General features: G+C 44.7%; 2 protein-coding genes across 13 annotated transcripts; one reads left to right on the forward strand and one right to left on the reverse strand.

Moving 5' to 3' along the window:
- The first annotated feature begins 5,321 nt into the window (after positions 1 to 5,321).
- Positions 5,322 to 138,738, forward strand: SMOC1 (SPARC related modular calcium binding 1). 6 transcript variants are annotated; one of them, XM_039552483.1, is made up of 13 exons: positions 5,322 to 5,533; positions 45,851 to 46,022; positions 56,464 to 56,576; positions 66,548 to 66,647; positions 69,109 to 69,156; positions 88,343 to 88,432; positions 93,352 to 93,432; positions 110,520 to 110,712; positions 111,773 to 111,855; positions 115,626 to 115,731; positions 126,198 to 126,445; positions 133,443 to 133,493; positions 135,242 to 138,738. In XM_039552483.1, exons 1-13 carry the CDS (start codon positions 5,429 to 5,431, stop codon positions 135,256 to 135,258), a joined length of 1,407 nt encoding a protein of 468 aa, XP_039408417.1. In that variant the 5' UTR covers positions 5,322 to 5,428; the 3' UTR covers positions 135,259 to 138,738. The 6 variants fall into 6 exon arrangements, with proteins under 6 accessions (XP_039408417.1, XP_039408418.1, XP_039408419.1 ...); XM_039552484.1 differs by having other exon boundaries at positions 135,245 to 138,738; XM_039552485.1 differs by having other exon boundaries at positions 88,376 to 88,432.
- A 9,095-nt stretch (positions 138,739 to 147,833) lies between these two features.
- On the reverse strand, positions 147,834 to 261,455 carry SLC8A3 (solute carrier family 8 member A3). Of its 7 annotated transcripts, XM_039552703.1 has the most exons (9): positions 261,310 to 261,455; positions 260,887 to 261,135; positions 238,880 to 240,691; positions 171,176 to 171,282; positions 160,482 to 160,499; positions 151,970 to 152,094; positions 151,333 to 151,432; positions 149,986 to 150,261; positions 149,290 to 149,666 (listed from the first exon to the last, which is right to left on the reverse strand). In XM_039552703.1, exons 3-9 carry the CDS (start codon positions 240,643 to 240,645, stop codon positions 149,290 to 149,292), a joined length of 2,769 nt encoding a protein of 922 aa, XP_039408637.1. In that variant the 5' UTR covers positions 240,646 to 240,691; positions 260,887 to 261,135; positions 261,310 to 261,455. The 7 variants fall into 7 exon arrangements, with proteins under 7 accessions (XP_039408640.1, XP_039408639.1, XP_039408636.1 ...); XM_039552706.1 differs by lacking the exon at positions 171,176 to 171,282 and adding an exon at positions 169,675 to 169,778 and having other exon boundaries at positions 147,834 to 149,666; positions 149,986 to 150,258; positions 260,887 to 261,455; XM_039552705.1 differs by having other exon boundaries at positions 147,834 to 149,666; positions 149,986 to 150,258; positions 260,887 to 261,455.
- Positions 261,456 to 288,358: the final 26,903 nt, after the last annotated feature.

The following is a 288,358-nucleotide window of genomic DNA, read 5'->3' on the forward strand; positions in this document are numbered from 1 at the left end:
TTAGAAATCTATTAGATATTTGGAAGAGTCATTCAATTTTCCAGTGCCACATATATACCCATCATTCACCACCACTGTAGAAGGCCTTATATTGATTTTTAGCATTATTTCCTATAATTTGCAAAACATAAGTAAGAGTAAAAAGGCCAAAAAAGGAGAATAGCCTTGTTTTCAAAGAGCTGGCTGATTACAGACCAACATCAGCTATGTCATTGTAGTGGTTCCACCCTTAAAGACAGGTATGTGCTGCAGTACCATGAAAAAACACACTGAAGAGCAAATGAGCATTACTGCCTCTTTACTACATCTTGCACTTTACTGCATTCCTTTCTTTTTGATTTCATTCTTTTCTGTTTTGTTTTGATAATAATACTGGTGTATGGACAACAGCCTCTTCCCATGATGGAATAACATAGGTTGGTGCATGAAGGTTTGGCTGGGTAATAGGACCAGATGGATGGGCACTTGTGAGAGGTGAGGGTCTGGCAGTGGTGGGAACTAATCAGGACTACTAGCAACTCTGGGAAACCAAAGTAGTGCAGCCAGGACCAACACAATCTAATATACTTTACAGAGAAAAAGTCTGAACAGAATTTCTGTATGAAGTATAATGAATGAAGTGGCAGACTCTAGATGGATTTCATGGGAAAAGGCTTGAAATCCTGTAATGTTTTTGACAAAGCTTTCTGTTCAAGTATAAGTGAATATTCTGCAAAGAGCTTCCAGGATGAAAAGCCCAATAGGATACTTATTTTTTACTAACAGGGTTTCTGTTTCATTCAGGAACACACACACACACATATATATACATATATATACATACATATATATATATATAGCATCCATAAAAAGCTGAGGCTCCTTTTTGTTGACATGATCCAGTAAATACACCCCAAAACATGCTGAACACCCCAAAGCAATGTGTCTCTTTCTTAACAAGTGTGAATACTTTGCACTCAGCAGCAACTGACTGTTACTCTATCATGGGAAGAGGTTGTTGGCCATATACCAGTATTATTATGAAAACAAAAAAGAAAGGAATGCAGTAAAGTGAAAGATGTAGTAAAAAACTGTGTTGACAGTGGGATGACACTGTAAAATTGCTGTATGCTGTGATGTGAATCCTTTCGAACCCAATGATGTTCCACCCTCATAATCAATGAGTCAAACTTACTCCTCCCCACACTCCCAATATTCTACCTCTGTCTGGGAAGCTGGGGAAATTGTATTCTACTTCATTTTAGGGTGACTGGACAGACTTTCTCTTCCTGTGGTTGCTATTCCTAACTGCATAGGGTCACGAGTGTGCTCAGTTGTGGCTTTTCAGTCTTTACTCTGGACTGCCTTGAACTTGCCTCTAGATAGAGATTTGCAGGTGTCAGCATAGTAGAAAAGGTTCTTCTGCTACTGCAGGTTCTCAGCAATTAAGGCCTGGCAGCAATTGATAATTCTCTGATTAAAATGGTCCAACTTATTCAATGGGCAAAAAGTTACAAAGAAAAAAAACCAGCTCTAAATTCTGCATTGTTACAACCTACAAAAATGAATCTTACAGCAAATTTCCCATGTTCTTCTTTATCCCTTTTATTAATTGTGACAACAAGTGAAATCTAAACCTCTTGCAGGAGTGATTGTAGCATCTACTGACTTAAAAAAGAATCTTTAATGGTAAATTAGTCCCTAAAAGCAATTACCTCATATTTGGAGGCAGCAGATTATTCTCTATTGAAAGCTGAGTAATCATTTCTACTAAACATGTGCAAGAGGGGATTCGTGCCCTGATGGAAGCTGTGGCAGATAAATCCCATGATGGTTCTGAGTGCCAATACTGTTCAAAAGAGGACAATGATCTTCTGCAACTTGAGGACAGGACAAGTAGAAGCAGAGGCAAATAATCAAAGCAATCTAATAGTTCTCCCTGAACAGTTGTCAAGACCACCAGTATACATGTCCTGTGCCATGAGTTTGTGGTGGTGCACATGATATGCAAGCACTATGGCAACGAGATATTAATCATCAACAGAGATGGGCACAGGTTGGGGTAAATCTTCAGAGGTGCAAGTTGTAGGCTGTATCTCAAGTACACAACAAGCCCCAACGGTACCAGTTTCAGCGCTACCTCAGCAGCATTGCATAGTTGAATTCATTGTGGCTGAGCTTACATCATCCTCTGAAGGATCCATTTGTTGGGCCTGGTATACAAATGCCTGGACACGAAGAACAACTTCTCTTCCAGTTCTGTATCCTTCTCTCTTTGTGGTTTTCAGTTACAGACTCTGGGCAAGTTCTTTGCTAGTGAGACATCACTGATTGAAGTGGCACTGTGCCAGCAGTATTTGGCACTCTGAGTGATGGCAGGGATTTTCAGAAGCGTTTAAGTGAGAAGATTAGGTGCCCAATCCCTCTTTTGTTTGGTCAATAGCCTTTTCTTTGCTCATCAGCATTTCTGCAAGGCCACTGATGCCGAGTTCAGGCACTTCCTACTTGCCAGCAACCTGAGAGAAATAACAGACAATTTAATGGCACAAAGCTTTCTGTTTCTGTAATTTATTTTATTTACCTAGATTTTTCTTTGATGATGCCACGCCAGTAAAGTGCACCTATACTAACTAGAGTACCAGGCCCAGTGTGCTGAAGAGTCAGGCACACATTTTCAATGGTGAAAGTGACTCACCACTGGAAAAAAACAATGTATTTTCTCTCTTAACGGTGTCTTTAAACAGAGCTTGGATGTCCCTCCAGCCACCTGAATGTTGACTTGCTGAGATTTTTGGGCTCGGAACAGCTCAGTAAAATTTAGTGGTGATACACAGGCCAGGCTATGAAGTCTCTTCTGCACTAAGGCACTTACTATCCACAAATGAAATATTTCTCCCTACGGAGAGGCACCTGGCCATGGCTGGAACTACAATGTAGCAAGGTTATGAACAGCTTTGACCATGAAGGTCAAAGGGTTCTGCTCACCCTCTCTGGAACTCCTACTTGGTGTTAAGATGCTGTTGGTGTCAAGGCCTCATAGGCATTGGTGGGTTGGTTTCTGGTGTAGCTGGTATTGTTTATCAGGGATTAAGAAAACAATTACTTTTTCATGGTGGTAACAAACATTTATCTAGCATAGAGATCCCGATATCCTTGTGTTTGTGGGTGAAAAATACACCAAAGAAAGACATCAATGTTTAAAGTACAAGTGACAAAGAACACATGAAGGCAAAACACAAAATAGGTCAGATGCAAAAATCCCCCTATGAAATTGGAGAGGAGAATATAGGCAAGCGTAATATTGTTATCTGGACCGGAATTTAATCAAGACTTAAGTATGAGGTGATGTGGTACTTCAGTGGTGGGATCACTGCCTCAACAAAACTGTACTAGATTCTGCCTGTCTTTTCATAGATTCAGATGTGCGCCAGTATAACTTGTCCAACCTCAACAGAGCTGATCCTGATATACACAAGGACACTCATATTCAGATTTCCCAGCTCTTCCCCTCATCTTCCCTTCAAGGTCTCTCTGCTCATGTCATGTGGAATGGCACAAGTTCAGGTGTGGATCAGAGAGACTTTGAAATGGAAAATCAGAGGATACCACAGGCCATACTGGAGAAGAGCTGGCAAAGCTTAGAACCAGGCTAGTGGAGTGGCGAGGGTTAGGACTAAGGTAGGCTTGTATGGGGTACTGTGTTTGGAGTCCTAGAGAAATCTGCAAGCCAAGAATAAAGAATACTGGCAGAGCTCCATGTGAGTAACAAACGGCTTATCCTGTCTAGGCTAATGACAAAATGGTACATATTGGCATTTAATTTTTTTTTTTTTAAGGAAAAGAAAGATTAAAGCAACCGCTATACCTAAACACTCTGCTTTGCTCTGATACGATGCCAGAATTACATGACTTCTACTGTGTAACAAGGTTCTTTGTGTGGGCGTAGCAGCCCCTCCCCATACCTAGCGGATACACTCTAGGGAATTTTTGCAAGTGCGAGTATTGCCTGTTGGAAGGTCACTGAGTAAAGAAAGCTAATACATTGTATGAAAAAATGTCATGTTTTGTTGTGTTTCCCTAAGACCACCACAAAAGAGTCCTACATAAAGGTTATTATCACTATTACATGCACAGCAATGACCCCCCCATGCATATTACTCTGCAATATGTTGAGCCTCTGCCCTGCCCTCCATCAAACTCAAGATGGTACTTTGAAAATTAAGGACTTGATGTAAATGCCAGCCAGTCTAGTTCACAAGATATCCCCACCACTCAGTCCCTCTGCCAGGTAGAGGGCTTGGCATTACTCTCTGCCTCCAATGCTCAGGGTCTACATCTTGCTGCCATTACAATGCCATGGTACTGCTCCCTCTTCAGACATGCCTGTAGAGACTGGGCCTTGCTGGTAGATGTAGCTCTGTTTTCTCCTCTTCTCCTGCTTCTGCTCCACAGCTGCACTAACTCACCTGTTGTGTGACGACGCTCATTTTCTACCCAAACTTCCCATTACTTGGTGCCTGGTGCTTGGACGAACTGGGACCCATGTGCAGTCTCTAAGGGCTTGTCATCTCAAGAGGAACTAAACTTGAACTTGGGATGGTTTCCCAGGTGCAAGGTGTGTATTACCAAAGACCCCAAACACATCACCTGCACGAGGTCTGCAGGATTACCTGGGCAATGCAAAGCAGTGAGTTGGGGGCTAGGTCTGCAGCTGGGAACGCAGAGGAAGATCTTCAGGGAGGGGTAGACTCTGTGGCTGTGGGTCAGCCATGTCCCGAGTGTCGGCATGGAGGTGGCACGACGACCTGCACTCCCTGAGACACGAGCTTACTCCTATAGCAGCCTTGGCCCCAGAGCGCAGGACCGAATGAACACGGTTTGTGGACCATGAGATGATTTCCTTTGCCAAATTTACTTGCTCGCTAACCCGACCCGGCTGCACGGCTCAGCTGTCACTGCCCCCGCCCGGGGCTCGGGCCGTGTATGCCCGGCAGAGCTTTGAGGCGGCGCACAGCCCGGCAGCCCCGCGGGGAGTGCGCCGCGCTGGCTGGCCATCTCCCGCGGCCTCGCACACGTCCGGCCGCCGGGAGCCCCAAGCGCCGCCCGGGAGCTCCAGGTGCCGCGAGCCACGGGGACGGCGCCCACCCCGGGCCCTGCGCCGCGCCGCCCGAGGCCAACCTGCGCCGCCCGCCGTCCGCCCGGCGGGGGGGCGGGGCGAGAGGCGGCGCGGCTCCGGCATTGGCCGCGGCCCGCGGCGGCCGCACGGCGATAGGCGCACGGCACGGTCAGTGCCGGCCGGCCCCGCCCCGCCGCGGCTTTATAACGGGCATCCCCATGGCCGAGGCGGGGAACCTGCTGTGGCGGGACCGGCGCTGCCGCTCCGCCCGACACTCTGCCGCCCGGGAGAGCCGCCTCCGGTGGCTGCAGAGCCGCGCCGCCCCGAGGGACGATGGTGCCGCGGGCCTGGCGCGGAGCGGGGGCTCGCCCGTTCCTGCTGGCGCTGCTGCTGGTGCATCTGGCGCCGGGTCGCAGCCACCGAGCCACGGGGCCCCGGGTAAGTGAGCTGCCGCCCCGGCGCGGCAGGTTGCCGTGCCCTGCCGTGCCCCGGCCCGCCGCCCCCGCGCTCTGTCAGCGCCGCAGGTGGAGCCCCGGCCGCCGGGCAGAGACCCTGGCCCCGCTCCCCCCGGGCGCGGACCCTCGCAAGGGCCTCCCCGCTCGCATATTAAAAGCCGGGTATCGGCTGCATGCGAGAAGTTCATACACCGGTATTAACTTGTTGGTATTTATTGCAGAAAAACACGGGAGGGGGGAGGTTGGCAGGCTGTGTTTTTATATTACTCGGCTTGGATTTAATGTAGCCCCTGTTCCCAGCACATAGCTTTAGGACTTTTCTTTTTTTATGTTCCTGAGCAGGGATTAAATGAATCCCTGTAATAAAGCTAGATGCCTTCAGCCCAGGCTTCTCCCTGTAGGAGTCTAGCTCTGTTTTTTTTAATCCGACAGTGTTTGACTCTTACTGGGGCTGTTCATTTCACTTACCAAACTATTACATTGCTCTGGGGGAGAACACAACGTTTTTCTAAATATGGTTGTCCCAGTGAGTGAGTGTTACCACTGCAGCACCACTACGGAGTAGCGTGACAGTTTTCAATTATAAAGCTGCAAAACAGTAGCTGTTCTTCAGCCAATGCTGCAATGAAAGCACAGCTCTGGGTAAGTGGAAAAACTTATCTCTCTGCAGGCATGTTGGGTGCATTGGCCGTGTGCATTCTTGACCCAGCAGTCTAAAATGCTATGAAGTGTAGTACCTAATTAACTTAGCCCATAGTTAGGCAAGACCAGGAGTCTTTGAAATCCCTACTCAGCCCAAGTATAACAACAAGAGACTTTAGTGAAATGTTGGTTTTTTTTTTTTCCTAATGGAAGTGTTTGACCATGATGGCTATTAAATGCTTCTCAGAGCTATGGAAAGTGTACAACTGGCTGCACTGATGTTGTTGTATTCAGCTGTGCTGTGTAGCCTCTTTTACGGCCAGATGTGTAACAGCAACTGTTAGTTCTGATCTCACCAGTTCTTAGTCAGAACTGGTGTGTGCCATAAATTACTGGCGACCTGCTTTAAAAGATCAACCAACACAGGGGTTTTTATGCATATATCTTTATTACCTGATATCAAGCATAAACCTCAAAACTGGAGTGATTCCACATAGAGAGGAGCTTTAAAGGTGATAAGTAAGAGTCTGGCTGGATGACTAGCACTTTCATCAGCACCAGTATCTAACTGCTTTAATGAAGCACAATTGAAACAACAAAATAAAAAAATCCTGATGGTAGTGCATAATTATTCAATGAGCCTGTATACCAAACAGTTTTCCTATATACCATTTTTTGTACTGTACTTTACAAGGCAGTTTAATTGCTCCCTGTGCTGTGTTGTCTTGGAGTGGGAGCTACTTCAGGAGAGTGGAAAACCAAATACAAAGGACTACTGATTTACTTTTTGCTTGAAGTAAGTAAACTGACTTGGCTATTTCTTCCTTCATGGCTGGAGAGAATATCAACTGTGAGCACTAACATCTACAGTTCTGTAGGAGGATGTGCCTTAAAGTTTTAACTTAGTGTTTTAACTTATGAGCTCTTAAATGGAAAGCTGTATATTTCCAGTATGTCCAGCTCATGAAATCTGCCTTTTTGCACCTCAAAGTGTCATAATTAAGTGCATGTGAAGGTGAGGAGTTTGGTTTATTTGGTTGCAACCAGGTTGATTGATATAAGCCCCTGAGCTTCATCTCTTGCAGTGATTAGACATTGCCAGTAAAGTTGTCATTGCCAGTAAAGGTGCCATACTTTCAATTCCAATAAAAATAAAAATACTTTATTATTAATTTCTTAAACAATGACTACCAGGTTACACCAGTATGTATTTCTCATGTGGGCTTGCGATCAAGAGTGTATTCCTGTCAGGAAATCTCCCTGGGCGGGTGTCCAGTGTTGCAGTTCTGGGGGGTCTAATCTTGTAGGTGTTCAATTGCTAGGTGTGGTACCTGCTCTTTCACACTCCTTTCTGTATGGTGAGCACTAGAACTACAGTATTTTCAAGCTGAAATGCTTTTAAAGGTGAACAACAGTTTTTAGTCCTACTCAGTGAATTCAAATGAATTCAAAAGCAATAATGCTTGAATCAAGTCCTAGATCTTCCTCCTTGCATTTCCCTTGCTACTGTAGTGTTCTAAGATAGGCAGCCAGCTCTGTTACTCAATACATAAGCAGAAGAGAATGGCATGCTACTGTTTGCAGAAAATGTTGAAAAACTAGAGGTATTGAAGAGAAATAGGTATATCTACATCTCTTGTGCCAATAAGGGATGAAACTTTCAGATGAAGTGAGTTCAGGATAATTACTTGAATACCAAGGTAAATTATAAGTGCAGCTAGTACCTACAGGTCTGTTGAGGAACTTCTGGCTCTCAAAAGATGTATGAAGCTTGCTGTTTCTTGTTACAGTGAAACTATGAACAGTGATGTGAATTCCTTAGGCTTGGTGTCAGTGACTTGTAGGAAACATCTGGCTCTTGCATATATGCTGTTGCCCAATGACAGTTAATAACAACTGTCCCAAGTGGAGCACCATAGGAAGTCTAATATCTTGTCCTAGAAATAACTTGGAAGCCCAAGGCTGCTGTGTGACTTGTTTCCTCAGCTGACAGACTCTAGTAAAGCTTCTGCTGCGTTAAACAATCACCTGGTCACTTCTACTTCTGTAGCTCAAAAGAGCATTGTGGGACTGTACTTGAAAAATGTCTGTTAGAAGGATGCTACCTTCTGGAAAAAGATAATCAGGCTTTATTTTCTATTCATATTATCTTCTTGTGTGCCTCTTTGCCGGCATGAGATCTGAGGTGTGTGACAAGCCAGGTCACACCCCTCCTTGATCCCAAAGCAATAGATGGGGAGCTTGACCGGGCTGGCTCTTGCATCTCCTACTGTGTGGTGCATTTAAGCAGTATTCTTTCATAGCAGATTGTGCCACTAAGCTCTGTTTTCCTCTATCTGGATAATTAAGTGTGACCTTTGTTTTTTCTAGTTCAGAGAGAGATCTGTGTCAGCCCTCTGCTATCTGAGTATAACTCCTGACCATTATGAATGTTATCCATTTATGGCAGAGAGCTGTTGGTGACAGTAATGACAGATACGAGCACAGAGAAATGGTGAATGCTTGCAGGAGGCCCAGAATGCGCTGCAGCAGTCAAAAGCTGTCCTAGCAACAGGCTTGGATTTCTGGAAGACTGGGCACCTGTGCCCCTCCAGTGACTTCAGAGGACTAAAAGATGGTAGGGGAGGACAAGGTATCACTATAATTTTCTTCATAGTTCCATGCATGGAAACATGTCATATCTTCCCTTGAAAGGCATGCTGGGGGAAGACCTTACAGTTCAGTGCTGTTACAAAGAAAGGTAGTAAATAGTAAAATTGTGAAGCTACCAACAGATTCCAGTGCATAAATTGGAGTGCTGCAGAGCATTGGGAATTTCCTGCTGCAGTTGGCTACTAGTTAGAACACCAAATAAGAATCTTGATTAAAAAAATGCTGAAAAGGCTCCTGCAGCTTTGTTGGTAGGTTTTCAATGACTGAATTTTGTTTCTTGGTTTGAACTTAGTCACCACTGTGCATTGCAAGGGTCTACACCAATAATTAGCAACTGAAGCACTTTAATGCTTTTAGATTTCTTTACCATTGGGGAGATTCATTTAATGAAGAAACAAGTACCCAAAGGCAAGTCTTTAGAAAAGAGATAGGACAGATTTGTTACTCTACGGCAAACAGCTTTTGGTTACAGATACCCTGTTTTGGTTGGCTGAGGGATGTTTTTTACCCAAGTGGAAACTCTGGAGCTATACTGCTTATTTCTATTTCTCCTTGCTCCTGTTTAGACCTTTAATGTTAGCTAAATTCATTTATGTGTACTAAAGAAACTGCTGTGACTTGTGTTTTTTAAACAGTGTGCAACTGTGGTGAAGAACAGGATTAATTCTTGTGCAGAAAAGTATTAAAACATTATGTTCCTATTGGAACAGTGGGCCCTGTTCTAAACAGAAAAATGCTGTAGGATTTGACTTGCTCTGTGTAGTCTTAGAGTTGGTGTTTTAACTGCCTGAACTTCAGAGTTGGCTACAAGAACATTTCCACTCATGTTAATAAACTATGCTGTTAATGAAAGATTTCTGGCCAGCAAAAGATTAGATACAGAAAGAGAAACTGCTCATGTATTTTTTCTGGTGGTGGCAGCAAGCTCTGTAGCTGGTGGAACACCTACAATGATAACCTCTTGGACTAATTTTCCAGTTTCTAGCTCTAGTCATGTGCTAAGGTAATCTTCACAGTGCAGAGCAGATGCTCTCTTGGCTTCTTTCATTTACAGATGGCCTGAAGCAATTGGTAAGATGACTGTAAACTCATTTCAGTAGTATAGTAGCTCTGAAATATTAATACTGCTATTTAAATATCTTAGATGTTCTTATCCTGCCATCTCAAACTAATTGCGACATTACTATGTCAAAAAAACCCCAAACAAACAAAACCCCATTTGTCTCTTACTTGGCCGGTGAATCCCAGTTCTTCTGGTGCTGGCACATCTGACAGTGCAGTTAAATGTTACACAATAAGCTTTATGCTAACATTAAAAGCTAAACGTGGAAGCAATACAGGTGGAACTGAAGCTGATCCGTGAAGGCTGCTGTGCTGACTGCCATACTTAAGCATCCTGTGAGACAGTGTGGTGGCTTCCTGTCAGAGTCCCCTGGCAGCTGCCACGAGGTCTCTGGTGCTGATGCACCATCCAGGGACTTTGTGGCACAGCAGACCTTGAGCCAAGCTTGGTGTGCAGTGGGAGTAGTTTACTGCTTTGGTCCTCAAGTGACGTTCTGGCAGAGTAGCAGCTGTTGTGACTTCAACTGTGAAGCTTACGAGCTTAAGTGCTGTCATTGCATTGGTAGGACTCTAAGCTTCCTGTGCTCATTTGTGAGAGGCTCTTCTGTTTGTGAAGTTCTTGCTCTAACAGTGAAGGCTGCCACTGATGTGGTATATCCATTCCATGCTGGAGCTTTCTGGATGAGGAGGGAGGTCAGTGTGAGATTTGGTTATGCAGAGAAACTACCAGGATGTCATGGAACTGGTAGGTAACTGTCTGCCTCTTCTGACTGGCTCACGTGAGCAGTTACAACTTGTGTTCAGCAGCTTATATGTGAACCATGTGAAGCTTTCTGTGTGTGAAGACTTTACTGCCTGTAGGTATGAGAGTATAAGGAGTATTCTGGCACCAAAACCCTAACTGAGAATGCAGCTCTGTGCTTTTTTTTTTTTTTTTTTTTTTTTTTTTTTGGTGGTGAGGGGAGGAGGGATTGTAGCTTTAAGAGAATAACAACAGGAAAGCATAGCTAATCACACCAGGGTGTAAAGTTTTATTCAGGACAGTGAAAACCACCCACCATACAAAAGAGTTCTTTGTATATGGCCTCAAGTAGGCTATCAGCAGCTCTTCAGCCTGAGAGCAGCTTCCCCAGGATAAGGCCTTCCCTTGAAACCAGCCTCATGCCTCCTATCCTCGATGATTTTTCTCTTTATTAAGGTAGGTTCCTAATGCAATGTAGGCTCCTGTGGGATGCTGCAGTAACAATATAGATGGTGTTAGCAATATTCATGGGCATTATAAAAGGGTCATCTGCTTGTTTGGTGAGGGAAACATTGCCTCATATAGTGGGCCTGTCCTCTGCCCAATGCTATTTATTAAAAACTTGAGGTGACAATTATGGTTGTTATGCTTCCCTACAAGAACTGCTCCAAGGGAAGCCGGTGCTATCTGAGTAGAAGGCCTTCATGCCTTCATGGAAGTGCAGCCCCTACAGTGTTGCAAGTGATGATGGAGCAGACCTGCTTTGGTTTATGAAGGGATTCACTCTAGTCTGTGTGGCACTTTTAGGGTAGTCTGAAGACTGGCCTGAGCCTGACTGGATGATGCCAAGGTGACAGTAGCAGCCTGGAGTAATACCCTTGGTGGAAAGCTGTCCTGTCTCTCTCACTGGAGATATTCAAGAACCATCTGGATGTAGCCCTGTGCCATGTGCTCCAAGATGACCCTGCTTGAGCAGGGAGGTGGGACCAGATGACCCACTGTGGTCCCTTTCAACCTGAGCCACTCTGTAATTGTCAGATGCTTCTGTTGTGTGTCTGTGCTTAGAGCAGTGGCCTAGAAGGCCTTGTAAGCCTCCAGCTGCCTGGACTGTCAAACTCTTTGCTGGTGGTCTCCCAGCTGTAGCTGCTCAGAAGGATATGCCTGCATGTTGGGTTTGTGCATTTTTGCCTCCCACTGGCTTGTGGCTGGGCCAGCTGCTTTTGAGGGCTCACTGACAGAGGTTTTCATTTGGAGTGGCACGTAGCTATGCAGTGGGCAAGTGAGTGGTAGGTGTGAAATGAGAGCAAACTTAAGTACCTCCCCCCAAGGTCTGTGCCTAGAGATAGGAAAATAACACTAGTTACTATAGTAACAGAGGCTGCATCATTAAAGGTTGGCTCAGGGTTTTGGCAAGTAGAGTCTGGCAGCAAAGCCTAGACAAGCAACCCACCAGCGCTGCTGGCAGACTCTGCACGCAGGTGGAGGAAGTCATACAGAAACTGGTGTGTGTAGGCAGATAACTTGTTCTGCCATGGGCACCTAGACTCCCCTCTTGGGCTGGAGCTGGAGTTCTGTTGCCTCTGGATGAAGTAGATGAATGAATGTGAGCAGGACATCATACCTGAGTAACTGCCACAGAGGACCATACTGCTCACTGCTTGAGTATAGACCCAGAACATGTGCCAGAGTTCTGTAAACTGGGTTGCCTTGCCCCATGCACTCTGACTTGAAGTGGCTAAGGGGAAAGCAGCAGACTGTTTGCATGCAACATTCCTTCTCTGCAAGGCATAGACTATTGAGATTCTATTCTGTGAATCTATTGAGATTGGCTCGGTAGGCTGCATGGCAGCCCTTGTCAATCTGAAGTTAAATTTGATTCACTGCTGTAAGAGCATTGGCCTGATATAATTTTTCTCTATTCTGAGTCTCTTGACTAACTGAAAGAATGTAATTTTATCCTATTCAGACTGGAAGAAGTGTGCTCTTTCTGTGCCACTGAGCTGTTGCTTAAAGCTGGGGTTGAGGGGGTGGTAAAAGTGAGGGCTTTCTCATGGGAGAGCCTCTGATAAAAAGAATCATAGTAAATGGAAGGGAAGGTGTGTAGGGATGAGAAAGATGGGGAAGTAGGACAGATGAAATAACTTGTTTTTCTAAGGTTTTTCTTGGCCACTGGTCCAGTTAATGATAGTTGGAATCATATCCAGAGAGAAGTGCTGATCCTCAAGTAGGGAGGAGAGGTTCCAAACACTTAGTGGGCAGATTCTGTTTCAGAGTTTCTCTTGGCCACCAGTCCTCTGTAACCATTACTTGGGTCACAGACTAGAAGGAATGTGGAAAATGTTGTCCATCCCTGTTCTCTCCTCTGTTCCATGACTGAGAATTATCACTTGAATTGCACAGGGAAGCCATATTCTGCCTTCTGATGAACAAAGTCCACTAACTTAGCTGCTGTATGTAGGCTTATGATGCATGGAATGGTGCTTGTTCTGTAATTTCATGGAGTCCAGAGTCGTTGATTGACAACTTTTTCATCGGTTTATAGACAACCCAAAATATAATCCTTAGTTGTAATTCTTATACTTTAGGGTTTGACACTCCAACAAATGAAAACAATCCAATACAGCCTTAATGTAAAGGTAACTGTCTCAGATTCTATGGCTATTGTGGGTTGCACAAGAAGCAGCATGACCATGTATGGTATGGAGGGGGAGTGAACTGGGAATCAAAGAGATAAGGAAGCATCCTTAGGTGAAAACACCTGGTAGAGGTAGTGGTATCCTTTAATGTCCAGATGTACACTATCTCTAGATCTTGCTTCTGTGTGTACCATATACATGCTAGTCAGAAACATGTAGTATGGTAATCTTTTGTTGCAGCATGGACTCCCTTGAGTCGCATGAAGATTAAAGAACCTACTCTAGCTAGTACATCAAACCACTTCCCTTCCCACTTCTTTGAAGCAGATTTATATGCATTCTACACTTGGGCTTAAACAAATACATGGTGGAACTAGGTGCAAGTTAAGAACTAAAAAGGCAGAAGCTCTTGGGTGTAATTTCCAAGTGGAGGATATTAAATGAGTTGGAGTTTGTGGATACTAGCCAGATAAAGGGGTTTCTGCCTGAGCCAAGAAGCTGCTTCTGATTTGGGTCTAGTTACCATACAGAATGGTGGTAGCTCTTGTAGGCTTCTGCCTGGAGTTTTGCATTTGGCTTATTCCTTTGCCCTTAGAAGTGAGCAGACAAGTGTTGCAAAAGAAGATAAGCTGTGTGCAAAATTAGCTTTTAAAAATGTGTACGCATCTGGAACACTACAGGATTATCAGCTCCAAACTTGTAGGGAAATGGGAGTTTTAATGTGTATGCTTCTCAGGCTCAGTGGAAGCAAATTACTTTTAACAGAAATCTGTGAGACTGGTATGTGTAAAATGAACAGGGGTGTTAATGCAATGTTTTTTTTTCTCTACTGTTTTCTTTTGCTCCACAGTTCTAGAGATTAGCTTGACTTATTTCCCTTTCTGTGTCTTAACCTCAAAATATGTAAATCTAGAAGAACTTTATCCACCTTTTAAAATTGAAAACAATACCAGTATCTACAGCCAAGGCTTTGGAGCTCTGTCAGGTAAGGGATTGGGGGTTAAGTCCTGCTGTTGTAGTAAACCTTCCTGCTGTTGTAGTAAACCGTGGCCAGTTGGATTCTCAGTGCTGCTGCTGGTGGTGTTACTTGACCTCAGTTAGCTGCAATGCATCTGAAATATTACTGGAAATTAGGCTAGATGCAGAAATCTGTCTGACTAGAGCTTTACCATAACTTCTGAAAGTGCTTGCTATGGGATAGGATTTCTTAAATGCACTGGACACATGTAGAAGTCCAGGGGTTTAGTTTTTGGCTGTAAGAGAATGGTGCTTCTCACTGCTGTACCTGAAGGCTTCAGGTTATTCTAGAGATACTATCCTGCAGCTTTGTAGGTAAAAATCTGAAGTGATGGCCAAGTGACACTGCTTATCTGGATAGGTGATGCCTTATTCCACCAGTAGGTATTTCAGTGGTGGCTGCTGGCTGTGCTACCTCTCTCATGCTTTCCATAAAGGGGGTGAACACTGAAGAATTTTGCTATGATTTTTTCATCAGGGTTGCTACAGTAGCATTCCTCTGACTTCTTCAGTGTCTATGGGCTGTCTTTCCTTCTTTATTATTGCATAAGTACAGAGAGTATTTTTATGAGCAGGAATCGTACCCCTAGGCCTACGTTTGAAAGTCAAAGCTGTCTTCTATGGGCTTTAGCTTGTTAGGTGCTCTGTAGAGCCAGGGATGTTCTGCTTCATAGTCAGGATGTTCTCTGAGTGGCAGTAACTGCTCTTGCACTCCCTTTACTTTCCCAGTTTAAGCTTGAACTGTAGAAAGAGTAGTAGGTGCAATTTCTACAGACTTTTACAAAATGGACATTATTTGCTGCTGGTGGCATATTAATGATTGTTAAATCCATTGTCTAGAAGGGGAAGTATGTCAGCCCACTTTTTTTTTTGGGGTGCTCATCTTCAGGAGCTCCCAGGGAACTGAGTGTTCTCTTCACAGGGAACTCCGAAAGTGCTTTATGCTCCAATTTGGTGGTGGTTTTCTTTTTTTCTTTTTCCAAATTAAGGACTCTTTCATTGAGGTAGTCTAGTTGGCTCTGAAGTAATCTGGATGTTACTGTTGTAGCTGTTGAAGACTTAAGTTTTCCAAGGCTGTCAGGTTTTGTCCTCTCCTCAGTTCCTCTGATGTAACAAATGGGTTGGTAGAAAAAAACTGTGTTCTGTTGTGCTTGAGCTGTTACCTAAGCTACTACCCTTCTTAAAACTTGAAAAGTTGTTGAAATCTAACTGTTGGAGCTCTCCTGAACTTCCTAGCTCACCTATCAGTTATGCATACCCTGGAAAATCAGGATTACATTTAAGGTGGCTGATAGAGCTGTAAATAACTGGACAAGTTAAACATTTGCCATTTTGTTACTAAAAGAGGGTGTCTCTTAAGGGTGAATAAGACAGGGTCTGGAAAGCAATCAGTGTGAAACCTTGGCTTTTCTTGTCTTCATCTTCAGTTGTCAGTGAGACTATATAAATTTCAGGATTTTTATTGTCAGCAATAGATACCTAAGGGAGTTCCAAACTAGCTGGATTGTGAAGAGAAGTTAAGCTTTTCTTTACCATGAAAGTGCTTCTTCACCTGAAGCACTTTGGCAGCAGTATCGGAGCTGAAACTAGCTGTTGCTCATTAGCATACTGCAGTGTATGTTTTGCAGATTTCTAATCTGGATTTGAAAGCACCCATAGGACAAAGCATCCTAACTCATCTGCACTGTTTTGTAGAATCTGTCAGTGTGTAAACAGGTACGATGTGTCGCTGTTAGCTTTTATCCTAGGAGGATGAAGCTATCCTGGTTTGTGTGTATGTGGTTCTTGCATGAAAGTAATTAAAAAAAAAAAGTCAGTCCAAACTTCCAAATCAGGTTTTGCCTGTATAATTAACTTAAGAAAAATGCAGTGTATCTTCTAGAACACTTTTTTGGTGCTGAAACTGGAACTGAGTTGGAGGAAAAAAAATTACCACACTTGAGTAAATTTAAGCGTTCCTAACACCTGTCCCTCAACATTTCTGGATTTGGCCCAATTGTATGACAAGTACATTTTGAGCCCAAAGATTTGAGAATTGGATCTAGCTTGAATAGCTGGTGTCAGAAGCAAACTAAGTTTTTAAGTTTCCTGTCAGAAATCTAAGAATTTACCTAAAAGTTTTCAAGTTTTGCTTCTAGTTCTGTTGGCAAACAAAGCTAAAAATGGTTCAGCAGTTGCTTTACATAATCGAAAGACTTTTCCCCTGGCCTCTGCTTAAGTCCCAGAATCGGGAAGAGTTCAGTGGTAGAACCTCATGCAATTTGAAGAGAAAGATTTGATAAAAATAATCAAGCAACAGTGTGCTCTCCAGTGAATGACAGTCCCAAATAGAAAGTTTAACTTCAGCTCTCTGAAAGTTTTTCTCTGTAGCAAAGAATACAGAGTTACAAAGGCATATCTAGTTTTTCCCCCTATGTTTAAAAAAGGTAGGTATCTTACCATAGTAACTGTTCTTTCTCTTAAACTTCATATCTTCTCAGGTATCCTATGCAACTCTTTGCTCTTTATTGCTTTTGTTAAGGAAATTCCCACATCTGACCTTAAGTGGTAGGCCTCTACTATAACTACTTCCAAGTTAGCCTGCCCACTAATAGTGTCACCTACAGAATAGCTATAGGTGAAAAGCTTATGACTAGCTTTTCCTTTGTCTAGAATCCTGTCAAAATCTGCTTCATTTCCTCTAAGATACATACTCTCTGGGTGTGCCTCTGTTCAGGCAGGACAGCCAGAGTGGGAGAACAATTCTGAACTTGGTAGTTTTTGCTGAACTCTGCCTGAAGCCTTCCTCCTGGTAAAGGTGTGTCCAATTTCAGGAATTCATGCTTTTCTTTGGAATCACTGGGGCAAGTAAATCAAGTTAAACTGCACATATATATTCCACTTGACATGTTTTCCTTCAGTTTGTTCAGCATTGATAAATCCACTTGTAAAGATATAACCAGCCTTTCAGGGCAACGATTAAGTGCTGCATGTCAGAGCAAAAGCTGAAGATGACTTTCACTTCTTTCCTTGTTTTCACCTTGCATGAAACTGTGGAGAATAGAAGCACTTGTATTCAGGAAGTGCCAGAAGGCTGATTCTAGACGTGATGAGGTCACCTGAGATTAAGAGGACAAAATAGGGTGTTATCTTTGGCTTGTCTCTGGTTAGTATTTATTAGAAAGCAAACTTAGGGATTACCACAAACAGCCTAAGCCAAGCATGTCAGTTCTTCAGTGTATGGTACACTGATGTTCACGCATATCCATGCATTTCCTAAGGCAACCAATTAGGATCAAATGAGAAGAGATAATCTTGTTAAATCTCATGCCAGTGTTCAGATGGGTAGAACTGTACTTATCTAAAATTGCTTTAGTGGGACTTGGTAGTGGCTTTTGTTTCACTAGCAGATGTTGATGTAAAAATACAAGACTCTCTTGGCATCTGTTTTATTGTGAGGTGATTGACACCAGTGCTAGGCATTGTTTACACAAAACATCTGAATGTAGTCACAACTGGATTCAACAAGATACTAACTGAAGACGTTTATAGATGCTGACACTGATGAAGCTTGTTTAGCTGATGACCTCTACTAAATTGCAATCAGGATTTAATGGATTTGAATAAAGGAAACGTCTTAAAATAGGCAAGGGACAGAGTTTGAGGAAGTATTTCTTACCTAAAGAGCAGCGAGTACTTTTTTTACTTTCCCCAGCTCCAGCCTTGCTTTTCTGATAAAGCAGCTGCTGCAGTATCAACTCTAAATGAAACTCATATCAAGCTGCTGCCCTGGTTTCCTATTTATCTTGAGCACTTGGCTTAGAGCTTCACATCCCTGAAATGAAAGAAAAGCACCAGGAAGTTTCCCCTTACTTTAGGGACTGACATGCCTCTATCTTGGGTATTCTTTGGGGAGGAAGTTGATGGTACCTGGTGACATCTTGTTCTCAGTTGGGGATTATTAGAATGTACAGCTGACTCTTGGGAAATCTTTCTAGATATAGGGCAACATCTGTGTTAAATCTAGTGCTGTGTGCAGAGTCTGCTCGGCTTGAACAGTTTTAGTTGGACCTACTGCTTTCAGACAGTAGCTTGATTTTGTAGGAGGCTTCCCTTCAAATGTGATTGCTGTTTGGGGAAAGTTTTTGTGGAAATTGAGTAAGATTAGAAAGTCATCCCACTTTAAAGCTCAAATGGCACTGATTCAACAAACACGACTAGATACTAAAGAGACAATTGTGAAGGGCTGAATGAATATCTGGCAAGTGTCTGTCTCAGTTGAAGCTTGGACTCCACTTCAGTTATTGCAATATAAGCTCTTCGGCTAGAAAAGGTCAACAGTTTTAGAAAGACCGGATAGCTCAGAATCTCCGAGTTGGTGTCAGACAATGACAAAATTAAACACAACTGTAATTAATCACTTGCTTTCACTTAATTCCCCATTCCTTCCCTTGGCTTATTTACTGGTTTATTCACTTATGCCAGGGAAAGCTGCCTTTCTAGATTTCAGACCATCCATGTATTTCTTAAGCCTCACTTACGCTACAGTATCTCTAATGACAAGCAAGCTGGCACCAAGTTATCCACAGGACCAAACAGCATGGCCTGTTCTTGACTGGAGTGTGAGGATTGTGCCTAGAATCTGGAAACTGGAAATGTTTCTGATTTTGTCCTTGCTTGTGTGGTTGGTTGACCTTGCCCAGCTGCCAGACTCCTCCTCACTTCTTCCCATGCTCCAGCATGGGTTTTTCTTAGAGACTGAAATCTGCTCCATCTAAGCCACTGCAGTAATTCACAAACACTTCATTGATCTTACACTTTAATGCACTAATGAAACTCTATTACTTTACTTGCATTGCATGCTTCCTTTTGGCAGGATATTGTGGAAAGTACAAGCTTTGAGTAAAATTCAGTAATTTTATTAAAAAAAAATCTATCCTAGCTATACAAGTACCACTGCATGAGCTAAGATTGTTCGCAATTAAGTGCAACAGGCAACAAGTTTAGTTGGGTACTCTCAAGCTGTAACAGCCTTCTGTTTCCAGGCTGTTTTTCTGCCCATAATCATTTATGCTGCATCCGTTCTGTGGTCTGTGTTTCCAGGCTCATGTCTGGACATGTTTTCTGATCCCTGGCTCTCTGTTGAACATGTTGTTTTGGCCTGCTGTGAGCTACAGCCTGACAACTGCTGTGTCTGGACTGACAGATTTTGTCTGCTGGTTGTATGGCTGGAGCTGGATTTAGTCACTTGTCTTGGTGTCAAGGCTGGACGAAGAACAGCTACTGGAGGTGGTCTAGACAGCTCTAGCCTCTTGGTTGAAGTGCTGACATATTGTGGAAGTGGAGCAGCTTTTAGAGTGTAGAGCTCTCATTATGATACTGCAGCTCCTGATAGCCAGCCTGTGCTGGCTGTAGGGATGGACTATGCTGAAAATGGGCTCTTCATTTCTACTGGCTTAGCACCTCTAGTTATCAGGCAATTTAAAACACTTGGAAGTGCTTCAGGAGTTCCTTTTGTGCTACATACTAGTGAATTAAGTAAAGTTAACTTTTGAAATAGCTTCTAAAAGCACAGTAATTAAAAAATCCTTGGCTGCTTGCAGCTGTTATCTTTTGGAGACTGGACACTCAGCTTAGTGATAGTAGGTACATTTCTCCTGTTTCAGAAACCCAGCTTCTTCATTGTTCTCAAAGAGTAGTTTATTAACTCATCCCACCATCCGCATGCTTGTACATCACTGGATCAGAGATGTTGGTTCAGTGGTAGCACCTGGTATTTGTCTCTAAGGAAGAGGTGATGGTGTGACTTATGAACACTTAAGTGCACCAGCTGCAGTCTGGAAGTGCTACTATGAACTTTAATGCTGTCTGATTATAAAACCCCCATGAAAAAAGGATTTACAGCTCTGAGGTTCTGCTGCAAGTTAAAGATAAAACACTGCTTTCCTTTCCTGTACTCCTAGGCACTATACTGACCTAGCTATGCTTCTTACCCTCTGTTCAGAGGGTTCCCAGGTTTTTTTCTGTTTGTAATACAAAGTTCTTCATTCTGTCTCCTTAGAGAAAGCAGAACTTGTGTGTACTCACCACGAGTTGATAGCTGATAATAGGAACAAATGTTAATGTCTACTAAAATCACAGTGGACCCCTAGTCCACCCAGATTTATGTTAAAAGTTGCAGTATTCTGTTATGATGTTCCAGTCAAGTGTTACATGCATGAGAAGTAACTTTACTTCCAAGGAAGTGTAAGACAAACTATTTCTGCAGCCCTTTGGAGTAGGCTAAGGCTCTGTATAGAACTTGTTGAATAGAGAGGATTTATCCCCCCACACCCCCCCCAAATGGGGTCTATGTCTCAAAGCAATAGTAGATTATTTCTTTGCTGATGTGAGACTAGTTAAGTGTGTCTGGGCTAGCTTTAGTTGAAGACTCTACTTTCATGATAGGCACACTTTGCTGGTGTCCTGTGCTGGTGGAACTTCCTATCTGCCCTGCACCTAGAGTAAGTGTAATTGAGCACAGGGCTATCTACAAGAGTTTATCTGCTAAAAGAAAACTGTCCATCTCCCCAGCAGAGATCCGGGGTGACTCATATGTCCCAACCTTGGAATTATAACTTGGCATTATAATTAGTTTTATCCTGCCCCTGATTTGGAAGCTTTCCCTGCAAAGCTAGTATAGTGGTTGGTGGGTAGATCCAGACCGTTTACGTGTACTTTTGGACTCTGCAAGGATGCCCACCTTTGCCAACAACTGTACACACACACCTGTGATCTGATAAGGGCATTGCTTGGACTTCATGAAGTTGGGTTAATGACCTGGAGGTGCTTTGAACTGGCATACCTGGTCAAATGTTGTACTTCCCCTTAGTGAACTGCACAGTGTGATTGTATCACACTGGTTATGACACTGCTGTGTGCTGCCCTGGGCAAGCTGGTTTCAAACTGAATGTGGAGCAGTACTTGAGGGTATGATGTGGCTCCTCAGAACATGGAAGAGTTATCCACAGTGCACTAGGAACTGAATTTTCAAGAGGTGTTGGTGGATGGCTTTGGCCCCATATATACCCTGAAAAGTCTTTGTCTGAATAGGGAAAGGAAACTTAGCCCTCAGGCGTGATGGACTAGATCTAGCCTAGCTAGGGCATACTGTTAATTGAGGCTCTTAACATCTACATTCTCTCTGCTATTAAGTCCTATGGCCAGCTCGTGCAAGGCTCTTGACAGCTGCTTTTTATTTTTCATTGTCAAATATTTAAGTACTTCCTTGAAATAGAATAGTGAGATGATTCTGGTGAGTGCAGGGCTTCTCTGTTCAGCTGTTGCTTGTTAAATGTGAATACAGGATTGTCAGTTGCCTTCAGTTCTTCTTGTTTAGGTTTGCAGCATGGGAAAGTGGAAATCTGTCATGGGTGTCCATAAACACAGTGTGTTAAAACATTGTCTGCAAGTGTGAACAAGGCCCTTGATGGGAATGAGGGAAGTAGAGCTGGAATTTGTAGTGATGTTGAATTTAGCTCAGAAGGAAAGAAGAGGTTATTTTTGTCTGCATATGAGGCAGAGAGTGCTCAGAAATCTGTTCTGTTGTCTAAATTACCAAAGAACTTGAAAGGAGATGGCAAAAACTTGACCAATATGCACAGTGGTGTGTCAGGGTGGGAATATATGGGTTGATGTGATTTCTGGCTTCATTAGGTGATGAATTGGTTCATGTTAAGCTAAAGGCTGAAATCTTGCATGGAGGCAGTTATGATAACCATGGGGTGTTTTTCATGTGGTTCTAGGCATGAGCATCCAGTGGTGATGGGATCCTTGTGGAGAGAGAACTTCTTGTAGAGGGAGATGATAGGGAAGTCTGAGTTCCCTATAAAGCAGAGGGCCAGGTGTGTCCCTTGCCCGTAATCCTGCCCTCTCGTGGCTCTGGCTGTACAGGGAATGGCTGCCTTGTGACCCGGAGCACCAGCCTCGAGTGTGCTGCTCGGCAGGACGAAGGAGCTGGAGGGGTGTGCTGGGCACACAGCTGTGCTCTAGCGATGTAAGGAGCAACGATGGAAATCATCCAGGAAAGACTTCCCAAGTGGAATTATTAAATATTATGGGATGCTAAGTATTCCAGAAGCGAGATCTGGAGGTACTTACACCTTTTTTAGTCTGAGTATAAACCATTTCTGAGAGGAGCCCACTGCGGAAGAGTGGCAGCCTTCCCTTCTCTAAGCGCCTGGAGGTTCGAGCAAAGAATCAGATACTTTGATGATAAAATGGAAAGCTAGCCAAGGCAGAATTTCAGAATCACACAGTACCGAACTGCATCAGCAGTGTGGTAAAACCTGTTTTACTTCAAACCATGGAGATAAAATGCACACCAGTTTATTTACAGTGCCATGGAAGACTGTACAGGCTTGGGAGCTTGGAGCAGTTGGAGGTCTGTATGTGCAAGTTAGCTGCAGGTGTACTCTCCTAACCTTTAGGTTGATATGCTAAAGGAACTGCTTAGCTTTGAATGCTGTTGCCTGTGTGCCCTCTTACACTGTTCCTTGTTGTTTTGAATAATAAAACTTAGGATGTTCAGTGTTTGTGTGTCTGTAGAAGGTTAAAAGGTGTTTGGTTGCCTAACTGGCTGTCTGCACTTGCTTACTACCAAGAAGGAAAACTGGTATGTGCCATGACTTTCTGAGATCAAAACCACTTGCAAGATTCTGCCTTTACGTCTGATCTTTAAATTTACTGTGGCTTCTAGTAATGTATTAGTTCAACTTTCATTCAGCATGTTGTTGGTGAAAGTCGATTAAATGCTTTCATTCCACTTGACTAGTCTGCCTGACCAATAATATAATTAATTGACCATTTGTGCCATTTAGAGGTGTAGGCATTGGTGTGCAGCATACTGATAAGGTATCTCAGAGATGGCTTTCTTCCATGCTTAGTTATAAAGTGCTTTGAATTGGAAATTGAGCAATTACCTCTGGAAGCAACTAAAAAAGGCAAGTGGAAGTTCTAGCTAGATGATAGTACTGAATGAACAAAGATTGAGTTATGCATGTAGCTTTTGAAGACAGTTTCAAGTCCCATCTGTGTGTGCTTGTGGATTGGAGAATCTCTGTTCTGGTAATTTGCTCAAGTTGTTTTATGTTGGACAACTCCTAAATAGCTTCAACATGCTAAAAAAAAAAAAAAAAGAGCTTAAAATGCAGTAAGACTTGTATTTTCTTTTTAGATTGTGTTCTTTGAAGTGTTGCTCCCCCAGTGTGTTGAGGGTTTGTACCAAGAATTGAAGGATTTAAATTCACTAGGCTTAGGCTCTTTACTGTTCAACAAAGTAAATCACAGGCTTGGTAAGAACTGTGTTTTAAGGGTACCTTGTCCTAATACAGTGGGTGTATAATTGCCAAAATACATGTCTGATGCTTATTTTTGATGTTCAGTGATTTTACTTCGCTACTAAGAGAATAAAGCTCTTGAATAAACTCAAGCCTACTGCAGCTTTGCATTTCTTAGTTATAAAGTATCTAAACTTAACTTGCCACATAGTACTTCTGCGCTGACAGCGCTGGATGACTGAGGAGTTAAGCAGATGCTGACTACTGCGTCAGTCTGTACAACATGGGCTTGTCCAAATAAGAAATAGGTGAAGAGAGAAACTAGTCAGGCTTCTGCTCAAGTCTGGTAACTGAATCATTCTTTACAGGTGAGAAAATCCTTTAAGGCTCTCAATCACTCTTTCAGCAGATCTTTGCTCCAATAATTAAGTGTTGAATTGGAACTGTTCAGCTTCTGGTTTTATTATGGATACTACACTTGATTATGGTTGTGTTGCTGCATTTATCCAGTCAATCCTGTTTGATACTGAACTTGGTGGACATTCCTGTGCTGGATGGGGAAGAGTAATACTGAGATGGCAAAACACTTTCTAAAGCAGCCATGCAACTTCTGTAGCTGCTTTGAGCAGCTGGCTTGGGTGGATCTGCCAAAGCCTATAACTGCTGGTCTCTGATAAAGGTACATGCCTGAGATGCGATATTTTTAACTCTGGGCTTGTCAGCAGCTGAGTGGATTTCTTTGTGAAAGGGAATGAAGTCAACAGTACTCCTACTTGATCTTCTCTTCATACGTGAGTACACTAAGCTGGATTGTCAACAGTGTATATATTCTGCCACAACTTTGTAGAGTGGGAACAATCCAAAGGAATTGCCCTGAAAGTTTTCAGGAAGAACCTATGCAAGTTGTGAGCCATCTTGAGAACTAAATGCCACATCAGTCTGGATACTTTTTCTGTTCTTGTCTGCCCCTTTTAGATTGAGAATTTGAAGGAGGTCCTTGCCTTTTTGCATGTGCTTCCCCATTGCTTGTTTTGGGGTGCCTTTTTCTATTTCTGCTACTAGTTAGGTGGATGACTTTATTTTTTCTTTTGCAGAGGAGCTACCATGTGTTTCTAGACTTAGAGCTGAGAGGAAGTGCCATCACTGGAAGCAAAAACAAATTCATGCTTCACTGCTTCTCACAGTGCTTTCTATCCCACAGGTTAGTTAGGTGATAGGAAGGGACAGTGCTGGGATTTTCTGTGTTGTGCTAACCTCAAAGGGTACTCCTCTGAGATCCTAAATGGTACTTGGCTGTGCTGTAGTTGGGTTGGTGCCCTGTTTACACTTAGTTTGCCCCAAAGGTGGGAAAGAGAAGGGAGGAATGTCAAGTATCTTCAACTTGCCAGAGGATGTGATTAGGTAGCTTAAGAGGATTTTCAAGTCTTTCAAATGATGAGTAAACATGTCAAATGTGATGGAAAGCTCCAGAGTCTTACATGGATGCTCTAAGTCTCTTTGTCAAAATTGGAGCATCAGGATAGTGTTGAATTTCTAGTTTTGAGCAGACTCCTTTGATGGGGAAGGTACCACCTGTTGTTGGAGGGGCAGGCAAGCTGTTGCAGCTCAGTGAAAGAATAACTTGCCTCTCTGCTAAGGAGGATTAGTATGTTGTGGTTTTTGGGTAAGCTACTAATGAAATTATAAGTTAGTTTTATAGGAAAAACTGGCATGTTACTCTTAAGTGGAATTGGAGACTTGGATCCATGCAGGTTAATTATTGGATTTAGATTATTACATATGTAACCTCTTTAAAAGCCCAAACAAGTCAAGTAACTCCACAATAAGCATGCCACAGGCACTCAACTGGACTCACTCTAGCTTTGGTACCGTTGCATATTTCTACCTAACCTTTCTTTGACAGATAAAAAATTGAGGACACTACATAGTGGTAATCTGTCTTGTCTGCAGTGCAACACTCATGCAGCATAAGAGAACAGTGATAGGTTTTTGGATAACCCTCCCTATTGAAGGGATGTTGGCTGTACTGGTTAAGTTAAAGCAATAGCACTGCTTCATTCCCTGCTGTCCAGTGTTATCCACCTATTTCCTATGTTAGACATGCAGGCTGCATCAGCAAGTGCCTCCCTATAGTTCAAGCACTGCATATAAATGAAGTCACAGCTGTAATTGCTCAGAGCTAAGAGTAAAGAGCTCTGAGGTGTAAGGAATTAACTACATGCTACACCTGACCACAGTGCTGCATTATCTACTCTTCTCTTGAGTGTGCTTTTGGTAACTACGAACATGACTGGAGGCTGAGGAAGAATAGCTTTCCATGCGTTAAATGCCCGAAGAATGGTGGTAGATTGTGCTCTCTTTTTATCTTTTCTACTAGCTTGTTTTGTGAATTTGAGTGAGTTACCATCTCTAAAGGTTTTCACCTAGAGTGGGATAATGCCTGCCTTACAGGTATGCGTCAGAGCCCTTTTGCTAGTAAATATGCTGTAGTCCACAGATAAAAGAAGTCTTAGAAGTGCAAAACCTCTGAAGCTGCACAGCATGCGTATAAAAATCCCCATTAAACAGCTGTTTGGCAATGTCTAATGCAATTTCCAGTTAATGAGGGATGTTTTAAACTGTTTTTTATAGTCCTCTTTATTTCATAAGGGGCAGCCAAGTATGTATCCTGTTACATTTGATGGGATCCTAGTTGTTCCTGTTCCTAAGTGGGACCTCAAATTACTCTTGTTCAAGTGATGCACAGCACCTAAGAGAATTCCTGCCTGAAAGCTCAAACAAGAGCCAAGAATGTTTGGGGTGTTTTTGTGTCTGTGTTGGCTTGGGAACTGCAGAGAAGAAACTCTTCCAGTCTCATTCCTGCAGTCTGGTAAAACTTGGAGTAAGATACACTAGGGGGTCTGGTTTATCCTCGCTTCAAATTTGAGAGTGGGAATGTTCTCAATAGGAAAAACTGCTCTTCCATATAATCACAAAAGCATTTCATGCTTTCTAATAAATCTGAACTTGATAAAGATGCTGATGTAAGTAAGCACAGTCCTTCGTAATTCAGAGAGAAAATGAAGATTTTTGTGCAGACAGGCTAGAAACATATGTTGGGGGGTGAAGGCCAGTGTCTGTGAGAGAACTGGAGGATTAGTATCTACTGAAGCCACTGGTGTTGGGAAAGGGAGACGGGCTTGAGGGTGCAAAGAATGAGGAAGGGAGCGTATCTGGTGCATAAGGCTTTGATTGCCTACAGGCAGTCCCACCCTGGCGCCTTGAGACTGGTTTGCAGCCTCTGAAATAGCAGTGCTTTGGAATGGAAGTGTAGATGTGTCTGTCCCTCCCTGTTTCTTCCGGAGGATGTTACTGGGAACACCATTTCCACTGCATGAGTGTACAGCAATGCTTGTTCACTCAGAGGCACTGGTTAGTCAAGGGACAGGCTAACACTGTAGAACTTGCCCTTCCCCTCCACACCACAGAGCCCCAGTGCAAGGAGTAGGCTTGCTGAGTGGCAAGAGATGACTTGGCTGTCTTGTATGGATGATGCAGCTTGGAGGCTACCAGTTGATAAGTCCTGACAAGTTATTATGCCTGAGATGGCAGTAGTCTCTCACTGTTTTCTGTAATCCTCAGTTATTTTGGGCTACCTATTTATAGACATTGTGTCTGAAACAGAATTCATGCTAATTGATGTATTGATTTGCTGCAGAAGGACATGCTTGCTTTGTAAGAATTCCTGCAGAGGGGAAGAAGTTCAGAGCTAGAAGAACGATACTATCTGTGAGCTGCCTTGGCACTAGATGTGCTGTCTTCACTGCTTCTAAAACATCTCAGAAGGAAACAGGCTTATTTTTGGCCTTGTTTCCTCTTCACTGTAAAGCGCAAGAGGCTAAATCTTAAAAGATTGTGGACAAGGGCCTTGGACTGAGGCTCAAGCAGATAGAGATCACTGCTGATAAACCATATTTGGGTTGGCTAGAGATGAGTTGTTAAAAAAACCTTTGCAGTGGGCATTGTTTGGAAAACCTCGTACAGTCCTTGTAAAGATCTTCACAGTTGAATTCTGTGACTCTCTTACTGGGCTTTAATTTGACCCTTTTCTTTTCCATTTTGCCTGCTGTCCTTTAAAGTTCTGTCACTATCTTTCCTGATGTTCAGTTTCTTTTTGCTGCAAGTTTTCTTGGCAGGTATGATACTTCTTCCTTAAATGCAGAGCTGAAGCTCCTTGCTGATGTAGGCTTGGGTACCAGGCTGGTGCCACGTATTACCACCATGTAAAACAGTTCTTAAGACAGTAAAAAGTTACAGGATTTCTCTGGTGTTTCTGCTTTATTAACAGTCTTAATTTCATTAAGAATAATGACTTAACCTTTCTCAGGCAACATTTCTCCACCTTCTTGAGAAGAACAACTTAAGCTTAGCAAGCTGAAGAGGTCAGTGGACTTGAGAATCCCAATTTCCTGTGGTTAGGACACAGATACTCTTCCAGCACTTGAACCTAGTGCAGACAGTTTAGCAGGTGGGAGGAGTTCTAGAGGTTAGCGAATGGTTCTGCTAATGATGACCATAAGAATAAATTCTCTCACAAAGAAGCTGTTGAAAAAACCTCGAGCCGATTCCTTTATTAAAAAGGCACACAGCAACAAGAAACGTAGGGAATTGTCCCATGCAACTACCTACTGTCTTCTGACTACCAGTTTAGCTCTTTGATATCTGACTCTACAAAAATGAAAGTAACTTCTGCATTTGGATAAACACCCTTTGCATATGTGGACATTGCATAAGGGTAATAGAAATATGTAGCTGAGAAGTCAGAACACCTGTGAAGAAAGTTATTGCAGGAGTTTATCAACTGCTTATTAGGTGCCTCAAAACAGACCTTTAGTGATATTTCTGCAGTGGAAGTGTGGTATATATTTGTGAGGGACAGTTTGCTGTGGCTCTAGCATCCTGTGTTCCAGTTAGTGAAACCAGACTGTGAATGCAGAAAGCAGTGTGTTCAGGATTGTGGTGCTGCTGCTTTTGATGGGCTGGTGCTGATCAAAGAGGGGAGGAGTATCTGGTTTTTGGTGCTCATGGGGAGAAGAATGACTGGCGTGAGCCTGAAAGGGGTAAATTTTATCAGAAAATACTGTTATGCTGGGGAAATGATTTTAAGTAGAAAATGGAGTGAGATGCCCAGGGACAAGGTGACAAGTCTTAAGTCAACAAGCTAGCTAGAGTGAACCTGCCAGGCAGGTCCCTAATTATGCATTGCCTGCATTAATCCGTTATGGCACAAGTCCATTCAGGTAGCTGTTGCTATGGATGTTGACTCCCTGTTTTGAGAAATCCTGGCTAAGTACTGAGAAGAAGATGAGCAGTTCCAGTATCTAGTTATGAATCTATCACGTGGCACCACCCTGAGGGGTAGTGCTACTCCAAACCAGTAAAAATCTTTCTGTCTGGACTATGTACTACTAGGGGGAAGAATTTTGTCTGAAAATGTTTGTCATGGTCTGCCTCTGCTGCTAAAGATGACTTATGCTTAAGTAGAAAAAAGATGAGGAAAGAATAGGATTAACTAGTAAGAGTGACTTGATGGGGTTGGTTTTCGTATGTACTTACTATGTACCTAATATATTTGACAAGAATTCAGGTTAATTGCTACCCATTTAACAATATGGTCTAGGCTGTAAAATTTTGCATGGGCTAGGTGATTTGTGCATCTTCCTGTAAGAGCAATCTCCTGGTTTTGAGCTAAAAAGGACTCTTTTGGATCTTCTTCCTTGCAGAATGCTGTTTTGGAGAAAGTACACTATTTCTGCCTCTTTGTGATAACATAAATGCTGGACAAGAGCTCTTTTCTATATACAAATATTAAAATCAGGGCTGCTGCCATTTTACAGAATCATCAGGTCCTTAAACTTTCCTGGGGAAGCAACAGTAATCATCTTTGAACAAAAATCTCATCTCTAAATTCACATTACATTGAGTTTCTGTTAGGATGCTATTTTCATTCCTTGGTTTGTTCTCTTTCCAGTTCAAGCTAAGCCTCTTTTTATTAGTACTTAGTCACCTGAAGCATAACACACCTTCAGAGCATGCCAGTTCAGAGAACTGACTTAAAGAAAAATGTTTGGGCAAGTGTTATTATCACAAGGTGACCTGTGTGTTTTGAAGAGACCAGGCACTCCAGCTTTGCTTTCTGCTCTTTAGCAATTCATTCAGTAACAGGCTTTTAAGGATTCATACTTACATTCTGGCACTTCTGAAAAAGCTTCTTTCTATGCTCAAGGATATATGCACATCCTGCTTCAGGCTTTCTCATGAAAGTTAAATCATAGAAGTAGTCCATTTGTGGACTGCAAGCCTGGGGGTTGTCTAATTTAGAGGACTTTAAGTGATTCCATTTTAAGAAGAATTCTTAGATGAGGATCCCTCTCTGATGCAGTCCTCACACTCTAATGCAATCTACTTCTGGGTATGAGCATGGAGAATGGTGAAATAAGCAAGGTATATAAATCTGTATTGTAGCCAAAAGCTGCTGTCAACCTCTTTGTGTTCAGACTTCAGACTTCTCTCCCTTAAACCTTGCTCACAGGTGTTCAGAATCTGGCTCTGGTTTTACCTCCTAAAGTGTCCCCTCCTTTTTACCTAGGGATTAATGATGACTAAATTTTCTTGCAAGCTCTTTTCTAAGAAGTTTGTGTTGGGCTCCGCTTACTAGCGAAGGGAATTCCAGTGAGGGAGGGAGAGGGAAGAAGGAAGCTCCTTGGCAGAGCCTTCACAGACAGACTTGGGAATTGCAATAAGTCGTAGTCCTGTGTGAACCGTAACGTACTTGTGCTCTTAGCAGACTCTGGTGACACAGGATGAAGCTAGCTGAATCCAGAGAGTGGAATCTCTGCAGGACAGCTTAATATTGTTTTCAGATGGTTTCTATTTTCTTAAGGATAATTCGAGTTTGCATTTTTTTCACGTTCTATTCCATTCTGCTTTTATTTTGGGTAATGCTAATGCTTTCTTGACACTGTGTTGATATCCAGGTGTAACTGTAGCGGAGTGCTTCTAAAAATCTTTGCAAGAAACTAAGCTACTGATTCACTGCCCAGCAACTCTGTGTCATCCAGGGGCTCGTTAGTAATCAATTACTAGGCTACACTTAGCTTTCTCTGTTGCTGAAAACTAATAGGAATAAAATCTCAGATTTCAGGATGTAAAATTTGTCATCTGACTTGATTGATCAAAAACACACCAACATTGAACTGCCTTATTTCTCTAGAGTCACAAGTCCTGGGAAAACAAAAGAATATGGTGGTACTTGAGCTGTAACCAGTAACAGAGGATTGGGGATCGAAATAGTATCCAGTGATAGAGCTGAATTGCTGAGGTAATTAGGGTTTTTGAGGGACTGGTTAATAACTTCCTCCATCTGCCTGAATTTTAAATGAGAGGCTGGCTGGTGAAATTGCTTGGGTTTGTAACTGTAAGTGGGAAGAGAGAAAAGGCCTAGGAAGCTGCAAAGGTTCAGAATGGATGTGGCGGACCTGGAACACTGATGAGGGATAGAAGTGAACTGGCAGCCTGGCATGCGAAGAAGATGATGGTGCCTGGTGCAGGAGCTGGTAACAATGTCTGTATATGTAAGATGTTAATGTAATTGCTGGGGGGAAAACGTCTTTCCAGAGTCAGGTACAGAGTGGTCTTTCTGTGTGTGAGAACTGGCAGACTTCAGCTGGGAGGAACAGAGATGACTCTTCTTGACTTTAATAGTTTCCTCAAACGTTTCCGTGTTTTCCAGTTAGGCACTGAGAGCAGATGAAATCTATAATACCTGTCTGAATCTTAAGAGAATTGGAATTAAAAAGGAGCAAGGACAAAGTGCGAGCATGTATGAGTGAGAAATGGGGAGCGTCTGGTTACAAGGAGACTTGACTGGAGAAATGTGTGGAGCAAACAGTCATGGCAAAATCAGGATTGACAAGGATAAGAACTTGGTTCAGTCTGGAATCTTTACTGGGGCCTACATCTTCAAGGTCCTTGAAACCTTGTAGCAAGGCCAGACACAGGACCATTTCTCGTGCACCTATTAAACCAGTTTTAATGAAACTGTCACTCCAAGTTCTTAAACCGTATTTTTTCTTGGGTCACAGTTGACCTAAACTGACTTAGAATCTGCCTGGAGTCCTATCAAACAACATGAAATAATTTTTTCTTAACTCTTCTCTTCCTATTTGTGCAGCTGGGTTTCCATAAATTTCTTAAACTTGTTTACCTCTCCAATTATCTCTTGCCTCCTGGTATAGACCAAAAAAGCTTGTAAGAAGTGGAATGATACCTGATTCAGCATGTCAAGATTTTTTTGGGGTAAAACTAGGACTTAGCAATGTTTGCTAAGACAGCTAGTGCCTGGGATAACTTTCTAGCTTGAAGAGGTTCCCAAACTCAGGGGACAGGAGAAGAGAGGGGCCCTCTGCACCAAAACAGGCTCCTCCTCAGCCAGAAGCCTGCTGAGAACAGTCTTGCTAATATTTATACAGTTCTGAGCTGCTTTTTGGGGTGTGCATCACCACAATCTAGGCCTTCATTATTGCCATCTATCTACCTATTTTTAAACAAACCTCAACTGAGATGTGCAGCACTTACAGCTTATAGTAGCTAGAGCTCTCCTGAGGCTTACATTTGAGCAGGGTGAGGGAGTGTAATTTGTTGTTGTTGTCTTGTTTGGATGAAGAAAAATATATGGTGTAATTCTTGCATGGGTGGCTGCAGGTGAATGGGGAGAAGTGATTACTAATACTTCATCTCCCTTGTTTTCTGCCAATGCCTGCCTGCTGTCCCCTCAAGCAGTAGTAGTATCACGTGAGCAGTAAGCAGCCTACCCTTCATTCAGTGATAAAGCAAGTCCTGCTTCTTCTGATCCTTTCTGCTGGTGTCACTTCTTCCTGGGATCATGTTTTATTGGCCACAGTCCAGGCTGCTGTAAAGGTGGGCAATATCCTCCAGTGAGAAGAGCAACATCAATTATTTGGGTCAGAAACACAAATTTCTTCAGATGAGATTGGCCCAGTAGCCTCTTAAGGTATAGAATGCATGAAGAAAGAAGGAAAACTGCTTAACCCTTTACAGAAGCTCACTGTAGCTTCAGATGTGGTGATGGTGTGAGTACTACTTACTGTTCATAGTCTGAAGCAGTCACAAAGCTGTATGTGGAAGCTGGTATCATGGCCTGCTTTAAGTCTGTCAGCTAAAAATGTCAGTTTGGTCTTTGTCCACTCTGAGAAGTCTGACCAGTAAGCCTGAATATGTGTTTGTACTGAGGCCAGGTCTTAGACCAGACAGAAAGAGACCCAGAAAATCTGAGGAATCCAGATAAAACCTCAGATGTTTTCCCATAGCTTTTTCAATAACATGCCCTGAAAAGGAAGATGAGAGACTGCAATAATCTTGCCAATTATCTGTGTCAAAGATTTATTGTGCAGAGGTCTCATATTTGCTTATATTAAGACTGCTATCCTGCTCCCTTCAGGGAGGCAGACAGCAAAAATAGACTGATATGTATATTAGAAATTTTTTTAGCTTCCACTAGAGACACACACAAATTGCAGCACAAAGTTGGCTGACCACTACCAGAACCCCAGTGAAGTGCAATTGGAGGAAACTTAACCTGGTGAGTGCTGTGTGAATTTGGACTAGAGATGGCTACTTGTATGGAATGCTATCAGTCCTAGACAGAACAACTCATGTATGGAAATACCAAAAAAGATACCTAAGAGAACCAAATATACCCAAGCCCACTGGCTTGGATAGCTTTTAACTGCAAGGAGCTTGGTGACAATGAAAATTAACTTCATTGTGTTTAAGGTGAAATACTGTAGAACTGGAAATACTCAAAACTTATTTCCCCAGAAAATAAGGAATGCATGTCTGCTTCTAGCAATAAGGAAGCAGCATGAGTATTCTGCAGCTCCTCACTGAAAGTGTGGAAAATAGTTGTGTAGCTAGAATCACCCTTTCTGCAACTTGAAAGTAAACACACTAAAATAAACAGTTCTATAGTACAAAATGTTGTGAAAAAGCTGTCAACCTGAGGGCGAACAGCCTGTATGAAGATCAGTCACTAACACCTTTCTGCATGGGTGTGAGGGTTAAATGTATGTATAATACTGTGAGGAGGAAGGGAAGTGCTTTGGTGGGAAAGGGATTTTGTATCTTACTGGGGAAACTCATATCAACAGTCTAGGGCAGCATCAAAATTCCTGTAAATACTACTTCTTTTCAAGGCACCACCATCCTTGCTTCCCATTCTACCTAATTAGACTGCAGACCTCATAGCAGCAACCTGACAGCTTGGAGATGCTTCCCCTTGCTACAGGAAAGACACTGAAGGGCTGAAGTGTGTCCAGAGAAGGGCAATGAAGCTGGGTCTTGAGCACAAGTCTGAGGGGCAGCTTAGGGAACTGGGGGTGTTTAGTCTGGAGAAAAGGAGGCTTGGGGTGACCTTACTGCTCTCTACAACTGCCTGAAAGGAGGTCATAGCCAGGTGGGGGTCAGTCTCTTTCAGGTAACAAGTGACAGCACAAAAGGAAATGGCCTAAAGTTGCATCAGGGGAGGTTTAGATTGAATATTAGAAAAAAATTTTTCACTGAAATTGTTGCCAAGCATTGGAACAGGCTGCCCAGGAAAGTGGTTGAGTCATCATCCCTGGAGGCATTTAAAAGATGTGTAGATATGGTATTTAGGGACATAGTTTAGTGGTGAACTTGACAGTGCTGGGTTAATGGTTGGACTTGATTATAGAGGTCTTTTCCAAACTAAATGATTCTGTTCTATGATTCCTTGTAGATCTCAGCAGGAGAGGTTCTGCTGGGAACGTCATACAAACCACATCTGTCACTTCAGTATGGAAAATATGCCTGACCCGTGTAAACAGATTTTCATGCTAAAGCAGGTTTTTATGCTAGTATGTAGTAATATTGCTGGGTAGTTCAGCAGTAGTGATAAAATGCAACATCTTACTCCCAGGCTATTGGAAGGTATGTGAACTGTACTTGAACAGTCTGGAAAACTTTGCACACTAACAACTTACTGGTTTGAAGTGGTGTTGCCTAGTTTGGCTCTTCAGTGAATGGCAGTGCTATAGAGATGCTTGACCTGTTTTTCTTTCCTCTCCAAGTTCAGTAGTCAGCACCTAGGTTACTGCTATAATTTTTAAGAAAGGCACAAGTAATTACTGTAAACAAATCTTGTCTGCAGAAATCAGAAAGTATATTTGCTCTTCTGAATGTTGTCTGTCACTCACAGCAGATGATGGCTTTAGAGCTAACCATGGTGCCGCTAACAAGGGTCCTTCCTTCTTGCCTCACACAAGTATTTTATCTTAGAAGTGTTTCTCTGTAGCGCTTCCAGCTCCTGGAGCAACCAGTTCATACATCTTGTCTGTTACGGAAAGGTTTTTATCATATATTTAGACTGTCATATTAATGGACGGTTTTTTTGAGGCAGGAGCGGAGAGCAGAGTTAGTGTCATACCAGCAGAACTGAAGATCCTATCCTGAAGCTTTTGTGCACAGCAGCTTCTTCAATTTGTGATCCAGAAAGATTTTGGTAGTGGGAAAAACCCTGCTACTTCCTGTGCTGTCCCAAAAGGCTGTAACTGCCTGACAGTCCAAGAAAGCGTTCTCCAGCACTTTCTTCATACACAGGATGGTTATCCCTACAAAACTGAAGGAAGCATTTAGTTTAAATGTAACTAGAAAGATGAGAATTACTGTTAAACACTGTAAAATACAATGCAAACAGAACTACAGAATGAAGTAATGAAACAATGAATCTTTCCCTTGGGGAGTTGGGAGGAAAAGTTTATTTCTTCTCTTTTGACAGGAGTTTCATTTCTGTTTTGTACTTCTTTCCTGATTCTTTCCCTCTCAGTCTAAATTCCTGGCTGGCACATTTTTTTTTCTTGGCTAGCAGGATTGGGTTATTTATTTTGAATTTAAAACTTGCCTTGCATTTAATGTGTCTGTTTGGGTCACTGTGGAATACACTAAGGTGGGTTTGGCACTTGAAGCAGTGGGTATTAAACCAAGCCTGGGATCCTTATGATGTCAACAGGATCCTACTGAAGGGCTATTCATAAGAGTCTCTGCTGGCCTGCTGAAGCAAGAGTTAAGATTTCTAAATGGTGTTTTTAAAAGTTATCATCTGACTTGTATAAAGCTGAGACTCTGACACTACTTGTCTGTAGATCAGATGCATGTGATTTAGTGTCAAATAACTGCATGTGTTGGTAGGTGGACATTACTACTGCAGTGATTTTTAGGGGGAGTGAATAGTACCTCATAGCAGTTAACTGAATCGTTTATTTATCTGTTAACTGAACAGTTAATTCTCTTCTGCTAAGGAGAATATGTCTTTATTGTTGCCTCTTAATCTATAGACTAGAACTTCAGGGATAACACATCCTCTATGATGTTAGGAAAACCCTTTAACAACAGTGGAATAATGTTAGTAATAAATGAGAGCTGCTGCTGCTTTTGCAAGCTACTCTGTATTTAATAAGAGTACATTATGTATGAACAAGGTGAAATACCAGTCTTTTCTTCAATTTTGCTGTATCTGAAACTTCAGAGGAGTAATAGAGCAATAGGGGCAACTTCCTTTATTATTCTGTATAGCTTTGAGGCCTTTGGGGGCTGCTAAGGCTATTACTCTGTATACCTGATCAGGCCAGAACCCAATGCTGAACATCTCTGGAAATGGCATGGTAGGCCTCTAGAAGGAAACATGTCAAAGTTCTGTTCCCAGACAGTGCTTCAGAAGCTTTGGCACTGAAGTGCTGATGATAATACATGTAAAGCCACATGAAATGGGGAGAAGCTCCTGATGCAGCCATCTTTGGTTAATCATTGTCTTTGGATCATGTAGGGGTAAGAATATAGTTAAGGAAAGTGAACCCTTGAGTGTTCTCAGTACCTTCTTTTTTAATATCTCTTCTGTGCAGTGGCATTTCAGACTTGGCATTCATTTAGTATGTGTCTCCTGATGGGGAGCCAGCCCTTGATAGGTTTTGAACTAATGAGATCAGCTATTTCTAATATCTACTTCTTGGTTCTGCTGTTGGCAGGAGTTGCACCAAACATAATGAAGGCTGGATGCCAGCTTCAATTTGAATGCCTCTTTCAGCATTTCTGAGGAATTGATTTAGGGACCAAAGCTCGTAGAGCTATTGAGCTACAATTCTCCATCCTGGAAGATCTACAGGGGCAAATAATTTGTGATGGAAGAAGTGCCTTTGTATCGTTTTATTTCCATTGGAACTTAACCCTGAAGATGTGGCTGCCAAACTGTGTTTGTAAACTATGTTCAATCATCATGTCTTCTTACCGAGATTATCTTCTAGCAGAATAGAGCAGTTCCAGAGAATAGTGATGGTCTTCATACACCTGCTTTGTTTACAGTAATGGTGTCTAATGCATATGGCGGTGACTGAAAGGCAGCAATGGTTGTGGTGTAGACTAGAAAATGGGAAAAGGGTATCGGGTTTGAGGTAAAGTCAGCTGTATCTTGCTGGGAGTACTTGCATAATGTGCCTTTTGTGCATGCCAAAGGGAATGGTACTTATGTAGGAGACTGTTCAGGAGGTTACAAAGCCGTCTTTGGTATGGCTTGATATGTGCTTTTTGCAGTGGACAGTCTCTGGCATGGATGGGAAGTTTTGTCTTATTGGGGAGAAGGGGTTACGGGAGGAGAAAATACCATTTTTATCTTGCTAGTTTGGGATGTTTAGAAAGCTTATCAACTAACTTGGAGACTCCATTTAAAGTAGGTGCCCACTCTTCAGCAATAACACTGTGTAAATAAAAGGGCAAAGTACTCCAAGTTGTTGAGAGAAAGACAGCATGAGGTGCTTAAGAGAAAGGGATGAGGATGAATTGATTTCAGGTGATGAAGACAAATTATAGGGGCTTTGGATTTAAAAGGAAGCCCTTTATGCCTTTATCAGGCTATTGATGGAAAATCAGCAGAGAATTTGTACTTCATCAAACAGATTATTCATTTAAGAATGCTTCAGCAAACTTAGTTGTCATCAGACATGCTTGCAGTTTATGTGTAACCCCACAGCAAAGACTCATGAAAAACTTGTATCAAGACAGTTCTAGTACTACAAGCTCTTGCAAATGGGGAAGAAGGTTTCCTAGGCTGACTGCATAGTCAGTCTTGCTAAAAGTAGTACAAGAGGGAAAATAAGCTCAAGAAAGTATTATTTCACAGCCACTTTCTGTAAGTGGCTAGACTTCCCACGCCAGTGCAGAGAACTCTACAAATCCTGGGGCTGACTTTCAGTGGTTTTTATACAGTGGAGGGTAAGAAAGCATGTACTTCAGCCTCCATGGTTCAAGAGAACTGGGGCTGAGAGGAAAACATATGTGCAGTGGTTTGAAGCATTCAGTATGCTAATGTTTGGGTAAGTGTGGGGATCACTCTTCATGGAAATCTTGCTTGAGTTACTGTGCTTTGTTGAAGCATACACCTGGTATTACTTCAACCCTTCTGCTTTTCTGAGAGCTGCTTTTGAGAAAAACACATCTCATTACAATGGAATAGCTGACTTCTCACCTAGTGACAGCACGAAGTTGTAATCCTGCTACATTTGCTAGTGGAGATCAACAGCTTCAACTATCATTATGACAGACTGAAGTAGGGGATATAGTTACTGAGGGATTAACTTGGAGTAGGTTATGCAGAAGGATGTTTTGAGTTTGTTTTTTTTTTGAGTTATGCTGAATATGCACAGGACTCCTTAAACTGGAAAGACTGGATCGTATTATTAAACAATACAATTCACTGAAGACAAGATTCCACCTTATATATAAATGGAAGTTTTGCTGTTATTGTCTTGGGACAAGAAGTTCATTGCCTGTCTGTTCAAACATTTGGATTTTCTATCTGGTTCAACATGTATAGTAGCAAAGGTAAAGAGAAAAAATAGTCCAAGTTAAACATACCTTCTCTTGTCAATGAGTTTGACAAATTAAATTTAATCTTAAATTTGTTCTAGGCTTACATGTTACCTTGCCTGCAGGACTACTCTGAGTAGGAGAGTGAGCTTCAACAGAAACTGAAGTAATTACTTCAAATGAATTAAATCAGTCTCTACCTTAATACTGCCAGACTTACTAGAAAGATTTAGAAGTTGTGTTAGAAACATGAGACTTAAGATGAAATTTCTGGTTTGTGTTTAAGTTTTGGTTTCCTCCTCTGCTCAGATGATTGGTGTACTGAACTTATGAGATGCTTAAACTTGTGACTTACAAAATTGAAGTTTGATTTTTATGAAGGTGATACAGACATGTGGATATAAAAATTGTGCAGGAGAAGGGATTATTTTAAAATATGAAATGAACTTCTTGTCCCTGGTGTCTCTGGCATTTTCTTTCCTGCAAGTCAAATGTAGTTAAGCACTTCCATAAACCTGCATGTCAATAGCAAAAAGATAAAATTTTAGAAGTTCGCTCCCTGACTGCAATGACTTTTTTTTTTTATGAACAACAAAACCACAAGAAAAAAACTGAGAGAGCTACTCTGACATGAAGTGCAATTCTAAGGGTTTCTCCTGAACCCTTGGTGGACTTTTCTCCCAAACCTTTGGTGGGCACTCCGAATACTCCATTAGGCAGCGTCTCTGGATCCAGTACCTCATCTTCTAAAAACAGAACACAGCTGCTGCATCATGTTTGGGGATCAGTTTGCAAAGAAAACAGAAGTATTATTTCCTAGCTAAAGTCATCTAACAGATGAAGCATAATATTTAAGTGCTGCCTTTCATTGTAGTGGCTTACACTATCCTCCTTCAACCTTTGCTTTGTATGAAGGAAGGGAAAATCTCTGTAGAAAAATGAGGTTTCTAGCCTTTAAGAGCAGAAAACTGTCTTGAATTCAACTCATACAAATAAATCTAGAGTTTGCCAGCTTTGCAGTGAGATCCCATAGATTTGCCTGTCTTTACCATCCTCATGCACAGTCTCTGTGCTTTGAACCCATTCTTATTTGCACAGCTGGAGGCTTGGGGTTGAAACATAAGTGGTGCTTTAACTTAGGCTAAACTCTTCACATTGCATGAGGGGTGGCTCAAGGAATAAAAGTATTACAATATCTTTCTTGTAAGTTCCTTCTGCCTGGGGAAAGTGGCCTTCTGAAATTTGTTGGGAAAGCCTTAAGCCTTGGTATAAAACTGTAGGATGCTAGAAAACCCCCCCTAAGGACTGGAACTTCTTAAGATGCAGGACTTTGAGAAACTTTGTCTTAATAACATATTCTTAAACCAAAGTTATCCAGGTGCCAGTGAAGTACAAAATTGTGAACATTTCCAAAAAGGGTATATTAAAATCAATCTCTTCCTTCCCCTGCTCCAAAACACATGACAGACTTCCCAGGAAACTCACTTCAAAAGCCTTGTTTCACTTGCTAGATTCTGAGGCTGGATGGGCACTTTCAGAACAGAGGCTGGACAGCCTGGTCAGCTCTTGGGAGTTTGATGGCTCTGGCTGGTTGATATCTTTTTACACATGTAAGATTGCAAACCCTGAGAGAGTTTTTTAAAAGAGTTTCAGATTTTCCTCTTTGTATTCCTAGAAGCAAGGCATTTTGGGTCTCTGGCTCAGAACAGCATCTCTGACCCCTGTGAGACCTGCTAGGCTTATGATTCCATGGCAGGAAACTTGGCTGAAGTCCAAAACCAGTGGTTGAAATTGAAGTGCTTGTGTCCTGTAGGCAACGTGCCATGGGGCTGAGAGTCTAGCCATGATTAAAACTGGAACTTGGCTCCAGCTCTGCCTCCTGAATGGCTAGTTGCACCAGTTTGGAGCCTGAAACCAAGGCATAAAAATGTGACATGATTCTTTCCAACAGCAACAAAAATGAAGAAGTTTATAGTCTCCCTTAATGTGTAAAATGGTATGGTTTTCCTGGGGAATTCTCTCTGGGAAGGACTCGCTCATTTGTACTTAAGTCAGGCCAGTCTGAGTACTTTGACTAATGAGTGGGTGACCTGTGCCATATGACTATACCTAGATGAATCACACTTTCCCCAAGACATGTTCTAAGGGTCTTCAAACTTGAAATCTGCCAGAACAGGAGAAAAGTATTGCATGTGCTGTTTTGTCTGTCTCAGGTTTGTTAGGCGGTAGCACTCTGCAGTGCTAATCTGAAGTGAAGCTGCTAAATAGCAGAGGCACCTCTGTTTTGATCTGTAGTGAACTCTAGATTTGTTTCTCAATAGATTTTCACTTTCTCACGTTCATGTCATTTGTGTCCCTTGCTCCCTCTTTTCCCTGAAGCCTTGCTAAGGCATGTTACTGTGGTACTACAATGCCGTGGCCATTTCTCGTTACCTCCATCACAAAAGGCTGTGCTGTTCTGTTTGTGCTTATAATGTACCCAGATGGTGAATAGAATGAGTGACCACCAAGCTCATTTTCACTTGTGGGGTCAGACCTTTCTCTGCTAAATAACACAAGTGTTCCCAGCTGCTGTGCAGCTGCAGGGAGTCTGCTTTCCTTCACAGGCATTAAAAACCCTTTAATCAGTGTTTGTTGTTTGTCAGCAGTGGTGTTGAGGTGTGGAGAAAAAGAACAGATATGCTTTGTTGGCAAAGTTAACTTCATTCTGACCTCTTATCTTTCCTTTTTCTTTTCAAGTCTGAAGAAGCAGAAAGCAGTTTGGGAAGCGGTTTCTGCTAGCACCTGTGTAAATGTATTTGCTAAAGGAGGTTTGTGTCCTTATACAGATAGAACGTTTGACATAGAAGGATGCTCTGAGAGTTGCATTGAACTGGAAACTCATTAGGGCAGGGACTCAAACTGGCTGGAATAGGAGCTGTGCAGATTCCCTTAGTGTAAATAAATGTTACATATATACAGATACTGTTGCTTAATACTAGTGTTACTTATTTTAGTATTGAGTCTATATTCAATGGATTCCATTTGCAATCTGGTCAATTTTAACTTTTTCCTGTAAAATAGATTATTCCTTCTAGTTTTGGGAGGGGGTTTGTTTGTTTTGTTGTTTGTTTTTGGGGTTTTTTTTAGCCGGGGTTTTGTGTTTGTGGCGGGTGGTTTGTTTTCCTTTTAGTTCTACTTTTAATAGCTTTCTTCTCATGAAGGAAAAGGGAGGAGATAAAGAACTGATAAGCCATCTCCAATCCCATTTGCTTTGGATGTAGTCTGTTCTGAAACAAATGGGAACACAGAAATCAAGAAGAAACTTTGAGAAAATTCAGAGCTAAGATAGTTATTTTCCTCTTCTTTCTAGATGAAGCTTGGAAACCTGCTGGTGCTGCACATGTTTGCAGGGTTGCTTTTTCCCTGAGTCCAGGTTTGCTCGTGCTGTGTGTCTGTGTGTAGAGCACCGAGCACTGCTCTGTGAGTAGTGATTCTGTTGTTTGCAAAGCCTGTTTGTGTGTGCATCCCGAAGCTGTTGGGACATCAGGCTTTTATTTGAGATTCAAGGGTCATTGTAGGACATTTGGCATTAAAAGCAGAATACTTACCTTGCTGCTCTTCCCCTGGAGGGACCAGAGAATCACATTCCTGTCTTGGCTGTGTCTGGGGAGGGTGGGTACCAGGCATTAGGGCACCTTGTGCACGTTGCTCACAGCCCTCAGCCCGGCTCAGCAGTACCTCCAGCAGTGACCAAGGGGCTCCTCTGGAGCAGGGCTCTACCCCTGGGAAAGCAGTGCCTGCTTGCTCAAAGTAGGAATTATAAAATAAAAATAAATCCAACTACATAGGGATTGTGGTCCTAGCTGTTAAAATTACAGAACCAAGTGGTCTCCCCATGGCAGACACGTTTCAGCATTCATCCATTCTTTTTCTTCATGCAGCTGAGGTTGCTTACAGAGGAGGACATGCTCTCAGACTGGCAAAATGCTAAAGGAAGATTTTAGAACTTGTGCTGGGCAAGAGGGAATGTATGCTCAAAACATCTAGTATATTAAATCTTTCTGGGTGGTCTGTATTGACCATCACTTCTGTAGCATGAATGCTTACCTGCTAGAATTGGGACAAAGAACTACCATTTTATACCTGAATGCTGCCAGGGCTGCTAAGCAAAGATATGGGCTGTGAGCTATGGTGGAGCAGGTGCCCAACTGTAAGGGGGAGTTTTTGAAGCCCTTCAGATCTCCTGGAGATATTGCTGGCCTTTATGGCAGTACTGTTCGCTTGCGTGAGAAGAACTCTGATCAGACAGGTGGGGTCCTGGATCCTTCTTGAATTTAATGCAGACTTACACAGTTACAATCTACCTGAGCAAAACAAGCACCATCTTGTGCAACTACGTAAACCATAAACTTTTTTGGCAAGGCAGGTGTGGCATCTTCAGTGTCTGGAAAGCACCGAACATGCTGTGTGGGCTCCCTACTGTAATCCAAATTACAAATGCTAAAAAGGCTTTGATTTTTTTTTTTCTAATTTTTTTTTTTTTTTTTCTAATAACGTGGTTCTTGGCTTAATTTGGGTAGGCAAGAACTTCACAGACTGCATCGGGGTGCTCTGCATGTTTCCTCAGGCCCTCATATTTAATCAATGTCGAGTTGTTTCTCTGTCTGCAAGGAGGCACTTGAGAAAAGCTCTTCCACAGCCTTAGGTTTAACTTGTTTGTCAGCCCTAAGAACAACTTTCTATTCTTTAGAGATGCCTTTTCTGGAAGAGGGGGTGTTCTTGATGTACAAGCCCTCTCTATACTAAGTATTTTGGTACAGGCTGCAGAAAGTTTAAGTGAGTTTTTATGATACAAGCTGACTTTAAATAAGTTAGTAGTATGGTTTGATGCTGGGAACCAGGATTCTAGGATTTTTTTTATTTAACCTCTGGATAACTCATATCTGCGGAACTCGGCTTCTGACAAGGAATTTGCAAAAAGTTTCATGCTATTAGCTCAAGCCTTCAGTTGTGATAAATGGGAGATCTGTATGTTCCTTCTAAACCAGAATGGCTCCTGTGTTGGACTGAATATTTAATTGCTGCATGTGCACCATACTTTCCTATCAGGTAGCTCTGCTTTGGAAGTCTGTTTATATATACAGAAACCTGAAAGCCTTGTGAGTCTTTCAGTGTCTCTGACATCACATGCTGGGAGGAGGCTTCAGCATCTTCAGTCTGTTGCTTTTTTGCTGTGTGTTTAGTCACTACTGATCTTTGCATTTTGGGGGCGACAGAAAGACATTACTGTAGCCAGAGCAATTCCAAGTTAAGTTGTGATAGTCCAACCCCTGAAAAGAAAAAATCTGGTCCAGCTTTACAGTGTTTTTATAGTCTAGTCCAGGTCTCTATAAACCATTTAAAATTGCCCATTTGGAGCAGGTGTTGCCAGGTTATAGAATGTGTTGCAGAAAAGGAGCAAAAACATTTCAAAAACACTGTGCTGTAGCAAATATGTCAAGTCTGTGACAGATGAGATTTTTAAAAAAGTTTGTCCCACCAAAAGTAAAATGTGTGCAAACCTTGCTTACTTTTCCCAGCTGTCATGTTTAAATAGGAGGTTTAGTAATGCATTAGTCTTCAAAAGATCCAGCAGTACAGTATGAAAATATGAAACTTCTCAATTGTTTTTCATTTAACTGGGGAGAGAAGATTTTTTTGTAATGAAAAAAACCCACCGACAACCAAATTTCAGAGATGTATGTTCTCAGAGTGGTTAAAAACCAACCCAAACTAGGCTTCGGGCAATGTTTTTTCAACAGCTTTAACCTCAAAGCATAGAGTAGACAGCTTTGTAGGAAACTGTAACACCAAGGTGATTATGGCAGTGACTCACACTTCCCTGTGAGGCATCCAGCTATCAACACACTTGGAGAGCTGTGGCTTTGTGCATTGCAGGCAGGGTGTCAGTCAGTGCCCATTTGCCAGCCAGCTCTGAACTGCTGAGCTCAGAACTGCTTTGGCAGCGAGCTGGGATATCAGTGTGTTAGAGCTGCTCTGGTGTCCCCAGGCTTGCAAGAGGCTGTAGAAAATGGGAGGTAGGGAAGGGGAAGTGCAAGGCAGGTTTGACTTCCCTTTTCTTTGCTTAATCCTCATGGAACTTGTTTGAAGAGTCCCCTGAAATCTTCCTGTGAGCAGGTGATTCGGTTTGGGTAATAATTAAAGGTCTGACAAACCACTAAGTGGGGTAGTATGGGAAGAGAAAAGGGCTGCTGCTATCATGCCTTACCAAAAATTTCTACAAGTGGTTTTGGAAAGATGTCTGTCAGTTTGGATCCTCAGGAAAACAATATGAACTTGGGAAAGGGACCTGGGTGACCCTACAGGCAGTTCAGAGTAGAGTCCAGGGTACAGCAGTAAACTACTTCCAGATGTTGGGATTTGCAGGGAATAAGCAGACAGACGATGGGCACTAGTGCTTTGTGGGTTTCCCCATCCCCAAAAATAAGGCAGAACACCAAGGAAAACAGTAGTGATCATGATATGGAAGGAAATGGTCTGGGTGAGAAATTGGAAGTTTGGGATTGTTCAAATTACAGAAGACTGATAAGGAATGCCACGTTTGTACAAAATGGGTTGCATCATAATGGAATACTCAGGAAGAAGAGGTATGCAGAAAGATGATAGAAATTCAAACTTCTGAAAGGAAATAGGTTTTCACATAGTGTGCAATTAGATTGTGGGATGTGTGGAATGCAATTGCCAGCTGTGCTGGATGTCATCAGGAAAGAACATAAGGTGACTTTGGGAGTGTGCAGGTATGCTCTTGCAGGTGGTATTTACAGATGATATAAACAATGCTTTCAAAATCATCACTGGTCACATAAAACTGGTCACAGGTTTGGTTCAACTACCAAGGCCAATCTTGATAGGTTATTTGGATTCCTCTATTTTTGGTGATAAGTTTATTATGTCTCTGACTAAAATTGTCTAGTATCTCTAGTACCAGATACTGTTTGTGGCACAGCACTGGGCAAGCTGGGCTGTTGTGACTCAGTATTGCCCTTCCCGTATGGGTTGTGTTTGGCTTTGCACATCTTACTTTTTTAGAGGTGAGGCAGAGTGAGTAATGTTTCCGTTTTATTAAAGAAAATGGAATGGCAAAGACCGTTAATTTTTTTTAAAGATGTATGTGTTTCATTTAAAGTTCCCTTCAGGCAAAGTCAGCTTTGGTAGGCAGCTGAAAATGCATTATAGTCATATTGTTATTGTCATAAAGAAAAAAAATACACCATGTTCTGTTTTGGGAAACCAAACAAAAGCACTATTTTTTTTCTCCCTCCCTTTTTCACTTCCTTCAGTTTTTAATAAGCGACCGTGACAGAGACCCTCAGTGCAACCTGCATTGCTCCAGGTCCCAGTCCAAACCCCTGTGTGCCTCTGATGGCAGAACGTACGAGTCGATGTGTGACTACCAGAGAGCCAAATGCCGTGAGCAGAGTCTCAGCGTGACACATCGTGGCCGCTGCAAAGGTAGGTGGATTTCAAATGCCTCTGAGAGGCGAAATGGGAGCCCTACTGAATTCTTAGACCCTTGAGTTTAATACCATGTTCTGAGAGTAATATGATTTGGAATTGTGCATTCCTGCAAGCATGGGTATCTGAGTCTCAGTTTAGGCAGCAGAGTACGAGCTGACTGAATTATCAATGAAAGAAGGCAAAGGAGCCACAGACATCAGTGAAAAAGGGCTGAAATATGTGTCTGCAGACAGAAACAACTGACCCCATGTAAGCACAAAACCAAATCCTGAAAGCAGACTTCTTCCTTGCTACCTGTGCTGATGAGGAATCAAGATATCTTTGACCCTTGGACTGACAGGAATGTGGAGTGGGGAAGAATATGATGCACACTAGATGTCTAGTCACTTTTCAGACATTTCAGCCTTTCTGTGCTGAGCTAATTAAGAAGACAGTGCATGCAAGGCGCTTTACGTGGCTTTTTTGATTTTTTTTCCTGTTTGCTGTTACATATCTACTTAAAAGTGTGAATAGTGTCCCTCAGTTCAGCTCTTCAGCATAGTCTAAAGATGAAGGTGAAACTTTTTAAAGAATTATCGGTGTCTTGTCACACAAATGGTTTGCATTTGCCGTGAAGTGAAAAATAAAGTGGAGTCCATTTTCTGAGATCACAATTGACTCAGAGGGCAGGTGGCACAGGTGTTTTTAGCAGTGGATTAAAGTGACAGGAGAAAGTCATTAAAATCCATGTGACAGAATAAATACACATTCATTTAAGCCTGGCATTTGTTTATGAAGGCTTTTTTACTATTGTAAAAATGTATTTTGGTGCATATTGTGATTCCAGAGTCCCAAAGAAGTAACTGAGACTTTTTTGTCTTGGGCACAGGTAAAGTACACTTTCTTTCTGCTCTCTGATGCAACTGAAATGTTTAGCTGAAACTAACTTGCATTCTCCTTTCCTTTTTCCTCTTAACCTGTGGTACTATACAGTACCTAACAATCTGAGAGTGTTTGTAAACTGCAAGTCTTGCTTTTAACCCACTAACACTCCTACCAATCCCTGTGAAGTAGGAATATTCTTTCAGCCATGACATGCAAATTTAACCTAGCTGGTAATTTCCATATGTGCTGCTCTTGAAAGGTATTTTGTTTTTTTGGCTGCATTAGGAACATGACCTGTAGTGCATAAAGATCACAATTGTTGGCAAATCCGGGCAGCTGTGGGACAACTGTGCTGAACTACAGGCTGTTGGCTGGGTCTGTGTTGTGTACTTGCAAAAAGGAAGGTACTGCCAACAGTGTTCATGCACCTTGAACTGCAGCTGGACACCGGGTATACCCTGAACAGCCTTCCCTCCTCCTCCATGACAGATGCTCTACAGGAGAGCTCCCATGGAACTGTGAGGGATCCCATGGGCCATCGAGCTCAGTCACATACAGTTGTGATAGACACTTTATCCAAGAACTTATCCTTATGAAATGAGAAATTTTAACTTGCCCTTCACTCTCTGAAGGGGTGTTGCAGTGGGGATACTGCAACACGCATATATCAAACCAGGAGTCCCGTGGAAAGGAAATATATATGGACAGACAGATTCTTGCTAGCTGTTTCAGGGATGTTTATTTCTCCAGCCGCATGGCCGGGGCTCTGCTCAGGAACTGTTCCAGTCACAGGGCCCAAGGGTCCTTCTGCCCGCGCAGGGAACACAAACCAACCAATGGGAACGAGGCTGAGCAGGGGCAGGGAAACCCCGTGTCTGTGCCCTCAGGGCCCCTCTGCCAGGGCTACACGGCGGGGGAGGGACCCCAACACCTCACCCGTTTTATTTTAATAAAAAGGAGAATGAAAACAACTGGATAAACATAACAAGAACAGTTTCAAAACAAAACAAGCCACCCTCCTGAGTCTTTAAATGTCCAATCAGATTCTGTGGAACATCTTAGGGCTGACAGAAGGGAGACAGGACTCTCTGAGCATGCTTTGTGGGGAAACTGAGGCAGGAGAGGGTTTAACTTCTTCCCTCCCCCTTTTCATCCCCCACTCGGCATTGGAAAGGGATTTTTGGGGAAACAATTGGCAAAAGCATGGTTTTGTGAGGGAAACCATGGGTGAAAAAACGGATTGGGAATACACTGGGGGTAATAGGACATAGGGTAAAAGGGAAAGGTGGGATTAGGAAAGGGAAACTGTAGGGGGGGCTTACAATGGAGATATTGTCTAACATGACTACGATTTTTTGCATATATACTGCCTTTTACAGAAACACCACCAGGCCCAGTGACCTGCGATGCTTGTAACCCTTTTCTCCCTAGTACAATATTAAATTCCACCACCTCTCCATCTCCCAAGCTTGGGATGCATTTTTCAGGGTTATTCTTTTTAATAGCAGTTCTATGCACGAATATGTCTTGCTGGTTGTCACACCTTGTTATAAAACCATAATTTTGCTTAACATTATACCATTTTACTATCCCTAAGGTCTTAGTTACTATGATTTTTTCCTTTTTCCGAGTGGCTGCTGTTTTCTGTCTCGCTGCGTCTTTGCTCTCTCTTTCCGGTCGCTCCCATGTTGGAATTGTCGGGGCTGCTCGTGCCTGCGCGCTCTTCCCGGGGTCGCGTTCGGGCCGCGCGGGCCGGGCCGGGCCGCGCCGCTCAGTTCTCCGTGCGTCGCCTCCTCTGGTCGCAGTTTCGCTGCCGATGCCGGGCGCTGCACCCACGTCTCGGCCGGGCCCCCGAGCGACGACTCCCCCGCGCCCTGCTCCAGCGCGTGTTTCGGCTGGGCGCGGCTCCGCTCCACCGCCATCGCCGCCCGCCGCCGCCCGCGCGCCGCCCCTCTCGGTCGGGCGTTCATGGGGCTCGCTCCACCACGCGCTGCGCGGGACCGGGCAGGCACCGCCGGGTCCCGCCGCTCCCGCCGCGCCTCGCTCCGCCACCGACACTGCGGCTCGCGTGGCTCCGCCTGCACGCGGGAACTGCCTCGCTGCTGCTCGGAGAGCGCTCGGTGCACGTGGCCTGGGCCGCACGGTCCCTGCGCCAGGCTTCCCTTCGCCAAGACACAGCTGACATTGTTCAACAGTCTCGGTAACTAAATAATATTCACGAAAATATTCTTCCATCGGCATATATTTTGACTCCAGTATTAACTGTGTCCAAACGGTTTTCCAAAAGCCCTTGGTAAGAATTAAATCCCAAGAAACATAGAAAAAGTTCTTAAACAACCATGCCAGGAAGTGTTTCAGTTCTTTTTGAGCTTGAATCAAGCTAAAATTTACAAATCGTTGTTCAAGAATCATTTTAAGTTTAAGATAAATGTCCATATGCGGCTCTGAGAGCCAAGAGTCTTCCCACCGTTCCTCCATAGTTTAGATACGGAATAGCAAAGCAAAACCAAGAAGAGGAATCCAAAGTTTTCAGGGTTTACTCACACAAATCAGTCGCTTAGGGATCGGGGATCGTTCTACTCACAATTCTCCACCATTTGTTGCAGTGGGGATACTGCAACACGCATATATCAAACCAGGAGTCCCGTGGAAAGGAAATATATATGGACAGACAGATTCTTGCTAGCTGTTTCAGGGATGTTTATTTCTCCAGCCGCATGGCCGGGGCTCTGCTCAGGAACTGTTCCAGTCACGGGACCAAGGGTCCTTCTGCCCGCGCAGGGAACACAAACCAACCAATGGGAACGAGGCTGAGCAGGGGCAGGGAAGCCCCGTGTCTGTGCCCTCAGGGCCCCTCTCCCAGGGCTACACGGCGGGGGAGGGACCCCAACAAAGGGGGAAAAACAACAGGCAACTAAAAAAAGTAAAAGAGAGAGTGTATTGTGGACAGCAAGGCATAGTTCTGCCCCCCAGATTACCATAGGCTGCCAGTGTATATGCTGATGATTTGAACTGTGCTTGTGCCAAGGAAAACAGAATGGTTTCCATAGTGAGAACAGAACCTTTTTGATTCAACTTAATGCTCTGTTCTCTCTCAAGAAACTAAGGACCTTTAAAGATGAAATCTTGCCAGCCTTCTGGGAGCTATAACCCTTATTCAACTCTCGTTCGTTGCTAGCTTCCTCATGTGCTTTTCAATGAAATTCCTTCAGTGCTAAATTATCTGAACTCCAAACCCTCACTCACACATCACAAAGGGTTAAAAGTCAGGAGTAGCTTAAAATGATCAAATTATGGCATCCCTGACAAATGGAGCCTCACTGATGAGATTCTAGAGAATAGTTCCAGATGGTATAGCTGTGTCTAAAATACACAGCCAAGCAATCCTACCTGGATCTTTTCTTAGCTGGCATCATAATATTTGATGTTAAATGAGAGTTATACCTCAAAACTTTGCAGGGGTGAAGGACAAATGCTTGTTAATCTTGACAGCTTGCCAAGAGTCATTTATGCAGTGATTGTTATATTGGTATATATCTGTGGCTTAGAAAACATTTATGGTCTGTGTTAACTGGTTGCTTTCTAGGAACTTGTTTGGCTTATTTAATTACAATGTGGGAGTGTTCTAAAAGTTCCCTTTGGATTTATTAATTAGATGAATAAGTCTGCTGGTACAGAGTTTGTTCTTGGATCACAAGCCACTGTGTGGAGTGAACCTATCTGTAAGTTTCTGGTGGAAATTGTACCAGGACCTGCAGCCTTTTTCCTGGGACACAGGAAATGAACACAGCTTTTGGCTAATGTTCTAGAAAGGCAGGTTTTCTGACTGATGGGTTATTTGAAGATAATCTTCTCTACCTACTATTTCTGTTGGACAGAAGATGATGTTTTGAAATCACTTTGTCTGCTCGCTAGATCCATGTGTTTTGTCTTCAAACTTGCTTTATTTTCCCTTGACTGTGAATAAGAATGTCCTTCCTTGGCAGCAGTTAGTAAAATATAAAATGTCACTTTCAATGACTTCGCAAATTTAGACATGTTTCTAGGCATGTTCTGAATAAATTAGGGAACTCTGGAGTAGAAATGGTACGTGGATATCAAAAAAGGAACAAAGTGCTTTGGCATGAAAGGAAGACAAGAAGGTGATCAGGGGCAGTCAGCATGGATGGGGAAGTCATGCTTAACCAACCAGGTTGCCTTATACGGTGGGACAACTGGCTGGATAGATAAGGGAAGAGTAGTGGGTATTGTCCACCTGGATGTTAGCAAGGCTTTTGACACTCTCTCATGATATCCGCCCAGGAAAGCTCAGGGAGTGCAGACTGGACATGTGGACAGGGAGGTGGTTTGAGAGCTGTGTGAATGGCAGGTCTCAGGGGATTGTGATCAGTGGCACAGGGTGTGGTTGGAGGCCTGTTGCTAGTGGAGTCCCCCGAGGTTCAATATTGCATCCTTTATCATTTAACTTGTTCATCAGTGACTTGGATGAAGGGACAGATGCCTCTTCAGCAAGTTTGCTGATGACACAAAGCTGGGAGGGCTGTGGAGCTCTTCAGAAAGATCTGTGGGTTGGAGGGATGGGGAGAGTGGAACCTTTTTGAAATTCAATGAAGTATGGGGTCCTGCACCTGGGAAGGAGTAACCTCCTGCACCAATACAGGCTGGGGGCAGACCTGCTGGAAAGCAGCTCTGTGGAGAAGGATCTGGGGGTCCTGGTGGACAACAAACTGTCCCTGAACCAGCAGCCCTTGTGGCTAAGAAGGCCAATGGGATCCTGGGGTGCATTAGGAAGATCAAGGGTCAAGGCAGGATCAAGGATCAGCAAGTCAAGGGCGGTGATCCTGCCCCTCTACTCAGCCCTGATGAGGCCTGACCTGGAGTGCTGTGTCCAGTTCTGGGCTTATCAGTACCAGAGAGACATAGACATTCTGGAGAGGGTCCAGCAGAGGGTGACAAAGATGATGAGGGGACTGAAGCACCTCACTTGTGAGGAAAGACTGACGGAGCTGGGCCTGTTTATTCTGGAGAAGATATGACTCAGAGGGGACCTCATCAGTGTGTGTAAGTATCTTGAAAGGAGGATGTCAAGAGGATGGATCCAGGCGTTTTGGTAGTGCCAAGCAATAGGACAAGAGTCAATGGGCAGAAACTGGAACACAGGTAGTTCCATCTGAATGTGAGGAAGAACATTTTTACTGTGAAGGTAACTGAACACTGGAACAGCTGCCCAAAGAGGTTGTAGAGTTTCCTCCCCAGAGATATCTGTAGCTGTCTGTACTCAATCCTGAGTAGTGTGCTCTGAGGGACCCTGCATTAGCAGGCAGTTTGGACAAGATGGCCTCCAGTGGTCCCTACCAACCTGAACCATTCTCTGTGGATGAAAGAAGTTTGGAATTCCAGGACTTGACCTAAATGAAGTGGAAAACAGTGGGGAGAGTGAATACTGGTTGATATCCTGCACAATAGATAGGGAAGTTTTTGTAGTTTGCTCAGGTTCCATTTTTGCCTGTTTTGTTCAAATACACAGATAATTGAGTAAATGGGTATGAACCTGTTGACTTCACTGTAGCTGAACTGCTTCATGTCTGGTGGAGACCTGGCCTGTAGGTGAGACAGTTACCTAATGGAACTGAAAATAGTTAAAAAGCTGCTTGGATCAATTTTTGCTCTTTTAACTTTGGATACAAACATAGGAGAATTAAAATTAAATAGCTTAAATAGATTTTGGTGGTTGCGTTGTATTGATTTGCTGCTAGTGTTATGTGAATCCTGGAGGTGTTTTACTTTGTGTTTTTAGGAGAGCTTGGGTCTTTATACCATGATGTTGTGTCAATACTGCCTCTGCCTGTTGAAGAGAGGATGCTGGAATTCTTGGAGCCTATTCAGGAGTGCAGTGTGTATACTATGAGGGACATGGTGGTCTTGTTTGAATAAACTATTCATGGATAAGATCAGCCATGGTAACTAGCCAACTTCATTACAAAATCCAAAATTATGTGCACCTGCATTGTGCCGATTAGGCCAGGGATGTCAAAAACATCACTTGTAGTTAACAATCTCCTGGTTGCCAGCTGCCAGCTTGAGAATTAATTTTCTTTAAAAGGCAGCTTTCTGAGCTACAGTAAATCTGTCCCAAGTTTGAAGATATTTAAAATAAAATTAAGCAGGTCTGCTTTCAAAAGAAGTTATGCTGTTTTGGTTTTTCACCTAATGTAATGGAGGTAAAAGTGTCCAGTTTAGTCTGCTTGAACCATGAAACTGGAATGCATTAATGCCATTCTGGTTTATAAGCATGGTGTTTGATATTCCAGAGAACATTTCTAAAAACAGGGAAGAAAGTGCTGAAACACTTGGGTAAGCAGGTGAAATGCAGAATAGCCTATATGAACCTACAATCATAAGATCAGGCTTTAGTAAAATTTGTAATGTATCTTGTTTGGGGTGAGCTATTTGGCAGCTACTTTTTAAACACTTGGCACTTATGTAATACTTTACATTTTCTAATTAACAAAGCAAAAATAGCAAGGTGAAGTCATCCCACTGAAATCACATGTTGATACAAACATTATAAAAATACCAGCCTGTGGAGTGAGGAAGAGAAGGATTGACAGTCCTTTTTAAAACAAACCAGTAAATGTTGATCTTAAAGGCACTGTTTTTACTGGAACTGATCTGTGGAAGACTGACAAAAAAGATAGCAATATGCATGCACCTCTCCACCCAGCGTGGTATATAGGTGTTTGTTCCAAATCAAGGTTGTAAAAGGACTGGCGTGACCTTTGGAAATCAGTGAGGGAGGATGGGAGAAGTAATCAGTCCTGAGTGTCCATGATCAGGAGGAAAACTCTGTCTTCTCTGTACTTCAGCAGTAATTTGTGAGGAGTCACCACTTGAGCCAAGGATTCAAGTGCAAAAGATGCTGCAACAACAATGAGCTCTTAAACACCATGGTGTAGTGGTGGTGTGCTATGAAGTGTGCTCTTCTTGGTGGGAGTAGAGAGTTCAATCTATAAAGGCCAGTTAAAATTGCCAGGAGGGATACGGTAGCCTTCGCAGTAATGTGTTTATATTATCTGCCTAAAGTAAGGACTTAATCTTGTGCCTGTTTCTCTGTTCATTAGACAAATTGGACAAAGATCTGGGTTAGTTTCCCTTCTGCCTGGGCTTCTAATGTATTTGTACTGCAGGGGATATCACAAGATGTTTGTTTTTACCAGCTCTGTGCTGAAGCATCCAGTTTGTCGTGTAGTTGTGAGCGTGCCAGCACTAAAGCAGATGCTGTGTGTAAGTGCTTTATGCTTCTGTTTTATGTTCAGGAGGGGAACCAAAAATGCTTGTCTGCAGTCTTGTATCCTCAGATGCAGAGACTAGAAAACTCTTTCATTTGGGAACTTGTGGTTTGATTGTCACATAAGAAATTCACACCTGGTTTTTTTTCCTTGCAAGTGCACATCTACATTATCTATGTTGATTTTTTTTTTTTTTGCTACTTGTCTCCTGTGAAGCAGAAGTTGAAAGTGTTTTCAGTCAAGCAGCTAGCTATGAAACAGGGCAGGCACACCATCTGGTTTTGTAGTAATGTCCTCTGTCATGCCAAGCAAGATTAGACTCTTAAGTTTGTGCAGGAGATCTGCAGGTGATAGGTGTTCCAGTTAACACCATTGCCAGTGCTTCCTTTTCAGCTGAAAGAGTGAGCATATGTTTGGAAGGGTCAGTTGGCAGGACTATCCTCCACTGGAGATGTGCAAATGAGGTCTGATCATCTGCTCAGGTTGGCAGGCAGGCAGAAAGGAAACTCCATGTCAGAGTTTATGGATAACTAGAAAAAAAATACAGTGTAAATTTTATTCAAGTCTTTTACTCTGTAACAATTTCACTCTTTATACAGGTGCATAATAGGCCCACCTGAGATCAAAGCTCCGTGTGCTTTGGTATTGTGCAAACACCCAACAAACAGATTAGTCTAAAGATAAGAGACATAGAATCAGAAAATGGCATGAGGTCACGGGGGGTGAGGTGACCATCGTTGGGCAGTGGCAGAATTGATATAGGTACTGTTGCTTTCTAACCCAGTGCCTAAGCAGCTGGCATCTGTACTGTATACTATTGCTATGAATCATTCTTTTTCCAGAGAAAAAGGTTCGATTTTCATAATTTCAGAAGCCTTGTGAAATCCTTCTTGGGAAGCAATGTGATATGTTTAAAATGAACTGTGTTGGCAAACTGGAAACCTAATCTCTCTGGTCATCAGTTGTGTAAATAAAGTACTTGGTGTGAAAGCTTTGGTCTATGTCTTTATCAAAACTATTTACAGCCTTGCCATTGATAATATATCTAGAGATACCTAGATGGAAGTTCTATTGCCACACAATGTGAATTCAATTGATCTAAGACCCCAGACTGACTTTCTAATTTAATGCTGGTATTAGTGATTCTGTTGTCAAAGCTCATGTGATCTATGGAACAGAATGTGATCTTCAGGGATCCAGTGGAATTTTTTGTTAACCAATATGATTTCCATGCCTAGTAAAATGGGGATTGAAACTTGTTCAGTCTTTATGGTGCTGCTAAAAGATTCTGGTGATAAGATTTTGAAGTTTCTGCACTGAAAATCTTTAGTCAGTGGATTCATGGGAGAAGAAAGAAGGTGCTAGTTCCTGTGTTAAGAGTGCCATGGAAACAAGATATTCACTGTTTTCCTTCTCTTTCTAGACTGAACAGCAGTATTGTTAGACCTCATGTTTTTAAATGTAAACACTGAATGAATCTGTATCTCTGCAGGGCAGAACTTTCCTCTTTTGACCCATCAGTCATCAGAGTTAGACTTATCTGGGTATACTCTGTAATAGTGAGCTGGACCTGGAAGGGGTTAAGGTCATGCTACACTTCGCCATCATCTGAAGTAAAAGCTGAAGTCTTAACCCCTTCAAACACTGTTGGCAGAGCAAATTTTTTTCTTGGCTCCAAAGTGAGTAACTGGTGTGAGAGTTATAATGCACACTCAGTTGTAAGCACTGGGACTAGAGGTAAAAGCTGCGTTTCAGGAAAGCACAGGAAATGGCATATCTGCTTCATCTGAACCACACAAAGGTGGAAGTTCATATGGGTGACCGGCTATTTCAGTATCTTCCTGCGAAAGTTGCTCAGAGAAGAACTTTTGAGGGGGTCATCACTTCTTTTCCATATTGCTCACTGCTCGGCTTGAATTACTTGGTTTATATCCAACCATCCAGTTTCAGGCTAATGGCCTTTCACTGCATGAACATTGTGCTCCAGTGCTTGTTAAAGAAGCTTCCAGGATCCTAAGATGATCATAAAAACTATTGACTAGGAAATTAGGCAGCTCTTAATTAACTGGCTTGTAGTTTGTTTGTCTAGGTTCATATTAGTCTTTAGGATGATGAGTGCTAGCTCCATGTCTACCTGGTGAATGTGTGTGTAATGGTCCTTTATGCTTTATATTTATTTGTTTCGGGGGTTTTTCCCTTGCAGCTGTGTGGTGCATCTGGTAGCTTTTGGAGAGGCCAAATGGTGTTTGTGATGTAAGTGGATTTTGCTTTTCTCTTTGTAGATGCTGGCCAAAGCAAGTGTCGATTAGAGAGAGCTCAAGCGCTGGAACAGGCAAAGAAGCCCCAGGAAGCAGTCTTCATCCCAGAATGCAATGAGGATGGATCATTCATGCAGGTAAAATTTCTATCTGCTTCATTCAGCCAGGCTTCAAGTGTCTGTGGGAGATTCCGTGTTAAGACATGAGCCAAGCGATGATAGCAGAGTGGGTGCACACTCTGACTCAGTTACTCGGGTAAAGATTTGAAAGCTGGGGACTTCTTTAACCAAATGGAAATTTTGATTCAGTCACAATACCTTAAAAGACATATACATATGCAATAGCATCCAGCTCCAATATAGAACAGAAACAAATGGCATTAATCTTCAGCATTGCATAGAAAGTAAAACAGTTGCAGGGGAGGTCAATTTTTCTGTGAAGAGGAGCTGTAAAGAGAGCTGTGGCTCACACAGAGCAAGGTGGACCCAGCTGAATCTGCTCTCTGCTTCATCTATCTGAGGAAAAAAACGGTCTGTTCATCCTATTCCTTCTGCAGGGTACTTCTTGTACTGTATGTCTTGTAGTGATTTTGGCAGAGAGGAGATGAGACTGCTTTGTTTGGGTTTTTGATTCTTCCCTGTTCACTTGCTGAAGTTTGCCAAAACAGGGTAGAAATGAAGAGTGATACTTGGTTCTGTTACCATTAGCATACTGAGTAGTGTCCTAGTGCTGACTGAACTTGCTGTTAAAAATGGCTCATGCACAGTTTCCTGACACAGTTTCTGCTGTCTGCTCAGTTTTGCATGCATCTAAAAAGCCAAAAATCTGTAACCCTGTGACCTCTACTTTGTGAATTTAGGTAAACCGCAGAATGATTTTTGCCTTACCTTCTATACATTGAGTACTGCTCTAGACACCTTCTTTCTCAGAGAAATTTTAGGATACATTGGTTGCTTGCACAGTCTTCTGAAGGTAAAAGAAATTCCAAAATAGAATCAATATTGGCTTTAAAAAGATAATAAAGGCAGAGAGCTTTGGGTTTGGTTCAAACATTTTGTGATGCCTGAGGGAAAAGGAGAGAAGATTTTTTTTTGTGATAACCCACCAAAAATTTTATTCCCCTCCTCAGCCTTACCCTCTCATTATCTGGTGTGTGGGAGTGTTTTTGTTTTGTTTTTGTTTTTTGATGATGAAGTGGAAAAAGCTGTATTCGTCCTGCAAACTTTGCTTCTTTGGAGCAGCATTATATTTCTGTACAGTGTGGACACTCATGGGAAGGCTGGGATAAGAGAGGATGGCTGCAGTTTCTTGCAGTTTAAATGCACTTCCAGTTGCTGAAAATTGATTTTTTTGTAGAGCTGCTCAGATTATGTTGGCACTGGAGGCTAATGTTTGTAAAAGCTAGCACAGTGGGCCAACATGGAACAAAGTGTTCCATGCTAAGCTTCTAGTTCAAGAAAAAAGGGGTAAGGAAAGCTAACTTTGAAATGTCTATCACCTGTCCATCAACTTCTTGGAGAGTAAAATAGGTAAAATTTTTATCCTTATAAGCTGGACTGATAGTGTAGTTGATAAAGCTTTGTTTCAGACAGGTTTATTTTGAAGGTTGGTACCAGTGTCTGGATTGTGGCAAAGTTGCTGGACTTTACCTTGGCATATTCCTTAGCCAGTGTTGGTTGCCAGCCGAGGGGCTGCATGAAACTGCTTACAAAAACTGTGTGTTGTCAGTAGACAGCCAAGTGATATTTCGCATTCTTCCTCCATTCAGTTCTATCTGTGAACACTAAAGTGCTTTTGTTTTACCTGGCATGCTGAAGGAAGCCTCTGATCTTTGTATCTGGAATTAACTGAAATTCATATCATTCCTTGGTTCATAAAAATACCCTACGTTCCACATACCTCATGAACCAGCTTCATCAGTTATATTGCAGCATTTAAGGTAATTGTCCCTGCATAAGATTTAAGTGAAAAATAATGTCCGAGAAAGCTAACTAGTTTCAAACTGCATTAGAGATAAATCTTTCCTTTAGCTTCTGGTCAAAATGAATTAAATTTTTATTTTAAAAGGATGTATAAAAACTAGAATTTTGGTGAACAATCCAAATAGTTTTGCTTCCAGCAACTCATGAGTAGATCTCATCTGGTTGGAGGTATTTTGGATACTGCATCTCTTGTGCAGAGAATTGATGCTCCTGGGTTCTGCTCTATAGGGAGGCTGTGTTCTTGAAGTCCCTGAGGCCTTGATGAAGTCAGCTCTGGACTGTTGTTAGTTTATTCTGGTTCAACACCCAGAGTGTTGCTCCATCTTAGACTCCAAAATCTCAGTTGGGAAGTCTACAACAAAACAGCATCTCTCAATGAAGTTTCTAGGAGAAATACCCACTGTGCTTTTCAACATGGAATCCTCATCCCAACAAGAGTCTAAGCAGATGCACATGTTTCGGAGTATATACTCTGTGTGTAGAGTTGGCTAGGGAGACTTTTTCAGCAACTTCCCCCTTTCTGCATAACTGTTATTGAAAAGGTGTTTTATGTAGAAGAAAAATTCTGATCAGAGAGGAAATGAAGATGCATGCTTGTATTTAGAATATCAAATGTCTGAATTGTCACAGCACTCATTCGAGATGCAGATGACTTGCTTTCAGATCATCTTGTTGAGCCTACTGAACACAGTAGATGTTCAGGCCCACATCATTGTCCTTGCCATCAGACTTCAAAAGAGTCTGATTTTTTTTTTTTTTTTTCTCTAATTAATTCATTGTTGGAAATTCTTGAAATTTTTGTAGGACTGAAAAACAAGAGCAGTACAGATGTGGGAGAATTTGGTAGTAGTAACTATGTTAAGAGAACCTGCTTGGCCTTAACTAGATTGAACTATTGCTTTTGTAGTTCATCATAATTATCTTGATTAGAAACCAAATTGCAATCACTCTGGGTAAACACTGAAAGTGGGGCTGTTCTTCTGAAAGCAGCTCAAGTTTGCCCTTTCCAGCTCCTAGAATTGTACCCAGTTCAATGCTGAATTTGGGGCTGGATCCACTGCAGATTGGATGGGGCTGTAGCGCGGCGAGCAGAGCAAAGCTCCTCTGCTGCTCTGTGAGTGGCAGCATGCACCACATGGGCAGCAGCTGCAGGAGGAAGACTGTGTTCACCTTCCTCCTGCTTCCCTGCAGGGTTGGATCTCCCAGTTAGATGTGGCAACAAGAGTGAAAGGGAGGAGGGCCTAAAGGCAAAGACCTTAGTTTGGCTTGCATTTAAACTGCTTTGTAGAGAGACATCATGCATGTCTTAAACACTTGTATGATCTGTCTGGTTTTCATTGCCTGTGAAATTTAGACTGAAAGCAGTGTTGCCACTGTTGATTCTGTTGCTCAGCTGATCAGTTTTCCAGTTTTCCTATGTATGACTAGGTATAATGGGGTTTGTGTACTGCATCAAGTGGAGCAGGCACTTGTCAATTCACTGATTGTCATAACTGTTTCTATGCAATGTGTGCTGCTTCCCATATTGTTCAGTATGTGTATTGCAAAGATCTTATCGAATCTCCTCTTAGTGCTACTTACACATCTAAAAATGTGACATGGATTTGCAGCATGAAGAGGTGGTAGCACTGCAGGCATGATTGGATGACTGTAAATGGGGAGCAGACCTGATTAATTCCTCTGGAATTGCCATGTCCTTATATTTCAGTCTGTGTGGGGAATATTACTTCCTATAACAAAATCTCTCTACACTTAGCCCACAGTAATATAAGCAGGCAGATAAAATTTGAGTTATTCACAACATAAGAATGTTTGTTAGATATGAGTAATTTGATTAATTGTAGAAAACTGAGGTCATGTACTGTTGTGCAGAATTGAACATGACTAAAACCAGTGTCTGTTCCCAAGACTTTTGCCTTTTTGCTATTATGCTGTATTTTGCATAAATGCCATTCCTTTTCCATGCTGCACTTAACCTGCTGTGATCTGTTCTTCATAAACAACAGGCACTAGTGGTTAATCGGCACACTTTCTTTTGCCGCCTAGTGCGACTGGGCTTGTTGCCATGGGCTGAGGGAGACTTGCATTCTTCATAGTTTTCCCCCAAGCAGTTTTTCAGAAAAGGTTGTTGAGATTTTAAATGGGATCTCTTTCAGACAGATTAATATAAACATGAATAATGTTAATCCTGCCTTGGGGGTGTAGTTTTGTGGGACTTAGTGGTATGTCTTGCTATTTGCTGCCACCTTCCACTGTCTAGTTGTGGTTTCTTTTCCTCACAAGTCTGCATACAAGTGTCTGAGGGCAAGTCTCCTTGGAGAGTTTCTTTGAGTTTAGGGTTCTTAAAATCTGGCTCCTGGTGCAGTTATGACACAGCACTAAGATTTCTCTTAAAGCGAGTACATCAGTCAAACCTGTTGTCTTATGACAGGATCAGCAGGATCAGTGAGTGGGCTGACTATCAGAGCAGTTCTGCATTAGCAGATAGCTTCCAGAGCATTCCCACATCTTGTAATATAAGTCTGCTTGGAAAGAGTGATCTATATTATGGTCCATACCAACAGTTTCACTCCACACTATGCTAATACCCATATAAAGTTCTGTTTTCTCCCAGCTTCCACAAACAGCTCTTTCTAAAGATGTGGGGGAACCTTTTCAGCTTTCAGTGTGACTTCATGATCCAAGTCTGCTCCTCGGTATTGGCTAGTGTAGCATGATGCTGGGCAGAATTATGAACTTGTGTCTTAATGCAGCAAGGTACTGTGTGGACATGTCCTTCATTCCCTGGATGCTGTCTATTATCCCATTATTCAGTGCTCAGATTCCAGCAATACTAAGCTCTCAAGGAGTTCGCCTCTCCTTTCAGAAGAACACAGTCTATCTTGCTAGATTAAAGAAACTCTTTATAAAAAGTATCTGGGTTTTAACTGGTAGGTGGTTCTGGCTTTTTTTATTAAAAGACATCCCTTCTAAAGATGGTAGCTGTAGCTTTCTGTGAGTACTGCTCTGCAGGTTTGCTACTTAAACACTTGCTTTCTTTCTGGGGCTTTCATTGTGTTTCTCATTTGCATGTTGTGCTAAAGATAAACCATGAATGGGTAAGGAAGTAAGAACTTTGGTTATTTATGGTGTTTCTTCAAAGAAGTCAAGATAGCAAAGGAACAGGTTCTTAAAGCGGGAGTGGACATACTTAAGGAAAGTGACAATGTAGGGTCATTCTTAGCTTCAAAGTGTCACATTCTGTGTAGAAGCATAAAGCCTCTCTTGGGGACCCTTTTCCTGAACTAAAAATAATATACGTGCCAGCATGTGTGATGGGAATGCCCTTGATCATGACTAAGATCCTTCTGCTTCAGATCATTTCTTTCCCTGGTTATTTGAATAGTGAAATTCCTATGGAGCAAGAATTTCTTGAGTGGTTCATGGACTTGAGGGAGGTGGGTGCTGTAAAAAGCCCTGGTGGGAATATTTGCACAACACCATTTGTGAAGAATTAAATATGAGTGAAAAAGTGACAAAAATTATTTAAGGGGCTATAGTCCCAAAGAGGCTTGAGCACAAGATGCAGACTGACGCATAGCTCCCTAAAATTGCCTATAAAGGTAAGCAGGCTTCTGACAATAATCAGCTGACTCCTAATGCAGCAAAAAGTATGACAAGATCCAGGGTCTCAGCATTACAGCAAGACATGTGAACCAGAACAGAGGCATCACCATGTAGAGTTAAGATAAATAACCATCAGGCCAGTGTGCTGGTTGTGTACCCCACTGACTTGGGTTCAGAAGACTTTCTAGCTGAGCCTCAATGGCTTGAACAAAGGAAAGACTTGATTAAAGAACTGCTGTGTGACACTGGCTTCTGCTCCCTGGGTCAGACTAAATGACCTGCTGACTTGGAGCTATTTATTTAGCTGTTTTTGCAGTGTTTACAAGGAGCACCTGGATGCAACCAGGATTTGGAGCCTTGCCTAGTGCTGTGAGTGCAGTCAGTAGCTCTGCTGCCTGCCCTTAGCCTCAGCAGTACCATTCAAAAACTGGATGTGTTTCTTCTTTTCTCATAGAAATATAGCTTTGAATACAGAATGAATGTTCTTCCCTTCTCATGTCTGCCCTCTATTGTGGAAGGAGCCAGGAAATGTTTGTTTGATCTGTGATGGGATAGGAATGGGTTGCTAAACTTTTCATAAGAACAGCACTGAGGCTAGTCTGAGTGTTGCTATTCCTGTGGTCACCCCAGTGCTTGTGCAAGGTGCTTTGAAGCCTCTTACAGCAAACTACCTCTTTCTGTGACTCCATGGAAACTGGTTTCAGCCATCACAGAATTGCTGCTTTGCCTCTGTTCTCTCTGTCATATATGTGTGTGCAATTTCTCTCTCACTTCCGGTTTACATTTGAGTAATAACCCCTTGATCCTCCTTTGTCAAATATCTATAAAGGGATGCTGCTTGCTTGTTTAGAAGGAATCCGATTCTGGCATTGCCAGTGAGATACTGAAGAAACCCAAAGAATGGCTTCTTTTTCCCCTGAGGAGCTTAAGAGGCACAGTCATCTGCCAGTGACTACTCTTTTAATGTTTCCGTATTGTAAGGAATTTTATGAGAGCAGGTATTTGATCATGTGGCCAGTATATTGGCTGCTGTTTGATTTCACACATTGTAATGGCAGGGTGGAATAGAGAAGCTGCTGTTGCACTTTTAATTTGGGGACTGGTGATGGAGCAATTTTTCTTGAGTTTGTCCCTCATGCATTTCATCCTTCAGTTGAGACACAGGTAAGATGTCCTATCTCTCCATGAAAAATAGGAACAATGTCCTGATGAATGATCAGGATTGTGGCTGCTTGTAGTGCTTTAAAATGCAATTGGATTTTTTTTAAAATGTAGATGTTAATGGGGAATCTGTTGAAGACCTCAAATAATTTACAGGTTTTATTTGTCTGATTTCCTATTATGTAACTTAAAATGCTCAGCTGTTGGACAGGTCTATGTTAATTTGAGATATCAGATTGTGTCATGTGCCTTTCCAGCAGTAACAGGCATTCTGTAGCTGCAGCTTGATTAACAATCAAGTCTATTAAGTATATAAGATTGTATTTTAGTATATGAGATTGCGTTTCCTCTGCCTCAATGCTTAGCTTTAGAAGACTGAGAGCCAAAAAAGTCAAACACACATTTTCTAATGTGTATTTTGGTAGAGTCAAAATTAACTCAGTAACTGAAGATTAGATCTGTGCAGTAAACATCTGTCATGCTTGCATAGTTACTCTTCTGATTATAAGTGTTTAAAAATCTCACTACTTTGAGAGTAGGATTAGAATGAGATTGAATTTCATGTTGACAGATGAAATGTTACTTAGAAATAAAAGCTCAAATGTAAGATAAATGGAAAATTTTAAAGTAAACCCCCACATTTTGGGTATTCCTTACTGTACATGCTCTGAAATAGTTGACATTTTATGTTTACATACAGTGCTTAGAAATGGTACTGGATCAGCTATTGCCTTTACGCTTTTTCAGTGTCATACCAGTCCTGTGTAGCTGATGAAGAGTATACCTTTCCCCCCAGCCTTTAAGCTGCAAACTCTAGGCTGTAGGCCACTGTTGTTATGACACCTAAATATGCTGAGACCTGGTCAGGTATCACGGTGGAAGGTAGTGTGTCTCAATGTGAAGACATTCAGGAAAAACAACTGCACTGATTCTTGAGGTTTCTGAAGTATCTATTCTTCATGAGTAGCTGTTTGGCCTTTAGGATAATGGCTGAGATTTAATTGCAGTTGTTATCTGTAGAAGGGAAGTCCTTTGGTGCTGCAGTAAAACATGTGGTTGTGGTTGTTGTGAAAGTGCTGTCAGTCTCAGATTTTTTTCTTCCTATTTTAAATGGCAACATGGGGGAAGAAAGGGTCATGGGATACCAGTCCAAGGAAGAGTAGCATTCCTTAGCCTAGTTATTTACAAAATTACTTCACTTTTTTATGGATGTAATGTGCTTGGTTTGCATAAATGAGTGTATGTAATTGGTAGCTCTCCATTGAGGTGAGTTACATAACATAGTCTTAGTTAATGCATCTATCCTGAATTTGTGTCAATGTATTTTTTTTGAGTCCTCTGCCATGTACTTCGTTATTTTTCTGAAGGCTTGGCTTAAGGACTATCAAGTGACTAATACTTGACTTTTTAAAATACTGAGTACACTGGATTTTTTTTATATTATGTAACATGGAGTGGTCTTGCCGTATGAATTCAAGACCCTATCCTGGAATTTAGCTTTATCCCTTGGTAGGATTTTTACAATTCATGCTCGGATGTAAAGACAGCTTCTTGTGCTGTTGGGAATGTAGTTTTGTGTGTGATTATGATCAGCAAAGATAAACTCCAAACACAAATCCAAGCAGTTCCATCACATTTGTTTTGAGTGTTCAATTGATTCGATTGAGCAATAACAAATATTTTCTAACTCGTTTTTTTCTAATTATAGTCACAGTGCTTTTGAGTAATTTGCAATCCATTTTGTGATCTATTGGGAGAAGAAAAATGAAACTGCAAATAACAGTGACAGTGACTGCAGTAACATGGGTACATGAGATTACTGTTGATTTTGGCTACTAAAAGTAAATGCTTGAGGCAAAATGATTGATTTGCACTTTAGTAAAACCCAAGATAAACAAGTAAAACCCAAGATAAACACGACGTACCGTGTTATAATTGCTCTTAGATCATGTTTTATGTGATATTCAAAGCCTTTTAAAAAAACTGTCATTAAGTCTCTGAACAAACTTTGCTACCTTAGGGCATTGAAGCCAGCTGTCAGCGAGGGGCAATGACTGGTTTTGCTCTGAAGGATCCCTAATGAGGGGAACAGCACAAACACCCCATCACTCTTCTCTTCTGTGTGAAGAGGACTGGAATGGGAAATTGGTTTCAATGAACTTTTTTGGAAAAAGAGAGAATGGACAGAATTCATTTTACAAGTAAAATATAAAGGCAGTTTCTGAAGTGGTCTCATTTCATGGCCTTTTTTCAGAAATGTATTGAAGGAGTCATCTCTAGTTTATAGTAACATAGGCACTTCCATACCATTTCAAGATACTGATGTGCCCATTTAGCCACAGCTGAAAGTGTGTTTGCTAGAAAGGATTTTGGGACCTGTTCGTATTTGCACTGGTGCCTATACAATGATAATTTACTTTTATCTCAAAGATGTCAAAGGCATCCTGAATTTCATCCAAATGCTTGCCTCTCTAAAAGCTGAGGCAAAGGCTGTAATTAGATTTGTTAGGCTGAATGAAACTTCAGTGCTGCTGAGTTAATATCTGCATAGATGTTACTAAGATCAGTCTGCTAGATCAGGACTTACCTATTCTTACTTGAGAGGTTCTATGTCTGAATTGGTAATTCTGGTGTGTTTCTGTCGCGAAGGAAGGAACTGGCAACTCTAGATGTTCAGTTCAGAAGCAGAGCTTTAAAGTCAATCAGGATGAATTTTACACTGTGTACCTTTTGACTCACTAGAACCTTCATCAAATGTTCTTAAGTCCGCATCAATATATGAGGAGCAAATATGTTGGATCTTGCTCCTGCTGTGTAGTTTGACATAGTAACAGAATAGGGCTTAAATCTATCTGGAGAAGGTTTGTGAACATAACAAGTCTGTATTGCATTTTTCCAGCCATGTTTACTGAACAAAGTGCTTTTGAAATGCCTACAGATGCTGCTCTTAAGCAGTGGCTATGGAATTTGGGATAGGGTGGCCTTTCCATAACCCAGCTGGGATGCAGCAGGACAAGTTTTTAATAGTAAACAGTAAGTGGGATATAGCAGAGGGTGGAATGAGCTGAGACACAACTCCTAGCTAAAGTGTTTTCAGATGATTACTTTTAACTTCTTTTGCCACCTGAATTTCAGCTACAGGAGTTGGAGTAAGAGAAATAACCTTTCTTTGGGTGGGGGGGAGGTGAGGGAAGAAAAGATAATGATATCAAAGGTAGTCTTCTGTAAGACCTCCTTGCTCTGAAGCGTGTCTTTGTGATACATCTGGGTTGGGACTTCCATTAAGATGCTGAATTATAATGAAAGTGGTTGGTGATAGAGTGAGAAATGAAATGCCTGCTCTTTGTTTTATTAAACAGGTGCAGTGCCATACCTACACTGGATACTGCTGGTGTGTGACACCTGATGGCAAGCCTATTAGCGGCTCTTCTGTACAGAACAAAACTCCTGTATGTTCAGGTACTGTGGGAGTGGCTTCAACAAATACTTTTTAACCAAAGAGGGTTGGGGTGAATGCATCCTTTTGAGAGAGCCTAATCTTTTCAGGTGGTCAGTTTACCCCACTTAACGCTGCAGTTTGGGCTCTGGCATGTCCACCCTGCAATTAGGATACAGGCACTTCTGCAAGGCTCAGTAAGAAAAACCACTAAGGTAACAACCTGTGGCAGCCAGGGCAAGAGTCAGTGTTGCTGTGTATAGCAAAACCGAAGATCTGCTGAACAGATGGGATAACTTTTTTCCATGAGCTATATTTTAAAGAAGTGGGTTTTGGGCTGTATTTTGCAGGACACGGAGTAATTTTTTGTACGGGGTGATTTCAGTTAATTTATGAAGGTGGTTCTGTGCAAAACTGTCAGTTTCTGGGGTCCTGCTGTTATAATGAATTTGGGTCTTTTGACCATGTTACTTAGTTTAGGATCCATGTGTTTGTGTCATGGGGTGGGCAGCACTGGGCTTGCACCACAGCTCTCAAGAGGGAGGTCCAGAACCAGGCTGTTACTCATGTTTATTAAGTGATGTGTTCCTGGGCACTCAGCCTGGCATTACTTTGTTGCCCAGCAGTCTATTGAGACCAAATCCACAATTTTCTTTAAAACGGAGTAATGCTGTTTTTCTTTCTCCTCGCCATTCAATATGGTAGCCCATGGCTGAAGTGGAATGAGATTGGGCTCTAGATTGTCATGTGGATCAGTAGTAGTCTAGCTTTGTGAGCTGTGGCGAACAGTGCTGCTGTGACAACACCACAGTAAACACAGGCAGTGCTGGGAAGTGGTTCTGTACTTTGGGGAGAGTTGCAGGACAGCACTAGAACTGTGCTGCCCTTCTCACTTTTGTCTCTCCCCCCAAAAAAAAAATTAAAGAAGAAAGAAAAGGCAGTAGGCATAGGAGTGTGCTTCTAAAATGTTCAGTGGTGCCACGTAAACACTGCTGTTACATCTGGCTTCATGCTCTACAATCTGCACCTCAGAGGTTTTTAATACGGTTTTCCTCTCACACCTTGCAGTGTTTGCCCTTTATGTGGAAGCATGATAGCAGTCAAACCTTTGGGGTTTTGAATTTTTCTCACCTTATCCAGTGTCTTCTTGGCTGTAGGGTGTTCTGTGGTAATAAGCAAACGTAAGTGACTTGTATAAGGGTTTGAGTTGAGTGGGAGAGCTGTCTGAGAACCAGTGAGCCAGCGTACTTTGAGGAGATGCTCGGTTTTTCACAGGCATGTGTAAAGGAAAGAGTATTAATATCCTATTTTAGTGTAAGGTGCAATGCTGCAGTAATCTGTCTTAAACCTTTAGAATATGACTTTGACACCATTTCGAGTATATGATTTTGGTAGGGTGTGTTTTAGAGTTTTACTGATCTATTCAGTTGGTCTTGTGCTGTTTATAAAATTGTGTTGCAGAAAAGTGAAGTCGTGTTGTAGGACACAGATGTTAGGCATATGAAGACTGATACTGAGTTTGTGCTCACTACTTGTAATTCAGCAGTAATCTGTGATGAGCTGATCTGCAAGTGAAAGTGCCCAGGCAACAGAGTTTACCTTCAGAGTTTGTCTTGATCAGATTCTTGGGCCTGTCAGAGCTGCCTTCTTTAAAGCTGACTTTTGATCCATGTTTCCTGAATGTTCAATAATCATTGGAGCTGTTTAGTAATGGTGCATGAAAGAATCAGTTTCCTGTGAATAAAGCTATTAAAAAAAAAAAGAGAAAAAGCTTGTCATAGTTTCTTATGCACTTTGGTAATGGATTTATTTGAAAAGCTTTTATTACCTGTTCAAGTCTTAGTAGAAAACGGGGATGAAGCACTAAAGCAGAGTGCAGAAACAGGCATAGAATCATACATACTATGTGACGATCTAACTTACAGTAAACAACCCAAGATGTGTTCTATTCAAGTACATGCTGGATCTTATTCAGTGTCCCATTTCAAACAGCTGGGGATGTTCAGGGGTTGGTTGAAATCAATTTTCTGCAAATTGTCCCACTTAATCCCTTTCCTTTAGAATACTGTGCTTGCATTCCCTGCACACTCGCCCCATCTGTTTTTGATTTGTTCTTCCTGACATTTGCAAACGAAAGAAGTGACTCTTATTGATCTTTCCTTCTTGCCCTTGGATTTTTTCCAGGTTTCTTACTAGCATGCTGCTCTGTTGAGATCTTTCAAATCACAACATCCAGCTACTAAAGATTTCTTGTTTATCCTTATCCCGATTTAACATCTTAATGCATAAAACTTCCTGTTGCTTTTCACATTGGTTGAAGCCACTGGCTTTCTGAGTCCTAAATGGAGCTGTTGACAAGTAAAATAGATGCTTTATGGGTTGAGATATTGAGTGTATTAATGTGATATCATCTGTTCTGTGTGATTGTGCAGCATCTAAATTGATGTCTTTTTCTTTTTCTCTTCTTTTTATTCTCCCCTTTAGGTTCTGTAACTGATAAACCATCAAGCCAGGGTAATTCGGGAAGGAAAGGTGAGTGGAGTCCTGTGCTTCACCAACTTGTTTTGTAATAGCAGCTGCCCAGCCAAGTCCCTTAAGATAGCTCAGAACACGGCTTCCTAACCAGCTCAGGGTGCAGGGGTGGGTGTGCTATCGGAGCTCCCCTTCAGGAGGAAGAATAAGATGACCATTCTGCTCCCTGTGGAGTAGAAAAGGGTGTGCTCTGCTCTGTGCTCCTCAGCTGAGTTGAAGTACAAGAAAGCTGAGCTTCCCAAAGGAGTGGCTGGCCCAGAATACCCTCTGCTTGTTCACCTTGAAATAACATACTGAGCATTTCTCAGTAGAATCCCTAGAGATTATGGAGGCTGTCAGTATGACTGGTACTCCAGGAAACAGGAGTGCCAATGTCATGGTTGTGGCTTTGTATGCACTGAAAGGTGGGGGTTTTTGACAGCGCATAAAACCCTCTGGCCAGCTGGAGCAGTGCTGGATTAAACCTTAGCGATGCTTGGAAACCTCACAGGCATTGATTCTTTATGCTCTTGTCTTCAGTCCTTGCCTGTCCTGAACAAGGCATTAGACGGGTCACTGTTCTTCTCCTGTGAGTATTTGTAGCTCTTCCCTGTGTCCTCTGGTTTGCATTCACCGAAATGGTTTCGGGAGGGTTGACCACTGAAGCATACATTGAGGAGCAGCCAAACATGTCTTTAGGCCTTTTCTACACCCTAATTTTCAGCCTTTCTCCCCTCTAGCCCCAGTTCAGAGTCAACTTTTGAGTTTGTCTCCATACTCCAGGAAAACTGTGCTGAATGCATCCTCACCTCTGATGGTGAGGATGAATGCTCTTTCCTGGGAGAAGTTCCTGTTTTGATAACTGAAGCAGGATTTTTAGTGCTAACTCTCTAAACCAGTTATTCCTGACACTTCAAAACCCAGGAAAACACTGACTTTGATCCCAATACTTTAATTTGAGGGACATCTTCCATGCTGGGAATGTCAATGAGGTCCTGAAAGCACTTAATAGGGATTAGGTTGCTCTGTTCAGAGCAGAGATGTATTTTGAGCATATCCGCTCTCCAGTCTATTGCTTGTATATAATAGCTTAAGAAAAGGTAAGGAGAAGAAAGATGCAGGGAAAACTACTTAGTTGAGACTGAATGCTGAAGCCTGTTTCTTATTTTAGGTAAGGATATGTCTCTTTAAACCTGTAATTATGCATTAATGTGTAATTGGCACCTGAACACATGGTTATAATTCTGTTAATGCAGTCATTGCTAGTCTAGCCTGAAATACAAGCAAATCAAATAGCTCTTGAAATCTGCATTATTTTTGAGTTATTTGTAAGCTTTTTACCTGGGTAGTCCTGGTCTGTTGTTCTAGAATTGAAAGCAGCTGACATTGGATTTCATGAGAAATAGGAGCAAAAGGGGAAAACATCTAAACTTGTTTCTTCTTCTTCACTCCCTTTATTAACTCAGAGGTTGGAACATGCAAAAAGAAAACTGTAAATGGTATGAATTAATTTAAAATTTGTAATATAAATTGTTTCTCCTTGGTGCTGCCTGTGGCATCCTGTTTCAAGGATGGTATGCTTGGTGATGTGGCTGCAGAAATGTCCTGTGCAGTAACTGTCAAAGGGGAAACATTTCCCTTTGGGGCCAGCATGCTTCAAGCAGTCATGTAAACTTTCTGTCCCCTGCAGTTCTGAATCTCTTTGTATCTGCTGGAAACCCACACACAAGCAAGTCTGGCCCTATTCCATCATGTTAGGAAAGTACTTACGAGCAGCTATTTAACGGGTCTTTTAAAATCAAGAGGGCTTTTAGAAGCTGTAATAATTTGGTTTAAAATTTGATGGACACAGGATTACTTTTTCATCTAGTGATGAAAATGGCTAATCTAAAAACGAATTCATCCTTCTTATCAGTGTTTTTTCTTGACTTAAGTTACCTTCATTCAAATTTCCAGTATCAGGTCCTGTTGTAAGGAAGCTGGAATCAAGAACAGCCTGGCTTTCTTGAAGTAAGGAGATTGCTGCATGTCTGGCTTCTCTGAAGACTGATGGCAAGCTAGCATGCGCATAACCATCTGTTCTAGCTGAGTGTTCAGACACTTGTTGCAAAGATTCCTCTTTGCCAGGTGATCAAAAGGGCAGGATGAGGAGGGTCCAGCAGGAACTGGGTCAGTGATGACCTTTCTATTGTAGAGGCACAACCTGTAAGCTTCTGATATCTCTTTGGGCTACTGCTGTCTGATTTGGGAGCTTTTGGAATTTTCCAATTGCACAGCAGACTCCTCCCTCTCTCCATCCCTGAGTGAGGGTCTTATAGTCAAAGAGCGTATCTGGCACAGATACGCTCTTTGGAAGACAAAGCTCTGGGGAAGACAAAGTATAGCTAAGACTCTCAAAAGTGGTTTCTTTTGTCTAATTCATACAGGAATGTAAAATATGAACTAATAGACTTTGTGCCTTTCAAGTCTTCAGGGCAAAAGGGTGGAGGCTGCTCTGCCTTAGAAACAGTGTGGACGGGGTAGGCTTACGTTGCTGGGTAATAAATGAAGACTTTACTAGCATATTAGCTCTCCTTTTGAAGAGGCAAATTAATGTTGGAAGGAAAAAAAGGCTGGTTATTGGTAATAACTCTTTCTCCAAATCTTTTGCCCTCTTTTCCTTCCTGTTTAGCTCTAATTTCTGGGGCTCAGTAGGTATGTTGGAGTACCAGAAGATGTGAGGTAACATACGATTCCACTCACAGGCTCTCTCACTACTGATGAGAAGAAAACAAAATGGCTTTGTGTTCATGTGGCTTGGCATGTAGTTCCAGAAGTGGAGCTTTCTGCAGAGAACAAGCAAGCATGTTGGCAAGAGATACTTCTTATTTTTAAATTCCGTGCTCTGATTATCCATATTTACATTGCTGCTGTTTCTGTATGATGCAATGCCAGTTACTCATACAATTTACCCCATAAGATAATTAAAATCAAATTAAATTGGCACCAAACTTAAAACTTTAAAATAGGCCATATTGATTTGTTCTGTGTCGGAGAAGCATTCAGCTGCTGGAAGGCAGTGCAGACGTGGGCCTGGGGAGATGGAGGCATGTTTGCACAAGGTGGAATGGAAACCCAGGCCCTCCAGAACATGCTTGCTTTGTGACTTTGCAGTTCAGACACTTACACTGACCTTTCTATGCTGAATTTGTCCTGCAAATGAAGAACAAGTTCCCGAGACCTTTGCCAAGGAATGCAATTACTCTTCTGTAGGATTAGGATATCCAGAACCTGCAGATTTCTGTTGCTGTCTCTTTTTTTTTATTCTGACTTGTTCTTTGTATAGTCCTTTCTTATGAGGAGCTTCTTGCATTACTTTGCTCCAGTTGCTGCTTAGTTTGAAGGTCCTGAGACACTTGGAAAACGCATGCTGTCCTCTAGAGGTCTGGATCTCCCCAGTTTCTCACCCTAGGATGTTGTTAATGTTTTAAGAAGCAGTGAAAGGCATCCTTAGAGCCAGTGTTACTGGATTTCTTCCCTGCCTAAAGAATGCGGGACATTTCTTTCCAGCCAAAGGGAAATTGTGCCATACTTTGAGACAAAAGTAGTAAACATGAAACAAAACAAAGTTTTATTTTCTTTATCTGTGAAATGTTGGGGCTTTAGCTCAGATTTAGCATATTGCAATCAGGAGGAGTGTCTTTTACAGCCACCAAGGTGGTCTTAAAAGTAGGCTTGTTAGGAATCAGAGGGATATAAAAAACAGCCATGTAACTGCTTATCTCTGTAAAGTCATTTGCTCTTCCTTCTTAAAACTGGAATCAGAGTGAATTAAAAGTGAGCAAAGAGGAAATATGTTGAAGTGGGGATACACTGTTCTGGACACTGTATGGTAGCATTTTTAAATCAACTGAGTGAAGGAAATGGAAAGGGATGGTTGGTTCAGTGATCTGGGCTTTAAAGATGATGCAGCTACAGGGTAAATTTGGGCTGGAGTAACTTTCAGTGTGTCATGAAAAGTCTTGAGTGGTATGAACTCCCTTTTTCTTTTAGAGAGTCTTTTGCAGTGCGAAAAGTTCCAGGCCTGTTTTGACTTGTCTCGTTTCCCTATTGTAAAAGCTGACAATAGCATCTGCCATTCCCTGAGTAATTGTTGGTGAAATGTAAGCAGTGATGGCCCTGCAGAAGGCAAAGCCCAGGCTGAGCTTGTTGTACACTTACTATCTTACACGTAGACATGACTCTTGTATGGAGCTGCAAAAAGCTTTCTTCAATGAGTTTTGCAGCCTGCAAGAAAATGCTGAAGCACTTTGAGAAACCTAAGATGAGCAACTTTAAATTCCTGCCAATTAAATATGTAGAATTGGGCTCGTTTTTGTGGGTTTAACTGTAAGAAATTAGTTTAAAGGCAGGCTTTGTTGGCAGGAAAATTCTGGGCTGCAATTGTGGGCAAGTTGGCCCATTCTGTGGCTTTTTCCCTGCTGTTTTCCAAGAGTCTTACCTCTAGAAAATGCTAAAGGCCCAGTTGTGCAGCCAACAGACTGAGCAGTTTGAATCAGTAATGAGCCATTACTGTGAGTCAGTAATTAGGCTGAGCGGTAAAGGGTGAACACTCTCCTCAGGCAAACCCAAGTGAAGGACCGCTTGTGCTGATGTAAATAAATGGAGCTGCTTGTACCTGGGCACCTGGAAGCTTTGTCTGCTGGTGGTAAGAAGTCAGGTGCAGCTGGCACTAATTCACCTGCCCTCAGCTCGCAGGGAGAGGAGCACATGGCCTCCACAGGGGCTCGAATGTCTCACAGAAGAGATACTATCTTGACAAAAACATTAAGTTGAAATGTGACTAAAGCACCAGACTGGGACTTGGTCTTTACCTTCTCCAGTTCTTTCTGGATTCAACTAGGTACTGATAAAATCTGAAACACAACTGTGCTGTTACACAAATCGAGCTTCAGCTGTGTCTCCAGCTGCATAAATACTGAGAATGCTTTGATGTCATTAGCAGTTTTTGGAGAATACAGGAAAGATAGAGAAATACTGTGTGGCCTTCATCAGTAAGATGAAGTAAATACAAGTTTGCTGAGGCTGTATGAAGTCAAGTGATGGTTCTAGCTGGTGAACACCATCTTATGATTAATTTTTTGCAGAACATTAGCAGGTAGCAAGTCTGCAGTGCTACCCAAACAATTCACCTGGATCCCATATGTTAAGTATATAGATTTAAATAAACAATATATACTAACTTAGAAATCTGGATGGAGGAGAATGTTTGTGCAAATATCATTTTCTGAACTGTTTAACTTCATCATGTATTAGCCTAGACCAGGGCTGATGTGTTTGTCAGGTCTCTTACAGGTAAAATACAGGTTGAGCACAGGTGTGCTCAAAACGTGCAAACAATTTGATGCTTGCGGATAGAGCTGGGTGTGTAGTGTAGCTATGTGGAAAGTTAGACTGCTGTGCATATGTAATAAGTCTGCTTCATGAAAGCAACAGATTTGCTATGTGTGTGTGCTACAAGAGTGCTCCAAGTCTTTCAGATGTGCAAAAGCTTGATTTGTTCTACTGCACACTGATGGTCACAGTTTCTCAGTCTTCCCTGTTAAAATCTGATAGAGTTAGGAAACAATCTATGGGAGAAACATGAATATGTGCTGCTTTTCATGAAACTGACTGAGAAGTTATGGGGAGAGGTGAGTGTAACAAAAACTGTCCTGCAACAGCTCAAGTGGGCTGTGAGCAAAAATTTCTGTAGATGGAATTTGTAGCACATAAGATTTTGGTTAGCCCATATTTATATTTCCAAGCAAACTTAGCAGTGGAATTGAAGTTCTCTTCCCTGTTATAATATAAAATAGTTCTGTAAAAAATACTATTTACTTAATCAGTAGGTTTGCCAGTTTGTAAATAGTCAGAATTCTCTCTGGTTCCTATTGCTATCTCCAGACTGTATATAATCTACAAAATTATTTATTAAATTCCAGTTAAATGTAACTGTAGAAAGCAAGTTGATTTCACAGGTATGGTAGACTGCAGTTTGCCAATATGAGAGATTTAATTAGATAGCAAGAACACAACTTTTAACTGGGAATTGTGATCAATTTTTGTGAGAACAGAGCAATGTAATTTTACAATACTGTGTATATTGGATCATTTTTCCAGAGCAGAGCAATGTTCTAAAAAGCTCTTAGATATATCACAGGAAGCAAACAGATTTTTTGAAATATTAGAGTCTAGAAGTAAAACCTCAAATTTGTTACCTAGACAGTAGAACTAAAACCAATCCTTTTGGTTCCCCAAATCACTGCCTTGTCTGAAATGGTTTCGTTTTCATCAAGACTTTTTTGTGGGCCTCAGAACATATGTATCAAATTTGAGGCTGAAGAAAGTTTCATTGGCAAGTATAAAAAGAAGGCAAATTCTGTTTTAAAGTGTATTTTGTTTGATACAATGCAAGAATTCTGCTTTCATCTATAAAGTAGCAGTTCCAATCGGTAGCTTAGTCTATATAATATGACTTAATAAAATTGTAGTTTACGAGTGTTGTTATAGCAATCTACAGACAACTCATGTCTGTAATGCCTTAAGAACAGCTGTAAAGGTTTTTAAATTATTAAGTCATAGTATTGAGCAACCTGGTGAGTAGATCTAATAAGTAGACTAACAATTGATTAAACAACATCTGTTAAGGTATTATTAACTGTTTATGTGCTATACGTGGATTTCTGGTGTCTGATCATTACAACTTGCAGAGAAATGGAATAAATTTGGGGTCTGTGAGCGGGTTTTGTTGTTTAAATACTTCATGTAGGCTCAAAACCTTTTTTTAAAGAGTTGTTGAAATTATTCTTCTCATGCTCTATAGAATTTAGCCATCTGAATGTTAGCATTGTTTTCTTTCAAATCAGAGTAATGCACCAGGAAATGTGTTTTGTCGTGGTGCAGGTGTTTGGTCAAGGGGCTGGAAGTACTTTCCTTTCAACTCCTTTGCCCCATGAGCTCTGTCAAAGTTTCTCTATAAGAGAGATAAACTATGAAATTGTGAAGGGAAAGCTTGAATGTATGCAGACCATGTGTGCCTGTAAATAAGGTAGGGAGAAGCTAGAGAGGCAACCCCAATGTTTGTTCAAGTTCCTGAGATGGCACCTGGGGGAATTAAGGCTTCTTCACAACAGATCTAGCTGGAATAACAGCTTTCCTCTGTGTGCTCATCTGGACTTTTGTTCCCTGTTGACAGCAAGGGAGCTGTACTGCAAAATGCTTTGATAAAAGCTAAGGATGGGAGAAGTCTTCCCCACAGACTGAACTTTTCTGGGCAGTATCTGTGTCTTTTATTACATGTTCCAATGCTCAGCTTGGTGCTCAGTTTCTGATGGGACCTTTAGGTGCTGCAGCAAAGCAATTTGTGTAAGGATTTGGCAGGTTTCATCTTGACTGCTCAGCTGCTCACAAATTGCCATTAAATGAGGTGGTTCTTAAAATCAGTTGTCTCTGGTTAATTTTGAACAATCCATCTGTAGATGTCTGGCAGTCTGTAACTTGAGGATTGACCTTCATCTTAAAATAAAAATATTTTAATGTTGTGAATGTGTTGTCACTTATACCCTGTGTACACTGAGATGCTTTGTTCTGTGCATACACATTTCCTTCTGAAACACATTAGATCCCTTGGAGGTCCTTCTAGCACTACTGTTACCGTATCTGATTCCCTCTGTTCTCCATTCTTTCTCGTACAGAAACTGTTCCTTTGGTTTCATCATCAAGTAGAAAACCTCCTTTAGACAAAGTTCAGATCCTGGGGTGAAAAAGCTGGAGCTATGTAGTTAGAGAGCAAAGTTGTGCTTACTCACTAAAGCTCTGACACTCCTCTTTAATGATCCAGGGAGGAAAAAAACTTGTGGAAACAAGCGGTGGAAAAACATCTGTTTCCCCCCCCCCCCCCCCCCATCCCTTTTTCTTCATTTTCACACATGCAATCATGCAATACAGATATATCAGTGAGGTATCCATTCTCTTTGCCTGCAAGGAAATGAAAAGGCATATTGTAAGCCCAAGGCTAGTCTGGTTGTCAGCCAGGAATTAGTCCTCTAAAGGAGAAAGGGAGAGAGGCTGGCGAGAGAAGAAGCTGGAAATGAGGAGCTAGAAGGGGAAAAGTACACTCTGAGATAGGCTGACTGCACATGGCTAGAGGTGGAAGGGGTCTTGTGCTTCCTCAGTACGCAGGTGTTGGGAGAAAGGAAGGCAGCTTATACACAGGCATGTGTCTGGGGGAGCAGGGTCAAAAATTTAGACTATTTACTTAATCCCTTGGAAAGGCTTTTTTCTCTTCTGTTTTCTTTTTGTGTTTAACAGACTGCTTTACAGGGGACACGTGTGGTAATTAACACATGCAGCTGTAGGGCTTCAACCATATGTCTGAATTTCAAATGGCCATTGATCTGGCAAATTTGCTGCTGTCTCCAACCCCCCACTTATAGGCCTTGAAGATGTGGGAGAATTTATAGAGTCTTTACCTTGAAGAGACCAGAGCTGGAAGGAGAGGAGTGAAAGGGAATGTGAGTGATATTGGGTAGAGAGGAAAGGAAGACTGGTATTCTAATCACACCCTTCATGCCCCTTGCCCCAGCTCACCATGTATTTTCAGGTAGCTTCTAAAATGTTTCCAAAGCTAGGGATCTTGTTATTACTATATAAAGCTTGCATAACACTTGTTAATTTTTTTTGTTGTTCAGCAAAGCAGTCTAAGATGAGAATCAGAGCAATGTCCTTGCAGGCATTTCAGATGTGCTCCCTTTTCTACAGCTGCAGATATCTGGGCTCTTACACAGCCTACAAGTGACAAGGTGGTAGTTGATCATGGACTCTGAGCAGCCTTTCAGGAGAGGTAGTTGAGGAGGGGGTGTCTGTTGGGCTGTGTGGAAACAGAGAATACTTCACATCAAAGTAGAGGCTCCTGAAAACAAGTGATATATTGTAGGTAGAATAAAACCAGAGAGGCTAAACTAAACAATCCTAAGGTGGTTGTTGCTTTTGCCAGCAGTGATCAGGCAGCTGTTGACAGTGCTGTAGAGCTTTTTGCAAACTTTGCTCAAAGTTTGGGGCAATGTCAAGTGCTAAAAACCTTGCTATGAGATATGGTGCCTTAAGCAAAATATTTCTACGTGTGGAAACTTTTTTGCTCCCTGTTTTATTTCAAATGTCACTCAAGGCAGTGAGCCAAACAGAGGATGGTGCAAAATTAAGATACTGTAGCTTAAAATCCTGTGGTATCTGTAATACTTGTAGTGTTTACAGGGTGAGATAAAAATGTGTTCTTCTACCAAGTACAAAGCTATTAAAACGTTAAGCATCTCCTATTCTGCTTCCCCTCCTTCAATCTATTTTTAAATGTTCTCAGTGCTAGCTATTGCTGGTTTCTTGATCTCATCACTCACTCTACAGTGTAAGTAATGCTGACGCTTTGGAGGTGTTTCTGCTTTGGATAAAAAGAAAGCCACCAACAAACATTCCTAATTGTCTATACGCCAACTTTTGCTAACTGTGATTTACCCAGCCTGTGTAATATTGCTGCTCTGTTTTTCTGTGTTGTGCTGCTTCTCTCCAGTTTCCCTGTGAAGCTTAGTGCCAGGACTGTCTAGAGCAGCCATGTATTACTTTGCCTCTTCTAACTCACCTCCCTTTTCTCTGTTTATTACTACAGAGTACTCCTCCTTGGAACAAGATGGCCTAACATCCCTTGTATGGATTGTCAATAGCTTTTCCAAATAATTTGGTTGTAGCCTATATTGATATGTACTTGGATACAGTTTTTACTACACAGATACAGAGCCTAATTCTTCTTTATTCAGTGTTTAACAATTGAAAGGAAATAAGCTTTAATAATCTCCCTGAAGAAAAAGGTTGTTTCAGTTCTTCCTCTCATCTTCATTACCTTGATCCTTTTCTGTAGAAAAAAAGGGGAAGTGCTGGATTTGCAGCTGTATGATTGCTGGGATGTATTTACCACAGCAAAGCTTTTCTATGCCATGTGACCCATGAAGGTGTCTGCTGGTCAAAATGAGCCTTGGAGACTCAGTTTTGAAACTGAGTGCCATCCCTACAGCTGGCTGCCATTGGTACTTGGTAAATAGGTCATCATTCTTCAGCAAGTGTTAAGTAGTCATGATTTTTGGTAACAGGTAGTTTTTGGTGCTGTGTGTTATGGCCAGTCCAAAAAAACATTTAGTCCTCCCTGATTCTTTTAGCTGTGTCTCCATTTTCCTTCAGGTGTGTGTTTCAGTAGGGGGATGACATTAGACTCTTGAAGGACAGCTTCAAGTATACAGCTGAATGAATAATATTCTTTGCTCCCATTGGGAGCCTCTTTCTGCAGCCTGTATGTGTTCTTTAGCTTTGAAGGCATTCCAATAGCCTTCCCAGGTGTTGTCGTAGCTGATTTTTTACACAGTGAAATTGTTGCTGGTACATAAGGAGAAGAGCCACGCTCCATGGTGGTCGAGATTCATTTCTTTAGCCATGCAGAACATTGCTAGCAGCTGTGAAACATCAGTCTGCAATGACAGGCAGGCTGAGATCCTGTCTGAAAACTTACCCAGATGACTGAAGCAGAGCCTGGAAGCTGAGCTGGGACTCTGAGCTTTGTTCCCCTTCTCCTTTCTCAACAAGTAGTTGAACTTGAGTGTTTTAAACATTCTTACGTTGCTAGTGAGGATGGGCTCGTAGCTTGCCTGCTGCTAGAAACTATGTTCTGAAATTATCTTAATTATTCATTATTCATTATTGTGAAATCAACGTATAAGTCAACATATGGCACTTACATGTAGCATTTCTAGGCAAGCTGTTCAGTGGGGCTAATGGACTCTAGTCCAAAGAGAGATTTTAGTGTTGTCCCTGCTGCTGCCAAGCTTATTTCAGAAGATATATGAACAAAGTAAAAGCGAATGAATTTCGACACCATGGGATTGAGGATATGGTCATGTTTCAAGGTAAAAGTATTGTATAGCTTATACAGTCATTAAAAAAAATGGAAGTTTTGATTATTAGCTCAGCAAAGTAGCTAGAACAGCAGCCGGATAGAAAAGATGCAGCAATACCAGGGAAATAGTCCCTTCTGCCAAAGAATTGTAGTATTTTGCCTATGATGGAAAGGAGGAACTAAGCTCAAAGGGAGAAAGGCTTGAATCTGATAGAGTGGAAATGATAGATTAAGAAAAATTACTTGTATCTTAGCAGCTCCCTCAAGAGCCTTTGAATGGATATGCAGGTTCTTTTACTTTTTTTTTTACCCCTCCCCCCCCCCCTTTTTTTTTTTTTTCCCCTCCTGGCAATTTGAGCCACTCTGGGAGTGAACTTAAGGTTTTTGACTTAAATCAATACAATTAAAACCATTAGCAACCTAGTTGTCATTCTGTTTGGGGCAGTGACATTAACTGGAGGCTTGGTTCTGTAGGTAAGAGCTGATGACAAGAGCATGTATTCTAAGTCACTGGATGATTTCTGTCTAGTTTAAGGAATAAAACTGCTGCTGGGATTGTTGCAGGAGGGTGAGAATAACAAGTCTCTGAAAGTGGGGGAGGGCACAGTGGGGACAATGTATCCACAGCTTGACAGTGATTCTATGTTGATCAAAAATAAAGCTTTTTGTGCAAATCTTACTGAAGATGGTCTCGAAAGTAACATGACCTTTATTACCTGCTTCGCCTTTTTAACAGGTAAGGTTCAAATCTGGCTTTGGGCATTTATTTTTCCTATTACTTCCACATTTTTGAAGAGACCTGTTTTGCCTTTTGGGAAGGAATTTGGCTGTGAAGTCTGAAAACTGTAAAATTGCAATAAGGTAAATCTATGTGCAGTGGCAGGTCTTCTCCATTCAAGCTTCCTTGCATTTGACCTCAGAAATGCTCTGATAACCAAATGAAAATCTGATCATCCGCTTCTTTAACCCATATCTTATGTACAAATTGCTTTTATAGAGAAGATCATCTGTGTGTTGGAGTTTGGCCCAAAAATGAACTGAGAGTTCTAGTTCTAAACAACAGGACTGTGTGCAGTTTCCTTATTTTGAGTTACATCTGTACTCACGCTACCTGAGGGATACTGCTGCTTCTTGTCCAAAACTCCAAGCCCACAAAATTGGTTGAGACTGTGGTTTACTGTTTACAATTTGGAGAGAAACTGGCTGCAAACCAAGAAATCTTATTTCACAGGTTTTGAGGTTTTGAATCCTTCACTTATTTCTCACTAGAACAAAAGAGAGATCACACAAACTTGTGGCTCCCTGCTGTCCTCTCAAATTAGTTGATTGCACTATATTGGGGATTTTAGCTTGAGAAAGGGGAGAGCAAAGGGTGAGTCTCAAGTTTGAATTAGATTAGTGCTCTTAAATAATGGCTTTAATAATCTTAAGGTAGTTTGTCTTCTGCTTGGAAGCATGCCCATATACTTGAGGAAAATGTTCTTTGGAATGCTACATTTCTGTAAGTGTGTTAAAACAACAACTTTTCACAAGTAGTGAAGCAAATTTACATCACAAGAAAGCTCAGCTTAATTCTCTGATCTTTATAGCTGCTGCTTGTTCCAGTAACATGTAGTGTCTCTGAATTGACACCAAAATCCCTAAGAGTGTTGCCATCGAAGTGGTAAATTATAATGGCTCAGTTTTCAACTGCCTTGTCTTCCATGCAGCAGTACTAAGATGTTTTTTCTCCCCAGAAAGGTTTGCATACCTTACAGAAGGGAGTCAGGTATTTTAAGGGGTAATTACCATAGGGCTTGGTTCAACCTGTAAAGTTCAAATCTGAATCTGGATCTGAACTTTCCCAGAGGCACGGGATGGTTTTGGACATTGTATTGGTTTGACCTGTTATAGTGCAAGCTCTGAAGTGCAGGTCCAGATGTGGGCTGGGATTTTGTATCTTCCCAAGTATGAGACATTAAGGGTCAGTTTTACATGACACACAATTGAAATAATATAAAACTGGATCTCATGTTGAGGAAGGTGTCTACAGCATTATGTGTGAAGGGTAATACCTTGCTATGTCTTTATTTTTCAAAAGAAGCTGTTTAAAGGCTGAAAAGAATGAGAGGTTAGAGGGCAGGTTTCTTTTGGCTAGTCAATGTAGAACTACCTTTAGAACTTATGCAGTAAATAAGCACTTTGGATTTTAGAGAGATTCTGTCTGAATCTCGAGGTTGAATAGTTTCAAAGCCACTGAATCCCAGAGACTAGAGCATTGCTATTAATGAGTGCTGCTCCAGACCCCTTTTGACACGTTTGCTTTTGAAGGATCAGGCCTAGGAAGAGTGGGCTCTTTGTTTGTGGTCAGAATAAACTCATTGTACACCCAGACAATTAACTCTTCAATCGACTTGCCAGCCTCTGTAAAGCACTCCACTCCCCTCTCTGTCTGCCTCCAGTTCTATTCAGACACTTAAACACACCAGTGTTTTTTGTTTATTATTCTGAAAAAGTCCTTCACAAGAATAGTCAGAGCAGATCAACATTGTCCTCCCAGCAGCATTTATCTCCGCCTGGCAGAGAGTGTGTCAATCAGGAATCAAAAAGCCAAACAGAGGAGGCTTTGAATTGTGTCACAGGGGTCAGAGTTACTTCCAGCTGTCTGTGCATGGGATAGGTTTTCTTGCAGGGCGAAGAATTGTGCTGCCAAACAAACACTGCGTACATTGGATCACAAAGTCCTTGGGGCTTGAGTGGCTTTTTTCATGTTGATGCACCTGCAAGGGAGATGTGAGAAGGAAGTGGGGGGAACTAATGCCTTCCAGAAGGCACGGGGAAAGGCTCCTTATCCTATCTGGTTGATGCCTGGAATGCAGTGCTGAAATAAAGGCTGCCTGCATCCATATGGCATACAGAATAGTTGACGTAGGAAGAGAAAAATTACTGCAGTGACAGAGCAAGTCAACCTTGGCAGTTAAGAGCTCATTAAGCCATACAGAGCCCTTCCATGTTTAGCACTTAGGCATATTTTCACCTTTTAAAGTCCATATCCAAGTGTTTGGGGGTTGTTATATCCAAAGGGAGTACATTGCTGCTGTTTCTTAAAATTAAAGCAATAAAGAGTGAGAACTTGGCTTTTGCTGATTTGGTTTAAAAAGTTGGGGTTTTTTTCTTAACAGTTGTGGGATCTCCCTGCATAGAAGTGGTTGGACTTGACGATCTTAGAGGTCTTTTTCAACCTAAATGATTCTATGGACAGGAGTGTGAAAACTTGGCAGGGAAGTCTATCTGCACTGGTGTGTTTTCATTTCAGCTGCTTGCAAAAACTTATCTTGATTGGCCAGATTGTAAGAATTTTTTTGCGTGAATGCTGACTTTCTGCGCTTATATTGGCAATATATGTCTGTACATAAAAGTTCGCATAGACTATTAAATTAATTATGACTTGCTGAAATTATTTCATTTAATGTAGGGAAGGATTGTGGTTAAGGCAACAATTTTCTCCGCCCCTACAATACTAGAAGGGACATGTATTTTTGTTTAAGACCCCATGTAGTGCAAACACAAAACACAAGTTTTGTTGTATTTTTTCTTTTTTTTTTTTTAATACTTAAAATACCCTGCACCTGGGGATAATACATAGAAATGTCAAAGACAAAAGTGCGTCTTCAAGATTCAGGAACTGCGTGGATACAAGGAGTCTAATTGACCTGGCAGGTCTTTGTTCATCTGACCAGAGTTACTAAAGCCACAGGAATGAGTATGTATGACTTAAGTCCCTCAGGAGTACCAAAGCCTAGGAAAGCTCTTCTCCCTTGCTGTTGACTTGACAGGTTTGCTAAAGGTGGACTTTGCTGCATCAAACAGGACATGCTAAGAGTTCACTCATTGTCCTGGCTCTCTGTGCTCTAAGTTGCTTGTTTAGCTTTAGCTATGCTCTCTAATGACTGAGCCAACACCAGGTGATGGTAAGTGAAGAAACCACTTGACACTGGAAGAAGGCTACCTCTTCCCAGAGCAGAGCTGTGCATTTAAAATTGTCATCTGCTTATTCTCTCAGTCTGACTCAAGTCTGGGAAGCATTGATGTTCAAGCTATAGACTTACAAAAAAGACTAGATTTTGTTTAAAGCCTGGATGATTGACTCCGTCAACACCTGTGCTCTTCAAAATGGAAGAAGTGTTTACAGATTGCCTCATGGATTCCAGTGAGAACACAACATTAGCCTCCCATACCACATGTCCTACCCAGGAAAAATATACTCACTGCACAGATCATCTGTATACTTGCATCATCGCATTAGCAGGCCAAGACCTATGTGCTTCCTCAGCAACATCGACCTTCAGTACATCACTTTTATCTTCTAACTTTTCCTCTTTCTACAGCTTCCATTAGGTGGCTTGAGTCAAGAACGGTAATTCACAGCAGCAGGCAGTTACTTGACATTTTTCCACAGTAATTAATGCTTTTTCATGTCAAGGAGTTTACTTTTCTCCTGATGTAACTTGAGTTGCTCATGGCCTCAGTGCTTGTCATTCAGAGTAAAATGATCACTTTAACAGTTGTCCTTTGCATGAACTGGATCTCGTTCTCCCTCAACCCCAGTGTACACTACAGTCATTCCAGATGTGGATGCCTGCTAGATGTTTTGCAAGGATAAAACTTGGGGAGGGGAATTCTAGTGGTTGCATAAAAAATTCTTGCCCAGCACTAGTAGTAGATCTGGGCATGCAACTAGTTGTTCCTGTTTTGAGTCATTGTCAGTCAAATACAATAAAAACTGTTCTTGCTTATGAGCTTCTGACAGTAGCAGAGCAAGAGGGATTCTGGTTTATATCTAAGGTATCTTAATGTGAAAATGGCTTAGGGAGTTTCGTTTAGACCTGCCTGTTTCACTCTTATCCTGTGGCAAGATAAAAATACCACTTTAAAGTTGACAGCAGTTGAGCCAGAAAAATCTGCTTAACTTTTGCAAGTGTACCTAGAAAAAGGACACCTACTGGAGGAGTTTTATAGCTTTAAAATGTCCCATGAGGAGGTATTCTATTGCGTAATACTGCCTGTAGTCAGTGGTCTTGGGAAAAAAAAGTGGTATTCATGCTGTGTTATGAAACTTGGAAGAGAAGTATCCCAGTGAACTCTTCCTCAAGGCTCTGAAAATATTCTTCAACCAAGGGATGTGGTTCTGAATTACATGAGTTCCTGGTCTGGAAGCATTGCTATTTAGAGGGATTAGGAAGTAACACTTGATCTCTTTAATCTCTCTGTGACATTCTGCGTATATGGATCTATTGCAGTGACATGCCGCTTTTGAAAGTGTGGAATTTAACAGCTCTTTGAAGAAAGGAGGAGACTGTACTCAGTGAACATACTTCATTACCTTTGTACCTGAAGTAACAGTATTCTGTACTTCTCATGTAATATCACTGGAGACTTTAGGCCTCTGGAATAGTTTGGGGTTTTGTTCTAAGTTGAAATATTTATTTAAGGAATACAAAATGTTTGTTAGACTTTCAGGTATGTAATATAGAACTTAGTCCTTGTTTGCGAGGAGCAGTGGAACAAATGTTCAGTGTGACAAACGGAGTATTGAGTGAGAGGAAAAATCAAATAAGAGTAGGCAAGTATTAGGGTGGCTTTTCTGCCGAAAGGGAACAGCAGTGAAACTTTTTGCCATAAGCTAATTTGAAACACTGAGACTTACTGAGAATTCTCCAGTTTAAGAAAAAAATTTAGTAGTTTCAGAGTAAGAAGCTGGCAGCTGGGAAGTGAGCATGGTGTTTTTAATGAAGTGCAATTTTTGTCTTTTATGTGACTATTTCATGACCTTTAAAAAACAATCAGAAATATCCCTGGCTTTTGATTTTTGAAATATGGTGAACATAATTACAGGGCTCTTGTCTATTGCATTTTTTCTTGTATGTGTGATGAAAGAACGGTAGTTGCTTGAACAGGGGAATAATTATACTTTTCTCTATTTGCAAAACCCTTAATACTGTACTGGGTGCTGCTACAATGTGGACTGAGTGACAATTTAACCTTAGTAATCCAGTAAAGAAATGATTGTAATTTATTGAGCCATTTTACTGAGATTATCTTAAACAGTAGCTTTGAACTGAGGGGTTTATTTAATACTCTCCAGTAGCTTAATGGCTAACTTCATACAAAAGCTGCTGCAAAATTCTCTTTCTTCAAGAAGAATGTATTTGACAAATTGTAACTGCTGCTGTGTTCCTTGCACATACATGAATGTGAAAGAACCCCCATGAACCTGAAACATCCTGTGTTCTGCCAAATTTCAAATAATGATTTGGATCAAGTGCTGTGGCTCAGATCCACTTCTAATTTTCCTCCATTGTTGGCTTCCGGGTTGCTGCTTTAAATCTGAAAAGCAGTTCTGTAATTACTTGGTGCAGAAGCATTCATGAGAACAATAAGAAGAAACTTATTATTGTACTGGTCCTTTTTTTAACACCAGGTCTCTTCCTGTTTTGTATAACTTGAGAATTATTCACCTTTCTAGTTGTTCTATGAGTGTCTTCAGCAGCTTTGCGTTGGTTTCTCAATCTGTATAGCCAATCATGCTAATTACATACTGTTCACTGCTTCATTATAGTGTAAAGTGCCATCCTAAATAAATAACAAGCCATAGCTGTGGCTCCTGGAATCTTGCAGAAGCAGAGCAACATGCTCTAGCATAAAAAGTGAAGATCAGCTATTTACTTCCGTCCAAAGAGTCTTTAAAGGGCAAAACCTTCCTCCTTGTAATTGAAGCAATATTCAGGAATTTTTTCCAAGTCAGTTGCTCAAACTTTGAAAAAAATAAATACTGCTTATCCAGGTTACTGGTAATGCCCAATAACAGGAAAGCTCAGAACAAGAGCTGACTGAGAAATGATAAGTATTTTTTCTTCCAAGTATTTTTGTTATGCTTGCAGTTAAGCATAAAACTGAATACAATGATGAAGAGGGAAAATGACAATAGGGTGTCTCTCATTTCTGTCAATGTCCTTTATTTCAGTGGATCTCTGAGGTTGAAATGGAATTATCAGCATGTTTTTCTTTCTGTGAATTAGACTACTTTGTGTAGAAATGCACAAAATTAATGAATTGTGGAAGAGGTGTTCAAGCTTTTCCTCACTTTCAAAAGTGCAAATACAGGTATGGGTGGAAAAAGTCTACGAGCTTCTGTTTTCTATCTCTGCCCTTCCCTTCACCTTCCAATGGTCTCTTACTTCTGTAAATGGAGCTGATACAAGAGAAGGCTAAGGGCAATTATTGCTGCCTCTAGGAAGGACTGTCTCTTGTGCCTTTCCTCCAAACAGTGTTTGCCCCGTGCATCTAGTGATCATGGAGATAGAGGCAAGCCTGGCTTATCTGGCATGGCCTCCTCCCTCCAACAGGTTTTCACTGTGTAACTTTACATTTTTGGTTACTGCCCACTTTGCTGCCTAGTGTCATTCCTGCCCATAACACGTGCAAAGAATAGTTACTAGAAATTGGAAGCTCTAAGTCACTATATTTCAAACAGGGAAAAAACCCCAATTCTAGGCGTAGTAGGTTGACCCTGGCTAGATGCTAGGCACCCACCAAAGCTACTCTTATCACTGTGCTCTGGAACTGGATAGAGGAGAAAATGTATCAAAGGTTTGTGAGTTAAGGTGCAGGAGAGATCACTCATGAAATACTGTCATGGGCAGAACAGACCCAACTAAACCTGAACTTAATGTAAGAGAAATTATTTTTCCACAATTTTGCTGTTAGAAGACATTACTACCACATTGCAATTAGAGAACACCTTGATGCAGTCATTGTAAGAAAAAAGATTTGCTTTTGACCATCCCTTTCTAACAGCTCTGCAGTACATGCTGGTGCCAGGTTCTGCACAGGTAAGTTTGAGAAGAAGAATTTTTCTTTTGAACAAAAGGAATGAGGAGGAAGACACAATAGGACAGCAATCTCCAGAACTGTTGCTGTCTTCAGGAAATGGCCTGTGTAAAATTAAACTGACTGAAACTAAATAGGCAATTAATTGCCTTTTGGGGAGACTACCAGATGATAAACACCAGTGGTTTGTGGAGGGAGTGGGGAGGCTTTTTAAGTGTACTGAAAGGGCTTGATGCATGTTTTATGTAAAATGTTACTGTTTTTAGCATAAAATGATTTTGTTCTGTCTGTCTTCTCTCTCTTCTGGACTTGGCCGGGCCATGTACAAATCCCAATCATTCAACAGTACTGGAGAGTAGATAGTATTTACCTCAATAATGGTAGTTTCTTTTCGATTCTTTTTAACCCTCAATTCAGATGATGGTTCGAAGCCAACGCCTACCATGGAAACCCAACCTATTTTCGATGGAGAAGGTAAGAACATTCCTTAAAATAACAACAAAAAAAGCTATTTCCTTCTCTCTTTTCTCTAGGATTTATGGTTCAAATGCTTTCTTTATCCTGCAAAGCAGACAAGCCAGTGAGTCTCATAAGTTATCTAAATTTTAGAGTGCCCTTGGGACCTCAGGCACTTTCCCTAATCTTTTACATCCTCCCCACTTTTCTAGAATCCAACAATAACACCAGTTGATCAGACTCCTGGTGTAATCTTGGAGGGAAAAGTGTGTCATAGCAAGTAAAAAAAAAAGGTGCATCAAATTGGAAGTAGCCACTTCCTTTAGACTGTCCTTACCCCCTTACTATCTCCACTTTGACGACACTAATGCTGGGAGTTTCATAACCTTTGCAATGTGTTACAGCTTCACAAAAGGAAGGGTAATGCTAAACCACAGCTTGTGAATGTTGACTTGGAAGAAAATTGCTGGGAGGTTTCTTTATTTAGCGAATGCTTTCATTGACGCACATACTATTTAAGCAAATGAAGTCATTGTCCTGGGCCCACTTAATTCATGGCCCACCCAGGCAGTTTCCTTCTCAAATAGGCAATCTTGCAATTGTATTATTTTGGAGAGGGAGTATCGGACCTTAGTCTATTGGAGGCCTTTACACAAGGATAAAATGGCTGTCATCACAGAGGGTTCAAGCCTTTTAACATACAAACATAAATATCAGTGGTAATAGTGGTCCTTTGGTAGTGAATGGGACTAATAGCAGCTGCTTGTATCTTGCATATTGCTTGGAAGTAGTGCCTGTTTCCTACAGGTTTAAACCCTCAACCATTATAGTGAAGCTATGGGCTGAACTATGAACCACTCTGTGACCCATCTGAAATTGTGGGGCATAGGGCAGTGAGGGAAAGCCTATGCATTTTCATAGGGGACTGCTGTCCTTCGTGCATTTTTTAAACTGGATCAAAGGCAGAAATGAAGACTACTGAGCAAGAGTATATTTCCTGCCTTCTTGTAAAAACATGTGCTGTGGTGGGGTTTTATTGTTGCTAAAATAAACTTATTTAATGGCAAGATGCTGTAGTCCTATCACTTCATATTTAGTGATTGTAGATTTGTAACAATCTTATTGTGAGTTTTAAGAAACAGCAAGAAAAGCTCTCAGAGAAAAAACAATCTCAAATAAACAAAGGAGACTGAAGCTATGCTGGCTCTCTCTTCTTTACATCATAAGAAAGTTCCTCTTGGCAGTAAGCTGATACTGTATTAAATTACTGTTGGCAGTCACAAATTTCTGACCTTTAAGTTTTCTTCTGAGAGGGTGCCCATAGGTATTTAAAGGGAAGAATGTACTAGTAGAATGCGGGAGTGAGATGATGTGGTTAATACAGCCTGTTCAGAAGCTCTTTCTAGGAGAGTTGCAATGTTTTGGTCTTTCAAATAGAACTGGACAAGGCTCTTGAAGTGTAGTGAACACACCTTTTCTGGTTCTTCTGGTGACAGGCAGAATCTGAAAAGAAGTGTTATCCTATCTTCTATGAAAAACCTTTTTAATCAAAAACCTTCACACTGATTTGTAGGTGAACTCAAGTCTGATAAATGAGCTTGGACTGTATGATGAAAGATTGCTCTCACAAACGTTGCATTGTATTATTCAAGAGCTTATCTCCTCGGCTTTGAGAGAGAATGAGTCATGCAATGGCTTCCTGTTGTATTAGCAGTGTCCCTTATGACTCTGGAGAAGAGACTGACAGGCAGGTTAATCAGGCTATGCATCGATGGATAATAATTTCTAAGTTTGTCACTCTATATTTTGTCATCTCTATTAGTAAAGTTGGACTAAGGAGACTTCAGTGGTGGCTGTAACATAAACAATTAATGGTGTAGTTCTTCGGGTGTCCTATGCAGCACCAGGAGTTGGACTTCAATGATTCTTGTGGGTCCCTTCTGGTGCAGGATATCCTGTGATTCTAAAGTTCTGAGCAACCTGGTCTGTTCTTGTAGCTGACCCTGTCTGGAGCAGAGGTTGGACTAGACACCTCAGGATGTCACCCTGAACAATCCCTTAATTCTATTTGAGCAAACATGTTGTGATACTTCACTAGAAGACTCCCAGTGTCTTGAGTAGGTCTTCCTGAGGAATGGCTTGTACTTGGTATCTTACACAAATGACAGAAAAGGGCAAAACAGTTATCCATTCACCTGTGAGGTCTGAAATTTTCATAGATGTTCAAAGGGGTTAAAGTTCAGATCCCATTCCACTTCACTGAATTTGAGAACTGATGGGTTCCTGTAAACCTATATATTCAAAGTCAGGTGGCCAGGGTGGAGCTGATATCAACACAAATGGACAATAACAATGTAGATTTTTTTTTCATTTTTTGCCTTTGGTTGCCTACCTTCCATACACTAGGGACTGACTTTTTTTCAAAGGGCATTACATACTCTCAGCTGCCCCTGAAATTTGTGATACCTTTTGGACTTCAGCATCTCTGAGGTGAAGGTTCACCTTTCTCATGTTTTCATCTGCATTGGAGGATAATGAAAATTCACATTTCATGCATAAGTTCCCCTCCCACTCCCTACCATCCTCCCTGAGGGCATAACAGAGCAGTGCCAGAGATAATGTAAATCAGATAACTTAAATTCTCCCATCCAAGGTTTGAATCATAACACAGCCATCTCTCTAAAAATTATTTCATATTATTATAATGCAGATCTTAGAGATGCTTATAGTGAATCTTTTCTTAAGACAAGATTCTCCTCTGCTGAAGAGTGTTTTATTAATGTCCTTGGTATAGTTTTAAAAAATTCTATTCCCTCCTGCACTTCCAGGCTCTGTTTTTTTGTTTTCTCCATCTATTTAGTTTCCATGTGCAAGGTGTAATGATTTCCTAAAGATATCTTCTTTAAACATCTCTTCTTTTTGGTAAACTTCACCTCTTAATTCAGTGGGAATCTATTCTTTCCACAGATCTGTTGTTCCGACGGGTCTGTAATCCAAAAAAATGTCCAGGTTACCTGGACTGAAAATAGATTTTTATGGTAGATTCCAAGGAAATAATTTCCTCTTCTTTTTCTTTCTCTTTTTTCACAGAATTCCTCTTTGTGCACCTTTCAACCTCACTGAAAGATGTACACCATTGTATTTCTAAAGGTCTTCATCCATTCTTCAGCATCTATTGACTTTGGTTGTCCTTCCTTTTTCAGCTGTAGACATACATGGTCCATATGGTGCAGATTCAGAGCTAAATTTCATCCCAGATTTAAGCATTTAAGCCCCTTTTGGGGAGAACTACCTCAAATTAAACATTGGGTAAGAGCTAGGAAAGGGAGAAGCACCAAAGGAGAAATACTCCATAAACCAAAGCATGTAGGTATATGTATTTATAGAAGTACATGATGGCTGACTGTTGATAAAATAGTGTAGTGAAACTGGCAGATAAGGCAGTTTTTGATATTCCAGCAGTAGTAAAAGTTTGTTTAACAATGTTCAGCCTATACTTCTTTGTGAAAAAATGCCCTAAACACAATTATTATAATGCCTCCAATCAACGTGGCTGAAAACATTTAGGAAGGAGAGATTAATTTTCTTTTTTTTTCATGTTCTTGTAATTTATAATCAGTTTCTCTTTAGTCAGCCAGCTTCTCCCTTTGCTGAGCAGATCCATGTAAATGTCAGCAAGGTAGCAGGAAAACTTATGTGAAAAGTTCTTAGAGGAACTTAAGAAAAACCTCAGGATGTACTATTTAAGTTGTGTTCTTGTGGAGACTGAAAACTTTTTCAGAAAATATCAGTCCTGAAAATATCACTTGAGGTGCTCTAGCCCATGGTAGCAAGTACTGCTTTGCTCAGTTCTAATCAAATGCTGAGGTTATGTCATTTCAGTGGCTTAGGGCAGGTTCAGATGTGTTTTGAAGTTGATTATAACACCTCAGAGGAGATGCTCTAAGCACTTTTTTTTCCACAAATTTATGTTTGGATGTCTTGGTTAGTGCATCAGACATGCTTTTCTAACTAGAACCTATTTCTTTAACAGACTTCCTTTCAAGTCTTTCCAGAAATATCTTCATGTCTCTGCCTATTTATTTTGGATTTTGTTGTTGCTTGTTTTAGGGAACTGACTGTGGCCAGGCCTTCTTGGGCTGTTAAAGCAATATTTAAGGTCTGGATTGACTTTGTAAAATCTGGATTTCATATGTACTTCTGGGGGAAACAGCATGTACTACAGCACCCAATACAATGTTTGTGATCTATGAGTCTTGAGGAAAAAGGCTTTAGACTTGAGAATGTAGGAAGTGAGGGGTAGAGGGAGGAAAAAAATGTTTTGCCAGCAGAGGTATACTTTCTGGAACAGGAAGATAATGAGAGAACCTTGTGGAAGATTTACAAATGGTGGTTCGTAAGAGTTGGAAGACCTCACCAGGGGATGAACCTGTCTGTACAAAGGTGGTAGATCAGTTAAGGCATGACTGTAGCCAACATCTTGTTTTCAATGAAGAGAGACTGAGAGAGTTGAGGTTGTTCCGAAGATACCTTCTAGCACCTTCCAGTCCCTGAAGCCAGCCTACAAGAGAGCTGGAGAAGGACTTTCTACAAGAGATGTAGTGACCGGACAAGGGGGGATGGCTTCAAACTGAGAGATGGTAGGTTTGGATCAGGTATGAGGAAAAAATTCTATACTGGAGGTTGGTGAGGCACTGGAACAGGTTGCCCAGAGAAGCTGTGGATGCCCCATCCCTGGAAGTGTTCAAGGCCAGGTTGGACGGGGCTTGGAGCAACCTGGTCCAGTGGAAGGTATCCCTGCCCATGGTAAGGGAGTGGGAACAAAAGATGATTTTTAAGGTCCCTTCCAACCCAGACCATTCTATGATTCTGAGTAACAATCGTGTAATTTACTAGTTGCTGCAGTTCATTTAAAGCTGTTATTTTTATTCTTTCAGAAATCACAGCACCCACCCTTTGGATTAAGCACTTGGTCATCAAAGATTCCAAAATGAACAGCTCCAGTATAAGAAATTCAGGTAATGTTCCATCTAAAAAGAAATAATTCTTTTCACTAGTCTGTAGTTTGTCACCATCTATTCTTGTTTCATTCTTTCTTCACTGAGCTATCAAACTGCTAGGGGCACTTGCAGCCCAGACGATAAAGTAATTTCAGATAAGATCTTTTTTTGTATCCAAAGGGCCATAATCAATGTGTGATGAAGGATGTTTGTTTCCACAAACCGTAACTGGAGAATCTCTTAATTTCTTCATCTGTTAATTCATCTTAGCCATCTTTCATCTTTATTCTGTTTGCTGTTCAGTGTGGATATATGAACTGATGCATTTGGTTCAAAGATCCAGGCTGTGGTTTTGGTCTAAGCAATTGCAAAAAATACAAAAAGGGGCTTCTTTTCTAGTGAATTCAAGATTCTTCTCTTCAGGGGATATTTTTTGGTGGAGAAATTATTGGATTATTTCACAATCAAAAGTAGTTTAATTATGTCTGGGCCTAAGAAAATGTCAAGATTGTTTTGTGGGTAATGGAGTGGGTGAGGGAAGACCCAAGCCTAAAAAACAGCAAAGAAGAGATCATGAACATGAGTGGGAAAAGGGCAGGCAGGAAGATGTGAAGTCATGGTGTAAAACTTGAGATTGGAGATGAGCATGAAATTGTGGTGTGGAGTCATTGAAATGAGAAGAAACTGGAGAATCTGAAGAGGAAGGTTAGGGATTCTTAATAGAAATGGTTTCTGTCTGATATTTTAACTGAGGTGGGAGAAATGAAGAAATTAAAGGGAATATAAAAGAACAAAAGTGATTTAAGAAGCCATGGATTTACTTTAAGATTCGAATAGGAGATGCTGCTATTACATATATTTTATGAAACATATATGCCTAGAATGGCTGTTGGAATAATTCCAGTCACCTGAACAGATAAATTGTGATACAACTGAAGTGCCTCATCATCTGGTATTTCTGGATTAGCTAGGGAGCATTCATGACAGTTCCTTTAACCTCCCTCTGCCACTTCCAAGCTGCAGGGTGAAATTAGTGCTAGGCTGGGTGAAACTCTCTTGCTGCAGAGTGAAAGGCTCTTGGCAGGAGGACAGCCAGCATTGCCCAGACCACAGTTTTAACAAGTCTCCTGTGCTTCACCTCCCAACTGTTTTTGTAGCAGGGTGGTCTGTGTAGGATCTGCCCGTGGGAATCATTCGGAAGCTTCAGATGATGTATAAGTACCAGCATCCTTCTTTAAGGATGTCTTTCGGGGGAGAGCAAACACAGCTTCTGTTTTTTGTTAGCTTCTGGGACAATCAGCAGCTGACAGTGCAATTGAAGGTGATAGTTTAATATTAAAATCCATTGTCACGGGTCCTACCTATCTTGGAGACCAGCTTTCCTTCTAATACAGCAAGCCTCATAGCTGTGATGGAAAGAAGAGTGAGTGCTAAGAGGTTGCAAAGGGACTTGGGAGCAGGAGGGTCTGTCTTCTACCATTTCTTGGCCTGACAGAGACAAAGTAGGCTGGCTTTCATGTTGTAAAGGCAATCACTTAGATTGTTTAGTCAGGAAGCTGCCTGATGTAAACTGGCATTTTGTCCACAGAAGTGTTCCTTGTGTGAGCTGACTTCTGTCCGCTTGTTTCAATTGTTTCTGAGTCAATTCTGTTACTCAAACAAAATTATTGTGAGTGAGTGCATGCTACAAGTGAAAAATACATGATCTTCTGGAAAATTCAAGAGCTGTATAAGAGGTGGTTTATACAGCAAGCTAAAAGGAGACGTGGTTCATCTGACTCAGCCTTACTGATTGCTCTGAGGCTCACTTGCTATAGGGTCTCACTAAGAGACTGGGTTGCCAACTTTTATCCCCAGATTTCCCCACTGGGCCATACAAATACACAGCCATCTCAGTTTCTTACAAATTAACTGATATTAAGAAATGCTGTCTAGAGCTATATTTTAGGTGATACAAAGTCTGTTTCTTTCAAATAGTGAAGCCTAGTCACCTTGTTTGGTATCTTTCATTCTTTTCATCCCTTGTAATATATGTTAAAGGCAATGTACAGTAGATGGGCTCAAACTGCAGAGAAATTGGGGGGGTAGTTATCATTTAGAATCATGTTTCTTCAAGTGTCTTCGAGTCTGTCTTGGCTGCAGATGATGAAACAGCTGTCATGAGATGGGCATGCAAAATTGGGGGATGTTTTTAATTGCCTTTGGCCCAACTTGAAATGCTAATGCTTAGCACATTTCCAATTTTTAAATTTTTTTTTAAAGGGTTAAGATAAGGTTTGCTAGCACAAGATTTGGATTCTTGGGTTTGCTATTGCCTCGGCTGTATTGTCTATCTGAGCTTATACTAACAGTCTTGGAGCAGGCAAAAAGCCTTGTATGCTTTTGCAGTGGTTTAATGGGATCACTGAAATTGGAAGTGAGAAAAGAGAAAAGATCTAATCTACTACCTTAGGGCTAGTGAATGTTTATTCTGTAAGGAGAGCAGCATTTTCTACTGTACCATAAATGCCTTACATAATAAAGATTTTATTTCTTCCCACAGGAAGCTGCTCTGCTCTCTGAATTCAATCTCAGGTTTTTTCTTTTTGTAATATCCAGACTAACTCTTCTTTTACTTCCTATTCCTTGGAGTTTGAAGAGTGAAACACTTAGCCGTGATGTCTCTTCTCCCTGTGGTGATTGTATGGCTCTGTCCTTTGCAGAGAAGAATGGTACAGATACTGCTGTCAGAGCACATGTGCTGTTCTCTAATCAGCCCTGATGCTGGGTATCTTGGAAAGCAAGCGCCATCACTGTGTCAACCATGAGGAGAATTTTGGGTTGCTATGTGGAATCAAACAGACTCTTTAATTTGCTGTCATTGTCTCTGATCAATGTAAGCTGAGCCATGTACCAGGCAGCTGAGCATTGCAGAGCTGGTGGCACCCCATGTAATATATGCTGCCTGTATCCTGTAAGAGCTGCATTTGAAATCTGAGTATTCCATCTTCTGTTTAGTGTTGACAAACAGAAGAGGTTCTTCTGAAACTGATCTCTTTTTTTTTTTTTTTTTGAGCACTTACATTTTGTTTGGCACGTGTAAATCCTAATTAAGCTAGGGATCAGGAAAAGCAGAATGACTCCAGCCTGGTGATTAGAGCACTTGACTGAGAATCTATATGTCTCCAGGCATTTTGCCAGTGAGTTTTTCTATGCTCAGTAAAAGAGCATTGCTAGGAGGGATTGCTAGTGCTGTTACCCCAGCCCACCTTAAAGAATTAAATGGCACCCTTTTCTCAGTAGGATGAGATGCAGGTTTAAACCTTCTCAGCCAGAGGCAGGAACCAAAATATGAACATCTGGACTGTTGCACAGCAGAAAAGTTGTTCTTCTATGCTTAAAAACTACATCTTCTGTCTGTCTGAATCCTACAAGTCCCAAATTCAGTTTTTGTTTTTGGGGCAAGGGGAGGGTCTAGATTAACATGATATTGTTGTGCCAAGATGACAAAAATATTTTTTGATGCTTCTTCCTTTTCCCAAACATGCACATCTGCACGTGCATGCACATGGATACCTTAAGCTAACTAAGTTACATAACACTGCCCTCTGTGATGAGTCGTTCCTAACACTGCCAGAGCAGGAGTTGATTCAAATGGGATTCTTGCAATGACTGTTCTCTAATTAGCATGGCTGGGAACTGTCTTTTCATTCTGCTTTTACTGTTTCAGCTTCCTCCCCTCACCCCCAACCTATTCCAGCCTGCAACAGTCAAAGTGATTATTTTTTTTAAAGTTCTTAATCTAGGGAAGGATTTGATAATGTTTTCCACTTCCAAGAAATCTAATGGCTGCTTGTATAGGAGCACCCCATCTCCACTGAGGAATCCAGGGATTTTCCTCACTGCCAGAGCTGGGTTATCTCCAAATTCATTTGTGCTACTTAGTGATTTGGTTTTAGTTAGCAAGAGTTTCCAGCCTGTATCCAGCTTACCGTGACAACCTTTAAGAAAACCACAGAATGATGTAATGAGCCCCTGCATGGAAAAATAAACAGCTCTGGAGAAACCAGCAGTAGCAGCCTCAAGTAAATATTCTTCAGCCACTGGGGTTTTGAAAATGACGTTATTTGAAAGGAAGAATGAGTAATATATTAAGGTCACCAGCTGAAGACAGGTTTGTGTGTGTTGTGCCTAGTTAAAAAAAAAACCAAAAAAAAGAAAAGAAAAAACCCATAGTTGTTTGCTTCAAAATCTTGCTTGGTGAATGGGGACCAATTCCATGTGGCCTGTTCTGTTCAGCTCTGGCACCCAGGCATCGTGCTAGCATCTCATGATGGCATTCCAGTGATAGAGCTTTCTCCTGTCAGGAGCTCTTATTGGACAGAGTATAACTGAATGAGCTTTGAAAACAAGAACGGTGGTGTTCACATTTCTTTTTCTTGAGTCAACCCAAAGCCCAAACTTTAGGGCTTTTCAAAGGGGGAAGCCACTTGAAAACTTCACATCTGTATGTATTCCATTGTCCACCTGAAAGGGAGTCTCTTAACTCTTGGGTGCAGTTTGTTTCCAGAGATCTGCACAGTGAAGTGGGATGTGATTATATCAAGTGTTACTACCAGGACCTGGGTTCTCTGGTTTGTCTGTGTTCCTTAAGGGGTCTTTTTTCCCCACTTGGCAGGAAAAAAAGATAAGAAAACACCCATGGCACCCCCAAAAATGTTCTCTCTAGTACTCAACTAGGAAGTTACACCGTTTTGCTGCATGCCTCTCTTAATGATCAGGGTAGTAATTGCCCCAAGGGTTAATGTACTCATAGGTATGTTGCCATATCCATATGGAGGCTTTCTGCAATCCCATACATTAAAAAGGAGTCTGCTTGAGACTACACTGAGAATTAGTGTAGTTCCTCTTGAGTCAGGTGAGATGAACATATAATGGGACAGAGCTTGAGAAGGAAGCTCTTTTCAAGTTTTAGTGGGGTACCCCAAAAATAGCCAAGATTAGACAAGAGTTTAATTTGTTTTTAGGACTTTCCTTTTCAGAAGTGAAGCTAAACACAAAGAGCTTGAATGCCTATATTAATTTCCAGAGTGGGGAGACCTTGCACCTGTGTTTTGAATGGATAGTTATTTGGAGTTGGAGGAAATTTTTTCATGCCTTGGAAATGTGGAACACTGCAGAGAACAGGGATCCACAGGTAGATTTAGATGAGGTTCTTGAAAAGCAAAACAGTGCTATTAATGGGGGTAATTTCACACCTGTCTTTATCCTGTCTTCTCAGCCTTATTGCTTAGGTGTCTTGTCCTACTCTTGGTGCACAGCACTCCCCACCTTGTTATTTAAAAACATGAGACCATGGACTTCTGCTTCTTCTGCTGCTTTTTTCCTATTTTCCGCTATTACTAAACTAGCTGTGTTAGTTCCAAACTGGCTGGCTCTCTCTCCATGCCACTTCTGGTAATGTTACTGTCCAAATGTCTAATATAGAACTGTAGCCTCTTCCCCAAAATCTGTGGCTGATTAATGTTAGGATACCGAGGGGAGGAGATAGCTATCACTTTGGCAGGAAAGCAGGTTGGTTGACAAGGGGCTGTAGTCAGGAATAATTGTGCTTTAGGAATGTCTAAAGAAGATGTTATGGTGGCATTTGAATTGGAAAATTTTGGTGCCTATGGATGACATTCTAATGCTGACTTAGTCCTCCTTGGTAAACATTTTCATGCTTCTGTCTCCTCTGGGCATAACACCTGGAATTAGTTAAAGGCTTTTGAATTTCTCCCTAGCTGAAGAGGAAAAAGTGTCATTGATGGTGTCAAGAACAAGAGTTCATGGGAGGGAACCAGTGTGTCAGAAAGCTTTTGTCTTTTCTACTGTCTTCTATTAATGTATCCTCCTTGGTTCTTTTCCTGCATCTGGACCCAGTACCTCCCAACACAATGCTCCTCTAACCTGTCAAAACTATTGGGCTAAAAGTCTGGGACTGTTGTCCCATCTGCCACAACTATTTATTTTCAGACCTTTGTATTAGACCTCCCAGTCCTTTTTTTTAATGAGGGTTTGTTTTGGTTTTGTTTTGAATTAATTTCAATTTAGATTCTGGCTTGATATCAAATAAAGCAATTTTAAGAGAAGCTCCTGTTGAGTATGAAATGAAAACTTACTAATTCCATTACATTTTCACAACAAATATATGCTCTTATTTGCTGAGTTCCTGCTTTCTTGCAAGCCAAAATGTGATGTTTCTTCCTTATTTATTATCCCTCCCTTCCCTCTGGCTCCATCTGTGGTTCAGGCATCCTTTCCTGTCTTGGCTGCTGCTTGGGAGGCCTCTGTCTCTTCTTCCGTTTTGGAAGTTCTGAGAAGGGTGATATGTGTGATGCCCAAGGGTGATTCTCCCACGGTCTCAGTGTGACAGGTGTGTTTGGTGAGGAAGGGAGTATGTAGGAGAGAGCAGAGGCAGGGGGAATGGAAGAATCTAGGACCAGGACCCTTCCCAGACAGCCAGCAAACAAAGTCATAAATAACATGCCACTGGGGACCAGTTAATCTGCTCTATGAAAAGGTGCAAAGTATACAAGTGGGAAAAATAACATTGTATAATAATCAGCATGCAACCATAGGTGTTAAACCATATGCAGCTAGCCAAATAAATGAAGCTCCCCTTGAGTGCTGTGCAATAAATCATTCCCAAAGAATTCAGTCACTCTCCCCCTCCTTATCCCCCAAAGAAAGAAAACAAATTACTTTAGATGTGGAGTCATAACTACTACTCTGCAGCTGCCAGTTCAGGCAAGTGGACAAGGAGCAGTAGGAGAAGGGGCAAAGATATAAGAAGCTGGGGTAAAAGGGGAAATAAGAAACAACCCCACATTTAAAACCTCTGGGGATTTGGTGGGGAAGGGAAAGGAAATAAGCTCCAGCACCAGGCGTTACCTGGCCATACAGGGACAAACTGAGAGTGGTCAACTTTGTGGAGTTGGTTTTGCTTTTTAGCAGAAGCTGATTCAGATTGAAGGGGCTGCACTGATTTGGTGAAGTAATTCCTTAGCAGCACAGTGCTTCTTGCTGTATTTAATAGCACCATCCGGCACAGTCTCGTTTGTGAATCTGCGCTTCAGACATCCATTTGAATGTATGCTGATGCCTGCAGAAAGGCTGCACATCTTGACTCACCTTCCTGCCTCTCTTGGAATGTTCGTGTCAAACTCACCACATTTCTGAGGTACCACAGTTAGGGAGGAGCTGTTTCAAGGTAAGTGTCATTACTAGCTCCTAGATAACCTCTGGAAAAGGTTTAGACCTAGGTAGGCTTCTGAAACCAATAGCCCTGGTGTGGCTTGCAAGTGATTTGCAAAGAGACAAGTGAAGAAAAAAAAGGGTTCAAAACACAGGTCAGTGTATCCCTATGAATATCTGCTGCCCCTAGTGTTGTCCAAGAAGGCTGGGAATATTACCTAGTACAGTATAAGGCTGTGAAGGAGAAGAGCTGCATTCCAGAACTTTGGAAAACCCTACCCCTCCCATGGAGGTGTCTGTTGATGCCAGGTTTAGAGTGAAGAAGTTCTCTACTTTGGTGGGTCCTGGAGGTGGAGTGAGTAGATAAGGGAAATGTGTGAGGCTCCTGAGTAGGGCTCGTGGAGCAGCAGCATGGGAAAGTATCATAGAATCATTTAAGTTGGAAAAGACCCTTAAGATCAAGTCCAACCCTTAACCCAGTGCTGCCAAGTTCACCACTAAACCATGTCCCTAATTGTCACATCTACATATTTCTTAAATGCCTCCAAGGATGGTGACTCAACCACTTTCCTGGGCAGCCTGTTGCAATGGTTGACAAACCTTTTGGTGAGGAAATCTTTTCTAATGTCCAGTCTAAACCTCCTGTGGTGCAACTGGAGGCTGTTTCCTTTCCTCCTCTCACTTGTTACATGGGAAAAGAGATCAACACCCACCTTGCTACAACCTCTTTGTTGACCATTTCTTTGCTTTCAAACTGACGTTATCAGAGCTATGAGCTGTGTTTTAAGAGTCCTGTGTATAGTTTGGGGAGGGTATGGGGCTGCCATCCGTGTGTTCCCTTTGCCTTGGTGGTCATCTTATTTTTGTATTTTGCCAGACCACTAAAATAAGCAAGTAGTCAGTGGGAGCATGTGAGTACATTTTGTGGCGCAGTTCAGGGATGGCTTAAGTACATGTTTTGAAATGGTGTGTAAGTAGCTGGAAAGACCTTGGCTGGAAGATCCCAGGGGTTGCATATGAATTGGAAAGAAGCTGGGCAGAGAACCCACCTTCAGAGAAAAAGATGGGAGTATGTTTAAAAAGCAAGGTAGCATTCGATCTCGTGGGACACTTGAGGGAGGAATGTGTTAAACTGGCTGGCCTTACTCTGGGTGAATGGAGTGACATTTCTCTGGTTTCCCCAGCTGTTATAATGCAGGGAAGTCTGTGGTCCTGCTGGTGTCAGCAGTCTCCCACTCACCTTAAGCTGACTGAACAGGCTCCGGTAGCACAAGGCTGCAGCTTCTCTCTGGAGCTCAGCCTGCCAGAATGCATGGGCTCCCACAGATGGAGGGACTGTTGCCTGTGTAAGGCTGCAATTCAGAGAAATCCCATGGGGAACACTGACTTCAGCCATAGTGTCAGTCTGTAGTACTTCCCTTGCCTTTTAAGCTAGAGCAGGGACATCCATCTCATGACATGGATGAAGTGGGAGCAGTTTCTCTGTCCCATGGCTGATGTCTGAATCCCATGTTATCTCATTGAACTTCCAAAGCCTGGATATTCTACCCAGAGACAGTTGACTGGGTAAATATCCAAAAGTGAGTGCTAGCTTCCTGTCAGAGTCAATTCCCTCTGCCTCCTTATAAAGTGCAAAATATTACAGGGAAAAACTGATCTGTCACTGCATGAAAAGGCTCATCACACTATAAACCTGTCTCTCTTGCCTTCTGTGCCTCACCAGTAGTAGCATTAAATATAATGTTGCTGTAGGTAGGAAGACCAGTCTGAACCACTTTTTAGCTGCCTGTGACAGTTTTCAAAGACTTTGTTTGGTGTCCTATAATTGCACAGTTACAATACTGTAAAAACAGTTGTATACTCCATCTAGAAGAGGTAGGCAAATTCTCCAATAATTGCTTTACTAGCTGTTCCAAGGACTATTAAAAAACAGGTGTGGAAGTGAAAAAAGTTTCCCAATAATGCTAAGGCTCCAGTGGAAACACCTATTGTTTTTTGTTTTATTGAACAGCATTCCTCAATGTGGAAAGAGTGCAGTGAAAAAGGAGTACAGGGAAAATGAATGTATTCAGAGACAGGTGGCTTATGTCAAAGCTAGGTATGCCACAAGCTCACAGTGCTTAGAAACTATGTGAAATGGAAAAGAGGCATTAGGGAAGAAAAAACACAGACTGTGTAGCTTTGTCTCAAAATGACAAGGGTAGTGTCTAAGGTTGAAAGATTTTTCTTCTGCTGAGGAACCATCCTGATGTCAAGAAGTGAAGAGGCTGCATTTTGATGCCAAATTTCTCTGCTCAGACTATAGAAACTGTTGTCATTGTGAAGATACTGCACAGGTACAGCTGTCACACACAGGATATGGAAGCCAGGTGCATTAGAGGGGATCAGACCCCATAATCTGGAAACTTAAACCAGATTAAATATCGTCAAGATTTTAGTCTGTGTTAGAAAAGAGGTTGCCTAGTCATTGAGGATCTGCTGGAGTTTCTCAGCCTGCGTGAGGAGAGCAAGAAAGACCTGAAGAGATTCAAGTCGTTTTTTCCCCTTATTTTAACCTAGGGGCATATCCAATTAATTAATAACAGCTCTGACACACATAACCTGTTCCTAATGTGACAACAGAGATCCCACTGCCTCTTCCAATTAGTGAACAGTTAATCACCAGGGCTTTTTTATATCAAAACTAAATCTCCTTTCTCCAAGTAAGCTGTCTGATACTTGAACTACCCATGGGGAAGGAAAAAAAATTATCTATGTCTTTCTTTTTTTTTTTTCTTTTGTAGAACAGCTTTTATGACTCAGAAGACTGAATGTCATCTCTAGACTAAACAAATGGAATTCTTTTAGCCTTTTCTCATAGATCAAGTATCCTAGACCTTTGCCTGTTCCCCTTGCTCTCTCACACCCTCCTGCCAAAGAATCTTCCTGTCCCTCAAAGTGCAGTGCCCAGTGCTTGTACACAGGGCTGATTTAAAGGCTCACCAGTACTTAGTGCCTGTTCCTTATGTGAAGCCCCTGTCATTACATTCCACAGCTGGATTTACCTGTTTGGATTTTTTTGTTGTTGTTGTTTGCAATGTCCTGAAGTTGCAGACTTTATTGTGGTCTACCTAAGCTGCTGACCACTTTTTCCAAGTCTTGCTGCCTCGCCAGTAATTTTCTCCCCATGTGCTGGATTTTTCCTTGCTGGTTGTTATGGTTTGTGCTTGTAAGTTGTGATTACACTGATTTAAAACCATTTATTAAGTGTGGCTTTGAATTTTTTCCTGAAGTTCAGTCTGTAAATTGGATGCTCTGTTCCATTGGCCAGAGTTGTCACTTAATTTGATACAAGTCTCATGGTAGCTTTCAAAACTGAACAACTGTCTCACACAACTTTGGAGACCTCTTGTCTTGGAGAGCATCTTTTTCTTATCCTGTTGTGTTAGGTAACTATCTCATAGTAATTGTATGTAGGTTGCATTTTTCTCATTTGGTTATGAGAATGACACAACTTACAATATGCTCTAATGAACCAGAATTTTTTCAGAGCTCTATCTAATGCATTGTTTATGAACATGAAGATATTTGCAGGTTTTTTTCAGGATGATGTACTACAGCCGTAAAAAAGGCATTGTTCTTCTTCTGCCGTCCTTCAGTTAGTCTGGCTATAGCTCTAGGAGGGCTAGGACTGTGTGACTGACTGCTTGTGAGATGGGATGGTTTAAAGATTCCAAGGCCTGCCTGAAAGGCAGTTAGAGTTGCAAGGACAGGTAGCTTTCAACTGGCAGATTTCAAGATGTGCAGGTGTTGATCTTTATTGCTGTGTGGGGTGGAAACCCTGTGGAGCACACTCTTTTCTTAGCTGGGCAGGACGCAATGCCCACAGGTTCTGCAAAATGAGCACAAGTTGTGCCTCAGAAAGTCCCTTACTAAGTTTGCTCTAATCTGTGCTTTCTTGAGCCAGTCCTCCTTATTTCAAGCTATAGGATAGATATTGAATAGGCTTCTCATCATGTAACACTGGTGGGAATGCAGTGCAGCCTTATCTCTTAGAGCAGAAGGAAAATAGCAGGGGAAGCATGTGTTCCTGGATAGCTGAAGTTTAATGAGCCACTTGGAATAATGCATTTTTGAAAATTATAACCCACCTGTTAAGCCTTTGCATTGTACTTGTTCAGCACTGGAACATGTAGTAACATCTGCTTCCTCTGTAGCCTATGCCTTGAGAAATGGAATTGAGTGCGTACCAAGGTAAAGCAAAGATTGCTCAACTGGTACAGTGTGGGAACACCTGCAAGGTTTGTTTTTCTTTTACCTTCACGTTAGCCAGAAAACTCTGGAGGGACCACGATCGCAGACAGAACAGGGTGGAGTGGGTATCAGTACTGATGACTAACAGAGGTGTGGAGAGATTTATGCTATGCCCATGAGCCATATTTGCTCAGCTGTTATTGTGCTTCTAAACACAGAAGGGGTTGTTTCTCTCCCTCCACCCACAGCCCTGCTCAGGGGACAGGCAGTAAGGGCCTATTCACTGCATTGCTTTGCTAGTCCTGCCAACACTTGTGCATGTGCATACTTAAGGCTTTTCGAATGGTCTTTCTGAGGAGGAAAGGATGCAGGTTTGGGCTGCTGATGTAACCTGTGCTGAACTTGCTTTCTGCCCACAGCTTTTGTAAGCTCCATTCTGGGATGAGGTACCTGTTCTCCTGGAGTGGACATGGGTCCTGTTCACTTCAGAGCTTCCGTATACAATCTAAAAGCAGCTTTAAGCTGATGTACATGCTGTGATAAAATAACCAGTTCAAAGCTCTTGTTCTGTGCCACAGCAGTGTAAAGGCACATGAGAAACTGACCCTGTCTGAATTAAGGTCCCCTGGGAGACAGGCAAACACTTTTTCTCACTGAAAGGAAAACTGAGGCACAAAGACACTTAGTCCTCATGTTTGGGTTGGCAGAGAAGGTCAGTAGGAACTTGGCACTAGATATCCACGCTGCTCCCCTTTGTTCTGTGCTGCACTAATGCCTCACTGAGAGGAAAGTTGGGAGTTGAACAAAAAAAAAAATTTGGGGTAGATGTGTTTGTGTTTTTTTAAATGTTATTTTGAAGTGAGGTCCCTGTTGCAGCACTAACAATGGGGATTGGTCAAGAATTCTTCAGTAAAAGACCTTTTCCTCCCCTTGTGATGAATGCTTGTTCATTAAAACTTTTTGAAGCTTTTTGTAGGAATTCCATGGGAAAAGCTTTTCTGATCCAGACAGAATTTCTGGTCAAAAGAAATGAGAGAGAGGAAGAGAAGGAAATCTGCCCTGCCTGGTACAGCCTGTCGCTCTGGGTTTAGGCTATTCACAGGGGTTCATTGGGGCTGAGCAGAAGCATAGAGGGAGGTTAGACCCTCTCTTTTGCTTAATTTGGAAGAAAGAATCCTGTCTCTTAAGGGTGTAGGAATCTCTCCAAGGTGGTTGGTTTTGGTGCTGCAGTCTCCCTCTTTTAAGAAGAAAAGATTTGGGTGCAGAAGAGCAATGTTCAAAAAATAATCTTCTGTGGTTGGATGGCAGATGTTCCTTATGTCCCACCCTAATCATCCACAGCCACGGTGAATGATGCTTGGTGCTTTGGGTCTGGTAGCAATGAGAGTTCTGTGTCAGGAGAGCAGCTGGGGGAGGCTGCCTCATCCCCAGTGGCTGCACATAGCCCTGCAAGATGAGCATGAGAACTGTGAAGCACAAGCCTTTGGCTAGATGCTACTAGACATCCTCTCTTCTCAGCTTTGTAGGGTAAACAAGCACCCCATCTCTTTAATAACCATATAGTTTATTAAACAGTCAGACGAGTCCCTTACCTCGTCCATCATTTTTATTTTTATTGTGCAGGCAGTAGATGTATGTTTGAATGTGTGTACTTAAGGGACCAGGAATGAGAGACCTTTTTATGAATCTGACCATGTATTCCTCAGAAGGCCATTACTAGGGGGAAATCGTTGCATGAATAATGTGCAACTACAGATGTCCAAGCCCTGTTTTCCTGCCATAGCTCATGGCTTCAGAGACACTACTTTAAAAATATGTTTTTATGAGTGTTAGAAGCAGTCAAGGGTAAGAAGGAATAAACAGTTAGCATTTTAGAGCTGAGCAGTTGAGGTAAAATGGATATTTCTGCCAATGACTCTTCTCTTTGGGTGTGCATACAGTCCCTATTGTTTTTTTCTGTAATTTGTTTTTTTGTAATCTAGATTTGTTGCATGAAGGTTTCACTCCCCAACAACAGCAAGTTGGCAAGTGTTACTTGGTTTCTTTGCTGATGGTTAAGTCAAAGCAGAGATGGCAGACAACAGTAGAATGTGACAATGCCTTTAAAATAGATAAATAAATGGGTATAATATTATTATTTTTTCTAGGAAGACTGTTTGTGCCCCACTGACTTGCTGTCTTAAATGTTCAGTTTAGGGAAAGAAGGAAAACCTTTCTTTCTGTGCCTGCAACTCCCATTAACAAGGAATAGGCTTTTAAGTACCCTACATTTATAATAAATATATGCTAGTTTCTAAGATGACAGCTTAATTTCGTACCTGGCATTAAACTTTCTAGCTTGGCCATAGGCTTTCACTATTCTCCATTAACCTGGCCTTGGCAACAACAGCAAAGTTTCCAGTAAGCAGTTTGACTGGAACAGGAGGACTTCAGTGTCCTGGAGCTGGGATAGCATTTGATGGTCCCTTTGTTACCCGTGAGACCATCTTTCAGGGTGACACTGCATGCAGTTCATTCCAAGTCCCATACTAGCGAAGCTGATGGTATGGATTTCCCAGCTGATTTTGCTGGCTTTTGAATACCTAACTGTTAATATTAGTGTTTATTTTTTAAGGGAATTAAGTGCTGTTAGAGTGGTAGCTTGGAGAAAAGAGTCTCTTTGGGGACTAGTGCTAGTTAATACATTCTGCTTACTAGACAGATGTCACTGAAGGAAATTTCCACAAGGCTGTTGTCAGAGTCAATGTGTTTGCTATTCTGATCTCTAGCTCAGGGAAGGCATGGTGAATCTGGAAGGAGTTCAGAGAAGAATCGTACCATGTAGGACTCTTCAGCATGTAAAAGAGACAAAGCAGGAATCTGTAAAGCAGGGAGGAACTTCCACAGCAGCTACTTCTAGATGTGTACTAGGAATGAGTAAAGTATCATCTCCCTGATGTTTCAGTTGTACCGCTGTCATTGCTAATGATGGGCTACTGAATGCTGGTGACAATGGCAGAGCTTGCATCATTACATCTATGTGATATCAGCTGAACAAAGCCTGTAAGATTTGTTTCACTCAGCCTTTAAACACCCCTCAAACAGAAACAACTACCAATTAGTTATGTATTCTGGTAGTAAATGTGACTATTCAGTTCCCACAAATTTCTGTTAATATGTGCAGAGAATTTTCTCCATTTTTTCATGGCATAGGACAAATGTGTAACTATGTAGATTTTTTTCTGTGTAATTTGCATACCTAACTGCAAATGTTTGTAAAATAAGATACTAATTCATTAAAGACATTTATTATTTTTTTCTCTTGATTTCAATAAAAGTGGCATATTTCTTTGTTCTGACACACAAAGAAAACACAATTTATTTTTTTCAGGGTAATTTTTACTGAGAGTTTTGCAAGACTCAAAGGACTTGAGAAATCTTGGTTTGACTTTGTGCACTCAGGAAAGCTTTTGGGATTTAGATAGAAAAATTCCTGGAATGTAGTCCTCTTTAGCAGAAGTTTTTCTTCCTTTTGCTTATAATATAATGATGATAGAGAATTTTGCCCCTGCTTTTTTGCTTCCCCCAAGCTGCCTGAGTGATTTACCTCACCTGATGGCCAAGGTGTGAATTGCTGTCGGCAGACTGTGGGTAAGTGGGGCCCGTTTGATGTAAGTGGTTTGTTAGGGAGCCTGCAGGCCTCTGGCTCAGTGACTTCTCTGTCCACGTACGTCTTGGGAACAGTCTTTCTTTTTTTTGGTCAGATGTGAAATCTGTCAGCAAAGTGAAGTCAGCTTAAATATCAGCTGAAGCTTGAGTTCCCTTTCAGTTTTTGTTGACTTAATCCCCTCCTGCTCCTTCCCAGTAAAGTTTCTCTCTGCTTGAGTCAGATTTACCGACACTTAAAAGTTTTTATTCTGTGTTTCTATTGTGTGGGCTTGTGTGTGGCAAAATTCAGGTGCCTTTCACATTCCCAGTCTTGACAGTGATCTGAAATGCTGAGGAGAGTGAGGCTTTTTGGGGTCTCTGAGACTCAGCTGCTACAGTTCAGTTAGAAACCAGTAAAAATGCTTCTGGTACCCAGGCATGCTGTACTCAGGTGGTGCTGTGCAGACCTGCTGGAGTCTCTTGTATCTGCTGTTACCAAGCTGTGAATCGGCACCCTTTCTGTTCCCCAGATATGGAACAAAACTTACTCTCTACAGCATAATGTATCCCGGAAATACAAGATACAGCTGATGGCATACCAACAGGCAGGCAAAATACAAGGAACCTGAGCACGTGTTAGTTGTGTGCTGAGCCAGTCCTGGGAGCAGGATACTGAGGTTGTGCCGTGTCTGCTGGCTGATGATGCAAACATCTACAGATTTGGAATGAACCTATGGTGTCATTGCTGGTCAGTGGAAGCATTTTATGTATTGAAAGCTTGAGGTGGCTCTTGGCTGTGGCAAGGAATTACAGGTCTTGTGGCCTGGTTATAAGAATAAAATTAAAAACACAGTAAACTGCAGGGGAGAGGAAGGCTAGGGGAGAAGAGGACAGCTGTTCTGCTTCTGTTTTTCATCACTCTCCTAAGGATAAAAATTAGGAATGAGATTGTTGTCTTTTCTTACCCTAGACTTAGATGTGTTTTCAGCTGTCTTGACTGCTTGCTTTTCCTCACTGTGATACCTTCAGTAGTTTGCAAAGTTGAAATAATTTTTCTACTCGTCAAAGGGCCAGAATACTTGGAGACTTATAATTGAGAATTTCTGGCTGTTGAGCCAAATAAGTCTTATCATCCTGCAGGTTCTCTGTGCTTCTCTTCCCCCTTAGATGGCTGGTCCATGCACCCGTCACTCCTTTGCGGGCAGTGCTAGAACTCTGTGTGCCAGGTTGGCTGCAGAAGCCACTTCTGCGCTTCCTCCTGTTTTGTGGTGCATGCCACTTTTGTTCTCTTTGTTCTCTATTTTGGGAATAGCCTTTTCTGTGTAATAGGTTATTAAGGGACAGGGCCTTACCCTCAGTAGAAAGGAGTGTTGGATGTCCTTTGTTTTCCAGGTGAGGACAACAGTGGAAAGTGCTGGAGAAGTGATGGCAGTGTGGGTGGAATGGGATATCCCATTCTGTTCCCTGCTGAGGTGTGTGCTGTCTGCACTGGATTAGGCCATGTTAAAACATAACCTGCTCTTCTTGGGATCATGTTGGAGAGGTGCTGTTGAGAGGGAGGAGTGTTTTGCAGTCTGGAGAAAGAGACAGAGGGGCAGGGCAAGGTGTTTGCCTTCTTTATTTAACTGGAAAATACAAGTCCCAGTTTAGGATCTCTCAGTTTGCAAAAACCTAATCTGGGAAATGCTTACCTCATGGCTGCATTAACAGTGAATTATTGTTACTTGACAGTTCATTTCCAAAGCCCAGGTGATCAAGAAGAATTTTCCCTGCTGTTACTGGCATCCTGAGCACCTGGCAGTCAGTGTCTGTAGTCCATAATCTTGTTGTGTCACAGCTAAATGTAGGAGAAAGCTCTCAGCCCAGAAGTCCCAGAGTCCCTGAGGATGTAGACATACTGATGGTGGGTGAGAAGGAAACAAACACAAAGGGCTTGTGATGTGAAGGGTACCCATATCCTGCTGACCTGAGGAAAGTGATCTTGATTTGATTCTTTTTCCATGCCCTCCAATCTCCCTTCTGTCTTCCAGAAAAAGTTCATTCCTGTGACCAGGAGAGGCAGAGTGCCTTGGAGGAGGCCAGGCAGAACCCCCGGGAGGGTATCGTCATCCCCGAGTGTGCTCCAGGAGGACTCTACAAACCAGTGCAATGCCACCAGTCAACTGGGTACTGCTGGTGTGTCCTGGTGGACACAGGACGGCCCCTGCCTGGTACTTCCACTCGGTGAGAGCTATAGGCAGGCCTGGGGAGGTGCCTGGCTGGAGAAGATGAGACGTAAAAAAATACAGCTGCAATATGAGATCAATTCCTCTCTCTAGAGCAGTCAGCTCTACACTGCCTTCCCTAGAGCAAGCAATGCTGTATGTGATGTTCCCCGTTGAGGGTTACTATGCAGCTCCCTCTCTATAGTGGTTGGTGGACATTAACTACTGTCCTTGCTTTCCTCTGTGTTAAGTATTCATGCAAAGCAGCCTTTTTTTCTTCTGGCTTGCAGCTTTTGTGAGGTAGGAGGAATGGGGGCTTTGCTTAACAATAAAGATTATGGGCAAGAGCAGTGAAAAGACAAGTGTCTTTGTTGCATTATCATCTGCTTTATACTTCCATGCTGCAGCCACTTGAATCCTGACCAGCAGGGATTTAGAAGACCGCTTGTTGTGCATGGGTAGATTTTTAAACCAGTGATAGATTTTTTTTTTTTTTTTCCCAGTTACTTTCTATCTTGAAACTACTGAGGAATCTTTTCTCACTTGGAGTTTGGAAACAAATTGTGAGTCTGGCAAGTTGTAGAAACAGGCCAGTAAGAGCTGGGACTTAAATCTGGCTAGATACATTGATTCTGCAGAGCATTGACAACTTTGAAAAAAAATCTCTGCCTATGCCCACAAGAATTGGAAGAGGGCCTTGTGCTGTTTGTGAGTTTCAGTTGATAGCTGGTACTGGACTTCGAAGTATGTTCTTCCTTCTCTTTCCACTTCTGCTGCTGTTCCTGACTGTTCATAAACAGTCAGATGCTTGAGAATGGTATTTCTTCTGGAGGTTTATTGGTTTCCTCTACAGTAAGCAGACAAGGCACAACCCTTTGACCCTGAGATTAGCTCACTTGGTCAAAGCGTGGTGCTAATAATGCCCTGGATGTGGGTTTGATCCCTATATGGGCCACTTACTTAAGAGTTGGAGTCAATGATCATTGTTGGTCCCTTTCAGAACAGTCTGTGATTAGTGATCATGTGAAGAAACTAAACCTGTATTACATAGTTTAGCTTCTGCTGTTCTCCTTTTTCAGGTATGAGACCCCAGTGTGTGAAAGCGATGCCAGATCGAAGAGCACAGAGATTGATGATCCCTTCAAAGACAGAGAACTTCCAGGTTAGAGGAACAAGATCCTGTCTTTGCCTTCTTACCTTGTCTCACCTTGGGACTCTCAAAGGGCCAAGAATATTGTTGAAGAGGTGGGGGATTTTCCTCACAGTGCATGCTTTACCCTGGGGTTTATTCTGGGTTTTTTTTTTTAAGATCACCTCCAGTTTCAGCAGTGAACTGGAAAAGGCTGGGAGTGTCCTGGGGTAGCTGTTTATTGCTTATCTGCCCTTTGAAAACATTTCTGGGATTAGAATTTTCAGGAGAGAAACCAGGATGCCTGGAGATACCCTGGGGGAAGAATGGGCTCAACACTGAATGTTCCTTAAAGCCTGACCAGGACAAGATCCTTTCCATTTAGCAGGGTTTTTCAGCAGCTTGATGCTCCCTGAGTCACAGAAGAGGACAATTGTCAGTGGACTGACTTGCTCCCTTACACTGACTGCATGGACCAGGCAGGACAGCACTCACGGTGTACTAAGGTCCCTTACCTAATGGTGGCTTCTCACTTAGCTGGACTTTATTCCTCATTTTCTGGCTGGGGCACGTTTTATTTCCCACTGCTCCTTGCTTTATATTCTGCTTTTCCCTCTTAACAGAGTGACAAGCGTAACTTGCTGTTTGCCTACCTTTTTTCTGCTAGGAACACATGCTAGGCATTGGTGTTGGTGCAGCTCTTAAAAATGCTATCCCACCTGCCTGTGCTCTGTTTTTTCCTTCTGTCTCCCTTCTGAGAAGCAGAGTGAGGGGCCTTCACTGACAGGTCAACCATTACTCTCCTGGGTGGGGACTGCTTGAAAACAGAAGCTACAGTGGGTCCCTTTGCACCATGAGGGAGTGGTGGATGCCAGTAATTCTGCAGAAATAGCTGGTAACTCTGGATCAGCTTACCGTTCTATGGCTAGCATAAAGTGAGTTGTTCCTGAGCAGGTTAGCAAAGGAAATGAGATTTGTTCTGGATCTGCCTTGTGTGTCTCCTTATTCTCTTCCTGCTGGCTCCTGACTTCAGACCCCAGACCTTTCTGCTTAGCAACTCTGCCCTCAGCAGGGCTCTCTTCTATGCAGCTCCTCATTTTCACAAGCCATGTAAAAATTTCCTATTGCCTCCCTTTCACATTCAAAGGAAATCGACCAATTGCTTCAAATATTATGTTGTGGGGTAGGGGGAAGGAAGCCAGCTAAATGGATTACATTAAGGCTCATTTCCATAGAAAATCACACTAAAATAGAATAACCTTACTTCCTTGATTCCCCATCCTCCTCTTCCATTGCTTTACTGCCTATCCATGCACGTCTCCCCTGCCTCTCCAGAAATCCTCTGAGAAATTCCTTTGCTCTTTGGCTTTTTCTTTGAGACTCTATTTCTGATCTCAAGAAGACAGACTGATTTTGTTTCCCTCCTCCCTTCCCTTCTCCACTGAAGCCAGACAAGGGGACAGGAACTGCTTGATGCAGAAGAGGAGACAGGATACTCTCTCTAGCTTAGTGGTCTGGTCCCAATATCGGATTCCAGGGGATCTGCTCTCTCTGCTCAAGCCAGTTTTCTGTGCCTGTGTAAACTTCAAGCTCCATGTTTGGCTGCATTGGTTGGTATGATTGTTGCCCAGAGAAGTTTTGAATGCCCCATCCCTGGGGAGTGCTCAAGGCCAGGCTGGATGGGATCCTGAGCAGCCTGATCTAGTGAATGGCATCCCTGCCCATTGCAGGAGGGTTGGAACTATTAGATGATCTTTAAGGTCCCTTTTAAGCCTAGCCACGTTCTATGATTCTGTGATTCCTAGCACTGAAAATACCTATCTATGGAGAGATGGGGAGATGGAGGATCTGATCTTGGTTTGCCTGCCTGAGAAATGCTGTGCTGCATGAACTTTTTATGCAGTCTTGAGGTTTGTTTAATTAGCTGCTCTTCTATGCAAAATTTACTGATGAGCCAGAACTGCAGGGGGTGAGAGAGAATGTTTCTTTTATTTTTTTTTCTGTTCTTATTTCTTAGCAGAACCGAATGTCAAGAAAAATTCCTGCTTTAATTTGAGACTGATTGTATCATTTGCACTTAGCTCTGTCAGGGGCACCCTTTACTTTTATTCCTCTTGTAGAGGTTTGCCCATTCCTTAGACCCTCAGTGCTGCAGGCAGTGCACTTCTTGGCCTGTGTGAAGAGACCCTGCAGAGGCCCAGGTGGGAAAGACATAAGTTCAGATTCTTGCACACCTACACATAATCTCTTCACAACCTGTCATGACTGTGGCCAAAAGTAAAAAAGAAAGAAGGAAGGAAAATGTTGCTTGTACATAGCAAATGGCAAACTGCTAATTCCTGCAGATGGTGAGATGCTGAGAGCCCAGGGAGATGACTTCTAGCAAATAGTTTTTCATCCTTTTCATTACCTCAACAAAAAGCTCCTTTAACTGAGTGGTCTACTCTGGCTGCAATAGCAGCTTACCCATTACAATGCTGACATTTTCTGGACCATATGCCAAACAAGTGCTGAGGGGTGTGCATGTGTATAGTGTACATAATACAGAGACAGGCTAGGGACTGTTGGTTAGCTATTGCAGAGGACAGAGCCTGTAATACTGCAAACGAGGGACTTTTGTCAGATCAATTTGCAAGCTGCTTTCAGCTGTCAAGGGATTACAGTAAGTTTCTGGTGCTCTGTTTGTGGTACGTGTTCTTATTTTCTTGTTCAAGAAAAGCAGAAAGTGTTGACATTGCTCTATGTTGCTGTGGGAGGCTGTTTGCTGATGTCTGCTGCCTAATCAGCTGAATAATTGGTAGTGCATGGTGGCTTGGGGAAAGAGGTGAAGGATGGTGGTGATGGCTTCTCTGTCACATCAACAGAAGGCAATCGGATGGGAGGTGACGGGTTTTGGACAACAGTTTTGAAGGTGGTCTGTTGAAGTTAAGCATGCCTGCTTCTTGGTTCCTTGTTCCTTAGCTTGTTCCAGGCTAGAACAGTTGTTACCATGTTTACGGGGTAGTAAATGAAGCTTACTTTAAGCAGCCAGGAAACAGCATAGATTGCCTTTTAAAGGTGAGGAGATGGAGAGCTTCACTGTAACAGTCTGGCTCTGTTTAGGGTAGGAGGCTCTGTCAGTCTGTGGTTATGATGGTGGGGAGCTAGACGGCCTCAGCACTAAGTAATGGAAATGGTTTCCAAGTTCATCTTCAACCCACTTTGTCCTGCTTAAGCCAGCAGTGACTGGGGGTGACTACCACATGCCGACTTCAGTTTGACGTATTTCCTATGTAGTGTGATCATGCGAACAATGAATTATTGTGGTAGGTGCTGGCAGGCAATGCTTTCTGTGCCTGAAGAGGAGAATGCAAGCAGCAGACCTTGCCTTGTGCTCTGGGGTACTTTAATCTGTCAATTAGGGCCTTGGAACAGCCACATTTGCCTCAGAAGATGATCCAGGAGTTAATGAATTGTTTTGTAAACTTCTCTGCAAGTGTCACCATGGGAACTCCCGTCTGCCAGGCACTTCCAGCACATCCCTGTGGTTTTGCTGGTAGAGAACTGGGTGAGACCTTAAAGCCAACCACACAGTCTTCCTGCCAGATATTGTTGATGACCCTGCATGTGCCTGGACAAAAGCTGCAGGACAAATTGCCACACAGAGAAACCCACTGAGGGATTCTTCTGCCTTTCCTTAGGGACTATGTTGATGGTTGTTGCTGTCTTAAAAACAAAGGAGGTTCGGACCGATTCTTGCTGAATTTGGGTAGGAGATCAAGCCTGTGTGTTCTTGCATTAAACCTCCTCTTTTCTTTCTGCAGGCTGCCCAGAAGGGAAGAAAGTTGAATTTATTACCAGCTTACTTGATGCTCTGACTACGGACATGGTACAGGCTATTAACTCAGCAGCACCTACTGGGGGTGGGAGGTGAGTCCAGAAAGCACTCCAGCTGAATGCCACCCAGGTGGCTGCAGAGCTCTGGGTGCCCCTGAGGTGGGGGCAAGAGGGAAAAGTGTTGCTCTGACTGATTTGGGTTCTTCTGGGTTGCTGGGAGAGCATCTGAGGCTGCTTTGTCCGGTCATCCTAGTGCTGCCTGCTTCCTCCCCCCCCTCCTCCCTGGCAGCTGCTCCACCATAAAGGTTAGTATAGCCCATTTGAAGTGTGAAATGAGAGCTCAGTGGGAGGAAGTGACTTGTTCTTTTGTCCCTTGGTGCATGAAAAGACCTAATAAAATGCAAATGGATTGAAGGAGACCATGTGGCCTAGTGGCTACCACAGGGAGTGAAGAATGTGAACCAAATTCTTGGCAGGACCACTGCTGTGGTTTTTGCTGTGAGGCTGCAGCCAGCCTGCCGATGAGGAGAGGAGCTGTTTTTCATGGCCCTCCCCTCTGACCAGCTGCCTGTCCACCCCTTTTGGAAGGAGCAACAGGTCAGGCCTGTTGCAAGAGGTGGGCAGAAGTCTGTGTTTCTGGGGAACTGGCGGAAAGCTGAGGCTGTGTCTCCCCTTCTCGCTTGATAACAGCAGATCCCTGCAGTGCTGCATTGGGACAGGCCATTGCAAATGAACCGTGATGGATTTAAAAGTGCTACACTGCCTCAGCTAGGCAAGGCTTCTGTGGTTCTGGATTTGCCTGACTATAAAAGGAGTCAGTGCTGGGGCAGATGCAGGGATGGCACAGTGACTGGTGTGCTCATGCTCGTAGGGGTCTGGAGATGGAAGTGCCTCTGCACACATGTTACTTCCGTGGGTATTGCTCCAATGTGTTGACAGTGGTGTTGGTCCCCTGCTTTCCTCTTTCATAACGGAGAAGGAATCAGTGCCATCTTTTAACTATTCAAGACTATTCAAGGTCCTGGGTGGCATGGCCGTGTCCTTTGGCTTCAGTGTGGACTACTTGTGAACTCATATGGTTTCAGCTTCACATTTGGACCTTACAAATCAGGCCAGTGACTTGTATGTGTGCCTGCATGCTGAATATTCTGTAACTCGTTGAATTAGCGCTATATGCCTAGCATGTCTGTATTCATATAAACAGGATGAAAAATGCCCCAAGGATGGGAAATACATCGTTCTCTCCCAGACTTAAGCATTCCAATGTCAATTCTGTCTAATTTGCATGGTTCAAATGCAACAGGCAGGGGTGGTGGGAAGCCCTGGAGAGTATTTGATATTTATTTGGCATCTTTGGCACTAGGACTGAAACACAGCCAATGTAATCATCACTCTTAAAATAAAGCTTAATATAAACCAATGTTGTAGAGACCAGAGATGTATGCCCCCACTGCATTTCTATAAACCAGCAGGCTTGCTTCCTAATGTTCCCCAAGCTTTGTGTATTTCTCAGCTTTCAATGCAGGTCTTTCTGGTGGAATTTTTCACTGCCCAGCTCTTCGCACAGTCGTCACATTGATTTATTTTCCACTCCAATGTCGGCAGCCCAGTTGTGAGGGGAAAATTAAATCTTTTAGCAGGCTGTCCTTGGTAAGGCGAAAGACTGCTACCACCCAAATACTCTGCCTGCCCACAGCCATGATTAAATTCTGATAACTGCTCTGGTGTAATTTTCCATGTGCCTCAGCTAGACTAAGTGTGTACCCCAAAGAACATGTGTCAAGCTTTTCCAACCCAACAGGCCATGACGGGACCATTTTTATTTTTTTAAAGTAATTTCAGGGAATTTTTGATATTCATGTAAAAATTTCATCAGTACATCTTTCATTTCATATGGGTTTGTGGAGTTGGGAAGCTGTCTCTGTGCAGTGCGTCCTGCTTTTCAGGAGTCCCAAGGGGAGTTATCTCTTCAGGAATTGGCTTCTGATGGTGTAAACAGGTGGATTCTTCGCTGGGTAAAAAATGGCTGGACCCAGGAGAGTGGCTGGTGGCTAGTCACAAGTGGTGTTGCCCAGGGATCAGTATTGGAGACAGCCCTGTTTAATATCACCTTCAATAACCTGGACAAGGGGATCAAATGCTCCTTAATCAAGTTTGCAAATGACGCCATGCTGGGTGGAACGTTGATCTGTGGGAGGGCAAGAGGGATCTGGACAGGCTGGGTTGATGGGTCAAGGCCAATGGTATGGGGTTCAATAAGGTGAAGTGCCAGATCCTGCACTTGAGTCACAACAGCCCCATGCAGTGCTACAGGCTGGGGGAGGAGTGACTGGAAAGCTGCTCAGCAGAAAAGGACCTGGGGGTGCTGGTCAACAGCAGCTGAACATGAGCCAGTATTTGCCCAGGCAGCCAAGAAGGGCAGTGGCATCCTGGTCTGTATCAGGAACAGTGTGGCCAGCAGGACCAGGGCAGTGATTGTCCCCCTGTACTCAGGACTTGTGAGGCCACACCTCAGATCCTGTGTTCTGTTCTGGGCCCCTCAGTACAAGAAAGACACTGAGGTGCTGGAGTGTGTCCAGAGAAGGGCAATGGAGCTGGTGAAGGATCTGGAGAGTTAAGTCCTATGAGAAGCAGCTGAGGGAGCTGGGGTTGTTTAGTCTGGAGAAAAGGAAGCTATGGGGGGACCTTATTTCTCCCTACAACCACCTGACAGGAGGTGGTAGTGAGGTGATGGTTGGTCTCTTCTCCCAAATAACAAGGGACAGGATGAAAGGAAATGGCTTCAAATTGTGTCAGGGGAGATTTAGGTTAGATATTAGGAAAAACTTTTTCACAGAAATGGTTGTAAATTATTGGAATAGACTGCCCAGGAAGTGGTAGAATCACCATCCCTGGAAGAGTTCAAAAAATGTGTGGATGTGGAACTCAAAGACATGGTTTAGTGGTGAACATGGTGGTGATGCTGGGTTGACAGGTGGATGTGATGATCTTGGAGGTCTTTTCCAATTCTGTTGGACGTCTCCTCCAATTAACAATTTTATGATTCTGTATATATCTGAAATTGTCTAGGTGACCTAACTTGACTTTGACACTGGAAATGAAAGCTCTTTTCCAAGATGAAGGGATATTTTACCTATTGGGTTAGTTTAATTAATTTTTAGCCTTAACAACTAACAAAATAACTATTTATGACAGTGATTATCCTGTATCTCCATGGCCAATCTTTACTGAGAAGTTCATGTTGAAAAGAAAAGTTAGAGATCTGGCTGTCTGGTATTTCTTAATATCAGTCATGTCAGTTTTAATGTCTTAATATCAGTTTTCTTATTTGTGAGGCAAGCTTCACTTTTGCAGGCTCTTCATCTTGGTGCCATCACGATGGCAGAACAGGTTCTGCATTCAAACACACACTGTAGCCTTCTTTTTTTGCTCCTTTACAGCATTTCATGCTCCCGGGCCTTTTTTATATTTTGAGCAAATGCATCCCATTATCCAAGGTAAATTTTTAACAAATCACCAGCAAAGCTTATGCCTGATGCAGGGGGCAGGCCAGGCAAACATCCAGCTGTACCCCCCCCCCCCCCCCACCATGTCAACTGTATATTGTCCTATTTATTTTAACCAAACAGAGAAGCCACATGTAGGAGTTTGAGGGCAAGGGGGTGGAGTATTCCCGTTTCTCTGTGGCAGCAGAGAGATGATACAGGCATACAATATGTGTCTACAGTATCAGTATTAAAATAAAGGACTAAACGCAGAGAAGAGCTTTTCCAAAGTGTTGAGGACTAAGAAAGCTTAACAGTGAGAGTCTTAAGGAGCTCAGACTTCCTTAAGGTATTAAAAGAAACAAACAAAAAAAAAAAGGTTGGAAGTTGATTTTGTAAAATCTGAGTCTCTCTATAGGGACAAAGGCTCTGCAGGCTCTTTAGTCTAGCAGGGAAGAACATGATTAACTGAATATAAACAAACTTGTGATCAAGATTTCTTTAAAGCGAGGGCAATTCTAAGCCAGAATGAAGTCATGAGGGAGGTGACTGATTCCCTAAGGCTTTCATCTTAGGCCTGATGTGTTTCAGAAAGACTTGCTTTAGTCAAACCTGAGTTATGGTCCCAAGAATAATTTGATTCACATTCTGTGGGTATGATATACAAGAAATCAGATTAGATTACCCTGCTGCCTTCAGTCTGAATCTGGATATGTGAGTAAAAACTTCTGTGTTTGCTGAGTGTCTTTGCAATTAATGTCCATATTAACTTCTTTTTTTTTTTTTTTGGGTGGGGGGAAGAAGGAGTGAGTGGGGTGATGAGGGAGAAGCATGGGGAGACATCAGAGACTGGCATTTGAAATACTACATAGAGCTGTGCTAAATTGCACCCAAAAACAATCTAGTAGCAGCAAAGTGAGGCAGTAGCTTGGATTCTTGCATGCCCCATAAGCAAAACCTGATAAAACTTTTGGGTTTTTTTTTAAACTGGGCATGCTTAAAACAGCCTTGTAATCCCTTATAGGTCTTGTCTTGTTTAAGAAAGTTCAAAGCTATTGACTTAAATTGAGTTACTCTTGCTTTACAATAATGTAAATGAGATGAGAACTTCCCTTCCTCATGGCCCTAGCTTATATTACAGCATAATACCCAAATAGACTTCATTTAGAGTTTTGAAACAGAAAATCTCTGGTAAAATTCATTCTTAATTTTAAGTTTATATTATAACTCAAAGGCACATCTTGTTACTGTATGTCTTCAAAGTAATTAAGGGAGCAGTTGTAGGGAATTGGTTTATTAGCCAGTGTTTGGTATCCCTGTTGGAAAAAAAAAGCATTATTGAAATTATTCACAAGTACGTACTATATAATAGGAACAGCACTTAAAAATTTAGACTTAGCTTTAGTACCTTTTAGTCTGTTTTCTAATCCTGATATAGTCATATTACACAGGGCCTAAACTAAACTAGATCAAAGCGAATCCCAGCCTGTGTTTCCCTTATCTGAGAAATTCTCTTTGGTCCCTGCCAATTCAGAAATGAGTTTTAGTTGCCAAAATGTGTGCATTATGGCTTGCTGCATTATCAGCAAAAATATTACTGCCCTGTGGAATTTAAGGTGAATGGGCAGCTTACAACAGCCACCCTTATCATGTAACACAGCAGCTATCAGTCCCTTAATTTAAAGTTGCCAATTATTCCCCATGTAATAGCCTCAAAAAGTACTCCAGAAAATGACCCCGAGGTTCCTTTTCATGCTCTAGTTGAACCGTTTGAAGCAGGCAAGCACAGCTCAGCACATCTCCAGGGTGTTCTAAAGCCGATCCATGTTTTAATAAAGATTGACACTTTTAAACAGCGCGGGGAAGTTGATGCTCAACTCCTGTTGCATTTTAATTGAAGTTGGATACCAACTTCTCTTTGTCCTCTTATGGAAATTCTAGCCTGATTAAAGATACAGGAGAGTTCATGTAAGAGGAGGGTCTTTGAGCAGTCAATGAGGAGTGAAGGGAGGTGATTTTTTAATGTTCTATATTATTTATCCTACAATCTTTAGAAAAGTTGTGTTCAGAACAATGTTTCATATACAACTTAGCCTAAGGAGAGGAAGAAACTGGCCTGTAATAGGAAGATAAGTTTTAACTGTAGAGGAATTATGCATTTCCCATAATGAATTTGGACTGTGTAGTACCCTTTTGTTTAGTCTGAACACAGCTTAGTTTTTTTGTTGGCTTCTTGATTCCTTGGCTACAGGAAAGGGGGAATAATAAATACAGGATCCTTTTGCAATTCCATTAGAGTAATCCTCTCTGATTCAAACCATGTTTCACTGTTACAGACTTTAACTTTAGGCAACTGCAAAGAACAACAAAATGGGTGTAAGAAGTTGAAGCAGAGAAGTAACAATTTTGAATTTTACCTCAGTTTGTTAAACTCATTGCTTTCCACTGCTTAGTGCTGGCACTTCGGTGGGCATCATCAATGCAGGCATGGTCGTTGACTGGAGGGGTCAGTCCCTCTCCATCAGTTCTTCATTCAGCAGCAGCACCAAGCAGGGTATATATATCCTTGCAAAATATTTACAAGTCATAGAAACGTACAGCTTTAACTCCTTTAGACATCCTGACCACAAACATGCCTTGTGTGTTGGGAATGAAAGCTGGACTAATTTTTTCTTTTTACTCGTTGCATTTGCTAGCAGCTTCTTGTCCATCAAGTATTCTTTCATCCTGGAATAGCTCCCTCTGGTTTATAGGCTCTGCAGTCCAGCTAGATGATGGGCTGATCTTACGGCCCTTCCCTCCTTTTGCCTCAGCTGCTAGTGTTGCTACATAAAGTTTGTATTACAAAAGAATAGATTTTCTAAGTCTTCAAACAGGTGATCACCTGATGGGTACTTAGAGATTGCAACCTTGCTTTCTGTCCAAGCAGTAGTTTGTATTAGGATTTTTTTGTCACTGCAACAGTGCTGTGGATCCATGCAGCCTTTGCAGTGGGGCTGCAAGTGTTCAGGGGCCAAAGGACCAGCTTTGGTAGGAATGGACTTCAATTTATTTAGTAAAATTTACTGGGACATATTACACTTTGACATCATGGTTCTATGGAGCATATTGTGATTGCGCATGTACATGTTTCTGTAGGGGAGTAATGTCTCAGATTTACTGCTCTTGTATACTTTACCCTATATACCTCCCCTTCCTCCCTGCTCCTTCACAGGGAGCTAACTGCTCCTTTCTCATAAGGGGCCTCAAGGGCTGAAAAGCATTACAGATTGCATGCAAAGTGCATATTCAGGCTGCCTGTTTGATATTTTGGCAGTCATTCTCTGATCCAGATTTCAGTGCAGCTTACAAAAGTGTATGCCTGTGTTTTTGCAAAGCCTCTTTGCATTCTTCCAGTTACACCAGATGATGTGAAGGTATTCTGTGGGAGTGTGCCTCATCTGGAAGATAGTATTGTTAAAAGTTCCAGTACCTTAACACACGTATCTCCAAGCGCAAACCACCTAAGAAATAAATGTTCTGCTATGAGGGAGCTCTTAGCACATTATACAGAAGGAGGAGCAAGAGCCTACTTGATGCCAACAAATTTGTAAGAAAGCTGAGAGCTGGTTTGCTGTCTTACGCTGTTAATGACACACCATGCTTTTCTTCATTGGTGGAATACTGGTGGGCTTATGCTGCATAATTGAGCTGAACTTTCTGGCTTATGTACAAAAGCAGTCCAACAAAAGCAGGTTACATTTGGAAAATCAGCTTACACAGAACTCCTTTCTTCCCTAGCACTCATTCTTTAGGACTGATTGTTTTGCCACAGAGTGCTAAAGAGAAACAATTAGGAAGAAAAACAAGTACAGCTGTAATGCAGTCAACATGAGAAGGCTGTCTTCATTTTGGTAGTGTCTGTTCTTACTATGTCTTACAAAGCTGCTACAGCACTGAAGCAAGGTACTAGAATTCAGTGGATTTTAGTGTGATTAGTGTTAGAGCAAGGGATGTTGGAAATTGAGAATGTACAGGACAGCTTTGTTCTGTCTTTGTGGTCTGAATGAATAAATGAAGTTTGTATCTGAGGGCTGACTTTTCTTGAAACAGTAATGGGGAGGAAATAGAGGGACAGTCCCCTGGAATACTGCCAAGTCTGTGCTCACTGGGCAGTTAGAGCCCCAGACTTACCTGAGCTGACCCAGCAGGCATGGTTGGTGTCATGGCACATCAGCATAGCTAGGTGGCCTAGCAGCGCTGTGTAGTTGCATTAATTCATGTTTCATGGGCGGTGCCTAAGTGCGTTGCAGGGGCAGCGGCCGAAGTCAAGGAAGTTACGGCATTGTAACTTCATGCTTCTGTAGTGTATCATGGAATTTCATGAGCCAGGGAGATACGGCTGCCCTGAGATGATGGGGATGCTTCCTGTGCTAGGATTCTGGATGATAATCAGAGAGGACAGGCAACTAACCATCTCAGGAACTGTAGTCCTGCTAAGCCAGCCAACAGAAAGTGGTAAAAATTCAGAAATGGCTGTATCTTCCTTTTTCCTAAAGTCATAGCCATAAAACTAATTCCTTTTAGCTCTATTAGCATGCTGCAGTTTTCAGCATGAGCTCTCAGCATGTTTGTAATGGCAAAGATTGGTTTATTGTCACTTCATGAGTCAATGTATTTGTATTAGCCTGTGAATTTTCCTGGTTCTCTCTGTGGAAGTGCTGAAGAGAGCCATGTTGCCTTTCTTGATAACTCATAAGAGCTCCTCCTTGGTGTGCCCCTGGAAAAGAGGTACTTTTAAATCCTGCTTCTGAGTGCCTCTTCAGTAAGTAGTGAGAAGCTCTTGTCTGTTGTCTTTCTGCTGTTGGTTCTAAGATACTCTGCTATTTTCTCCATTTCTGCCTCTCTAGTTGTGGGCCTTCAGTAAATGAGGGCAAGCCAAGGCATGGACAAGGGGAACCTCACATGCAAAAGCTCAGGTTTTATTCTTCTACCTCAGCAAAGTATTGCCCATGGTAATACAGAACTTCTCTGAGGCTGTTGGAAACATGCTAGTCTTCAAATGATAGCCAGCTTCTTTCCAAAAGGGAGAGAGGCCAATAGCTGTGTTAATAAATGTCGTAAAAACAAGACACAGGATGTGTTTCTATTCTCTCCTGTCATCCTGGTCATTGCATACAGTTTAGAAAATCCGGACACTCTCTTAACCTCCTGGGGACAGTTTTGCAATTTTTGCTTGTCCATAGGTGATTCCAGGTGCTTAGCTGGTATTTTGGCTCCCCAGACTAAGCCAGACTTATTCCAAACCCCTTCTTCCTCCTGCACAGTGTTTATCCCATTGTACATTGACAAGATGGTGTGACTGAATGCCAGCCTGCCTCTCAGTTAGGAATTAAATGAAGGAAATAGTTTCAAGTAAAACCCTGGGAAAAATGTAATGCAATTTTTTTGCCTCTCTGTACTGTGTGTGTTTACTTGTTGCAAGGATTCATGTATCTCTGGATAGGGGCTACCTTTCTGATTTCTATCCTCATTTGTAAAAGCCATCAGAGAAGGTTAATGAGGATCTCAGTTCTCCACCTAAACTCCAGTTCTTGATTTCTGCATGCTGCAGATTCCCCCTCAGAAATGATTTAATTTACCATGGGGATAGAGTATATGAGGTAGTATTTTTCAGGCTCTGTAGCTGAATTTTAAAAGCAAACTGGCCACACCAGAAAGTCAAAAGAATTTTGTCTCTCCTAGTTCCCAACAAAAAAAAATTCAGTGACCATATAAGTGTAGATCCTACTAGTTTCTGAAACAAGGTCAGTGGCAGTCTTGGAGAGCATTTTATAAGGTACTTGGGTTCGTATTTCTCCATCAGTTAAAATACCCCAAACTCACACCAGAATCTGGCTGCCTGCAGCAGGCAACTGTTCCTCTCTCCTTCCTGAGGAAGGAATTTATGCAGCAGCTGGATATGTCTCCTGGAATAAGTCAGAGCAATTAGTGCCAGCGTAGCATGTCTGACTACCTATCCACTAATTTCCATGCATTGAAATGCTTTATTCTTGGAAGAAAAAAAGGCTCAGGTCTCAGCCTCATTTCAGCTTCTTTTCAGCTTTCTCTGTTGGCACGCTCATCATATGGAGAAAGGACAGACTAGCTTAGAAAGAGTTTCTTCCCTGGTTCTCAGTATCACTGAGGAATAAGCACCTTTCCCACTGCTGCTGCAGAGCACCAGACACTGCTTAAATGGTGTGACATAACAGTGCCTCTTCAGTGATGGCACGATGTTGAAAGGCAACATCCTCTATATGTGTGTCTATAGCTGTTGCTGTTCCTCCTTTTTTTTTCTTCTCTTCCTCTCTGATATTGTTATTGTCTACAGAAAGAAAAAGTGAGTCAAATAGCATCAAACTTGTAATACCACAATGAGTAAGAAATGAAACAAACTGAAGTTGCCAGCTCTGTAGTACTGCTTTTAATGGATTTGTGGTGTTTGTCTGCTGTGGAACTCTTATGTGTAAATCAGCTATGTGAAAAGCATGAAAAATGCTGAAAATACAGCACAGGAGTTCAGATTATATAAACAGATACAGGGAGAATATTGTGTCTTGCCAAGGATGCTTTCAAATAATAAATGTGTCTTGCATTAAATTAATTTGTTCCCTTTCTGAAGTCTAGAAGTAATGGTCACAGAAACTAGCATGACAGCTGACACTCATGGCTCTCCTGCTGGCAATTTTTATGGGAGCCCAAGGGTCAAAAGGACCAAGGAGATTGTCTCTTGCCCTCTAATGAGGATCGTTCTGGGATTAGGCAGAATTTCAGCAACTGGTGTGAGGAGAACCAGAGCTACTGAGGATATCAGACTCCAAGATTCTCTCAGCAATTCACTTGTTAATGCTAAAGGAGATTTTTAGAAAAAGTTTGTCTGTCTCAAAAGAGCCCAGCTAAAAGGAGGAGATTGGAAGACTTGTGTTTTTTGCTTTCTTTAAATACGGCATAGCACTTGCCTGATTTGATGAGCAGCTCTTGCTCCTCAGCTTGTGCTTGACAGTGTTGGTGAGAGCACCCACTTGTTGGGGGCCTGTGCCTCCTCTGTTCCAGGTTCTCTGAGCCAGACCCCAGCCACACACTAGAGGAGCGAGTGGTACACTGGTATTTCAGCCAGCTGGACAACAACAGCAGCAATGACATCAACAAGCGGGAGCTAAAGCCTTTCAAACGCTATGTGAAGAAGAAAGCCAAGCCCAAGAAATGTGCCCGGCGTTTCACTGACTACTGTGACCTCAACAAGGACAAGTCAATCTCACTTCAGGAGCTGAAAGGGTGTTTGGGAGTCAGCAAGGAAGGAGGTGAGTGTCTTTTCTTCTTTTACTGCATGAAAATAAAAACTGAATTACAGCAAACTCAGAAATCTGTTTTCTCCCAGCTGTTTCAAAAGTGTCACAGTTTGTGTGAGCACATGAGTGGGATTAATATACTGCCATGCAAATGTAGTTTGTTACTTGTATTTTGGCTCCATCTTCTATGCCTTATCACAGACCTTTGTGCTAAGCACTATACAGAAACAGGGCAACAGATGAGCCTTGACCAGAAGTCTGCTTGTACTGTAAAGTCCTTGGAAACTGTAGTTCAGATCAGGTCCCTTCTGAATAATACCCTGCTAACAAGATTCTGTTGTCTCAGCCATGCAGGTTGGATGATGTATGAGCCAGCACAGACCCAGTCCTTCTCTGGAGACCCTGTTGACTAACAGAAACAATATTTATTTTCATTGCTAAATTCAGCATGCAGGAAAGTGGATGATGCAAAGAGAACAACTCAGAAAGAAAGCACAGGGCTGTATTGTTGCCCTTTTTCAGACTTAAATTGTACTTCAAGACTGGGGGAGAAGTAAGGCATGAGAATAACCTATTTTCCTTTCTGTTTAGTGTCTGAGCAATCAACCTCCTGCCTTTTCTTCCTTTTTTCATCTTCACCTCATCATTTGTTGGGACCCGAACCAAACAGATATTTTTGGAAGTTTTAGGAATTGAAACTGTTCAACCCAAATTCAATAATTATCAGTCATTCTTGACTGTGGGCAGACTTGCTTGGCAGGAGAAGGCAAACAGCAAGATTCCAGGGGACTAATTTCCTGTGCAGGTGTTTTGGCTGTGCAGACAGCTGTTGTTTTAAGTGTTATGGTAGTTGGGAAGGGTGGATAGCTTTTTTTTCTCCCATCTTAATCTTTCCTTAGTTCTTTTCTCAGATTTAGCACGAGTGGGAAGGGAAGTCAGTACATTTGAGTGTTGGGAAGTTGCATTTTCTAGGTGCTTTGCAAACATTTTAGTTACCATAGTAAGCATATAGCTTTACTTGTCAATTGTGAGAAGCATTCAGCTTCCCTAGCCCAGTGGAGGTGTTTTTTTAGTCATCAGTACCTCACTGAGGAATGACATACCAAAATAGCAATCCTTAATTTTATTACCTTCCCAATAAGATGAATATGCCAAATGAGTTTTATTGCTATTTGGCCTGGAATAAGACACTCTGGAATCTGCTGCCCTGGCCAGCTGACTGTTCAAAATTTAGTTTATGGAAGGGGAAAAAAATCAAAGGGAGGGAAGAAAGAAAATGTGAAACTTTGAGCACATGTGAAGGGGAAAGAAGGCAGCAAGACATTGTTGTGAGTGCCTGTTTGTCCAACTATTTGCTGAGAATACAGCCTTGACCTTTCATGGTTTGTTCTGTTGTATGAGGACAGGACTGGGGTCAAAAAGGGGCTCTGATCTTGTTCTATCGTACAGCTCCATATACCTACTACAGACCTGATGAGCCTTGAGGATCAAAGATAAATGGGTAAGTTAAAGGATGGTGAGGACTAAAAAGCAGTGCAGGGGGCAGTGCAGAGAGCAGGTACGTGTAAGAAAGAACTGAGGGAGAGCGCTCTAGAGGTGCAGTAAACAAGTTTGTGATGGATCTTTTTTAAGAAGTCATGAAGTTGTGAGGAGGTAGATGCATCTTTTCATGCTTCCTATTCATAAGAACTGCTAAATTTAGGAACAATCAGTATCTTTGCCTTTGATACAGTCCCCCACAAATCCTTTCTAGATTGGAGGGAGATGGTTGGACTACTAAGTGGATAAGGAATTGGCTGGGTGGTCACATCCAGAGGGTAGTAGTCAATGACTCAAAGTCCCTATGGACATCAGTGACAAGTGGTGTCCCTTGGGGTCCATACTGGGACCAGTGTTATTTAATTTCTTTATTTATTAATGACATAGTGGGATCAAGTACACCCTCAGCAAGTTAGCAGGTGACACAAAGCTGAGTGGTGCAGTTGCCATGCCTGAATGATGGGATGTCATCCAAAGGGACCTGGACAAACTCAAGAAGTGGCCCTATGGGAATCTTGTGAAGTTTAAGATGACCAAGTGCAAGGTCCTGCAACTGGTTCAAGGCAATCCCTGATATCAACACAGGCTGGGGATGAACACATCGAGAGCAGCCCTGCCCAGAAGGACTTGTGGGTGCCAGTGGGTGAGAGGCTGGACATGACCCAGCCGTGTGCACTCCCAGCCCAGAGAGCCAATGGTGTCCTGGGCTGCATCCAGAGCAGCGTGGGCAGCAGGGAGAGGGAGGGGATTCTGCCCCTCTGCTCTGCTCTGGTGAGACCCCACCTGCAGTGCTGCATCCAGCTCTGGGGTCCCAGCACAGGAAGGACATGGACCTGCTGGAGTGAGTCCAGGGGAGGGGGCACCAAGGTAATTAGAGGGATGGAGCACCTCTGCTGTGAGGAAAGGCTGAAAGAATTGGGATTGCTCAGCCTGGAAAAGAGAAGGCTTGGGGTGACCTAACTGTGGCCTTCCAGTACCTGAAGGGAGCCTATGGGAAAGATGAGAGGGACTTTTTACAAGAGCACAGAGTGACAGGACAAGGAAGAATAATTTCAAACTGAAAGAGAGTAGGTTTAGATTAGATACGAGAAAAAAATTCTTTGCCGTGAAGGTGGTGAGGCACTGGGACAGGTTGCCCAGAGAAGCTGTGGGTGCCCCATCCCTGGAAGTGTTCAAGGCCAGGTTGGATGGGGTTCTGAGCAGCCTGGTCTAGCGAAATGTGTCCCTGCCCATGGCAGGGGGGGTTGGAACGAGATGATCTTTAAGGTGTCTTCCAACCCAACCCATTCTATGATTCTGCGATCTTACCCCTACTCTAACTTCCCTTTATCCTGATCACAGATTCATGTAGTCAGTCCCTGTATTTTGCTGTTTCTTCTCTGTACCATGGCCTCCAAAGATCTGCTGGGGTCACTGTGGGTCCAAGCCAAGAGCTAGCTAGTACTTTCAGTTGTAAACTGCTAGTCAGATGAAAACAAAACTTTCCATGGAAATGTTTGTGTTTCAGCAAAAGCTTTGTTTGAAAGGTCCTTCTGGTCTGGCTTGGATGAGGAGGGGTTGGAGGGAGGCAAGGAAAATTTTAATTTCCCGTTGATCTACTTCATTACAAATGAACTTAGCTCAGATATTCCAAGTCCCATTTGGGTATCCAGTAGCATAAGGACTAAAATGAATTGGGTCATCATTCCAGGTGATTATGCCTCTTGCTAGGCAAATTGAACACTTGTAATGGTTTTGAAAATCAAACATAATACAAATTTTCTAGTATTTAGAAGGCTGAGGAAAACAGATATTAAGTGTTCCGCATTTTTATCAGTGTTTTGCTTTTTTTTTTTGGTGGCCAGCTCCACCCAAACATGGAAATAGAGTTGGTTAAAGGAAGCATAGGGCATAGATAACACATTACTGTTACTTGTCTCTCAGGGCCTAGAGAGTCCAAATAAGATTTATATGTGGGGATTCTGCTGGGATATTTGGAAGGGCAAACCTGAATCTGAGCTCTTTCCAGCTTAGAATCAAATCTATCCGAGATGCCTAGTTCTGTCTGTGTCCCCTTCTTTAGCAGGCTCTTCATGTCTGTAGTAACCTAATATGTGGGTACTGCCAACCAATGGTTCTCCAGTGAGGAAAACAGCTGCCCAGTCTATCAGAAACCTTTCCTCTTTTCCATCCTTATGGTGACCCAGAAAGCTGCTGGCAAATCTGCTAGGTCTGGTGTCCACTTTGCACAGCTCTTGTCCCTCTTTTTAAACCAGACTTGTTTCTATCAGGTGCCATTTGCATGGAAAAAATGCCATTCTTGGATCTCAGAATGGAGTAGCCACGTAAGAGTCAGCCTTTGAGTGTTTGCAGAAGCCTGCAAATAGTTTCTTAAACTGGGGCAGAACAGGCAGGCAGGGCTTTTAGCTTGGAGTATGCCAGAAACAGTCTTTGCCATCACTTGATCTAGGATTGTCTGTTTGAGGAATTGTGGAAGGAAAACAGACTGATTTACAGCCTGTTAAAAGTTAGCATTCCTCAGTGTAGTCTGCACAGCCTGAGTTAAGGGGGGAACCATCTGTGATCAAAGAACAAATTTAGCTCTCTGCATTAGTCAAAAGGCAGGATCCTTCAGAGGACATAGACACACATTGTAAAGCTTTTCTGGAAAGTTACTGGACCCAAGATTAATTGGAGTCCAGTGATGTTGGAGAGAAGGGCTGTAGTTCTGAGTGAGGCTTATGCTACTTGTGCTGGCTGCAAAATGCTGGAGTTGAGTTTTACCTCTATATTCTTCCAAATTCAGAAGACAAAGTCAGCATTTTGTGCCTGCCCAAAGAGGAGCTAAGGGAATAAGCAGCAAAGAAATGTCCCTCTGCCAGCTGACGGGAAGTTCCCTTCTGCCAGTTCAGATCCCGTGATTACTTTGCTATCCAAGAGCTTGTCAGATGGTAGGTGTTGGGCGTGCTTCACAGGCCATGAGGACATCTGAGGTGGAACCCAGCCACCAAGAGTGCAGTCCAGAAACAGGATTGAAATACCTTAATTAAAAAGTGTATGTGTGTGTAGTTAAACAGTATGTCACTTTCTACTGCATCTGAGGAAATATTACAGAAGGAAGGAAAAGTGATGGACAATCTGAACAGCAGATTTCATTCCGTGATGTTTTGGACCTTTCTTATTGCTATCTTCAGAAGTAACTGCATGCTTGGGAGGCTGGGAATGAAGTTGCTCTCTATTATTACTGTGCAAGCAGCTGTGTGGGAGAAGGTAGCAAAGAGCAGTCACCTGGGAAAGGCCTCTGGACCAATGATGATAGAAAACAATCTGAGTGGCCATGAGAAAACTGTAACCAGGTAATGACTGAATTAAAAAGGAATTTTAAAGTACATTTAATTGCTATTAGATTAGAATTGAAGGAGCTGCCCTGGTTCAGCGCTTGGTTTTGTTTGTCATGTTCAGATAGTCCCCTTTGAAGAAGTGCTATAATTTGCCTTTAATCTTGACAAAAGTAAGTGATAGTATGAATCAGGACATCAGTATTGTGTTGAGAACACAAGATAAGGCTGTTTCTCTCCCCAAAAGGTGAAAGGTTTGCTCAGTATGCCCGAGAAATAATTTCTTCCTATAAAAAGCTGCTGGGGTTTCCTTGGGACTTTTTCTTTTGAAAGACACTTGGCCTAATCCAGTGTGACTAGAATTGTTTTCCAAAACAGTGTGCTTGTGAGGATGAGCAAATACTCTGCTTTATGAAACTTTCTGGATGATGGGATGTTACCCAATAATGCCCAAGCGTTTCCCAGTTATATGTTAGTAACCCACGATCACCACTTGCCATATTCATTCCTCTCTTTTGTGTCAGCAGTGCAGTGTTGTTGTGGCAGGGTTTTGCCTTCGACAGGTATACGTGGCTGGCCTGGTTTGTATGGCAAGCAGACAGCTGAAGGCTGCTCTCTGCCCTGCGGAAGGCAGCACTGTCTCTCCCCGGAGTAGCAGGGGATGAGCTGCAGCACGGCTTCCTGCACGGCTGCATGGGGCTGTGCCCTCGAGCACACCGGCCGTGGCAGGGAGGGATGCTCCTGCCTTCTGCACACACCGGCCTGGAGCTCCCTGCCTTTTCCCAAAGACAGATGGAGCTCTCTCAGCTCTTTCTGGAGATAGGTTGTGCTCCTGCACAGCACTGTGCTGCAGGCTTACCTGCACTGGGTGTTAAAGGCGAGAGGGTTCTTTTGGTTGCTCTCTGGATGCATGGCCTGGCAGTGCCCTCTGGGGCTCTGGGAGCTGCTCATGAAGGGTCCAGGCTGTGAGTGCTAGTCAGTCCAGGCAGATCCTCTGCCCCTGGCAGTGGATCCTCTGCCCATGGCAGCAGAGCCATGTTTGACACATGGGCATCAGCGAGCCACAGTGCTGCTGATCCCAGCAGGGCAGGTGGCTGGTACTGGGCTGGTGTCTGGGGGCCTTGGAATAACTTACTGTGCTTACACAGTTTCTCTTAGTAATGTTCTCTAAAGCCAACAAGTGGTGCTTTGCAACCCATTTTAGTCTTGACCACTGTCACCTTTCCCTCCCCCTGCCTTTTTCTTCCCAGTAGCTCCGCTCCCGTCTTGCAGCCCAGCTTCCTACACCTCTCCCCTGCCCTCTGAGCTTCTGCCCATCTCATTCCTGCACAGAGTGGCATGTGCTGTAGAGTACTTGATGTGCAGAGCGAGCGGTGCAGTCAGGTCATGTGCATGAACAAATCAGTCATAGGCTGGAGTGGAGGGTGGCAACAGGCTTACTGCTGCTGGCTGGGAGCAGGAGTTCCCATTTTCAGCTAATCCCTCCTCTGAAATCAGACGAAGCAGCTCACAGGAAATGTGACATGCTTTCGAGAGCTCCTGTAATCCTTGAGCTGTCTGTATCCAGTGCACCGTAGGAACAGGCTTATTTCTGAGGTGAGAGGCCCTTGCCATGAGCTCCATCTGGTGTAGGGTGTGTGTGCCTGTTATCTCATAATGCAGTCACAGCTCTGCCATTCTGCCAGGTATAATAAGTTCAGGTCTTTGATTTTAGGCACCTGTTTGTTTGGTCCAAGTGAAAGATTTAATGAACCTTGGCTATCTGTATTGCCGGCACCTTCACTCTTCTGCCTGCCCCCTTTCTATATGGCATTATTTTGATTGCTTGGGGAAACTTTGTGATACTACTTGCATCCTTCCTTTCTTCTTTCTCCTTCCGCAGTTCAGTTTAACCTTGTAATTGTTTCTTGCCCATGCACAACCTCTGGATTTCATGATACTCAGCTACTACAACACCAAGGATTTAACATCTCTCATCTCAGGCACATTGGTTAGACTCTTGCATGTGGCTCTGAAAGGAGTGTTGGCAGGACTTGCTGTGAGCATGCTCAGAGGGGCTCCTTTGAACCTGCCCTCTGGCAACAGACAAGGGGAAGGTTCCTTTGTCATGCCATGGCATTTACTGCCTTTAATGTGGTTCTTGGATTTTACAGGTAGCCTGAGCAGTTTGCCCAATGGAAAAAGACAAGGCCTTAACCCTTTCAGTGAGTATCTTGTCAAAATGTTGTTTTTTTTTTTTTTCTGTGAAAAGCATATATTGCAGAATTCATTCTCCCCTGCTCTGCCATGTTCATGAACAGCAATATAGAAACAGCTGGAAACCAAAGTTGTTCTTAAGAGGTATAAATAGACCAACATGCAGCTCCACTGCATCATTTCTAAGTCCAGCTCTATGTCTTTTGCTGGAATAGATAATACATTTCTAAGGAATTAGAATAGGATAAAGTAGCTATGGGATGAATACTCTCCTATCCTATTCTCTCTTCTTCTGTCAAGCAATAATGTAGGAGATTTTTTGTGTTTACATTATATTGCTCCATGGACAGGTTCCCATGAAGACTCTTCTCTATCATGGTGAAGGTCTGCTCTCTCCTGTATTTTGTGGCATTGAATCACATGGACCCTTTCATCAGGCATGAACAACAACACAATTTGCTTTGATTTTAGACTTGATGCCTCATGATTCTGTTGAGTACTTCTCATTTTGGATTGTAAGAAGCAGTGAGAAGTTCTCCCCTGCCTCTATCTTCAGCCACTTGTTCTATAGCTGTCCTGCATATGTCTGGTTAGACTCCTTTTTGTATTGAGAAGACCTAGGCTGTGTATTTGTTTAATGCCAGAAGTCTTCCTACACCTCTTGCTGTCCTCCTTATCTTCCTGGGGTATGTATCTGGTGCTGGTGAGATGGGCTGAACAGAGAACTGAAGATAAAGATCAACTATACCTTGTACATTGATGATGTGATGTTTCCTGGTGTGTCCTCCATTCTGAGTACGTACTTGACTTTTGCCTGCTGCTAAAAGCTGAGCAGAGGCATTTGAACAATTGCGTGTTGTGGCTTCAGCCTCTTCCTCATCACTTGAAGTGCTCAGTGCAGGACAGGTCATCCCCACTCCCATGCTGCACTGCACTTACAGACATGGAAAACAATCAGTTGTTTTTATGAGCTGGTCATTGAGCACTGAAGGCACCTTGTGCAGAGCTGTGCAATCAATTGCAAATATGGCTACCTGAAATAATTTTGCATTTGACAATATTTGCCCCCTGTGACAGGGCATGTTGATCAGCACTGATCCCACTGAGGCGTTTCCTCCCAGTGAAGTAACCTTTCTCCTCTTTGAAAATCAAATCCCTACTTGTGCTCTGTCTTTAGCATGTTTTCACCTGTAATTAATCCACAGAGCTCTAGCTCTGATCCCATAAGAGCTTTGGGTTTTTTTAAGAACCTTTGATGAAGGGCTTAACAAAAGCTTTCTGAAGAAAGGCCTCCTCCAAGACCTGCTTGTCTGCTAGGGAAGGAGGCAGCTGGCTGTGGCTGATGGGGGAGATGGTGGCAGGGCAGCCTGGCAGCAGTGGGTTTCTGCATCAGCTGTGCCAGGCAGAAGAGCAGAGGAAGGGATGTTGGATCAGTTGTTTCCCTAGACTGCGTGCCCATTTCCAAGGAGGGGGAGTAAAGTGGTATTTTGTGTTTAAAAATATGTCAGTCCCTAAGGCTCCATGTGACTCATTCAATGCTTTTTTCAGCAAGGCTGTCTCATTAGCCCCTGGTTGTTTTCAGCCTCACAACTTACTCTGGGATCTCAGCTCTCTGGGGCCATGGCTTCAGCAGAGGCTATATTGGATCTTTATCAGTCAGGTTTCTTTTTGTTTTAATTTGCCTTTTTCCCTTACTTGTTCTGTTTCTGTTCTGTTTGTCTTTCTCCTCCTTGCCCACCCCACCCTACCCTTTCAGTAGGTCGCTTGGTGTAGCAGCAGAAGACAAGAAGGGAAGGCAGGAGCTGACCCAAAGGAAGAAAAGATCCAGTGACAGACCGACACCTTGCTGCTTGTGAGCAAGCACGCAGCATCAGCAACATCCAGCATAGCAGAAGTGGCACCCAGAATGTTTGCACTTTTAAAATAATGGTTTGGGTTTGTTTTTAATTGCTTTTCAATGCCATTATCTAATACTTCAGAAAGTGGAGGGAAGCAGGATCATGACTTTTTAAAATTGGAACAGCTACTGATGATGTAAAATTGAGTTCACCGGGACTCAAAAGAATTTTATATACTGTATATAAATATATATGTAAATTGTACAGTTGTCTTGTACAGGGGTTGGAGTCACTGTTCTGTTCCTCCTTTTGCTTTTGAAGGCTGTTAGGGTTAGAGGGACACTTTGCATTTAATGGATTATAGTGATGCATTCATTTCTGCCACCAAACCATCATTCAGTGGCAAGCCTTAACACCCCCATGCAAAAAGGAGCCAGTGTGTCAGCATGACTTGTTCTTGCAAATATACACGCAGTGCTCCAGATACCAAATGCTTCTTGAGAGCAGCTGAACCCCTTTTCTTACCATAAATCCCTCTGCAACTCAAGGCAATTGGGCTTTTGAGAGCACAGATTTCACATAAGTATTGGTACACTGCAAAGCTGCTTAAAGTAGGGATAGAAAAGGGTTGTATTAGGGATGTGCAAACGTAGTTTGTGCACCCGTTGCAAGTTGGGCAGAAATGAAATACAAATGCATTGCTATTCAGGCTCAGATAATATGCTTAGCAAAGATGTGCCATGCCTCTGGAATCTAAAGCTGTAGGAAGGATGTGGGAGCCATAGGCCCAGTAGAGTCAGTGGAGTGAAGACTTGCATCTTCCTCTCTGACAAAATGTTCATCTATATGTTGTACAACAATAAACATTTTGAGAAGCCTGCTAAAAGCAGCATTAGCCTGCCTTGTGCTTTGCTGAAGGGCAAAGAATGTACTTGTCAGTGCAGACAAACACAGTCATGCTGCTGGTCCCCAAGAGTCTGCTTTACTTATGTTTCAACAGTACAGCTTGGGCTGTGCTCACTGGTGAAGGTCTGTCAGCGGCGACTTTTCTTGTCCTTGGTGGTTGTGTATCCAAGCTCCCCTTCTGCACAGTGGTGTGCCTGCCCACTTTGCCTGATTTGCTGTTGCCAGTACCTCCTGGGTACTGTGACACTGAGGTGTGATTAGCAGTAACAAAGAAGGCTTGGAGTGAGGAGTCTGGCCTTCTTGGAGGCCACAGGGGCTGTTTCAACCACTAGCAGTTTTACCAAAGTTGTTTCTTTGGCAAGGGCGTCCATATCAGCAGTCCTAGGTTTGGGCAGAGTGTGGTGGGACACGCAGTGTTTTGCTTTGTGTATTTCCAACCACTGGCAGCACTTGCCTGTTCTGAGCAGCCTCCCACTTCAGACCTGGTCATCCTTCTGCCACTTGTCTCTGGACCAAGCACTTGTTAGAAGAAACTCTAGTGAAGGTGATGAAATGACAAGCTAATATGAGAACACGCGAAAAATTGCTTGTAACAGCAGTGGGTTACTGTAGAGACTGGACTCATCCCTCAAGGCTCTTGTTGCTTTGGTAAAAGATGATAGAACACAGCATCTTCACTCAGTCATGTCATCGTGACAATAGCATGATAATACATCACCAAAAAAAGTGTCCTGATGCAGTAAGTTAGTGCTTGTTGACAAAATGGAAAGGTAAAAAAAAGAAAAATTAACAAGCTTTTCTATAAATAACCATTTAAGAGTAGTAATAACTCTTCCTCTGGGAAGTATATTGGAGCTAATGAAAACATATGACATGGTTGAAAACACCTCTGGTAATATCTGAAGTATACATCACACCACCATAATATAAAGAAGTCATCTCTTCAACAAGAGCAGATCCTGCTGCTGGATCTTCATGGTTTCTCACATACAGTGTATGTGCTTTTTTGGCCTGCAAGCTCCCACCTTCTTGATTGCTTCTTCTCTTTTTGTTTGTTGTTATTTTGGATTTTTTTTTTAATGCCCAGGGCACATCTTTTATGTGTTGAAATAATTTGGTTTAGTGTATAGTTAGAAATGTCCCTGTCACACTCACTAATCCTATTGTAGAGAGTAAAGAATGAAAGAAACTGTATAAAAAAACCCCCTCTCCATTTTAATATTCTAGTTTTAGGGATTAAAAGTTCTGGCTGCTGGGTTGGTTGGTGTTTGGTGCTTTGGGGTTTTTTTGGGGGTGGGTTTTTTTTGTTTGTTTGGTGGTGTTTTGTTTTGTTTTTTGTTTGATTGGGGTTTTTTTAATGTATAGTTACATCCAGCAGAAGCAGACAATTGGATGCCTCTAGGAATTCTATCAGCCAGGCACTGGGGCTGGGCAGTGCCCCACAAGATTGTGGGGGGACTGCAGAGCTGCTAAAACTCACTGCATCTCCTTCTGGAAGTAAACCAGCCAGCCACCACTCCTGCTTGTCACATAAATCCTTTTGCTGACCTCCTTTTTCTCATCCTTGCGTCCTTCCCCTCCAAAAGGCCTGTATTCACATGCGGTTTGCAACTAAAACTGGGTCAGTTCTTCAAGGAAGGCAAACAAGGGGTGGCTGTTGGTTAAATTTGGTATTCGTGGGTATTCCTGTTGCTAGGCCAGGCTGACTTTACGGATGGATTGGGGAGCAAGCATTACACTGCTTTCCCCTTTCACAAGACAAGTCCAAGTCTCTGCATCCTGACTTGCTGAATTTGCGTGGGTCTCCGAGCAGCTTCTGGCAGCACTTGTACATTGCCATGGAAGGCCCAACCAGCATGATTGTGGTAGAGGTCAGGTTACTTGTTCTGGGTTTGTGTTGGAGGATTGTGCAGACCGTACTGGTCCTGATTCACATAGCTGTGAGCTGTCCAACAACCTGTACTCATCAGATGAGAGCAGTGCCTCAGCTGCCCACTTCCCCTCTTGGTTTTATTTCCAGTCCACCTGGCTGCCAGGCCAAATTGTCCTTATCTGGTGGTTGTAAGCAGTCTTCTGCTCTGCCTTGCATCAGTAGCATCTTCCTGAAGCTGGAACACAGGGAGTGTCAGTGTTGTGCCTGAAAGCAGACCATGGGCTTGTGTCTCCTCATCCTTCAAGTTGTCCTGGGCCTCTTCAGCTCTACTTTGAATGATGGCTGAAAACAGCTGGGACAGAGAAGATTCCCAGGACTCAACAGTGCAAGTCATCTGTTCTTGCTGCCAGAAGTAAAAAAATCTTATCTTTTCTTGCTGATCTTCCAAGGGCATAGTGTGTTGTAGGAAATTGAGTTACAGTGGGATTCATACACATGAAGGCACTGCTTTCCATGGCCTGAGTTTATATTGAACTTACCCTGCCCCAGCACATTTCTGCCTATGGCATAATTTGTTGAACTGAAAGGCATCTGTTTGGTTTTGGTTTTGTAATAAAATAGGTAACTTTTGCTCCAGTGTCTTGTGGTCGTTTCTTGTTGAATCTTGATTTCCAGTTATCCCTACAGGGCTGTAGGAGAGGGAAGGGGACTCTCCTATTTGGAGAGTCAAGTGTCAGTCTGTGGTTGGGTTTGGAGGTCTGTGGTGTTTCTCCCCTGTGTGTAAGCAGGCTGAATTAAAACAAGCTCCAGAGTGCATCTCTGTGGTTTGATGACAGCTGATCTGCCCAGCCTGCTTAGAAAGGCTGTGAAGCTTCAGCAGGATTGTAGAGATGATTACAGAAGATGGGGCATGGGATCTCATAGCACAATCTCCCCCACCATGGGTAGGAGACGGGCGCTGCAGCTTGTATGTCCTCGCCCCTCCCTTTCACATGGGAGCCTTCATACTTTGCTTTCCAGGTCATGCCTTGCTACATGGGAGCCTGAAATAGTATCTTCTAGCTGTTGTCTAAAACCTTTTAATCCTCAAAGATGGTAAGTAACAAGTCATGCTGGAAAGCTGCTGCTACTGTAAAACATAGATTTTTGTAGGCTACAAGGAAGTGGCATTCATCAGAGGCTGCAGCACGAGATCTGTGGCAGAGGAGGCCACACACTGTCCCCTTCAAGTGCATTTGACCAGCTTTGTCATCATTGTCATTTCACTTGATTGCATGTAAATCTCTTGCAATGAATAAGGACACAACTTGTTTATGGCACATGGAAGGCAAGGCAGTTGCAGTCCCAGGGGAGGGTTTCTGTTTGTATGGTAGTCACAGGCTGGATTATTAGCAGATGGCCAGAGAGGGCTCTGCTAAGTCTTCAGGTGCAAATTCAACAGTAAAAGAAGGAAATGCAGAGGTGTGACAGCCAATGTGCATCTGTCAAGAACGAACTGGCAAACCAAGCTAATTTCCTTGTATTACCAAGGGTAACAAGTTCTTGGGCTAAGGGAAGAGCAGCAGCTGTCTGGAGTTCTGCAAGACTTAACTGAAAACAGAAAAAGGATCTTTTTCAAAAGAAAAGCCCAATTCCTTGGCCATGCTTCCTGGTTCTGGAGTTGACATGAGGTACCCCAAGAGGCCTTCACCCTTTTCCTGGCATTGCTGCCATTCTTTAAGCAAGTCAAAAGAACTGCAAAGGGCTTGCTTCTGCCTCTGCTTCCGACAGTGACGCCGCCAGAAGACTTTTCATTCTCTTCTTCCTCCCCCTGCCTTCTTTCCTCTTTTATGTAACATAACTAACAAAATCGACATGCAAAATGTTGACCTTCTGAATTCTCAGCAGCCAGCCCTTACGAGCCATTTCAGGCAAAATAACCTGGAAACTGTTCAAAAGCTGATATTAAGTTGGACAGAAGGATCTGCAGAAGTGATGCTCCTTAGTTTGGAAAACACCTTGAATAGAAAGAGGGTTAAAAAATGCCACCTTAGAAACCAGGAGTCTTAACAGGAAGTGTTTGTTACAGAGTGTTTGCCAGAAAACCCAAGACCGGTTACTTTGGGAAGCAATAATGCTTTCTGTAATTCTGCTGAGGGCCTCCTTACTGATTTTAATGGTGGGTTTTGTTTTGCAAAGGGGCCTTGCCTGTTCACTCCAGGAGTTGTCTAGCTGTCTAGTTGTTCAGAAAACACCACAAGCTCTATGCTGTGTATTGTAGCACAAACCTACATCCCCATCTCCTGCAAAAGCATAAATGAACATTTATTACACATTATGTTTTCTTTCAGCACCTTGGCACTTGGCTGGGGGTCTGCAGCTGAGGCAGAGGAACCATGGCCCCATGGTGTGCTCAGCCAGCCCACACCCACAGGCCAGGCAGTGGTGGTGGGTGGCTCTCTGCCCCCAGCTGAGCTAGACCTGCACTGTGCTGCAGGCAGAGGGGCACCCAGGGTGTACACTGGGTGATGAGGGAGGCAGCTGCTTGTGGCTCCAGTGGAGATTGAGGTTTCCACACCTTGCCTCCTCTCTGGTGCCAGCAGGAATAGCTCAAGTGTCCTGCATATATGACTCACGACTAGGTGGCCCTAGTTTGGACCTCAGAGGGGTTTCTTGGTGCAAGGTGTGGGAGTCTGAAGTACAGATTAATACAGCTCACCTTATTAAAATAAAGAAATTCAGTGCCAGTACAAAACAGGTCCTTAACTCATTGCTTCATGGTGTGTGAACAAAGAACTCTGGTGCAACTGTTCTTCTGTAGCATCTCAGTGCTGTGCTTCAAGCACTTAAAACTGCAAAAAACTTAAAAACTGCAGTTTGAGTGCCCAGTGTCTCATTTCACAGCACAGCTTTGGCCTTGCATAGCACAAAGTGCCACTGCTATCTCCTTCAGTCATGGTTTTGGCTGGGACCACTGAATCGATTCCTGCTGGCTTCACCATGTCAGAAAAGAGCTGACACAGCATCTGACTGGAGAGAGAGCTATTTCTGAAGTAACTTGGATGTTCCCACTCTGAGCTGGCAGGTTGTCTCAGAGAAAGTTGTGTGAAGGTGGCTGAGGCTGGACTTGTTCAGCTGCAGCTTGCCCCATGAATGTTGGAGCCATCAGCATTCCAGTATCTCTTCCAGTATCATTGGTGAATACATTCTTCTCCCCAGACTTGGGATGACTGGACAAGTATCCCCTTTATCTCAAGTTCCTGTCACAGTCCAAATTCCAGTTACCAGGCGTATTTGGGGAAGGGTGGGTTTCCATGGTTGCAGATGGACAACAAGGTTTCTTTGCAGTCTGCTACAGTGGGTAAAAGTCCTCTGATAATTTTAGCAATGTTTAAGCCATTAACTTGAAACAATTTTAACAGCTCCAGAGATGCAAAAATTTGCTTTTATGTTGGGCTGCAGGTGAACAAATCCAGCCTCAGCCACCTTCACACAGCTTTCTCTGAGACAACCTGCCAGCTCAGAGTGAGAACATCCAAGTCACTTCAGAAATAGCTCTCTCTCCTCAGCCAGATGCTGTCTCAGCTTTTATCTGTGATAGGGAAAGAGGCAAACCCTGTGAGGTGGGTACTGTCTCTTTGTCCTTACTCAAGTGAACTCAGCTGTGGTAACTCCCCTGCTGGGGAACTACCATTCATACATAGCCTGAAGGTTTTCATCTCTGCTGATGGGCCATAATGGACTCAAGTGCAATAATGTTTGTGCAGCTATATCATCTTAGAAGGTGTCAAAGACTCCCAAAGTGATCCACAGCACCACATCATCCAGTTTAAACTCCCTGCCCCAGGGAAGGTACCTGGGTGTTCCTACCTGAACCATATAAACCCAACAGATGTGTTTTGGGGATTGCTCCCCACCACTTCTTCGGGAGTTCCCCCACCACCCGATGGATCCAGTCTGTAGCCATCACTTTGACCAAGAGACATCAAAATTGCAACAACCAAGTCTCATTGTGAGGCCTACAGGTGAGACCTTTTTACTCTTATCCTTTCCTTCTCTTTCTTACGCATTTTCTTAAGCGGTATTTTTATGCTTTTATATTGCCATATCACTATATGTAGTAACCAAAATGGCTATGTAGCTGTTTTACAGTGCAACCAAATGGTTCTACAATAAACCCTACGTGTGTATATTTACAAACAGCACTCATTCAGTGTCATTTCACTCTAATTCACCCCACAAGACCTATTAGTAGGAACCTGGGCTACCCTTGCCTTCTGCAGTGGGTTCTAACACAAGCGTTCAGATGTCTGCTGCAAGCTTTTTCTCCTCAAAATGCACTTGGGTACCAGACCTTTGTAAAGTGAGTTAATCTAAAGTACTTAGACTCCAAAAACCCAAAAAATCAAATGTAAATGAATTCAGAGTAGGCAAGATCTGTGAAAAGATGTCCTAAATGATAAAAGAGACCTGGGGGCTGATAAAAGGAGTCAAAGCCCAAATAAGAAACTATCCTGCTGCAATAGAAATGAAGGGAGTGTAAGCAGAGATCAGTAAAGTGGATCAAGAGCTCTTCAACAGCCTGAAGCATAAGAGGAAAAAATACGAAATGTGGGATGGGTGTTGGAGCATTGCAGACTGCACATGAAGTGCCAAGGGACTTAAAGAGAACATGGCAACATCACCTAACTAGTGATGAAGAAAAACCTAGAGAATTACAGACCTCATATCTCTCTCTGAAAACTTAAAGGAGCAAATTACTGACTAGTTATTCTCTAATCCTACAAAGATGTATAAGTTTGTAAATAAATGGCAGGAATGGGTTTGTTGAGGTTTCACTGAGGACAAATCTTTTCAAACTAATTTGATTCCATTCTTTGACAGGATAACTCGCCTCGTGGCTAGGGGGGAACAGCACTAGATGTGATATGTCTTGACTTTGGAGAGGCTTCTGGCACTGTCCCAGAAGACATTCTCCTAAGCAAGCCGAGGAACTGCAGCCTATTAAGATTCACAATACGTTGAGTTCAGTGTCAGAGTCAGAGAGCTTTCTGGGGAAATCTTCCCAGTGATGGTCCAGAGTCCCAATCTAGTCAGTATTTTCAGCAGTAACTTTTGGAAATTGCTTTGCTATAAATTTTCCTGGTGATATCCAAAGTGGGGTGGAGTATTGGGAGGCCTGGGGGAGGTGTCTGTCAGCACCTGTGGAGGGTAGGATGTAAATGGTTGGTAAGTTGAATCCCTGTCAACAAGATGAGTTTCAGCAGAGGCATGGGATGACCTGCCATGAGGCAGCTGTGAGAATGTGGAAACACAAAGTGAGACCCTCTGGGCAGCAGTCCTGTAGAAATGGCTTCTCAGAGGCTGGAAAAAGAGAAAGTGGAGAACCTGGAGGACTGTGCCCCATACAAAATCCTCTTACTATAAGGATAACAATGACCTGTTTTCTTTGCCCTTGTCAATAAAACAAGAAGAAAAAATTAGCGATGCCAACAGAAACCCCACAATTGGCTTTGCTTTCGTTTCTGCCCAAGATGCTCCAGAAGAAGAGGAGGCAATCAAATCTCTTCTGGTAGCTTTAAGAGCTTATTTGGACACCCCTTGTGTTAATAGAGACACAAAAGTGCTCTGTACAATATGTCTTAGTGCCAAGGATGTGCCATGGGGACTTTCTGAGGACACCTTTGAAGCTTTTGTGTTGAGATGTTATTCCCTCTACAGCTTTTTCATACACCCAGCTTGTACTCATAATTCCTATGGAATGGAACCAGTGTTTCTGTAATGGAAGCTTATTTTCTTCTACAGCAGAGGCATCTTCCTGGGAAGGTAACTTCACAACTTACACCCTAAAATAAAGTCTTTGAAGGGGTTTTTTTCTTTAATTACCCAAATTTCATACATGTTTCAAAGTACTTCCTAGGCCTGTGGAGTTTTTTATTGCATTCTTGAAACTGGGCCAATTTCTGAGTGCATGCCAGCAATGACTAGTAGGTGGGTCACAATAATTCTTTGAGCCACAGCTCCCACTCAGCTTGCCATGTACATGGCAATAGCAATGGTACAGCCTGGGACATGGGCGATTGCTTACATTTAAGTGCAGTGGGAGCATCTGCTGAGCTCATCCACCTCACATCATGCCTTTAGACTCCATGTCTAAGCTCAAACTACACCCTATGGCACATGTGGCTAAGTGCAATGTGGAAAAGGCACCAGGGGTATCTGCTGTTGGCAGTGGGGCAAAAGTATAAGCAAACCCCACCAGCCACCTGTAGGAATGCCCTGGGCCTGGTCTGCCCTTACCACCTATCTCTGGGCAAAGCACAGACCTCCTGGGTGAAGGGAAGGCAGAGAGGAGGGGTAAATCTACTCATGGTGTTAATAATCTATGAATTTAAATGCCTCATTTAAATAGCAGGAAGCACTTAATCCCCTCCTGCTGCAGAGGCAGGTTGGGAGCACTGTGTGTGTGCTCTGCTGGGCGCTAAGCGGCACTGGCACACACAGCTCTGTCATTAGCAAGCTGGCTGCTGCTGGCACATGCACACGGATGACAACGTCTTTTAAAACATTTTTTTTCTTCTAATACTCCAAAGGTTATTCTTGGTGACAAGTGCTTTCCAGCTTGTGGCCGGGGCTGAGCAACTGCTGCTCCCATTTGTGCAGGCTGGCTCCTCCTCCACTGAGGCCATATTCAAGCACAACCAGATCTCTCAGATGCCTTTCTGTTACCATCTAGATCTATACCTATGTCCTGCTGTGCTGTCAAGAGGTGGATGAGGTGAACTGTAGGTGAACAAAGGTCTTGTTGCCTCTTGTTTATCTCACCAGTGTCCAGGTACAATACCAGGTGTCCTCCAAAATGTTTTCCCAAATCAAAGGGCTATGCTGGTGGAGATGTGCAGGTAGGCATCATCCCACTACAGCAGCTGAATCCTGAAGAGTCACATGCAGCTGATGGGGGCTTCTCCTCACACATGGTGCTGTGAAGAGGCATCCCGTTGGTACTTAGGGATGGAGAGTAGTGGAGGGGTGCTTCTATGCCAGGGACAAATGACTTACAAACCAGTCCAGCAGCCCCAGACACGGAATCAGAGGAAATAGGCATCACAGAGTATTTTTGTGGTTTGTCTGAGCTTGTTCAGAAGAGCCCTGATCACACCAACACCACAGTAACTGCCAGAAAGGTGATAAAATCCAATCCACGTGCTGCAACTGCCTCCTTCCTAACTTAAAACCTTTGCTCAAACACTTCCATTTCTCACTGCACTGTACCACAACAGATTGCTGATGCTTGCACACTTCTCTGACTCATCCCAGTCTTCTCTGGCTTGGCCCCCTTTGGTCCTAGATCTAAGCCTCAGAACCTGTGGGAACCAGAATACCTCTGTGCAGCAGTGGCAGCAAACCAGCCCCAAAGGGTCCCAACACCCCCCCCCCCCCCCCCCCACCCTCCCTCGCCCCTGGTCCCATCACTGGAGTCAAAGGCAATGAGCCAGAGCCAGAGCTGGAACTTCTGTGTTTCCCCTCAGGTCAGAAGTAGGTGTGGGCAGGAGCCATCCAGCAGGGCAGGAGGTGGGAAGTGACCCCACAGGCCTGTGGAAGGAGGTGGGAGTGTGCAGGACTCAGTAGGGCAGTGATCTCTTTGTGGCTTTGCCAAGCTCTGGCTGCCCAAGGAAGCAATGTCCGGGGCTGCCTTTCCTACTGCACGAGTGCCCAACCGGGAATCCTTCCACCCGCAGCTGGGCATTTGGCATTGCACTGTGAGGTGCCCAACCCCCTGTCTCCCCTGGAACCCTGTAAGTGGGTCCCATGCCGTCAGGCAAAGATGGGAGTCTGCAGTTATGGGCTGCACCAGCTGCCCCTATGCTGCAGAGGGCAGGTAAGAACAGTTCTAGCTAAAGGGCCACTGTAAAGGGCACTTCTATGGTCAGGTGTCCAAATACAAGTGGAAAAAATCAAGTCAGTGATGATGCTGGGTGAAGAGGCAGCATGGTACTGACCAAAACTGGGACACAGTTCCTGGAGAGATTTTGGGGGACAGGTGAGTGTCTCCTCTTTGCAAAACTTCTCTTTACCCAAAGGCTGATTTTTGACCAGCACCCATGCAGTGCAGCATCACCAGGCCAGCAAAACCTGTGGGGTGCTGTGGGTGCCCTCTGTGGCAACAGTGATGGGAAGGCAGCCAGAGGTACCACTAGCCCCACACCATGCACGGCCCTTAGAGGATGTCCCTGTACTGTGGTAGGCCTCTGGAACAAAGCAGCTCCTTTGATTGCCTTGGCTTTTCCCTCCTGATGTCAGGATGTGTTATTTACTCTCAACCACAGCAGGGAGGCAGAAAGGGAAGATGTGCAAAGCCCAAAGCACGAGGGCTGCTGGAAGGGGCCAGCTGCTGTTATTGCAGGCTGCTGTGGGAAGCTGATGGGAGAAACAAAGGGGAAAGATCAGCAGCAACAAAAACAGCAGTGAAACATCCTCTCTGCCAACTAGGCAGGATCAAGTGCTCCAGGGTCCTCCCAGTAGTACCCAACTGGAGGGCTGGGGTCGAGAGGTGGGGGGGCAAACCAGCCAGAGCCATTGCAACCAAGTCCAGGCAGCTGCCCCAGAGAAAACAGAAGCAAGCAGATAGCTAGACCCAAAATGAAACATAACAGCTTCAGAAAAAAAAAAAAAATCCCCAAAGGCACCAAACCTGTTGGGTTTTCTTTTAGCTTGCGTGTTTTTTAATGGAGTAAAAAAGGAAAATAGAAGGAACATGCTGTAGATGTCAGCCTGGTGCAGATCACCCTTCTGCATGGAGGGCACCAGGGGCCCCATACAGTTCCCTCATGGCAGCCAGTCCTACCACCCCTCCTCTTCCCTGCAGTCAGCTGGAGAAGGAAGTGGATGAAAAGCACACGGTGGATACAGCACAAGCACAGAAGAAGAGCACAGCAGCGCCGCAGGCCGGCCTTTAGCCAGGGATGGCTATGCTGGCACGGGTAAAATAGAAGTACAGCAGATTCTCTATGTCCCAATTAAAAGGTGCAACAGTAACAATCTCCCCTTGAGAGCTGCACTTTAAACCCACACGAAAAACATTTGGGGACTCTTGTAATTTTTCTTTTACTGTCCCATGTGAACTCTGGGGCTGATGGGCAGCGTGGCAGTGGCAGCAGCTGCTCTTGGTGGCTGCTGGCACTACTGCAGTCAGAAGGATCAGCAAGCTCAACGAGAGCCTGGCCTCAGGGTCTCTTGCCCATCTTTTTCAGACCCTTCCCAAAAGGCATGGCAAAGGGAGGTAAGGAGGCAGATGTCAGGTGCTTGTTAGCTTCAAACCCAGTGGCTTTCACTCATTGTGGGCTCCCACCAACAAAGCTCTGGCTGCTCATCTGAGGAGGATCCCTCTTCTCTGCCTCATGCATACACATTTATATAGAGATAGAGATATCTGGTAAACATTCTGTATGAAAATAAATAGTTCATCTGTGTGGTAAGAACCATCGTTGCCTCCATCTAGTCACCTGCTATGTTACATCTCTTTTTGTCCATGACAATCTTGTTCCCACTGCTGTTTCCCTAACCCATGGGCACCTCCTCCCTGCCTCCTGGGGCAGCCAAAAGCACGACAGCAGGCAGAACTGTATCTTTTGGCAGCCCTTCTCTTTACTTGCTGCCTCCCAAATTTCGGCTTATTTTAGGGAACCTGATGAAAATGGTTCCCTTTTACAGCACCTGTTTCTTGACAGAAGAAATGATCTTCATCTCAAAAACACTTTACAAAGAGTAGGATTTTAATGTTCTCTTCCAGGGCCCTCAATTAAGAAATATGTGTCTAGATAGCACTGTTTATATAGATATAGGTATAGTTTTTATTTATTTTATTACCAACCCAACATTTCAATTTGCAGCTGTTGATGTAACTCATGACATACTCTCATGGTGGTGGTGGCTTTTCTTCTTTATCCTTAAAAAGAAATGCATTTCAAATTAAAATTATGCTTTTTTTGTTTGTCTGGTGTTCCTAAAAGGTACTTGAGATGACGCAGGAGTCCTGATGTGGGTGGCAGTTTTTAAGCCTGTACCTGTCAATGGCCTGGAGACCACCTGCAAGGTGCGGGTGCTGGGAAAACTGGGGTAGCAACTGAATGGAAGGGCAGCCACACCACAGCTCTGGGTGGGATGGTGCTGGGAACATATGGGAACGCTATCCAGGTTTTCCTGAATTCATTTCCACCTCTTAGCAGGAGGACCATGCAGCAAACCTGCCACCACCACCATCCCAAGGAACCAGCGCTGCTCCCCCCAGAGCAGGCTGTTTTATTTCTTTAACAGTTGTAAATTAACATCATTTTCTGTCCCTGCAGTACCACAAGCTCAAAGTTAATTATACAAAGAGAAATGCCATAGTCAAAATATACATGACACGTATTGTATTAAGAGGGTTGGGGGTTTTTTTTCCTTCTTTTTTTTCTTAGCCCAGGCAGGTGATTGAGATGCTACATGCTCCAGCCTTTGTCACTAAATGTGTGTGACTGTGTGTCTGTGTTTGTATTAAAAATATATCAGTCTTGTGATGTTCTTAAAAAAGAAAGAAATGGAAGGCGGCAGGGGAGGGAATGGGTCATAGTGAAAAAGTTTTTCGACTGTGTGTCTTCAGAAATACACGTTCAATTCCAGCACTGACGGCAGCTTGAAGCTTTGAGTTTAAATTTGTAACATTTTTCGGATTAAGTAGTTAAAAAAAATCAATCAGCGTGCTCCCCCAGAACCAAAAAGCAACAAGCAAACAGAAAAAAAAAACACAAAAAAACCACAAATTCCTGAACCAGACTTCTGTAATTCTCAACCAGTAAAAATAAGGAAACATCTCCTTACAGTGGAGGGGTGCTCAGCAGGAAAGGAGACGACCCCTGTGGGAGAGGTGGCCTTTGGAGATGGTTGAAACTTCATAATTTCATTGAATAGGGTCAGTGTCTGGGTTTATTGTGTTTTATTTCAACACTTGCCATTGTTGCTTTCTTTTGTACCATTTTTGGATGGATTTTGTCTCTTTTTTTCCCTCTCTGATGGTTTTGCTCTTCTTGGCACGCAGCTGTCCGACCGTCTGGGCAGTGGCAGCCCCCACAGCCAGCCATACCCTCCAGTGAAACCACGCTTCCAGGACTGGTGTCCGGTGAGGTAACGGAGGAGGGGGTCCCTCCCCCGGCAGCACCGTCCCTCCACCGCCTAAAACCCCTTGATGTAGCAATAGGCCTCCAGGGTGGCGAAGAGGATGTAGAGCAGCCAGAGGCTGACGAAGAGCAATGTTGTGGCCACTTTGCACCCCCGGGGGCCGCCCAGCTCCCCCCCAAGGTGGGGTCGCCGGCGGTAGAGGAGGACGCTGATGCAGATGAAGGCGAAGATGGTGAAGAGGGTGACAGAGAACGCCAGGGTGCCTGCTGACACCTGGAACTCCTGCCCCTGCGACGCCCAGTAGATCGCTGCCACTGACCACGCCAGCCCGATGCCCAGGAAGACGTTGACAGCATTGCTGCCTGTGACATTGGTGATGGAGGCGTCAGCGTACATGTCCTGGATGGCTGCGGCTTTGCTGGCGAAGGTGTCTGGGGTTGAGGGAGAAGGGAAGGAAAAATCACTGGGGGTCCAACAGGAGAAACAGACAACACTTCATGTCTGGGGAACAAGGGAGGCTCAGGTGTGGCACCGACCAGGTTAGGACGCAGACCAAGAGGTGCACAATCCCTTCCTAGGTTCAGAGATCCCATGTTGCAACAAAGCGTGGTGCAGACCTTGCCTGGGGACAGGGCTTTGAGGATACCCTTCCCAGCTTGAACCCCATCCCATGACAGCTTCTCCCCCGAAACCAGGAGTATCTCCAGAGGACTCATCTCCCACCCCATCCCCTCCCTGTGGCCGACCTACCTGGTACAGAAGTGCCGAAGGCGACGAAGATGACGGCAGTCACCGAGTCCTTGAGGCCAATGGTGCAGCCGAAGTGGGAGGCGAGGTCACCGATGACGGCTGTGAGCATGCCGATGATGAGGATGGAGACGACGAAGCAGGCCCAGCCATTGCAGTACTCAGTGGGGGGCACGCAGGCAAACAGCACCTTCCAGAAGACGGTCAGGAAGTGCATCACATAGTCAAAGCAGGACGGCAGGCGCTCCTCGCCGGACTCATCCTCATCCTCATCACCTGCTGCAAACAACATGGAAGGAGAGATCCAGCATTCATTCCATTGGGACAGCTCGTGCTTGTCTCCTCCACCCCAGGGCTCCAGGGATTCTGCTCTCCTGGGACAAGGTGGTATGGCACTGGCCATAACAGTAAATTCAAGCCACAGCAGGTCCTTCAATGATGGGTGAGGCTTGGCAAAAAGAATGCCTTCCAGCCACCCCAGACCCCGCAGGGATGGGGAGTGATGGAGTGGGGTGTTGTACCCACAGAGGGCCAGCCCTGTGCCCATCCACAGGCAGTCACATAGGAGGTAGTCATCCTGTGGAGATCACTGTTGAGTGGCATGAAGAAATTACACAGGCAAGTGATGTTCTGGGCCAAAACTAGCAGAAAGTAATAGAACTGGGAAACTGGAGAGATCTCTTGATCTTCCTGCTCCAGAGCATGGGCTGGACCATCCACTGCCTCCTCTATAGCTGGGTGGAAAACACCCCTTTGGGGCAGATGCCAAACCATCGAGGAAAGGTTCAGAAAGATGTCCAAGTGCAATTAATGGCACAGATGTGCCTAAAATACCTTCCCCACAGCTGTCTGGCTCTGAAAGCAGTGAGCTCTCCCAGGCAACAGCTGGCAGGTCTCTGGGCCTTTTCCTTTACCAGCTACTGCCTCATGAGGCAACATCTCCAGTCTGCATGTGATAACCCTCCCTACTCCCAGGAACTCTACTGGCTATGACAGGACAGAACAGGACATCTTCCAGTAGGAGCTGCCTGCACTGGCCAGGATCCCAGCCAGGATGGGATTTTGCTGCCTGTACACTATTCATCACATCACCAAAGCAGCAGGAGCACTGCCAGCTGATGCAGTCTTTGAACACTGGCCTTCAGGAGGGCTCTGCACCAGAAGATGGATCTCCCAGGCTCCTCACTAATGCACCTGAAAAAGCCCACTATATTTGGAGCAGAGGAGCTCTTCGGACTGGCTTTGATAATGGGTGACCACAGCCAAGCATCACTGACCAGGGAGATGCTGTCATTCCAGGCTGCATGAACCCTGTGGATGTTCATGTGGATTTTCTGATGTTCCCCTCACCTGCGCTCACAGTAATGGCCTCCATGAACTGGTCCCTCCAGGAATGTGTCCCTACAACCAAAGCCAGGTTTGTCTTCTTAATCAGCTTGTCCACGGTGCTCTGTGGTGGGAATAAAGATGCACAGCAATTAAACCAGCTGCTAGTGGGCAAGGATGATCTTGCAGTGCACTGTGGTCTCACAGACCCTTTTGAAACTGTGGAAGTGTCACAAGCACTCTCCTACCAGCTAGATATGTCCATGACTGGAGTTGAGCCCACCTCCTCCCTGGACTGGCTGACCCAAACCTCACCAGAGCCAGCTTGTTTGCCACACCTCAATCCTGATAAGGTTTCTTCTTCCCTCAACCCTGCCTCACCAGAGCCAGCTTTGCTCCTGCCTTCTCTTGCCCACAGGCTTCTTCTGCTTCCAGCAGGACCTTCTTGCCTTTCTCCCTCCACCCCCGCCAACCAACTAGCAGCTGCTACTTTTGACATTTCCTGTAGACTTCACCGACCCTTTACTCCATTACATACTTCTTTTCCTCTTTCAACAGCCCTTTCCCTGCACATCCTGCCCCATCAGTCCTGCTCTCTGAGGCTGCTTGACAGTGCCACAGGGCTTTCCCCTCCTGGAAGACCCCTAGGACACCTACTGACCTTGAACTCATAGGACTCCTCAATGATGACTTCCAGTTTGGGGTGTTCGCCGAGTATTGGTTTGCCCATCTCTGCAATTCTCTTGGCTTCCTCCTCTTCAACTGTCATCTTCCTCTCAGCCACCTCTGTGAAAGCAAGGCCAACACCAAGCTGTGGGCAGCAGCCTGCACCTCCAGGGCACCATGGGGGCTTGTCTGCAGGGCCTGAACAGGGGCTTCTGCAGTGCCCTCACAGCTTGCTGAGCTCATGCAGCACTTTGGGGGACAGTGGTGGGGGGCAGGGGTGGGGTGACCACAGAAACAAAGGACCAAGATTTCTGAATACCAGTCACCAAGAACATAGGCAATGTGTTTTTAATTTATTAAAAAAAACCAAAACCCTTGAATGTTTCTTCAGTCTGCGTTGGTGCTCTCGGTTGACACACACCCTCCCATCACCCCTGCAGCAGCCACAGCTTTGGTGAGACCAAGGTACCAAATCATTCTGTCATTTGGCAGAAGTGCCCTTTAAGATGCTTCTAAAACCCTGACATGCTCCCTGATTTGAATAACAAGAGACAGAACCCTTTTTTCCCCCTTTGAGTAGAAAATCATGGTTGGCACCTTGCACACTGAGTGCAGTGCTTGATCTGACACTCAAGACACAGATAGTCACAACCACATGTAAACCACATGTGAACTGGAAAAATTAACAAGAAGAAGTAATGAAACAAGTAGTTTTATCCTTTCATAATGCTGTGAGGGTGCTGAGGCACTGGAACAGGTTTTCCAGAGAAGATATGAATGCCCCAACCCTGGAAGCTCAAGGCCAGGTTGGATGTGGTGTTGAGCAACCTCAGGAAAGGTGTCCCATGGGAGGGGGGTTGAAACCAGATGATCTTTAAGGTTCCTTCCAACACATTCCATTCTGTAATTCTATATTTAGTTTCTGCTGAAGGAAACCAAACCAGGACCCCGGGTCAGCAGCATGCTGAGATGACCCTGTGTCAGGCTCAATCTTGCTGGTGACCCAGCTAACCCGGCAAAGTGCCTCAAGAGGGTCCTGGTTGCCCACATGGGAAGGAGCATCCCAACCAGCTGGAAGGGTGCCCTGGCAGTGTCCCTAGGCCTGACCCAGATCTCCTCTTCCACCCACATGCCCAAGTGTAGGCACACGCTGATGTGCTCTCTGTAATAAAACTTGGACATCTCAAGAAAGGGGCTGGGTTTCCCCTGGCTTTCCTGTGCATGACCAGTCAGGGTGTACAGCTGCAGTATGGGGTCCAGCTGAGCCTGGGAGTGGGAGCTGGAGCTCTTAAGAATCTGGAAGGTTCTTAACAACCTGGGAGGGCATATCACAAAGGCAGAGCATCTTGTTCTGGCTAAGCAGTGGGTCAGATGCTACCTGAGATTTCCTGCAGAGGTTACAAATGCCCAGGTAATGCCTCAGATGTGATTAATTCCATGTGGACTCCAGCAGATCTCATACTTCACACCAAAAATCACATGGAAATGATGCAGTCCCAGCGAAATCTATTTATAAACTTTGACTTCTCTCTTCAACTGCCTGGCTAGATTGACTGCAAAGACTGTAAACCTTGCAAGACCTGCAGATTTTATAAAACATACAATAACTCATGTGGCAGGTGACATTATTATAACCCATCACAGAAACAGGAAAGTTCCATCCATCACTTGAAATCAATGATGTACATCAAAACCATCACTGCCTAGCTCCAAGACACCATAGTCTGGATTTAGGAATCCCCGTAGATTTAGAAAAAATTTACAGAGACAGAGCAGCACAGCACCTGGAGAAGAAGGGCAATGCAGGATGCTGGGGGGGCAGGGGGCACATTTTTTCACTAGAAGGGTAGTTAAGCATTGGAATGGGCTGCCAGAAAGGTGGTGGAGTCACCATCCCTGGAAGAGATCAAGAAACAACTGGACGTGGCACTTAGTGCTATGGTTTTGACATGGTGGTGTTTGGTCAAAGGTTGGACTCAATGATCTTGGAAGTCTTTTCCAACCTTTATGATTCTATGAGTGGTTGATTCTATGAAAATGTTCTGCTTTACACTACACTTGGACTCATGAACTGATGATTATCAAGATTATCAAGATCCAAGGTACTTATATTCACTGGACAAGGAGTCAGATATAATGTACATCCTTTTCTAAGACAGAACGAGAAAGTCCAGTCTCTTCCTCTACCTGGGAGTGTGTGAAGATGACAAGCTGTGCCCATTGAAAATGCTGGTGCTCACACATCAGTTGACATGGCACATATGTATGTGACTTTGCTTCTGTCTGAGCTCTCCATAACCTGAAGGTCAGGGGCGAAGGCACCCTCAGCTTCACAAAGCCCAGCTTGGCAGATGAGCTGAGCGCATGCTGGCATGTGCTGACAATACAGAGCTGAGCAAAAGCACTATGGCCATCCCAGCAGGGTTGCAAAGCCCAGGCTTGGTGACAGTCTGACTCGCTACAGCCTTCCCTGGAATAACTGCATCTGAAAAGCTGCAGTCACAGTTGCGAGCGCAGTCCCTTAGGCTCCCACTCCCTGGCTGCAGTTGCAGAGTGGAGAAAGCAAATGTCTGGAATCTGAGGAGATGCTCTGGAAAAAGGGAGGATCAGGCAGAATTTCCTCAGCTTAACAACTCCAGCAGAAATGATACAATGAAACCTCAGTCCCCAATCTAACTGATTTGACAAAAGCCTTTGGCATGGTAAGAGAACACAGAGCCTCACGCAAATGTTATGCCTCTAGGCGAGGCTGAACTGCAGGCAGGTCTGTAGGCACATGCAGTGCAGCAAGCTTTCTTATCTCCAGAGGAAGTGGTATCCAACAGAGCTTTATCCCAGAACCTGGCATCTTTCTTACGCTAGTTTATGTACTTGCACCAGGCAGGACAGTGCAAGATCTGAAGCCCTCCCTGTGGAGGAAGATCTCCTGCGTCTCTTCTCTGGTGTGCCAGGTCCAGGGCTGTTGGGCAGGCTGCATGCCTGTGTCTTCAGGACCTTGCACCTTCTAGCAGATGGCTTTGTTGTCTCCACAAGCTACCTTTGGATCACCTGCTGATTCAACGAGCAAGGCAATCACTTGCCAGGCAGCTCTTAGAGTAAATCAAGCAACACAACCATGTCCAAGAGTTGTTTGTCAGCCTAGGGGCTGGATGCTAGCATGAGCATGGGACCAGACACCCCACAAAGTGAAGGTGGTGGGAGTCCTGCTATTCCAGAAGGCACCTTGCCAGCCGACTAAGTGCCACCAGAGGCACCTTCAAGCCCTAGGTAGGCCACTTGGAGTGAAGAGACAAGCTGACTGGCAATGGAGACCTTCAGCCTACTGACAGCACATCCACAGAGACATGAATAATGGAGGCCCTGATGTCACCATGCAGCTCCTCTGCCATGTGTATGAGGAACTGGGGTGCAGAGGCAAGAATATAGGCACCCAAGAAGTCATGTCAAGAGCATCCCATGGGGACAGATGATTGAACATGACTGCCAAGCTAAGTCTTTCCATGTCAGCTGCAAGCAAACCACAGGAGAACAGGCACAGGGAGCACGTCCTAATGGGTACCTCATAGAAATATTAATAGTGGAAGCTTTTGGATAAGGAAGAAAGGAGGTAATTCCTTAATGTCTCATTAAAATGCAGTCACATTTGTGAATGTGCAACAGGAAAGCAAAGCACAAAAACATAACAAATTTCAAAGGTGCACCTGAAAATATTTAAGCTGCCATTGTATTTACACTGAGGCTCCATGCTAATGTAGGAGACAAACACAGATCAGGACTCCCATGTCAGGTATGTGCTGGATCTTGCTCAATGCACTTGTGCAAGTGACCCATAGGTGCCAAATACCAGGCTGCTGACTGTCCTCTGAAATTAAGGCAGTGGCAGGACGGACAAATTTAGGAGCACAGCTGACATTTTTTTGCCCCAAACTATACTTGCCATACAGTTAAGGGGGGAGCTAAGCACCTTCAAAGAGTGATATGAAGCACCTACATGATTTCACCAATTCTGCCCACCTACTGTTTCGGACACATGAGCATCTTGTGGCAGGAATCAGTGCCAACCTCTGCAAAACACCACATCCCATCCTCAACCTGTTCCAGGCCTGTTGGGTCTGCCTGTTTCAAAGGGATGCTGAGGGCTGAGTTGACCCTGTGTGTACTGACCCAACAGCTGAAAAGGAATAAACTCTTACACCAACCCAGTGGCCGAGAACAATCCCAATGTTCCTGCTTTTCAGGGAAGTGCTTCAGCCAGCACAGGGTACATCATCCTGCCTGTGGAGCCACAGGAGGTTGCCCCTGCAGCAAGTGTGGAACATGCGCCCATGCAGTCTGGTATAGGGCTGGGGTCTTGGAGGGCTCCTCCAGGAAGCAGAGACAGGACATCTGTGAGGTGTGTCACACATCACCCCAGTGTGGTAGCCTGCAAAGAAGACTACCAAGGGCTAAGACAAATAAACCAGTGAGGATGGGGGGGGTGTGTGTTGGGAGACAGATATTTAATTTGCAAGGTCAAGTCTGTCAAGGTGAATGCTGCCAAGCTGCAGCTTAATTATTAGCTAGCCTGATTTCTGTTTGTATCTGCATCAGTACCTACTTTTCAATGCGGATTGCACCCTGGACTCCCTGCTGTCAACTCCAAATAAGCCTGATAAGGTCTGGCTGGAATGAGGATGAAGTCCGCTTTTGCTTGGGCTGTACCAACGGCCACAGCTGATACCCACTAGGAAAGGAACAAGGAGAGGTTTTTAGATAAACCACTCCATGCTCTCATTCTGCTTTGTTCAAAGCTATGACAGACAAGGAGGCTCAGCAGCTCCTGGTTATGGTCCTGCCACTGCTGTGCTCTGCAGCCCTGGGCATGTCCCTGCCATGCTCACTGCTCAGCTTTCACCCCATGTCTGTCTCTGTCTCTCTCAACTTATGCCTGCAGGGCCATCCCAGGACTTGAGCTGCAGTGATCTGCAAAGCGCTTTCAGACCAGCACATGAGAGACCATTTCTTGGGCTCGAAATACTGTAAGCATATCCCCTCCTCCTTATATTTCTTACAGGGAAAGGGGAGCACTGAACTGGGCTCCCACATCATGCATTGCTTGCCCGCTCAACCACCTTCAGACTGGGGGGAATCAAATGGGAACTAGACATTGCCTGTGGCTTCCTGGACACATTATAAATCAAAGTTAGATAAAGACCATTTCTATGGTGTAATCTGGCCCCTGCATCTTTTGAGCTGAAACAGGGCAATGGGAAGGCCCTGTAACACCATCAAAGAGGTAGATACTCATCACCTAGGCAATGCTGCAAGACTACCAAACAACCACAGACCAGTTTGTATTCCCTGACACTTGCTGAATAAATTGGATTAAAACCAGCAATGTATTCAGGAAAGATTGCTGTGAGGGCTATTTCACACTCCTCGAGTTAATCTTGTCTCCATCCATTTCTGGAGTGGTCATATATCTGCATGAAGGTCACCCCTTTTGGGGACTGTGCTGCTAGGAAGAAATTAAAACAACAATTAAAATGGGATCTTGTTTTTTTTGTTGGGGCTTAATATGATATAATCCTGGTTAAACAAAGTAAATAGTGAGCATGAATGAGTTCCTCTCTCCAGAGCACTGTCAAGCTGTCAGTCACAAGTGGGGAAGACTTCTGGCTGAAAGACACTCTGGCTTTGGAGATTAGCATATGGATATGCCCTTTATGGAAGCACATGCACACATACAAGCACTGGCAGCCTGGGCTGCTTTCTAAAATGTAAGGAATCTGCTTACTTAGCCCTGAAAGCTATTTTTGAGACATGATACATCCTGTATACATGCCCCAGTGTTCCTTAATGCTAACTGGGAAATGCTGCACATTCATGAGAGGGAGGCTAAGGCACAGAGCTGGGAACTGAGCATTATTCCCCTCCTGGCTCTGCCTTGAGATTGCTGCTGACATAACCACCCCCGACTGGCCAGACAATTGGCATCTCTGTTCCCCAGTCTTTGCCAGTGCAAAGTGGACATGGGAGTTTTAATGCATAAATAAAGAAACATATTTAGAAATATTTTCTTTGAACTGGATGAATATATAGAAATTATGATACAGAAGTATCTACCATTTAGATAATTCCACATCCCTTCAAAGATTTAGATCACTTGAGCCCAAGAACTTTCAAGCAAAGGCTGTGCTCAGGCTTTCAGTGACTTTTGCAAAGGCTGGAAAGACCTGCAGAACAGATCTTCCACTGCTGGCAAAGGCAGGGACAACTGGAACACCTATGCACTTTGGTATCAAGTATTTTCCTGTATAAAGAGTATACAGAGAGATCTGTATACTCTTTGACACTGCCAGTGTCAAAACAGAAGGTTAAAAAAACCCCAGACTCTCAGCTACCCTATTCTATTCTGAAGCCTGAACAGTTGGTGCTGGACACATGGCCAAGCTTTGCATGGCCTTGCAAATCTGGCTCAAAGAGCCCATTTGGAAGAAATAAATGCTGAGAAGAACCTGTGCCCTGCCTAATTACTTCACCTTGTGTAAAATTCACAGCACTGTTTTCCTTGGGAGGGCCCTGCAGGGCTGAGGGGCCGAAGTCAGGATCCCTCATTTCACCCCAGGTAAGGACTCCTGGGACAAGAGAGGCATTGCCACTTGGCCTCATCCATCAGGGCACCCACACCTTTTGTGAAGAGAAGGGATCACTCCTGTGAGCGGGGGCTGTGCAGGTGCTGGCCCTGCAGGGGCTGCCAAAGCGTTGCCATGGCTGGCGACAGGGCTGCAGAGGAGAGCCAGGGCAGTCCCAGGGACACATCCCTAGGAATGGGATGCTGCCCAGGAAGAGCTGTGCAAGCTGCTCCAGGAGGCAAGGGACGAAGCGCAGGAGTGACGGATTCCACTGAAACGTTCAATAATGCAGTTTTTAAACAAAGATTCCTGCGCGCCTGTGTAACCTAAATCTAACATGACACGGACTAAACGAGGATGCTGCTTGTCTCCCTGCTGATTAGCTGTGATTGCTGCTGAGTGACACTCCAGCACATGCCTGCTTGCCGGCCTGCTGCTGGATTGAGGCACATGTGGGAGCCAAGCACCGCGAGCCCAACACACGTCACATGCACAGAGGGCACCCTGAGGCAGCTCAGCAAGGGGGGAACCCCAGGGACCCCTCACCAGACAGAAGGCTCTCCCTTATGAACTGAAAAGTAACTTTTCATTGCTGGTGACCAAGTTCTCCAATAACGGCTGCCAAAAGCAATCAGGCTGGATCACAACAGAGGGAGGAAAGTTATGTTATTTTAATAGGAATTATTTGGTTCCCGGGGTTCTGATCAAATTAGGCAGCTACTGAATTAAAGCAATGAAATTACTGGGAAGCAGGCTGTGCTCAACTTATTTTTAGTCCTCCTGGATCTGAAGAGGTAACAAAGGAAACCATCCAAACCATTCTGAGGAGTTTTCCATAAACACCCTAAGCTGGTATTTGGGGAACTGGGGATTTCTGCCTGCCACTAGCAATTTTCTAATTAGTCCAATAGCCAACGGGCTCAGGACATCCCCTGTGCAGCAGATTTGGCATCCTCCAAAAAGGGGCAGGACTGAAGCCTGCATGGCAGATGCGGCTCCTTTGATTTGCAGCACAGCTCAGGCATCATGAATGCTTTGGTTTTCAGCTCTGCTCACAAACCTGTGGGATTTTGAGCTCCTCTCTGCACCCTGCATGCCCACCCTTATCTTCCAAGAAATGCTTCTTAGTGCAAATTCAACAGTAATCACATCTGGAATTGAAGGAATAATGACAATACAGGAGGCGTACATTGCACCACAGTGGGATAAAGACAGACCAGTGTAATGGGGATTTCAGGCAAGGAAGAGGGGCTCAGTATTAATACACATGAAATCCTGACACAGGGAGAGGAGATGAAGAGTGCAGAGCCAGAGCTGAGGGTGAGGAGGGAAATGGTGCTGGTGCTGATCATATTCTGGTAGTACTGCTCTGGCGCTGGGCACACCCTGGGGACCCCCCAGGATGGGAGGTGGAGAGCACATGGGTGAAGGCACTGAGGGGTGACATGTGACCCTCCATGGGAAGGGGACACCTGCACAACCTTGTACCCTTGCCCACCCCAGGCAACACTGTCCCACACTGCAGGGATGCCACCTCCCTCCAGAAATCCCTGTCTTCCCCAGTGCATCAGCACAACCCAAGCACCAGAGTTGCCTAAAGAGAGGCTCGAGTCACAGCTTCAGACCAGGCACAGCTGTATGTGTTGCTTTGCAACTCTGTCTGGATCATTTCCCCCAAAGTGCAAGGAAAAATCTGGAATATGGGAAACGCTCTTAGATGTCAATCAATTGCTGTTATTTTCTTAATTGTACTGCTCTTAACTAGTTCATGCTAGACACAAACACCATGAGCTAGGGTTGTCTACAACACAGCAAACACAAACATGGGGGGTCTGACCAAAGGGGACAAAAAGAGAGCCTGAGCAGCCAGAGGAAAGGAGAAAAAGCACTTACCTTGCGTGAGCAGTAGGGCTGCGGTGAGAGAAGAACATGAGAAAGACAGAGAGAAAAAAGAAAAAAAGGGGAAAAGTTAGTATCTGATGGGGAAAAGCTGTTTTGCAGATGAAGGCTGTCAGTGAGCAATGGACACGGTGCAAGGCAGTGTGCGAGCTCACAAGGGCTGCATGTAGGGAACAGGCTGGGGAGCAGACACCACAGCAGCACGATGGAGAAGAGACTGGGGTGCTCCAGTGAGCACCAGAGCACTGGCTCCCCAAAGTCACCCCCTCCCCCCAAGCAAAGGCAGAAGGATGGGATGCAACTGGGGGGAAGTGGCAAGGAGGGAAAGGGAAAGGGGGCAAGGAGGGCAGTTACTCTTGCCATTGGGGCCTGATACAACCCTAACTGACCCAAAGGCATGGGAGGTGCCACTGCTTAACGGGTAGGTGTCGTTGTGGCGGGGCTTGGCACAACTGAGGACCCCCAATAAACTTGTAGGTACTGAGAAGAGAAGGTTGATGGGCAGCTCAACGAGGTCAGCAGCATCAGGAGGCATTGATAAAACAGGCAGCCTCCAGTGTCAATAGGGGCAGGGGGTAACATGGCCATGCATCATCCCTCAGGATGATGCCCTGGCTCACCTACACCTATCCCACATCCCACAGGTACCACTTTCAGCGGGTCAGGGTGCCTAGAGGAGCATAGGCACATGTAAAGCATCACTGCTTGAGTCCTCCTGGTTCTCTTTGTTCCAAACTGCTGGTTTGCCTGACAGTGCTGCATGGACACAGGCCATGTGACTGCATGGTCCTGTGAGATTTGAGGTGGGAGGAAAGGAGGAGAAAGGGGCGAAGGTTCTTGCAAGGGATGACCTGACCCTGGTTTTCCATACAGACACAGCTCAGTCCCTTGGGCAGTGACCCCTTGACCCTCTCCTCTCATGATTTCCCCACTCCCCAGAGCTGTCACAAAGAAACATCTGACTGGATCCCTCTTAAGTGTTATCCACAGACAGCCACAGCTTACATCCAGGTATCAAACTAGCTACAGCAGAGTCCGTATAGCAAAAAACCTCAAACGGCCTTTGAGAGGGGCCAAGCACCAAGTCTGTACCTTAGCTTTAACTTCTACTTGTCTTTCAAACAGCAAACCAATCCTTGAAGACTCGGTTGCATGTGATGACAGTATTGTAATTACTACTAACACTTATTATCATGCGCTTTTAGTCTCAGAAGCTTAAAACTCTGTACAAAGACTGAGTCAGTATTAACAGCCCTATTTGACAGATGGCGAAGCAAGCCAAAAAAAAAAAAAAGAAGCTAAAGGGAACATTTTGCAAACTCAGAAGTGGGCTGGAGTCCAAAAGTGCTAATTTTCCCCGACTTGCTGGTTCGAGCCTCTGAAAAGCAGGACTTTTATACAGATGCACCCAATTGTATCTGTGCCATTTGAAAGTGATTTCCTAAGCAATTTATCAAAGGTCGCACAGCGCATCCATGGCAGAGCCAGGGAAACTAATCCTGAGTCCTGACACCCAGTCACTTCCTTGCTCTGTTGAGCAGCAACCATGGGCACAGCTTTCCCAGCAGTTTGCAGAGAGACACTGATCCAGTCATGATCTTCATCCACCAAGCCATCTCCCAAGCTGGAAGTACTGTGGGCAATCCAAGAGATCTCCCTTGTCCATGAGGGCAGGTAGAGGCACAGTGAAAGAGGAAGGTAAAATGGAGAGGCTCCTTGCTGAGCATCCCTTCTGTTTCAGGGTCAATTCCTTTTGAGAGTCAAAAACTTTAGGGAAACCATTCATGAGTATGTTCTGCATTAAGTACAGTGCCACTGAGCCACAAGATGCAATGGGATGTTTGCTCTGCCTGCACCACCTCTTGTCATCCACGCACCTCTCCTGGAGTCTCCAACAGGCTCATCACTGCCCCTGGTAGCATCTGGAGTTTCCTTGTAGCTCTGTCCTGCTGCAGTTCCTGCTGTCATGTGACCTCCTTACTATTCCATGGTCTTCTGGTTCTCCAGACAATGTGCAGAAATTTAATTTGCCTTTTGCAATTACAAGCATCAGTACAATGGGTCGATTTGGTGTTCAAATGTAATATAATGAAATATTACTGGGACCCTAAGCTACTGTGGCTATTAAAAAAATCATTGGCTCCTCATGTTTCTTAAAACTGTTACTATACTACTCTGGGATTTGAGTTTATTTTTTTCCCCATTTGCTTGTGAGCCTGAAAAAGAACAATTTTTCTCCCTTTCACTTATGATATAATACATGAATATTTGAAGAAGCCTATAAAGCTATGAATGAAACATCAAGAATACAGCATGCAGAAAGCCAAAGGATTATTTTATCTTTATATTTCTGAGTGAATGCTGTGCATGCAAGCAAGAAAATGATTTCACGGACTACAGCTTTCTTCCTGCACACACATCTGCTAATGTGCCCTTAGCCCTGACCTGTAATGTTTTCTGACAGCCCATCTGGGGATGCTGTACCTGTACCAGCTTCACTGATGGCCTCCGTGCTGTTCCCATCCCACAAGCCTCCTTCCACTCTCCCCAGCCTGGGCTGCATCCCTCCAGTCCTCTCCAGGGCACCTCTCCCTCTCCTGCACTGCTGCTCTGCACATCACGCTCCTTATGGGGCCAAGCCAGGCCACCTCACTGCTCTTGGCATCTCAGGTAGTCTCAGAGGCTTGATGTGTACTCTTACAGGGAACTGCTAAAATTAGCTCCGCAGCCAAATCCAAAATAGCAATCCCCAGTATCCCTTACCTAACCCTTGCATGGTGTGATTGTGGACAAACACATGTGCCTGCAGATAAGGGGGCTGTGATGCTGACTCACCCAGGAGAGCCTTTAGCTCTGGATCCCAGTTCCTCCTTCACTGGGGTTTCTCTGCCTTGAAGGCTTGGTTTTGACTAGGTAAAGTCAAAATTGCATGCATGAACTCTGCTTCCCCTGCCACCCCTGAAAGTGGACAATCTAAACCTGAATTTAAAAAAGCTGCTAAAAAATCTGTTTACTAATAAGCCATTTCATCTGCATGCTTTTGATACAGTTTGAGGTCAGACTCTGCTGTGACATGCATGTTGGTGTGGGTTAGAGATCAGGAATTTCATTCCCTCCTGCTTTAACTCCAAAAAGCTTAAACCAAGAGGAACCAGGGTTGGGACTGAAGCAGATGAGCAATCCAGCAATCCTGTGTTTACAGCAACCTGATGTACTGAATGCATGTCCTAACCTTTTTCTAAACAGTGAAATACTTTTCTTTGCTCTTTACCTCACAGACTATGATGCATGCTTTATTCTGGACTCATTCTTCAGTACCATAAATCTTTTCTAATCAGTGTCCCTAAAGACTCAGAGAAGCCACTGTGTAGATAAGAGGATCCTTGTTAAAGGCCTGGGATTTAGACAGTGAGCTGAAATGAAGGAGGGGAGGATGAATTTTGAGGAGACTCCCAGTGGCACAGCAGGGCAGTCACAGGAAGCCAAGGCAAAGCGAACACACGGCCTCCATCCCCTGCCCACTCAAAGGTGACCAAGAAGTGACCATATAAAACACAGGCTCAGTTCCCCGAAGAGATAAGGATCCTCCATCTTCCAGATGAAACTGTCCACAGGCTCTGCCTCCAGATTTGCTCACTGAGGTGAGCAAACTGTTTCCCTAATAGATTGTGAAGAGCTGTAAACATGGGGGTTTTTATAGGCTAAACAAGGCAGAGATTTTGCAGCATTAACTTGAATGCTATTATTATTGAAGTCAATAGCAAAGCTTTTGCAGACTCTAAGAGACTCCTCTCCATCAGGAGAATCAGCAGCGTTCAGCTTAATCACAGAGCTGAGAGGAAATTATTAAATCTTGAGGGAATGAGGTAACAGCAATCTAACATTTTTTTGCTATTCTCATCAGCAGCTGATGGGAGTTGATGAAGAAGGAGTTTCTTAGTATCTGTCCACACTTCAGAAAACTGCAGCACATGTGCTCATGTAGCAATACAGCTTATCTTTAACAGGTACGGATCTTTGTACCAAGTCAAATAATTCCATCGATATTTTGATATAGGTAACTTGATGGATCAATCCAAGCTGGGAATTCTTCCTTCTTTGCAGTGTAATCCTTCCTCTGTGACTCCCAGCCACATCCTCCCCCCGGGCACAAAGCTTTCCCATCAGAGGTGCTGACACTCCATTAGAAGGAGATGCGCTATGAGATTTGTCTGCACCAGTTGACTCTGTGCTGGCAGGGCTGAGAAAACTTCAGACAAAATCTTCCCAAGCCAGGGCATGCCAACCAGCTGTTAACAGTGTTTGCCAGCCATCTGTACTCCCACATCCAGCAAAGTCGTATCTTGTGGGAGACATGCTTTCTGAAGCAAAACTTTGCATGAAGGTTGTCAGTCCCTTTTACAAAACATAACCCTCAAGACTCAGCCTTCAAGCATCAGCCCTGAGGTTGAATCTTCCACCACTGTCCCATGAGCTGAATTCTCACAAGCTGATTCCCAGTCACCCTCATGTAACGTATTTTTCCAAATGCTATTTTCACCATTATCTGCAATCAAGTGAAATCTCCCGGAGTAGCCTCCCTTGCCATTCAGGCTGTATCAGCACTTAAGATTAGCCACAACTTAAGCAGAAGAGCAACTTCATCCAGGGAACACAAAGCAAGTTTTTCTCTTGTAATCCAGGACTATGGAAAAAGTGTGAAAGCTGATGTGTGAAGAAAGTATTACTCCAAAATCCTGCTGGAACAGCAGCAAAATCCTCATTCTGAGTTGTGAGCTGACACAATAGCAGAGTTGCCATGAGAGCAAGAGTCAAACCAACAGACAGCATCTTGTCATAAAGGAAGAGACTCGTTTCACTGCAGGAACCCTTTAAACAGGTGCTGAAAAAAGGATGTCCAGAAATGTGGTTCAAGGTGCTGGGAGGTTTCAAAACCCTGCAGCGCTCAGTAAACAGGGATTCAGTTTACATGACTGTGCATATAGAGGAAAGGTGAGACAAGAAGGATTTGAAGATTAATTTTTTAGAAACAGAGAGGATAAAAAAGTCAGGAAACCTGGGAAATTGCCAGCAGGATAAAGAAAAGCAACATTTACCTTCTTGGCTAAGCAAAGAATGTGAGTCTCTCTCTTTGATTTCTTTTTACTCATTCATTTCAATATAACAAGCTTGCAGCAAGTGCCATCTTTGCCAGTGCTCTGTGCATCTGATATGCCACTACTGAGTCAGTAGTGGTCGTCATCACAGGCCAGGCTGGCAAGATACCAATCTCAGATCTGTTCTCATCTCTTTGAATTATTGGAGCATGTCAACAAAAAGAGCTGCTATAGTAAAACTACTTGATGTGATTTGTTTGGATGATCAGAAAGACTTCGAAAAACTCCAGCTGCAGAAAGTGATTGGTGAAAAAGAACAGATGACCTGCAAGACAAAGTAGATGTAGCATTTATGTAACAGGAGTAAGTGGCCAGCTCTCCTTACGGCAAGGATTAACAACTGAGTGTCCCAAGGCTCAAAGCAGCATGACACTGATGTAACTGGAGGTGAACAGTGAGAAGCAGCATCTGCAGATGATGCAAAATGTTTCTGTTAAAAGGCTGTATCAGTGGCTGTCCTGCATTCTGCAAGCCCTGGTCAACCTGAAGACAGGCATTTGCATTTGGATCACCACAGAAACACTTCTGAGTAGAGATGATTTTTCCTCCAGTAAGGTACTAGCAAGTGCAGAGAGCAAGAGCAACAGGATGAATTTCATGCTGAGCTCTGACCCTCACAGAGACCCTCCTGGAGACCCCTGTGCCCCACAGCTCTGGTTAGGGCTAAGGAGAAATTCCCTTGACTGGAGGTGACTGCTTTATATTGGTAGGTGTACAGGACAGCACAGACAGCAATGCAAATCAACCATGTGGTAGCAAGCCCTGCTCACACCTGCCATCCTCCTCCACTGCATGTCTGTCAGGAACCACTGCCACCGCAGCCTGCAGCAGTGTGGGTACCCTCAGGGACAGCACACTGGGTCTGAATAGCACCAGGCTCCAGACCAAGTCCTGCATCTCAAAATAAACCACTCAAACTCTGCCCCAAGCTGGTTTGAAAAGCACATACTACTCCCTGTCATCAGCTCTGCCATCACTTCAGGGAACATTTCACCCCTGATTTCATCACTGCCACACAGTTTGTATCCCTAAGGTCAGCTAGGAGCTGCCCTCTGCATGGAGAGGTCCTGGGCCTGGTACAGGCCCTCAGCACAAAGCTATGGCAGGGCAGGCACAACTGGCTGTCTCTGAGTAACCTGGATTGCAGATTACATCCAACACGACCGCCACTCATCTGAGGCACCCAACGCTACCCTGCTTCCAGAGGAGCCAGAAGAGGTTTTGAAGACACTGTGAATAGCTGAGAACATCAACAGTTCCACAGCTCCTTAGACACAGGCTCAGTGTGACACAGCTAAATGGGGAGTAACAGCAAAACAAGGACACACTGTCAAGAAACCCACATCTTTTGCAGCACAGGGAACAAATGCATGGGTAGCCAAAACCCACAGAGACTCTACCTCTAGAGCAACCAAGCCTGAACTCCCAAGGAGAGGCAGAAGCTGTGCTTTGCCCTTGCCACGTGAGTCGCGTGGGGGCACATCCATCACCACAGCAAATCCCCAGCAAAGGCCAAGCTAGGGGACTGTGGTGTGGGATTTTCCCTGTCTGTGGGCGCGGGGCAATGGCAGCACCTGCACAATGCTGGCAGGAACACGTGTGCTGCAGTCAGCATGAGCATCCCTTCCCCAAGCCACATGGCACGTCGCACGATGCCCGAGCATGTGCCGGCCTGTGCACAGCCTGGGCTGCCTCCTCTCCGCCGGGAGCCAGCTGCTCATGCATGCACTCCGTGAAGCTGCTGGCCACAGCGTCTGCTCTTGATCACTGTCAATGCTCTCTATGGGAAAGCCTCACGTAGCTCCTCATTCTTCATACCAGGCACAAGGTAGGCTCATCAGAGATGCCGCAATGTGCAGCGCTATGGAGCTGGGGATCTTTCCAGATGCCCTGGATTAGTGTAGCGACTGTGCCACCTTGTGCCAGCAACATTTACAAATGCAGTTTAATCTTCTGCCTCTTAGATTTTAAAACCATGGTGCTCTCACTCTGACTTTTCTCTAATGAGGTCAACCAGGGCCCTGCATCTCCTCCCTAGCATGATCCTTTACTTCCTCCAGGCAAAAGAGGGTCCAAGGGCGTGCCCTCACCTCCTGGCCCGCAGGCTCTGTGCTGCAGATCACTTTAGTCCAGCTCTGATCTCCTCTCTGCCTGTTGCCACTCAGTCACACTGACTCCAGCTGATATTGATGTAAATAAGAGATACATGATACAGCAAACTGGCTTCGTAGTCCTAATAATAATGAGGACGTTTTACAACTGGTCCACTTCAGGGGCCATTTGGATTTTTTTCAAACACTTTTTCTTATTCAGCCAGGTGCAACACAATCTGTATAGGAAAAAGAAATGTGGGACTTCATAGAAACAGCCCAATTCTGTCTCTGTATCCTTATTCTGCTCATTGTTTAGAAAAGGATTCAGGATTCACAGAGAACAGACAGCTGAGAAAAAATTCACGGTGTTGCTCCAAGCTGCCAAGTGGGTAAGCAGAAGGCCAGAGGCCTGTGATTTTCCTCCTGGACCTCCTGGACTCATGGATGGGAAGGGACTGCATGGGTGTAGTGAGCAGATACCTACATGGAAGCTGTGGCACTATATAGTTCTTTTATATGATGGGAAAAAAGCAGTAAAATAACTAGTGGCTACAAGCTGAGGCCAGACAACTTCTACCTAGCAGCCATGCTCACATCTTTACCTTGGAGGGCAACTGATTGGTGGGACATACTCCTATGGGATATGGCAAGGTTGGTCACTGCTTCTGCTCAAGAGCAGTTGGACTTTGGTGAAATCCAAGGGCCTGTGCTTGACGAAGTGAAACCTGATATCCCTCATTGCCTACGGGCTGCATGCAGGAAGCAGTCTGACAGCATTAAAACATGGGTTTACATTTTACAAGTCCACGGATGCTATATGATACTGACAAGCTAACGTAACCTGTGTCTATCCTGAACATCCTATGGAGCTGTGTATGGGTGCTTGGACTGGCCAGAGGGCAGCTGCTGTGCTGGTGAGGTAAGAGACAGAAGACGTTTCAGCAAGGGAAAGCTGTGCTGTGCAGTGCATGGGCAGCTGCCAGGTGTCCCATCACCGACAGCAGCACCTGAGAGCAGAAATAAGCCTGTGGCCACACACATCTGGCTCTACTCTGTAACAGGCACCCAGAAGATGGATTTGAATTCCCTTTTGTAAAGTGCCTCTGTTTAAGTCTTGGCCCTCCCAGGCCACCCCAAAGCTAGTGAAGCCAGTGGCAAGACTCAGTGAGAAAGAGGTCAAACCATATAGGACAAGGCCAAAGATGCATGGAGGCAAGGCACAACCATAAGTCTGGGTTTATTCCAACTATGAATCCTGGTCTGCTGGGAGATCCTGGCTCTCACTGCTGATGAAGTAGGACCTCAGCAGAGCTTCACACCCTCTACATGACAGACTGTGATTGTCTGTGACACATTAAAGGGGTTTTCAAACGGAAGACATGAAGAACCACTTCCCAAAAAAAGCAAGCCAAGTTACTTCACACCTTCCCTCTTCTCCTGTGGGCTTTTCACCACGCTTCATAGGGACCCAAGAGCACCAAAGTAATGCCACTAGAGGCAACAACAGAGGGAAGGACAGGAGGGAGTACAGGAGGAGCTGAAAGGGGCAGCCATGCATTACACCCTTCTCTTGCCTTTTGCATTCCCCAAGGTCCTGGCAAAGAAGCAGGAGCAGGGAGAACAGCAGAGGTGTGCTCAGAACAAAAAACAGATCAAGACAAGGAAACTCAATCAAAATAACACAGCCTCCGAGGCTCAAGCATTGCACAAAAGGAGGATCAGAAGTAAGCTAGGCTCTTAAGGCAGAGATCACACAGAAACAGGTAAGAGCAAGAATACAGGAGGGCAAAGAGTAAAAGTCGATCCCTCTACAGGAGGAGGAGAAAAGGAGGAAGGGTAAGGAGGAGAAAGAAGGTTATATTTTCTGGATTTGGGGTTTGGATACTTGATTCTGGATTTTTTTCTTTTTTTCATTTTTTTTCATAAAGGATCTCACACCTGATATTCCTCGTTCCATCCATTGCGGTTCACCAAGGGCAATGAAGAAATTCTCCTGCCTTTCGTATTCCTCCTCATCTACTATCTTAACCCTTATGGTCTTCCTGTAGGGACAACAAGAGAGACAACTGTGTACAGCGGGTCGGCTGGCTGGAGGTGAGGCGGCAGCAGCAGCGGCGGCGGCGCGGGCTCCTGGCACGCAGCCCCTTCCCGCTGGGGCGGTGTGCGTTGGCCTGCCTGTCGGACACGGCATCCTCGCAGCGGCTCCTCGGGAGCGGGGGTGTTAGGGCAGAGGGGGCTGGCAAGGGAGTGAGGAGGGAGGGAAAAGTGGGAGGAGGACCTTGCTGATGGTTAGTGGAAGGTGACTTCTGCAGCGCATTTTTTTCAGTGTCAGATGGTAATGGAAAGGGTACTGGCTGCCTGAAAAGTGCCAGGGACCACCACCCTGAGCTACCCACTGTGTTTTAGCTGGAAGACCAATTTCTTCTTACCATTAATAATAAATACAGTAATAATACCCTCATGATTAATAATAAATTTGCAAGGACTCTGGGCTAGGAACCAGAGGAGAAGAGAGAGACACATTTCCCAGTGGGGTGAGGTAGGTCTCTGCCAGTGGCTACAACTCCACCAGCTGCAAGGGAGGCTGATGGTTCTAACTCCCATTTTTAAAATGGCACATCTTACTGCTTTCTCTCCTTGATAGTATCTACCTCATCCTCCTCTCCTGTTCCCCAAATGAGGACAAAGCCTTCCCAGGGGATGGACACCTTTGCTGGGACCTCACAGGGGACACAATGGGACAATGCCTCCAAGGCTCAAAGGGAAATGCCCTGGGCACTGGAGCAGGGCTAGCCTCTTCTCCCTGAGGCCAGCTCATGTGGCTCCCTCCAGTACCCCTGCAATGCACACAGATGCTGTGAGCCCCCAGGCAAACCAAAGCGGACATCAGCTCCTCCTTGTGTCAGCTCCTGCTCCCAGAGTTGCTCTGTGGCAACCAGACCAGGGGTTGCACAGCCTTTGCCCAGACCTTCTTAGAAGTCACAGAGCTGCTTCTCTGCCAGGCCTTGATTCCCATCTCTTTCTAACACAGGTCTGACTGGAACAACCCATAGGACCAGGGTTGGGCAATGGTCTCCTGAGATGCTGGATGTGTTTCTAGCCAGCATCTTCCCACTGACACTACAAAATTTGTTTGGACCCTCCAGTGGGGATGGCAGAAGGTTCCTCTCATGTCACCACAGAAATATGGACAAGCAGGACTGCTCTCCATCCTGCTCTCTCTCCTCCCCTCACCACTTTGCCTCTCAGCAGCCCCAGCATCACTCCCCATGCCACCCCATGGGTACCATGTGACACAGTGTGCGCGCACAGCAGTATTTAGGGCAGAGCAGTTGGAGACAGAGAGACATCAGAGGAAGAGGAGGAGAGGAGGAGGAAGGAGATGGAAGAGAGGAGGAAAGAAGAACGTTAATGTTAGTCTGCAGGGCCAGTACTACACCTTTCTGTAAACTCATATCCACCATGCGGGGGCTCATCAGCTCAATGAAGAAATTCTTGGTTTTTTCATACTCCTCATCATCAATTACCTTGATGTGAACTGTTTTGCTGTGGACGGAAAAATAATAAGGGTCATAAAGGTGAGAGGGGAACAGAGAAGCAAAAGTCAAGGAAGGAAGGAGTTAAATGGGTACATTAGAGAGTCAAAGTTTTCTCACCCACTGAACAAACTCAACATGACCCTTTGAGAAAGGCTAAAGCCCCCCTTCTGCAAGTGACACTGGCCAATTTTCTGTTTAACCCAAGGGCAGAATGGCAGGCCAAACTACAAAGTGAAGTTAGACAAAAACAATCCCCCAGCAAACTGGCTCAGGGCTCATCCTGTGAGCAGTGAGGTCTGATGCCAGCAGAGAGGCAGGCTCCCCTCACCCTGTTACCCCTGTGCACACACACACACGTACAACAGCAGCCACACAAGCACACACACCCCACTGGCACCATGCTGCTGCCTCAGCTTCATTGGCCTGCTCTGAGAAGTGCTGGCTGCTGGAGCAGCTGGGCAGCAGATCCTGTGTCTCTCCTTTAGCAAATTTCTTACAAGTTCTTGGACCATTTTGTAGGAAAAGAAGTGCTCACTGTGCCATGGTTTCCTTCACAACAAATGCATGCCCTATGCAGAGGTTACTGTCCCACAACTTTCACATGCAAGGGGAACAAGAGAAACAAGTCAAAGACTCTGCCAACCCACTGCCTCCTTACAGCCAGGCTGCACTGACTGTTGCAAGCTCAAAATGACCCCTGCACTCCCCTCATTTTCCCAGTGGCTGCGAAGTTTCCTGCAGTCCCATCCCTTGCTTGTGACTGAAGAGATTTGGTGCTTTGATTCTGAGCTGGTGTAACACCCTCTTAAATACAACACTGTCTACACATGTAACTCCTCTGAACAGGCATACGCTGGCCATCTTGGGGCTCCTGGACTTCCAGTTAACCCCAACCCCAAGCTGGAACTGCATTTTTTAAACCAGAAGTCAGTTCCACATAAAAAGCATTTCCCTTACCTCAAAACAATTGCCCCAAGAGCAACCAGGCAAGTTGCCCCTTCTCCCAGTGAAAGATCCCCTGCTTCCCACAGCTCTGTACCCACACATGGCCCTGCAGCTACAACCTCCTCTTTCTTCCTGCCCATTGTGAGCAGTCAGATCAGCCCCAGGTGCATGCTGTGCACAATCAGTCTTGACTGGCAATGGGAAGGAAGAGAAAAGCAGGACTGGCAATCACATAATCTGGAAAAACAGACCCAAATTCAAATCTCCATGTGGCTCAGCCTGTAGCCTTTGGCATTAAATATACCCAGTATCTTTGATCCCACAGTGTTTCAGAGAATAAGCAGTCCAGCCCTGCACCCTGGGGACGCTGTGATCCCCACCCTGGGGATGCTGCCATGGCCAGCAGCCTCTGGAAAATCACTATTTCAGCACAGTATGGGAGCATCATCACTGCAGCTTGCATTCCTACTGATACCGTTAATGACCACAAAATTATTCGGTCATCCTACAATTTGACCCTCAAGTTATAATTGCTCCTGCACTCTGGCCGTGGAAATCCTGTTCCCTGTGCTGACTCTGGTCTTGATCTTTGTCCCAACCCTTGTCTTTCAAATGATGGCATAGGGGTAGGAGTAGAGTTTGGACAACCTCTGCCTACCCTATCCAGTGCAGGAGTATGCAAGAAAAATCACCTCCAGTTCTTCTCTCTGAGCTAAATTAGCTTTATTTTTGCCAGTGCTTGCTCTACCCATACTCTGCACCAATGCCAGCAAGCCTCCTTTCCCCTCTCTAGACTCCTTCAATCTCAGCTAATCCAGCCATAAGGATGAAGGATTTTAAATGGTATATCTCCTGTGTAAATGTTGCTGCTCTGTTAAGACTTCATCACGATGATTTTTTTGTTGCATTTTTGTTGGAGATGTTGAATTTGGCTTTTGAACCAGATGTTATCTGGGCCCCTGATACTTTGCAAAGCTTGTTCAATTTGCTGAGGTAAACCTACAGCTGATTCATAGCTCTGATCTTTTCCTTGCTCATTACTACAAAACAGAATGTGGGATTGTCAAAAGCAGCCAGTGCTTCCCAGACGTGGGTTGCTTTTAAAAATCTTATTCATAACTACCATTGCTTATGGTTTTACCATTCTAGGAGCTTCAAAATACTCGGTATTGCTTGTCTGCAAAAATTTGGAAAAAACACCACAGACCCTGTTTCCTGGGGGCCAGCTTATTGTGACAAAGCTATTCTAAGGCTTTATACAGTTAATATTATGCATGCAAACCATTTGAGTTTTCTTTCATACAACCTTCCCTTCCCTTCCCTCCCCTTCCCTTCCCTTCCCCTTCCCCTTCCCTTCCCTTCTCCTCACTGCATGCACATTTTGTTAAGCACAAGGAGCTCTATGTGCCCTACTAAGCACTTCCACAGTGCTGAGATTTCCTTAAAGTAGTCTTCTTTTTATTGTAAAAAAAAAGATAAAAACAGTTCAAGAAAGAGAAAGACTTGCTGGGGATCCCTAGAGGCTAGCATGGCAAAATGCTGGCTTTGCAAAAGCAGGTCCCCTTGAGTCAGGAACACAAACATTCTGGGCTCCTAGACTAACTCAGCTCTGCTGCAAACTGGACCATGACCACATACTCAAGCATCAAGTGGCTTTTCCAAAAAGAGAGTCTGAATTTGGTGACCAATGAGTAAATTCCTGGTTTCCTCGTTTGCTACAAGCTTTTAAGGAGAAAAGGACCTTTTACTCAGCTCTTAAACAAGAGGTGAAGGACAGATCAAAGTGACAGATCAAAGCTACAGGTGCCCTCCATGGACACAGGCTGGGCCTTGCACCCCCTCTCCCCATCTGACTGAATCCCAAAGAAGGTGGCGCCCAACCTTCCCAGCTTTGCTGAGAAGTGGTGAGTGCCCAGCAGGTTCTCCACCCCATTAAAGCCTTGGGAACACAGCAGGAGCCTGGAGGTGATGCTTGGGGACCCAGGTGGGGTGGGATGGGGGGTAATGGGAGCCAAACTGCAGCCACTGCCAGCTCTCGCTCCAGAGTCAGTGCATTGCCAGACCTCCCTGTGCAAAGAGGAAAGGAGCAGGGCAGAAGCTGGCAAATACTGTGCAGTGATGGGGGAGGCAGGCGAGGGCTCACATACCCAGTGCCACATAACAGGGAGCGGTTAACCTTTCACTGGGATTTTGTGGCAGAGGGAAGAGTGGCATCCCTGCTCCTGGGCCACTCTGCAGCCTGCACAGATAGGGGCACAGGGCTGGGTTTGCACCCTTGAGGGGAAGTGCCCTTCTCTTGGCTGGCTGCTCCCATGCCTGTCACCACAGAAAAGTCAGTGCTGACAGAGGGGGGGTTGTGGTGGCCCATCAGGGCACCCCTCCCAGTCCGCTACGGCTGGTGAGGGCTGCCCTTTCCCCCGCTCTGCAGCTTCCCTACCACTGCGAGCATTTCGCTCCTCTCCAGGCCTATGAAAGCAACAATAAATACAGCTGCGTCCTGAGCTGTCAGAAATTGTCTGGAGGCCAAAACACCGATTGCTCCCACACAATCTCATCTCTCACCTGCAGCCACACCGAGAGCTGCCTCCTCGGAAGGCACGAAGAGTAGAGGAGATGGATGGAGAGAAGAGCTGGAGTTTAACACTGCCCCGGGAAGACATCACGTTAATGTGAGAGATGTGACAGAAGGACACCGAGAGGCAGAGAGCGTGTGGGAGCGGGAGGCTTGGGAACATTTTGCTGCAAGAACATCATGACAGCTTCTCGAAATTAATGGAGGCAGAGGCAGGCACGAGAGGGGCTGGCAGTGCAGTAGCCCTGATGGGCATGCTCACCACAATGGGAAGCAAGGAATCTGAAGCCTACCTTGCTCAGCTGAGCAGCTTTCATTCCCCAGCCTCTGGCCACTTCACACGGTGAAGTGTGACACTTTGCAGCCTTCCCCACTGTCTCTGACAGTTTGACTGGGGCCAAGACATACTCAGACAGCTCAAAAGCAGAGAACAACAGAGACCACCCAAAAACCTCTCCTGGCAGCAAGGAGCCACTCTGCAAAACACGAAGCCCCACTGCCAGCACCAAGCCACAGCACAGTCCGATCTCAACACCTGCATGAGTACAGTGATGGGAAGGGCTCTTTAATTCAGGCCTCGGTGGAGCTTTCAGCAGACTGAGCAATGCTTTCAGTTTGGCCTGTGACACAGCAGGACAAGACAAAAGCCAGCACTCCCAGGGAACACCTGGCCATACAGAGGTCAGGATAGCTGCTCACTTGCTTCTTTTTCTCTGAGGTCATTGCAAGCTGCCACCCAATAGTCCTCAGATGAATGCAGTCCAGGCTCTGCTTACAATATGCACTTAGAAACAACCACTGATTTTAGAAGTTAGGGATGGAAAAGCTCCTCTGGGGAGCAACATTAAGAATGAGATTTCCCTGAGTAAGCAACAGAAGATAAAATGAATAGACATCGATCTTCTCCTAAAGGACCTTGTGCACATGATGTTCCTAAATTCCTCATCTGGGAAGTACAGAAGATAATCTATAAAATCATTTTATTTGACAACACGTCCACTTCCAACACATAAGGCAACAACTGGATGGTTATTTGATTAATGTGCTAGAAAATACTGAGTATCTCTTTGTGCGGACACTCTCATTTGCAGGAATTATTGCTGAGAAGGTTAAGAGGATGTGTCTGTGTGTGTCTGTGTGACTCTGGAATGTGAAACAGCTCTAAAAACAGTGCAAGTCAGGAGATGTCACATAGTATATACCACTGAAACAGGCAGGGCTGTGCAAGGGCACAGTTTAGAGTCCCTGGTGGGATGCTGTTAGCCAGGATGAAAAGCACAGCAAGGTAAACATCCCTGGGGCAGTGAAATGTACCAGGAGATGTTCAGTCACTTATTAATGTGAATCATTAGTGCATACACCTTGGATCAAGCCACTGTGTTCTTGACACATCTTGATATACCCACATCTTCATCTGATTTGCTGTGGGCGCAGGTTCCTGCAGCATGAAGCTCAAAGCATGTGGTACCAGTCTGACTCTTCCCCAGAGCTCTGCACAGGGTTGGGGTTTCAATGTGAAGCAACAGATAGGGCCTACCTGCTCTGCTAGAAGACTTCATAGAGAAGTCATAGAATCATAGAATATGCTGAGTTGGAAAGGACCCACCAGGCTCATTGAGGCCAACTCCTGGCCCTGGGCAGGATAACCCAACAATCACACCATGTACCTGAGAGCATTGTCCAAATGCTCCTTGAATTCTGTCAGGCTGGTGCTGTGACCAGGAGAGGTCAGGTGCTGCTACCCTGGAGAGCCTGTCCCAGTGCCCAGCCACCCTCTGGGTGAAAAACTTTTTCCTGATATCTAACCTGAACCTCCCCCGACACAGCATCATGTTTTTTCCTCAAGTCCTGTCATTGGTCACCAGAGAGGAGAGATCAGCACCTGCTCTGACGTTTCCCCTCATGAGGATGCTGAAGACCACAATGAGGTCCCCCCTCAGTCTCCTCCAGGCTGAACAGACCAAGTGACCTCAGCTGCTCCTCATGTGGCTTCTCCTCCAGACCCTTCACCATCCTCATGGCCCTCCTTTGGACACTCTAATAGCTTAATGCCTTTTTTACTTTGTGGTGCCCCAAACTCCACACAGGACTCAAGATTATGCCACCTAGTGCAGGGGAGAGCAGGAAAACTGCCTGCTTTGACTGGCTGGCAATGCTGTGTGCTTGAGGCAAACCAGAAGGGATTAAATAAGGTTATGAATAGTGGGGATCTGTCTTTGCCCAGTTCACTGGGAGGTGGATATTTAACACAGCAATGTGACAGTGCTCACAGGAAAGGTGAAGAAGCCAGCAAAAGAAGCCTGATTTGATGCCCATGGTTATATGAGGTTGTGCATCAATAACCCAGAGTAACAAACTGAGCAATTTTAAAGCCAAGAATTATGCAGTCATATAGGACAGACAAAGACAGGAAGTGTTTGAAGGGCAGAATCATTAGATCCAAAAGCAGATTCACTAAACTCACCAAGGAGATGCTGAGTGATCTTAATTTCAAGAAAAAATCATGGTAATTTAAGAACCTATCCAGATTATGACCAATACAGGCAGGTTGCACATTGGTCTTAAGATCCTGTTTATGAAAGAATATTTTTTGATTCCCATGGGGATTATGGAGAGGGGGAACAGCTTTTCAAGCCTCCAGCTGCAGCCACTGGGAATAGTCACAGTTTGTTCTAGCAGAAAGGTCAGAACTGAAGGTGCCTTTAAGGTCAGATTAGATGTTGGTACCAATTAACTAAGCAGATGTCAACAGGATAGATGAACTGTCAGAACACAGTTTCAAGCAGATCATTGATGTGCATGTTGCTGATGTTTGAGTTACAGAAGAACTCGTACTGGTGCAGAAGCTGGAGACAAGCCACGGCAGGCCAGTTTCCAAGAACTGGCTGTGTTGTTGGTGAGGACCTTGGAAGAGCAGCTGTGCAAGAGTTATCCTACTTTGTGTAGCAAGCACATGGGGGACAGCCCGAACAGTTTCACGACCAGCCAGTCAGCTATAAAGTAACACAGCCAAAAGCTATCCCCAGAAATTGAGTTTTTTCTCTTCCGTGTTTTCTCTTTTGTTGTCAAGTTGGCTTATGGGGTAACCAGATGGTAACTAGTTATCTTTTAATTAAAATCAGCTGATAAATTATCAGATAACTATCATCTTCTCATTAAAACAAGCCTCTTTGCAGAGCTGATCACTATATGACCTATGTATTTCTCCTGTCAAGCCTGAAGCCATACAAGCAAGTCAGTTGATACTTGCATACTTTAGTTTATATATCTATGCAGTGCCTGTGATCCTTATTTCTCACAGGGACTTGATAGGGGACAGTCCCTACTTGCTTTGAACTCCTAAGGTGGCAGATGATACAGTGATGCAGCCAGAAAGAAGATGAGGGAAAAGAGCAGAGAGAGCTTGAAATGGTGGTGGAAGCATCACTTATTCATATGAGTATCAACTTATTCTGCTTCATCTGACGTGGTTCCCACTTGAAGGAGCTGTGCACTTCGGCAGGGCACCTCCTCTTCCTTGCTGAAGTCTATTTAGGTCATAAGGGAACTAAAAGACCTCAGAAAATAGGTCTGCAAACAACTACCACCCTGCCTCTGGGCAGAGCCATTCTCACCAAGCCATTCCTGACAAGTAGGTGTTGCCCAACTGCTTCCTAAAAGCCACATTATAAAGATGGTTTACTGGACAATCTTTCCCCATATTTCAACTCTTTACCCCTAGAAAGCCCTTTGTAATGTCCACCCAGACTGACAAGGCAGGAGGGGGAAGAAGCCTTTGGCACTGCCCCCTGGAGCGGCTTCCTGTGTTGTCCCTGCTGTTCTTCCTGCACAGTCAGGGTCTGAGACCGGCCCAGGAGACCCAGAGCCCTTCTGCAAACCTCTATCCCTGCCACACATGCAGCACACAAGGGATTTCTGCTCCACTCCTGCAACAGCCAGGGCCAGAAACATCCAGCTCTGCTCCAGCAGCTCACAGGCACAGGGGAAAAGGTTCACTGGAGAAGACACTGTGCAAGAAGTGGCTGTACCCTGAGGTGGAGACTACAACCCCAGGCCAAAACCTTGTGTGACCCTTCATGCCTGCTCCCCAGGACTGTGTGGGACAATGTGCAGGACCACCAGGAGCTCAGGGGCTCTGCCTGGTTGGCTGTTAGTAGTGTAGTTTGTTCCCATCACACCAGATCTCCTAAGGCATAAAGGAGGAAATACTGACACGGAAAGGCATCTTCCCTTTGTGTATTCCCCACGTAATCTTGGATAATTAGTAAATTGGCTCATGCTTCAATTAGAACTATTGAAAATGCTTTAGTAGCTGACACATGATAATTAAAGGGACATAGCCAAGACTAAGAGCTGTATTTTCTAGTCTTTACTTGTATAAGAAAACTTTAAAGTGTTACCAGTGAAAGATTTATAGTGATAGCTGTTAAAAAGATAAATCCAAATAAAAAAAAAAAAAAAAAATTGCCTGTTGTGGCTCCTCCATCCCAGATGACAACACTAAAGGAGTTTCTTTGTCTTTCTGGTCATCTTCATCTTTCAGTTTGTGCCTGTTTCTTGCACAGCAGCCCAGCCCTCGCTTCCCACTGCCACCCAACAGCGCCAAGAGACATGAAACGCTGCCAACATCACATGACGGTGTTTCACACCTACGTTGTACCAGTGTAAATAACTGCACCAGCAATGAGAAATCAGAGCTGCTAAGTTGCAAGTGAGCCCATTAAGCACTTCCGTGCCATGCAAAAAAAATCCTTAAGTGCCTAATATGTTATTCAGGGCAGCTCAAGAGATGTGGTATATCCATGTGTCAGCCATGGGAATCACCACTGGAGCTAGTGAACGGCAAATGTCTCACACTCAACTTGGAAGCCCTGAAGAGCTGGAAAGAGCATGGTAGGGAGGCACCAAAGAATGCTCCGTGAGCTTCCATAATGCAGTCAGCCCTGCCAGACAAGATATCCAAAGCACTCTATATTTCACTTAGTTGAAACATGATAAAATACTCTAATATACAGGGTTCTTCAAGGAAAGATGCCACAGTTTGTTTTTAAGAACTTCTGAAAAAAAAGGAAAGATCAGAGCTTGTCAAACCTCCCCCCCCCTCTCAGCTGAGTCCCTGTTGCTGATCAGCTGAGCTATTTAAGTTGGGTTGTACAAGCATAACAGCCCAGCTCCACAGGTTTTCTTTTCCTTATTCAGTTTAATAAAGCTGCTTGGGTTCAAATATTGAAGCTGTGTGTACAGACACATGTGGGCCCTCGTCTGGCCTGCTCCAAGTCAGCTTCTTCTTGCTGACCCTATGAGATTTGATGCTTCAGGGCCAGGGGAGAGCAGACAAAATTTCAACAGCCTCTGGAGCTGTTTGTTGAGGTCTGTACAATAAGTACATGTCTGGTACAAGCAATAATTCAACTTGGCAGCCCATGAAACCAGACAGTTGAGGTGGGTATCAGGCTGGTGTAGGTGCAAAGCATCGCCAGGGCCCTGGACGTAGAGATTTCTCTCTTCCCTACCTTGGGCAGGTTCCCAGGGAAACAGCTTCAGTGAGGAGATTCTGTGCCCTTTTCCTCTTAGAAAGAAATTTTAGAGGGAGCAAAACTTCAGCCACAACCACACTGTGGCGAGGGAGGGAGGAAGGGAGGAATGGAGGGATGGACGGAGGGAAGGACGGAGGGAGAAAGGGAGGAAGAGAAGAAAGCAGGAAGGAAGGAAGGACATTTATTCCTTACTAAAGGTCTTTGAATTTTACTGCTTCCATCTGAGTCTAATGCACCACAATAAATGACTATGATATCAAAGTCCATCATGAGTATCAATGGCCAAGAAAAAGTACTAGAGATCTTTTGTTTGCTCTAGAGAATGGCTCCAAAGATTGAGAGGGTGCAGGACCGGGAGTGCTCTGGACAGGACAGGGTAGGCTGGACTACCTCAAAGTCTCTTGAGATATCCTGAGCAAACACAAAACTAGGATTCAGCTGGAAGGGACCCCCTGTCCCACCACAGTGCTCCTGAATTCCACCTGCAAGACAGACACTTGTCATTGGCTGTCACCCCTGGTTTTAGACATTTCACTCAAGGCATGTAGATTTGGAAGCTATATTTAGATGTCTTCTCTATTCTTCAGCAACAGGGTTGCCATGGAGATGCTGGTGAGGATGAGAAGGTGGGGACAGAGGGGGAGAGGAAGTTGAGGAATGAGAAATACTAGATTCAAAACAACCCTCGCCAGCCTGGGAAGGCTTTAAATTCCTCCTAGGGCAAGAACTGCTGGAGCTTGTTAGCCGAAATGAGCCTCTGGCATTGCCTCACAGCATGACCCTGCCACACATTGCTCAGTGCTTTGTCATGGCAGGTTTGAAGACACACAAGGGGCTGGCCTTCAAGCACTGCTCCTTTGGGAGAGTGTGGCCCCATTGACCTGATCTTGCCAAAACAGAACTCTGGGAACTCCATGAATGTCCTGCTGCTGCCATGCTGCTTTTAAGTTCATGGTGACTCCATACTTGGTCAGCTCCTGCCATAGCTGGGGTGGCTTTGTCTCCGCTGCCAACAGCAGAGGCAGACAAGGAGCTGTCCTACAATTACTACACTGCTGATGTCCAGGTGTTAGAAAGATAAATTACTTGTTGACAGAACTTGCTTGTTAAAAGTTTGGGGCTTGACACGCTTCAGTGATCTCAAACCCAGAGGGAGGTTAACAAAGCTTGGGGAGAAGCATGTACTATTGATAGTGGACACAAAGAATGCAGGATTTAGAGGCCACAAGGACATCTGGCAGAAATCCCAAGATAAGGAAGAAACTAATAAAACCAACTCAGCAACTGTGCTAAAATCGGCTCTGACTGAGCAAAAGGTAATTTTGACATGGGGAGGTTGCAACCAGCAACTCATGAAGCACTGACTCAGGAAACCAATGGACTCAAGAGAAAGACTGAACATGTGGACTAATTAGCATGAGAAGTAATGAAAAGCTGGTAGAGCAGAGGACTGAAATAATTTAACCAATAGACAACAGAATACTAATTAATAAGAGCACTATGTAACTTGTAGCCAATGAACATTAATGCCTTTGTTTGCTAAAATGTATAAATAGTGAAAAGTTTTTATAGTCCTTGTGCTAGCTTTGTGGATTTGTCACCCAGCACCCCCTTCTGCACAGAACTGTAAATCAGTCAAATACCTCGTCTCAGTGTATGGATTGACCTTTTGCATTCCAGGTGAAAGAACCTATTTTGGGACAACACCGGCAATGAAATTCAGCTTTTCAAGAAGGGTCAGGATACTCCCCCCAGTCCCCAGCACGGAAGCTGGGATATCTCAACACCCTCTCTTTTCTAGCTCCTGCATGTGACAGCATCCACAGATTTCAGTGCTCAAAGCACATCAAAAAGGGTGAAGAGCAAAGCCAACTTTCCCATCACAGACGCCTCCAGATACCAGCCTCGCAAGTCCCTCTGTCCCCTCCCTCACCCTGCTCTTCCCACACACCCACGCAGACAGTGCTTTCAGCTCTGCAGGACAGCACTCAGCACTCAGCCACTGGAGTTGCACTACATCCAAAGCAGCAAGGCAGAAATCTGTAGGAAATTAATGAGCTGCAAACAACACTGTGCAGCTGCCAGCCTGAAACGAGCCCGCTCTGCACACCGCAGATACAATTATTATATATGAACAAAAGAAGCTGGAGCTGGAGTCGGGGTGCTTTGGCTCCGGTCACAGGCTTCTTGTGACCAAGATAAGGGGCAGCACAATGAATTGCCACAGCAAAATCGAAGTTGGATACCCAACCATTTACATAGAGCCAAGATACTGCATCTTTATCCAAGGCCCTGTGCATTTGATCAGGCTCACAGTTCTGTTCTGTAGCACTGAAAATAGGGCAAAGGATACTCAGTTACAACATTTTCATTTCACTCTTTGGGGCTGTTTTATTTGTTTCTTACAGAAAAAAAACCACACTGGGAAAACCAAACAGGACCATTTTCTGAATTTCCAGGAGCTCATGCCTTGGGAGAAGCTGCAGATTCCCAGAAGGAGGCCAGCCCTGCTGGGCTTTTACTTTCAGAATCCAGAGCTTTGCACCATTAAAAAACCACCTCCTTGTCCATAAATGGAACAAAAATCACGTCATTAGCCAGCTTTGCAGTGAACCAGAGTGCTTCAGAAGGGTTAAATCTAGGAGCAGTGCAACCCTCAAGCCTCGATTAATGACCCAGCTTCGAAGGGAGACGGGCTGCCGCACTTCCTCCCTGCCTTGCCACAGCCTGGGCCCTGGCAGGACAGCCTGGCTCAGCCACACAGGGGGAGTGCTGCACACTGGCATGACCCCATCCAACAGACCAAGCACACCGTGGCCTGCACAGCATTCACTCACCCAGCTGGTCTCCTGCAGAATCACAGAATGGCCTGGCTTGGAAGGGATGTTAAGGATCACCTAGTTCCAACATTCCTGCTGTGGACAGGGATACCTTTCACTAGATCACGTTGCTCAGAGCCATCCAATCTGACCTTGAACACTTCCCGGGATAGGGCATCCACAAGTTCTCTGGGCAACCTGTTCCAGTGCCTCACCACCCTCACAACAAAGAACTTCCTCCTAATATCTAATCTAAATCTACTCTCTTTCAGTTTGAATCCAGTCGCCCTTGTCTTGTCTCTACATGGTCTTGTAAAAAGTCCCTCTCATCTTTCTTGGAAGCTCTCTTCAGGTACTGGAAAGCCACAATTAGGTCACCCCAAGCCTTCTCTTTTCCAGGCTGAGCAATCCCAGTTCCCTCAGCCTTTCCTCACAGCAGAGGTGCTCTATCCCTCTAATCATCTTGGTGCCCCTCCCCTGGACTCATTCCACCAGGTCCATGTCCTTCCTGTGCTGGGACCCCAGAGCTGGATGCAGCACTGCTGGTGGGGTCTCACCAGAGCAGAGCAGAGGTGCAGAATCCCCTCCCTCTCCCTGCTGCCCACGCTGCTCTGGATGCAGCCCAGGACACAACTGGCTCTCTGGGTTGGGAGTGCACACTGCCTCTCATGCACCAGCACCATCAAGTCCTTGGCAGAGCTGCCCTCGATCTGCTTTTAGCTAAGCTGCTAAATGACCCACATGAGAGACAGCTAAACTCGTCCTGGGATCCCTGGCTGACAAGCAAGAATCTCCTCCTGTCTTCTCTGTGTGGCAAGAGTTAGTACCAAGGCCCTTCACCCATCCTAAAAATTTAGCCTACCCTTACTCCAACATGCCCCTCAACTCTTGTTCCTGTTCTTGCTGTCTAAGCCCTCTCACTAGAACACCCTCAACACCTCAGACCTTAATAAATGATGCTCTGTCTTCTGCCTTCCAAGTTTTGGTAACGCCACTGAACAACTGCATGAGTTGGCTGGTCCTGTCAAAGCCCAGCCACAACTCTGATGCCCTCTGCCATATATCAAACACTCACTGAATGTTGGGTTTGTGGGCTGGTCTCACATACTTGTCTCCATCTGCAGTTGGAACTGCAACTAATAAGAAAAAAATCATTCTCATCCCTAGTATGATATCCAGCTTGGTGGCAGGAGCAGCACCCTTCACCCCAGCATCAGTAAACATGTCCTCAGGGTTTGAGACACAACTGCTCTGAAGGCTAAAACCTCACAAAGGTGAATCCTGTGTGATGTCAGAGGAAGGGCTGTTGTTTAATGGGCTCCCTCTTTGCCCTCCTAGCCCATTCACTTTAAAAAAAGCAATGTCATGACTCAATCAAGAGTTTTGCCCATTATGGGACCTAGAAAACTTTTTAGGACTTGAAATCCCAAGATAAAGATCTTCTGAAGAGAAAGGAAAAGGTGTGAGGGAGTTTTTTTGAGCTGATTTTGATTTTCTTCTGAGAAGAGGTCCCATCCCAGCTCTCTGCCCAGCCAGAGCATAATTGGGTTGCAATGCCATTGGTGCCTGAGCACCGCTTCCTCCCTGCTCCAGCCTCTGCTTTCTTCCAGCTCGTTTCACACGTGCCCTGCAATGAGTGTCAGTGCTCTTACGAGGAGACTGCTATACACCAGGGAGACTGGCAGGAGCAGGAGCCTTCTGCTCTGTCTGTTTACTAGGGTGTCTGTCTGTGTTTATCAGTGGCTTATTCTATTTTTCAGAGGCTGTCCCTTGCTCCTTGCCATCGCATTGCCCCATGCTTTCTTTGCCACCCTAGAAAGGCAGTGGAAAAAAATATATGCTGAGAAAGAAACCCTAAATGTTAAAAGCCCTTCAAACTGATGCCAATCAGCCATAAACTAGACCTGAATGTGCACCTCATTCATCTGAGGTTCTCCCCTGGCTTCTCACCTGTGGGTAGACTGCACTTATCTTTGCTCTCCAGAAGCAGAGCTGAAGCAGAGAGGATATCAGACTTGCTTGGCTTCACAGGCAGCAATCAGCTGGAGCAGATGGGAATGAAACACACAACTGAGATTCCCCCCATCGCTGGCTCTCCAGGCACTTGCCTGGCCTTCCTGCCACCAGGGAACACCCCTGGCACCCGGGGCTGCTGCTGGAGTGGCGCTGGCCCCGGGCTGCAGTACAGCAGCTATTTGTGTCCATCTGCACAATCATTGCTGCAAGGGCCCAACGAGGAGTGCCCTGGGCCCTCCAGGTACTGATGTGCGCCCTTCTCGTTTGGTGGGTGCTACCAAGCAGGAGCTTACCACGCTGCGTCTTTGAAACCAGAGTCAGGCTCTGAGCAAGGGTCAGAGGAAATAATTTAGAAGTAGTCTGAAAAGCCTACTTTCACTTGAGCTGTGCAAGACTCACAATCATGATATTGAATCAGGAGAAATGAGGCTGCCTGGGCAAAACATTGCTTGGGCTAATCTCATAGCAACACTGAAGGTGAGTTGCATGTCCTACAATGGTAAAGGAGTCCCTGTGAACTCCTGCAAACCTTTTTCAGGTCCTAGTGTTGAGAAAGGTCTGTGAAGCCAGCCTTGAGGCTGGAAATAACTCCCCATGAAAGACTTAGAGATGTTCTACAGCCAGAGGAAGCCTGCAACAGCAAAAGCTGGCTCTGTCAGGCACACTTACCTACAGACAACCAGGTGGCATCCCACTTACAGCAAAATAGAAATCATGATGGGTTTGGTGGTTTGGGTTTTCTGAGGTTATTGTTTTCTTTTTTGGTTTTGTGATTAAACATTTATTTACCAGTTGGTGTCTCCTGCAGGGACAGGCATTTGGAGATCTGCGACTGGAAGAAGGACAAAACAGGCTACTAATAATATTGCCATCTCTTTAAAAAGCAATGATAGTAACAGTCCCTACTAGCCCTTGGAGCTTCACATATGACTCTGCTCTGACAGAGTGTGACTGTACAGGATAGCAGCATTGGGCTCTGTTTAATTTTAGCCCAGCTGCTCCAGATCAAATTTTCACAGCCTCCAACAAAAGACATAGCTTTTATTAGAGGCAAGAGTTATTCGTTTACAGTCAAGCTGGACTCCTTCCTTCTCATGCCTCAGCACAAATAATAATAGTTTTGCAGGCTAAACAAGGCTCTCCTGGCTATCTGTGAGACCCACTAAAGACTGAAAGATTGCCCAGGTGTAATTCAGGATAAAAATCTGATTTTTGGAACATTTAGCACTGCTGGGATTCAGTGCTGAGAGAGAGAGCGTCTAGCTCCATGTTTTGAGCCAAGAAATCCTGATAGTGCAGAGATGCTAAAACCTCTTTTTTTGTCTTCTACTTCCAGCAACTCTGATTTGAAATGACAAGGAACAAACATGTGGGGCAGTTTGGGGGTTTTCTTTAACTTTTTTTTTAGTATTTTTTTGTTTGGTTTGGTTTTTTGGGGTGTGTTTGTATTTTGCTTTTACAGTAAGAGCAGATTTCAGATCATTCAGTGTCATGTATTTGTCAAACAGGGAGATGGGCTTAAATCCAGTCCTTCCAGAAATGGATTTAGGCAACATTGCACCCAAGACTGGATTCACCCTGAGCATCTGTGACACCATCTAGCTACATTTTCTTCTTCTGGGGTGTATGCACTTAGATGTGGCGTTGTTTTCCCCAAAATGTACATGGCTAGGAGTGCAGTGCTGCTCTTCAGCTGCGCTCTGATGAGTTTCTTCCTACCCCTCCAGGTGTTAAGGTTTTGCTCAAGTCAAGAGAGATTTCTTATCTTTAGTCTAATCTAAAGAGACCCTCATTCTCTGGAGCCCCCGGCAGAACTATGCCACCACCCTAAAGCTTGCTTGGCCATTAAGCCAAACTCTGCCTTGCTGCATCTTCCCCGTGCTCACCTCTAGCAACACTGGGGGCTGCCAAGGGCTGCCTGGCCTGAGAGAGCTCCCCTGAGCAGGACATGTCTTTTGGCTGGTGCTGGTTCCTGGCAGACTTCCATCAAGGCAAGATACAAGGCACATCCCGGTCCCCCTTATGCAACCACCGCCGGCTAAAAATACAGCCGCAGCCCCTGCAGCCCCGGCCAGGCGAGATGCAGATTTAATGAGGCTTCCATGGCAACGGGCTTCACTTCGGCAGGGACCGGGATGCAGGGGACAGGGATGCTTGGGGGGAGAAGTGCTCCTTGGCTGGGGGAAAGCTGCACAGTTAAAAGCTTGTGGCGGTGGGGTTTGAGAGTTTTTCCTTGCTGATATTAATAAAATTGTGGAGTGTTTGGTTCAGTTAACTGCAGTCAAAGAGGCAAGCTGTGTAGTATTTTTAACAGACAAACCTGGACCTACTTCCGCCAAGAGAATAAATATTTCCTAGTCAGCCTTAATTAAACTCTGTCACCCACAGGCAGAAATGTTAAAACAGGGATAAATCAAGGAGGCTGTTTCAGTCTACCAATACTATAAACAACTTTTTCATCAAAAAGTGGGTTTCTCATGGAGTTGACAAAATGTAGCGGTAGAACTGGCCGGTACAGTCAGGAGACCTGGGGACAGCTAAGGTCACAGAGGAAGTGGTATTGGTTTATGTTTCATGGGTGACGTCTTCTGTGCCACTGCAGGGGGCGGGGAAACACAGTAAAAAATCAACACTGTTGATGAAAAATCTGGGATAAAAAAACCGTTGCAAGCATGGCTTTTCAAAGAAGAATAAAACTGAGATTATTACCTCCTTTCCTCCATACTGATCTTCATACGCTGTGTGCAAGAGTAAGGACGTATGCCAGCCAAAACCCCACTTTGGTGTGCAGAGCTCTAAGTACTAGATCAGCAGCTGCTGTCCTGTGGCTCACAGGTGTTTATGGATCCATGGATTATTTCTGTGAAATGTGGAAAATACCTTGGACAAGCTAGCCTATTGCTAGTCAGATTAAATTTGCTATTCAGAAGGTGACATTGCTGAGTGTCACAGACCAAAATCTCAGTTTCCATTATAAAGACACAGTATTTTTCCAAAATGCAGATTTTTTTTTTCACAGGAATTTCCTCTTATTTCTTCACACAGTGATGTTCCCCCTTGTCCTGAGACACTACTTCCTATCTAAGTACTAGCAAGAATAAAAGCAACTTAAAAAATAAAGGTATATAGTAACATCTTCACTTCAGTCTTGAGAAACTGAGGCATGATAAAATATCATGGGAAAAAGAAATGCCCAATCTCTGCTCAAATCTACGTATTTGGCACTGGGAACTTATAAATCAGGGCCCTCAGAACTGCTGCTTTTTATTGAAAATTCTGGCAATATCAGGTGCCTCTGAACAAAGGCACCCCTAAATCAAATGACCCAGCCAGGCACCCAAACATGGTTTGAAGCCAGTATATCTGAATGTTAAAATTAAAAATCACTGTTTTCTTCTTCTTTCTGCTCAGGTCCTTGTATTCAGACATCCTTCAACTCAAAGCAGTCTCCCAAGTACCCCTCTCTCTAGAACGAGCCATTCCTGTTGATGTGAAACGTCATCACTTGGAGGCACTGAACCCTGATATAGAAGCTGATTTTTTACACATTAGCTCCCATCTGTTACCTCTCTCCTGCTAAACCAGGTTCATGTTTATAAGCCTACCGAAACACAACAAGAGGCATTTCACAAACCATAATAGAAAATCATCTTTGCCCCATGGAAAGGGCCTGCTGCTAGGATGAAACATGGCTTGTGTTAAACTACACACAGCATTAAATCTGTTGCCACAAAATGAGATGTCAACAGCACCAGGAAAGTTTAAGGGACCCGCGCAGAAAACTGTCCATAGCCACTTGCTAAGGCAGAGACATTTCCAGCACAGCAGCAGCCCCAGTCCTGACCACCTGTGGTCATCAAGCTGGAACAAAAATACTGTCTGTTCAGGTATCCTCCTTTCTTCCTCCCTGCTCCTCACAACACAAGGCTGCGAGGCTGTCACCTCACCATCAGTCTCCCCCAAGGTGCACACAGAGGGCTCTGCAAGATCTCCCCTCCCCTGTGGCACCACAGCTCATGCCAATTCAGTACAGCTGGTCACTGGAGCTCATTCTGGTCTCTGTGCCATCTCCTCTTTACAAAGGTGATGGATGCACAGGTTAGACCATACAAACCTGCTCTCTCAGGATATTGTAGTCTGAACCTCAGTGGTCACATGTCATGATTTTTCTCCTTTCCCGTGAGAACTCTACTAAAAATAACTTTTGACACGAAATAGGCCTGGAGAGTCATTTTGTCTTGTACAGCAATGCAGTTCAAAACCCAATCTCATCACCCCACTGAGTTCTGAAATAAATGAGCAGCCATCAAAGTTGTATACTCCCTTCTCTGCACTGACAGAGGACAATGCAAAGGAGGAGCTAGTTCAGCATCTTCTTGATCAAAGGAGGTCCCTGTGATGCAGGAGCGCAGCACCAGCGGGGCATGGGGAAGTCAGCCAAGTCCACGCCTTTACCTACACGAAGGCAAATTTTCATTTAAAATTACAGCATGATCCACTATCATTCCCCATAATGTGGAGCTAAATTATGAATGGCACATAGAGAGCAGAGGCCTCGTCTATCTCAAGCTCCTTAGCTTAACCTAGATTTCCCTAATCAAAGGAAATGCATCCCCCAGTACTGGGGATGCCACCATGCAGTCCTTGCTCTGCCTCTGGGAGTGTCCTCAGTTGTGACTCTAAGAAAGTCACTTCTTTCCCCACGTGTAAAATGGGAACAAGCGCTCCTTTGCCTCTGAAGCATGTCATAAGCATGAGTGTATTTAATATTTCAAAACACTTCAATATTATGGGGGAGAGAACACTTGAAATGCATAAATAAATAGAAGGAAAGTTTTTAAAAAGAAGTAATATGCTTTACTAGCTCAACTACTACTGTTCTATGAACTTCTTAACACGTGGGATTTGTGCCCAAAACATACTCAGTTTCAAAACTGGGATTTCTGTTTGAGCCTGTATAAAAAGGTTTCTATTGCCTTAAATTGTCTTTTCCATGGAACTCATACCAATCAGCTGGGCTCAAGTTTCCTCTCTCTAGAGACTTACATCCTTAGGCCATCACAGTTTGCAACAACATAAACAGCTAATTAACTTCTTACTTAAAAGTAAGAGCAATAAGAAGGCATTCTCAATTTCTTCTGGAAACACTTGGGCTCTCCACCACAGCTCTGGCTTCAGACAACCTAAGATGAAACTGACAAGATTTGCTGCAACAATATATTCCACTATTATCTCACTATATTTGCTGCTCCAGTCATAGGGAAGGCAGCACACAGAGAGATGATTTGTCCTATAACCATCCACCTTGCTAAACAAGTTCATACAACCTGGTGAAACAAACGCTAACCCGCAGGAAATGGCAAGACACGGAACTTAATGGGCCAAGCCCTTCAGAAGGCTCTTAAACATCTGTTCAGTCCTCACCAGGACTGTGGAGAGCCTGAGACAAGCTCCTATAAGACTGACCTCAGTCTCACAGCAAGGGCAGTTGCTAGCTTTTAAGAAATACAAAGTTGGTCCTGGTCTCTTCTAAAGAGCAAGACCCCAGGTAAGTCTACCAAGGACATCTGAAAAGCACAGTATGTTTGGAGATGAGCAGTCACACTGCAGGAACTGGAACCATGTAACCTGTCCCACAGACTCCCCTTCAGAGCCCAGAGCCCTGCCCTGGAGGATGGGAGCAGAGAGGATGCCCCAGATGGGACATCCCAAAGCACCACCTCTCCTGCCTGCCTTCCTCCAGTCATGCTGTCATTCCCAGACAGACTGGAAATCTTGCTTTACTACATATACAAAACGAGATAACACCTTTTTTGGCCCCAAAGCAACTCCCACAGGCTTTGCACATGGGTTGTTTTCACACCTCACTGTGAGGCAGAGAACTCTGGCAGGTTTCCACCTCACCAGGCAGCTCAGCCACCTGGCCTCAGATATTCTCCATGCTTTTTCGTGTTCTCTCCCTTTCCAGGATTTTTCCTTAGGGATGCTCTTGGCAGGGCAGCCTTCCTGGACACCGGCCCCATTTTTCTACTCTTCCCACCCTTCCTGGCTCCACTCCCAGGAGTTCCTGTGCAAGATTCTCTGGATCCCCAAGAGGACCAACATGGGACTAGTCAATGGTGCAGAGACAGGCAGAGAGCTGCCTGTAAAGGAGATGAAGCTGTCAAGACAGGACAAGCTTGGCTTCCATGGACCTTCTCTCTGCTGGCAGGAGGGTGTCCAGCAGCACGACACTGAGACAGGGACATGTGGCACATAACCCGAATGAAGGCTGTGGTCGGCTCAGCTCCTTAGTCCATTACAGGAGCCCTGCTGTGTCCTCGGCTCTCACAAACCAAGAAGTCAGCAGATCTGTCAAGAGTGATAAAACCTAGCCACGGAACCTTAGACCTCTGCTTGTTATCAATTATGAGGCTTGCTGGCAGCACTTACAGGCTTGCTGTGAATAGGAAGGCCACAGTCATTTCTGGCAATATGGTCTCTTACAGGACCCTTCATGTCCTAATGTCTCACATGCTTTCATGCATTTACCCTTGCAGCATGCCAATGAGATGAGAACTAAAGGAAGAATTAAGGTAGGAGCTGTGGCTCCCAACCACGGTGTCCAGCTGGCACCACAGAGCTTCTGGCTACTGGCTCCTGTCTGGGGAGAACCCTTAGAAAAGGGTTGCTAAAGATGGCACCTAGGGATGGAAAAGGATGCCTGAACACTGGTAGGGTCTTCAACCAGATGCCTTCAATCAGATTGTCCAGAGAGATTTTGGTGGCTGAAGCTACCACCCCATAAATCAGAAGCATGCGTGGCTCCCCTGGCTGCTCCAGGAATGAACCCCTCTCAGCCAGGTGAGGCTGGCTCCTGGGCAGAAACCTGGTATAGCCAGGACCACCTGAGTTAGAGCTGAACTTACTGAACAGGCATGTTTTTACACTTACCAGCTGAGAACTGGGCAGCTTGCTTCTCTGAGTGGAGCACTCAGAGCTGGGCCCAAGGCTTGGAGAATGTTCTACAGGGTTTTGAACCCCTTGCAAAAGCATCTCTTCTACTTCACTGCTTTTCAAACATTAGTAACATGTGGGCAAGGAGGAGTCAAACTTTGCCTTGTATTTCGCTTGATTTGCAAGAGCTCATAAGACAAGGCTACACACAAAGATAGAAAGGGGGTTTTTTTGTTGTTATTTTGTCTTAAGAATAGGTACACAATCTGGTGTGCTGGCTGTAAAGGGAAGTCTGTAGTAGATTACACCCTCCTTGAAGGCTGTTCTTGCATTTGGGTCAGACAACAGGAGAGGAAAGACAGAAAATAAAATCATCACACTTCTTTTTTTCCTGATTCCCATACTCCGGATTTTAGAGAACAAGCTAGAGATGAAGCTCCTGTTAAAGCACGTTTAACAAACAGCTCTGGTCTGCAGCTCATGCATAAGTGATTCTCTCAATCTGAATCCTGATCACCTCTGGGGAACAGCCTGCCAGAAGCACCAAAGGTGACAGATGTGTAGTGTGTGTTTTGGATAAAAGCCTATCTTCTGCATAAGGTAGCTAAGAGATGGTGCCTAAACTGAGCCTTGCCTTATTACCCAAAATGAAGACATCTACAGGCAGCTATTGTTTTGTGAAAGGGAAGGAAAAATAACCTCTGTGATGGAAGAGGAGGGAATATAAGACAAAGACTAAAGCAGCAACAGCAGAAAAACTACAGTCTGAGTAAGAAACAGGATTCAGTCTATGCAAATATCTGGCTTTCGACATGTCCTCTTATCTCAGCCTGCTCAGTCCTGGGGCTAGGGACCAGAGGAGGGTTTGCTTTTGTCCTTTTGGGTTTTGCTATTCAGTATAACTGCTCAAATTAAAAGGGGCACCATAAATCTATACTGTCAAAAGGAAAATCATTAGCTCAAAGCCCTAAAGAAGACACGTCTGAGGGCTTGTACCAGCTCTCACATGACTGCTAGCATCCCACACTCACTTCCTACCCCATATCAGAAACCCATCCCCTGCCTTAAGCCCATTTTCTGAAAAAGCTGAGCATGAATTCATGAAAGAGACCCTGTCTGTTAAGCTCAATGGGAGGGAAGAAAACCTCACATAAATGTAGTCAAGTTGTGTCAACTCCTCCATAGACAAAGGGAACCTGCCGTATTCCCTAAGAGTAACTTGTTTGACAAAAGGCGGATCTGCAGTCCCTGTTCTTCTAAGACCCAACAAAACAGGCTGCAAGGCTGAGCAAGGCTGAGTTTATTGCTCTATCTGGTATCTTCTCATTTGGCTCTAATCCCCTCCAATACACAAGCAATATTTCAAATGCTCTTGCAGAGATGGGGCTCTTCTGAAGACCTGACATTTTTATAGCCCTGGCAAACCATCCATTTCTATTTAATTTAGTTCTTGACAGAAATAAATATATGCACTGAGATTTACATATGGGTAGACAGGCCAATATTTTCAGGCTTGCATGCTGAGGGCTGCATCTGTACTGCAATCACTCCTGTAGCTATAGGTGGTGTCAAACTCCTTGTGTTGGCTATCACCAGCGGCTAGCAACATATCCACAGCAGTGTAGGGCTCCTCACAAGCTAAAGCTATCTGTAAGTCTGGGGAAAAATTAATTTACACTATTGCTCTCCAAGTTACCACAACTGTTTAAAACTGTTTAAAAATTCCCAGGTCTCCTTCTAAAAGCTGCAGTCACAAGCACAAATGTCTCCAGAATCAGAGGCCTAAAATAGAGGTTTTATCCTTTCTGCACCATAACCACCCCCCAGGATGCTACATGAACACAGGTCCTGCTTCCTCTTCACATTTATAGTAGTCTCGTTACTTCTGCTTGAGAGCTTTGGCTTTAGCTTCTCCAGACTGCTTACTAGAGTATACAAAGCTCCTGCCAACTCTGGATGGAGGACCTCCTTGATGTCAGGACATAGCTGCTGCCTACACCACCATGACTGCCTCGGGGAAGCAAGGGCTGAAGCAGGCAGCACTTGATCTCACCCCCGCTGAGGGACTGGAGCATCTCTTCTATGTGAAAAAGCTAAGTGAGCCAGGACCATTCAGCCTGGAGAAGAAAAGGCTCTAATCAATGTATATAAATACCTAGAGTGAAGTTGCAAAGAGGATGAAGCCAGGCTCTTGTCAGTGACTCCTAGTAAGTGTATCTGAGGTGATCAGCACAAACCAAAACAGAGAAGACTCCTTGTGATCAACAGAAAACACTTCTTTACAAGGGTGACCAGGAAGGTTGTGTAGTTTACATCCTTGGAGACAGTCAAAATACACCTGGACAAGCTCCTGCATAACTGGCTCTAGATGGCCCTGCTTGAGCAGGGGGAACAAACCAGATGACCTCTGGGGGTCCCTTCCAGCCTCAGCCACTCTGTGATTCTGTGAAAACTGAATAACCAGGATGACAAAATGTGAAATGATCAGTGTGAGATTCCTCCCTTCAATGGAGTAAACATTCTTCAAAGAGCACAACAAACCAGAAGTGGCCCAAATATGTTGCCATGTACCGGGAGTACCGTGAGAAAACTATCACAGGCAGAATATGCTTAAGCTGATGTTCTGTCTGGGACTTGTGCAAGGTCTGCTAAGACTCAAGCTGATTGTAGCAATAATGTCTCTGCTGTGAGCTCCATTGCACTGGCCTGCATGTTTTAATTAATACACTGGTACCTACCTCCTTCCATCCTGAAAATGCTTGCTATGCCACTGGATTAACACAGGGAACAATTTCCTCTCCACTCCCCTGATTCAGTGACATGTCCATAGAGGAAAGAGGATTGGTGACCCTTGTTCTGAGACGGATTAAACCACTGGCTGGACTTCCACAAGCAGATTAAGGAAATGACTGCCTATCCCTCTGTTCTGAAAGGAAAATTCACCCCGATCATTATGAAGGCTGAAAATTGTTGAGAGAAAAGTCAAACCTTGCCCTCCTGGGATCTTGAACTAGAACAGCCAATGCAAAGTGGTAAAAGGATGTTAAATGTTTCAGTGACTGAAAGAACACGGAAGCCAACTTATTAAAAATCAATATGGTAGTCAGTGGCTCTTAGACCATGGTCTGTGGGGAACCAGTGGCCTGCAGAGTGTCCCTACATGCTGCTGTTGCAATAATAAAGTATCTGTCACTTTTTAAACAGGGACCCCCCCCGCCCTTTCTACTCCTGTCCAAGATTCACAGATTTTCCCAAGACTATTTTTGACCAGCTGGCCTGAAAGAGAATCTTAGCTTGTCTCTCTGCACCAGGCTGTCCTGAGGCTCCTTTTGATGGCAGACTTGAAAGGTGCAGAGGGAGCCACAAAAATGCCCCGCAGAGGACTACAAACCATCTCAGGAGCACTGCAACTTGTTCATCAAAGGGCCTGTAAAGAAAGCAAGCAAACAATGTGTCATGTTCAGCAGGGTGCTCTAACCAGCCAGCTGGGCCCACTGCTCTGAGATTTTCAGCTTATACTCTACCTATGATTTTCACTAATTTTCCCTTTTGGATAATTAGCCTTGGCATTGTTGTTTACCTCAGGGAAGAAATGGGGTCAAGAACTGAGAGTCTGGAAAACGAGAGGAAGATGATGGGGAAGCTAAAAATGTCAAGAGGACCACCTAAAGGAAATCCCCAGGTGCCACCATAGTAGATGATTTTCAAAAGCAAAAGAACAGGAATTCCCAAACCCCCTTCATTTTCAGCTCACTCTGAAGAGCTCCCTTACAGGGTTATCTTGAATAGATGCATCTCTGATAGAAAAAGCTGACCTGAAATCTTATAAAAACAAGGTCTCTTACGTTTCTTTAACTTCAGGGCCAGAAAATCCACATAGCAGCCTTCATCTATTCAGGGTCTGCGAGTGCCTTCTAGCCCTTCGTTAAGCAACGTGACTAACGCTTGTCACGTGTGCTTTATTAACACTCCCTTCCTCCCCTCAGGCTCTGGGTGCAGAAGGCTCTGGATACAGCACAGAGTTTTGCCTTTATGGGGTTTAGTGGTTTTCTTTTTTCAGGGTACTTGCTGCTGTGTGGTCCTGTTGACCACAGGAGGGTGCCCCACATTTATAGAGGGAGGGGGGCAATGTCTGGGGAGGTCTCTTGCTCCAGTGGGAAGTGACTCCACTGCCTGGCATGGGCTGCGCCTGGCAGAGCAAACCACACAGCACCTTGGCAGGTACAGCTCGAGCCTGCGCTGAATTTAACCACAAACATCACTCTAACAGATTACTGATCCTGGGCATGGGACTAGGGTGGGATATACCTCTTGCTGGAGGAGAGGACACCTACGCCTAACAAACCTGACAAAGTTGCAAATGCTGTGTGAAACACACGCCTAAGCACAACCAGCCGTGGGCTAATCTCACCTGGCACACCAAAACAGGCCGGCTCAACACTAATCAATTCTTGAATCTCCGTCATGGTACAAGTAGTTTTAAATCAGGCATCTGAATGAAGTTAGGGCTGTTACAAAGGGAATCTATCCGTGGGTAACACAAAGAATTTTGTTTCTTTCTTCTCAGTGTGGGCAAACAACATCGTGAAAATCCCAGCTACTTTGCTTTGGTGACCTGAGGCAGTAGGTGACCTTATCTCTCAACCAATCTTTGCACTGCCTCTGTCTCCCTCCCCCTCCATGCTGGGGATGGCAGAGCAGTGCCGCTGGCACGCACAGTGAGTCAGCAGCCGCGCAACTCCCCGATCATGGAAATGTTCCCGTTCCCACGGCTTGCTCACAGCTTTGCAACTAAGATGGGACACCCCAGTTTGTGACCAAAAAGATGTCTTAAAAGAACGCAGGTCCTCTAATGCAGTCAACACATCCATCAAAAAATGCTGTCTGGGCCAGGGTATATGCAGAGGGTTGGTCCCCACCACAAGCAGCCTGCAGGAGCCTTGCTGCGGGCTCCACTTTCCAGAAGAGAGGAGCCACCTTCCTCCTGTTCGCAGGGCCTGCAGGACATTCCAGCTGATGGGATGGGATGGGATGGGATGGAATGGGATGGGATGGGATGGCCATGCAGTATTTCTGAGAAGTCAAAACAGTCAGTGAATGAATGGTGTGTTTTAAGTTTCTCAGCCAATGCTCCTGTGACTAAAATAGCTGAATCTCTGAACTTTTGTTGCTAGCATCTGAACTGAAGTCCACTCCTGAGATTTCAAAGGAGTTTCTTTAGCTTTTTAACTTTTCACTGCTCTTTGCATTTCCATGCCTGGGCAGTGAAAAGGCTAAGCAGACTAATGCTTTTTAAGCAGTGTGAGGATCATGTTCAGCATCATCCTGGCAATGCCAGACCTCTTGAAGTTCTAGCCTCAGCTTCTGTGAAGAGACCTGAACTCATTTAAACACTCCAATTCTGCCTATACTTTTAATCAAATCCTTTGAGATCACCTTTGGGGCTCACTGTCTTTGTTCTGCAGCCAAGAGCATGTCCCACACCTTTATGTTGCCCTGACTTCAGCCAGAGTCAGTGGCTCTTTTCAGACCAAGCAGCACAAACCACTAAGGACCAAACCCAGGCTTCTGTGTTTGCTTTGTGTGGTACCAGCTTGTCCTGCAATAATGAGGTCCCCACTGCATTTCCATCACACTTCAGTCACTGTACATCACTGGTTCTCTAATGAGGGTGCTTCTGAGATAAGGGGGATTGAACTCTGAACCATCAATGACAAAGGTGGTGTGGCTTTCTGCCTACCTCTCAGGATGTCCCCTCTGAGGTCTGGATGTCTCTAAAAAGAGTTAACTCCTCCCACTGAACTTCTATGCTTTCACCCCCTCTCTGTGCTGGCACCCAGAGAGTGTTCTTTACTAGCCACTCACCTTCTCACCAACAGAGATATCACCAGGAAAGCACACTCCTTTGTATCTTGCATAGGAAGTGTTGACAGCCTTGTAATATTCATTTAAGGAAATATTCACCACAGAATTCCACTTACTGCTTCCAAGTAGTTTGTACTCATTCCTACTGACTTTGACCACATAAGAAACTGTTATGGTTTAATTAAAATGGGGTTAAAATCTGGTGCAAACCACAGTAGAGACATCAAGTAGGTCCCTAGCTTACATATACTTTTAAAGAAGCAACATTATTTGTTCCTTGGTGTTCAAGCTACAAGGTTAATCAAGTATTAGCATTCATATTTGCGAAAAGAAATAACCTGTTTAAGAGCTATCTGTGCTAGATCTGACTGTTGATCACCCTTTTAAATTTAAACAACAGTGTATTATGACAGGCTGAGAAAGCTGGGTTTGTTCAGTCTGGAGAAGGCTCTGGGGAGACCTTATTGCTGCCTTGCAGTATTTAGATGAGGCTTTGAAAAAAGAGGGAGAGTGACTTTTTACACAGGCAGATAGCAATAGCACAATGGGGAATGGTTTTAAACTAAAAGAGGAGAGATTTAGATTAGATGTTAGGAAGAAATTCTATTGTGATGGTGGCAAGACAGTGAAACTGGTTGCCCAGAGAAGTGGTGGATGTGCCATCCCTGGAAGCATTCAAGACCATCTTGGGTGGGGATTTCAACCTCAGGAGTGATACTTAAGGACCCTTCCGACTAACATCATTCTAAAATTCTATGATCACTATTACTGGAAATGGCTATGTAAAACATAAAAATATTAAAATATTCCCATCAATCTTTAAAGATCACAACTATATTTTTGAAATTCATTTTTGTCTCAGAATTTGACTCTACATATCCATCCCCAGCGGTAAATTCACTCCTGAAATCAAATCTGTCAGTGGCATGGAGTTTAATTTGATCTTGTGACACTCTCCAGCACTTGCTACTGAGAGCTAACCCATTACATTCCAGACAACATATTAAGCTGTGACATAACAGCAGGGTCACACAGACATGAGTAAGAAGCAATATGAGAGCCCATAAGCACCCTGATCCTTCACTGCTGCCTGTGCTCTGAGTTACTCATATTCTGCAAGGGCAGAAAGATGATACGGGTTTCTGCGTAGAAGCCTGAACCACGGTGCAATGATCAGAAGCCAAAGGTTAGTTTTAGTCCATCACAGAGGTGACTGTTAAGAAATCATGCAGAAAACTCTGACCCAGAGGGTCAGGGTGGGAAAGTTTGAGAGAGCTGCACTTGGTTTTCAACTACAAGTACCTCAGCAGGTTGCATGTACAAACCTCTGGCAGCTCATAAAAAGCAGTCATCTACACATACGCCTACTCATCCCTGTGGTGCAGACTTGTAGATAAGAGGTAGCGCTTCTCCACAGTACAAATGATAGGTGTGGTGATACACACAGCAATGCATCCTAACAGAGTGTACCAACACTGATACCTACGTGCTTAAACATCATCCTCACTGGGAGACACGGGATCTCCTGCCTGCCCACACTGTTTCCTCCAGGAGAGGATGTGCTGCTGTGCCAGAATGCAGTGCCTTTGGTGGCAGCATCACCTACTGAGGGGTGAAGGATGGCAACCATCCTGGGGTGGGGAAGTGAACATTAGGCAGAGCATCTTCCTTCCTCCTTCTTGCTGCCCAGGAGGTGAGGGTGAAGAGGAACAAGGGAGGAGGAGGCAGAAGGACCATGGATCCATCAAACAAAGTGGTCTCCACAGACCTGGCCTTGGACAGGGTAGCAGAAAACCTGCATATTCAGAAAGCCATCCATTTGGCCTAATATCTTAGGAACAGAATCAACAGCAGGAGAGAAAACTTAAAGAGTCTGAGGTCTTTGTGGTATAGATCCATCCATGCTGCAGTTACACTCAGATGGAAGGGGTGAAAGACAACAGTGTGGTACCACCATACAGATGGGGCTTCACTGCTGCTCCACCCTTCTTACTGTGGAGGATAGAGACAGATCTGAGTGACAGAAAAGGAACTGGACTTCTTTGCTGGTTTGGGGATAGAGTTCACTTTCTTCACAGTAGCTAGGATGGGGCTGTTTTGGATTTGTGCTGAAAAGAGGCCTGTTCTGCATCTTGTATCACTCCATCTACCAGTGGGCTGGGGAGGGGCACAAGAGGTTGTGAGGGCACACAGCTGGGAGAGCTGAGCCCAACTGACCACAGGCATATCCCACAGGATGTGGAACCATGCGCAGCATGTAAAGCTGGGGGAAGAAGGAAGGAAGGAAGGGGGTACATTCAGAGTGACGGTGTCTGTCCTCCCAAGTAACCACTGCGTGTGATGGAGCCCTGCTCTCCTGGGGATGGGCAAACACCTGCCTGCCCATGGGAAGTGGTGAATTAATTCTTTGTTCTGTTTTGTTTGCACTCACGGCTTTTGCTTTCCCTATTAAACTGTCTTTATCTCAACCCATCAGTTTTCTCACTTTTACCCTTCCGATTCTCTCCCTAATCTCACTGAGGGGAGAGAAAGAGAACAGCTGGGTGATGCTTAGTTGCTGGCTAGGGTTTAACCATGACAGCCTCACAAGGGGAACACCATTCAATTTCCACAAACAAACAAGAAAGAGAAGAGGAAGCCTTGTCCTCAGAATCTACACCAGACAAGAGTTTGGGCAAAATCAGGCTATTAACTCCAATGAAAGTCTCTCAGAGGGCTCTTTCCACCAACTTTAATCTGGGATGCCTGCCCAGGAACAGAGAGCACTCCTGAAGGTAGTTCTTCTCTCCTACAGTCATGTATTTCAGAATCCTCTTTGAACAACCTGCCCTTTGTTACCCAGAGAGTAGAGATCTCATAGAGATCACCACAATGCATCTTCCAGGTGCAGAGTTAAACCTACTAGAGTCTCAAAGAGACTACAGATCTCACGTTTTGATTTCTGATTTCAGAGCAAGGATGCTCAGATCTGGATCTATAGTAGCCAGAAATGTAGGGCTGTTGGTCTCTGGGTTGCTCTTACTGGAGCACCACGGGACAATACCGGGTCACTGCAGAATGAAGCAACCAGGGCTTCTGTGGCACTGGACAAAGCAACTGCTGGAGATCTGGGCCAGGTACTGAGGGACAGACCTGAGATCACTCTTTGGAGCATTTGGCACCTGGAAGTCTGAGAAAAAGACCTCTTAACAAGCTCCTTGTTAGCTTCTTCTTCATGGACATTTTTGGCTCTCATGAATGTAAAATAAGCCTTTTCTATAAAGATGCTGATGACACAGCTGGCAAAATCCTTCCTTGAACATGGTCAGGGAAAAACTAAGGAAAGTAAAGAAAAGACATTTCTGTGGGCTGCCTTGGTTCTCTTTGCATCTCCCACATCACAGGACCTGGAGTGAGCTGCCCCACTTCCCACTTCCCCGAACTCCAGCTGATGAGACGTGCTGTGAAGGAGCAAACCAGAAGCAGCCTCAGCAGACTCCCCAAAAAAGCTCTCCTCCAGAGCTTCACCCAGGACCTTCAAGCTCTTCTTCAGAGGGGAGCTGCTTTTCAGCTCTTGCCCCCAGTCCCTGCCGGAGCTACGCTGCAGGTGTGTGTCTATCACGGCTGTGCCTGGCTGCACATACGCTGCCAATGCAGTTCAGACCGTGACTGTCCCTGTCTCACCACAACAGACCTCTCCTCCTGCACATCCCAGCTCTTCCATCACCAGGCTGTGCTCAACCAGTGCAGCTGCTGTTTACCACTGACACTACATACCACCGAGCCCTCTGGCTCCAGGCGCATGCGGGCAGCTTGTTCTGCCTTCTGGGCAGCAGAAAGCAGGACACCGGAGCACATATAGACACACGTGCTTCCTGCTGCATTCTCCCACACGCCCTGCCAGATGACCACCTGCAGCGGCGAGGGAGTCCTTGCAACTTAGGCTTGATGTTACTCATCCCTTATTTCCAAACGTGATGTCCAGTATGAGAGTGGGGGAGTCTAACAGGTCAGTAAGGCATCCCAAGGTGCCTCCAAGAAAACAGGACATTTATAAAACAGAACTGTGTGGAATATCAGCTGTATTGCACATCATTGCACTAACTGCTACTTGCTCATACCTAGGTAAACAAAGAAGCCAAGAGTGCGCAGCCATTTCATTTTATTAATTAAAGTGACTGGCATTTATACAGCACCAAAGCACTTTGCAAATCTTAATTATGCTTCAGAGCAGCTCTGCGAGGTGAAACGTGTTCTCATTTACATACAGCAAAAATGAGACATACTGAACTAAGCGACTTGCCAGTGCACTCAGGAGCTCAGTGGAAAAATTATGATAGAATCCTAGATCCTGCTACCTTCTGACCCCATTCCCTAGCTGCTGCTCCCCACCTTGTGTGCTACCCCACAGCTCTAACCTTGGTCAGATACCACCACAGGGACCTCTAAGCTCAAGCAGCCACACGTGGGTGGGATTAAAACCAGCACAGAAAGCTGAAATGTCCTGTTCTGCCTAAGAGATGCCTCAGGAATCTATAAAAATTTTATTATTTTTCATCTACTGAAACAGGTGGAGAATCTACAGCCAAGGCTTCAGAATGCCTCCAAAGTTCATTTCGCACCACCCAAGGCCACTGATTTTTATTGCTCTCACATTGGAGAAGACGAATACTGGGAGTCTTGAAACAGAGTCATTCCTACTGAGAAGCATCCCCAGCAGCCAAAAGAGAAGAAGGGAGACCCTGGTCTCCCCAGGCTGCCTGCCCTGTCCCTGGGAGAGCTCCACACGTGCTCCCCATGGTCACAGCAGTGAGAGGGCAGCACCAGACCTGGGGGCTGCTGGCAGTGACCCTGCCCAGCCATCAGCATTGAGGAACAGACAGCAAAGGGGTGGCTGAAGGGCAGAGGGGGAAGGCCACCGCTTGACACAGCATCAGGAGCAGAGTCTCTTTGGTTTGTGGGGAAGAGGAGGAGAGGGGAACGAGCAGCTTGACACTCCACAGCTGCGGCAGGTATCTGCTCCCATATCTCTTCGGGTGGGACCTTGCTCTGCAAGAGCACTGCTCTGGAAGCGAGTGCCTGCCTGAGGGAAACAAGCCTGACAGATATTTTGCACAAATAATTGAATTATTTTTAGATGCTCAACACATCCTCTTGCAAGACAGCTAGCCACACAGAGAACAGATCTCGCAGCCCCTTGCTAATCCACTGAAACAGCTAATCTCCTTAACCCCTGTAGCTCACAGATAGTGGCAGGCACATGACTTCCCTTGAAAAGGCACTGCACCTTGTGACTTCTACCCCAGACGTTGTGCCCAAACAAAGGAGACCTGCACCAGGGCTTTTTTTTTTAGCTTTACTTTATAAAGAGAAACGTGCATCCAGATAGGATGCCAGCAGAAAGGGACCAGGACAATCCAAGTGGGGAAGTGCCCTACAGCAGAGAGACCTTTCCTCTCCTCCTTCATTCCCTCCTTTGCTGTTTCTTACAGCTTGATATATGCCCAGGCATGATTCATCCCTGCCAAAGCGAAACAGGGTCATCAGCAGCCATCCCAAAAGCATGATAGCTGGGTTGAGGGAGAAGAGGTTATATAGCCCCAAGATTAAAAGCCAAAGGCCTGGTTTGGTTGAGCATGGAAAAGAAGCCCCTGGAGTCACCTTCTGTTTTTCTTTGACTTTTCATTACTTTCATTAGAACAATCTGAAGCATCTTACTTTGAAAGGCAGCTCAGCCTCAGTGTTCTGTGGATAACGTTGTGCTCAGCTCTGCCCTCACACTTCACAAGACCAAGGGTAGAGTCTGATCCCCATAGGCTGTATCATCACCTTTTTGTCTACAGTGCATGCTGTAAACAGCAGGTCTGTAAAATCTTATCAGTTGAAGTAAACCTGTGAGATAAACAGCACACAGAGCAAAGATCCCTAAATACATGCATATACACATTCACACAAGGCTCAGGGGAGTCAAGGGCTGTATCTCAAAATTTCTTTTCTCCACATAGCCAGGACATAAAGATAATACCCTGATATTTCAGTGCTGCTCAGGAAATATTCCAACAAATATGAGTTTGGTTGTATTTCAACTATCTCTATCAGCAAATCTGCAAAATTCATGGAATTGGGACAAAAAGGATCACACAATATATTCACAGTGGCAAACATATTACTGCATCCAGGAGAGATGCAGGAATTGCCCAGTCATGGATGCTGGTATGGCTGTATCAGTTCTGCTTGCTGCTAAATGCTTTGAAGAAACTCTCAACTGCTACAAGACAGACAGAGGTGCTGTTCTAAAGACAAGGCTGCATAATAGTTTGACATAATACATACCTGGATGAATTTCTAGCACAGTTAGGATGTAGAGGCAATGGGTTGGATAGAGTGGTATCATCTCATGAAATGAAGCCACAAAGGGTAATGATTCCTTTTAACAGCATGCCCCAACCTGAGCAGATCCCTGCTCTGCTGCTGGGAGAACCTGTGATGAGTTCTGAGCTCTGCAGTGTGCCTGCAAAACTAGTGATGAGTCCTGCACTGTGCGCTAGTGCAGAGGAAAAGGCCTGGCCCTTCCCAAGATCTAGCCACATTACTGCAATCCTGCTTTATCAACAAACATCCACCAAAAAGTCTCAAAGTTATCAGAGTCCAAGCTCAGCCCAAGGTGCACTGAAAGGAATGCTAAAGTTAGCCCTAACTTCTGCAGACACAGCACAAGTCCCATCACTGGCAGTGGGTCTGCAGCAACAAATCTAATTTACAGATTACTTTTCCAAATTCAGCAATATTTTCAACATAATTACAGCAGTATAAGACTCAGTGTTCAGGTCTTAGATCTTTAGGCATCCTAGTATCCATTTATATCTCCTGTTATCTGTGCTACTGTGCAAACTGCTATTTATGAAGAGCCTGTCTGCCAACAAGTGATTTTACCTACTCTGGAAACATAAACCTGCAGAAAACCCTCTGAGATGCTGTATCAACAAATTAAAGTATTACCTCTGGAATAATTACACCTTTTTTTCCTAAACTGGAAAAAAATTAAAAAGCCGCCACTAGAAGAAAGTGGTGGGTGGGGTTTTTTTAAAAGCTTTTCTGTGCTATTCAAAGAATCACCAAAGTGGATGAATAGTCAACTGAACAGCAGATTTTCCATGAGTTTGCACAAGAGCACAGCAAAGCTGTGTTCTGTCCCTCCCATCTCAGTTTTGTAACATTAAGAAGATTTTGGTTTTTTAGGAGTGTCACAGTAGTACCTCCCACCACTAACAAAGTCAAAATTAATGTTAAATTAGCATTAATATTTAAAGTAAGTTATTCTATTCCATGCTTCAGTGTTTGTGAGGAGATCAGGATAATCTCTCTGAGAATTTCCAGTCGGCTTCCCTGCCAGGGCATCTGCCAGATGACAACTGACACTTGCGAGTATTTGATCTTGTTCAATACTACCCCCTCAGAAACACGATTGAGATGCATGGTTTCTTCAAACAAGTCCTTGCCTGGGACTTCTGAGTGGGGAACATAGTTGGATTACAAGTAAAAATTACAGATTTTGGAGCAAGGAAAGGCCCTTTTTCCTGCCTGCCCTTTCCAGCAGCCTGCTGGGGGTGTTCCACTGTGAATCTTGCTTTCCCATCTGACTGCACACCCTGGCTTCCCTCTCCTCTCTCTCCTGTTCTGCCCAAGCTATGTGAGAAAAAAAGCAAAGTCTCCCCCTGCAATGCCCTGCTCCCTGTAGAGGGCTGCTTCTTCTCACAGCTCCCACTGACCAGGGCACCACTCACACTTTCTGACCTTGCCCACAGCCAAAAGAAATTGAAATTTAGAAGCTGCAACTCAAAGGGAGAGCAACTTGTGATGCTGTCTGCAGCTCGCTGCTTCTCTGGCCTTGATGCACAGCTAGGATCACTGGGGACCAATGAGCTGGATGGATGTTTCTAGCCAGAAACCTTGCCTCTTTTATAACCACGTCTCCCCTGTGAGACCCCAATGTCTCCCCACTGGAAACATTGTCCCCTGCAATTTAGTGCCAGTGCAGCAAGAGGAAATAGTGCCAATGAACACCAGCCATTCTAAAAAAATACTCCGGGGATTGTCTGGCAAAGGGACAAATAGTCCCAGGCAAAACTGATGACTGGCTCAAGCCATGCAAACACCTGTTTAGTATAACTGCTCAGCAGGATTTCTAAAATCAAACCTCCCCTGCATATTAGGTCCCCTCAGAGGGTGTCCCAAAGACAACCTCACATCCTCTGCAACCCAGTCCTGTTAGTATCCTATAGACACAGTGCATGCTTGCCCTCTTCCCAAGAAGGACCTCTGCCAGTGTTGACTGAAGAACCCCTGCCTGGGACAGACGGATCCTGCATCTCCATGCACCGGCCTTGGGCATCACATGTCCCCTGTGAAAAACTCCAACATGTCAAGTCATCAGAGTTAAACAGTACCAGGCTACCAAAGGGTTAAAGCCAGAGAGACTATTGCAAAGGCAATACGAGATGAAATAGAGCTCAGCCTTAATACATGAGAGGGCAAAGGCCTCAGGGGGGCTTTTGCTGAAAATATTAATAGGATCAGCGTACAGGATTCACTCCCATCCAAAGGTCAGTGCCTATATATCAGCTAGCAAAGGGGCTGGATGCCCTCCCTGCACCACGCTGTCCCCTCCATCCCTGAGGAGCTCCCTGACCTGCTCCTTCTCAGCAGGTCCCAGGTAGCTGCTCCCAGGCTCCTGGCTTTCCCTGCTCCACAGCTTGGCTGGAGCCCCAGATCTTGCCTTCACACTGCTCAGCCTACCAGCTGGCCCTAGGATGGGGCACAAGTGAAATTTCCTTCTTTGCAATGGCTGTTAAGCAAGATCCAACAAAGAAGCTGCACACACGCTTCTTTCTTTCTCATATTCAGCCTTATTTTACTTCATGGAAATAAGCCTGCAGGGATCATTTCATTTATGCTTCTCACTACTACCAACTCCAATAATGTGTTTCCTCATTTGCATCAGCAAGGGATGTAAATTTCCCCCAAAGAGCCCATGATCCACCCACAAAACCCTCCCCTGAGCCACACAGAAGAGGAGCAGAGGGAAGAAAATAATGGCCGGGACAATCTAGAGTAAAAGGGAAAAATCCAGGAGGAGAAGAATCGTGAAGAAAGGGAGCAGGAATAATCTTCAATGCTACCTTATGGATTCTTCAAGTAAAACTGAAAAATAATGTATTTCAAAAATGCCCCCTGAACTGGGCACACCTCTAGCCACTGCATTTTGCCCTCAGACGCTTGCTGCATTCACAGTGAAACATCAACAAAAGCATAGAGAAGTGGCCTGTGGAGCTGGGATGCTGGAGTGTCACAGCTCATCACAGGGTGGAGAAAAAAACACCCTCGAGCTCTGACAGCTCAGCTCTGCATGTCACATCAGTGTCCATTGAGGAAAGCAGGCACAGGAGATGTCTCAGAACAAAAAACACTATACACAACAAAAGCCATGTCCGTGGGAAGAGGAAGGAGCTCAAGGGGCCAGTGGAAATATGGCAGAATGATGAGGAATGAAAAGGTTTGATTTCAAGCTACCTAGAAAATTAAAGTTAAAAAGACCATGTCTAGATGTATAACTCCCTACTAAGGACCAAAATTCCTTTTCCATCACATTTTCCATCATGTTGATAGCCAGAGTATCATGCATGATATTTGTGTTGTGGTTAACAGACTTCCAGGAAGTGAGGAAGCACTTAGGTGTGGAACAGCAGGCTCAGGTCAATGTGTACATCTGAATGGTGACATGACATTTTTGTGACCCAATCCTGACTTCCTGAGGGCAAAAAGGGAACCTTTTGGGCTCAAGCTCACACAGAGCTTGCTCCTGGCTAGGAGGCACTAAGGTGAGTGGCATCAGCATTCCTCTTTTGCACAAAACAGCTGAAAGTGGATCAACCCAAAACCCAGAAATACATGGTCCATGCAGGACCTGTTGAGGGAATGGATGGGAGAAAAGCTGGGATCATTCCCCACCAGTTGCTATTTGGGGACCAAACAGTTACAGATCCATTACAGTATCTCCTCTCCTACCTGTAGTTCCTGGTCTGACGGGGGCCATCATGACCTTATGACATGAACCATACAACATTGTCTCCTTTGAACTTCAGGCACTGACCACGTAAGAGCCCACCATGAGAATTGAGACAGGAGTGTTTTCAGGACACTTTCCAGGGCCTTGGTAATTCAGGAAGTTGCCAGCAGATCTGGGGGACTTTAATCTTGAAGTGGCTGGTTCCTACACAGCCTCCCTAGGAAGGCAGATTAATAGCTGATGGCCAACCTGGGGTTCATCTCACATACAACAAACAGCTGTGACATCCCAGAAAAAAGAGCAAGCTTCAGACACGCTGAGCATATCAAAGATATGCAGTTAAAAATAACTAATGCTAGAAATGCTGTGTAAAGCAAACATTTCACCAAAATACAAGAGTTACCTTTTAGAGGATAATCATGGAAGCAATCTTGTATATACAGCCACAGTGAAGTTTTGTGCAGTTCCTTATGTCTCAGAAGGGTGGGAACAACTCTTGAGTTCCCTGCCTGATGTTTGCTGCTGAGGTAGTCTCCTAGAAGCGCCTCCTGAGATCTTCAAGAGGCAGAAAGTGAAGGCATCCCAGGCAATCCCTCTACCAACTTCGTCTTCACCAACAGCTGTGCCTGCTTTTCCAAGAGCAAAAGCCAGCTGGGTTTCTTACTTCCCAGAGAGTGCTAGACAGAGCCTGTCCTTACCCTACCTCCCACAACAGAATAGCAGACGTCTGCCACATCAAGCAGGTGACCTGTTTGATCCACCTCAACATCCTGGCAGTGCCCAACTCCAGCTGGTTTGGGCATGGTGCCTGCGGCACACCAACCTGTATCAGAGGTCTCTAAACAGTCTTTGCTTTCTCCTGGCCCTGGCAGGCATTCAGTTCCTGTCTGAAAGCTTGAGGACTCCTTTCATCCTAATTTGTACAACTGGTGATGCTATTCTTATTCAGAGAAATGTGTAATTCATAGAAACATTGTTCACAAATGGGAGCAAAAAGGATTGTGCACGGGAGGAAAAGCTCTTACCAAATACAAGGTTGCAGCAGAGCTCACGCTGTCTCTTCCTGCTGCAGCCCCATCTGTCACAGCTTTGCTACCCTGACAGCATTGTCTGACAGACCATATCCACCTATTCCCTCCTTTCCATCCTTTTTCACTAGTCTTTTTCCTTGGGCTACCTCCAGACCTCAAGCAGATCCACAGGCCAATCTAAGACATTTGGTTTCAGAAAGAAGTATCTTCTCCCTAACTTCTCTCCCCAAGGCCCCAGTGCTCTCTTCAGTCTCTTTCCAATTACCTCAGTGGATCTTCAACTGACTGCTTACTGGTGTACAATACTGAATTCAGATTTGGCAACAAAAGGCTCCTCCAAGAAACACCCAGTGCCACCACCTCATTCAGGTGACCACAGCAGAAAACAAGAGACTCTTGCTTCTTTCCTTGTAAGATTTTGGCAGCTTCTTGGCAGCTGAGAGGATTTTTAGAACAGATCAGTCATATCTGCTGCTCCAGGTACTCTGCCAGCTTTTTGGGGATGGAGGATGTGGCTAAGGGATGGCATCCCTGAGTTCTCAGAAGACCTACACAGCTAAGTTCAAGCTGTGTCAGTAGCTCAGCTAAGTCAGGGGTGGGAATTCATCAGCTGCCATCTCTAAGCTTTGTCTTCTCCAAAACCTTGAAGGACATGGACACAGACAACCAAGGGTGAGACAGAGTGAAAGGAAAAGTAGGAGGAGGCAGCAATAATGAGGGATGAGATCCAGGAGAATTTTGGGATTTGCCTCGTGCTGTTCACTGAAGGGAGCATCACACTTGTCCAGGCCTATGTTACACTGGGAGGCACGACACAGAGAAAGAAGATAGGTGATGCTGGCCTGGCCTCACAGACAACTCACCTCTATGGAGTACTGCTGGCATGGGAACAAACTCCTTTGATTCCATGAGCTGTGGGCTCAGGCATGAGCCTGTCTTATATGAATGGACAAGACCCCCCGGAAAGGGGAAGCACTAGGAAGGGATGGACTCTGCCAACCCTTGTGAGCGAGGTTGAATGATGTACCAGCACTACCCCCGCATGGGAAGACACCAACAGCTCTGCAAGCACACAGGGCACCACAGTGTTTCCCATCCCCCTGCCATGTGCAGCTTGGGAAAAGCGCCTTGTGAATGTGCAAATCCCACCCCGAGGTCTCCTGGGTCTGTAGGGGGACCAGTGCCAAGACAGCACATGTGACAGCAATGGAGGGCATATCCTGTCTGATAATCTCCCACTTGTCCTCTGTCCAGGGAGGAACGTACCTCTCCTCTTGCTTCATCTTCAAACTGAGGCTTGGTAGAAATACTGTGTCCCACCAGGAGGCTTCTTAATTAGCCAAATGACCTTCCAAAAATAGGATCAAGATGTCTGCCCCAGACCAGTAGTATAGTTCAAATATTATCTAGGTATGAAAAAGGATATTTTTAGAATGTTAGAGACTTCACAGTTCTTCAATAAATTTAGAGAGTTAGACAGGCACTAGGGAAGTCCTTTCTCCCACACCCAGAGGGGTCACAGAGATACCTAAGATGCAATAGGAAGTTGCTGATTTTTGCAGAGACAGAGTTAATTTTCTTCACAGTAGCTAGTATGGGGCTTTGTTTTGGATTTGTGCTGAAAACAGTGTTGATAACACAGGAAAATTTTCATTATTTTCCAAGCAGAGCTCCCACAGTGTCAAGGCCTTTTCTTCTTCTCACCCCACCCCACCAGTTAAGGCTGGATTGAGGTTCGTAAGGACAGATACAACTCCGGCAGCTTCATAATAGACTGTGGATTATAAAGTATGATAAACAGCCGCCTTCTCGTAGGCCAGGCACGAAGTGAATAGCCCCTAGGCACAACAGCTTGTGCTCGGCAGCCAGTGCAACCCAGAAGAGGCAGGACAGCAGATATCCTGGAGGGCATTGAAAGAGGAAGAGGAGGAATTAACCGTGGCACAAAGCTGAGAAGCAGTGATGAGAGAAGGAAGACCAGCCACAGCAGGTATGCCTTCAGCCTCATCAAACAGGGGAAGTTTTGCTGACCACGGTGCTAATTACAGAGACAGATGAGACCCACTTTTAATTGCCTAGGAAAGGAGGCAAAAATAAGGGTTGGAAAGAATGATCTACCAGTGTGAGCTGGCAGGACCTACAGAAGGTGGCAGAGATAGACCTGGAGCAGCTATCCTGGGACTAAATCCATCTCTCCATGCTACCTAGAACTTAAAACGCCTCAGCTGGAGTACAGGTTCAGTCCAGGGTGCTGGACCTCCAGAGAGATGTGGACCCAGTCCATGGAAAAACAAAGAGAACAACTGGATGGTAAGTAGAGTTGGTTTACTTGAAAAAAGGTTAAGGGAACTGGGATTACCATACAGAGGAGGAAAACATGAGAGAGGAAGTGCCACTTTCAGGCACAGCGTTCAAAGATGTAAAAGACCTATTCAGGAAGAAATAAAGAAAGAAAGGATCTGGGGAAAATGTATTTTCCATGTCCCTGATGGATACAATAAACAGTATGAGGCTGGATTTGGAGCAAGGCCAACTTAGCTCAAAAATCAGAAACCTCTTTCTAATGTGTTAGGATAGTGAGTTTCTAGAGGGTATTGTACATGCCTCTGCACCAAAGATTTTCAAGAACAGACTGGGAAAATATCTGTCAGAAAGTAAAAAGGTGCAAGTGGCTCCGCCCTAAGTTGAGATGATGTTGCACCTTTTTTTAGATGGCTTTTTATGCCCATGCTTCTCAGCTGAGCAACCAACAGTCATTGTGCTTAACCGGGACAGCAAAAGAGGGATACTCCTCTCTTCAGAGGGATCATCCCTTGAATTTTGTAAACTGTTGGCCATCCTTGTAACACTCCACAAACTGAGCTGCTTCTCCAGAGGGATTTCACCAAGAGCTGCCTCCTTGCCTGTCCACTCCCTCCACAAGACAGGCACTGCACTGACTGCCACTTCTGGGAAGCAGGCTGGCAGCAGGGAAGCAAGAAATCTCTTCCAAGTTAAAGCAGGCATTAATGGTGACTGTTGATGGCAAACTACAAGAGCAGACTAGTGGCATTTTCTATAAATACCAGAGCCAACAAAGGATGAGCAACAAGGCTAATTTGAGAGCTGGCTAGCTGGGAGATGAAAAAGCCCTTTGCTTACCCAGTTTGACCTCAGACTGCCAGAGCACTACACTGCATGCACTGTGGTAGAGATGCTATCAATTACCTGCCCTGCCTAGACATTTGGCCCCACTGTTTGGGTGAGACAGACTATGAATTAAGGATGTGAGAATTGGTTTTAGAGAGTTAAGACCCATGTCCATTTTTGTAGCATCACCAGTTTTAGAAACGTCATTAAGAATCTGACTTTTTTAAACTTCCCCCCCTATTTCTTTCCATGTTCTCTTGCCAACAAACTGCCAGATCCCGCCTAGAAATTCAGTGTGCTGAAATCTAATTTGAAAAGATAGTCTTGCTTCTAGCTGAATTGCTATAAGAAGTATCCAAATTTCACAAGAAAGACAGGAACATCCCTTCTAGGTGTGGAGCCTGCGTACAGACTTCCTAGTCCAGCATTTATCTGTAGGGGAGAAGAAATGAGAGCAGCATAGGGAGAGGATACAGACCTCTGTGTGTGTCTTTCCTGTCCAAGGATGAAGATGCCAGACTACAAGGATGCTTCCTAATGGATGCAGAGCCACATTCTGAAGAGTTCCTTAGGGTGGCAATTAAAGGACATTAAAGCCAGAAGGATGAGCTACAAGCCACATCAATACCTTTCATGCCATGACTTATAAAAGCTGGGCTTTCTAGCTTAACAGTCCCTTTGCTAGAGTTACATTTTACTCTAATGCTCATTTGAATGACATCAGAGGAAGAAGTGACTGTCATTGCTAGAGGGGCCACAACCACTTCTGTCATCACACTGAGCTGTGATTCTTCTGCCTTTAAAAGAGAGCAGCAAAGAGATCACAGAAGCAGAGAGATGAAGATTCTCATCTAACCTGCTGAACTTAATGGGGGTGGGATGGGTGGGAAATGACATGCATTGAGAAATCCAAGCAAAGGATCTCTTAGGCAGGCCTATTACTTGTCTGACCTGGACTGCAGACTAGAGGTTTTGTCATTTACCAGCAACCAAGGACAGCACTCTAGCCCTACCCAAACAGCAGAATGTTGCTAGCTGTAGGGATCCCTGGGCTTCACCTGGTCGACACAGTTCTAATGGGCCATGGCAAAAATGAGAGATGACACACTGTCATTCTTCCCAGCCTAAAGGAATCTGGATGACACATCTGCTATCCTGTCCTTATCAAGTCTGAGAAAGCATCTCTGAAATAAAATCAGAGGAGTATGTAATTATGCATGCATGTGCTAAGCTAAGAAGTGCCAGTGTTACGCTGCAGCCCCACGTATAAACCTGACAAAGTGGGAAGATCTGCACAGAGAACCCCGCTAGATTTAGCAAAATAGCTTTTTCTGAAAAAAGCTATACATAAGTATTTAAAATACTAGTTACAATGTTTTGGTGGGTATTAAATACTTATTTACTACAGAATACAGTTTTCTCTCTGCAGCCTGCTGGGAAGGACTGTTGACACCTATCCTCAGAGCTCACATCCATGTGATGACCCTGAGGTCTGACTGCATTAATGCTGTCTGAAAACATATCCAGGGCCTTTCCTCCAGGCATGGTGCAGGAGGAGAGGCCGGGTGCAGACCTACACATAACATTCCCTCTCTCCCATCCCTCCAGCTGCCCAGCCTGGATCCTGCCATGCTCTCAGAGTGACAGCCTGCACCCTTCCAGGACACACAACCACTGATGCTGCTGACTTTGCTCCAGCCAAAACAGTTCCCTCTCCATGTTGCAGGAAGGGCTGGTGCCTAAGGGTAGGAATCTCACCGGGGAAATCTGGAAGACCCCCTCAGCAGTGCTGGCAGCCACCTCCTCCAGGCAACACATATTTTACCAGTACCAGTCCTTGATGCTGCTTTTGAAAAACACACGGAAAAATTTTTAACAGGAAAAAAGTCAGTCAGCCTAAAACCAAAGATATTTGGTCTTTGGGGCTGTAGGTTTTAGGAAAAAAAAAAAAGTGGGCTAAAATGACACAGCTAGCTGCTAACCTCCTGGAAGCCAGGTGGCCAAGCATTCCATCAGTGCCAGTCAGGACACTTCAGGGTAGGGGTTTTTTTGTCAGATTTGTATCGCTCCCAGATTGCTGAAGATCTGCAAAGACACACTGACCCGAGCCCTGGAGAAGTGCACGATCTGTCTCACTCGGCTGCACCATGGCTGTAAGCCCAGCTCCATCTTGAAGCTGAGCTCTGTCTGCTGGTGGGGACTGTGGAGCAGCAGTGATCCCATGGGGACTGGGCTGGATCCCATCGGGGACTCAATGCTCAGCTCATTGATGCTAGCCCACCTCCCACTTAAGATTTACTGCTGCTTCTGGCAGTCAATAAAAGCTTGCAATGCACTAGGCAGGAAACCTCCCCTCTTCAACCCTCCCACCCTTCCAGCTAGAGAAATCTGGGAAGATTTATTACAGCAATAAAAACAAAAGAGACGGAAAGCTCTGAGGGAGTCTCCAAGGCAGGCAGTGCTTCATTAAAGCCCAAGCAGGCTCTTGGGGGGATGCTGATCTCTGGGAGAGACCACACCAAACAGCAGTAAGCAATTCATCCACTGGAAAGGGAAATGTCAGCCCACGCTCATATGATACCCCAGCAGAAGGCTAGAAAAGATAATTCAAACAGAAGGGAATACTGGGCTCTGGGCTTTTCATGCCCCTGAATGGAAGAGAAACCAGATGGGAAGGGAGATGCTCAAGCAGGGGAGCCAAGAAGCAGCCACACGAGAGCATTCCCATCCTCCTACTCCCATCACTGCATCTCAGGCTCAGGCCATGGTGATAACCATTACTCTGATCCCAAAACTTCACACACTCCTACCAAGGCACTTCACCCATGGCACGGCACTGCTTGCTCTCCTGGTGCAGGGTGGCTCTGAGGGTCTGAATCACATGCACACCTTGAACTGCTGCAGGCAGATCTCTGGGTGAAGACTCCTCTGCAGGAGCCTTTTTCTCACCTCTGCTCCTACAAACTCCAGTCACTCCTTCCCAGCTCCCAGGGGGGTTCCTTTCTAACACCCCCAGATACATGGAGCATGAGATCAGGTCTCCCTGGCTTGTTGCAGGCAACATGCAGTGCTTACAATGCCTTCCTTCACATAGCCCCTTCAGGTGCACATGCTCCCAACACAGGGACCTACACACTGGCAGTCTGAAACTCTCTGGGAAACACTCCCCACACACCTCCATCACCCTCAGCACCCAGACTGGCTCCTCATAGCCAGGCTGGCATCCACCAACCTTCTCCCTGGACAGATGTCGTGCATGGTGTAATGTCACATTAATGGCTGTGCTTTTGCATTTAAAAAGAAGGGAGAGAAATCCTTTAAGCCTGAGAAGAAGGAAAAAGAAAATGTACTCCTTCAGGAGGAAGAAGGGAAAGTAATGTAGCAGAGAAGAGCCCTAGTGGCCCTAGAGACTTTAGTCCCTTTCTTCCCCTCCGCAGAACTTCATGGTTTAACTTCACAAAACTGCTGTTCTGCCTTAGGTTCATCTGCAAAACAGGCTGCAAGATCTGTAAGGAATGCTAGAAGGTGCTTGCTCTTATGGAGGCTGTAAGGCAGACTCCTTCCCTGTCTGCAAGGCAGACTCCTTCCCTGTCTGCAGCAGGGTCCCTGCCCTGCTGCCTCCTGACCCAGGGCAGGTGGCTCCACAGTGGGGCATCACACTGGGACTGGGATAATTTAAGAATCCTTTTACTGTTGGAGATTTTCACATTCACAGAGACAGATGTTCCCTGAGGTTAACCACTTTTAACTCAAGCCTGGATTTCCACACAGTAAGGCGGCACACGAGCCGTGGTTAAAATCTATTCTGCACCCCAAATCCTGTCTCAGATGCAGATATGCATTCAAACCTGCATTTTCTGACAACACAGAAACATGTAACCAACATGTAAGCCCTGAAGGATTCTAGATGAAATGTATCTAAGGCTACACACTGGGGTTGTGACAATCAGCCCCTCATCCCATCTCAAAGATCTCAAGCTACAACAGCAACTTCACTCCAGGACGACTGCATTTCAAGAGAACAGGAGGGAACAAGCAGTACCTTGGAAAGTCCATCACAGTAATACTCTAACCCCTTCCAACGCTGACTTATTTGGTACTGTTGATAAGACAAAAGCAACAACCAAAAAGAAAAGAGTAAATAAAGGAGGAGGTGATTTTCAGTCCTCATTTTCAAAAACTAAGTGCTCAAAGCTTTCTATGCTCTTAAATAGTTGGCTAGTTCTTTCCTCCATGCAAAGCTCTTCAGCTCACCTTTAAAAGAAAGAAATGGATGATTTAAGAGTCCAACATTTCAAAAGCAAATCTCCACTCCCCACACAATAGGCAATAATTCAGCACAGCGATGCTGCCACTAGTCACGCTTCTCATCTTCCCAGTGCACCTTTCCTGTCACTCTCTGGTAGGGGGAAATGGATGGTAGATGCTTCCTGTTAGGTCAGGTTTCGGGGTAGGAAAGACAGGAAATGGGTGACCTTGCAAACACTGCCAGCAAGTCACAGGTGTCAGGCTCAGAGGTGACTGGTGGTCTCCTTTGTAACTGCATGGCTTTGCTAATTAGATGCTTTGAACGCTAGAGTATTAGAGGGAGACACATTAAGCTCCCCAGAGCATGGTCAGTGTTAGAGGGACTCTATTATTTTTGTTGTTGCTGCTGTTGCTGGTATTTGCACGTTTGGGTTTCGCCCTAAAATGGTTCCCACATGAAGCAAGATTGAATGAATCAAGTCAAAAGATTACCATTTTTATTTATTTACTTTTAACTGTCACTTCTGCAAACCCAGCCTAGGATCTGAGACTCAGACATGACCTTGTCTGCTTTCCCTGGTAATAAACACCTTGTAATTATAGAGGAAAGCCTGGTGCTGACAGACAAGCCAGAAGACATCCCAGTCTGTTTTTCCATACTCTCCTGTTTGTGGAGGACTGAGAATAGTTTACCCATGCTGCCTGCACAAACAGAAGCAATTCACACAGAGAAGACCAGGCCTTGGAAAACTTTAAAGCTGAAAAGTTGGTAAAAGAAGGGAGCAGATACTATTTTTTTTAAGTCTGGTATCCATCATGTCCCCTGTGTCCCTGTGTGCAGCACAGCTCAGGAAGCACACCATAGCATGCAGTCAACATCATGCCAACTGTTCTGCCACAGGCATGGAGAGCATCTCCAGTGGGAAAAGCCCACCACCACAGCAAGAGTGCCGGCCACCAAGCCTGGAGGAGCCAGCATACCATTCCCCATCGCTTTCCCAGCACCTCATGGGGAAGGGGCAGATCTCAGGGACCATCCCTTCTCCAGCAGGCTAGAGCAGGACACCTCTCTACCACAAGGGAATTCATACCAAACCTTTCAGGGTTTTTCCCAAGGCTCCAAGTTGCCACCCTGCCACCATTCAGCCCAATGCAAAGTGATAGTTTTCTCCATTACCACTGAAAGATGCTAAGCTGTGAGCTAATGTGCAGTTCAATTAATGTACTTGAAAAATATATTAGGTCCTCAGAAGGAAGTGATACTTAGTCCAGTAACATGACACTGAAGATGCCCTGTCTGATGTGAATTTAGTCCTGCATTCCCCTGAGTGCAGTCCATGCCACTGGATATATGTAAGGACTTGACCCTACACAGAGCTCTGCTGAAGCCAGTGTCCTGCCACACTGACACCCAGTGCAGGACAGATGCCTTTTGCTTCATCCCTACCCACAGCTCTTCTGAATCAGTTCCAGTCTTCCTCAAAATCACTCTGATCCTTCTTACATGTCCTCTCTTCAGGCAGAGATGCTCAGTCCTGCACTTCCCAGGAACAGAGCAGTGCAGGAAGCAGTGACCAGGGACAAGACCCAGGGCAAGAGACTTTCCATGATATTGCAGCGTTAGAAAAGGTAATGGCTGCTACATTACCCCCATTTGCCATGTGGGGAAACTGAGGCACAGAGCAGTAATGCAGCTTCCCCACAGCTGCACAGCAAATCAGAGGCAGATCCAGGAGAACACAGCTTCCCCCATCTTAGGTTACAAAACAATGGTTGAAAAAGGGAATCAGCCAGACAGACCTAAAGTAGCCACAGGCATGTTACCAATCAATTGAAACAGACTTTCCTGCTTGCAGCTGTCTTAGCTGCCCTGCAAGTGCTCCCAGCTCACCAAGTCTGGCCAGTCAAACCACCACTGCAGTCTTTAAATTAAACTGCAAAGCTTGGTCTTGGGCTGGCCTAGATGTCTATCATTCACCCTTTTATCATTTTGCTGCAAGGACTACTAGAGTAAGTGAGCAGGGATGCTTCCTCAACTACTCCCCTTAGAGCTGCATCATATAATGCTATTAAACATGGCCAAAATGGGAAAGATGCTCAGCTGCATCACCACTGGGAAGAAATCCCAACAGAAAATATGTCTAATCTAATCCTAGTCTACTCAGTTATGGCAAATGAAGCCATAATAAAGGTGTGATTGCTCTTTTTGGCAGCAAGGGATGGTTGTTGGGTGGGTGTTGAAAGTGCAGTACATCAGACCCAGGTCAGGCTGAAATCCAAAATCCAAGCTGTGCCTGTACCGCGTGCTCCACAGCCAGCACTGCCATGGAGCTGCACTGTTGCCAGATCTTGGGGGGGCCACTGGGTGCCCCAGCATGATGGCACAGTCCTAGACAGCAGTTCCAAGTGGTCTTTGCCGGTTTCTTTGAGAACTCAAGACCTACAACAGCCTGTCTTCTATCCCCATCATCTGTTTTTAGCATGCTTCCAACATCATGTAAGAAAAATACAATCTAGCAACACTGGGAAGGCCTCATCTGCCTGGGGATGCTCTGGAAAATTAAGCTGAATTAATTAGGAATGGGAAGTTAAAGCATGAGAAAGCCCTATGTTGATGCTCATGCTCTGAAGTAACATGACCTCAGCTCAGTTTAGCTTAATCTTCCTGTAAAGGCAATTAAGGTAGAGTAAGGTCCTGGGAATGAGCTCACCCACACAAGGAGTTAACAGGCTTTAACTAATGGCTGCAGACAAAGGCTCAGTCAATAAAACTATAACTGCTTCAGCCTGGTTTTGAGAGACTTGAGTCTGACTGTGCTCATGGCATAGCCACCAACCTAGACACCAGCACCATCACACTGTGGTTTCATTCCTTTTCAAATTTTTCCACAGTTGCTGGTCATATCACCATCTCTACAGAGCCACCACATGCTTCCTGAAGAGCAGTATCACCATAACCTGTGCTCAACCACTCCAAATATACAGCTGGTACCAATACAGCTAGAGGGTGTTTAAAGAGCTATTAACCACTGCAGTCATGCTCTACCCCACCAGCTCTGGTCAGCACAAAACATTTCTAAATGCCAGCCTATCGCTATCATTTGAATGTTATTTTATTATTTTGTAGCGTGAGGATAAGCACTTGTTTCTTGATTGCAACAGTAAATCAAGAGAAAGATGTCTGTACTCAACCATTTAAAATAAAAGATCCCCACTTAAAGCATGATTTGGTTTTGCCACAAAAAGTGAAGCTTGAGCCTGCAGCCTTAGCTCAGCAGCGCTCTGGCACACATACTACATCAACCAAATTAAGGGGCAATATCAAGGAGAACACAGTGATGGCAGAATTATTTTTTTGTCCCATGGCATGACAAAGATGCTTTCCCAAAAGTAATTCTTACTCTTCACACACAGTGCAGACATCAACAACGCAGCCATGTCTCATTATTTAAATCCCATGAAGCAATAATCTATCAGTCAGTGCAATACTGCTCAGTACAGCACATCTCTGTGTACTACAGAACAAACTTCCCAGAGTCCCTATTGAGAAAAGAGCTTAGTACACTACTCTTACACAACATACTAGAAATTAAATATAACAGCACATAATGAGAGAACCGCTGCAAGCTTATTTAGGCCACCAAAGTTTTGCAGCTAAAATAGCTCCGCAGTTAACTCTTTCACCCTCCACAGCAAAGTGCTAATGGATAGTGAATGGCATAATACACAGCCATTGACTTGGAAGGGAACGTTTGCCTAAAAAGCTTCGAGCAGTGGCTTTCAGCCTGCCATTTTGATGGCAGACTGCAACTGCTCCTGAGGGATTCACAAAAGGTTACTGGAAAAAACAAGACGTCTGTACTCTATAAGACAAAGTCAGATGTTTCTAAAGGCGCTCATATATCCCCCTAGAATATTTTGAAGGCAGCAAAAACTGAGAAGGGCTGAAAACTCCTATAAGAGGGACAAACTCCTTATTTTATTTCACCTGGTTTATATCGGTGTAACTCTCTTAATGTGATGGGAGCATCTTCAGATGTACACAAGTGACTCAGTAAAAATTAAGAGAGAATTAGGCACAGGTCAATTCAGCTGCACATGGCAGGATCAGGATAATTAATCTGGTGGGAGTACAGTGGATTGCAAAAATCCAACAAGATGTTTCACATATGAAGCTCTGCATGTAGAAGGCAGAGAGTACATTTCATAATCAGATAAACAGTTTGTGTCATTAAATATCATTTTATAATGACACACACTGGGGCAGTATTAATGTTCTGTTTGGCATTATTGACTTCTAGGACTTAATAATGCAAATGGAACACTCTCTTAACTAGATTTTTTTTAAACTGACTCCCTTGAGTTTAAATGAAGAATGTGCAAGATAAAGGGTATTCCTCTCCACCCCAGGGAAGGCTTTCACACAAAAACACCTTTCATTAGACATGCCACATCCTCGCCCTGGACAACAGCACTCAGGAGGCCACTGGATAGAGGTGTACCCTTGCAGATTTCCTTAGCAAGCCTCCTGCCCCAGCTCCCACTTCAGGCAGCCTGCCCAGTGTGGGTCACTGGGGCACAGAATAGCCATGCTCAGCTCCATGCAGTTTACTACAGAACAAAAGTCATGCTAACAGTGGAGAGGCAGGCTAAGGAGAAGCAAAGCAGGAGTGGCTGCAACAACACACAGTGTTCATGAACCTCTATATCAGAAATAAGCTGTGTCCAGAGTCTGCGTTGCGCACAGAACAATGTTCCCTGCCTGATGCCAAAAGTGTCATCAAATGTCCATCCTGCTTACATGTACAGAACATTAAAAACCATTTATCTGGGCCTGGCAATGCCCCTGTTTGCAATGGTCCCGCATCAGGGTGCAAGCACTTCATGGTCTGTATGGATAACTAGCAATGGCACAAGGTACCTTGGTCCTGTCCAGCATCAAGTCTAACTCCGGAATGAGCAGAAGGGAATGAGATGGTCTCCCCTCTGTATTCTGGCTCCCAGTCACCATGAGCTAGAGACCACCTGTGGCCCAGTCTGTATCCACCACATTGTGCTGAACACATGGGGCTGTGCGAGAGACTGCCCTATCTAAAACCTTAGAGCTCGCTTACTGGAGGTGACACCACCATTATGCAGGATGTTCCTCACCTTTTCTTATATTTGCATTACTTGCCAATCCTGACTCCTTTCTCCAAGGATGTTTAAAGCGTATGAAGCAGAGGTGCACTTGGAGGTAAAACACACGTGGATTGAGAAATAGAGGGTTAGAGAAGGAGAGGAGATAGAAGACGCATATAGAAGCATACACAGAGAAAAAGAGAGAGGAAAAAGATTATGAAACTCCATCTGGCTTCTATCAAGAAAAATGGAGGCTTGGTCCTATTCCCAACTGCACAAGCCCCTATTGTTTAATGAAGAATCAGTATTCAAGCAATAATCACAGTCAGCCCCACTGTACAATATCCAGTTGTTCTGCATCCTCTCAGGGCATGTTTGATGAATTCAGTAAATACTCCTAACCTTAGGCTGGAGCGTTGGTGGCTCTGTCACTGGATGGCACAGCTCACACAGGGACAGTGCCAAAAAGTACTAATTTCAAGACTGATCCCTTAAAGCATTGGTCTGATAGTACAACAGGCTGCTATGCCATGCCGGAGCATCCCCTCTGGGATTTGCAGGCTGCAGTTAGCAGGTGAATGTGCCACCTTCCCTGGGGCTGATGAAAGCACCTCAATCCCTATTGATTGCCAATCAATAGCCACTTCCCATTTCTCCCTCTCCGTTTCTGCAGTAGCAAGTGTTAGTAATCAAATACGAGCGGCAGGCTGATAAGATCCTGTTATCAGTGCACCAGCAAAACTGGATTCTAGATCTAATCTCTTATGTCACATTTTCAACCCAAATCACTGAGATTTAACCCTCTCAATAACTGAAGTATGTAGCCACAGCTGCTTGAGAGAAAATTTCCCAATTTCCATCCAGGTCAAGAAAGCCAATGGAAAAGCCAAATTCCTGCTCTGACTGAAATCCAGGGAGAGCAGGATCAATTGCAGAAAAGGCCCCTAATAATAGGAATTACTCCATCTTCTCATGGCTTCCTATTGTGCTTCCAAGTCACCACAAGGAACAAAAATGCTATGCAGCCAAAAGAGTATGAACTGCCCTTTTATTCCATTTTTCACAAAGAAATACCACTAAAAACTGAGGTTCTCAAAGAATACTTCACAGACTGCTCTTCTGGGCCTGTGAAATTTCCATACCCTTTCAGCTAGGAAAATAAAGTCTTTCCACTCCATAGGGGACTTAAATATTTCAGTTCCTACTTGCACTCCAGTCCTGGCAGACCTTGGTTAAAATCTCATGTAAATAGCCCAATTTCATGGCTATTTACTGACATGTCGTCATGGCACACAGCCATCTAGGGACACCTGGGCTGCCTGAGAAAGGAAGCTTTAAATAAGCTGTCATGACTGCATGGTTTGTGCTCTTCCAACCGATCAAGTCCAAATGACATGGAAGTAACTTGCCAAAAAACCAGCAAATACTAGCAAAGAGATGGTTAATGCAACTCCCTCCACCCACTCTAACTGCAGGAGTCTTTCTACTACATTTGAGATGCTTGAGTTCAGGCTCTCAGAGGACTACTCTATTTAAAATTGAATGTTAACAGGAAAAAATAAAATCAACCAGACTTCAGGGTTCAAAGACAGCCAGGCTGGCTATTGTGTACTTCACATGAAATACATATTATCTGAGATACCAAGAAGATGGTGCTTCTTCCCTCCTTGTCTTTAGCCCTTTTTTGGACTATTATTTCTGCAAAGCTTCTCCTGCTTTTTAGCCCTTTCTGTCAAATCTGCTACAACACCAGTGTCTGGAAGAGAAACCTTGCTCTGTGGTCACCACTACTGGTCTCCAGCCAGTTTCACACACAGTGTAGACCAGGGGAACTTATTTCTGCCCCACAATTTCAATGTGTGATGGACACTTGAAATTTAGACCTGAAGGTCAAAGCAACAGATCACCAGGAGAGGATGTTGCTACATGTCCTCAGCTATTTCCAGCAGCCAACAATTTCTGTGTATACCTGGGCAGGTGGACAATGAATAACACATGGTGAGTACATCATACATGTATCATGAAAAGGGATGTTCTCCAACACTGCCCAGGGGTTCAGCAAGAACAACACTTGCCAGACTGGGATGTAAGCTCTGCTGCAGAGCTGTACTCTCCCCAGGAGCTCTGCTGCATGTCTAGTCTAGTAATAGCTCCTCAGCTGGTCAGCATCTAAGAGCACTTACCTACTTCAGATGGGAGAAAGTAACAAAATGGGCATTGGGTGGGAAATTCCAAGTTCACCAGCTTTGAATTCCCCAGACCAGGGAAGAAGGTGGGCATGCCAGGGAGACCTTCCCTTGACACCCCAATGAGGGCCAGAGCCACTTCCATCCTTTAGAGGAAACAAACCTCTGCCACTACCTGCAAAACCCCAAGTCAGTAGCAGTGACAACTCTGGCTAATATTTAAGACATGCTGTGCTGCTGGCTGATGTCCACAGGGACCACCAGGGTCTCACAGAGCTCACCCTAGGCACCAATTGCCATTGAGACAGAACACCATGGAGGCACATAACTGTGTGTGAGCCTAAATTCTGGGAGTCAGTTACAGAAGGACTCTTGGGAATTTGAACACCAGCATTGCATGGGTGTCCGGAACTGTGGTTTCTTCCCTGTGTTGCTGATATTGATCCTTCTTATAGAGTTCACTGATTGCTGGTTAATTATATGTTGCTGATAAATCAATGCACTGCTTCAATCTTGATTTGCTTTAAACTGCATGAACCAAGCAGTTTCTCCCTGCAGCACAGCTCCTTCCCTGCAGAGCCATTCCCAGCCAGCCAGCCCCCAACCTGCACTAGGGCAGTGGCTTACCCCATCCCAGGCACAAGAACTGCATTTCTCTCTCCCAACTTCCCAAGGCCCATTGGTCCCTTTCTGCTGTACACCAATGTCCCTTTGGCCAGCAACCCACACTCCAGCATACCGACCTTTCTATCGAACCACAGTGCACATGGGCTCACCAGGACAGGGCTGCATGTTAGCCCATCATCCCTGGCATGGATTAGGATGCTGAACTGTTCAGGTCTTATGCTGGCTTCTCAAGGCTGTGGTTAAGAACTGGCTACCCATTAAACCTCACAGCACTGACCACTACCTTTTCAGTCTGACAGACCAGACAGCCTGTTAATCCATCTTGTATCGCCTATTAAGGCTGTATCTTCCCACTCTGGCTATAATGACGCTATAGAAGAACACATCAAAAACCAAAAGCCAAGATAAATATCACCTGCTGCTCCCTCCATGGCCACCATCTCAGGCATCTCATCACAGAAAGCCATCAGGTTAGTCAGGCATGATCTGCTACAGTAAACTCATGCTGACTGTTCCCAGTCACCTTCTGCAGCCAGAAGGAGCACAATCTAGCATATATCTACTCCCAGCTGGTTGTACTTCACTGAAAAAGCTTTTCCTTGTAGGTTCTCAGTTTAGTCAAGGCTAAAAGCAATTTAAAGTTGCTAAAGTACCCGAACAGTCTCTGGTGAAAGTACTGAGTGAATAAGGGCTTATAGTGGTGGGCATGTACCCACATCACACAGCCTGGCATGAGCTAACTAACAGGCTGTGAGTGACACCTTGCCACCTTTTATGGATGGGACTTCAGTTCCACAGTTCTCAGAGGTGCTCACCAGAGTCTGGCAACAAGTCCTTATTGGGTCGGTACAGGCAGCAAGAACAGAAGAAACAGTGGCGTCACCTTCTGTGCACAAAAACTGTGATGTGCATGCAAGAGGAGGGAGTGGTGTGCCCAGTTGCTGCAAAAAGGCAGAAAGAGATCAACAGTTCCACAGCTGCTAAGGGGTTAGCAAGAGGTTGATGCTTTAAATGGCAGGGCTCTGGTGAGACATTCCATCCCTGCAGGAGCCTTGCAGCAATAGCTGACATTCAGATCCAAGCGGGCTCCTTGGAGAGGGCTGTGGGAGCCAGGGTCAGCAGTGCCACAGCATGCCATAAAGCCCGCCAACCTATCACTGTTCCCAAAGAGTGATCAATGTGCCCCATCTGGGCGCGGCAGCAGAAGCATCTCAGAGGCGACCCTGGAGAGGCCACCTCAAGGGAGGCTTTGCCCCCAGCACCTGGTGCCCATGTAGGAAGGAAGCCTGTGATTTTGCTGATCTGCAGATTGCGTTCCTGATGAAGAAACTGTCTGGTTTCTAGTCCCTGCATCCCAGCCGTGTCAACCACTGTGCTCTCCAGAGCCTGTGTTTTCAAGTGAGCACCACACAAACTCTCCCATCACCCATCCAGCACTGAAGGATACTCCCCACCCAGACGCTCACACCTAGCTCATTGCATGCTCCCCATGGAGCAGCACACCCCTCCTTCATGTGACAGCCACGCTACTGCTGACCATGCCAGCCCCCAAACCTGCCCAACACAGCATCTCCTAGTCCTGGTAACCCCCTGCCCTGTGGTACCTCACAGGACCACAGGCTGCCAAACACAGCATGCCTATGGGCACTCACTTTTTCTCAGTAAATAAAATGATCTTGCTGCCCAATTTGTTGAGTAATTTGGGATTCCCTCCATACAAAAGGAGAAATAAAAACACAAAATATCTTTAATTGCTATGAGAAACCGCCCAGGGCAACCAAATAATATTACCTCAATATTCTTCAGGGCCTCTCAAAACTCTGCCTACAGGAGGTCAGATAACCTTGACCATGCTACTGTCCCACCTCCTTGTTACAGAAAAAGCATGCAACTGCTCCTAAGGCCTAGTGAAGCATCAGCCAGCTGGTAAAAGGGGTTTCCCCAGGAACAGAAAGCCAAGGTGTTACACCACAACAAACATATGTGAGCAGTGAGAGTTATCCCATAAGTGAAAACCTAAGTCAAATGCAGCCAGTGAGAGCCTGCCCCAAGTGTTTGTCTATGTCTCCTGTTCTGGACAAGGATATGGTGCTCAAGAGCCACCAGGATTTATACAATGATTCAATGTTTTCTGTCGTGCCAAAACTCTTGCGCAATGTTTGGAGTTGGGGATCATCATTACAGATACCTAGATGCCAAGAAAAAAGAAGATAAATATGGGGAAGAATGCTAGTTTTCTCTTCACTCCAAGCCATGCTCAACAGCACTACTGCCTGAAAAAGAACAGATGTCCTCTCAGTGTGCTGAACCATTCACTGGCAATAAGTAGTGGAAGCAGGTAGGCTCCAAAGTGCTAGATTTCTTGTTCTGGGGTGGGGGAGTAAAAACAGCAGAAAGAGCAGAGATCCATTCCTCCTTCCCTTGTCTTGCCTCAGCAAGACTGAGATTTCCTTTCCTATCAGTTAGTGGAGAAGAAAATAGGAGATGATTCATCTCCAAGACATTCCCATTGACCAAGAAGCCCTGGTTGAAGTATTGGCCTTGCAGAAGGAAACCCAGCCCCACATTAGAAGAGAAGATCAAGGCCCCATGGTTCTTAGCAAGGAACTCTCATCCATTTCTTTTTTTCATTCCAACCATGATGCTATCTGCCTTTCTCCAGATTACCTAGCAATTCACAGCAGAGCTCCTCTGAGCACTGGACACACCCCTACCAGGGCCCTGATAGCCAGTGATTCCCTATGGAACTGTCCCCAAGGAGAAAATCACACAGAGATCACAGAATCAATTAGGAAAAGACCTCTGAGACTGAGTCCAACCTGAGACCAAACACCACCTTGTCACCCAGACCAGAGCACTGAGCTCCACTGGCCTTTCCTCAAACACCTCCAGGGACGGTGACTACACCAGCACCTCCCTTGCCCTTTCCACTATCCAATCACCATTTCTGTGAAGAATTCCGTCCTAAAAAAGACACTGCACCCTAGTGCCACCTAAACAAAACTCGGCTCCACCTTTGGTGATTCGCTCCCAAAATGCCAGTCAAGGACACACATTGGGACTCAGATCCATCATCTTCAAGGTCAGCATGACGTTCTCCTGCTTCCTAATGGGAGCAGACTTTGCTCATCCACTGTCTCCATCTCTCAAAGGTCCTTGTCTCATATTCCAGAAGTGTCCAGCTTGCTCAGAGCTCTGGGATCTGAGGGCAAAAAGACACTTTGAGGCTGACAGACAGCAACTCAACAGAATCCACAGCAACTACAATCCTGTGACAGGTGAGTTTATTCACGTCGGTGGATGAACTGTCTTTGAGAGCCATCCGAAGCTGCTGAACTACAGCGGGATTGAGGGCAGCCCCATCTTGGCAGAACATCATCAGTCCTCTATGGACTGGGGGTATTCTTCAATCACAAAGCGGACAACACTGTTTCCCAGCTGACTTCTACTGTGGGTCAGGAAATTCCTCCACATTATTTCTTTAGGTACTCGAAAGTCACACCAACACCCCTCCCCCCACCCTTCCTCTCCAGTTTTCTGCAGATTGATTGAAGCTGATGCCTCTTGTGAGAGTTAATTGGAATTACAGTATCCCATGGAAGTCCTCTACACAGTGGTCAGTGTTCCTCACTTCCAGTCTAAAACCATTTCAGATACTGCAGTGCTGTGGTTCACACCAGGGGGTCTGCATCTCAACTGGTAGTACAATTACTTATCTACCCAGAACATCCCAACTTGTATTAAAATCTTACAAAATATCAGCAGAAAGGTAGGACACTGCCTATTATGGAGCTTAATCCCTTCAAGCACACTCTGTATCGCTGGCTATTACTACACAATAAGGGGCAAAAAAGACAAGTTTAAAGGTGTACAGAAAATTTCCCCATCTTTAAAATTCCCAAGAAGCTTTAGAGAAGATGGCAAAGGCAGAGGTGAGCAGCCCTGGCTGGAGTGGTCTGAAGCTTGGGAAGAGGAATGTGGGTGCAGTGATGCTCACATGCTGCTAACAGGTTTATTCTGCTGGCAGGGATTCCCTTCAGAAGCATTTGGGTAAGTACTGTACACCACCGAGTTCAATCTGTGCTAAGCAGATTAGTTCCTTACCGGTGAAAGGTTCTGGGCAGCAGCGACAGTTGCTCACCATGTGATATGAGGGGGCTGTCATTATGTTTCATAGATATGATATAATTATATGCTCCCTGGAGGGTACTTCTAATTGAATTATAGGGTGTCTCACAAGTATTCTGGGCAGCGGTTCGAGGAAGCTCTCACCACCCAAAACAAGATAGAGATACCCTTTCATTCCATTAGATGTTCTCTCCAGGGAGCAGGCCATTACCTTATACAGCAATTCACTTTAAAAAATAATCTCCCCCCATCAAATTGGAAGAAAGGTACCCTTAGCAGAAGTTTGTTGATGCAGCATACTTGTTCCTCAGGCCTCTCCTCCACAACCTCACAGCCCTGAGAAACTTGTTTGCCTGCTGCTGGGACAGCCCTACACCACAAGGGAGAAATCCCTTTTCAAGGGCAGTCACCATTCCCTGCCCAGGTAACTGCTGGCCTCCATTCCCAGCGTGGGGACAGGAAATACGGTGCCACACGTGGTATGACACATCAGGCTACATGTACGAGGGAGTCTCAGCCTCCCTTCAAAAAGATCCCAAGAAGCTGTCTCCAAAGGCATTTGGCCTTGTCCCAGGCCAGGCCAATCAGGGGCTCCAGTCAATACAGCACATGCTGGGAAGGGTCCTCCCTCAGCCTGCTCATCCATTTGTCCTGCCTTCGAATGCCCCAGAGCTGTGAATGGCCACTTTGGTCCCTCAGAGACAGACGGTGTGACCCCAGCACAAAGCAGCTTTTTCCCCTGAGGCTGGCCATGTTTCCATTGCCTGGGCACCCAAAGCCAGTGGCCTATTTCAACCCTTGGATTTTGCTCTCCATTTTAGTCTGGACTCATTCCACTCATTCCTCATGAACCAGATCTTTCCAGAGGAGCTGCAGCACCAGGCTTGCAAGCCCAGCTGAGCTGCTGTCTGCACCACGGCACCTCACCTCCTCCAGCTCCTGGATGGCCAGAAGCACTGCACAGGAACACACAGGGGATCTACTGCTCCCCATAGAGCTTAGAGAAGAAAAAACCCACCTGCCACTTAATGATGTTCTCTCAGCACCAAAGGAAGCAGATCCTTTGCTCTCTACCCTCTCCTCTGGGCACTGTGCTCCAAGGAAACCACTCTACACTCCTCTCCTGTTCCGCCACTGCTGTCTACAACTTACTGTCAGGCCAGGGGAGATGTAACATCTGTTATGCCTTTTTTTGCTGCCCCATACCATATAAAGGATGGGTTAATCATGCCTCTGAGCTTTTTTTTTTTTTACATTACCTCAAGGGAAAGCCAGCACCAGCTGCCCACCACAAAGTCTAATGATCTACTGAAGCTGCCATCAGCTCTGACTCCCACAGACCATGTCTAGCACTGCTCCACTTCTCAGGCCACAAAAAGAGCAAGAAAGACAATCATGTCAAGAATTTGCTAATTATAGGAAATTAAGACTTTGCAATAGGACAGGCACATGGTTGCCACTGAGATAGTGTGCTCAGCTCCTCACGCTTTCCCAGTGCTACAGCCTCTCATACCAGCAGTAGCCAGGCTCCTCCACCCTGCCACGGCCTTCAGGTACTGGTCTGCAGGATCCAGCTGATGAAACCCTGGGAGCCCAGCTACTAGGCAAGCAGTTATTGCTCATACATAGTCTGCTCACTGTGCTTCTGCATTATTCAAAGTTCTGCCCAACACTGGTGGTGTCAGCTAACAGGACACATCTGGTAAAAGCTGTCAAATCACATGTTCCCTCTCCCCAGCTCCACCACAGAATGAGAAAACTCATGTGAGCTACCAAAGCCAACCACAACCCACCCCAAAAGTAAGCATTTCCAATGCCTTAGAAAACAGAGCATTTGATGTCTTGCAAAGCCAATACACTGGTCCTGGCACATCCTTCCTAAATAGCATTGTGATGTAGTTGTCTTTACTGAGGGAAACAGAATAGCAGTATTAAACCAAAACTCTCAAGCAGATGAGATAAAGGAGAGACCGACCCAGGAGGGAAGACAGGTAAAGCAGAGATAAGTGGAGCAAAATTTCTATGTTAAATATTGATAGTTTTATCCCCCTTCTTTCTATAAAGGATAGAAGTGAAGCAGCACAGTGCTCAGGCGGGTGTTCTTCTGAGGGTAGGACACATTTGGCTTGCTTATCTCATGGAAAGAAAACAGAAACACAAATAGTAATTCCTAATCCATTTCACTTTAACAACATACTTTTACGTAGAGCACTAAAGAGGCGCAGCAGCAGACAAACCATCAGTGACACACTCAGCCAAACAGCCACAGCACAGGCAGGAGCTGGAAACTCTTTGGAGAGGTGAATAGGGAAGAGAGAAGTCTCCTTCCTCCCCAGCACCTGAAAACAACAAAGGAGATTTTCCACCATTTAACAGAAGGAGCAGGAGATCAGAGCCATGGCTTTTGCTCACATGGAGTAGAGCATCAAGCCCTGGCCTGCTTTTAACACCCAGAAGGTCTCCACAGGAGGATGTGGAAGCAGAGAGGCAGGACGAGCAGAGTCTGTCAGGAATGTGCTGTCCAGAGGAGGGTTTCCAGTCACTGCAGTCCAACCTGGGGCTGCACCATGCTCCCCACGGAGCTGCTCAGGCTTTGCAGCACCTCAGCAGACATCTCCACTGGCCTCCTAAGGACAGTTCCTGCAAACCCTGGCAGGAAGAACTGGTCCTATCTGATATTCAGAATTCCACCTCGCTGCCCTTCCAGCACAATCCACCCAAAGGGTCTGACCCACCAAGCAGCCAGTGCCTGCTCAACACCAGGACTGACTTCAGCTGAAATGCTCACAGCAGTACATGCTGGCACCCAGCACCCAGGCAGAGACTTGAGGGGCCTCATCTGTCAACAGCCCATCTGCTAAGACAGCTGTAAATATGTACCAGTCCACATTCCTCCCAGCTTTAAATCTGCTGTTTTCACTGAAGCTAAATGGAGGATGAACTTGGTCCCCCTGGTGTTTCAATCAGCTAGCATAGCAAATTCTTTTATCACCTTTTTTCCTGACATGAGGTAAATAAAAATCAAATCCCACTGCTAGCAACAGGTCAATCAGCTCTTATTTGAAACAGCTGCCATCTTGCACCAGCATGAGCTGCGTCTCTTTAATCACATCAAAAACGTGCTGAAGGACCTCTGGTTGGGGAAACTTTAGACTCTGCTCTTCTCCTCATCTCATTTACAGAAGATAAGCCCATACTTAACTCAAACTTTACTGGCACTCTGATTTGTTAGAAGTCACAGATACTTTATAATGCTGCTGTAGGTAGCAATCCCACCGTTGACTTAAAACAAAAATATCCCAGCATGTACTTGGAATGATATATGGTCCGTCAAACTTGCCACCAGCATCACTTCTTATCCCCTGAAGCTGCATCATTCAAACGGTACTTTCTCCTTCTTCTTTACATGTGGGAAGCAAATACAACCTGTGCGTCTGTAACCCTGTGTGCAAAGGGCATGACCTCTAAGTCACTCATTTTGCAAAGGTGCTCCACTCAGGAAGGCATGAGTCAGTATGAGTAAAGCAGGCAAATCCACAATAAACTTGTTTTATCTTGGATCAGTTCTGGCCTTTTGTTTGTTTTTAAACCCCAAACTTGGTTGTGTCATTTGTCAGGGTGAATTTCTCTGTGTTTACCCTAAACCAGGAATATCACTGCCTCTCCTATACCTCCCAGAATGTCCCTTTGAAGAGCCTTCTACTTGAAGAATCCATAAGCTTCCCAGGAGCTGCTGAAAAGCTGATCTCTGCCACGTGCCTCATTTTTGAGCTAGGGTCCCAGGCCTCCCCTGTTTAACACTGTCACATAATGCCTCCTTTGATGGGCAAGAAGTCACAGTCCCCGAGACAGGATGTTGTTTGTCCTTCATGGACAGAGGGCAAGTATATCCCCCTGACACCTGCCAACAGGACTATCTGGGAAGGTAAAGGTCAGCTCAGGGCTTCTCTTCTTCCCAGTGTGGTGTCAAGGTCTCACATTTCTGCAGGCTGGTTTTACAGACATTCCAGAAACAGTCCCCTGACACCTTACACTAATCCCCTGCAGGTCACATCACCTAGACCTCACAGTGGGGCGGACTGTAGCAGAAGTCAAAGCATCTGTGCATGTACGTAAAGGAATTAAGTTAAATTCTAAGAAAACTGACAGGAGAATTTCACAGCAAAAAGCAAATACAACAGCCTTTAACCACTGATGAAATAGAGGGGGAAAGTTTGCTTAACTGGAGGGCAGCTGCTACTGTTTTCCCTTAATGTGAATTAAAATAGGGATCAAGAACTTCTAATTTAAGTGTAGGAGCAGGAAAAGAGAGCCAGAAGGTGCTTACCCACTAACACAGATGAACTAGAGAAAAGTTTGGAGGATTTAATCTCAACAGGCTCTAAAGGGAAGGAAGCATGTCCTGAGAGAAGGAAAGCATCAGCCTCACACAACAAATTCTCATTGCCTGAAGTCCCACTAATAAGTCTTAATTTTTTGAAGGCTGTCTTCTCAGAGCCCGGAGCCTTAGGATCAGTGTATGGTGTATGAGAGCTGTTGAACAAGATTTCAGACTAGAGTACCAAAATAATTTTGTTATTACCTTGGTCACTAATTGCAGTCATCACAGCTGATATAAACAAAGCAAAGTCTGCTGATGCAGCACACCTCCATGTCATGTAGCCAGAACTTAATTTAGGAAAATGAGCATCCAAAACTGCAGCTCCTGTTGTCAGCTGGGGGGAATAGTGAGATATTCCAGTTACTGCCTACACCTGTACCATCCCAACTCTCAACGGCTGGAGAGAGGCCAATGAATCTGCAAAAATTCAATGTGGTCCTGAGTAATGGGAAACTATAAGCTTGATGTACACAGACCTTCTCTGGATAGAGCACAGGTCAGCAGTTCAGGGAGATCAGTTTTTATTCCTGTCTTTACCTTTGATCTGCTGGGTAATCCAGAAGGAAGAGAAATCACTTTCTCGGTATTTTTTCCCCATCTGCAAAATGGGAATACTGTCTCTCAATCTCCTTTGCAAAGTGCTATGAGACCTACTGATGACACACCAAGCAAAAGAGCTAAGTATCAATCATAGCATTCCCCTCAAAATGACACAACCATGACTGTGTAGGTGATCAAATTAAAAAATTAAGTTGACAGTTTCCTCAAGCACAGCACGGAAAAAGGAAGGCCAGTTAATGATTCTAAGCCTCAGCGTGACATCCTTCAACCAGAAAACCGCCACTCCCTTTTCTCCACTATCACCTTCACCAGATCTGCTGGGAGAAGCCAACAGCCATCACAGTAGGAGAATGAGCAAGGGGTTAGGGCCCAGGGTCCCTGTGTCCAAGCATGGGTGGACAGGAGGGGAAAAGGAGAAGGAAGGGATACTGATGTTCCTACCAAACAAGGGTGGCACGACACACAGGAGAAAGAGCAGCAGCACCAGCATGTGCTGTCTGCGCTGGGGCAACTGTTAACCAGCAGCCTTGGGGCACAGCACCAACGTGACCTTGATCCAGACAGGACCACCTCTAGCCAACCACGAGCACATAAAGACGCGCATTTCATGGGCTCCCTGCCAGAAAGTGTCTGAAGCCCCCAACAGAAGGATGATTTTTCACTGTGCAGTGCCATGGCAGCCCTTTGGAAGACCAGCCTTACCAAACTAAGCACATACTGGGAGACAGCCCAATACTCACAGTGAGTCCACGCTGCAGACCCAGCCATGCACACAGCAGCCTGGGGATTCTCTGGGGAGAAGCAGGCAATGAGAAGCAACATGCACAACATCCTGCCTGAATCCTGAAGGGAAGGAACAGTATCTCAATGTCTATCAAGGCAGGCTTAATATGTTTGTCTCCAGCAGTCTCTGTATGAAAGGAGCAAATAGCCCTTCTGATATTAAGTGCTCTGCCTCACACACGCAGATAAGGGACTCCAGGTTTCCATGTGTTACTGAAGTATAGCCATGCTGACTCTGTGAAGAGGCTTTGCAGGCCATTGAATACCAGTTCAACACCACAGCATCTCTCAATAGCCAGTTCCTTCCACAGGCAACACTCTGTGAAGGCTCAAGGCAAATGGCTGCAATTCTAGTAGCCTGAACATCCTGCAAGTAACTTACCAACAAAGGCATGTACCAAAGTAGATCTCTTGGCCTAAGCCTTAACTCAGTACAGCTGCTGCAAGTGACAGGGCCACAGCAGAACTTCACTGTCTAGCTAGCATATCAACTAGCTACTGGTAACTTGTGTATCTTCCCAAACTTTCTAAAACAAGACACAGACAAATTTCCATATGAATTTGAACAGTTTTAAACAGAAGAAACAATTTAAACAGAGAAAATTTAAATTAAATTTAATGTCTTGATAGGAGTTCTCTTTATAATGTAAAAAGAAAATCCTTTAAAACTCAATTCATTTTTTGCTTCTGGCTCTTAATGATTTCTTTATTGCTTAGACATGATAAAGCAGCAGGGTCAATCATTCTTCTACCTTTCCATACCTTCAAGAACCTAGCATTTATTTCCATACAAAATCTTTTAAAAGAAAAGTATGCAGTCATCATGTCAAAAAAAAAAAAAAAAAGAAGCTTTTGATTTGATTGATCCTTTTACTCAACAAGAGAGCTACTTCAGCTGCTTAGGTTATATCTGTCCCTCACTGGGGCAAGAGTTCAGAAATAACAAATGTATTGAAAAGGAGGCAGCATAATCAAATATTTGAGACTTGATCAATTCCCTTTTCAAAGATGACATGGCTTGATTTATAGCTATCCAACACTCAAACACACCCATACACACACACACACACACTGCATAGGATCATATTTCAGTAATAATGGCATTGCTTCAAGCCCCCTCACCTCAGCCTGCTTTCTCTTGTGCTCCCATCCAAAAGTGAGTAAGGAAACTTTGACTGTGTTAGTCTAGAAAGAATCACAGAGGCAATAAGCAAGACCCGCTGGCAGGATCCATTTCCCTCTTGTTCTGTAATGCTCACATCAACTCTGCTTTTTTTAGTCCCATATATTTTAGGGAAAGCCTCTCAAAACCAACCCTGAGACAGTTTATTTTGTCTTGTTATATCTAAGTGAAGGCCTGTTCTCCATTTAGTTTCCAGGGAAAGTTCTTATCCTTGGCCCTCGGGATCTGGTAGGTGGCAGCGCCTCTCCTATAGTTTGATCTCAGGGATGCTGTGTAAACCAGTGCCCCTCAGACTAATTTACCCATTGCTATACTTCAGGAGGCCAGCCTACAAACTGCTTACAAATCACCTGCTGCTGCACAATGCAAGGCCAAGTTTTTTAGTTTGTGATGGAGAACGAGCTGAGAGCATGAACTGAAGCTTTTGCTCTAGTTCAGTTTACACAGATCAGTGCTCCTCCATGGCTGCAGTTCTGCAGATCCTTAGCATACATGCATAGCCACGGCAAAGCTTAGCACTGGCTTACATGTTTGCAGGATGCTGGTAAATAATTTCCCTCCTCCATGAGTCAAAAAATCTTATCAAAATGACTCCATGAGAAGACTGAGAAGGTTAAGGCAGTGAGGTGGGCATGCTGGTGTAGGAGTTTTATACCGGTGTGGAAACTAGAGCCCAAGTTCCACTTTTCCCAGGCAAGAATCTAATCAGTAGGCTGAAGTGGGGAGCATGTTAATTTCTCACTGCTTTCTTTCAATACCCTTAGTATTGCCTACTGACCATCTTAGTCTCCCTGCTTTCCACTCTATTCTGTACTGGGCTTGGTGGACTCTTGCTTCCCCCTTCAGAGTGCAGGGGATGTCAGTACCTTGTGGTGGATCCCCCCTCAGTGGCAAGGCATCTAAGAGGCAGAGCCTCAAATATTCAGCCAGACAATGCTCTGGCTTTTTGGTGACCCAGTGTCTTCAGACAGCCTTGTACCAAGCAATACTGTGACTCATACACTGCCCTCTGGGTCAGCAAAACTGTACCAAACACCCTATTCACCCATCTTCCCAAAAGGGGCTGAACAAACTGTTCGTTGGAATAGTAGCATTATGGGTCTGAACTCCAGATCTAAGTCACTTCAAATTTGTTTGCAGCCTAAATATTGACTAAAAATTATTTTTCTGCATTCAGATTTAGAAAGCAGAAAAGGAGGAAAATATTAAACCCATCTACTACTGCTTCCAGGTTTCTACAGCTGCTACAACTTGCACCTCAGAGAAGAGTTAGCAAAATGCAGCATCTGACCTATGTTCACTGAATTTAAAGGCCAAGGACTGATTACTGAAAATTACCTCCACATTTCCAGACCAAAATTCCTGTAATTCCTGGAGGTATGAATAAAGGAGTAAATAGGGAGTGAATAAAGACATGTGCTGGCTGATACGATCTCCCTCCTTGTTAGGCTTATTAGTTTAGGTGCTGTGTTGAGCCACTATACTAATTCTAGCTTCAAAAGAAATTAATCTCTGCTAGCCACATGGTCTCCATGGCCACTGTGGCTAGTGGGCTTTGTTCCCACCAGGCTTCTGATGCAGAAGTGAAAGTCTCATTAATGACTCAGGTGTGGGCACCATTTTAAGTACACTACAAATGTCTTGCCTATGTTCTAGGCCATTGCTGGGTCAAAAACTACAGCATTAAGCAACCTACACAGACTTGTTTCCTGGACTGCCTTCTTTTCATTAGAGTCTGTGCCACAAGGATGCACCTGGTCCTGCTGAAAGTGATTTGTTTTAAACCAAGTGAAGCAACTATATAGGTATGCTCTGACCTTCTGTCACACTTTTCAAAGACAAAATGAAGTCTTCCAGTAGCCAGCACACGAGAGAAAGGGAGTATAGTTTGGAGTAAGATGGCTCATGGGCTTTCTCTCTGGTACCCCAAATCTGCTGGCCTTTCACTGATGGGTCTTCTTCAAGCAAGGAAAGTCTCTCTGCTTCAACACCTGGTTGAAGCAAAGTAGTACCCATTATATTTTAGGTAGCCTGCTCACAGGAGACTGTAACCACAAACCTGACATTCTGCTTCAGTTTCTCCACAGAAATCAGCTTGTGGCTCAGTTAAGGAGACTAACCTGCATGGCCCATCTTCCCAAAAAGCCCAGATTGGGACAGCTGATCCCCTTCCAGCCCCGACAGTGGCTGAAGCCAGCCAACAGGAGCTTCTCTTCCTTTAACAGGAAGAGCACATACTTATAATCAAACATCAGGACTGTGGATATTAGCTGAATTAAATGGTTTAGTGGGCTAAGACAGAAGGTCCTATCAAATTAGGACATCCCTATTTAATAAAATTTAATATAGCAATATCCTTCCGGGTACAGTATTGGGAGGCTTGGTACAAATATTTCCTTTCTCTGATGTCAGATCAAGTCAGCACAATTCTTCCTGTGATAGGTCAAGTGATTAGGTTTCAGCAAAAAGGAGCCTATGCACTTAACACTCGGGAGTTTTAGCATCAGGCTCGAACATCTGTCCTTCTCCCTACTCAGCTAAGGGATTTTTCTCATTCCTCACTAATGTTAGCAACAGGTACTTAGAGCAATCAGACATTATCGCCTCTCTGGTCTTTATTACTTCCTAGCTTAGTATCAGCTACTTAGTAAGCAATAAAAAAAGCTGAACTAATAGCATGGGTGCTGCTTCCTTTCTTTGTTCTGTATGAAAACACTGGGTCATGGAGCCACATGGGCAGGCTGTGATCTGCAATGCTTTAGACCATTATTGCCATTTTGCCATGGTATTCTATAAGGGGAAAAACCACAGGTAGTAAATGAACAGACATACAGAGATCATAGGGAAGGTGATGTAGGGAATATGGGTAGACCATAAAGTCATAAAGGCTGCAAGAATTTCAGGTCCAGCAGAATAGCTTTGCAGCTGTGCCTGTGCTGTGAATTAGCTGCCACACAGACCTGCCAGTTGCACAGACAAGCCTAGGGACACAGGTATGAAGTATTGCTCCTGTGAAAATAAAACCCCGTGACTACTGAGCAGCTCTTGCATGCCTGGGAATAATCATTGTGAAACCTTTCATCTAAGGATTGCAAAGAAGTCCTGTGTTCTCTGTATTTGGTGTTCAAAAAGAGGCTTTCCCATATTTGCCCAGACAAGTAAAACCTCGTCCTTTTCCTTCTCTCTCTTACCTTAACTCTCCATTAACCCTTAGCTTTAGTACAGGACCTCAGAGAATGATATATTTTCCTCCTATCCCCTGGTTCCCAGTATTTCTAAGCCTCAATTTGTCATTCCCAAGAGGGAAGGGACAAGAGTTTTGAGCTCTTAAATCCTGCTGTCGGCTCTTGCCTGAAAGAGGTAAGTAGGGAAACTGATGGAAAGCTGAAGAAAGGAGCCTGTCCCTTGTCAGCATTCACCTGTAATGGACTCAAAATGTGGGGTTAAATACCATAACTAGATCCGAGAACAGAAATGAATGGGGTACTTACACAGTTTCATCATTCTTGAACTCCAATTCCCCGTAAGTGTCTTCAAAGTCTTCTCCACCTCCTTTGGCTGTCCCTTCTACTGTCCTAAATGGCACTATGACTGTACCCCGCGCACCTGATGTCCTTAGGACTTTGACTTCCATCACACCAATGCTCTCACTGACATGTATAATGTCACACTCAAATGTGAAGATGCCAGCATGGTCATCATCCAGGATAGTCACTGTGGCCACACAAGGAGAAGCCAATATGGCCTTTGGGTATGGGGAGTTACTGAGCTCTGGAGGTTCCTCGCTCTCCACCACACGGAGGTTACTGAGCCGCACAAAGAAATGCTCATCTTCCTCAAATATGTCATCATCAATAATTCCCACTGAGAACTCCTTCTGGGTCTCCCCAGACTTCAAGACAACGGTCCCCTCTGTGAACTCATAGTCAGCACCAGCATTGGCAGAGCCATCCTCTGTTTTATAGTCCACATAGATGGTCTTGGACATGTCCCCTCCTTTCCGCACCACTGTCAGGAGAACAGCACCACAGTTCTCAAGACACTGGTAGGAGCATGGGTCAAAATAAATTTTGGAGATGAACTCCTCGGGTTCCTCTGGCCGCACCTCATGCAAGCTAGTGGTTCTCTTGGCTTGCTCAGCTGCGTGCTTCTTCAGAATATTGCCAGCTCCCGTCATCATTCTGGTTGCTTGAATGCGATAAAAGGCTCTGCTCTTCTGCTGATGAGACAAGGCATAGTAGTTGGCCATCTCCACCAGCTGGTCCAAGTCCTTTTCTGGGTGCTTTTGCTTCAGGTCCTTTAGGATCCGGATCATCTCTTTGCGAGATTCATCCACCTCCTTCCCCTCCATAGTCACTAAGTTCCCATCTAGAAAGTGAGAGTTCATCATCTTGCCATCCATCTCAATTCCCTTAGGGTGATCACCTTCTGATTCTATGATAATGCCCCTGTGCTTGTCAGTACGGTACTTTTTGTGCATATACTTATAGAAAAGCAGACGTCTGTCTGCAATCCAGGCCAGAACGACACAAAGTGGAAAGAAGAAAAGCGTGAGCAGGCCTTCCCAAACCTGAACCACACCTGGAGAGAAGACAGCAAGGATCATGTACAACCAGATGTAAGCAAAGATGCTCCATGCAGCTGTGACAAAGAAAACCCTCAGGTGTTTTATCTTCCTGGTTTCCCCATCAGGGATCACATAGACACAGATGGCAATGATGATAAACATATTGAAAGCAGCGCTGCCAACAATTGTAGATGGCCCCAGGTCTCCAGCTATGAATCCATGCCCACACACTTCTATCAGGGACAAGAGGATCTCGGGAGCAGAGGAGCCCAGAGCCATGAGGGTCAAGTTGGAAACCGTTTCATTCCAAATCCGAATGGTGGTTGTTGTGGTCTCTCCATTGGGTTTCTTAATTGTTATTTCTTTCTCCTGTGATGTAATGACCTCTATAGATGCCATGAAACGATCTGCAATGATGGAGACTCCAAGGAACATGTAGATCAGTGCTACAAAGTATACAATAACACGGGCAATTTTGTCCCCAAGGGATGGGTTTTCTGGGTACCATATTGGCAGGATAACACCCTCCTTGCAGTCAAAAGATCCTGAACACGAGCTGTTTTGTACTGTACTGGTTGAGTCTCCCGTCAGGCCAGCATCCACCTGCAAACCATGCAAAAACAGCACAAAAGTAACCAGCCCAAAATGGAGGAAGGCCGAGGTGACAGGCTGCAAGCTTAACCACGCCATACACAAGATGCAACTTCCACTGTGTAGATCCAAAAAGGCCGAGAACCTGAAACAAACAAAACAGAGAGGGGGGAGGAAAGCATGAGAGAGAAGGAAAATGCAACATTTACCCAAACGCACTTCAGTATCTCACCACTGAAGAGTACTGGTACAGATGCATGGGTTGTCTCTCTGTCACTCTGAAGAAGGTACTTAAGCAAGGACTCTAACAAACTGCAGCATTTACATGCCCTGCAGATGAAGATCAACTGCTAGAAAAGTAATTCAGAGGAAAAGTGTATATATATTTTTTAATATATATATATATATATAAAGATAGCTAGTTCCTGACCTACAGCATGTGCAACAAGAGAACTGAGTGCTCAGCTGCCACTCACCCAGTGATGCCACGGTGATCCCAGCACAGAGCACTTCAACTCAGCACAAACAGTCAAACCCAAGGAGCCCCCTGCCTCAGAATCCGGGGAATAAAACAAATCGAGCAATCTCTAGCAACACAAAAAGTACCATTTAAGGCCACTGAGCAATCTCCAAATGAAGTTCATTTGTAGGACGTAATTCGGTTATAAATTATGGAGTATCTTAGTGGCCGAATCATCCCCACAAAGAGCCCCTCCTAACAGGCTGCAGAGTCTGCAGAAGGGTCCTAGGGCTCCCCCAAGCTTCTGATGCACAGGGTCTCCATGTTAGAAGGTAAAGATTTCAACCCAGAAATAGGGCAGAAGACTCATGCTCGGCAAAGTGCCAAAGGCCATTTATCACTAGCCTCTCCTCCGCCATCTGGACAGTCACATTTTAAATCAATAATCCTGCTTTTAAATGGTCACAGAAACCTACAAAAATGCCACATTTAAGAGAAGTTGTGCTCATAAAACTCAGAAGACAGAGCAAAATGCATGTATCCACCAACATTCCCTTTGCATCCCTAAGAAATTGATATATTTTCAAATTTCCTCTAAAATGAAAGTAACCTCTAACCTAAAATACCATAGAAAAACAATGAAGCTGATCAATGTAGCACATAGATTTGGCATATCACTGCCCAATAATACCTTCTATTACTTACAGACTACATTGCTGTAGGGCTTGCACCACTTAAAATTGGATTCTGGACCCTTCACATTATCATGGATCATGCTATTCTCCTTCCTTCATAACGGGCCTCGGGAAAAATTTGATCTCAGGCTTAACCGGCAAATCACATTTGTGAGTCCAGACACAGGCAAGTATCTCACAGGAAACATCAAACTTAATAGTGGCATAATCTACAGCACTTGGAAGGTTCAAAAGCCTTAACTCCCACTAACTTTCATTGAGGTTTGTACTGCCAAATGAGCAGGCCTGGGATTCATTTCCCCTACTGTAACTACCCAAATCTTGGGCAGCAAGTCAAACGAAGTCTCTTAGGCTCCCTCTGTAGTCAGAGGAAAGAGACACTCATTTCCAGGGGATGATCCTTCCTGTTCCAAGATGTATTTGACCCACATCTCCAGAAGAGATTATGTCCCTTCAGAACTCTCTCCGCTGTCTCCAGAGGGTGCCCAGTCAGGTAGTTTAGAGCAGATGCCTAAACTTCAGATGACAGCAGTTCAAAGACATGAACTGGCTCCTGAACACTTGAGGAGATCCCCCCCTCTCTGAACTGTAAATATTCCAGACAACGTTATCGTGTTATCAGCAGCAATAAATGCATCTCAAATGGCTATTTTATCATCATGTTGTGTCGCTTGCCTGTTTCCAAAAGCGGGTGCAATCTTCCCAATATCAACAAAAAACATTTTCAACTTTCAGATAAAAATCTATAAAGACAGCAAAACAGGACGGAAAGCGTGAGCACGGACTGCAAATGAACAAAACTGTTCCTGACAGAGCACAGCAGAGGGGAGAGAATTGATTATGCAGTATCAGGATCACAAATCCATATCTGACACCCTTGATATTAAAAAACAATACAGTTCTTCATGCTATGTGGACTAATTCAGAAGAGTGAGATTCTCCCACGTTCGCCTACATAACTTCCCACTCCAATGCCTACTTATCTATCCTCCTGTCTCCCCTAGCCCCAGTGACTGATCGAGCTCCCAGGGATCAGAGGGACCTCAGCCCCAGTGAGGGCTGTTAGTCCCAGCCCCAGCCTTGAAGTCTTGCTAAAACACCCCACTGCCCACTCAGGGTCACAGGGAGGACTGAACTGGCCAGCACATATGACTTAGATTCAGTTTGATGCTCCCATTTTGTCCTCCTTCCTTCTCTACATGGTATTTGCCTAGCTTTCTGGTTGCAGGGTGTTAGGAAACCTCTGAGAAAGGGTCAGTGAACATGCGCAGGGTGACTATGAGCCGCAAGCCCAAGATCTCCAGGCTGCAAGGTAGATGTGTGCACACGACAGCAAAGATGACACATTCCAGGTGCCTCTGACGCAAGGTGCACACAGAGACCAGCTGCATGAGCACAGCAGCTCCAAAAACACCCCAGGCACATCAGATCATCCTTTTCCATACTGCAACTGCTGGCAGGTATCCACCAACCTCTTGACACTTTCAGCTCCCAGCTCCTATTTAACTGTACCACAGCCAGTAGGTGCTGTGTCTTCCAAGATCAGCCATGTAGAAATGGCTGACAGAAAGACAGGAGTCATTTCAAGAACATATAAGTGACTCAAGCACCTAAATTTGGTTTCAAAAATAATTTAGGAGTCTAACTATCACTTAAATTCAGAGCATTGTCTAGGAATAGCGCAATGACTAAACTGCCCTCTGAAATAAATCACTGCTACCACCAACCTCCTTCTCTGTGGGACAAACAACTTCTGTAATTAACACTGTCTACCTTCTGCAATGCCATGATGGCTTCTATTGCTAGGTATTCCTCGACACTCCAGGACCTTGCTAGGTCTGCTTAAATTTTAATTCAATTTTAAGCAGAAGGTAATTTTACTACTATTTATCAAACTAATAATATATTATTTCAAAGACAATCTCTACCAGGGTAGCCTCTGTTTATGTGTTAGGACCTCCAAATTCAGGCTATGTGTTGCAGACTAAAATCTCAGAATTTGGGAACATTTTTTCTTCGTTGATTTTCACTTGCTTTGACATCAAGTGGAGGTCACAATCATTTTTCTAAAATGATACAATAATGCAATTCTTTGTCACAGATGAAACTTCCCAGTGGGATCAACAGGAACTTTGCTTACAGCCATGCTGTCTAATAAGATCTTAATATGTGTTCATTAACATGAAAAACAGTAACCTAACCAATCTGAAAAACACAGTTAAGAATTCTTGCGGTTATCCCCCTATGGAGAACTGTGGCAAAAATGCTTTATAACAGAATAAAAGCATTAAATTTGAAAACTGCTCTGAAGAAAACATTCAGGTAAAAGTTTAACACTCAGGTAATGGAGGATAGAAGAGTTAAAACTCACTCTGTAGCTCCAGGTCAGCAAGGTTGCTTACACAAGGTGCAAGTTCTCCCTCAGATATATCTACTAAACTCAGCCCAAAAACCAGTGGAGGAGAACTCCAGAGCCTGCCCAGAGTGCTGCAGACATGTCCCCCACTCCTCCTCTGAGCAGCAGCATTGAACTCAGCAGGGCTGGCTATGACCAGAGCCAACCTTCAGAGTGAGACCTGCTCTGAGCACCAAGCCTCCAGGTGGCCTTGCAGCACAATCCTGAGTCACTCCTAGGCACTCAGGAGGCGTCAGGGTGTCACCCCTCTGACACCAGTGCGACAAAACACATCCACATCTGGTGCAGGGAGGTGTCATTCCAGCAATGTCACTGCCCTGGCCCTACGGGATGCAAACAACAGGAGGCTGCGGCAACAGCAGAAAGTTAATTGGTACTGGGTGATCATGAGGATCATAATTTCCACTACCTCTTTGCTATCAGACATCATTTTCTCCCACAGGTCTCTGCCCTAATACTGTTTCCAAACTGAATACACACAAATAAGGGCATAGGCAGTTAGGGGACCAGAAAGTGTCCCCTGTCTGGTAGGGTAAGTTCAAAGCAATCAATCAATGCAAAAGAGAGACAAAGTGCTGTGAGCATCACCAGGATAAGCAAGCATTCAACAGCAAGGCTCTGGGAAGACATATAGGAGTTATTTTAGCAGAAGGAACTCCTTCTACAAGAGTTGACAATGGCCACATGATCTATAAATGCATAAATAGAACCCATAAACAAAAAGATGAGTCTTGAAATATTTTTGAAGACAGTCCAGAAGGCAGTATGGACCATGCTCGTCACAATGAATGTCTCTTCCAACCTAAACCACTTTATGGTTCTACGAGACAATTCTATGATGTAATAGCTTGAGTTTCAGAAGACTGATGGTTTGTCTATTGTGGATTTGTATTTGGCATAAAGCTGGCAAGACTATACTGATCCCTTATAATTTAGCTTTTTATATACAGCTTCTCGCATGACTCTAAAGGTAAGACATCAAGTGGAGGTCAAAGGAAGCATTTACAAGAAATTAAATCAAGAGGCAACATAACACAGTGATGGCTGATAATACATAACCTCTACATGCCGGGTTCCTAGAGTCACTGCTCATTAAATACAAAACCAAAGGCAACCCCCTAAGTCCCTAAAGGGTGTACCTTTGAAGGCCTTTCAAATAAATACCTCCTTTAATCCTTTACTCCTTCTAGTCTCTGTTTCTAGGAGGCCTCTTAAGGCATCAAATTTCTGATTTAGGCAAAATTCCCCTTAAAAACCTTTGGATTTGACCTGCAAATAAGCTTAGGTTTTCTGGCACCTTCCTCTGCTTCCCCTCTTCCTCCCACTTCCCAAATAAATGAGACATGGGAGTACATCTGTGGCCATATATCCTCTCTCCCTGACTTGAGCCAGGAAAGGCATCTGATTAGATCTTGGCGCGGGGTGAGCCCCACTCAGGCGTGGGTGCTGCACTGGGGCCAGGCAGAGATAGTTCAAGATGCACTTGACAAGCATCTGTCCCACACAGAGCAGATACAGAACTGCTATCAACATCATCTTACAGCCCCGCTCCAAAGCTGGGGGAGACAGAAATAAGGCTCAGCTTAACAACATGACTTCACATTCCTCAGTTCCAAAGCACATAAAAGCTTTTTGATTGAACACACAGGGTTTTTTTATAACCATGAGCAAAAACTGAAATTATAGCCTTTCTGCCAAAGAACACAAGTAACTGAGTTTTCACAGAGGAGGTATTATACCTAATGCACACTCCTCCCTCCCCCAAAATAAAAGCACAGCAAAATATTTCATATAAAACAAAGTCTATTTTTCAATTGTCTCCACTGAAATGCTACTGAGCCCTTTGCTCATCACTACAAGAGTAGTATCCAGAATGCAAGTTAAGATGTACCTGCAAGCCAAAAGCCACAGCAGTATAATTAGATCCATTTTGTCTGACAAGTACAAATTTCCAACACAGACTAGGCCTTAAACTGTCAGAATGATGACACACACCTGCCTATCTGAAACGAGCACAACCAAGGAGCCCAAGCTGACTTTACACAGGTTATGACACAGCAAAGAGGTAGTTTACCTCTCTACTACTGCATCAGCTAGTTTTTATGAGGGAAACAGCAGCATAACTCATGTCTAGGCCATGACAGATCCCCACAGTTCGGCTCAATGAAAAAGTTATGGCAGAGAACTGTAGGTGCTTGATGCTTTGCACTTCACAGTAAACATGCCGAAGTCCAGAATTAGCTGGATTAATCCCCTTGGTATGTGTCAAAAGGAGCCTTTGTTTTCTCTCAAGATGGTGTAGAAAGCTACCATAAAAAAAGCTACCAGCTCTCTTAGCACGTCTTTAATATTTACAAGCTGGTGTCTCTACTAATTTGAGCAGTACCTACCATTCTAAAATGGGTGTTAATTAACATAACAACTCAAGTCTAATAATTCCTTATAGAAATGCTGCAGTGATGAGATCCAGTTACAGTTGGTGATCCCAGGGGCTGGCCCCAGCGGAGCACAAGTCTGTGTACAGCTAGAGCAACCTCCAAACACTCAACTTGCCCTGGGCAGTCCATGCTGGTTTTTCTGTATTTTAGTATCCATGATGCTCCTGGAAAAGCAGGGGCATAAATAGCTAACCCATAAAGATGCCTGTACTTAATTGTCCCCTTCCAATGCCCCACTGACTGCACTTGACTGGCCAGGCATTTTATTTCCTTTCTCACACCTGACCTGAAAAATATCTATATAGGATAGCAGATATATGGATAGAGGAGCTGCAGTCTATGCTCTGTACACAGACATGTATAGGAGGTAGCAGACACTGCAGAAAACCTTCAGTGGACAGCCACAGCCACACTTTAAGAGCCATCCTTATTTACGGCGTGGGGTAGTGCAGCCTCCTTCAGAGCCACACTGTATTTGCTCTTCCACTCCCCATACACATCCATGTCTGAGACTCCTCAGCCTGAGGGACAGCAAGAGTTACTCTTTTTTTCCCCAGAACCATAGCCTTTTTTACATTCAAAAAACAAAACCTGGTATTTAGGCTGACAGAGAGATTAGTAGTGGGCACCCTCCTGCTTAAAAGGCAGTATTATCTGCTCAGATATAGATGAGCTTTTTCCTTTTCATGAATAGTACACAATCTCACTGTTGTTTTTCCAGGACTTTCAAGCAGGCAATTCACACAGGAGAGAGCAGGGATCTCTGGAAGCCATCTAGTTCAAGCCCCTGGCTCAAGTAGGGCCACCCAGAGCCAGTTGCCCAGGACCACATCCAGCTGGCTTTTGAATATATTCAAAATATATTCAAAAATATATTTGAGGATATTCAAACACAACCTCTCTGGTCCACCTGGGCCCGTGCTCAGTCACCCACACAGTAAGAGAGTAAGAATCACAGCCATGGGGTCCAGGCCTGCTTTTGACCACCACATCTAGGTGTCAGTGTACAGGAACCCAGAGCAAACTCACCCCATGTACAAACTGCACTGGGAGGTCACCGCAGGGCCTTGGTGACAACGACACATGCATTTGGCAAAAGTCACTGTTGTGACCTTTCAGAAGTCACTGGGAAGCCTTCATTGCTCATTTAGAGGCAGATCGTCAAGCATCGGTCTTTTCAATGCATTTAGAGTAATTTCTAAACACAATTAAAGCCTTTAGGTGCTTTTATCCCAGTGCAGGTGAACACACCATTCTTCCCAGTATGAATGGCCCCAAACTAAGAGGGCAGGTACTTTCAGCCACATTCTCCAGACTCCTGCTTTTATGCTCATGATGTGAAAGGCCCAGTGAAGACGCTGGAAGTTCTTCCTCTTAAGTTTAGGAGGTTGAGGGAAATAAAGAGGTGGAGTTACTTGGCCACGCACTCGATGGTCCCCCTGCCTCTTCCATGGACTGCAGCTTAAGGAGACAACGTGGAACACCTGAAACACATGGGGTCGTTGCACCAGGCACTGGCTCTTCTGCTGCAGCCCTCAAGGCACTGGTTTTCATCACACTGTCTTGCTGGTTTATTAAGAGCAGTGAAGACCATTTGGGGAGCAGCGGGGGAAGGGGAAAAACATTTCAGCAGTGTGAGGGAAACTTCTTGTCAGCGAAAGACACTTTATGTACTGCCCGTGGCAGCACACAGGGTGCGTTATTTACTGCTCCTGCTTCACAAACATATTATACTGCTGGTTCAGGTGCCACCATCAGAGTGCAACTTATCTCCTAGTGACTCACAGCATCCTACAGATGACAGCAGCAACTCTGACATTTCTTTAGCATTCTGGTGACAGATCTGCAACTGCTACAATTAAAGACCCTAGGATTTGTTGTCAACAGTGCGTTTGTGCTGCAGAGCACGTAGTTATATGCACACAGAGGTGGGCTAAAATGGTACATAAGAAGAGAAGAGGTGGTGTAGTCATACCTCATCTTTAGATCCTGACTTAGTTAAGAAAAATACAAGTTTTCGACAGAAAACACCTATTTGAGGCAAACAAAACAAATCATGTTGTTTTGTGCTGCTGGATTTGATGCAACAAGTAGGCAGGCAGGGAGCCCTTCCCTGGCTGGCTCACAGGCTCTTGGGACAGCCACCAGCCAGCCATGCTGGGTGCTGATCCCAGGAGCTGGGGCACACACTGTTCCCATCCTCTGGAATAGCCTGTTTATTTCTTAGCTTCTCCTTCAAGGAAAAATAAAAACAAAATTTATTAATTTTTGTCTATATACAGCAAAAAAAAATAAAAAGAAGAGTTTTTACCAAAAATGCCACACCACATACAAGAGAAAGTATAAGCCCTCCGCAAGTCTGTTCAGAAGGGCTCATTCCTGGCTCAGTAAGAAAGAAAATATTTAAAAAGTTAATGGAGGCAGAAGCAGCAAATGGGGCAGTGGGAGACTGGGCAGAAAACCAGGAGGGGAGAGGAGAAGGAAAAGGTTACACTTGGGAAAGCATCTTTACTACTGCAGTAAAAACAAGTCGTTGTTTGTCATATTAGATAGGAAAAGCCCTCACTTAGCCTAATTAGCACAGATTTCACTTATTTCAGAGTAGCTAGACCAGAGACAGAAGAGTTGCCTGGTCCATGCCTCAGGGACTTCCACTGCATTGTTCCCCTTGTGGCCATTATTTCCTAGTACTTTGTCCAGCCAAGTCTTAAATTATCCAAGTCATGGCATTTCCACAACTTCCCATAGAGACTCCACCATGATGTAATTTATCTTGGAGATTTTAGCCGTCTTCCTTATATTTAGGATGAAATTAAGAAAATTTATGCTGCTAGTTCTCATTATTGTGTCCTTGGAGCACTCTCAACCATTCTCCTCCCTGTCTGAGATTTACATGCTTCAGATACTTGTAAATAGCTGTTCTCCTCCACAGCTTTTCTTTGGCCAAAGCACACAAATTTATTTTAATCTCTATAAATTAGCCCAGGCTGCCCTTTAATCATTTATCTTCATCTCCTCTTGATTCTCCATCTTTGAGGCAGTCAGAAGCAGACCGGTATCTGGGAGAGCCATAGCTCAGTGCCTGCTCTCACCAAAACCAGCAGCAGATCCGCTCTCTTTGCAACAGGAAAAGCCGAGCCCAGGCAGTGAAAACTTGCCTCTCAGCTCTGCTGTACAGCAGGTTTTCATGAGATACTGGACTGTTACAAAGGTTGAATCAAGACTGATATACAGGAACTCTCTGTGTTGCTCACTTTTTAAGATCTCTCCACCTGTTTGTTGTGTGTCCCCAGCACAGTGGGGCTGGCACAGGGAGCACAGTGCTGACTGGCATGTGTGGAATGAAAACAGAGATTTCCAGAGTTTCATCCCAAAAGTCAAGGTCTCCAGCTGAGATGAGGGAAATACACTGTAACACGCCCACTGCTTCTGCAGATCTGAGCACAGCAGGAGGCAAGAAAAATGCACTGAGCTATGGGTTATCCTCAAAATACCTCCCACTTCACTTGGAAGGTGCCAAAACCTGTAAATTCACCCAATTTGAATACAGTTATCAAATAAGACTCCACACAGCACCCTCACCCTTTACTGCCACATATCCCCACATCTCTCTTATTGACAATTCAGATATCTTAATCCTTTGGTGTTTGTTCAGCTGCTAATTCTGCAACTGCCTTAAAAAATAAGCCCTTGCATCCACCATGATTAATTCATTCTTCACAAGTCCAGGCTGTTTATTGCTCTTTGTTCATTTATACACTAGCTGTTTACAGATTCTCTTTTAATATTAGCTCTGTTATTTGCTAGAGACTCAAGTCATATTTACCATATGGTAATTGCAGAGATGACATGGACAACAAACAGTGGAAGCTGAGCTGCTATGGCAATTACAGTAAGTGGCAGCAGTCTCCAGGCTATCTGCTGCCCCACCTCCATTTCTTCTCTCCCCACCCTCTGACGGCTTTCCCTGTGGGCTGTATGAAGCCATATGCCACTCTGATCTCTACAGCAAAGACAGGCAGAAATTTGTTCTTCACTACAGAATTACCAGACAGGTTGATTCACCTTTTTCCTTTCAGTTTGTGTTCCAAGTGCAGGTCTGCCCTCCCTGGCTGGCTGCCCTGCTCCGTCCTGCCAAGGGCAGGTAATCTGAAATACTGTCTGGAGCTAGACACCCTCAATAACCACATCTTCTTTCTCACCATTACAACCGTACTAACCTCCTCCTCTGCCTCATCCATGGTCTCAGTGTGCCTCAGATATCCCCCCGAAGGAGTTGCAAAGGATCACATTTCAAAGGGTGGTTAGAAGCTTAATGAAGCAGCTCCTTTTAACCCACTTGGGCAGCTGGAACCCATTGAAATCACAGATTTTCCACTGGACACCAAAACATGATTTAAAAATCCTGCAGAAAATCAAGCAGATGACTATGAGAGGCTACTGCTGTTTTCTCCAAAGAGTTTATTTCTTGATTCCTATCAGGAGCACTGGCAGATTCCATACCCAGATGTCATAGGGCTAAGCCAGGTAAATTCATGACTCGGTCCATTAAGAAGATTCAAAAAATCAAGATTACCTATATACGTTTGCCAGCTTGGGGGCAGCGCATACAACAAAGCACTTTGTTTGAAAAGAATGAGATTCTCCCCTGTCATTTCAAACATGCCTGCAATGATACTCTCCCAATTCCCAGCAGTCAGCAAGTCTTAACTTAGATGCCAGTGCAGAACATTTGAAAACTGGATGCAGGGCATCATGTATCAGAAGAATTTTCTAGCAACATATATAATAATCATACTGTTGTTTATCTCCAAAGTGAAGAAATAGCATTTTCCTAGTATTCAGAGCACGCACTTACATCAGCTTCCTCCCCTTAACCCTCCCCTCCAAAAGCCTGTTTTTACACAAAGTCATCTTAAAAATTAGAACTATCTTTCCAGCCTAGTCAATCTGCATACCATAAGAGGAGGGCTGGCAAGAGAGAAGAGGAACAGAGTACTTAGGACTAGATTTTCTCTGGTGTAAATCAGCATAGGTCCAGTGAGCCCCAGTCAGCAGAGCCAGCTTATTATATTGAAAGAGTTGCCTGAGGAACTTTGGCAACATTTCATACAACAGAAACCTCCAAAAGGAAACCTTCATCTATTTCTTCTTCACAACCCACATCACACACAGCAGCTGGGGGGCATCTTCCTACTTCCTCCATACAACTATATTCCTGTTCATCCTGCCTTGGATCCTCCCTCCTCCCAATATTCCATGCTGGCCCCAAATCTGCTACAACTAGTCCTGCCAACAGGAGCAGCAGCTGAGTCATGGGAGATGACCACTTCAGCCAAATGCACTGAAACCAGACAAGAGAAGGAGAACATTCTCCTTCCCCCCACAATCCCTGGCTGCAGCACACAAGGCTTGGAGTCTCTCTCCTCCACCATGTGCCCAGTGTCACCTTGGAGCAGCACATGAGGTGCCATATCCTGGAGGTAAAATGACAGGAGTCACTGGCTGAATGCGGGTGCTTGAATAACACACTCATCCCATGCAGCACTCTCTGTACAATCTATTTAAGCCACCAGGGAAAAAAAAGAGGACAGCTTCTATCCTGCCACTGAGGGGCACAGCCTCCATTATGGATGCTAGTAGTCCATATCTCCACCAGTTTTACTCAGGAGCTTGAGTCCCCTTTGGGGACAGGGACAGCAGAAATTATCTTTTCATCCTTTTCTGCAAAGAGAAGATTAAAACTGAGATGTGTTTAACTTGCTTTCAAGTCCAAATCTCTCCTAAGACCCTGCTACAGCAAGAAAATTGCAGGGTCCCACTCTTGCTGCAAGTTCCAGTGAAGGACTGACATGAGCAAGAGCTGAGGCAGGAATAACAGCCTGTTTTCACACCCCAGCTAAACACTCATGCCCTACGCCTCCTGCCTCAGCCCAGAAAGACTCTCATGCCCAGCCATACTTCTGTGGTGGTGTCCTGAACCCAGCTCTTCCTGACATTGCTGGTGACAGCAGCTCCTGTCATCTGGAAAACCTGTCACAAGTCACAGGCAAATGCTTTGCCAAAACAGAAGCAACAGTCCCCTAACACCAGCAAGTGAGGAGCAATGGGATAGGAAGAGTGTTATCCCAGGCAGAGCCACCATTAGTTGCATTCAGGTCAGTAACACGAACAGGTAAAAGAACAAGCACAAAAGATCTTTGACAAAATGATGGTCACTTTTCAAGACATAAAAAGCCTTGAAACTAATCCATTTTGCAGTGGGAGTTCAGTGAGCAGACGAATAAAAGTGGGTACTCAATGAATTTGAGATCTGTATCAAAACAACCCTCCACTCAGCAGACATCGTTCCTCTGGCCATTCTCCCTGACCTCTGATCTCTGCAGATACACATAGAAACACTTCTGGATCATTCCCCTGACCCCTCCTCCCACAGCACCCTTGTGGTCCCTTCCCAAACCCAGCTAGCAAGACCATGGCCCCTTTGTCTGGGGTGATTGCAGCAAGGCCCCAATACCTGGTAGCTGTTGGCTCCCACACAGATATTTGCAAATTATGACCAGACCACCTCTTCATGCTCTCTTTGCAACAGTAAGTACATGAGGTTTCTGGAATACTGCACAACCCAACATAACTCCCATGTCCCCTCCCCTCAGCCTTCTTTGGGAAATTAGCTTTGGTCTGAGGGACGGAGGTGGTCAACCAAGCCAAAAGAAGCTCAAGGCCAACACCAAGAGAAAGTTCACAGACTCAGGGTATTTTATCTAGCAAGCACTAGAAACTTCTTTAACTCTATGCTGTGCATTTGCACAATCTGTGGAACACAATGCTGTAAGAGATAAATTAAATACTCTTAAGACTCAGGAATGTGCAGGGAACACTGAAAATACCCGTAGATCCACCAGACAGGATGCATCCCTTCTCTTGCTCCAGTGCATAGTTCAGCCTCACTGGTGTTTGTGAAAACTGCTAATGTGTGTGAACAGCAAAAGCTGGAAAGGCCCTCCCTAACTGAGCATCTGCACCCTGCCTGGGCCAGCCTCTTGCTTTGTCCCAGCAGCCAAGCCCACACGGACCTGAGAGAAGACAGGCACAGAGGATACGTGGCAGATTGCAGATTGAATTTGTGAGTGATGCTGTTAGAACACTGGGAAGCTAGAAGGCATGGAGTTGTTGAGGGAAGTCCGGAGTTGGGGCAGCTACCGCGAATCATGAAGAAATCTATATACTTAAGAAGGAAAAGCAGAGGCAGGAAAAGGCCATGGTTCGGGGAAAGAGGGATATGTGTGACTCACTAGGATGCACAAAGCAGCAAGGAGATGGATCTAGACAGGCAGCAGGCAAGCCAGCAGATTTTTGGGAGTGACGTAGGTGTACCAAGTGCAGCAGAGCATCTTCTCACCTTCAGTCTCCTGGTGTGATTCCCCAGAGGGGAGGCAGCTCCATCATGCTCTGAAGGTTAAGCTGTGCCTTCTGCCTGGCACAAGAACACACTGCAGCCAATGGGTAAAACTGCCTACCTACTTAAAAGCAAACCCCAACACTGCCAGGAGGGACAGGCTTTATTTTTAGCTGGGACACCAGCAGGGTCACTGCTGGTGCTGCATTCCCCCATGGAAGCCAGGGTTTCATGAAGTGTGCTGTGTGCGCAGGGTCACTGCGGGGGAAACATCCATCAGGTCAGCTTTGGGGAGATGGATTATTTAAGTTAAGAGAAGAGGAAACATTTACTAGAAGAAGTGAACCTGAAACTACTCTGGAAGGTTAAAATGAAATGAAAAAATGAGGCTTAAAGAGTCAGAGTGGGCAATAATTTATGAGAGGCCAATGTCTAGTGCACCCATCTCCAAAACACTTACACAGGAGAATACCCCATCACAGCTAACTCCAGCAGCATTCCCTCTGCCTGCCTCCTATGACCCAAGCTTTGAAAGGCTCATTCTTGTCTAGGGGCTGCCAAAACAAAAGCAGCATCAAGTCATTATCCCTCATCAGAATCCTTCGCAAAGGAAAAGTACACAGAGAGCCACCTTGCCCCACACCTTGGCAGACAACAACACTGAGAGCTCCACCTCACTCTGGTCCCTAGGTCCTCACACGGGGCCCCGGTTAGCACCGAGGCCAGCAGCCTCCCCCGGACTCTCACACCAGCCAAGTGCAGCACCCGCGGCGAGCGCACGGCAGCAGCACAAACTGAGCCCGCGGCGGTCCCGTGAGGACAAGCAGGACACTAACAGGTCCTCCCTTGCTAGTGGGTTTCGTGGGTGCAAACCTAATAGAACAGTTGGCACTGCTCCCACTTGCACTCCCAGGGAATGCAGGCTGGAGGCTTCAACATGGAGAGATTGCTGTTGATGAAGCGCTGAGTGCTAGTGTGAAGCTTTCAAGGGACTTGAAAGAATTTAGAGCAGAGGGGAAGTTCTCATTTTATTCTCTTCTTGAAAAACCTGAGTCCATTTGACATGTTGCATCTGAGAAATAGCTTAGCCTAGACCCTCTGATTTATTTTAATCAGGATCAACCCCTGTGCATGTTCTTGGGAAGATTTTATATTAAAAATTTCTTCTTTTCCTGCTTTTTGTGCCTCTTAATAGGTTAAGAAGTGCTTTGCAGACCCCATCACTATTAGATTCTTTGCAACTAATCTGCATTCAGTACTATCCGTTTCATCAAGTGCAGACTTCAAGACTGAACCAACTCCAAGCCTTAACTGCTGCAGGCAATTCAGGCAGCAGCTTCACAGGTGGAAGCAGGGCTTCTTAAGCCAACCAGAACATTTTCCACCTCTGGTCATTTGTTACCGCTCTGCTCTAGCTCTCCCCTTGTTACTGGCATAACTGTTTGCATGGCTAGGGCGTGAATAAGGACCAGGAATCCATCTGGCAGAAAAGCAAGCTGAACTCACCACCTGGACACACGTGCCACTGTGCCAGTATCCTGCAGGGGTGGGACAGGTGCATAAACAAGCAGCCAGGGTGGGAAAGCTGTAGAAAACAAGGTCCAGATGACAAGTATGGCAAGTGCATTAGCTGTATGGGCAGAGGCAGGTTTGCCTCTTGCAGCAGTGAATCCTGTAACACCCCTTGGACCATGGAACAGCCTTGTCGTGCAACACAAGGGCAGAGACATATCCATTTTTCCCAACTAACATGCGTGTTCAAGAGTCACTGCATAATCCCAACCAAAACCAGAGAGGAGGATAAAGGTGCTTATTACGGTGAACTTGAAGCTCAACATCAAGATACTGCTTCCCAACAAGGAAGGCCTCCCTCAAGGTGGTAAACCAAGACATCCACACCTTAATGACCCAAGACAAATCTTCCTGACAGTAAACAGTATGGAGAACAAAAGGACAGGTTCTTCACGCTGAGCATTATTCCAAGTACCCTCACCGGTGCAAGGCAGAGGCAGTGCTGCCTTTGTTAATTTGTGTGGGGGGAGCTGTGGCACTGGGGCAGTGGTGGATTTCACAGCCTGCCTGGACCCTGGTCTGGGAGACAGACTCTCTCCTAGCACTACTCACATTGAAGGGAGCTAGGACACATCCAGAGTGAGCGGCAGCCTGACTGCAGAGTGATGTGCAGACATGCTCTAACCCTCCCTTGCTTCTGCCCCTGCTCCGGGGATGGAAACGAGCTTCCACCAGCATGCAGCATATGAACACACTGGCAGGGCACCTTGTGTTGTCAGCACTGGAGTCCCACATTCACTCCTGGACATGTCACCTTCAACACAACCTCAGCAGTCAGATCTAAGTGCCCTCTCGCAGGTACATCCCTGCATCACTACACTTCTTTTGATTAAAACTGTATTCTGCGATGCTGCTGTTTGCTTTGAGACAGCCTCCAAGTACCAGCCTAGGAGAGAGGAGATGAAAGCAATGCCAGTGCAGTCTCATCTGTCTACAGTTTCTAAAACTCTTTGGCACCTCACTGGTTGCAAAACATGCCCAGCAGCCCAGGATATTTAGTATTTCTGATTGCTCTTGACCTGGCTGTCTCTGCTGCTGTCCTGAGTTAGGAGGCTTAGGTAAAAAGACAGCAGAGTACAGGAAGGCAGCAAACAGAGCAAGCTCAGTTTTGTAGCCTTGAAATAATCTGCTAGTGAATGGAAACAGAAGCTTCTCCCTAAATCTGAGTGCTCTAGAAGAGCTCCCTGTTTTATTATGATGGAAAATCCTCATTGGAGTGTTTCATTAGAAAACAAGCTATCATAAAAGAAATGTTAAGAGCCCTAAGCTCCCTTCTCTCCCATGATGTCAACTGTCAGAGACATCAATGACAGCTCGACTGTGTGATCAAAGGCTCTAGCAAGGGGATTTAAAGACGGAATTACCAGAAAATTGAGAGTTGAAGGAGCATGGGGGCATGATCATCACCTATTTATAAATGTGTCTTATGGGGCAAACTAATTACTTTATGATGCTGTACTACAGGAACAATGGCACCTGGGTCTCACTGTGACACCGACAAGATGGGGTGGTGGTGCTGCCTTCAGAACGGCATGACACATCCCTGCTGCTCATGCTTCGTTATTCCTGCAAAACCCTGCAAAAGAAGTGCCTCGTGGGGAGGTTGGGAGGCCATCATGCTGAACTTCAGCAGTCACATCTGTGATGGCCCTCAACCACAGCTTGCAGCTTAAAGCATTAAGGCAGAGGGGAAGAAGAGCAGCCAGCTACAGTCTATACCATGTTAGTCCTCAAGCAGCCCATAAGCCCACTGAAGCTGCAGGAGACTTAAGGTGCTTCCTGGATCTCATTCTGCACGTAAGCAGGGACATGAGCTGGAGCTCCGCTCCAGCCCCAAACCCCACAGGTGACCCCACGTCACTGAAATCAGCCGATTCAGGACCATGAGCTCAGCAGCAGAGGGGTTCTAAAGGTTCCCCAAGAACGGCTTATCATCTCATGTATCTTTCAATGGATGAAACTCTTCAGGACAAAGACTGCAATTTACTAGACATCTGTATGGCGCTTGGAAACATGGGCCCCCAACCAGGCTGATGCCTTTAGGAGCTACCGTTATCTAAACAGTAAATCAACAATAGCATTAATCTATGCCACAATACCTCAACACAGTGGGTGATGGTAGATGGAGCATCACAACTATCAATTTCCTGGCTTCAGAGACTTTTTTTCCCTATTAAGAAGATGTTTTTGTCATAGTAATTTAATTTCCTTCACTTTTTTTTAAATATAGAATTAGATATTACTGCCTGGTTTATAAAAAAAAAAATTGGCCAGCAATCAAAGCTATCTTTTTAACTGTGAAGCACATGAAAGGCATCTGAAACATGACAGCAACAAAGAACAAGGAACTATTTGTCAATGCCACTTGGTCATTGGGGAAGCTTAGGGGAGGAGACTGGTGCTGTTTGTTTAAAACAAGCAAACAAAACCCTGACAGACAGACCATTTATCTGTATAGTGCTTCACTTGAAAATACTGGCGAAGGGAATACATCTTCACTTGGTTTCTAATAAAAGTGCTGACACACGCTGTTGTGGCCTTGCCCTGCCTTGGGGATGGAGGATGCCTCTCACAGGAAAGACCCTTTGAAAATAAGGGATCAGGCACAACACAGCAGCAGGTCAGCCTAGGCCCTTAGCAATCTCTTACCTGTACAACCTGCAACACCCTAGCATCTGCCAAGCTCAGACCTTCCCTGACTTCAAACCTACCAGTTTCAGAGGAAAGCAGAGGGAGCAGGAAGGGTGGATTCATCCCTGGGTACCTCTTTCCTTCCTCCAAGACAGCCAAGCTGAGGAACAGTGCCCTGAGCATCCTAAGATTGCCATGCAGAACAACTCTCCGTGACTCCCAACAACACAGTCTGCTCCAGTCTGACTGGATCAGACAGGGCAGCTCCTGCCCTACACTGGCCCAGCAAGAGCCTGTGGAGCACAGAACAGTGCATTATCCAGGCTGTGCTTGGTACTGCTCCACACGTGCTCTCCTGTTCTGGGTGCTAGTGTTGAAGACTGCTTCCCACACTGCCCAGCGCAACGGAAAGGACTGTCCCACCTGATGAAAGGACTGTCCCACCTGATCTGCCATCCCAGGTGCCACCCTGTCAGGTGGCAGCTTTGCAGAGCAAGAGTACGATCTCTGTAAAAACAAGTGCAACACAGAGAGGCGTTAGGATAGCTACAAATCTGCCTTCCCTCTCACCCAGTAGTTATTGCAACCATGTCCTTACCAAATCCCCACGCAGGTAGCGAAATACTATTAGTGATACAAATAAGACCTGGGACCTGAAATGTACCTAAGCAGTACAGTAGAGGTATGCAAAACCAGAAGCATACTTGCATTTCCACTGCCTCACTTGGGACCTCAGCAGTGGGATTACTACAGTCTGTCCTACCTTGGGCATTTGAGCAATGCTTAAACTACCCATTTTGGCTTTAGGGAAAAAAACCCACCAGACTGCTGTACTGCACCTTCTGCCTAAGGCTCCCCATCAGTCGTCTCTTCCCCACACTGGTTGATACTACACCCTTCTATTCACAACATGGGGTAGCCAATCTACCTCATGTTGCACACTCACGGCAGAACTGAGGGCTCCTGGGCTGCTCCCACTCCTCCCCAGCCAGCCCTCAGCAGTAGCTGGACATGCTCTTTTTCAACATCACTACCTCTATTCAGGAAACAAGTCTCATTCCAGTTGAACGCAGAAGCACGAACATGAGCACCAAATGTGACTTTCTCAGCTAAACCATGATCAGGGTAAACAAATGCTTCCAACAGCAGTGGATGGAGCAGGATTAGGGACTCCCTAGAAATGCTAGTGCAGCGGAGGAGTGATTCCTTTCCCCGCTGCACCAAACCTACAGAGCACCTTCAAGGCCTCTGTGCCTTGTGTCCCCCAAAGCCAACTCTGCTGTCCTGGGCCTCCCGCCAGTCTCCCAGGGAGCACAGGATGAGTACTCCTGAATGGGAAGGTGCTACTGACTGTTACCTAAGTCTTCCAGCCCTGTCATCTCCAGAAATAAAAAACCAGCTCAACAAAATCACCCTTTTGCTTTATACAGGGATGTGTGGAATTAAAGGAACACACATATATAAGCATGAAGAGGGGAAAGATGTGTGTAAGGTACCCATTCTCACCTTGTCCCTTCAGTGTTTCCCCCTAAATCTGAAACAGATTTTTAGGGTAAAATCCCCAGAACAAGCCAAGGAACTACCCAGTAAGTCAGGAACCCAACCATTACACTACAGCTCCATTGGAGGGGGCAGAGGGGGAAATGGCCATGGCCTCACGTTTTAGAATAACAGTAAAAAACACCAAAACCAACTGCAATGGTTTCATCTCTCACCCAGGGTGATCGATACTTCAGACACAGGTGAAAAAATATGAAGCCCTGAAGCAAGGCTGGGAGAGAGGCAGAGTACGAAATGAGCCCACATTTAGGTCAGCTCTCATGCGTGTGCATGTGTGTGTGTAGAGTTCCTGTCCCCCTGCCATGGGGGGCTGCGGGCCTGCCGGCGGCCCCGTGCCCTATTTAGGGCAGCGCCTGGCATAGCAGCTATATTTGACACCCGGGGTAAACAAGCCGGCCCCGGCGGACGGAGCGCGACAGCTGCCCAGGACGGCGGCCCCGGCGCCCCCGCCCCGCGGCCGGGGATGGCCCGGCCCGGCCTCTCCCGGGGGAAAAAAAATGAAAAAAAATTTTTAAGGAAATTTAAAGGGGGGGGGGGAGGGGAGATTTTAAAAAGGAAATTTATAGCACTGCATGAGAGCCACTTCCCCCGCCTGGCAGCCCCGGGCACAGCCACCCCCCGGGCTCCCCGGCATCCCTGCGGGCCTCGCCGCGCCGCCGAACCGGGGCACCCCTGCCCGGCGGCGGGAGGGATCCCGGGGCGGCCGCGCGGTGCCGCGGGACCGGGCAGCTCCTGCCGCGCACGCCCCGCCGGAGCCCGCCCGCTCCGCCAGGCCCCGGCCCCCGCAGCGCCCGGCCCGGCCCGGCGCCCCCTCCCCGGCGCGCATCCACCCCGCAGCGCCCGCTCCGCGCCGTAGGCAAAGCCCTCCCTCCGCAGCGCACACACACACACGCACCCCCCTCACACACACACACACACACACGGGCACGGAGCCGCCACGGCGCCGGGAAGGCAGCGGGAATGAAGCGAGCTCCCAGCGCCTGGGCAACGCTAATTCCCCCCGCTATCCCGGGAGATGAGCCGGCAAAGAGCTCTCGTCCCCCCACTCCCCCGGCACCCCCCGCTCCACGGCCATTCGCGTGCAAGGCAGAGAGCCCCGACTGGCAGCAGGACACCTGCCCGCCAACCTCGCGTCTCCCACGGAGAAGGGGTGGCACCCCCTTACTTACCCTTTCTGCCGGCTTTCCTGACTTTTTTTTTGGAGGGTCGGGCTGGGGGATGGGGGGGAGGGGGCTCCGCTGGCTCCCCAACACAAATCCTTCCGGTTCCTAAAGGGAGCTCATCGCATCTCCCGGTGATTCACCGACGGTGTGTGCGGGTACGGGGGGGTTCGCCTTTGCATGTCAGTCCAAGTTGCCTCGCTCGCTACAAAACCTGTGCTCCCTTTTGCAGCTGTCAGGGAGAGCGGGGAGGTGCATCTGGAAAAGGGGGTGGGGGTGGAGGTAAAATGTTGATAAATCCACCAGCCTTGATCTTCAGCTCCGTGTGGTGGAGTTTGGGGAGGGAAGGGAGATCTGGCGAAGAGGGAGGAGGGCGAGGAGGATGGAGATGAATGGGGGTCGAGGGAGGGGGGAAGAGAAAATGGATTGTACCCCAGATTGCCACTGAATCTGCTGGGCTTCCCCCGCTCCCGCGCTCACACCATCGGGGCTCAGTGCAGGCTTCCCAGCATTACGGTGCACGGCAAAGCGCTGAGCCTGATTTCTGGGAGCCAGCGAGGTTTGCACAACTGCAGCAAGAAGCCAAATCAAAAAGCCAATCTGCGAGCCTCCAAACTCCACGTCACCTATCAGCTGGGAGCGAGCGCTGCAACAGAATTACAAGCCATGCATATTTATTCCTCCGAATCCAGGGGGGGATTTTCAGATCGTTTAAAGCGAGGCACGGTGAAACCAAGGCAAACCCTTTCCAAAATAAATAAAGGCAGAGCACGTCTTGCATGTAACACGCGCACACACACCTCTATGAGGTCTCCATCGGTATATATAGATAGAGATATACACTCACTGAGCGGGGATCACTCCTGTGCCATCCTAGTATATTGGCTTGACTTTGTGTATTTCAAGCAAGGAAGGGGAAGAACATGGTAGTCGAGCCTCAGAGAAGAAGATATTGATTGCTTATCTGAAATTTAAAGCATCTGCCAAACACTTCTGAGAGATTAAATAGAGGCAATATAATTACACAGCCAGAGTTGGTCCTGGTATCCATTTGAAGCTGCATGCTTTAGTCTGTGCTTGCAGAAACCACCCAGTTATTTTTTTAACCAAAGTCAAATAAGTTGTGAGACAGCAAGTCATTTTAAGGTAAAAATACACATTGCCTCCAAAGTTGCTATTTGACTTTGGCAGAAGACTACTAGGGGCTGGTTTCCACGACCATGGAACAAAGCAGTACATTTATGCCTCACACAAGACACATCATGGTATTTGCACACATTTGCCTCCCCTTAGGTCCCCTCTGTTTTTGCCACAGCAGTTATGGGCAGACATGTGCCTCCAGGAGATTTACCTTCTGGCATAGCTTCTCACTTCTTTAGAGCCCAGGTACTACAAGGCAACAATCCCTGACACTGAGCTATCCTGCCAAAGAACGGTCTGTTTCATCCTCCAGAGAGAAGCTGTCCCCAGATCGTTTGTCCCCAGTGACTCCCCATACCCCCTGAGGTGATGAAGGCCCAGAAGCTTTCTGGTGAGACCTGAGCACATGTGCAAGTGCAAACCATCCCTGTCAAAAGCAGCTGAATCAACTGCCATGAGAAATTCGAGCCTGAGTCCTACACTGGGCAAGAACTTTTACCTCAGCCAGGCACAGGCAGCAGACATACAAAGAGGGAAGAGGAAAGGGCAGAACACTTACTGGGAAGGTGACATGTAAGAAAGTTGAGCAGGCTTCATGCTGCCAGAAATTGGTAAGAAAAACTGCAAATGGGCTGTGGTCCCCTGCAGGACATCACAGACCACTAAGTCCCTAAAAGTCAGCTGGTACATTCTAGTTATGGCTTCATAACAGCTATGGCTCCATAATAAGAGCAGCCCCTGGCCCCACAACTCAGCACAGAAGGGATGCAGAGACCTGGCAGAGCAATTATGCATTCTGGTCAGGCTACTCACTGTTATTAGTTAGAGCAGGGCATGGAAGTGCAGGACAGACAGGCAGCAGGAGGAGGCCACAAGGGGACAGAGTTGCTGCAAATAAGTACAAGATGGAGGTACAAAAGATGGTGGCAGAACACCTTGTGGGTCCCAGACTCAGCCTTTTGTCTCCCCAAATGCCACCTGCCACTCCTGGTGTCCTCAAATGACCCAGCAAGGCAGCTTACCAGGTAGGAATGTGGTATGGGATGCACATGGGCCAGAAGACATGGCAAGATCCAACATATTCTGAAGTGCCTGACCTCAGGGCACTGGCCAGTCCTGCACAGGGCTGCAACCCTGAATGAGGCTCCTGTGTGATGTCAGGGAGGAGAAGGGCTTCCCAGTGCCTGGGGGAACACAGGCACATGTGCATTGTGGCCCATGGCATTAAAGTGCCCAGCAGTCTCAGTCAAGCTGCAGAATAACCCTTACTAACATCAGTACATAAAATCAACAGCACAGCATCAGTGGCTGATACCCAAGACTGTGTGGATGCAGGGACTCTGGCACCGGCCAGTGACATCCGATCTCCAGGTGGCCACCTCCAAACCTCACACCCCTGCCAGGGAGGACAGCCCCCAAGGGTGGCAGCTCTCCAGTCACCTCCAACACCAAGCAAAGGAAACCGCCCCAGGTGGCACAGGGAAACTCTCCCAGCCCACAGCTCATCATCAGGCAGTTCCAAACAACTGCTTGTGTTTAAGGCTCAGCAAGAGTGGGTCTGGAGCTCAGGAGCTGCAGTGCAAAATGCTCATCAGCAGGAGCAAGCCCTGGGGGCAATACACAAATTTACAGTTGACAATAACTTAAGACAGACAGAGCTCTTTATGGTACACAGATGTTTCATTTCACCTCATCCTAGTACATAAAATCATGCCTAATACACTTAAGAAACGCTCCGAGCCATTTCCCTCTTTCCTTCCCTTCCATATGGGCCTCATCTTACATTGCTCAGCTCAGGCAGAAATTTTTCATTACAAGAGGGAGTATATGAAATTTTTTATCTCCTTAGTCTTAAAGGTGTGCTTGCAAAGTACTAACCTGAGATGAAAGCAACCAAACCATTTATATAAAAATACTATTTCAAATAACCCAAAACAACACAAAAAACCAACCACCTCTTGTTTATATTAGCTTTAACAATTAAAGTACAGGGAAATTCCTGGGCTGTTTAGCACAATCTCACTAAACAAGCATGGATATTAGTTTTTAATGACTGCCAAGATCACTCGATGTTTCAAGTGTTACCTCACCTAAGGACCAGAGCTAATGGTTTTAAACTTATGGAGGCCTGATTCAGACTAGGTATAAGAAACAAATTTTTTACAATGAGGGTGGTGAAATACTGGCCCAGGTTGCCCAGAGACATGGTAGGCACCCTATCCCTGAAAACATTAAAGGTCAGGTTGGACAGAGCTCTGAGCAACCTGATCTAGTTGAAGATGTCCTTGCTCATTGCGGAGGGCTGGAACTAGATGACCTTTAAAAGATACCTTCCAACTCAAAACTATTGTATGATTCTAACCCAAAACCACTGCAAGTCTACCAAATACTAGTATATTAAAAGAACACAGAGCAGGTAGAGTTAGAATGGACCACTGGAGGTCATCTGGTCCAACCTCCCTGCTCACACAGGTCCCCTAGAGCACATTACTCAGGATTGAGGACAGATGGCTTTTTGGATATCTCCACAACTTCTCTGGGCAACTGTTCCAGTGATCGGTTACCCTCACAGTAAAGAAGTTCTTCATGAAAGTGTGGGGACTTTTCCCATGAACAATCAGGACCTTCATACTTCTCTCCAACCTGTCTCCAAGCTCCTGAGATTTGAAGCAGAACAAGAAATGGAGGCTTTGCTCCTCCTTTCCTTGGCCGCCTAAAACTAGAGATTTTCTTAACTTAATCCATAGCTTCAACATCCCATGACTTCAGCCTTCTGCTGGCAACCATGCTGATAATAAAGATGCTGACAGCAGAATGTAGTCAACAGCAGTGCTGTTGTTAAGGACAATGTGCATAACAGGCATTGACTTGCTCTGCCATGCCAACAGCATCTATTGACATAAAAACCTGCCAGTGTCCTACAAGTTCCAGAGAAAACTCTGGGCATGTGTTAGCTGAGTCTGAAAGGATCTATTCTTTCCCCTTCATTCATCAGCTATGCACTTAGCACATACAGATAAGAATTTCACACAGTTGCCATCCAAAATTTCAGGTGGATAGGGCCGTATTATTGTTTTATTGTGGCATACATGATGATCTGTACGTTTGGCTCCTCCTTGGAAAATTTCTAGCTGAGAAAGGCCTTAGGAATTGCTCCCACTATTGCTGTCCTCCTGTAATCTTTCAGCCCTTGGCCTAATGACCCAAGAATGGCCACAAACACTATATTGTTCAAGGGCCCTTGTTCCTTGAATACAAGCAGACCAACTGCTCCTGACCTCAAGTTTGTACGAAAGGGCCTGGCACAGCCCCCTTCTCTCATTCAAGATTAGACCTTGGTGAACCTGTGTTATGTTTTGGGCTATTTTTCCATAGCTGTGCTTTTCCTCCCTCATCAGCTTTCATCAGGTGCCTGCTCACATTTGTGTCAGAAGGGATGAGATAATGTGACATTTTATTAGTATGATGCATTTTCAGAGCCTTGAAATGAAGTTTTAAATCTGAGAAAAAATTACTTTCTAGGCAAAAGAGGAAAGGAGCCACCATGTAGAAGGCAGCTTCAAGCCTATCCATGATTACCGAGCAAATGAACCCAGATCAAATGTAAAATTCTGTTCTTTTTTTCTTACATGAAAGCCTGTTTTGCAAACATGGTTAGAGCTCCAAAAGCCAAGCTGGGCTTTATACACATAACAGTGTGCAAATTCTTATTGAACAAGTCATGGGACACCTGGGACAGTCCATGCACTCTTCACAGCCCTTCCCATAACCGGGGGACAATTCCTCCACAGGTCCTAGCAGACAGGGGGCTTGCCACAGACGGATAAGGATTCTTTGTGTATCCTTTGTACACTGCTCAGAAAGGAGTAAAATATGGGTTTAATCTTTCTGACCCACAGGTGTGTCTGAGACAGCTGTAGGTTGCAATAAGATCCTCTAGTCTCATTGCAGAGCTTCCCAAGAGGTTAAGCCTGGGGTCAGAGGCCACCTTCCTCTGAGGTCTGGTTTATAAGGAGGGGCAATTCTTTGTGCAGTCATCTTCACTCTCACAAATGATTGCAGAGTAATGTAGAGACAAGCCCATATGGTGACTGATACCACAAACATGTCCTGGCCTCGGCTTGCCAAGGGTTTTCTTTGCAACTGAACATGGACCTAAAGAAACTTTAGGCAGCATTCAGACACCATGTAGAAACCCTCAAAAAATGAAAAAACCTAACAAAGGATAGCAACCAGTCCCTGGGAATTCAGGGCAAGTCAAACCCTTGAAAACTGATGAGAGTGACATCTTCCAAAGAATCTACCTGACAATGGAAAATGAGGGTACACCCCACAACCAGATTTTGATCGTGGTGGAATCCAGGACACATGTTAATTCCATTCCAAAGTTTTCCATTTTAGCATTGGCTTCAGAAACTGTTGATCCATGGATTGACCACTGCAGATTGCAGAGAAGTGGACATCTGTGGTGGAGCATACCCTCCGCTCAGGACAAACACCCAGGGGGGCTTGGTCTGGCAAGCCCATGTGTCCTGGGGCAGGAAACAGGACTCATTCAAAGGAGATTTTTTCAGCATTTTAACTGCCATCCATGGGTGTGGTCAGGGGAAGCTTCTCAGGTTGAGGAGCTCTGAGACTTTCCTTATCTTTGGTCTCTTGGCTTAAGAGCAACTCTATTACAAACTAGGTGATGTGTTTCTTAAGGGTTTTTATAAGAACAGCTATTTCCATGAAGGACCAATGGGACTCTGTGACTTACAGCATCAGGCTATGCGCCAGGACAAGGGGCACATTCAAAAAGGCCATTTCAACTGCAGTGACGTGTAATGAGCCACCAGCACCAACAGTGCCTGGGGTACACCCATTTTCTCAGTTGCAGAACAAGAACATGCAGCTCAGATGACAGCAGCGGATTGGATCTGCTCCTCCTCCACTCTCACTGAGGACCAAGGAACCTGGACTCAGAGGAAGAGGTTTGGTATGACAGAAGACAGCAACAAATATTAACATGGCAAGAAGCCTGTAAGCACATCAGCACATTCTGATGGGTTCTTGCACGTGTCTTACAAAGCGTGGAAGAGGATTTAGCGCACAAAGTTGTCAATTCATTTAACAGCTTCCCAAAATAATTTTGAATTCAAAAAAATCAATGGGAAAAGTTCATATTTCATTGATTTTGAAACCCAACAAAGACAAAAATCAATTGCACCACCACCACTCTGGTTTCCCTCTTAAACACTGGCACCAAGGTGGTTTTTTCTGCTTCTTGCACCACATGCTGCCTAATAGCATGAAAAGAAAAAAAAAAAATCCATGTTTCTTAAACTAAGCCAGTGCTCCATGGAGCAGAGGATTCACAGCAACTCTAGAGCAGTAGCTGGTGCTTCAGCCATGCACTGCACACAGGCTGGCTTTCTTACATCTCTTTCAAACCCTTCCTTCTGCATCCCATGCCTTCATATTCTGGGTAAGCTACTCTCTGGCCAGTGAATTTGCTAACAGGTTAAAACTGTCCTGTAATGAAAAATGGTTGGGGCTATGTTACATTGTGGACACCATATCAGTAGCAGGAGCACGTCATCCCCTGTATTGGCCTCCTAAGGGTCTTCCACAGCAATTCAGACTCTCCTGCAGCCATCCTGTAGCTGCCCACCTTCACAAGCAGTGCCTGGCATGGGGTTGTGGGTGCTCAGCTCATGGCCAGCAAGTGCTGGTGTGGCTGAGGGTGCCCCTCCTCTAACCTCCCAACAGCTTCTGTCTGGTGGGCTGGCAAACAAGGCTTCACACTATGATTTGTCTTCACTTTGAGAGTGCAAAATGCTGGAGCTGAAGGTCCCCAGCTTCAGGGGATGTTACCAGATAGCACAGCTAAAGACCTTGATAGCACTGTCCAATGGGGATAACAATAAATGCTGGATAAAGATAGAATAAAATTTTACAATTCCCCTAAGGTCAATGTAATAATTTTCTTAACAAAACAGCTGAGACCTACTAAAAAAAAGTCTCCTATGGAGTAGTGTCTCTTCCTTTACAAATCTGGGACAAAGTGAAGAGTGCCAGATTGTCTCTTCCCCCTGAGCAGTTAGCAGAAATCCATGCTTCCCTCCAGGAGGATCTGATCCTGGTTTATAAAAATGGGGAGGGGGAGTGGGGGATGGGGTGTGGAAAAGAACTATAAAGTAAATTAAGATCAGCTGTTAATGAAAGTTAATAGTTTAATTAAAGGAGTGAGCAGCTTGTGCATGGAGAGACGCATCCGTCTCTAGGATACACGTGGCTTCTGTCCAGATCTGGCAGGATCCAGGAAGCACATATGGGATGAGTGCTTCTGGTGCAAAGTCTGACCCCAGACTGCTCTGATGATGGTGGTAAGACAGAGACAGTTTCCCTGGGAAGAGGCCTGTCATCAGGACACCACACAAAGCCTGCCACCTCCCTCAGCACTGAAGACTTGACTTTAAATATCTAGTTGTGTTGCAAAATCATTTTTCTGATATGTGTCATGTTTTGGGATTAAGTGGATGATAAAACACTGGTTATCCCTTTAAATATTAATTTATTCAGGTTATCCTAAAAGTTGAATTTACAAGAATATTATCTCTTGTTTTAAAAAAAGTGCACAGCCACAAAAAGACTTTGGCACATGCAACATATACCTATCACAGAATGGGCCAGGTTGGAAGGGACCACAGTGGGTCGGTCTGGCCCAACCTCTCTGCTCAAGCAGGGTCATTCTAGAGCACCTATATACCCACCCTCAGAGCAGTCAAAAGAATTCAGATAGAAAGAAGTTAATTTGTTGAGGAGAAAGACACAGCTGTGTGCAAAGAACAGGGTGGTCTTTCATAGCCTGGGGTTTCTTTCTAGAGGGGTTTCTTCTACATACAGTGTGTATTTTGTCCTGTATGTTGTACAGAGTCCTACACTCAGTCTCTGCCCTCTCCTCTGCCCCATTCTACACTCTGTCTCCCAGCTACACGTACCTCTTGTCTTTGCTCCTCTCACCACACACCCTCTTTAAGCCCCTCTTTGTGTTGTTCCTGTGGGGATATGGGTTTAGCTGTTGCTCTTTGCCAACACTTCACATAAACTGCAAGCTTGGAGTAACTCTCCATGATAATTGATTTGTATCCCAGAATGTGCAGAAGCAGTTTTGCTCTGGAGATAACAAGGGGAATAACTTGGAATGGCAGAAGCACTTCAGCCTGGAGAGCCTTGGGCTGCCTATCTCTGGCTGTCAGTGTGCTCCTGGCAGAGGGAGGCTATGGCCATTTTGCACAGGCTCTGGTCTGTGTGGTTTCTCACATTCATTTTTGCACTGCTGACCATCTTGCAGCTACAGAGCAGTAGCTTCCAGAAATCCCAGTCACACAAGTTGCTCACAGCGTTGTTTACCAAATACACCAACCTCACCCCAAAGGTCAGGAGCAGAAACAAGGTAGGAAAACACACCTCATCTCCACATGCCACCAAGAGATTTGTCAGGGTTCACCACTGTACCAGCCACCTGAGCCACACACAACAGGAGTGACCCCACATCACTCAGCACAGCTGACAGCAGAGAAGACCCAGCTGGCAGCGCTTAAGGTCTCACAGTAGAGCCCTAACATACCATGTACTTCCCACAGACTGGGCATTCCAAGCCTCTCCTTCCACCTGCCTAATTGCTCACAACTGGGAAATTAGGATTTTGGAAACTGTTTCCTGGCTACCGAATTTCCCTGCGGTAGGCTAGCAAGTCCCAGAGCTATGAGAGGGTCAGACCTGCTGGTCCCAGCCCTGCCCAGGCTTACTCCAGGATCTTCAACAGTGCCAGGCAACTCCTCAAATGCAAGTGGGCATTAGTGATCTCCCAAAGCCACTGCAAGGGCTAATTGCTTGACCCTTGTTTGCAATGCTGTCCAGAAGATGAAGGCATGGTTCAGCACACTCATTATGTGGCTCATTCCAGAAGCAGTATTTACTGGGCAAGGGAAATGGCATCCCAGGAGTGGCAGCCTTACCAAGCAGCCTCCTTCCCCAGCATCATGCGGTTTTGCTCACACTGCAAGAACAGTAAACCCTGCAGTGCTTAGATTCCCTTTCAGTTGGTTCTGCTATAAACCACTGCATTCCCCTTTCAGCTGCTGTCCCTACTGCCATCATCTCACTGGTTTCAGCTGCAACTAGAAATGGACTGAGACCTCATTCTATATGGTTATACTCCCATGGTATTCTATTTAACATCTTCCTAGGGCCCCCTCAAGTACTTTCTTGAGAAGGAGAGTGTAGGGATGGCTCCATGTCCTACAGGGCACAGACAGCACTGCAACTGCTGCTGGTGGACTAGGGAAAGAAAAGCCATCAGCTGCCACAGCCATCCCTGGGGAAAAGACCAATGCTCCCCTCTTCTCCACTGGCTGGCAGAGCATTATCTCTTTGGCATCTCCCCTCTGCCCAACACTATCCCGTGGATCGCCATGCCTCCAGGCTTCCAAGGCTGCCACCTGTCACCTACTACCCTCAGAAGCCTGGCAGCAGCTCCCTGGCTCAAGTCTGTGACAAACCCACTGCTCCCAAGGGAGGTCAAGGCATAGCTTCCGCTTCCACATGCTGTAAGGATTTTAATCCCATCCCTGTAACAGCATGCAGGGACAAAAGCATGCAACAGAGCCATGAGGTGAGGCTTATTTCATCATGCCTTCAGAAAGGCAAAAACCAGAAAACACCTTTTATCTAGCCTCTGCATAGACAGGTTCCTCCTCATTTCTTTATTGGTGGTTTTACAGTTTTTTACTGCCTTGATGAGACAGAGCTGCTGCCATGTGGTATGGACAGGCTGCAAGAGCAGCTCCCCTGTTGGATTTGTTTGGTAGGTATATTGTGATTTTAAGTCCTTTGTCAGTTTCCATGATCAATGAATGTGCATTCAAGAAAGGAAAAAAAAATAAAAGAGAAAAAAGATTTTATTAGAAGGAGCAAAACCTCAATGAGTCCCATCACTTCCCCAGCTGCTGCTGTGTCTAATCATTTTCATAGTATATCAGGAGGTGTGAAGTCACCGATTAATTTTATGACAGAGGTTTTTTAATCACAGAAGGTGGGGATGTGAAACCTTCCTCTGAATGCACTGCAGCTGTGGGTTCATTCTCAGCTACCGAGTCTTCCCCCCGTACCCCGGGTGCCACTGGGGAATGATGAGACAGAGCTGTCCAAACCAGGTCACCAGTTTTCTTTGGCGAAAACAGGCAGACGAATGCCAGTCCTTGCTATTGAAACGTCTTAGGGTGCTTGAGATACTGCACAGGGGAAGTTCCCTGCACAGATTTCTCAACAGCACAAAGTAAATAAGACACATTCACATTTTCTCTGGCTCTTGCACCTCTCAGCAGCAGTGAGAGCAGAGCTCTGAGCCTGGGTGCTCCAGCTGTGGAGCATTAAGCACCCAGACTCAGCCTCCAGATATTGTCTGTATTGTCTGAGCATTCGCTGCTCTTGGCCAGGTCAAGGGTCCCCACATCTTGTGAGACCAGTTCAGAAAACAAACTCATGAACTTCAGACAGCTGGAGGACCTGCAGATAATCCATCCTGACCCATATCCACAGCTGCCAATGTGAGACCTCTCTGTCACCCTCTGCATTTACAGAGAAAAGTGCAACAAGTTTCCAACCAGCCTGGTGTTACTGCAGTGCGTGGAGGGCAGTGCAGGGAGCTTCAAGTCCTTGGAGTAAAGTACAGATGAGATCAAGCCAAATCCTGATCCTACGGAAATCAGCTGGAACTTTTTCACTGTGAGAAGGATAGTGCACACCACTCTATGAGAGCTGCTGAAGAGGCAGTGCAGAACAGTGAAGGGCAGAAAGCAAAGCGTGCTGCATCCAACACCTTTCGGGGAAATTCACCAAAGCAGAATGAAATTTGTACTCTGATCAGAATTTCACAGCCACCAGTCCCCTCATGGAGCACAACAGACCTTTAATAACAACTGCTTAGTTGATGCCTGCTACTGAAAGGCAAGATCACAGACAAAGAGGTCATTGGTTTGGTCCTGACCTTGAACTGGACTGGAAGTTATTGCAGTCCCACTAGCACTGCCTGACCCTCTCAACAAGAGTGCAACATGCATGGAGACTTCCTGACACAGCCTACATCCCCCTTGTATGCTGCAGATCTTCCTCCTTCACACACCAGCCTGGCACAAGGTCACCATCCTTCCTGGCATACACCCTGACAGTTTGTTGTTTAATAAACTTGGAGGGGAAGAGCACCAACCTGGGGCAGCAGCAATGAACCTGCTTCCCTGGCATGGAATGGTGTTAGCCAGCATCAGTGAAGTGACAGTCCCCCAGGGCACTTGCCTTACAAACAGGTGCAGGTACTGCTTGCTTTTCACCAGTGTCCAAACCAGACTGATCAGATCAGAACACTGGGACAGAGAGAAACCCTTGAGCCAGGATACAAAACTAAATCAAAGTTTTATGGGCTAGGATAAAAGGGGAAGTACTTCAAAGCCTGCAACCCATTAATTGTCCTTTCTGCTGTGGTTTTGCCTTCCCCCTTGTTTTAATATGATGGATCACTTGATAATGACAGGAGGTCGCTCTGACCGACATGTACACCCAGGATAAAGGGGAGCAGGAAATTGGATCTGAGGCTCTGTACTGTATTTCCATGAGTCCTGGAGCCACCAGAAAGAGACCCTTGGTCGGGTTGCTAATGCCGTCACATTCCCCACAGCTGCAGACATGCAGTCCTGTGTTCAATTTCCTGCCATCACTCCTTGTGTCTAATGCACAGCCAAAGAGCAGGAGTATGAAGTGTATCTGATTTAGAGACGTACACTCATCAGGCACAAGCTCTGGCTACAGTAGGAAATTGAACTCTTGATGAAAATGGCTTTCACCAGGGAGCCTCCTTGTCCTCTCCCAGCCTTCCCATTCTGTATTGTCTGGGGCTTAAGGTCACAACTATTGGCTCTTTCACCAAGAGAACTGCTTTAGTATCTGCTTTTCTAGCCCTACTTTTTCTATCCACTGTGAGGAAAGCTCTTTCAGTGCACTGAGCCCCTTTCCCTCCCTCTTCCTTCCTGTCCCAGCTGCTCTGGACCACTATGGAGGTTATACACTGAGCATACCACCTTAGCCACCTTTATTCTGCTGCCTCCTGCATCCTATAGGAAAAGCTGGTTTGTCTGCTGAAGGGAGTGGGACCACAACATGGCAGAGGTAGATTTTCTGATACAAGAAAAAACCTCCTTTGGATTCAGATCTGGCCTTGCAGGAGATATCAGAACATTGGGAATCTGTTCCTGTTGTGGGCTTTGCTGGATCCTCTAAGTCAAAACCCATTCCTTGCTTCCTCAGTTGTTGGGCAGTCAGGAGGACACTCTTCTACAAGAACCATGAGACTTGCAGGTGCAAAGACAGCTCAGACATGGCACTGGGGCACTAAGTTCTGGATCCTACCCCGGTGATAATTTGAAGGAGGTAAAGCTTGTGAATCCCAGCCTGGGGAACGGCATTGCTACTGGTGCCTTTTTCTGAACTGGATTCAAACAGTTTCATATTCTAGAGGCTTCGGAGTCCAAACCTGGGGTCACAGCTTTCACTCATCCCTTGCTATGGACAGCTATTTGTTCTTTTAGACTGCAACCTGAACAAAGACAGATGTAGTGAAATATTTAGGCAAGGTTTTTGCTCAAGTACAGTCAGGCAGTCCTAAGCAAAATGCCCCAAATATTTCATTAAAACAGTGTATTTTTATTTTAGATCTATGGGCTGGACAAGCATCTGAACATGCATGGGTTTAAATTGCTTCCCAGCTTTGGGTGATCCACCCTACATCCCCCAGCAGAGCTAATTTAATTGCCACACCACCTGGAAAACTACCCAGCAACAATATTCTTTGCCTTGCTGCCCCGCCAGGCTGGACTGTACAGACAAGATATTGATGCAGCAACCTGATGTAATCAAGAGCTATAAAAGGCAAAGCAGTAAATCATTTTGGATGCAACAGTCTGTGCACTTAGCCGTTTTTTATGTTTTCCAAAACATCCAATAAACAAAACTGCATTTAACTATTAACAGTCACATAGCAATTCTCCTTGCAAAGCTTGTGCTCTCACAGTGGGTGGTGGTGGGGAAGGAACATGGCTTGGAAGTAGGTCAAGAAGTGTCCAGAATTAGGAATTATTTTACTTCTTTTTTTTCCTTTCCTGCAGGTGAGTCATCTGAAACTTCTCGCTGTTGAGCACAACTTTTGGAAAAGGTGGCTCTCACTTCTCCTAGCATTAAAGAGTCAGCCATGTTCTTTACTGAGCTTTCCCACAGTGCTCTTATGACTGACCATCAAGCCCGCTTAAAAGACCTAAAATGAAAGATACAGCTCTGAGGGAAGCTTGTGGAAAGCTAACTTTGCAGAAAGGAAAGGAATGAAGGGTTAGGTCTGTCTCTCACACCACAGTTAGAACCATCAACCCTAAAGGGCAAGAGCTGCCTGGGCAAAGGCAGAAATGCTGCTGCAGCTTTCCTCCTTTTCTCCTAGCAGCAGCTGCCATTCCCCAGAGCTGCAGGTTCAGGGAAGCTGAGGAAAAACACACAAGGACAGTAGCAAAAGAGCCTCTCTCTAGAGGACCAGGAGGCCAGAGTCCTCTCCACAGCACAGAAGTGGGTTACGGTCTCCTCGCTTCTTGGGACTCAGTATTTCAACACAGACCACAGAAAAGCCACCGGACAGATTTCAGATACTCTAAAGTGCAGTTTTGTTCCAGTCCACGAGATGAGCTTTGGTATTTCTTTGTATCTCAAGACTCCAGTTTCCAAATAAAGAGTCAGTCAAGCTATAAGGAGAGTAAATGAGATCAATACTTCCTATCAGCTTTTAAAGTGACTAAAAGACAGCTGAGAACCTGGAAAGACCCATACATTAGGCAAAACCAGGCATTTTCTCATTTTACCTTCATCTACATTCCTGAGAAGCAGGGGAAGACAAAGCCTCTTTCTTTACCTACCCAGCCTCAAAAATAAGACAAACTTGGAGGCTTCAGAAGAGAGAAAACCGTAGCAGCATCTCAGGCTTTCCTTAAGAATTGTGGCCCACCTGACCAGCCTCCTCCCAGCAGACTCATGGTAGACGAGTGCTCTTGAACCAGCCTTGTCTGCAGGTGGGTGGTTGGTGGCCAAATGCCCCTGACAGCTGCAGAACTAGTTTAGCGTACCCCAGCTGAAAATTTCCCCCATTGGCTGACATTTAACTGCCCTGTTTTTCCCCAGGATTTATCAAGAAGTCAGGCACTCAAGGTGACTCATCGCCAGCTAAGCCCGAGCCAGCAAGAGCTGTCACACTGCACAGTGCTCTGGCTGCCCAGGGGGGCTGTCAGTAATGCAGTGACCAGATCCTCCCCTGCCTTAACAACTTGGGCATCAGCCGCGTGTGGCAGGGCATCACTCGGGTTGGATAAACCCCTCCTGTGCGCTAGAGGTGTGGATGATGAGGAGCTTCTCCCTCTGTATTGCAATGGGACAATGCAGCAAAATTCAGTGTCACCAGGGCACGTAGTGAGCATTCCAACTGGCTTGCATGCAGCCACACCCGGATAAATAGGAAGAAAATCCCTAACCATAATCACCTGTCAAATATCTTGCCCCTTCCCCCCACTCCCTGTCAGCCTGCTCTTGATTTTCAATGGGTTTGCAGTCTGTTTAGCCTGAGGATAAAGCTGAGCAGGTGAACCGGAGGCAGCAGTCCCCACAAAGCCTGGAGCAGGAGGTGGCAGGGACACCCAAGGGAGCTGGGCAGCAACAGCCCCTTCACCACCCTGCTCGGACAGCACAGCCCTGTCTGCACAACAGACCCGTGACGCCCCTTCTCCTTCTGGTGCAAACGCCGGGCTGGGCCCACGGGCAGGTCTCACTAGAGGGCAGCAGGATGCACTTAGAGATGGATGCTGCAGAGCCAGCGGGGCCAAAAGGCAGCCAGCCCTCGGGATGCCCGAGAGCAATAAACAGGACAATACACAGGCCACGGCTTGGATGGTGCCACCACTACAGCCCACACATGGGGCCGGGGCGGAGCCGGCCCCGTGGAGCCCTCCTGGCCGTGTGGGCAAAGGGAGGGCTTTATATTTGGAATTATGCCGAGGGATCCAGGGCAGCTCTGCCTGACATTAATATGTTTGGCACGGCATGAAAAAAGAGGAGCAAATGGAATAGGAGGCCAAAGTAGCAGCCTTGATGCAGGACATGAAAGGAGACATTTGTTATCAGATCAGAGACAAGGAGGCGCCTCTGGAAAAAAACACCACTTGAATGGCTGCTGAACAGCTCAGCTGTGTGATGGGCAGGAATTTGGAAAGAGCTGCTTCTCATTCAAAGACACACAAACCTGCCTTTCCCCGGCTTATTTCACAGAACAGTTATGCAGGAAGGAGATGTGGGATGAAGCAGTGTTCAAACAGTGCTGCTAAATGCTGTGGAAGACTGAACTGAGTGCATAGGATGAACAATAACAATGAAGCAACACAAAGTTTGTCACTGAGATCTCTGTACTAAAAAAAAAAAAAAAAAAGAAGTGGAAATTACTCAGTGTGGGCAGGTAATCCTCTGTTTGAATAGTGTAAACTGCATTTTTTAGGTTTACTGTGAGAACCAGATTAGTCCAATGGCACTGAACATAGCACTCATTTTTTGGGCCAGGATCTTTCATTCCAGTTTAGGCTGTAGTGAGTGCCTGCTCCAAAGACATTTTTAGATATATGGTATGATTCTCCTTAGATACTAGACATACTGTAGATGACACCATTAAATTTTTGTTCAAGCTGATTAGCACTTTAGTACAGAGAAAATAAACTGTAAACAGCTTGCTGCTGCAGAAACAAGGGTATGTACCAGCCATGATGCAGCTCACCTTCTCCTAAGAGTCAAAGAAAAATCTTCATAAGACTACACAAACCACCCAGAATCAGTCCTTCCACCATGGAAATGAAAAGGTCTGAAGGAGCACAGCAAAGATTTCATTAGCCATAGCCATGCCACCATGGAGAAGGCAGCATCCAAATACCACTGGGGAATATGTTTCTGCAGATAAAGGGAGGTCACCATCACTGGACTTGCCTAGGAGAAAGCTCCTAGGGGACCATGGGATTTTAGACCTGGAAGCACCTGCATAGACAAGTGACATTTGACAGCAGCCAAGAAGTGGGTAGGGTCAGACCCCAAATGTTAAGTTATGGGAGCAACCAGCCTCTGGTACAATGCATTCTGGCACATGGCTAGCTTTCAGTAACTTAAGATGTTAAAATTAATATCTTATATTTTTAACTCATCTACACTATTTCAAGCAGAAGTTTTTTAGCCTGAGGCAGGGATTACTCAATGTGTTTAGATAGTGTGGCTTCTGTAAGAAGACAGCCTGGAGGAGGTACAACGCTTTTCCAAGGTTTTGTGACAATGCCAATATCAGAAGAGAGGACTTCTGACAAGCCCTGCTATTTGTTTGCACAGCATGTGCACAGCATGACATCTCTTTCAGCTCTGCTCAGGTGGTTGCACATCTTTCTGCCCCTGCAATGTGGGCAGAGGAAGAGCTGCCCAGAGGCACCATGCAGTGGTCCTTGCCTACCACCACGTCCCACCTGCAATTACACCTTGAGGCGCCGAACGGGGAAGATGGTGGTGCAAGAGGCACCACAAAACATCAGGTCCAGTCTGGGCAAGGGAGAAAAAAGCAGAAAAAGCAAATCAGACTTTTTCTGAGCTGTGGCAAATTGGCCCTGGAAAAGTAGTGAAAATTATTAGAAGATAAGGAAAAACTAACTCCCCAAACTGCCTCTTGTATTTAAAAAATCGCAAACACTTGATGGGTTTTAGCTCCTTAACCTGCATTCTCCATCTTTACAAACACAGGTCATGCAGATTAAACAAGAAAGGTGAGAGGAGTGACAAGAAAGGACGGTGGTGGGCACCACCAAAGTACACTCCTTTCCTTAGCAGGCAATACAGCTTTCCTCTGACTGCTGTCATGCCATACCCAAAGCTTGCCAAAACCACAGAGGGACTAGGGAACCTCTCCTGCTGAAAAGCACTGCTGGGAGACACCAGCATGTAGGAGCTGATGGATACACAACATTGCCTGTGACTGTTACTGGTTCAGACCCATTCTTACTCAGGAGCTCCTTGCTTGCTGCTGTCTGTCATCCCAGCAAAATGGCCTTCCTGGGCTCATTCTGCAGATGGGTGTCTCCAGGAGGAGCTGTGGTCGCAGTGCCCAGTCAGCCCTCTTTGTTCAAAGCCTTCAGTGCTGGTTTAACCACAAGGGAGGGACGGCTTGCCTTGCCCCAGCGCTGTCCCCTGGGATGCTGACAGAATTGGGAGAAACCACTGGCAGGGGAGGCACACAGGGGCTTTGGTCTGCAAAGCTGAGCTTGCTAAACACCACAGAGTCCTTGGCTAGGCAGCAGTTCTGGGACACAGCCCTGCCAGCAGCTTGGCTGAGGAAAACCATGGCCACCAGTTCCTTCCCAACCCACCCATAGAGAGAGAGGGAAAGATGCCTTGAAGAAAGACTTTGAGTTGGAGGACAGCCAGGATTTGGCCCTTTGCAACACTTGAATAAGCTTCTTCAGCTATATTTGGACCACTAAAATGCTCCCTTGTTTTGAGATGGCTTCCCAGAGCAATGAGGTGTTCCTATGGGTCTGTGTGCTGTCTCTCCTCCTGTCTCCATAACACTCTGATCCCAGCAGCTGGAAACATTGCCCAGGCAGAACAAGACAAGAACACAAGTAACTTTCCTGTGTTGTTAGGGAAATGGAAGCAGGACAGCAAGCCCCAACCCTACAAATGGTTATCTTTGAGTGCATAATTCTTAATTATATACTTAAGCAAAGCCTAGAGTAATTTAGTAAGTAAAGCATGTAATTCCACTTTAACTGATGGGTGACTCCCTACAGCAAATGCTTATGTGTGCTCAGGGCTGCTCCCTAACTCAGCCAAGACTCACTGGGGAGCCAGAGAGGCCTCGTTTGGGTGGCACTGGGGGTGCTTTAGCAAGGTACCATACTGCTCTGCACACAAGTGGATGACAAAGCCATGTCCCAAATTTGTACCATGAACCCAAGTCACCAAGAGAGCAACTCTGGTTTACTGGAAGAAGGGAGGTGGGGGAACAGATGCAGGCTGAGGAAAGCTATCCAGTCCCGTCCATACACTGCAGTGGGCAGCCCTAAAGGCTCCCCACCAACTCTGCACCTTTCCACCTTCCAGCATGGCCCCAGCAGCCGCTCCAGGGGCGCCGCAGAGGTTGTGGGACCATGCTGCTGCCCAGCCCAGCCCAGCCCCCTCCACTGGTGCCTGCTTGCCAGACTCATGGCCTGGCTGCTCTCACAGAGCCTCCATACTCTTAGCATGAAGGTTTCCATTTCTACCTTCAGTCAAGTCATGAAGCTGGATATCAAGTGAAAATATACAAGAAAGAGGAGAAAGCCAGCACTGTGGCTTAATTAATCTTATGTGTGGCTGCCATGAAGCGGGAGGAAGCGCAAACATGAGACCAAAGTTGTGGCACACTGCAGAAACAACACACTTCTGGTGCCAGTACAGTGGAGAAGGGATTTAATGCAACACTCAAGGGAGGAAGGGGGAAGAGATGAAGGTTGCCTGACACTTTTGGGCACCTAAAAGAAGCTGTGTGAGAAAAGATCCTCTTTAAAGGATTACAGCACTAATTGCACATCTGCTTTGTTCAGTAAGGAAGGTCACCTGAGCCACAGACGACACCTTCACCAAAGCACAGAGAGCTGCAGTGAATGGCCTGGGCATATGGCAGCCAACCCTCCTCAAGTTCTTGTATCCTTCATGTTTCTTTACCTTCCAGAGGTGAAAGCATCCCACCCAGCACTGAATAATGTGCTAAAAACTAGTTCCAACCACTCCTATAATTCTCACAGCTGGTGCCCCTGTTTCCCTGCAAAGCTGAGCCAGGGGGAACAGAGTGAACAGCTACAAGTGACCTCTAATCATGTGAGCTGCCTGCTATCAGCACCAAGAAATTTGTCCACTGCAGAGGATCATTGTTCTATGTAGTGTGAATTACATTTTGTTTTCTTACCATTGTATGAAGGCTAGGCAAAGGTTAGGAATTACTCCATTTTCCTGGATGTACCAGAGCAAAGACATGACATGTCTAATTGCAAAGGGAGATACTGATAGACTTTTTCTACCTCCTTAGTAAGTGAGGGACAATTTCATTCAAGAGCAACATCAGTAATTTCTCCAAGGCCAATAGTCAGTTCAAACCAGACAGCACAAATGCTCATTGGCATTTCAGAGGTGAACAGCAAGTAAACATTCATAGTTGAACAGATACCCTGCTCCCTTCCTTGTGTTAGATATGATTTTTTCATAGGCAAAAGAAAATCTAAAAGAAAAAGGCATTGCTCAGTAGCTTCCATTAAGGCATGTAACATTACCTTGCCAGGGCTGCCAACCCTCTGGGCAGGAAACTGGGCGAACATCCCACAGCATGTTGCATGCACTGGGTTTTATTCCAGCTGGATATACTTTGGAGGGTAGAATCACCTAGGAAGAGATGCGTGAGGAGACAACCAGCAGAGATGCATGAAGGAGGAAGCCACATAAAACCAAGGAGCTGGAAGGGGGAGGAAGCGTGCAGCAGGAAGGAGATGGGTCTGTCCTGGCCAGCACAAATATCACTCATTCAGTGCATGACTCAGTCAATCCACCCCGAGCTTGACATTTCTCTTGGTAGAAGATGTCCTCTCCCCACTTTCTCCGCTCTAATGCACTGATGCTTTCATTTCAAAAGGTGACATGATTACAAGGAATGCTAAAAATACACATGGGCTTTCATTCCACTCCCCCGTCCCTGGTGGAACAAAATTTCCAGCTTTCCTGTTAGCCACAAACAGTGATTTAATCTGAAAGGCATGGGGGGGGAACAAGACCTTTGCTTTTTTTTCATTATCTCCTCCTTTTACACAACACTGTCAACCAAGGCTCAGACTTAAGAGCCCAGTCTAGTTCTTTGGACAACCATTAGTTAGCACTCTCTTAGTCCAGCCAAAGGAGAGAGAACCTTTCTCCTGCCCATCCTTCAATCTTTCATCCCTTCAGCATGATTAAAGCTCCAGCCCAGTAGCATCCAAATTGTGCTTGCTATTGTCCACTTCTACTCTCCATGTCCTCACAGCCCCTTCCTTGCCGTAAGGCTGAGGATAGAGCAGACACACAGAGCCTGGGTTCATCACACGTGCAGCAGCCAGACACTCCCCCAGAACACAAGCCTCCCAGTAGCTGGGCACCACAAAGCTCCTGCCAACTGCCTGGCACCCCTAGGAAGCCCTGGAGGCCAGCTCACAGGCTGGGTAAGTTGTCCCTCCTGAGGGAATACAGCTCATGGATGCATAGATCAGGTGTTCCAATGTTCATTCCAGACAAGAGATGAATGCCCAAGCAGTCTCTCCTGCACAAAGTCAGCTGAGCATTTAAAACCAAGAGGGTTTAAGAAAACAAAGAGTTAACTATACAAACAAAACTTTCCTTGCTCCAAATCCTCAATGCACTTGCAATTCTTTGAGGAAAAAAAAATTTTAAAATCAGCCTATGGATGATATCAAACAGACTTTTTGCAGGGGAGATCTTCTAAATGATGGGAAAGAATTTAATAAAATTACAGTTTATTCATATAACATTAGGTCCCTATAAACTTTATCTAGCTTTAAATGCTTTTATATAACATCTGAAACATGTTAATTTTTTGCTGTGGTTTGAAAGATATATCAAAATACTAAGTTATGGTAATTCCTGCCTATGCATTAGGTATTCAAAATAGAAGCCTTAATTGCAAGCTGCAAATGCTATAAATGGCAGGCAATAAATCTCAACAACAGGGGATCAAAAGGAAAGAATACCCAGTAACATGGTTGTTTTTATCTAAAACCAGGACACATTAGTCTGGTACAAGACCTCAGTTGTTAGAGGGAAAATTTTCCCCTCAAGTGACAGATTCTGTGAAATATTTCTGTATTAGGACAATTAAGAAAATACAAACATTTCTACTCAGGATCACTGTCAGTATGCCACAACTCAGAGACTGACATTGGCTTTTCTTTGTCTTTTCAAAAGAAAATGTCTTTTGGTCTCTGATTTGTACAGACAAAAGCAGGGACTATTGAAAGATACTTCTTTAAATACACACTCCAAACTTTTCAAAATGTCATAGAAGAAAAGGTGACTGAAAGCAGTTTTTGTTGTCCCCAAATTCTCGATTCTCTTAAAATCAGATATTTACACATCAGAAAAGCTTTCTGAGGTGGACATTTTGTGGCAGCACATAAACCTCGTATAACAACTCCATAGTGAAGACATCTTTATGTACAAGCCCAGCACATTCACTTTATGTTGTAGTTATTGATCAAGAGATCGTTTAAGTATAGAATTTGTATTAAGGGCTAAGGAATCACTCCTTTGGGAACATAGAAGCAACTTCCTTAGTAAAATCAGAAACAAGAATTCTCTCTACAGAAAAATTAAGCAGAGAGAAGACGATCTTTTGCTTCAACTACAGGTTATAAGAATCCATTACTTTACGAGATGACTTTATTTAAAGAACTTTCACGTGTGCTTGAATCCACTGAAACAGTTTTTCAGCTCCTATGAAACAAAGTCAAAACTGAACTGACTACATAATGCATGTGTGTGTATATATAAATAAAAACTAAGAGAGTCTCAAAAAGCTCCAAAGGCATTCTGCAGAGCTGCTGACACAAGGATGGCACAGCCTGCACCCCCGCCCCCTGAACAGACTGCTTGTCTGAGTGCTGCCAGGACCCAGGCACCGAGCTGCAGCATCTGTGAGACTGACAGCAGCGCTGCCAGGCCCTTCCTGCACGGTGTGTTCCATTTCTACAGAAATGCAGTGTTCCCCCACCACTGAGCAGCCGTCAGCGCCCTCCCAGTGCACAGGGTCACTGCTCTGCCTCCATCACTTACCCCATCCTGCCCGAGGCTTTGCACCAAGGCAGCAGTGCAAGGCAGCAGCTTCCCAGCTCAGCACTATTTCCTGACATGAAGAAATCCCCTGGCCTCGACATCAGGAGGGGCAAGGGGGCCGCAGGCTAGTGTGACACTTCTCTATCTCATCCTCTGATGGGATAATGAAGTCCGATTTCAGGTAGTAACAGCTCCTACTCCACATCGCAGGCCTGAGGCCATGTACTCACAGAAGAAATAAGCTATCCTAGGTAAACAGATTTTACTTGGACTGAAAATTTTCAGTGTTTATTCACCGATTTGTTTTGGGAAAGCTGTTTCATTGGCTTCCCTGCCATTATTGATTCAAATAATTCTGCTAATTATTTGGAACACAGCTGGAATTTGCCCAGATGCTGCAGTTATCTGGGACTCACCTAACAAGAGTCACCGACTGGTAAATGAGGTTCTTCCATCAGAGAACTCATTGGATTACTTACACTGGAGCAAGGCTCACTGCCATGAACAGAAATGAGAGCCTTCCTATCCCCTAAGGAGGGCCCAAACGCTCCTAGGTCTGCTCAAATCTCTTCAAAGAGACAGAGACAGAGATTGCCTTCAAATTAACCATGGCTCATTATTTATGTCTACCCTTTCCTTTTTTAGTAACAGACCAGTCATAATTATTAATCATGATTGTTTTGAGTGAATCTAATTGCAGTGTTCCCTAAAGCATAGCTTCCTCCACACCCAGCCAACCAAAATAGAAAAATCACATCCCAAAAATAGCAGCAAGAGACAGTGAACAAAACCTGGACTCCCACAATTTGTGTCATTAGATCAGACAGATCTTTGAGACAAAATCAGCTGAGAGACTAACACTCTGGAAGATATTGCTGCCTTCCTATAAAAGCCAGCCAGAGGGGTTTTGCAGCAGAAGTCCCCTACATCCCTCTCTCCGCAAAGATCTGGCTGGTGCTTCCCCAGAAAGTGGCGTTGGAGGGCACATGGCCAGCCCTCCCTAGGTGAAAGGCAAATTCACAGCATCCTACATGTACCTCCTCCACAAAGGACAGCTGCAGAGACAAAGGTGGAGGTTTTAAGTGATCTCTGCCGACACAAAGACTGGAAGATATCCTGTAGTTACTGTGTTTGATGTAGGAATGCTGGAGTGAAATGCCTTTAATTGAGTTACACACAAGGTTCCACTGTATCATTTTATGGTCTCTTCCAGAGATAATATATATTATTTCCAGTTCCACAAGTGACTTGGGAAAAAACACAAAACAAACCAAACCACGCAGATCAAGTTAATGGATCTATGCATAAAAGCCAGGATTAGATAAAGTTTTCAGGCACTAAGTCTGGCTGGCAATTACTGTGTCCCATGTGGATACTTAGCTCTGGATTTAGGAAGTTTACAAACCTAGACAGATACAAACATATTATCACAGTATTTTAAGGTCTTCCTACACCAGAGATGTTTTTCCCTGGTGCCAGAGCCCCATTCATGCAGGGGTGAAAAGCTCTCAAAGGGCTTACCTGTGGTTATCTTCCAAAAATGCTGGGGTTATATATCCTCAAAGCAATCATAAAAAAAGTAAAGAAACTGCTATTGCAGATAAATGTTTTTAGTGGCTTTCAACAGAAAGAAATCAAGCTACACTACAATTTCTCCCACTCTTGAACACTGAGACCCACCTGCCTTTTGAAACAGAAGTAATTCAGGGCAATGCATTTCAGCTGTACTTGCAAGGCATGTTAAACGGGACTTGACTTCTAAAAGCTGCCAGGTCTCTTAAAGAGTAGGAATGATAGCAGTTACAGATGGGTAAGAGTTAGGAGGTCACTGAGCCCAGCCTGCTGCCAGGCCAAGCCAGGCTAGAGTCCCCAAAGAGAGTACAAGCCAAGGGTCCAACTGATACTACAATTGATCTTAGCCAAAAGGTCAAGAAGTGAGGATGGGAAGGGGGCTGAGGATAGACGTGACTTGCAGCTGCTTTTATGTCCTCTGCAGAGGAGATGCAGGCAAATCTCTCTGGAATGATACTTAGAATTTTTCATGTTAGGCAGATGGTATTTGACTTGCTGCTCTTAACACATAATCCTGAAAGGTCTGTTGCAGTTATCTACTGTAATAATAATGCTGTTTTACATGTTACAAGAAACCTGAAGCAGCATCGATAAAGTAGTCTCACAGGGCCAGTTTGGTGACACTCTCTTTGTGCCCTTGCTGTACACAAGGTTATCTTTAATGGCAGAAAGTATCTTTATTGCTCCCTGGTGACTTAGAGGAGACTGTGGATCCTCCGACCTTATTGCCCATACAACATAAGCTTTGGCTGAAGGATGGTCTAAGAAAAACTTTGCCTTTGAAGTAAGAAAGATATATTTCCTTATCTTATTTCACCCAGCAGACAGGACTGCATTCAGTCCTGCCTATAATATGACTTCCCCTTGCCCATGCTGTGATTTTCCAGATTTTGTCAGAAAGGTAGCTTACACACATTGCCTCTGTACTAGGCAAGGCTGGGATTGCAATTTCTATCTAAACATCAGTGTGACACACTAAGATATTTATTGACCTTTGTAATAAGAATTTACTGAGATAATCCTTTTTTAAGCTGCCACAAAACACATCAAATTTTCAAGAGAAAGAGAAAATAATAAATTTTTTAAAAATGGCACCATCAGAGTTGCCCAAATTTCCAAACTCATTTAGAGCTGAGAACCCTGTTACCAGAGTCAAGGGAGAGATGCCAAGAGCACTTGCAGAGGTACACAGGCCTTTGCTGTTTTTGCAAGCACTCATATACCAAAGTTTGGTCTCAACATCCATGAAAGCCAAACAAGGAGACTTCTTGGGATCCAGCCCACCCAAAACAGGACTTACAAAGGCAAAGCAATCAAAACTCATCACTCAAGTGCTTTCCAGGATCAGTGGAAGGGGAGAAGCAGCAGAGCACAATTCAACACCCACCTTGGCAGACACCTACCTTTGAATGAGATGATCACTGCATGTGACTTGATGTAAATGTTTGCACACTTGACTTCTATGGAGCTACCACATGTCAGTGGGAAATGAGCTCTCTTCTGTGTAATCTGGACAGGAAATCATTGCACAGAGCCAGCTCCTGCTAAGGCAACCATCCTCATCCCTCAGAGGTGATCCCTGCAAGTCCCCACCTTGGCAGGGCATTGATGGTGAAGGGACACTACACTCCAGCTCTCCACTGTGTGTGTACAGAGAGGAAAATACATTCTTTGGGGCTGCCTAAGTATGTAAGTGTGTGTGTTTCTATCTACACATGTATTTGGTATATAATGCAGGCGCTCTAAAAAACAATTTACAGTTATATGACAACACATAAGAGACTTTAGGCATTACGTATTTTCCAAATTTCAGTTCTGCTACACCCGTTACGCAAAGAAAGCAGAGTCCTGAATCCTCCAAGGGCAAAAGGAACTTCCCCAAGGACAAAAGGAAAAGGCACAGAGGAACCTTCATCAACTGCTGCGGCAGTTCCTAGATCACAGCATCTCCAGGCTGAGCACAGAACTAACACCTGTTCTCCTCCCAGTTTCTTGGCACTACCTGAACACACAGAAAGGGAAATACATAAAGACTGTATGGAGTATGTGGCTGTTAAAGTGGATAGTATACACCAGTGACAGAACTTTTAGGATCATGAGCAGTATGTGTGAGAAAAATGGACCTGTCAGGTAACACTGCACAACCCTGTGTAGCTTCAAGGGACAAAGACTGCTCAATTTTTAATTTCTGTTGTGAATAATTCATTACAGGGGTAAGAAATCTTCTTGAATAGATGAAAGACAGAAGATAAAGGTCTCCTTCTCCTATTCATATTCCAAATCACTACCCAGCCAACTGGGTCTGTCCATACAAAGTGCAAGTTTCCATATCCAGCTTTTTCTTGAAAAGTCAGAAACTTCAGCCCACTTAAAAATGGACATGTTCTATGCTGGTCTTGGAAGATACACTAAAATTCAAACATTCAAAGTAATATTTAAGACATTTCAATTTCTTATTATTTAAAATATAGGGAGTTTTACATTAACTGAAACATATTGTGAATATTCCCAGCTGTTCCTCTGCAATGACTTCTCTAAGCCAAGTTGCAGAACATTGCCTATCATAACACTCTTAAATCTTCCCCAAAAACCCATATCAGGGTCAGGGTAAACTTTTAAAAATTTGATCAAACTGTATTCAAGTTCATCTTGCTTTAAGGGATGATAAAAAAAAAACCTACAATTTTTGCTGTCTATTACTCCAGCATAGCCAATTAGGATGTTAGTACTTCACAGGGAGCACTGAGCCCAAAAGGCCTGTTATAGGAAACGTGCAATCTCAGATTTTTGTACTGAAAATGTCTGTTTACCTTTAATCACATCTTTAGTCACATCTGAGCCGGGATGTTTGCAAGGCAAAAGAGCATCTGCGGCGGTGGGGTGGGTAACCAAATAATGGTGAGACATGACTCCTGAACTGTATGGACTGTAGACACTTCAAATACACATGAACATGAGTAGGACTGAAGTATTTCCATCTTGGATTGCCAATTTGTTGCTAGACAGGTAACTTAAAATTATGGAAGCCGTGAACCAAGCATGTAAGCAGGGGTGATGTCTTTTTTTAGACTGGGAAAAACATTGGGTTTCTTCTTAATGTATCATGACATATGAGCATGCTGTTTGAATAGCTAATAAAAAGTGACATAATCTAACAGGAACTAAACAAATAAATTTAGGTTGTGGAATTAGCAAAAGCAGGGAGGAAAAGGAACTAGTTTTTGAGATAACTTCATCAGTTAATGTAAAACTTACATTGTCATTACCTGGCACAGCAGAATATTGAATGCAATAGGGGGTAGGCCTTTTCTTACGAGTTCCTGAGTAGTGAAGTGCTCTGTTAAACTGCAAGAGTGCCACTTTCTGCATGCAGGCGTGCACACCTGATAGGGAGAAGGCTGGCATGTCCAGCCACAGGGGTGTGCAGGCACATCCTCATCAGTAAACAGCATCAACACTCACCAACTAACAGAGGAACTGACTGGTGAACGCTGAAAAAAGATCTTTTACAATTTTTTTTTAAATCTGGTTGATTGACATTTTGCAATCTGTTCATTGAGAAAGACCTATTTTTGATAGATTTACTCTTATTGAGAACACTTTCTGTGAAAAGTTTTGAAAACTGTTGAAGCATTTTGTGCTGTCAATCTTTTAAGTCAAAACTACATTTTTAACATCAGTGGTGGTTTTTCATTTCCAGAGTTAAGGTACCTGAGGAAGAAGAATCAAGAATGGAAAAACATGAACAACAAAATAAAACATTGTACTTCACCCAAATAAA

This window comes from Corvus cornix, chromosome 5 (genome assembly GCF_000738735.6).
Source record: "Corvus cornix cornix isolate S_Up_H32 chromosome 5, ASM73873v5, whole genome shotgun sequence".
Taxonomy (NCBI): domain Eukaryota; kingdom Metazoa; phylum Chordata; class Aves; order Passeriformes; family Corvidae; genus Corvus; species Corvus cornix.

Bases quoted from the DNA above. Each gene is read 5' to 3' on its own strand.
- SMOC1 (XM_039552483.1), top strand. From the start codon at position 5,429: ATGGTGCCGCGGGCCTGGCGCGGAGCGGGGGCTCGCCCGTTCCTGCTG. The intron at 66,648-69,108 runs GTACTGTGGGAG...TCTCCCCTTTAG, and splicing joins CAAAACTCCTGTATGTTCAG to GTTCTGTAACTGATAAACCA. The intron at 93,433-110,519 runs GTAATGTTCCAT...TCTGTCTTCCAG, and splicing joins CTCCAGTATAAGAAATTCAG to AAAAAGTTCATTCCTGTGAC.
- SLC8A3 (XM_039552702.1), bottom strand. From the start codon at position 240,645: ATGGCGTGGTTAAGCTTGCAGCCTGTCACCTCGGCCTTCCTCCATTTT. The intron at 171,283-238,879 runs GTAAGTACCCCA...TTCCGTCCACAG, and splicing joins TTCAAGAATGATGAAACTGT to CAAAACAGTTCACATCAAGG. The intron at 149,667-149,985 runs GTAGGTCGGCCA...CCTCAACCCCAG, and splicing joins CTTCGGCACTTCTGTACCAG to ACACCTTCGCCAGCAAAGCC.